This window comes from Erinaceus europaeus, chromosome 12 (genome assembly GCF_950295315.1).
Source record: "Erinaceus europaeus chromosome 12, mEriEur2.1, whole genome shotgun sequence".
Lineage (NCBI taxonomy): Eukaryota > Metazoa > Chordata > Mammalia > Eulipotyphla > Erinaceidae > Erinaceus > Erinaceus europaeus.
Window position 1 is genome coordinate 76335655 of NC_080173.1, and position 280140 is coordinate 76615794.

Here is a 280140-nt window from a genome sequence, read left to right on the forward strand (position 1 = left end):
AACAACAACAACAACGGCAATAATAACAATGACAACGGGCAACAAAATGGGAAAAAAATAGCCTCCAGCAGCAGTGGATTCGTAGTGCAGGCACTGAGGCCCAGCAATAACCCTGGAGGCAAAAAACAAAAAACAAACAAAAAAAAAAAACCATACTAAAAGTTCTCAGCACCTCAAGAGTGATAGCAATGATTCTGAGGACTCAATAATGACAACACAATGATTAACAATGAAATCCATTTTTTAAAAATCATTTTGGAGAAAGTAGTGATAAAAATCATACACATGAGCAATCCATGATGCCAAGTTTCAGAGAAGTAAAAATTTCTCGGTTTTAGGAGTGACATCTCAGTTTTTACTTAATTATATGGATAAAACATATCTTCTCTCTTTTACCAGCCAGTTCCACACTCAGAAAAACTGACCCAAGTCTAGGAAAACAGTTGGGCTGAAGCTTCCAAACAGCCATTGTTTTCTGTCATGCATCTTCAATGCAGTGGTGACGTATCCACTGTCCAGGGAACCTGTGGCAGGGATCCCAGGCAAGTCAGCAGCAGCAGTCTATGAACACTGTGGTGACGGCAGCTCACAGTCTCCAGACTCACAGCTCTGCGTGGTGGGCTTCTGCCTTCAACAACTCACTGGGCTTCATGAAGATGCCTTCCATGGCTTTCCAGTAGTTGTTCTGGCTTGGCTGGGTCATGCCATGCACCTCTTTTTGTCCACTGATGGGTCGACCATATTGTTCTCCTGTGACGGACAGCAGAACCTCTGTGGAAGAATGCTTGAACCGCACCTCACCATCCCTGATCCAGTAGAGCCCGTTACAGAGCACGGTCCAGTCATCCAGATAATCTCCTTCACCTTCCTCACCAAAAGCACTCACTTCCTGGAAGATGCAGAAGGATGCAACATTAGTGTGACTGAAATATATAAACTTAGGACAGGAAAGGTGGCAATGGGGGGAAATAAAATGACTTAAAAGTAAAACAGAAAAGGCTTAATGCTGTTAAAATTAGTTACCATAATATAATGTTAGGATGAACTATTTTGCAAATAATCCTACATTTGTTTTGTATCTTCTAATTTTTTATTTTTTTAACCAGAGCACTGATCAGCTCTGGTTTATAGTAGTGCAGGGGGATTGAACCTGGGATTTCAGGTCTGTTTGCGTATTATACTACCGACCCCAACCCTTTCGTATTTTCTGCTGTAGTGTTAAAATACTCTATAACTTTTAAATGTTTGATTTCAGTGCAAGATAGTGACTAACAATGAAATTCACTTTAGACTTTTTTTTTTTTTTTTTTGCCTCCAGGGTTATTGCTGGAGCTCGGTGCCTGCACCCACTGCTCCTGGAGGTTATTTTTTTCCCTTTTGTTGCCCTAGTTGTTTTATCGTTGTTTTGGTTATTATTATTGTCGTTATTGATGTCACTGTTATTGGATTGGATAGGACAGAGAGAAATGGAGAGAGGAGGGGAAGACAGAGAGGGAGAGAGAAAGATAGACACCTGCAGACCTGCTTCACCACTTGTGAAGCGACCCCTCTTGTAAGTGGGAAGCCGGGGGCTCAAACTGGAATCCTGACACCAGTCCTTGCGCTTAGCACCATGTGCACTTAACCCGCTGTGCTACCACCCAGGCCCCTACTTTAGATTTAACCTCATGGTTCATGTACTCTTATTACTGAGCCACTTCCCTGACCATGTAAGCAGGTGCACCACCACCTGGCCCCACACTTGTTTTCTTTATCAGGATTTATCAAGATAACTTAAACGCTACTATATCCTATCTCTAGATTTCACCTTGATAAATTTTTTTTAATTTCTTTATTGGGGAATTAATGTTTTACATTCAACAGTAAATACAATAGTTTGTACATGCATAACATTCCCCAGTTTCCCATATAACAATACAACCCCCACTAGGTCCTCTGTCATCCTTCTTGGATCTGTATTCTCCCCACCCGATAAAAAAAAAATTTATAAGACAAAATCATTTCTCCAGGTCTGCACAAAAGAACAGAAACACCTAGGAAGAAAAGCTAACGCCAAGATATCAAATAATTCAACAGGGCAGCAACAGCCACCAAAGACCACCTGACCTGATTTCCAGAAAGAGGTGAAGTAAAGTGGTGACTATGGAGATTTCGACCAGTATTGACATGTGTCAACCTGATAGGTTGGCCACATTTGATGGGGGTTCCTCTCTCACACATTGTGGAGGTCTTCCCACGTATTCTCCAGTAACTGTTGCTGTCATCCACAGATGTTACACCTGTCACCGACTGCTGCCCACTACCTGCAGTAAAATAAGAAGGAAAGAGGGTGAACTCAATCTGACCCCTTTGTTTTTCTATGGTTAACCATAGGCCCTGGGTTGTAAAATGGGTTTGGAGAAGTAGAGAGATCTGGTAGGAATCAGCCTGAAACCTGTTAGCGAGAAATAAACGTAACTCCCTGCCCTCCATGTTGCCTCAGTCTCGTTCTTTGGTTACTTTTGAGCTGTAACACTAGAAAGACATAACACTGAGGGCTGTATTAGGAAATTTTTTCATATCAGCATTATCAGTCACTCAAGCTAGAAACCTACTAAACACCTCAGATGCTACTCACAAGTCTTTAGCTGAAACTTTTTTTTTCTTATATTTGTTTCTCAAAAAAAAAAAGTTAAGGTTGGGGGGGACAGATATCAAAAGAAAGGTGTTTAATAGTAAGTGTAGGGAGTCAGGCAGTAGCGCAGCAGGTTAAGCACACGTGGTGCAAAGCACAAGGACTGGTGTAAGGATCCCGGTTCAAGCCCCTGGCTCCCCACCTGCAGGGAGTCACTTCACAGGCAGTGAAGCAGGTCTGCAGGTGTCTATCTTTCTCTCCCCGTCTCTGTCTTCCCCTCCTCTCTCCATTTCTCTCTATCCTATCCAACAATGACGACATCAACAACAGTAACTACAACAATAAAAACAAGGTCAACAAAAGGTAATAAGTAAATAAATATCAAAAAACAATAGTAAGTGTAAAATACAAAAGAGCTGGGAGTCGGGCGGTAGCACAGCGGGTTAAGCGCAGGTGGTGCAAATCGCAAGGACCAACATAAGGGTCGCGATTCCAGCCCCTGGATCCCCACCTGCAGGGGAGTCACTTCACAGGCGGTGAAGCAGGTCTACAGGTGTCTATCTTTCTCTCCCCCTCTCTGTCTTCTCCTCCTCTCTCCATTTCTCTCTGTTCTATCCAACAATGACATCAATAATAACAATAAAAACTACAACAAAAAAACAAGGGCAACAAAAGGGGATAAATAAGTAAATATTTTAAAAAGTCTGAAAGAGCTATAACAGAGTTGTAGTCAATAAGTGAATTCTTAGGTTGCCAGGGAAGATACCACATAATAGTGCGTGGCAGAGCACAGGAGAGGTCCCTCCCAGTTTCCAGCCCCTACACCTTCATAAGCCAGAGCTGAGAGCTGCTCTGGTCAATAACTAACAAACATCTCTCTGCTTTCTTTGGGTTGTAGAAAGAATTCAGTGTTAGAGCAGAGAAAATACATGCCACAGGTCTTAAGAGTCCCCAGATTCAATCCCCAGTAATATCAGATGCCAGAGCTGGCCTCTTTGACACTCAGTTAAGTCATTTTTTAAAAAAATATTTATTTATTCTCTTTTGTTGCCCTTGTTTTATTATTGTAGTTATTGTTGTTATTGATGTCGTCGTTGTTGGATACGACAGAAATGGAAATAGGAAGGGAAGACAAAGAGGGGGAGAGAAAAATACCTGCAGACATGCTTCATCACTTGTGAAGCAACTCCCCTGCAGGTGGGGAGCCAGGGACTCGAACCCGGATCCTCACGCCAGTCCGTGCTTTGCACCACCTGCGCTTAACCCGCTGAGCTACCTCCAGACTCCCAGTAAGTCATTTTTTTAAGTGAACTCATAGTCACAAGGTGTGTGCAGCAGTGCCTTTGGTTTCTTTCTCAAAAAGAAAAAATTTTTTTTCGAAGTTTTATTTAAGATTTTTTTTTTTTCTTCCTGATAATGGGGGAAAGACAACTAGTGCATCACTCTAGCAGATAATGGGATCTCTAGGGTTAAATTCAGAACCACAGGGAGTCCTGAGGTAGCACAGCGGGTTAAGCGGAGGTGGCAGGAATCGCATGGACCCAGTTCGAGCCCCAGGCTCCCCACCTGGAGGAGAGTCGCTTCACAGGCGGTGAAGCAGGTCTGCAGGTATCTTATCTTTCTCTCCTCCTCTCTCCATTTCTCTCTGTCCTATCCGACGACGACGACATCTACAACAATAACTACAACAATGAAAACAAAGGCAACAAAAGGGAAAATAAATATAAAAAAATAAAAATAATAGAATCTTTAAAAAAAAATTCAGAGGGGCAGGGGTAGATAGCATAATGGTTATGCAAACAGACTCTCAAGCCTGAGGCTCCGTCAAGTCCCAGGTTCAATCTCCCACACCACCATAAGCCAGAGCTGAGCAGTGCTCTGGTAAAAAATAAAATAAAATAAAATAAAATATCTATTTAAAAATAATTCAGAACCACAAGCTTGAGTCCAAGACCCTATTCACTGTGTCATCTACCAGGCCTCAATTCCTTTTTTAAGTAAAGTGAGCTCTTGTAGTTGAAGACTTCTAAGCTACAGCACTTACTGTAATTTTCTTTCTTTTTTTCTTTCTCTTTTTGCCAGAGCACTGCTCAGCTCTGGTTTATGGTGGTGTCGGGGATTGAACCTGGGAGCCACAGGCATGAGTGTCAGTGTGCATAACCATTATGCTATCTCCCCCACCCCTTACTGCAATTTTCTACACGTCTCTCTCTCGCAGATGAGCGCCAGCATGTTGCTGAAAGTAAGCTTTGTACTTGAATCCACTTGGATCCAACCCCATCTGTCATTCACTGGCTGCGACTTACTTCTTATTTATTTATTTGTTTGTTTATTTATTTATTTAATTTTTGAGAGAGATGCAAAGAGAGAGAGCGAGAGAAACACCAGAGCACTGCCTAGCTCTGGCTTATTATGGTGGTGCGGGGGACTGAACCTGGGACTTCGGAGTCTCAGGCATGAGAGTCTCTTTGAATAACCATAACCATTATGCTACCTACCCCCGCTCCCCGATTTACTTCTGTGTTTCCTCCTCTGCAAAATGAGGGTAACAATAGTAGATACTATTGTTAACAATAGTATCAAACAGGAATGTTAAAAACCCTAAGACGACTGGCGCGGAGTTGAGCACAGAGAACTTGTTACTACGACTAAGACGCCTTAGGACTGCTGCAGACCTCGACAGACTCGCGACTCCCCACATCTCCCCGACCACCCCTCAGACTTTCTCTGTTCCGCCCCTCGAGGAGCCTGGCCGGCCTTGCCAGCCCACCCCAAGTCCAGTGGCCGTACCTGACCCATAGCGCACGTCGTGTGAATGGAGCCGCACGTTGTGGCGCGTGTTGAGCAGCTTCACTACTGAGCCGCAAGTAACGATACCCAGATCGGACGCTCCCACAGCACTCCACAAACTTCCGAACAACAGCAGCGACACCACCGCCATTCTGGTCGGATCGCCGAGACCCCAGTTACTCTTTAAAGAAAACTCGGCTCCTCCCCGGAACCGGAAGGCACCGGTCGAACCACAGAGAAGAGGAAATGAAGAAGCTCTAGCCTAAGCTTTATGGTTCCTTTGGCTAGAGAGGCCTGAGTGGCGCGGCAGCCTGGTTGCTTCCGATCCCCTCGTTCCGTACCCGTATCTCGGGTACAAATCCTTTCGGAATCGTTTTGCCGGTTTTCGCACTTCTCCCACCCAGGCACGCGGAAGCCCTTAGGTATAAGTGAGCGAAGAATGACCCACCCTCTTCCAGTGACAGGGAGCCGGAAGTGACGTAGCACGTTGACGCAGCGGCAGCGGCAGCGGCGCTGGCCGTGGAGGGGCCGTGTAGTGGGTTCGTACTATCCTTTCCCAGTCTCGGTTCGACGACTCCATTTTCTTTGGTGGGTGCTTAGCGCACCGGAGAAGCGGCGGGCTTCAGGCAGGTAAAATTCGTACCAGGAGAAGTGTTCCTGGAATTGGTCAGGTCGGGAGTCAGGCTCCTAGGGCCTGGTCCCACAAGGGACGAGGCACTGGGGAGCCGTACACGGGAAGAAGGTGGCCCCCGGCCTTCCCTGCTCTGCGGGAGGAGGAGGAGGAGGAGGAGGAAAACGGGGTATCTGCTCAGGGACTCAAGGCTTTTCCCCACCCTGTGCCACTCTGCATCCGTGAACTGGGCAGTATGTTATATCAACAGGCTTCCTGCGGTCCCTTCCTATTCACGCAGCTTCTGAAAACTGGGCCACGCGAAAGGCTTGGGAATAGAAGGGATCTGGGACTTCTGAGTCAGGATCAGGTGATCCAGTTGTTTGTTCAGGGGCAGTGAAACCTATGGAGCTTACAGCAGTTCGGCCATCATGCTAGGTTCCAAATTCCAGCCTTTTCAATATTATTGAATAATAAAATGAGAACTTTTTGTATGTGACTACATCCGTCAAATGACTGCCACGGACATAAGAGCAGGTTGTTGAGTCAAACTTCATTTTCGTAGGCTCTCTGCCCTTTTTTCCCCAGCCACTCCCGTGGACCAGCTGGAGCAGTTTATTTCTCTGGCTTATTGCAAGAACTGATACTTTAAGAAATGTGTGTACTCCCAAAACCACATCTAGAAAAATTACTGCAATATTAGAAGTAGCAAAGGAGTACTAAGTTACACCAATACTATTAATAAACATGGAGAGTGTTAATAATATTAAATTTGATTGATTTCTTCGGGGGAAATGTCCTTTGTTCTACCATTCATTTTAAAGTTACCACCTTTTAAAAGATTTATTCATTTGTTAATACGAGAGCTAGAAGAAAGGAGAAAGAAATAAAGAGAGAACCAGAACATCACCCTCCACTTGCTTTGTGGGTAATGGAACTCAGGAAGTCATGCTGGGTAGTCCAGGACTGTAGCCACCATTCCACCTCCTGGCCACAAGTTAACCATTTTTTAAAAGATTAAATGTATTGATTAGAAAAATATGTGGTCCGGGAGGTGATGTAGTAGATAAGGCATTGGACTATTGGACTCTCAAGCATGAGGGCCTGAGTTCAATCCCCGCAGCACATGTGCCAGAATGATGTCTGGTTCTTTCTCTCCCGCCTATCTTTCTCATGAGTAAATAACATTCTTTATTTAAAAAAAAAATTTTTTTTATTATCTTTATTTATTTGTTGGATAGAGACGGCCAGAAATTGAGGGGAAGGAGGAAGTAGAGAGAGAGACACTTGCAGTACTGCTTCACCACTCGTGAAGCTTTCCCCCTACAAGTGAAAGCCATGGGCTTGAACCCCAGTTCTTGGCATTGTAACACGTGCTCAACCAGGGGCACCACCACCCGGCCCCAATAAATAAATTCTTTTTTTTTTTTTTTGCCTCTAGGGTTATTGCTGGAGCTCGGTGCCTGCACTGCTCCTGGAGGCCATTTTTTCCCCCTTGTGTTGCCCTTGTTGTAGCCTTGTGGTTATTGTTGTTGATGTTGTTCGTTGTTGAATAGGACAGAGAGAAATTGAGTGTGGAGAGGAAAATAGAGGGGGGAGAGAAAGACAGACACCTACAGACCTGCTTCACCACCTGTGAAGCCACTCCCCTGCAGGTAGGGACCTGGGGGCTTGAACTGGGAACCTTCCGCTGGTCCTTGCGCTTTGTGCCACGTGTGCTTAACCCGCTGCGCTACTGCCTGACCCCCAGTAAATAAATTCTTAAAAAAAGAAAAGAAAAATATGATTGTTCTTCCATCAGCTGTGAGTTGAATGCACTTTTCCAAGACTTACATTCATTCTGCCAATACTTTTTTTTTTTTTAACCAGCGCACAAGTCAGTTATGGCTTATGGTAGTGCAGGGGATTGAACCTGGGACTGTGGAGCCTCAGGCAGGAGAGTCTCTTTGCATAACCATTATTCTGTCTACTCCTGCCCCCAGTACATTTTTTTTTTAATTTTTTATTTAAGAAAGGATTAATGAACAAAACCATAAGGTAGGAGGGGTACAACTCCACACAATTCCCACCACCCAATCTCCATAACCCACCCCCTCCCATGATAGCTTTCCCATTCTCTATCCCTCTGGGAGCATGGACCCAGGGTCATTGAGGGTTGCAGAAGGTAGAAGGTCTGGCTTCTGTAATTGCTTCCCCGCTGAACACGGGCGTTGACTGGTCGGTCCATACTCCCAGTCTGCCTCTCTCTTTCCCTAGTAAGGTGTGTCTCTGGGGAAGCAGAGCTCCAGGACACATTGGTGGGGTCTTCAATCCAGGGAAGCCTGGCCAGCATCCTGGTGGCATCTGGAACCTGGTGATTGAAAAGAGAGTTAACATACGAAGCCAAACAATTTGTTGAGCAATCATGGATCCCAAGCTTGGAATAGTGGAGAGGAAGTGTTAGGGAGGTACTCACTGCAAACTCTAGTGTACTTCTGCTTTCAGGTATATATTTTGCAGTAGTTTATGGATACATGTGCACATAAGCTCTCTCTCACAGAAACTGGTGTATATCTAGGTTATGGGACTTTGTTAGAAAGTGAACCACCTGAGATGAAATTAGAGTGTACTATTAAAGGAAAGGTCTCACCCGAGTAATGAAGCTGAAGGGTTGTCATTCCACACGTGAAGTCTCTGGACACAGTCTGAGGTGAAGCATGTTGAGGTGGCAATCGTTGCACTCCCAGTACATTTTTATACAGTTGACTTTTGTCTCCAGAAGGTAAGCTTAGCATAGCATTGCTACTTCCTAAGAGGTTTTAGTCTCTTAAAAAAAAAAAAAAAAACTTTTTTATTATCTTAATTGATTGGATTGGGACAGACAAAAATCAAGAGGGAATAGAGACAAAGAGAAAGAGAGACACCTGCAGCACTGTTTCACCACTTACAAAGCTTTTCCCTTGCAGGTGGGGTCCAGGGGCTCAAATCTGGGTCCTTGTGCATTATAACATGTGTGCTCAACCAGGTGCGCCACCACCTGCTCCCCAGAGGTCTTCATCTCATCAAGAGATTAATCACTTCAGGATGTGGTAGTAGAGCCTAGAGAGGCTAAGTCACATTTCAGTTTTCTCTCAATGAAAGGAAATCTATAGAGTAAGGTGGAAAACTTTTGTTTGTTTGTTTTTTACCAGAGCACTGCTCAGCTCTGGCAATTTATGGTGGTGCAGGGAATTGAACCTGGGACTTTGGAGCCTCAGGCATGAGAATCTCTTTGTATAAGCATTATGCTATCTACCCCTTCCCGAATACTTAGGATTCTTCAAGGAAAATAAGTTAGCTCTTGCTCCTACATTCTTAGTTCCAGTAAATGTCACCACAATCAGAATTCTGTGTATAACCTTTGGATGCTTCCTTTCCGCTGTGCCCCAGTTAAATCATTCATCAAATTCTATCTCTTCGTAAAAATCGGTCTTTACAGTCCAGGAAGTAGCACAGTGGATATTCAGCCATGAGGCCCTGAGTTTGAACCCCAGCATCACATGTGTCAGAGTGATGTTCTGGTTCCGTTTCTGTGTGATAAGTAAACTTTCAGAGTTTCGTCCTGGGTTTTCTGCTTGCTTCCTCTAGGTAATCCAGCTCATGGCTTTAGATTTACTAATTACTTTCTAGGATGGAGAAAAAATGAGACAAGAGACCAAAACACTTTTGATTTATGTATGATGCTAGGGGTGGAACCCAAGACCTCATGCATGCAAAGTATACACTTTATGCACTGACCACCTCCCCAGCCACTACTCCATGACTTTAAATACCATCTTTTTAATATAATCCACTCACTTGGATTGTGACTTTATCTTCCTCTATGGGAAGTGGGTTAGAGGGAGATCTTGGTAGAAGCAGAGAGAAAAGGATACTATTGTGGTAGCCCAAGCAAAAGGTGATGGTGGCTTAGAACAGTGTGGGAACAGTGGAAATGGAGACTATGAAGCAGATGTGAAGTACATTTTGGAAATTGAAGTTAATACAACTTATTGAGCAGGGAATAAGAGAGAGGACATTTAGATGATTTCCAGTGGCCGGGTTTTGATGGGTGAGAGTATTATTTTTATGTTAGGTTTAGGATATCTTTTTAAAACAATTTTTATTAATATTTATTTTCTCTTGTTGCCCTTGTTGTCCCATTGTTGTAGTTATCACTGTTGTTCTTGATGTTATAGTTGTTGGGTAGTACAGAGAGAAATGGAGAGAGGAAGGGAAAACAGAGAAGGAGAGAGAAAGATAGACCTGCTTCACCATTTGTAAAACAACTCCCCTGCAGGTGGGGAGCCAGGGGCTTGAACCGGAATCCTTGTGCCGATCCTTGCGCCACGTGCGCTTAACCCGCTGTGCCACCGCCCGACACCCAGGTTTAGGATACCTTAACCAATGCACTACCGCCTGACTCCCAAGGTTTAGGATATCTAAGATAGGCAGTGCTCATTGACTGTCTATAGCCCTGCCTGAGTGGGTTTCGCCTTTCTCTCATGTTTTGCTTCCTTCACTATTCTCTTTTGACCTTGGGACAGTATGTCTGTCATATGCTAAATTCACACTCATCTTTCCCTCTGCGAACTTCTCCCCTAGATTCTGCATGCCACATCCTACCCATTCTTGACATCTCAGCCTAGATCTTAAAGTTGAGGATGTTTATTTCTTTCCTAGCACTTACAACAAACTTTGGGTTGGGTTGGGTTGTTTTTCACCTGTACCAGGCATGCTAGGGGCAGGAACTTTGCACATTTCTTGCACATAGGAGGCATCCATTAAGTAAACTACTGTAGAATAAGTAAATACACTCATCACTACCTGTGTCAGAGAGTAATTTCTTTTGTGCTATATAGAATGAACCTGTGACTTTGTCTGTGTTCAGTATCACTGAGTGACCTCTCCAGCCCAATCCTTTATTTACTTATTTTGAGAAAAAAAAAACAAAAACAGAAGAGCAGCTCCACAGCATCACTTTGTCATCCATAGAGCTACCCTGGTGGTGTCCCAAGTGCTTCCATGCGATGCCTGAGCTTGAACCCAGGGCTTCACATACAAGGCCATCATTTCCCAACCCCTCTTAGCTAAATTTCTCCTAACTCTTGAAGACTTTATTCATAAAGTCACTGCTTCAAAGCCAAGTTACCATCCCCTCTTAGAAGCTTCCATTGGCACTTTTCTCACCTTTAAATATTGCCTGCACTTCTAGCTCAGGAGTAACCCCAGGGGTCATCAAGCTAAGGTTCCTAGACCAAATTAAACCATTCCTGCCATGTATAAACTGTCTGCATCTGCTTCTGTACTGCAGTAGCATATCTGGCCCTCTGCACGTGACCATCCCCTGTGCTAAAGCAGGGAATGCTCTGTGACGTGTGGTACAAGATTCAGTAACATACTCCCTAGCTCTGTTGTATTCTGGATTTTGTCTGTGAGTCCTCACTAATGTCATCTCTATTGGAAACTGAATTTATAAGAAAATATGAAGTATATTTAAATAAATATATATATGGAACTAATAAGGAAATTTTTTTGCAGAACTTGCTGTAACGGGTATAATTTCATATCTTCCCAAAACAGACGTCAGTTTACTATCTATCTGTTTTTTTGTTTGTTTGTTTTGATTTTCGTTCTTTTTTTTTTCTTCTTTTTGTCACCCTTGTTTTATTCTTGTTGTGGTTATTGGTGTAATTGTTGGATAAGACAAAGAGAAATGGAGAGAGGAGGGGAAGACGGGGAGAGACAGGGATCCTTACACTAGTCCTTGCGCATCGCACCATGTGCGCTTAACCCGCTGTGCTACTGCCTGACCTCCTTTGTTTTTAAGGTTTATCTATTTTGTTCTCACTGGCGTTTCACTCCCCACACAGAAGTTGACCCTTAAAAATACTCAGTAAACATTAATTGAAACTGCCAGTGAGGAAACTAATAGACATCTCTTTTTTCTCTGGCCTCCTTTTAATGACCTCCTACATACTGTGTTTAAAGGCGGGGACTGCTGAGCGCCTCCCCTGTGGCAGTGCAATTCCAGCTCCATTTCTCTTCTAGACTGTCATGGTAACCACCAGCCTCTCCCTTTGAGCCACACATCTTTTTTTTTTTTTAAAATAGTTTCTCTTTTAATTTTTTCTTTTTTTAATATTTATTTATTTATTCCCTTTTGTTGCTCTTATTGTTGTAGTTATTATTGTTGTTGATAGTGATGTCATCGTTGTTGGATAGGACAGAGAGAAATGGAGAGAGGAGAAGACAGAGGTGGAGAGAAAGATAGACACCTGCAGACCTGCTTCACCACCTGTGAAGCCACTCCCCTGCATGTGGGGAGCCGGGGGCTCGAACTGGGATCCTTACTCTGGTCCTGAATGTGGGGAGATTTTTGAGAGCGTATGTAGTAAGTAGAGATCTGGACTACACCAGACTCATCTCAGAATTGATATTTGATGATAGGAGCTGCCACGTAGTGTGTTTGTTCTGGAGTGGTTGCTGCTTGCCAGCCTCAGCCTGCATTGCTGCTGCAGCACCCTGTACACATCTTCCTCCCACAAGTCACAACAAGTCGGGATTGCTCCTGGCACAGCTTTTTTAAGTGATAGTGTTAGCAGTCTTGAACTCTATTCCCCAACAGTAGCACAGTGTGTACTTCATTGCTAACCTAAGAGATGAGAGGAAAGTTGTATGCGGCAGAGAATACAATCTGCCCCAGAAACAGAAAAAAGCTGTTGTTCCCATCAGGTAGGCTCTCTGTGTCTCGGTTAAGTAGGCTGTCAGGCATCTAGTGTGTAGAAGCTGGCATCTAATGTGAAGATATTGGGGCCTTAAAAGACTGAAGTGGTGGGTCAGGTGGTAGCGCAGCTATAGAAACTGACATCTAATGTGAAGATACTGGGGCCTTAAAAGACTGAAGTGTGGGGGGTCGGGCGGTAGTGCAGCAGGTTAAGCGCACGTGGTGCAAAGCACAAGGACTGGCATAAGGATCCCAGTTTGAGCCCCCAGCTCCCCACCTGCGGGGGGGGGGGCTTCACAGGTGGTGAAGCAGGTCTGCAGGTATCTCTGTCTTTCTCTCCCCCTCTCTTGTCTTCCCCTCCTCTCTCAATTTCTCTCTGTCCTATCTAACAACAATGACATTAATAACAATAATTATAACCAAAACAACGATAAAACAACAAGGGCAACAAAAGAGAAAAAAGGGGGGGGTGGACCTCCAGGAGCAGCGGATTCGTGGTGCAGGCATCTATCCCCAGCAATAACCCTGGAGACAAAAAAAAAGGACTGAATTGGTGGGTCTGATAGTCTAATCAAGGCAAGCTGTGTGGGTGTGTGTGGGGGTTGTACCCAAATATATTTTTTCTTTTTTTAATTTTTATTTATAAAATGGAAACATTGACAAGAATATAGGATAAGAGGGGCACAACTTCACATAAATCCCACCACTAGAACTCCTGAACATCGATTGATTTGCTTTTTTTTTTTTAATCTTTATTTGCTGGATAGAGACAGTCAGAAATTGAGAGGGAAGGAAGTGATAGAGAGAGACAGAGAGACACCTGCAGCACTGCTTCACCACTTGTGAAGCTTTCCCCCTGTAGGTGGGGGTCAGGGGCTTGAACCTGGGTCCTTACGCACTGTAACATGTGCGTTCAACCAGGTGCGCCACCACCTGGCCCCTGATTGCTTTTTTTTGTTTGTTTGTTTATCCTTTAGTTCATGGTCTTTATTAACTCATACACAATTATTTGTCTTTTGAATGTCTATTGAAACAGTAGCTCAGACATTTGCAGAAAATGACTGACCATCAGAATTCCAGCACACTTATCTGAAGGGCACTCCTGACAGGCTACTGATTTTACCATTCTTGGCAAATTTCCTGATATTTTCCTCATAGTATTTCCAGTGTGCTGATTTAACCTTCTTGTTCATTCTCATACCTCATTCTCCTGGGGAATGGTATGAAGACCTTTCTTTTCTTCACATCATGAAGTCTCAAAACAAGATGAAATATGAACTTTTTTTTAATGTTGTAGTTAGACAAAGTACACCCATCATCTGCCAGTGATGATCAGTGTTTGCTGATCAGGAGGAATTCCTTCTTTACCCTAGATCTTGACAGTTACATTTCCTTTCCTTTCCTTTTATTTATTTATGCTTGTCACCAGGGTTATCACGGGATAGGTCCTCCTCTGCCATCTTCCAGGACCTGGAAAACTCCTCCCCCAGTCCTCTACTTTGGTGCAATTAGTTACTAGGATATTTAAGTGGCTAAGTTGTTAAACAGATCCTTAGCAGCTTCTGTTTTATTCAGGGCACCTAGAAAGATACAACCTAGCTGGTGCAAAGTACTTGGTAATGCTTCTCATGTTGCCACTTGTGTTTTCTAGTTTGTTGTTTCTTTCTTCCTTCCTACCAGAGCACTTCAGCAGGGGATTGAACCTGGGACTTTGAAGCCTCTGGCATGAGAGCCTGTTTGCATAACCATTATGCTATCTACCCTTCGCCCAGTTTTATAGTTTCTATTAACCTTATGTCTTGTTATACTCTTCAACAGGTTTAATCCCCAGCACCACCATCAGCCAGACTGCTTGTGAGATGGCATGAAGGACCTACCTCTATAATGCCACATGTCTCATTTTTCATCCCCCTCTCTCTTCTTTCCCTAGTGGTATCTGGGCAGACCGAGAAACTGCACTGATGTCTGACTTTGTGGAAAGTGAGGCTGAGGAGTCAGAGGAAGAATACAATGATGAAGGCGAAGTGGTGCCCCGAGTCACCAAGAAGTTTGTTGAAGAGGAGGATGATGGTGAGGAGGCCCCAGCCTCAAGCTTCTCCCCACTATTGCTAAGCTTTGGATAGTTGGATTCTTGCTGATGAGAGGCTCAGGCTGAGCACAGGAGTTATCATACATGAGGTACCAGCTTGAGAATTTTCAGTCATTCATAGAAAAATATTTTCTGAGCATCTGTTTGCTATATGCCAGGCACTGTGAACAGAGTTAGGGATGCAAATTAAAGGCAACTGTCAAGGTATTTATACTAGTGGAAGGGGACAGATAGTGACCCAACCAAAAAAATACATGTATATTTCTCCCTTTTTGAGACATCGTTATTTATGCACCCTGTTTACTATTTCTGTGGCCTAACTCAATCCTTAGGATCTCTAGCAGCATAGTAGAGCAATGAAATGACTTTAAAGATGGGAAGGAGGCCCAAAAGATACTCAGCCAATAGCCTGCAACTTTGGCAGATACAAAGCCCAGGTTCAAGCCCTGGTACCACATGGGGGTGCCATGGCACTGACAGAGCTACAGTCTGTGTTGTCTCTTCCCCTGCTTCTGTATCTCTGTCTCTGTCTGAATAGAAAAGTCAGCCCAGAAGCAGTGAAGTTATGTTTGCTTGAGGCCCTGGCTCTACAAAATACTGGCTTGTTGCAAAAGTCATGACACATCTTTTATATAGAAATGCGTTGTGGCTTTTCCAACAACCCAGTGAATAAATGCAGGGGAATCGAGTTTTCCTCTGAAGAATTGTGAATGAAGAAACATAATTGCTGGGAGTCGGGCGGTAGCAGCGGGTTAAGTGCAAGTGGCACAAGGACCAGAGTGAAGATCCTGGTTCGAGCCCCCAGCTCCCCACCTGTAGAGGAGTCGCTTCACAGGCAGTGAAGCAGGTCTGCAGGTGTCTGTCTTTCTCTCCCCCTCTCTGTCTTCCCCTCCTCTCTCCATTTCTCTGTCCTATCCAACAATGACGAAATCAATAACAACAACAGTAAAACAGCAAGGGCAACAAAAGGGAATAAATAAATAAATTTTTAAAAAAGAAACATCATTGCTGAGTTTATAAATTGAGAGGAAAATAAAGGTGACTGAAAAGCCTTTAGTAATGATTTTGATGCTCTAAGGTAATCAGGGAGGTCACCTTGTATAAAGGCAGATAGATGGTGTATGTAGAAAAGAGATCATTCTTTACAGATGCTGCTGCTCTAAGTTACTGGTTATAGTTTTGAAACCCTAGATTAAGCAGAATAGTCAACACTGGTACAGCATCCAGGGCATTAGGTTCAGAGACCATGGAGAACTGCATTAAGAGCCCTAACCCAGGTCCAACTCTATTTCCCAAACTCTGTACCTCAAACTTGTATGTTTTCCAGATGAAGAGGAAGAAGAGGAAAATCTAGATGATCAGGATGAGCAAGGCAACTTAAAAGGATTTATCAATGATGATGATGATGAAGAAGAAGGAGAGGAGGATGAGGGAAGTGACTCTGGTGATTCAGAAGATGATGTTGGCCACAAGAAGAGAAAACGCAGTGAGTAGTCCCTCCTCGGGTCAGGTGAGGCTGGGGTGGAATTTGCAGTAGAGGAGGGTAGCCACGGTTAACACTTTGTTTTCTCCAGCATCTTTCGATGACCGCCTGGAGGATGATGATTTTGACCTCATTGAGGAGAATTTGGGTGTTAAAGTCAAAAGAGGAGTAAGTGTTATTCCATCTCTGTTTCTGGGGTTGTAGGAAAAAGGCCTAGAAAATCAGTGACTCCTTGGTGGGAGGAGGCACAGCCAGACTATTTGCAACCATAAAAGAAGAGAAAGTGGCTAAGTATTGTGCTCTAGAACCTAGATTTGCTCCCCACATTTAAAAAAATTTTTTTTTATATTTATTTTATTTATTCCCTTTGTTGCCCTTGTTGTTTTATTGTTGTAGTTATTATTGTTGTTGTCGTTGTTGGATAGGACAGAGAGAAATGGAGAGAGGAGGGGAAGACAGAGAGGGGGAGAGAAAGATAGACACCTGCAGACCTGCTTCACCGCCTGTGAAGCAACTCCCCTGCAGGTGGGGAGCCGGGGCTCGAACCGGGATCCTTATGCCGGTCCTTGTGCTTTGCGCCACCTGCGCTTAACCCGCTGTGCTACAGCCCGACTCCCTGCTCCCCAAATTTAAGTGCCTACTAGAGAAAGTTGTCAAGTTTCAAGGGTGGACCCTGGAATTGAAAAGGTGTCCCTTCCTTTTTTTTTTTCCCCTCATCTCCCTTAGTCTGTTGGAAAGGTAAGGGGAGTACTGGAAATGAGGCAGGAGTCCTTTTGCCAGTTTCCTCAATCCCTGACCGAGCAGGTTTTCCCACCCCTAGCAAAAGTTCCGGCGTGTCAAAAAAATGTCCGATGATGAGGATGATGATGAGGAGGAATATGGCAAGGAAGAACATGAAAAAGAGGCTATTGCAGAAGAAATCTTCCAAGATGGCGAAGGGGAAGAAGGACAGGAGGCTGTAGAGGCCCCCATGGCTCCTCCAGAAGAAGAGGAGGAAGATGATGAAGAGTCAGGTATGTGACATCAGATAGGGGAGCCGATGCTTGAGTGAGTGTTAGGACCTCTTGACCCCCTAGGAATAGGGTGGGAAGCCATTTTTCAGCTACTGGCACCCAGCATTAGACACAAAGTAGCTCCTTTCCAGAAACTTTCTTTTTTTTTTTTTTAAATATTTATTTTATTTATTTATTTCCTTTTGTTGCCCTTGTTGTTTTATTGTTGTAGTTATTATTGTTGTTGTCGTTGTTGGATAGGACAGAGAGAAATGGAGAGAGAGGGGAAGACAGAGAGGGTGAGAGAAAGACAGACACCTGCAGACCTGCTTCACCGCCTGTGAAGCGACTCCCCTGCAGGTGGGGAGCCGGGGTTCGAACCGGGATCCTTATGCCGGTCCTTGTGCTTTGCGCCACCTGTGCTTAACCCGCTGCGCTGCAGCCCGACTCCCGAAACTTTCTTTTTTAAAAGAATATTTTATGTACTTATTATTGGATAGAGACAGAGAAATTGAGGGATGGGGGAAATAGAGAGGGACAGAGACAGAAACACCTGTAGCCCTTCTTTACCATTCGTGAAGCTTTCCCCCTACAAGTGGGGACCAGGGGCTTGAACCTGTGTCCTTGTGCACTGTAATATGTGTGCTTAACCAGGTGCACCACTGCCTGGCCCCAAAACTTTCCTGCTCTTTTTCTCACTGGCTGTTCATGAGTGGAAAATAAAACCTTTCAGTCGTGGCTTATCCCTTGCCTCTGAGCACTAACTACCACCCTTCCTTACCCAGACATTGATGATTTCATTGTGGATGATGACGGGCAACCTCTGAAAAAACCTAAGTGGCGGAAAAAGCTTCCTGGATATACAGATGCGTGAGTAGGGTCTGAAATTAGGTGGTGAGAAAAGCTTGAGTGTGTGTGGCGGGGGGAGGAAGGAAGCATGGTGGTTATGCAAAAAGACCTTCGTGCCTAAGGCTCTCAAGTCCCAGATTCAATCCCCCACACCACCATAAACCAGAGCTGGACAGTGCTTTGGTTTCAGAAATAAAACTTGAGTAAACCCAACCATGAATAAGGTCAGATACCTCTGAAAAGCATAAGACTTAGTCATTTTGCTTTCCTGTCTCAAATAATCCTTACTAGGCAGCAGTGTTAGAGTATTCTTAAAAGGTTTGAGAACTGTTTCTCCTTTCTAGGGCCAATGTGCGATTAGGATAGAATCACACGTGGGCAAGACTCCAGCCTCCCACTTATACCTGCACCTCCATGGTTATTTACTGATATGTTGGTTTTCTAAAAGTAATTTTGTTGGAAGAAGGCTTCGGCTCTAAGGGGATACTATAATGTTGAAGATGGATCAGTTGAGCAGGATAGAAACCTGTCTTCCCTTTGCTATTTGATCCCTGTCACTGGAATAAAACAAAGGTGGCCGTATTGTCCTTTGTTAAGTAATACTTTCCTGGGGCTGGGTGCTGGCACACCTGGTTGAACGCATGTTATAATGCGCAAGGACCCGTGTTTGAACTCCTAGTCCCTACTTGCAGGAGGAAAGCTTTGCAAATGGTGAAGCAGTATTGCCAGTCTCTGTTTCTCTCCCTCTGTATCTCCTACTTCCCTCTCAATTTCTGGCTGTCTCTATCCAATAAGTAAAGATAATACAAATAAATAAAAACCTTTCCCCAGAAGTATTCCCAAACTAAGCCTTTATTCCACCATGAGCATGCTTTGGTGTATGATGAAGGATGTAGGGATTGAAACGAGGGTCTTAGAAATGTGAAGCATGTAGTCTGCTACTGGATTCTCTATATGTTTCTTTTATTTAACTTGCTCTTAACCTTTGTTTCCTTGGAGCGAGTGAAGGATCTCTGCAAAGGCTGCATTTCCTTCCCTCTTTTCTCCAGAACCTAAACCGACCACAACTTGTTCTCAACTACAGGGCCTTGCAGGAAGCCCAGGAAATTTTTGGTGTGGACTTTGACTATGATGAGTTTGAGAAATACAATGAGTATGACGAAGAACTGGAGGAAGAGTATGAATATGAAGATGATGAAGCTGAGGGTGAAATCCGAGTACGTCCCAAGAAGACCACCAAGAAACGTGTTAGCCGCAGGAGCATCTTTGAGATGTATGAGCCCAGTGAGCTGGAAAGCAGCCACCTCACAGATCAGGACAATGAAATCCGAGCCACTGACCTGCCGGAGAGGTTCCAGGTATCAAACTACCAGTTTCTTTCTGCTGACCTGTGCTGGGCCTTATTGCTATAATGGTCATAGCAGAGACAGATCTAGGAAGTTGGTTTGAAACCTTGTGCCTAGGATGATAAGGAGTCCAGCTATGTGACAAGAAAAGATAGCCTCTAGCCCTGCTTGTAATCCTGAAATGACACTCTTACTGGGTACCTTGCCTGAGAAGCACACATTTTTGTCCTGAAGTAGTGTTTTCCCTACTTACAAGGTGAGGTTGGTCTCATTCAGTTGTCATATCCCCTGCAGCTTCGCTCCATCCCAGTCAAGGGAGCTGAAGATGATGAACTGGAAGAAGAAGCTGATTGGATTTATAGGAATGCCTTTGCCACACCAACCATTTCTCTGCAGGTACCCAGAAATGATCTTTATGGTTTTATGTGAACTAGGAGCCACTTTATCAGGACAAGAAGCTCATGCCCCAGTTTTAGCACAAAAGTGTCCATGTGTATGTTTTCCAGATTTTAAGTGGCAAGGTTATCCTAACATGAAGCAGTTTTGTGTGTGTGTGTGTGTGATATGATGAGTAAAAGGCAAGTAATAGTGATAGTGCTGTTTCCTTTTTTCTCCTCCTCCTCCTCCTTCTCCTTCTTCCTGTAGGAAAGCTGTGATTACTTAGACCGTGGACAGCCAACCAGCAGCTTCAGTCGAAAAGGACCCAGCACGATTCAGAAGATCAAAGAAGCCTTGGGCTTCATGCGAAACCAGCATTTTGAGGTAACACTTCAATTCTAGCTGTTAAACATTCAGTTCGGGGGAGTCAGGCAATAGCGTGGTAGATTAAGCGCAGGTGGCGCAAAGCGCAAGGACCAGCTTAAGGATCCTTGTTCGAGCCCCCAGCTCCCTACCTGCAGGGGAGTCACTTCACAGGCAGTGAAGCAGATCTGCAGGTGTCTGTCTTCCTTTCCCCCTCTCTGTCTTCCCTTCCTCTCCTTTTCTCTCTGTCCTATCCAACAACAATGACATCAATAACTACAACAATAAAACAACAAAGGCAACAAAAGGGAATAAATAAATATTAAAAAAAAAATAAAGAAATTCAGTTTTGAGGACTGGGGTGGTGCACAGTGGTTTGTGCACCAGACTTTCATGCCTGAGGCTCCAGAGAGAGAAGGTTCAATTCCTAGTACATATACTTAAAAGAAAGAAAAGAAAAAGAAATCCAGTTATGATACAAGAGAAAGGGAAAGGTAGCTACCTAAGTTAGGCAAGGAGTTCCTTTCTCTTGTCTTTAGCTCTCTTCCCTTGACTGAAGAAGTGTGAAGACCAAAGGAATTAGTGATCAAGAGAATGATACTAGCCTGTCTGCAGCGTTATCTTTTTCTTCTTTCCCTATGGGGGAGAGCATGCGTCTTGAGTGGATGTGAAGGAGGACAGGCTCCCTACAGTTGACTTTCCTAGAGGTGTTTATTCCTCCGTCAGAGCAGAACCTTGCCAGTATTTCTTCTGGTTGACTGCACTCTTTGCCACCCTAGGTGCCTTTTATTGCGTTCTACCGCAAGGAGTATGTGGAGCCTGAGTTACACATCAATGATCTATGGAGGGTGTGGCAGTGGGATGAAAAGGTAATTTGGATCTCCCCCAAGTATTGGACTGGAACTCAAAGCCCTCCTATATGTATCAGGCAGCAGCCTGTTGCACCCAGGCCAGACATGCTTCCCCAAGGCCTCTTGGTTAAAAAAAAAAAAAAAAAAAAACAGAGCATCTTTCAATCTCTATAGCTAATACTAACCCAACTCTATTGTAGTGGACACAGCTGAGGATCCGCAAAGAGAACCTAACACGACTGTTTGAGAAGATGCAGGCTTACCAGTACGAGCAGATCTCTGCTGACCCTGATAAACCTCTTGCTGATGGCATCCGGGCTCTGGACACCACTGACATGGAGAGGTAGCATATTAGGGTTAATTCTATTGCAAGGAATCTTCAGATCAGAAATAACTGTCCCCTGTCCCAAGAGCGAGCAGTATTATTTTCAAAATTCTCAGCACAGGGCCTGTTTCTTAAAAACTCAGTTTGGCATCACATCAGAAGTGACAAGACACTTGATTTGCCAAAAAGTTAAGTGTCAAAAAATTTGAGTATTCATATTTGCTGATTTGTACGTTGATTCTCTGTAGGTAAAGCTACGTGAGAAAACCAGTTAAAATTAGAAATTAACCTAGTGAGTCTGGAATTAGGTTGTGGTGTGGGAGGGAGCAAATGATTGCAGCAGCAGCATGTAGAGCTAGGAAGGAGGGACAAAGACTGTCAAGGACTTTGAACTTTACTAGAAACATGCTGTCACTTCTGCCTCTCCCTCTCCATTTATTCAGTTGCCGGCCACTATTTCCTGCTTATTATATTCCTTCTTTGAGATGTATTGGTTGGGGCGGGGGTAGATAGCATAATGGTTATGCAAAGAGACTCTCATGCCTGAGGCACTGAAGTCCCAGGTTCAAGCCCCCACACCACCATAAGCCAAAGCTGAGCAGTGCTCTGGTAAAATAAAATAGAAATGTTTTTTTAAAAAAGAGAGATCTTGGTTGTACTCTTAATTATGGTCATCCTAGTTGGAGTCTTGCTTCATGGAAATTGACCCTCTTGTAGCAGAACTGGAATACACCTTCCTTGGTGACAAAATAAGTCTTGTGTTCCTTCCTTCCAGACTCAAGGATGTTCAGTCAATGGATGAGCTAAAAGATGTCTACAACCATTTCTTGCTTTATTATGGCCGTGATATCCCCAAAATGCAGAATGCTGCCAAGGCCAGCCGCAAGAAGCTGAAGCGCGCCAGGGAGGAGGGTGAGGAGGAAGGTCGGTACTGGAAAAGAACACAAAAAGATTTGCGCGCGCACGTCTCCACAGATGACCCTACCTGTGCCTGATACCGGGAGTGATTGGGAACTAGAGCACTAACTCACCTTCTCCTCCCAGGTGAAGGTGAGGAGGCAGGAGATGAGCAGAGAGGACCAGAGCTCAAGCAGGCTTCCCGCCGAGATATGTACACCATCTGCCAGAGTGCTGGCCTAGGTAAAGACTGGCGACATCTGAGCATTCCAGTGTTGAGCAAAGGCAGATTGCTGACAGTAACATGGCCAGGGAAAAGCTCTAACGGGCAAATAAGTGTTGCTCCCGATGCTTCCCCACAATAATAGGCCAGCTTTTCTCTAAATTCCTGAAGGAACAGGAAATTCATGTGATCAGAGGGAAAAATATATCCCATCTTTGTGACATTCTTTTATTAAACTACAGTTTCCATCTTAGTTTTGAACCCAAAAGTCACATAGAAATTTTCTATTTTTTTCTGACTCATAACAACTATTTAATTTTTTTATTATCTTTATTTATTAGATAGACACAGCCAGATATGGAGAGGAAAGGGGAGATAGATAAGTAGAGAGAGACCTGCAGCACTGCTTCACCACTTGAGAAGCTTTCCTCCTGCTGGTGGGGACTGGGAGCTAGAACCCAGGTCCTTGCACATTGTAACATGCGCTCAACCAGGTGCGCCACCGCCCGGCCCCAGTCAGTCTCTTTCTTATTCTTTCTATGAGGTTCTGTTCCTCATCCTTCATGCCTCTGAAGTCAATTCCCTGGATTCAATACCCGGAATTATGCTTTAGATGCTGAGAGCAGAGAGATTTGTCAGTCCAACTTTTGTCAATACCTTTCATTCCTGTATGTCTTAGATGGCCTGGCCAAAAAATTTGGACTTACTCCTGAACAATTTGGGGAAAATCTCCGGGACAGCTACCAGAGGCATGAGACAGAGCAGTTCCCTGCAGAGCCTTTGGAGCTGGCCAAGGATTATGTTTGCAGGTAGGCTTGCAGCAGCTGGCTAACAAAGAGGGGTTTCGAAGCATAGATGCCCTTGTCCTGCAACTCTTCGTTTTCCTCACAGCCAGTTTCCTACACCAGAAGCTGTGTTGGAAGGTGCCCGCTACATGGTAGCCCTGCAGATTGCCCGTGAACCCCTTGTCCGGCAGGTGCTGAGGCAGACGTTCCAGGAGAGAGCCAAACTAAATATAACCCCTACCAAGAAAGGTAGAAAGGTGAGCAGGGTGAAGGGCTTTAATCCATGCTCTCAACTACACCGAGTTTCTTTCACTCACAAGTTTTCCTTTGAGCTGCCTTCCTGAAAAAAGAGAGGCTGATGTTTCCCTCTTGCTGTATACAGGATGTGGATGAGGCCCACTTTGCTTACTCCTTCAAGTATTTAAAGAACAAGCCTGTCAAGGAACTAAGAGATGACCAGTTTCTCAAAATATGTCTGGCTGAAGATGAAGGACTGCTCACCATTGATATCAGTATAGATATGAAGGGAGTGGAAGGGTAAGCAAACCACTGTGATGGGGGACTTTGGAGGAGGCCTTTGTGAGCAGCCTGTTGAAGAAATGGTTCTCAGGAATATGAATCACAATTTTCTTTGAGCAAGCCTTTGTCCCTAGCTCCCTCTCAGTATTCATGAAAAATATGTCTCCCCCAAAGCCCCAAGTTCAATCCCTGGCATCACCAAAAGCCAGAGATGAATAATGCTTTTGAAATAAGTGGTCCAGGAGGTGGCACAATGGATAAAGCATTGTATTCTCAACCAAGAGGTCCTGAGTTAGTTCAGTCCCTGGCAGCACACATACCAGAGTGATATCTGGTTCTTTCTATCTCTCCTCCTATCTTTCTCATTAATAAATAAATAAAATATCTCTAAAAATAAAATAATAATAATAATAAAATAAGGGAGTTGGGCATGTGGTACAAAGTGCAAGGACCAGCGTAAGGAATCCAGTCACTTCACAAGTGGTGAAGCAGGTCTGTCTTCCCCTCCTCTCTCCATTTCTCTCTGTCCTAACAATGACATCAATAACAACAACAATGAAAAACAACAAGGGCAACAAAGAGGGAAAATAAGTAAATAAATATAAAAAGATAAAAGTATGGTCATCTGTACAAAAAAATAATAAAGGGAGTTGGGCGGTAGCACAGTGGGTTGAGTGCACGTGGCACAAAGTACAAGGACCAGCGTGAGGATCCTGGTTCGACCCCCTGGCTCCCCACCTGCAGGGAAATTGCTTCACAGGATGTGAAGCAGGTCTGCAGATGTCTTTCTCTCCCCCTCTTTTGTCTTCCCTTCCTCTCTATTTCTGTCCTATCCAACAACGACGACATCAGTTACAACAATAAGACAACAGGGACAACAAAAAGGAAATAAATATTAAAAATAATAATAAAAGTCTCTACCCTTGAACATCATAGTATTGTTGTGTTTCCTCAGCTATGGTAATGACCAGACATATTTTGAAGAGATCAAACAATTTTACTACCGAGATGAGTTCAGCCACCAGGTACAAGAGTGGAATCGGCAGCGTACCATGGCTATTGAGCGAGCACTGCAGCAGTTCCTGTATGTTCAGATGGCCAAAGAGCTCAAGAACAAACTGCTGGCTGAAGCCAAAGAATATGTTATAAAGGTGAGAACAGAAACTCATGGTCATTATTTACTTATTTGCCGTCAGGTTTATCACTGAACTTTGTTGCCTGCACAACAATGACTGTGTAGTCAATCCCCACAACCTTTTTTTTTTTCTTTTCCTGATAGAGAAATTGGTCTTCGTCCTTGGTAGTATTTACACTCTATCAGGTGCACTGCTGCCTGGCCCCACAGTTGGTGGAGAAACACTAGTAACAGGCAGAGCAGGATCAGAAGAGGGGTGCAGACGCAAAGCGCAAGGACCGACATAAAGATCCCGGTTCGAGCCCCCGGCTCCCCACCTGCAGGGGAGTCGCTTCACAAGCAGTAAAGCAGGTCTACAGGTGTCTTTCTCTCCCCTTCTCTGTCGTCCCCTCCCCTCTCCATTTCTCTCTGTCCTATCCAACAACAACAACATCAATAACAACAATAAAAAACAAGGGCAACAAAAAGGAATAAATAAAATTTAAAAAATAAATTAAACGAGGTATGCAAATATAACCACAGGTCACTCCGAGATCTCCCTTCTTCCACCCTACCAAACACTCTGCATATATCAGTGTCCTCTGTATACACTATTTCCAAAAATAGGGTGGCCTTTATGATGTAAGCCTGCTACACACGGAATATGTACAAATGTAAATACATTCGTGGGGGGAGCCTCACCCAGTAGAGTGCCCACTTGACCATGTGTGTGGAAACGGGTGTAAGCCTCTAGCCACCACATGAGAATACATGCAAATGGTAGAAGAGTGCCATGATGTCTATTCTCTGTCTCTCACCTTCTGTCTAGGGGGGTGGGGGGGGTGAGGCTGACAGGAGTCAGTTGGAAGCAATGGAATTATGCAGACACAAAGCCCCAGCGAAATGCCCTAGCATCAGGAGCCAGGTGAAGGTGCACCTGGCTAAGTATACACATTAACAGTGCACATGGACCCCGGTTCAAGCCCCTGGTTCTCAGCTGCAGGGGAAAAGCTGTACTCATGAGTGGTAAAGTAGTGCTGTAGGTTATCTCTCTTGTCTCCCTCCCCTCCCTCTCAGTTTCTCTGTCTTTATTTTAAAAAAATAAATAATAAAAATCTTTTAAAAAGAAATAAATCCCTGGTCCAGGAGGTGGTACAATAGATAAAGCCTTGGATTCTCAAACATGAGGTCCTGATTTCAATCCCTGGCAACACATGTACCAGAGTGATTATCTGGTTCTATCTCTCTCTCCCCACCTATCCCTCTCACTAATAAATAAATTATTTTAAAAATAAATAAACTCCTGGCAGGAAAAAATAAAATAAAATAACTACAGTGCAGTTGACAAGACCAACAGTATCAGTATGTGGTATGTTTCTTCCCCAGGCCTGTAGCCGAAAACTCTACTACTGGCTAAGGGTGGCACCCTACCGACCAGATCAACAGGTAGAGGAAGATGATGACTTCATGGATGAGAACCAAGGGAAGGGCATTCGAGTCCTAGGCATTGCTTTCTCCTCTGCCAGGTAACTGCCTCATTTTGCCTCTGCCTGGCACCACTCAGGAATGGAGCTCAATGCCTTCTACATAGAGCATGCACTCTGCCATTGAACTACATGCCAGCCCCATGATGGTACTGTTCTTTTTTGTCTGATTGGCAGAGACCACCCTGTGTTCTGTGCCCTGGTCAATGGTGAAGGAGAAGTGACAGACTTCCTACGCCTGCCCCACTTTACTAAACGGCGAACTGCCTGGAGAGAAGAAGAACGGGAAAAGAAGGCAAGTGGCCAGGACAGGGGTTGTCAAATAGACATCGCTGGTTCGTCCCATAACGCAAGGTGTATAAGTTTATGGTCTAAGGAACTTGCCATGAAAGACCCAAGTTTTCCTTGACCTAGTTACTGAGTCCACAAGTCCTGGCATAGGTGCCACTTCCTTGGGCAGTAGATGGCACTCAAGTACTGGTGCGAAACTGACTTCTGACTTGCAGCCAGTTCCTAGGCCAGTGTGCTTCTGGGAACTGCCATTACTGCCTCTATTCTTACCAGCATTTGGGTCAGCCTGTTCCAGGAGCTGAAAGCTACAGAGGCAGTTAGCCAACTTTCCCCTTGTTGTAGCCTTTCACTATCTTTTTCTAAGGAAACGGGAGTTTGAATTCATCTCATGCACATGCTTCCTATCCTTTTTTTTTTTTTAAGATTTATTTATTATTTTTCTGAGGGAGGGAGAACCAGAACATCCTTCTGGCACATACGCTAGGGACGGAATGCAGGACCTCATGCTTCTAAGTCCTGTGCTTTAGCCACAGGGCTTCTCATCATTTAAATATAATCCTTTGATTTATTGAGAGAGCCATGATATAAAAAGTCATTCTTTTTTAAAATTATTTATTCCCTTTTATCACCCTTGTTGTTTTATTGTAGTTATTATTGTTGTTATTGATGTCGTTGTTGCTGGATAGGATAGAGAGAAATGGAGAGAGGAGGGGAAGACAGAGATGGGGAGAGAAAGATAAGACACCTGTAGACCCACTTCACCACCTGTGAAGCGACTCCCCTGCAGGTGGGAAGCCGGAGTTTCGAACCAGGATCCATGCTGGTCCTTGCATTTTGCACCATGTGCACTTAACCCGCTGCGCTACTGCCTAACTCCCGCAAAAAGTCATTCTTAATAAGCAACTATTTGTAAAATAATAAGCATTTTTTTTTAAGATTTATATAGTGGACTTCTTAGATTGCATAATGGTTATGCAAAAAGACTTTTATGCCTGAGGCACTAAAAGTCCAAAGTTTAGTTCCCAGCACCACTATAAGCCAGAACTGACCAGTACTTTAGTTAAAAAAAAAAAATTAAGCAAATGCTTAATCTTTATTGTATAATAAGCAAATGCTTATTATCTTTATTTATTTGTTGGATAGACAGCCAGAAATTGAGAAGGAAGGGGTGATAGAGAAGGAAAGAGACAGAGTGACGACTGCAGTGCTATTTTACCATTCTCAAAGCTTTCCCCCTGCAGGTGGGGACGGGGGCTCGAACTCTGGTCCTTGCACGTTGTAACATGCACTCAACCAGGTGTGCCACCATCCAGGCCCGAGGGGAGGATAAAGAGAACCAGAGCATCATTCTGGCACATAACAGTGCTGGAGATTGATCTAAGGACCTCTTGTTTGAGAGTCCAGTGCGTTGTCCACTCCCAGGCCACAGGAAAAGACTTTTTTTTTTTTGCCTCCAGGGTTATCACTGGGGCTCAGTGCCTGCACTATGAGTCTACCACTCCTGGAGGCCATTTTTGCCATTTTTATTGCCCTTGTTATTGTTATTGTTGTTGGATAGGAAAGAGAGAAATCGAGAAGGGGTAGAGAAGGATAAGATACCTGCAGACTTGCTTCACCACCTGTGAAACAACCCCCCCCCAAAGGTGGGGATTGGGGGGCTTGAACTGAGATCCTTACGCTGGTCCTTAAGCATGCAAGTCTATGCCCTGCCAGCTGAACTATTTCCCCTTCCACAAGGAAAATGACTATTGAAGTGGAAATCAGAATTCTTCCAACTGCCAGGCAATGTTTAATGTTAAAAAAACAAAAAGACCCAAGTATGTTTTATTAGCTACAATCAAGTGTTAGAAGTATGATAATATTAAAACTATTAACGGATACGTAATATTAAAAACAGAGGTCTTGGTCCCCTTGTTTATTGTTCCACATTGTGTGTTACACATCATGTCTAACTTGGAACTTTTTTAAAATAAGGTTTGTATATTTATTTATAAGTAATAAAAATTAGAAGATTATCCTAGCATATATATTTCCAGGAACGTGGGACCCCACATCTGCAGGTGCTTTGCTCCGCTGCTGTACCACCACCTAGTTTGCACTGGAACTTCCTTTTTTTTTTAATATTTATTTATTCCCTTTTATTGCCCTTGTTTTATTGTTGTAGTTATTATTGATGTCATTATTGTTGGATAGGACAGAGAGGGGAAGAGAAGGATAGACACTTGCAGACCTGCTTCATCGCCTGTGAAGTGACTCCCCTGCAGGTGCGGAGCCAGGGCTTGAACCGAGGTCCTTAAGCCAGTCCTTGTACTTTGTGCCACCTGTGCTTAACCCGCTGCGCTACCACCCAACTCCCCAGGAGCTTCCTTTTAAAGAGGGACAAAGACTTTCTTTAGGTTCCCTTTCCTCTGGGCATGTAGTTATTATACAGGAGGCCATCTTTATGTAACCTGGCTGGATTTGGCAAATAACAGAGAGGTAAAATAAATTGTTCTTGTTATTTTTTCTCAGAGCCCAGCCTCATACGTGCTATTTTACTGCCCCTGGCTGCTTTTTTTTTTTAAGGATTAATTTTCTATTATCTTTATTTAGTTATTGGATAGAGACAGCCAGAAATGGATAGGGAAGTGGGTGATGGAGAGGGAGAGAGACACCTGCAGCCTTGCTTCACCACTCCTTCAGGTGGGGGGCAGAGGCTCGAACTTAGGCCTTTGTGCACTGTAGTATGTATGTTCAACCTGGACCCCCAGGCTGCTTTTTCATTCAAATTGAGAAGCACCACAGCACCTCTGTTGCCATACCACCTCTCATGTGCTACCAAGGCTCACACTTGGGCTATGGGCATGGCAAGGCACATGCTGTAACAACTAAGCTATCTCTCTAGACCCTGGGTTCTTCTGCTTAGAGAAATACTAGACTACTTAAAAGTTGATAGCAGTCCTAGAAGTAGATATGAGAGTGTCTAGGAAGGAGGACAATGACAGCACTGTGGATGGAGGTTCAGTGATTTTATCACTAGTGTGTATCATGTGACACATGGATACACAAGTATTACTTGAAATAGAGATCTTCTGAAGACCCTTTTTGGGTGGGAGGGAGAGGATTATGCAAAAGATTTTCACGCATTAGCCTCTGGCGTCCCTGGTTCAATCTCTGCACCACCATAAACCAGAGGTGAGCCATGCTCTGGGTGAAGGCGGATGGGGAGGAAGAAGATGATTTAAATGTTACCTTTCTCTGGTTTTGTTCTGTCTCTAGTTGCTTAAGGATAAAGAACTGACATTTCTCTCCCTACAGAGCTTTTCAATTCCAATTTTCTTTCAACCCAGGCTCAAGACATTGAAACTCTAAAGAAATTTCTTCTGAACAAAAAGCCTCATGTGGTGACAGTCGCAGGAGAAAACAGGTAGCAGAACTAGGGGATTGGGCCTGGCCTGGTAGAAAGCCATTCATCCTTGGTCTAGGATAGATAGCATAATGGTTATGCAATGAGACTCATTCCTGAGGCTCTCCAGTCCCAGGTTCAATCCCCTGTAGCACCACCATAAACCAGAGCTGAGTAGTGCTCTAGTTAAAAAAAAAAAAAAAAAAACATCCCTTACTGTTGAATCTGGCATTTGCTGTAACATAGTGGGCATATGCCTATATAAAGCTTTGATAATATTCCTACCCACACATCCTGCCCCCTCCTCCCATCCTAGCCGTAGGATTATATATCTCTGAAAAACTATCAGAAATAAGCCTGACTGACACCCCCGTCTTCCTCCAGGGATGCCCAGATGTTGATTGAGGATGTAAAGCGCATTGTGCATGAGCTGGATCAGGGCCAACAGCTGTCCTCTATTGGAGTGGAGCTGATTGACAATGAATTAGCCATTCTTTATATGAACAGCAAGAAGTCAGAGGTAATACAGCATTCTTCCCCCCCCCTCCACCCTCTTTAGTGTCTTCCCAGACAAGAATTGACGATCGCAGAGAAGTTTACTAGGAAAAAAAAAAAATTATCAGGCACATAACTGCACTTGTTTACTTACCCATGTTCGTTTTACCAATCCTGATTAGATTGGGAGTCCCAGAGATTTTTATTGGTACCCAGGAAGAAGGGTTCAAAAGGAATCAAGAAAGTGACAATCCAAAAGGATTTGGGTTTCCCCTTGATATTAGAGCAGAGGGGACCTTATGACCCTGCTGTCTTTCATTTGACTTTAGGCAGAGTTCCGGGATTACCCTCCAGTGCTGAGACAGGCTGTATCCCTGGCCCGACGCATCCAAGACCCGCTGATTGAGTTTGCCCAAGTGTGCAGCTCTGATGAAGACATCCTGTGTCTTAAGTTTCACCCCTTACAGGTGAGTAGGGTTTAACAATTAGGACCAGGGTAGGCAGAATGGCAGAGTAACCTTACCCCTGTCTGCTGTGTTAACAGGAGCACGTAGTGAAAGAAGAACTGCTCAATGCCTTGTACTGTGAATTTATCAACCGAGTCAATGAGGTTGGGGTTGATGTCAACCGTGCCATTGCCCACCCTTATAGTCAAGCCTTAATCCAGTATGTCTGTGGTCTGGGACCTCGAAAAGGGACCCATCTTCTGAAGGTAGGTTTGGGTGGAACTAGAAAATCAGCTTCCATTTTACTGAGCCTTTATACTATGCCAGAATAATGAAGATAGTGTTATAGTTGTTTTTTGCTTGTTTCCCAGTAGAAAGAAAAAGGAGTTCAGTTGCAGGAGTGGGTGTAATACAGGGAGCCTTAAGACTAGTGGTAACATTTTAATGTGGGTGACAGGTACTTACGTATATTATTTTAGCACTAACTTTTTTTTTTTTTTTTTTGGATAGAGACAGAAAAATTGAGAAGGAAGCAACAGAGGGAGATAGAGAGAGTGCTACAATGCCAGGGTTCAAATTCAGGGCCTTATGTTTAAGAGTCCAGTGCTTTAGCCACAGTGCCACCTCCTGAACAGCTATCATTAACTTTTAAATCTTAGGACCTCACTTGACAGGGCTCTTGCTTTGCCATGCAAACTATCCATGTTGAAGGCCCTGCTGTGCTACAGAGAAGTATTATGCACTAGGGGAAGTTTTGGTGCTTTGGCATCTCTCTCCCACCCTCTCTCCCTCTTTCTATCTGAAAATATTGACCCAAAACTGTGAAGATCTAACAATGACTAACAAAAAACCTTACATTAAGCCTTACATTAGCTATATATTGTGTTCAATAAGTATGATATAGTTTGTTAAAGAGGCTTTTCTGGTATCAGACAGTATTGTATGATGGTCAATTATCTGTTGGAGTCTGGAGACAGTATTTACACCATGGAAGGGAAGGGTTCCCAGAAACCTGAATGAATATGGAAGGTTGGGCCTGCCTGCTGCTTTGGCTCACTCCAGACCTCTCCCCTAGATCCTGAAGCAGAACAACACCAGGCTCGAGAGTCGTACCCAACTGGTCACCATGTGCCACATGGGTCCCAAAGTCTTCATGAACTGTGCTGGCTTCCTCAAGATCGACACAGCCTCCTTGGGGGACAGGTGATGCCCTCTGCTTGGGTGGGCCAAGAGGATTTTCTATAGGCTTCATTTTGGGTATTAAGACTGTCAAAAAGACACAAGATATTTAAATTAGAAAATGATTTAAAACTAAAGTGAGGAACCTTTATTCAGTCAAGAGCCTCTGACCTATGGAAAAGATCGGTTCAATTATGTGAAGCTTTTTTTTTTTTTTCGTGTGAAACATATAAAGAACCTACTTAGTTTAAACATTTAGGACAGAAAACACAAGACAGCTCAGGAAACACAAACTTGTTCTGTTACTGTGTTTTGTTTTGTTTTTGTGACTAGGTAAAGGTCTTAAATAGTGGGGACAGTAGAAAAGGAGCTTTGGGGGTATGAGGAGGTAGGAAGTGGGAGAGAGATTTGGTATGTTTAAGATGATGTTATTGAGAGAAACTTCTATTCACTTGGACTTTGGACTTCACTATTGACCTCTTCCTCTCCAGAAGTTACCAACTCAGTCTTTGGAGGATCTTTTCCACGGGCACATAGCTCCTCATTCAGTAATGGAAATCAGTGGGGAAATAGGCTTCAAGTTCTAAACTTCATTTTCCACCCAGCTTTGCTGTAACACTCCACGAATAACATAGGTCCATGTGAGTGCACGGGCAAGACTAGCCTGGGAAGGCTTTATGGGGGAAAAATAGCTGTCAGAAAATTCTCAAAGGTCTTTTCCCCCTACTTGTTTTAATTTTCTCATAAGACTCATATAAGCTTATGATATAAAATTCAACATATAGAAATATTATGCAGAAAGTAGAAGTCCCCCATAATCCCACCCCCCAGAGATAACTGCCATAACAATTTGCTGTATACTACAGTTTTTCTAAATTTTATTTTTGCTATGCATTTACTAACTACCCATATACTATTAAAAATGGGGTCATACAGTTCATGATGTTTTGCAGTGCATTTTTCACGTTGTCAATATATGTAGCCATCTTTCCATGTCAGCACACATAGCTCTACCTCATTCTTTTTAAATGACTGTTTAGTATTCCATTGTATGGAGGTACCCTAATTTATTTAACCAGTTCCCCATTGGTGGACATTTGGGTTATTACTTGAAACTTCTGGATCCAATCTTGTCTGTTTTCTTTCCTTCAGCACTGACTCATACATTGAAGTCCTTGATGGTTCCCGAGTCCATCCTGAGACCTATGAATGGGCCAGGAAGATGGCCGTGGATGCTCTAGAATATGATGAATCAGCTGAGGATGCCAACCCTGCAGGAGCCCTTGAAGAAATTTTAGAAAACCCAGAGAGACTCAAGGACCTGGACCTTGATGCCTTTGCAGAAGAATTAGAGAGGCAGGTGGGTCACTGTGTAGAAAACCTACCACAAAAACCATTGTAAGTTACCTGTATGGGAGAAGATCCAGGCAGATCCGCAGAGAAACTCCCAGTAGTATTAGTATAGGAGATTTGATCCTGTTACCTCCCTCTTCCTGATGTATTGGGGATTCTCAAAAAAAGAAAAAGAAAAATCAGTCTGCCTTTTAAGAAGCCAAGGGAGGGCCAGAGAAATGGCTTAGCAAGTAGGGCCTCTGCTTTGCCGTGTGCACAGCCCAGTGTAAAGCCCTGGCACACCACAGCGGAGTGCTACTGTAGCGCTATGGGAAGCTCTGGTGCTGTTGTGTCTCTGTCTCAGTTTGAATGTAAAGGTCAGTCCAGAGCAGTGAAGTTGTACTATGCAAGGCCCTGACAATATCTAAGCTGCCAAGGAAGCAAGAGCAGCTAAGGAAAGCTCAGGGACTGCTGCTGTCATCAGAGGTGGTGGGAGGGATCACTGAGTTTCTTTGCAGTCCCTCTTACCTGCCTTCCCAGCAGGGCAGCTTTGTTGCTCTCTGTATTACACCGGTCATTTCATGAAGCCTAATTATGATAGAAAACATTGAAAGGCTTCTTTAGTAGACGTTTAAGGAAAAGAAGGGACGCTCTCATGGAGCTGGCCTCCTTTTGTTGATTTGGGAAGCAGCTGAAGGACTCTTCCTGATGGGCTTCTTCCCCAGGGCTATGGTGACAAGCACATTACCTTGTATGACATCCGAGCAGAGTTGAGTTGCCGGTATAAGGACCTCCGCACAGCTTATCGCTCTCCCAACACAGAAGAAGTCTTCAACATGTTAACCAAAGAAACTCCGGAGACCTTCTACATTGGTAAATTCTGGGTCTGTTTTTCTTTTCTCTTTCTCACATTTAAACCAAGCAACAATCCCCCTTCCCCCCAAAATAGGCACGTTTGTGCTTTAAATAATTTTTAAAAATTTATTATTGGATAGAAACAGAAATTGAGAGAGCTGGGGCAGATGAGAGAGGGAGAGAGACAGAGAAATACCTGTAGCCTTGCTTCACCACTCGTGAAGCTTTCCCCCTGCGGGTTGCGACCAGGGGCTTGAACCTGGGTCCTTGTGTACTATAATGTGTGCACTTAATCAGATGTGCCACTGCCTGGTCTCTGCTTTAGATAGGAGCTTTTTAAATTATAAAAGTCAAATCTGAGTACAAAGTCAAATCACACACTTTTTTAAAAAAATTATTTATTTTCCTTTTTGTTGCCTTGTTTTTTTATTGTTGTTGTTATTGATGTCGTTGTTGTTGGATAGGACAGAGAGAAATGGAGAGAGGAGGGGAAGACAGAGGGCGAGAGAAAGATAGACACCTGCAGACCTGCCTCACCATCTGTGAAGTGACTCCCCTGCAGGTGGGGAGCCGGGGGCTCGAACCCGGATCGTTATGCTGGTCCTTGTGCTTCACGCCACGTGCGCTTAACCTGCTGCACTACCGCCCAACTCCCCAAATCACACTTTTAAAAAAATATTTATTTTAATCTTCCAAAAATATTTATTAATGAGTGAGAGGAGGAGGAGGGAAAGAACAAGAGCATCCTTCTGGCAAATATAATACCAGGGATCAGACTTGGGGCCTTACGCATTCTAGTCCAGTGCTTTATCCACTGGTCCACCTTACTTGGATCTTTTAAAGTCTGTTTCATGAGAGAGACTAGAATGCATCTCCAGAACGTTCAGTACTGGAAATTGAACCTAATAACCTGTGCTTAAAAGTTTTGTGCTAGGGAGTCAGGGACAGTGGCACAGCAGATTAAGCGCATGTGGCGCAAAGCGCAAGGACCGGCGTAAGGATCCCGGCTCAAGCCCCCGGCTCCCCACATGCAGGGGAGTGGCTTCACAGGTGGTAAAGCAGGTCTGCAGGTGTCTATCCAACAACAATGACATCAATAACAAAAATAATAATAACCACAATGTTAAAACAAGGGCAACAAAAGGGAAAATAAATAAATATTTTAAAAAGAGAGAGAAAAAAAAAAAAAATCTTGTGCTTTACTGCTCAGTTACCTCCAGATCATGGTTTTGTTTTTGTTTTTATTTATTAATAAGAAAGGTAGAAGGAGTAAGTCGGGCGATAGCGCAGCGGGTTAAGCGGACGTGGCGCAAAGCACAGGGACCGGCTTAAGGATCCCGGTTCGAGCCCCCAGCTCTCCACCTGCAGGGGAGTCGCTTCACAGGCGGTAAAGCAGTCTGCAGGTGTCTATCTTTTTCTCCCCCTCTCTGCCTTCCCCTCCTCTCTCCATTTCTCTCTGTCCTATCCATCAACGACGACATCAGTCACAACAATAATAACTACAACAGTAAAACAACAAGGGCAACAAAAGGGAATGAATAAATAAATATTAAAGAAAAAAAATTTTTTTTAAAGGTAGAAGGAGAGTGAGAAATAACCGGACATCACTCTAGTGCATGTGCGCTGGGGATTGAACTCAGTACCTCATGCTTGAGAGTCCAATGCCTTATCCACTGTGCTGCCTCCTGGACCATGCCAGATCACTTTTTTTTTTTTTAATTTCTTTATTGGGGAATTAATGTTTTACATTCAACAGTAAATACAATAGTTTGTACATGCATAACATTTCTCAGCTTTCCATATAACAATAAAACCCCCACTAGGTCCTCTGTCATCCTTCTTGGATCTGTTTTCTCCCCACCCACCTACCCCAGAGTCTTTTACTTTGGTGCAATATGCCAATTCCAGTTCAGGTTCTGTGTGTGTGTGTGTGTGGTTTATTTTTATTGAATATTTTTTCCCTTTTGTTGCCCTTATTGTTTTTTTATTGTTGTTATTGATGTCATTGTTGTTGGATAGGACAAAGAGAAATGGAGAGAGGAGCAGAAGACAGAGGGAGAGAGAAAGATAGACACCTATAGATCCCAGTTTGAGCTCCCGGCTCCCCACCTTCAGGGGGTTCCCTTCACAGGTGGTGAAGCAGGTCTGCAGGTGTCTTTCTCTCCCCCTCTCTGTCTTCCCCTCCTGTCTCCATTTCTCTCTGTCCTACCCAACAACGACGACATCAAGAACAACAACAATAACTACAACAACAATAAAAAAGGGCAATAAAAGGGAAAGTAAATATTTTTTTTAAAAAATTTAAATACTGTTGTTTTGTGTTTTTTTTTAAAAAAAGAAAACCTGCAGACCTGTTTCACCTCCTGTGAAGGGACTCCCCTGGAGGTGGGGAGCCAGGGGCTCAAACTGGGATCCTTACGCTGGTCCTTGAGCTTCGCGCCACACGTGCTTAACCTGCTGCACTATGCACTTATGATCCCTAGTACCACATTTGACAAAGCCGTTCTCTGATCTCTCCTCCCTCTCTGGCTGTCCCTTTTATAAAAATTAAAAAATAAGCATCCCTGCCTTGGAATGTACATGAGTCACTTTGTAGACCTCTTTTTCTTTTCTTTTTTTCTCTTTTATTTATTTTTTTTTGTTTTAACTATTAAGCTCTCACTTGTGGTGGGGAGGATTGAACATGAGGCTTTGGGGCCTCAAGCACACGATGTAGACCTCATTTTCCTTTGTCACTAAATCAAAGGAAAACCTCATTTTTTATGTATGTGAAAAATAAAATCAGTAAAGACAGATGTTCTGTTGCTGTAAATGTACTGGGAGGGAGTCACCTCTCCAGTTCTTTTAGTCTGTCTGTTCCAAATTAGCTCCTTTCTTTCTCTGTTCTCTTCTCGTTCCTTCAGGAAAACTCATCATTTGCAACGTCACTGGAATTGCCCACAGACGTCCACAGGGTGAAAGTTATGACCAGGCAATCCGCAATGATGAGACAGGGCTATGGCAGTGCCCTTTCTGTCAGCAGGACAATTTCCCTGAACTAAGTGAGGTATGTGCTGCAGTGCTGGGTGGCCAGTGAGAGCCAGAAGACAGCTGGTAGGGCATGTGCCCTGCCTTTCCACGCATGTAACCTAGCTTAAGTCCTAGTGGCACACAGGAGTGGCATAGGGGAAGCTCTGGTTCTGTCGTGTCTGGAAGTCTCTAAAATAAAAGAATGGATAGGTCATCCCAGGAGCACTGAAATCCCTTATGCACAAGGCCCTAACATCACCTAGCAGTGAGATTCCTTGACTGAATGGTTTCATTGCCCTGCAGAACAGTTGGGAGTAAATGTGTTTTGGATCATACTGTTACCAAACTGCTACACCAAGAAGACTAAAATGCATATAGTTTTAACATGAAGCTCCTTAGTGCTTTTTTTATTCTGCCTCATCCCTTGACCCTTAGTTCCCATCCTCTGTAAATCTACATCAGCCAGATGAAGAGATCTGGAAACATGCATTTCTCACCCGTGGAGCACATCTAGTGCCCCAGTGCATACTAGTCGGACAGTGTCTATAAACTCCCTTCAATTTTTTTTTTTTTTTTAATGAACACAAGCCTCAGCTCAGTACTCTTTTTGTTGTTGTTGTTGTTGTTCATTTGTATTTTACTGATTATTTATTGGATAGAGACAGTCAAGACATAAAATTAGATTATCCAATTATGAGTTAAGTAACATTGGGAATGTTTATACTCTTATCTTGGTGGATGATTCATTCATTGTATTTTCAGACTGTGGTGTAAATGGTGAAACAAATTACAGCATCCCTGGTAGCTGTTTTAAGATTTGTTTATTTGTTTGTTTGTTTTAATCTTTAGGGTCTTAATAATGAAAATTCTCTCTTATGCTTCTTTAGGTATGGAACCACTTTGACAGCGGTTCATGCCCAGGTCAGGCCATCGGTGTCAAAACACGGCTAGACAATGGTGTCACCGGCTTCATCCCTACCAAATTCCTCAGTGACAAAGTGGTAAAGCGACCAGAGGAACGTGTGAAGGTAGCTGAACTGAGGCATAGACGGCAGCATCAGCTGTCCACTCAGACTATAATTTTGCATTAACCCACCAGAATTTAGGCTTTATTCCTAGTGGGGGTTGGTAGGGCAAGAGTTTTCAGAAGGATTTATAACTAGTGAAAGAAAGCAGGGTGAGAAGCATCTAAATGAATACCAGCTTTTGTTCACTGCTTTTGTGAGATTTCATCAAGTTGCCAGCCCCCTTGGAGAGTGCTCTCTCTTCCTGTGTGGGAAGCTGTGGTTTAGTCCAGCAGGCAGGAAGCAGATCCAACATTACATGCTGTGAAAGACAGAAAGGCTAAGCTTTCTTTCTTTTCTAGTATTTTCCTGTTGTAGAAGAAATTTTATTATGTACCCACTAGATGCTAACTTTTGCCACTTTCATGAGTTGGCTCTAATCTTACAACCTGACCAGAAATTTAAAAAATTTAAAGGAAACTTTCATGCCTTTTTGAGAATCATCCAGTTAATGACAAAGCTGGTACCAGAGTCTCTGGTTCTGAGTGTTGTGTACTCAAGAAGACAAGGGAAAAGTATTTCTTTCTTTTTTTTTTTTTTTTTTTTAAGTTTTTTTCCCCCTTTTGTTGCCCTTGTTTTTCATTGTTGTTGTAGTTATTGTTGTTGTTATTGATGCCCTCGTCGTTGGATAGGACAAAGAGAAATGGAAAGACGAGGGGAAGACAGAGAGGAGGAGAGAAAGATAGACACCTGCATACCTGCTTCACCGCCTGTGAAGCGACTTCTCTGCAGTTGGAGAGCCGGGGGCTCAAACTGGGATCCTTACGCCAGTCCTTGTGCTTTGCGCCACGTGCGCTTAACCCGCTGCATTATCGCCTGACTCCCGGGAAAAGTATTTCTAATAAAGAAAACTAGGAGATTTTCAAAAGGAAAGGCATACAGAAATACTTTGCTGTTTAGACAGAAGGAATCAAGTCAGGATAGAGCTGTTATTATTTTTAACATTTATTTATTTCCTTTTCCCCTTTTTATTGTTATTGTTGTAGTTATTACTAATGTCATTGTTGTTGGATAGGACAGAGAGAAATGGAGAGAGGAGGGAGAGAAAGATAGATACCTATAGGCACGCTTCACCACTTGTGAAGCGACTCCCCTGCAGGTGGGGATCTGGGGGCTCAAACCGGGATCCTTACACCAGTGCTTTCGCTTTGGGCCACCTGCACTTAACCCACTGCACCACTGCCTGACTCCCAGAGCTGTTTACACAGCTAGATTTTTATTGAACACTGGAAGCAGAAATTAGTTTTATGAAAGAAGAGTCATGCAAGGGGAGGGCCTATCCCAGGTGGCCCCAGTTGGTTTTCCTTTTTCCTATGTAGAGTGGGAGCCATTGTGCAGGCATAGCCTGTCACCCATAGGTAAGGCTCAACCCTAAGTTCTTCACATGCTGCTCAGTAGCTGACTGACTTTGGGCAAGTGATTCCACCTCTTCACCTGGACGACTTTCGTTTTCTCATGTTTAAAAATAGGGTGTTGGGGGAGTCGGGTGGTAGCACAGCAGGTTAAGCGCATGTGGTGGCGCAAATCGCAAGGACCGGCGAACGATCCCGGTTCGAGCCCCCTGCTCCCCACCTGCAGAGGAGTCGCTTCACAGGTGGTGAAGCAGGTCTGTAGGTGTCTCTTTCTCTCCCCTTCTCTGCCTTCCCCTCCTCTCTCCATTTCTCAGTCCTATCCAACAACGACGACATCAGTAACTACAACAAAACAACAAGGGCAACAAAAGGGAATAAATAAATAAATAATTTTTTTTTTAATAGGGTTGTTGGGCTAGATCATCTTTGTGCCTTTTGGCTCAAATGTTCTGTGGATCTAGGTGGGGATGACTGTTCACTGCCGAATCATGAAGATTGACATTGAGAAGTTTAGTGCAGATCTAACCTGCCGCACCTCAGACCTCATGGACAGGAACAATGAGTGGAAACTGCCCAAGGATACCTACTATGATTTTGATGCTGAAGCAGCAGACCACAAACAGGAGGAGGACATGAAACGGAAGCAGCAGCGGACTAGTGAGTGTCCCTACCTCTGTGCACTCTGAGACATGGCAGGGACAGGAATGTACATGCATATAATCACATAACCACGTGTGCTCCCTCTCCCACGTGTGCTTGTCTTTGGGGAGAGTCCTTGGCAAGGCTGGAATCTAAGTTCTGGCTCTTAAAATGTCATTCTGTCTGCACTCTAGGAGCCCAGGTTAATTCTTCCTTCACATCAACAAATCCAGGCCTACGGGGAGTGAAAGAATATCAGATTTTATAAAGTTAAAAATCAAGCCGTGGGCGGAGGGTAGATAGCATAATGGTTATGCAAACAGACTCTCATGGCTGAGGCTCCAAAGTCCCAGGTTCACTGTTCTATCCAACATAACATCATCATCAATAACGATAATAACTACAATAAAACACCAAGGGCAACAGAAAAGAATAAACAAATAAATAAAATTAAATTAAAAACTTTAAAAAAAAAATCAAGCCATGATTTGTGTCATTTTTGTCTATTCTAAGCCATGTCAACTGACCTGTATTTCTTTCTTGCCTCTTCAGCATATATCAAGCGGGTGATTGCACACCCATCTTTCCACAATATTAATTTCAAGCAAGCAGAAAAGATGATGGAGACCATGGACCAGGGTGATGTGATCATCCGACCAAGTAGCAAGGGGGAAAATCACCTGACAGTGACCTGGAAGGTCAGTGACGGCATCTACCAGCACGTGGATGTACGAGAAGAGGGCAAGGAGAATGCCTTCAGCCTGGGAGCCACGCTGTGGATCAATAGTGAGGTGAGATTCAGGCCACTTCCCATACCCCTCCTGCTTCCAGAATAAGCCACTTCTAGCTGCTTTCCTCTTGCATTAGGAACTTGAATGCATTATGTTTATTATAGCTCCACAAGCAACAGAAGGTTGTTTGAGAAATGCATTGAGATCCACGTTTTTTTGGTATTTTTAATTATTTTTTATATATTTATTCCCTTTTGTTGCCCTCCATGTTTTTATTTTAAGGATTTCTTTATTTCCCTTTTGTTGCCCTTGTTTAACATTGTTGTGGTTATTGATGTCGTTGTTGTTGGATAAGACAGAGAAATGGAGAGAGGAAGGGAAGACAGAGAAAGATAGACACCTATAGACCTGCTTCACCGCTTGTGAAGTGACTCCCCTGCAAGTGGGGAGCCGGGGGCTCGAACCGGGATACTTAGGCCAGTCCTTGCACTTTGTGCCACATGTGCTTAACCTGCTGCGCCACCACCCAACTCCCTGTTTTTTGTTTGTTTGTTTGTTTGTTTTTGACCATAGCATCACTCAACTGGATTTGGTGATGACAGGAGGCATTAACCTCAGACCTTTTGCATACAGGTTCCACGCATAGCTGTTTCACTGTCTCCCTGACCTTGTTTTTGTAATGTATTTGTTTGTTTGTTTGTTTAAACTCGAACACTACTCACCTCTGGCTTATAGTGGTGCCAGGGGTAAAACCTTAGACCTTTGGTGTCTCAGGAATGAAAGTCTGTTAGGCTACCAATGGTGCTATCTTCCTGGCTACCATCTCCAAGTTTTAAAATGAGAGTCAATAGGGCATGGATGGTGACGTACCTGGTTAAGTGCACATGTTACAGTGTGCAAGAACCTGGGTTCAAGTGCCCCATCCCCACCTGCAGGGAAAAAGCTTTGCAAGTGGTAAAGCAGGTCTGCAGATGTCTGTCACTCTCCCTCTCTTTCTCCCCCTTCTCTCTCAGTTTCTGGCTGTCTCTATCCAATCAATTTAAAAAATAGAGGAAAATAGAGGAAAAGGAAAAACACGCATGCACACACATTTCTCTGTCCTATTTTCAGCAGGGACAAATCTTAGGAAAGGGGAGTTGGGCGGTAGCGCAGCAGGTTAAGCGCACGTAGTGCAAAGCACAGGGACCGACGTAAGGATCCTGGTTCGAGCCCCCGGCTCCCCACCTGCAAGGGGGTTGCTTCACAAGCAGTGAAGGTCTGCAGGTGTATTATTTTTCTCTCCCTGTCTGTCTCCCCCTCCTCTCCATTTCTCTCTTTGTATCTAACAACAACGACCTCAATAACAACAGCAGGGAGTCGGGTGGTAATGCAGCAGGTTAAGTGCAGGTGGCGCAAAGCGCAAGGACCAGCATAAGGATCCCAGTTTGAGCCCCCAGCTCCCAACCTGCAGGGGAATCTCTTCACAAGCGGTGAAGCAGGTCTGCAGGTTTCTTTCTTTCCCCATCTCTTTCCCCTCCTCTCTCCATTTCTCTCTGTCCTATCCAGCAACGATGACATCAAAAACTGCAACAATAAAACAAGGGCAACAAAAATGGAATAAATAAATAAAAATAACAGCAATAATAACTACAACAATAAAAAAAAGCAACAAGGGCAACAAAAGGGAAAAATTAGCCTCCAGGAGCAGTGGACTTGTGGTGCAGTCACTGAGCTCCAGCAAATAACCCTGGAGGCAAAAAAAAAAAAAAAGAATTTTTTGCCTTCTTTATTTTTTTTCCCTATTTTATTGCCCTTGTTGTTGTAGCCTTGTTGTGGTTATTGTTGTTGTTGTCATTCGTTATTGGATAGGACAGGGAGAAATGGAGAGAGGAGGAGAAGACAGAGAGTGGGAGAAAAATAGACACCTGCAGACCTGCTTCACCGCTTGTGAAGCGACTCCCCTGCAGGTGGGGAGCCGGGGGCTCGAACTGGGATCCTTACGCCGGTCCTTGCGATTTGCACCACATCCACTTAACCCACTGCGATACCACCTGACTTCCAAATTTTGTGCCTCTATGACAATAAATTGGGGGCCAGGGGTTAGCTCACCAGGTAGTGTATGTGCAAGGCTCTGGCACCACATGGAGCATCATGAGCAGCACTGCGGGGGGGCAGTATATAGATGGGTCGTATCTCTCTCTAAAATAAGTGAATAAGAGAAAAAGGAAGGTGGGGGTAGATAGCATCATGGTTATGCAAAGAGACTCATGACTGAGACTCCAAAGCCCCAGGTTCAGTCCCCCACAGCACCATAAGCCGGAGCTGAGTGGTGCTTTAGGGGGTGACCAGCCTAGGAGGTAACAATGGCTAGAGCATTGGACTTAAATAGCATGAAGTCCTAAGTTCAGGCAACAAAGCTGACTTGAGAGTAGTGGTATTCCACATGTGCAAGGCCCCAGCACCACAATGATAAAATAATTATAAGGTCACAACACAGATGAGTAAACTGAGGAGATTTTTGCAATGAATGGGTTGTAGCTGCATATGGGCCACAAAACTGGTTTTTAGGTAGAGTTAAAGTCGAATCCAGGAATCTCTGCTCTAGTTGTGATGACCTGGGGCCTTTACCTTCCTCCCATAGGAATTTGAAGACTTGGATGAAATTGTTGCTCGATATGTACAGCCTATGGCATCCTTTGCTCGGGACCTTCTGAACCACAAGTATTATCAAGACTGCAGTGGTGGGGACCGTAAGGTGAGCCCAGGCCCCTGTGAGGATGACACCTCCCAGCCACATAAGGATGTAGTTTCCCTTCAGTGTAGGGGATGTTCAGTTGGTGAAGGAGGTATGCCTCATGTATGCACCAGACATTGTATACCAAGCATGCTACTATCCCAACCTCTCCCCCTCATTCTACCCCCAGAAATTAGAGGAGCTGCTCATCAAAACTAAGAAGGAGAAGCCCACCTTCATCCCCTATTTCATCTGTGCCTGCAAGGAACTGCCCGGCAAGTTCCTACTGGGATACCAGCCCCGGGGTAAACCCAGGTGAGCACTGGTGCTGAGAAGGTGCTGCCACTGGGCTCCATAGAGAAACTCGCATGGGAGGTAGAGGAGCCCAAAACAGTGCACACTCTGGTCTGCTTGTCTGCCTTTCTCCTCTTACTTGCTTAGAACGGAGGTGGAGGCTGGAGGTGGGGAAAGAGGGTGATGATTCGGAGTTAGAAAGCAAAGAAGGAGGCCGGGTGGTGGCGCACCTGGTTGAGCGCATGTTACAATGCGCGAGGACCTGGGTTCGAGCCCCCGTCCCCACCAGCTGGGGGGAAAGCTTTGTAAGTAAGTGAAGCAGGGCTGCAGGTGTCTCTCTGTCTCTCTTCCTCTCTGGCTCCCACTCCCCTCTAGATTTCTGGCTGTCTCTATCCAATAAATAAAATAAAGATAATTTTAAAAAAGAAAGCAAAGGCAGTCCTATGGAAAAGGAGTTCCATGTACCTCGTCTCCCTCCAAGAAGTGGCAAAAGCCACCAGTCTCCATCTGAGTGACAAAGATGGGGCCATGGCACTGGTCTCTCCACTTTCTGCATCATCTTCGCCAAGACTTTCAGCACATAGTGGCTCACTGTTGCTGTAATGTAGTGACTCTCCTGCCTCACAGAAGGAGTGGGTCTGGAGAACATTGTCTCTTCCTGCTGTTAATCTATTCTGCTGCCTTCTGTGTATATGACCAACAGACTATCCTGCCTTTACTGGTCCTTCTAATCTCACTCTGAGCATTAGAGTCTGATCTCTATGGGCTTCTTTGAGTTAGTTACCAACTGATAGGCTTCTTTACACCCCCATCTTCACTCTGGCCCTTCAGTGAAGGCATGCATTTCTGTTTTATCCTGATACTGCCTTCACATAACAGTTTAGACTGGATTAGTAGACTCAGTGACCAGATGGCAAGAAGTTCCAAGCACTGCTCTAGAACCAAATTGGGCACATCTAGATACAGGTTTTGTTTTGTTTGTTTTTGATAGGACAGAGAAACTAAGAGGGGATAGGGAGTTGGAGATGGGGTGGGTAGCGTACTGGATCAAGCTCACATAGTACAAAGCGCAAGAACCTGTGCAGGAATCCTGGTTTGAACCCCCAGCTTCCCACCTGCAGGGGAGAAGCTTTCCAAGTGGTGGAGAAGGTCTACAAGTGTCTTTCTCTTCCCCTATCTCCTTCCCCTCTCAGTTTCTGTCCCATCCAATAAAATGAAATAAAAAAAGGCTACCAGACATGGTGGATTCTTAGTGCAGGCATCAAACCCCAGCAGTAACCCTGGAGGCAGAGAGAGAGAGAAGAAGGGAAGAAGGGAGGCCGGCTAGTGGCGCGCACGGTACAGTGCAGGGTTCCTGGTTTGAAGCCCCTGGTCCCCACATGCAGGGGGAAAGCTTCATGAGTGGTGAAGCAGAGCTTCAGGTGTCTCTCAGTTTTTCTGTCTGCCCAATAATAAAAATCTTTAAAAAGAAGAATCAGAGAAGAAAGGGATTCCTGTAACCCTGCTTCACTGCTCATGAAGCTTCCTCCCTGCAGGTGGGGACTGGGGGGCTTGAATACAGGTCCTTATGCATGGTGGCATGTGTTTTCTACAGGGTGTGCCACCCTCTGGCCCCAGAATACTATGATCATTTCTGAGAAGCCTTTGCTGACTCATCAGTATGCTTCCAGAGGATTGCAGCCAGAACTGTAGGAGGTTAAAAACTGTCCCATGAGCAAATGGGGAAGACCTTTAACCGGGAACAGACGACATGATAGCTTAGTGTGGAGTAAGCGCAGAGTCCTTACATTGCAAAGTTAACACTTGAGTAGAAGATTTACAAAGTACGTTTAATATAAATGAAAACGTTGCCACACTAAGCATCTTTGTTGGCTGTCCATAGCTGTCTTTTACTGAGTGCAACCTTAATTTAGATGTGCTTTACATAAACTTTCATTTATTCCTTACAGCTGCAATATAGGTTTAAATATTGTTATCCTCTTAAGTGAAGCCAGATTTGGTACCAAGGCAGTATGGGTAGTGGATGGCAAAAGCTAAACTCAAGTAGAACTGGATTTGGCCCTATACTCCACCTCCTGGCCCCCACCCCACTCCACCCCACCTGATTCTCTCCCCTCCAGAGCATTGTTTAGCTCTGGCTTACGTAAGTGCTGAGAATTGAACTTGAGATTTTAGACATTCAGTTATGAAAGTCTTTTATGCTACCAACAGTGCTCTCTCCCTGGCCTCAGAACCCTTCTTTTTATCCCGTTTGCTCTGCAAAGTGCTGAATAGAGCAGACTACTTTGATTCCAGTTCCTAGGGTATTGCTCTTTGCTACCCTGGAGGCCCCATTAACCCTAACACCTTAGTTTGCTGTGTGCTCCAGTGTGCTGCCATCATTCCACTGCTCAGGATGGTGGCCTAAAACCCAGCGGTCTTCCTCTGGCGGCCTGTAGGTGGCACGCCAGGGACTGCATACTTCTGGCCTTGTTGCACTCATCCTCAGCCAGAATGCAGCCTTCTACGGGCTCAGGTACTGGCTCTTTCATCTCTCCTTGCCCCCAGCACCCAGTATGGCTACTTCACATGGTGGAGATCTGATCTGGCCACTGTCATGGCTAGCTCCAAGTAGTATCTAATGATCTCTTCCTTCCAAAATTCCAGGATAGAATATGTAACAGTGACTCCAGAAGGATTCCGGTACCGGGGCCAGATATTCCCAACTGTGAATGGACTTTTCAGGTGGTTTAAGGATCATTACCAGGATCCTGTGCCAGGTAATTGCTACACTCCTTGGCCTCGGGTATAGTTAGAGGAACACTGAGTGCCTGATTCAAGGTAGCCATGGCCTTTTGTGGGGAGGGGTGGTTGGGGGGGAGGTTTGGGGGGGTGTAGACCATCACTGCAACTACCTCACTCAGTCAAACCTCCTAGCTTTAGGGGTTCTCACTGTCTATTCTGTGTTAATTCCCTTCTTGAGTTTCTACTTCTGTGCCTTTTATGTTCCCTTAAGTTGTGAGGCCTGAAATAGCTTTGTTGAGGGATATAACTAACACTGACCATTCCTTGTAGGTATCACCCCCAGCAGTAGTAGCAGGACCCGGACACCTGCTTCCATCAATGCAACCCCAGCCAACATCAACCTTGCAGGTGAGGATCTCTTACCTGAGACGGTTAGTGGATGGCTAGAACTTAAAGGATTTTCTAACATACTTACCTCTGTACAAACCTTTGTGTGCTTACAGACCTGACACGAGCTGTAAATGCCCTGCCCCAGAACATGACCTCACAGATGTTCAGTGCCATTGCTGCTGTGACAGGCCAAGGACAGAACCCTAATGCCACCCCAGCCCAGTGGGCCTCCAGCCAGTATGGCTATGGCGGCAGTGGAGGGGGCAGCAGCGCTTACCACGTATGTGACTGGGGGAGGAGGTTTCCTATAGAGGGTGTGAAGGAGTAAAAAAGAATGTTCACCTCTACAAGTGCCCATAGCAGGGGACTTTATATGCATAGATCTTGTCACCAGCAGATGTTTCTTTCCCATACAAAGAGGAAGGGAATAGTGGTCCGGGAGGTGGCGCATTAGATAAAGCATTGGGTTCTCAAGCATGAGGTCCCAAGTTCAATCCTTGGTAACACATGTACCAGAGTGATGTCTGGTTCTGGTTCTTTCTCCCTCTCTTCCTTTCTCATTAACAAATAAAATCTTAAAGAATAAAAGGCGGGGTGGGGGGCGGGGAGAAAGGCTTGACCCATCCACAGGGTCCTTTGGGATCTGTGAAACCCTCGATCCATTGGTCAGGAATGGTGGGCCTCACTGTTATTCCAGGTCCCCAGCCCCCTGGTCTGCTGCTGTTGCTGCTCAGGAGACTCTATGCTGAGCCCAGATTTTCAGTTTGCCAGAAACTCACAGCACAGCTCAATAAACCCAGAATTTATCCCCATTTAATTACCTTCCTCCAGGTGTTCCCAACACCCGCCCAGCAGCCAGTGGCCACACCACTGATGACCCCCAGCTATTCCTACACAACTCCAAGCCAGCCCATCACCACACCACAGTACCATCAACTACAGGCAAGCACCACCCCACAGTCTGCTCAGGCCCAGCCTCAGCCCTCCTCCAGCACCCGACAACGGCAACAGCAGCCAAAGTAAGTGTGTGGATGGCAGCACAGAGCAGGCTGTTAGTAAAGGGAAGGGTTATCATGAGGTCAAGGGGCTTAGTAAAGGCAGCTGCTCTGGGTTTCTGAGCCACAGTCCAGGGAACATCCTCAGGAGGACTGCTTTCTGAAAAAGGACAAAGGCCACTGTAAACCTTGTCACAACCTCCTCTGCCTCACCTCAGCAAGAGGGGCTGTTACTCGCCAGGGTGAGATTTTCACTTCTACAAGAGTGGACAGACACCAGTCATTTACAGGAAAGCCTCCTTCCACTAAGTCCCGGCAAAATCCCAGTCTCAAAGTTGCCCTTATTCTCCTTCCCAGGTCCAACAGTCATGCAGCCATCGACTGGGGGAAAATGGCAGAACAGTGGCTACAGGAGAAGGAGGCAGAGCGGCGGAAACAGAAGCAGCGGCTGACACCTCGACCCTCTCCCAGCCCCATGATCGAAAGCACCCCTATGTCCATTGCTGGCGATGCCACCCCACTCCTAGATGAGATGGATCGGTAGGGGCCCTGCTCCTAGGACTCTGGTTACCTCTGAGGCTGGGAGAGGCCTGATCACCCACTGCCTCACTCCCTGCCCCTCCTTTTCTGTCCATAAAGTGGCGTGAATTGACGTTCTCTTTGGTGGTCAGCCTGGATGGCCTTGTGAACTTGAGCTCAGTGTATACTAGGCAACTACTCTCCCACTCCAGGCCCTCACTGACCACCTGTCCTGGGACCAGGCTTGGAGGGGAGCCTAGCAGGAAGATGACAATGAGAGTGGGACAGTTTTGTATTCTACTCCCTACAAGCCATTTTGAGCTTCTGCCTTCACCTGATTCTGGGCACCAAGCTCAGCACTTGAGTCTCCCCCAACTCCTGGTGGGAAGAGGGATGCTATTTATTCAGTGTAGGACAGGAGGGAGAAGGGGGAACACATTTCTGACCCTGATGCCAACAGCGTGGGTGACTATCAACGCAGGGCTGCAGAGGACATGGGGAGCAGTACTAACCTGCCCAGCCCCACCAGGCCACCCTCACCCTCCTGCCGCCACTGCTTCCTGCCTGTCATTTGAATAAACAGTGTTTCTACAGAGCACTTGGTGAAGTCTCTCTGACACAAAGCAGTTTGAGCTCTGAAGGTTCCTGACTCCCTGTCCAGACCATCACAGAAGCAGTGACAGGTGGCTTTTGATCAGATTGTCTGGGGTCACTTACGTGTCCCACTTCTTGCCCTGTGACCTTGGACCAGCTCCTGCTGTCTGAGCCAGCTTTTTATTTTTTTGAGAGAGAACCAGAGCATCACTACAGCACATTAATTTCCAGGGATTGAACACGGGACATTGTGTTGGAGGGCCCAGTACTTCATCTACTGTACCACCTCCCAGACTGCTCTAAGCCAGCCTTCTTATCTATGAAATGGAGTCAGTAATACCTGACCTTTTAGTGTGTTATGAGAAGGAATGGAGAAATGTTGTAAAATGCTCAGTCAACACAGTGCCCGGGACTTCATAAGACCTCAGTGAATGTTAGCTGCTGCTGTTACACTTGCATACAGCTCCCTCCTGGCATGTTTTCACTGTGTATACTAGGCTTTTGGTACTTTGGGGAGAGTCGACTTTCCCACATTCCCAGTACCCCTTTGAATTCCCAGTCTGTCCTGGCTCTTCACAAGGGCTTCATCTCTCCATTTTGCAAGTCTATAATGGGAAAGTGAAGCTGTCTCCTACTCTTTGTTTAGGGCTCAGCAGAGAAGTCAGAAAACTGCTGCCCAAACTTGGCTCTTTACTTGCTTTTCTTTCAAGATCATTGGCTGGCCCAAGAAGTGGCATAGCAGTAGAGGTCTGGACTTGCAAGCAAGATTTCTGGGCTGTTTGTGGGTAAGAGCTAGGGGGAAGGAACTGGCCTTCTTCCAAGAACTTGGTTCCATTCCCTTCAGTACAAAGTTCTAGAAGGGCCCAGCAGGAGTAAGTCCATACCAGTTGGGAAGATACTGTTCCCTTTGGTGCCAACATTTTTCCGAGGGAACTTAGAGGGAGGGGCCAGGCACAGGGTTAAAAGGTTCCATTTATTAGGGGTATCACTGCAGACAGTACTGCCTGTCCAAGAGTGAATTTGTATAGAGAAGTCTCCCAGTAAAGGGGAAGCCACCCAAATGGACTTGTCTGTCTCAGGGCTAGAATGTTAGAGAAGCAGGCTGTGCCTCCCTCCGCCCTCCCACCTACCTTTCCATGGACTTGTCTGGAGATATGGATTGCCCTTCAGAAACCCCTGCAGCCCACTATCCTTTTGGCTCCGGCTATACCGACCCCATCTCCCTCCCTAAGAAGGAACCAGATTGTAGGGAGAGAACAGCAGCAGGGGTTAAGCTACAGGCTTGATGGAATTTATTCTTCACCTCATAGCCTTGGCCTCAACTGAGATTGGGGTTTGATCCTGGGGGAGATTTCCTTTTGTTGGCCTTCTTGATTGGTGAGGTCTTTGCCACAGGCTTCTTAGCCTGAGTTGTGTTCTTCTCTTTCTTCCTGGATGATGAATGATCCACAATGTCCTCACTAGAGCCTTCTTCCCTCCTTTGGTCATTGTAACTGTCCTCACTCTCCAGCTCTTCCCGACTGTCAGGGCTGGACTCGGACATCCTAGCCAGCTCTCTTGGGCTTAGTGATCTGTTCAGGTCTGGAGGTGAAGATTCCGACTTAACTGGACTTTTCTTCTTACTCAACTTGTTCTTCTTGATTTTTTTCTTCAGTTTTGCCTTCTCATCTGACTCCTCCTCCTTTTCCTTTTCTTTTTCCTTTTTCTTCTTGACCTTCTTGACTTCTTTGCTGCCCTGGGACTTCCCTGTGGGGCTCTCAGAACGCCAGATGGTAATGGGAGCTGCTGAATCAGGGACACATGTGCCTGGGCCCCTAACTGTGCCAGTGTCAGTGGGTATGGTAGCTGCCTTCTGGGTAGAGATGAGAAGCTTGCTGTCTTCCTCCTCCTCATCATCCTCCTCCTCTTCGTCGTCTTCATTTAGGCCGTCTGCCCCACACTCATAGTGGATGGGATGGTGGATCACTGCTACAGAGACAGGTCTATAACTTTTGCACCTGGAAGGCAGGGACAGAAGAAGAGATGTTGACAGAGAGTGGGGGCCGAATCCCCACGCGGGCTTGCCCTTGCCAGCCCGACTTACCAGCCATACCAGAACCGCTCCACACACTCTTCCTCTGGGATGATCTCAAAGCACGGGGACTGGATGATGTTGAGACAAGTTGAGCCCACGTCTCGGGAACAGGTTGGGCCCACATCTCGGGAAGTGCTGCTATTTGACTTCTCTGAACAGTCCTTCAGCCTGTCACAGAGGGGACTCAGCCTGGTTCCCACACTTCCAGGACTTCCCCAGGGACCCAGAGCAAGCCTGAGGAACAGCAGGCTTCCACTCGGTTCAGCCTAGACTAGCAAGGCTTCTCCCCACTGCTCTTGAAGCAGAGCCAGGCTTCCCAAGCTGAGACCAGCCTGGCAGAGCCAGATCTAAGCTGAACAGGGGAAGCAAAGATTGAAGGAGGGGAACCACAGTAAGGTCTTAGAGCTAGCTCTACACTTGGGTTTCTTGAACCGTAGGTCCCCTCGAGGAGAAGGTCCTTACCTAGAATCACAGTCACAGTTGGCGATAGCATGGAGGTGCAGGTTGCAATGGCAATAGTCAGTAGAGAAGGGGTGGAGTGTGTGCCCACTGCACTGCTTATGCTTCCAGCAGCATCTCTCAGTGTCCTTGAGCTCACCTAAAGGGCAGGAATCTGGGTCACACTGGTGGAAGCAGACCTTCGGGTCTGCCCTCACAGCTCAGTCTGGCTTCACTAAATTCAGTTGATGCCATCAGCCCCAGCTGTCACCGCTTCAGCAGTAGTTCTGGGTCTCGGCACTTTGGCCACCGGATGCATCTGCCTCCTCATACACACAGGACTCCGAAGAAAATGTCTGACAGGTCAGTCCTCACCAAGTTCTCAATGTCTTGTGACAGCTGCCTCTTCCCAGCCCTGCCTTCTCAGGGGCCTTTACAGACTCTTGCCTGTCCTTATCCAGCTGCTCAGAATCGCAGCTCACCCACTCCACAAGGTGCCTGAGGAGGGGAAGGTCCTCTTGCCTTAGCAGACTGTGGAGCCACCTGGGAGACAGGAGTGCCACTGTCCAGTCTCCAGTGATGACAGCCAGTAGCCACAGCTCCCTCAGTTCCTTTGCTTGCCTGCCTGCACTTCTGTGGGCCCAGGCCCACATGTGACTCCTACAGCTCCACTGTAGCCCCAAGACTTCTCCTATTTATTTATTTTGTATGAATGAGAGAACCAGAAGGACAGGCGGTAGCACAGCAGGTGAAGCACATAGAATACAAAGAAAGCACCTGCGCAAGGATCCGAACTCGAGCCTCCAGCTCCCCCCCACCTGCAGGGGGGTCGCTTCTCCCTCTCTATCTTCCCCTCCTCTCTCCATTTCTCTGTCCTTTTTTTTTTTTTTTTTAAGGGGGGGGCGCTGGGCTGTAGCACAGCAGGTTAAGCACACATGGTGCAAAGCGCAAGGACCAGAGCAAGAATTCCGGTTCGGGTCTGCAGGTGGCTCTCTCCCCTTGTCTTCCCCTCCTCTCTCCATTTCTCTCTGTCCTATCTAACAACAACGATAGCAATAACAACAACGATAAACAAAAGGGCAAGAAAAGGAAAAAAATGACCTCCAGAAGCAGTGGCTTTGCAGTGCCAGCACCATACTCCAATGATAGCCCTGGAGGCAAAAAAAAAAGAAAAAAGCCCAGAGTATTATTCTGGAATGCCATATATGGAGGGTTGAACTCAGGACCTTAAGCTTGAGAGTCCAACACTTTGGCCACTACACCAGCTTCTGGGCCCTGCCTTTCCCTTTTCTCTTCCAAGCCCCCTTTTTCTCCCCTGACACCTTTGTCATTTCCCTCCATTTTCTCACATTCTCATTTCTTTCCCAGTAGCTCTGTTGCCTGTTCCCCATCTGTACTATCCCCAATCTCAGAGCCACAAACGTTAACTATCCACCTGCAGCCTGAGCCCCTCCACTCTTACAGGCTGCTCAGATACCAAGTCCCTTCTTGTGGTACAGGACAGCTATGGAGGTTGAGAATTTGGGGTCAGAGGGGAGCCACAGAGAAAGGCTCCTATTTTTACTCAGTCGTGACTCCTAGACTCAAACTGGAGTGTCCCAGCCTCCACCTCCATTGCTTCACCACTGACCCTGCCAAGAACTCCAGCCTACAAATGCTGTCCCTCTCGGCCACTTTCAACAGTAAGTCCATAGGTGGGGAGATACCGGAGAGATCATGCAAATGACTAAGTCCTTTGCTTCTGGGAGGCTCAGCACCTTGTATTGATGAGGACCAGGTTTAGATCCATAGCACTACAGGAAAAAGTAAGTGATGGCACACCGGCTGAGCGCATACATTACCAAGAGCAAGGATCCAGGTTCAAGCTCCTGCAGGTGGGAGCTTCAAGAGTGCAGTTCTCCTGTGTTTTTTTTGTTGTTGTTGTTGTTTGTTTGTTTGCTTACCAGAGAACTGCTCGGCTCTGGCTTATGGTGGTGCAGGGATTGACCCTGGGACTTTGGAGCCTCAGGCATGAGAGTCTCTTTGCATAGTCATTGTCCTGTCCACCCCTGCCCCCTTCTCAATTTTTTTGTCCTAGCTAATAAAAATAGAAATCTAAAAGTGGTCCGGAAGGTGGCACAGTGGATAAAGTGTTGGACTCTCAAGCATGAGGTCCTAAATTCAATCCCCAGCAGCACATGTGCCAGAGTGGTATCTGGTTCTTTCTCTTTCATCACTCATCATTCTTCATGAATAAATAAAATCTAATTTAAAAAAAAAAAAAAAACCTGGGCCCTTTAGTGCCTCAAGCAGAAGTCTTTAAAAAGACAGTAGCGCAGCAAGTTAAGCGCAGGTGGCACAAAGCACAAGGACCTGCGTAAAGATCCCAGTTCGAGCCCCCAGTTCCCCACCTGTGGGGGGAAGGGGGGTGTCTCGCTTCACAGGCGGTGAAGCAGGTGTCTTTTTCTCCCCGTCTTCCTGTCCTCTCACAATTTCTCTCTGTCCTATCCAACAACGATAGCAATAACAAGGGCAACAAAAAGGAAAAAATGGCCTCTATAAGCAGTGGATTTGCAGTGCAGGCACCGAGTCCCAGCATTAACCCTGGAGGCCAAAAATAAAAGGTAGAATGTGAGAGAAGTTCTAGTACATGCTATGCCAGAGATCAAACTCAAGACCTCATGCCTCTGAGAGTCTTAAGAGTCTTCACACTTTACCCACAGCACCACCTCCCAGGCTGCACCTCCCTGTTTCTTTCTCATCAACAACCCCAGTTCCAGCACTTAAGCTTCATGAGCTTAGAAGTAAAGCAGCGTGGGAGGCGGGCGGTAACGCAGCGGGTTAAATGCAGCTGGCGCAAAGCACAAGGACCGATGTATGGATCCCAGTTCCAGTCCCCGGCTCCCCACCTGCAGGGGAGTCGCTTCACAGGCGGTGAAGCAGGTCTGCAGGTGTCTATCTTTCTCTCCCCCTCTCTGTCTTCCCCTCCTCTCTCCATTTCTCTCTGTCCTATCCAACAATGATGACATCAATAATAACAATCATAACTACAACAATAAAACAAGGGCAACAAAAGAAAAAAATATTTAAAAAATCTGAATTTACAAAAAAAAAAAATGGCAAATGGTCAGGGAGGTGGAGCACTGGATTCAGTGTTGGACTCTCAAGCATGAGCTCCCAAAATCTATCCACAGCATCACAGTGGTGCTCTGGTTCTCTCTCTTATTTATTTTTTAATATTTATTTATTCCCTTTTGTTGCCCTTGTTCTGTTGTTGTAGTTACTCCTGTTGTGGTTGTTGGACTGGCTTCACCGCCTGTGAAGCAACCCCCCTGCAGGTGGGGAGCCGGGGGCTCGAACCAGGATCCTTACGCCGGACCTTGTGCTTTGCACCACATGCGCTTAACCCACTGCGCTACTGCATGACTCCCTATTTTGTATTATTTTTATTGGAGACAGCCAGAAATCGAGAGGGAGACAAAAACACAGCTGTAGCCTTGCTTCACCACTCATGAAGCTTTCCTCCTACGTGTGGGGACCAGGGGCTTGGGTCCTTTGCACCGTTATATGTGTGCTTAAGCAGGTGTGCCGCCTCCCAGCCCCTTTCCTTCTCTTATTAATAAGTAAATGTTGGGCTGGGAAACAGCATAATGGTTATGCAAAAGACTTTCATGCCTGAGGCTCTAAAGTCCCAGGTTTAATCCCCAGCACCACCATAAACCAGAGCTGAGCAGTGCTCTGGTAGCTCTCTCTGTGTGTCTTTTATTAAAATCAAGTAAGTGAGAATTTTAAAAAATATATTAAGGGGCTGGGATATTGCACACCTGGTTGAGCACACATGTTGAAATGTTCAAGGACCCAGGTTCAAGCCCCCGGGCCCCACCTGCAGGGGGAAAGCTTCACAAGTGGTGAAGCAGGTCTGTCTCTCTCCCTCCTTCTCTCCCCTTCCTCTCAATTTCTGGCTGTCTCTATCCAATAAATAAATAAATATAATAAAAAATAAATAAAATTAAACGTTTAAAAAATTAGTGGAGAGCGGTGAACCCAGTAGAGCACACATCGCCATGCAAAAGCCCCCAGGGTAGAGTGCTGAGTACCCTACATTTGAATTCAAATTACGGCTTTTGTCACTTACTGGCTGGGTGGGTGACCTACAGCAGGTTACTTCTCAGAGTCTTCATTTACTTATCCTGGAAATGGGGATGGCAGCAATACCCATTTTGCAAGGTTTTTAGGAAGACTCATTCACATAGGCCAAAAATATTGATGCATCATAAAGTACTATACAAACGAAAGAGGTGAGGGGGCTGGGCGGTGACACACCCAGTTAAGCAAAACAGTGCTGCGTGCCAGGACCTATGTTTGAGGCCCCACACCCCACTTGCAGCATGACATCTCACAAGCAGTGAAGCAGGTCTCTGATCTTTACTCTCCCTCTCTATCCCCCTCCCCCTCAATTTCTCAGTCCTATCGGAAAAAAAAAAAAAGGAAAAATGGTCACCTGGAGCAGTGGATTCATAGTGCCAGCACCAAGCCCCAGCGATAACCCAGCAAAAACAGACAAGTGATTGCTCTTCAAAGAAGGGCTTTCTGTATGCATGATTAAGGGGTGGTTGAAGGGTAGGGGTGGGTAATCTCTTAGGACCAAACAATTCCCTCCTGCTTACTACCAGATAGCCACTTTCCCAGATGAAGAGTGGGGAGGCCCCCTGGGGTTCTCAATTCCCCTGGACCCACCTTCAGAGGAGAAGGTAGATGTATCGGTGCTAGATGCCACACCAGCCAGCAGATGTCCTCTCTCCCAGCTGGGTAACCTGCTTATATCTGGGAGAGTACAGAATGGCAGCAGCAGCTCCCTCCCCATGCCATTCATTTAGCAAATACTCCTAAGATGCTTGGAGATATGGAGTTTAAAGGAAAGGGGAAAAAAAAAAAAGGGCACACATGCACACACGCACACACATACGACTCTGCTCTCGAGGGGCTGGGGTAGGAGGCAAGGAGAGGAGAGCAGGTTGCGCCATGGAACAGGTTGTGGCAGTAGGGGGATGCAGACACTGCCATGGAGGGAAATGGCGGGTAGGAAGGCCTGAGTGAGCACACAAGGGCACTACTAAGACAGGCAGCGTGAGGATTTGGAAAGGCTTATTGGAAGAAGCCTAACAAAAACCCATCTGGAGACATGACGAGGAGTGAGCCAGAGTTTAGGAATGGAGGGTCAGTTCTAGGAGCTCCAAGTGGGTCAACAGTTCCATCGGCAACCACAGGGTAGAGTCTGTCATTTTCCTTTCTCTTCCCATAATTAGCTTTACGCTTTGGGGCATACGCACAGAGTCCTGCTTTTGAGGAGCTGATTGCTTGGGGACTTCAGCTGAACTCTCAGTGGCACTTGGTCATCTTTCCACAGATCCCTAGGTTCCCTCAGCACAGTAAATACTCAAAATATAACGAAAGAAAATTTGCAGCTAACCTGGAAACTCCTACCCGGCTACTGTTCCTCTCAGCAGCTCACTTCACCAGCGTTATCTGTGGCTGCTCCCACCCTCATCAACTCACCTCCAGCAAGGAAAAGTATCCCTCCTTCCTTCTGCCCAAAGCACCTGGACTCCAGATCCCAGACAGAATTTTCACTTCTTAATGTTGTCTCTTTGCTAAAACTATCTCTAAACCAAAAATTTCATGAACCTACCTCTCCTTCTACCACTGCATATTCCACTACCTTCCTTTTTTAATCCAAGTTTTTTCAGACTTTTTTTTTTTTTTTTTAATGAGAACACTCATTTTAACAGACATATATGGCAGCTTCAATAGACAAAAATGAGGATGGTCAGGCCCTACTTTCACCAAGCTCCAAATCTTTTACCTCTTTCTTCTCCAGCCACAACAACATGGCAGCATGTTGCTCTATCAGAAGACCCCAGGAAAAAAAAAAGCCACCATTTCCCAACAGCCAATCCCAGTAAGCTTTTCATCTCATCTTACCGCACTCCCTGCTGACCAATCAATCTCTCTCTTTTATATATTTTTATTTTAATTTTTTAACCAGAGCACTGTTCAGCTCTGGCTTATGGTGGTGCGGGGGATTGAACCTGGGACTTTGGAGCCTCAGGCATGAGAGTCTGTTTGCATAACCATTATGCTATCAACCCTCCACCCAATCTCTTTTTTTAATGGTTCCAGGGTCTTTGTGCATGTGTGATACGCTGTTGAGAGGACTCTTTGGACCAACTTTCCCCACTATATTCTATTTTAGAAAGAGAGGGGAGGAAGCCTGACAGTGGTGCACCCAGTTAAGCGCACATATCACCACGCACAAGGACCTGGGTTTAAGCCCCGCTCCCTACCTGCAGGGAGGAACACTTCAAGAGCAGTGAAGCAGGTCTGCAGGTATTTATCTTTCTCTCCCCCCTCCCTTTTTTTTAATCATCTTTATTTATTGGATAGAGACAAGCAGAAATTATGAGGAAGGGGGAGACAGAGAGAGAAATAGAAAGACACCTGCAGCCCTGCTTTACCACTTGTGAAGCTTTCCCCCTGCAGGTGGGGACCAGGGACTTGAACCTGGGTATTTGTGTACTGTATTGTGTGTACTTAACCAGGGGTGCCACTGCTGACTTTTTTTTTTTTTTTTTCACCAGAGCTACTCAGCTCTGGCCTATGGTGGTGCTGGGGATTGAACCTGGGTCTTTAGAGCCTCAGGCATGAGAGTCTGTTCACATAACCATTATGTAACCTCCCTTGTCCTCCCTGTAACTTTTTTTTTTAATTTTTTAAAATTTATTGGATAAAGACAGCCAGAAATCAAGAGAGAAAGGAGTGATAGAGAGGGAGACAGACAGATGTCTCCAGCACTGCTTCACCACTCACAAAGCTTTCGCCCTGCAGGTGGGGACCAGGGGCTCAAACCCAGGCCCTTGCACACTGTAATACATGCGCTCAACCAGGTGCGCCACCACCCGGCCCTCTTGTAATTCTTTAGTTCCTTTCTGACCTCCTTGTTATCGCCTTTTTTTTTTTTTCCTCCAGGGTTATTGCTGTGCTTGGTGCCTGCACCATGAATCCACCGCTCCTGGAGGCCATATTTTCCCCCTTTTGTTGCCCTTGTTGTAGCCTCGCTGTGGTCATTATTATTGCCATTGTTGATGCTGTTTGTTGTTGGATAGGACAGAGAGAAATAGAGAGAGGAGGGGAAGACAGAGGGGGAGAGAAAAACAGACACCTGCAGACCTGCTTCACCACCTGTGAAGCGACTCCCCTGCAGGTGGGGAGCCAGGGACTCGAACCGGGACCCTTACGCTGGTCCTTGCGCTTTGCGCCACATGCGCTTAACCCACTGCGCCACCGCCCGGCCCCCTGTTATCTCCTCTTTAGAAACTTTTTTTTTCCTGCCACCAGAGCTATCGCTGGGGCTCAGTGCCAGCACTATAAATCTACTCACTGTTCCTGGTGGTCATTTTTTTTTTCCTTTTTATTTCATTGGGTAGAACAGAGAGAAATTGAGAGAGATGGGGAAGATAGGGAGAGAGAAAGACACCTTCAGACCTATTTCACTTCTCATGAAACGTACCCTCTGCAGGTGGGGAGCGGGGGGGTGGGGGGGGCTTGAACCTGGGTGGGTGGTTCAAGCATGGTAATGTGTGCTTAGACCAGCTTGAGGCCACACTCCCCACCTGTGGGGAGATGCTTCAGGAGTGGCAAAGCAAGTGCTGCAAGTGTCTGTCTCTTTCCCTCTCTATCTTCCCCATCTCTCTGAATTTCCCTATTCTATCCAATAAATTAAAAGGAAGGAAGAAAGGAAGGAAAGAAGAGAGGGAGGAAGGGAGGGAGGAAGGAAGGAAGGAAGGAAAGAAGAGGGAGGGAGGGAGGGAGGGAGAAACAGAATGGCTACTGGGAGCAGTAGGCTCTGAGACCCAGTTATAACCCTGCTATGGGTGGGGAACGTCTGTGTGTGTGTGTGTGTGTGTGTGTGTGTGTGTGTGTGTGTGTGTGTGTAACTGGGTGTGCCACTACCCAGTCACCCCTGTTGTGTAACCTATAAATAGGTGGTTACTGGGTTCTGCTTTGGCATCTTTCTCAGAAGACTCCCCAGGGGCAGGGGTAGAGCACCTAGTAGAATGAATACTTGACCACGTACAAGGACTAAGTTTGAGCCCCCAGCACATGGCAACACTCTGAACGGCACAGAGGGAAGCACCAGGAATAGCGCAGGGTGCTGTGTGCCTCTCCTCCTCCTCTTTTATTCTTTCTGTCTCTAATTGGCAAGAAAAAGTAAGTTGGGCCAGGTGGTGGTGCACCGGGTTAAGCACACACACTATAGTGCACAAGGACCCAGGTTCAGACCCCTGTTCCCCACCTGCAGAGAGAAAGTTTCATGAGTGGTGAAATAGGGCTGTAGGTGTCTCTCTCCCTTTCAATCTCCCTCTCCCCTCTCAATTTTTGTGTCTTTATCCAATAGTAAATAAAATTAAAAAGAAAAAACAAATTCACCAGGAGCAGGGGAATAATGCAGATACAAGACTAAGTAGGTAATAAAAGAAAATTAATTGTTATGCAAAAGAGACTTTCATATCTGAGACTCTGAAGTCATAGGTTCAAACTCCTGCACCTCCATAAGCCAGAGTTTTTTGGTTTTTTTTTTAATACAGATTTTTATTTTTTTTTCTTTATTTATTTGAAATTGAGAGGGAAGGGGGTGATAGACAGGGAGAGAGAGACAGAGAGACACCTGCAGCGCTGCTTCACCACTTGTGAAGCTTTCCCCCTGCAGGTGGGGACCAGGGGCACGAACCTGGGTCCTTGCGCACTGTAACATGTGCGCTCAACCAGGTGCGCCACCACCTGGCCCCCCATAAGCCAGAGTTGAACAGTGCTCTGGCCCAAGGAAAAAAAAAAAAAGAAAGAAAGAAAAAAATAATAATAATAACAACCCTAAAGACTTGGGTAGGGAGCCAGGCGGTGGTGCACTGGGTTAAGCACACATAGTACAAAGTGCAAGAATTCTGGTTTGAGCCCTCAGCTCCCCGTTTGCAGGTCGGCAGGTGTCTCTCTCTACCTCTCTGTCTTCTCCCCTCTCTATTTCTCTCTGTCCTATACAACAACAAAAGACTTGGGTAATGCCATCCATTTCCATGATTTCAACATCCACCAAAAATATGACATCAATCTGGGTCATCGGTACAGACTGCTTACTTGCACACAGCTAGTATCTCCTTGGAAATTCCTAAAACATGTCAGAGCAGTATATCCCACATAAACCTACCATGTTCTCCTGACCCTCAATGAGCCACCTCCTCTTCTATCTTCTACTTCAGAAAGCAACAGACATTTCACTTAGAAACCTTGAAATCAGTGGCCCAGGAGGTGGCACAGTGTAAGAAAGTGCTAGACTCACAAGTGTGGTCCCTGGCATCCCATGTGCCATAGTAATGCTCTCATTCTCTCTCTCTCCCATTAATAAATATTTTTACTAGCATTAGAGAAAACTAAAGCATCACTCTGGCACATGGAGTGTGAGATCGAACTGAGAACCTCATGCTCCCAAGTCCAGTGCACTAAACATTATACCAACTTTTAGATGAATGAATAAATTATTTTTTACCACCAGTCCTGGGGTTTGGTGCATGTACTATGAATTCACCACTCCCAGCAGCCATTTATCCTGGCTTTTTTTTTTCTTTCTATTTTTATTTGACAGGACAGAGAGAAGTTGAGAGGGGAGATAGAGTAGGGGGAGAGGCAGCACAATTCACTGCTTGTGAAGCTTTCCCCCTGTAGCTGGAGGCTGAGGGCTTGAACCTGGGTCCTCTCTCCCTGCCTCTCAATTTCTCTGTCCTATCACGTAAAATGGAAAGAAAAGGAAAAAATGGCCACCAGAAATGGTGGATTCATAGTACCAACATCGAGCCCCAGAGATAATCCTGGTGGCAATGAATAATAATAAAATAGGGGGGAGTCAGGCCGTAGTGCAGCAGGTTAAGTGCATGTGGTGCAAAGCGCAAGGATGGGCATAAGGATCCTGGTTTGAGCCCCCAGATCCCCACCTGCAGGGGAGTCGCTTCACAGGTGGTGAAGCAGGTCTGCAGGTATCTATCTTTCTCTCTTCCTCTCTGTCTTCCCCTCCTCCCTCCATTTCTCTCTCTCTCTCTCTCTGTCTTCCTCTCCTCTCTCCAACAACGACATCAATAACAACAATAATGACTACAACCATAAAAAGGGCAACAAAAGGGAATAAATAAATATTAAAAAAAGAAAAATAATAAAATAGGGCAGGAGTAGATAGCATAATGGTTATACAAACAGACTCTCCTGGCTGAGGCTCCAAAGTCCCAGGTTTAGTCTCCCACACCACCATAAGCCAGAACTGAGCAATGCTCAGGTAGAGATAAAGTAATAATAATAAAAGCTTTTGAGGCTGGGGAGATATATTAGTGTCAGAACATAAGAATTGTATGCTTGAAACCCCAGAGGCCCTAGGTTTGATCCCTGACAATACTATATGCTTGAGTTGAGCAGTGCTCTGGTCTTTCTCATTTCTCTTTCATAAAAAATAAATAAATGCGGCAAGGACCCGCATAAAGATCCTGGTTCAAGCCCTGGCTCCCCACCTGCAGGGGTGTCGCTTCACAAACAGTGAAACAGGTCTTGTAGGTGTCTATCTTTCTCTCCCTCTCTCTGTCTTCCCCCTCCCCTCTCCATTTCTCTCTGTCCTATCCAACAACAACTACAACAATAAAACAACAAGGGCAACAAAAGGGAATAAATTAAAAAAATAAATATAAAAAATATATATATATATAAAATAATAATAATAATAATAAATGTGAGAGTTGGGTGATAGTGTAGCGGGTTAAGTGCACATGGTGCAAAGCGCAAGGACTGGCATTAAGGATTCCGGTCTGAGCCCTTGGCTCCCCACCTGGAGGGGAGTCGCTTCATAGGCAGTGAAGCAGGTCTGCGGGTGTCTATCTTTCTCTCCCCATCTCCCCCTCCTCTCTCCATTTTTCTCTGTCCTATCCAACAAGGACATAAATTAACAACAATCAAAAAAGGGCAACAAAAGGGAAAATAAATATAAAATAAATAAATGCTTTTGACTAAAGGGAGCTCCATGGAAGATAAAGCAGTGTGTTGGTGTCTGTAAGTATACAGCATTTTATTTTATTTTATTTTTACTTATTTTAACCAGAGTACTGGCCAGCTCTGGCTTATGGTGGTGCAGAAAACTGAGCCTGGGACTCTGGAGCCTCAGGCAAGACAGTCTCTTTGCATAACCACTACGCTATATCTACTTCTGCCTAATATATAGCATTTTTAAATTTGTCTGGAGAGTATACACTTTGACAGTACAAACCAGAGTGAGGTCCTCAGTTAATTCTTCAGGTGCCATACTAGAAAGCAGCTAAGTAATGATCTGGGAGATGGTGAGGTGGCTGGAGCATTGGGTTCTTGGGCATGACGTCCCATGTTCCATTCTCATCCTCTCATCTACTAAAGTGATGCTCTGGTTCCCTACCTGTCCCTGCCTGCCCCCACCACTAATGAATAAATAAACCTTAAAAAAAAAAAAAAAGTAAAATAAGTAGGGTGAGGAGTTAGTATAATGGCATGGTCCAGGAGGTGGTGCAGTGGTTAAAGCATTGGACTCTCAAGCATGAGGTACTGAGTTCAAGCCCTGACAGCAGTCATGTACCAGAGGGGTGTCATGTTCCTTCTCTCTCTCCTCCTATCGTTCTCATTAATAAATAGAATCTTATTATTTTTCTATTATCTTTATTTAATTACCGGATAGACAGCCAGATATTGAAAGGAAGATAAAGAGGAAGAGAGACAGAGGGCACTGCTTCTCAACTCAAAAGGCTTTTCCCCTGCAGGCGGGGACCTGGCTTGAACCCGGGTCCTTGTGCATTGCACATTCGGGATCAACCAGGTGCACCACCACCACCACCAGGTCCGTAAATAAAATCTTTAAAAAAAAGAGGTAGCGGGAGTTGGGCTGTAGCGCAGCAGGTTAAGCGCAGGTGGCGCAAAGCACAAGGACCGGCATAAGGATCTGGTTCGAACCCCGGCTCCCCACCTGCAGGGGAGTCGCTTCACAGGCGGTGAAGCAGGTCTGCAGGTGTCTATCTTTCTCTCCTCCTCTCTGTCTTCCCCTCCCTCTCTCCATTTCTCTCTGTCCTATCCAACAACGACAACAACAATAATAACTACAACAATAAAACAACAAGGGCAACAAAAGGGAATAAATAAATTTAAAAAAAAAAGAGGTAGCATAATGGCTACTTTCATGCCTGAGGTTCCAAGACAAGGTTCAATCTGAGGTACAACCATAAGCCAGAGCTCAGCAGTGCTCTTTTTTTTTTTCTTTTTAAAAAATATTTACTTTTTAATGATAGAGATACAGAAAAAAACAAACAGGGAGAAAGACCAGAGCACTGCTCAGCTCTAGCTTACAGTGGTGCTGGGGATTGAACCTGGGACCTCAGAGCTTCAGACATGAAAGCCTTCTGCATAACTATTATGCTGTTTCTTCAGCCCAGCAGTACTCCAAAAAAAGTAAAATATGACTGAGGGGGACTGGGAGATAGCTTGTCCAGTAGAGTACATACTTTGCCATATATAAAGACCTGGGTTCCAGCCCCCAGCCATTGCATGAGAAAGGAGAAATTTCCTAAATGGTGGAGTGGTTATCTCTCCTCTGTCTCCCTCTCTCTTGATCTGAAAAAATTATACAGTCCACCAGGAGTAGTAGAGTTACACAGGTGAGATGTCCCAGTAAAGTCCTGTGGGGTCGGCAAAACTGCTCACCTGCATAGTGTGTGCCTGCTTTGCCATACCTGTGACTCGGATTTGAGCCCTGCCATCACTCACATTAGAGGATGTTTTGGTTTTGGTGCTGTTCTGTTTGTATGTGTACTTTTTTTTTTTTTAACACAGTCCATTCTATGCGGATACAGACTCAGGATAAGTAATCTGTCCAAGACACAAGTTTGTAGATGGTAAGATAGGATTCAAATCCAGCCTTGCTGTCTGCAAAACAGGGGTTCTTTCAGCCATTTCCACTTGTGGTTCCTATCCAAAACCTGTCCTGCCAAGGCTCTCTGCCCACCATCCGCTTTCCAATTCCAGCACAGCTGACTCTTCATCCCGTAGTTCATTCAGTCCTGATTCCATGGTCTCCCTTAGTCTGCACCAGAGGGGCTTAAACCAGGGTAAGAATTCAAACTCTGACTTGCGTGTCTCCAGATCTTTGCTCTCCATCATCACCATGAAAGAGGTCCATATACAAGATGCACTGACTATCTCCTTCCCATGCTCCCAGGAAAAAAGGCCTGACAAATATCTGAGGAAGGCAACTGCTGTCTAGTTTCAAAGAGAAAAGCGAGCTCCTACTGAAACAACGATCCAGAGCACCTGTCGGAAGTGACAGAGGCTGAACTGGGGGGGGGGTTGTCGCGAAGAGACTTAATAATGAATAAAGAGGATGAAAGTTTGAAAGGGAGCCCTGCAGCCTCCGAGTAGGGAATTAATCAGACGCAGAAGACTAAATTAAAACTCACAGATGACGCTCATTTGTACAGAATCCTCCCTGTCCTGCGGGCTGAGGAACAAACCCCACCCTTGAGGCACAGGGTGTAGGGTTCCAGGTTGGGAACTTAAACTGAGTGAAGGGAGGGAGGGGAGGAGGGAGGGGAGAAGGGAGGAGAGAGGAAGGGAGGGTGCCACCCGCGGAGGGGAAGAGGGAGTAAGGCTGTGGGGGAGGAGTTCAGTGTGTCTCCCGGGAAATGCCTCCCAGCCCCGCCCCTATCAGGAGGTGATTGTGATGTCACACGTGGAAGGACGCCGGGGAACCCTCGCCCGCCCCAGCCCTGCAGACTGTGGGCTCTGGACCTCGGCCCCACACTCCTGGTGGAGCGGCAGCTCAAGTTGACCCCCAAGTCCCCAATCATTGGTCCGCGGCTCGGCGTAAGCCCGCCCCCAGCCCGGGGCCCCGCCTCCTCCGCCAGGGGCTCCCATTGCTCGCACACCGCCCCGGGGTCTCCCAGCCGCACCCCTGAGCTCTCGGCCGGCCCTGGCTGCAGCGCCTCCTCACCGCTGCAGCTCTCTTCCCAGAGTCTGGCATCGTTCTCAGGCTTCTTTTTAACTTCCTCGGTCCACCTTTTAATCGTCAGTGTCGTCCTAACCCACATAACTCCCGGCCGGGTTCTTTTTTTGTCTCTGCAGGACTCTCCCTTAACTCCGCCTCATGCTCACCCAGCCCCTCCTTCACCTCCCGCCCCCCGTCCTCGGCGGCGCTGTCCTCTCAGCCCGGGTCTAAGCTTCAGCCGCGCTCTTCATCCGGGGCCGCTCAGCTCCCTCCCCAAGGCTGCCAGTCGTCCCACCTGCGGCCTGTGTGCTTCCTCGTTATCTCTGGCTTTCAGCCCTAGCTCGGTGGCTCAGTCCCATCCCTAGTTTGTCGCAGACCCCCCAGCTCTCACTCCTGCCCCCCTGCTCTGGCCCCGCCCCCAGCCTCGTTCTTAGCCCCGCCCCAGCCATTCTCTCAACCTCACACTTCGGGGTCTCCCCGGCCTTCGGAACCCGGCCGCACACCTTGCCCCGCCCCCAGGCCCCCGCCGAGTCCCGGGCCCGGCTCTTCCTCTGAGTAGGGGGCTGGGCAGGAGCGGCTTCTCCCTCACCCCTGGCACAGGATCCCAGACGCCCTGTGGCCACCTGGCCTGGCAGGTCCCGAGGTCCCAATGCCTCTTCCCAGGGTTTTTTCATAGCCCTCATAGACCTTGCCCACAGACTATACTGCCCAATTAAAAACAAACATAACAACAACAAAAGCACGTTGATTCCAGGTCCCAGGTTCAATCCCAGCACCACCATAAACCAGAGCTCTACAATGTTCTGGTGAAAGTAAAAAAAAAAAAAAAAAAATTAACATTGAGCCAGGCTTGGTGTCCCCTCCCTAAAACTCTTAAGGTGTTTGAACTCTTCCAAGGTACTAGTGCTTTACCTTAATTCAGGCAACTTTACTTTGCTCATTGAGGGAAACAAAGTCAGCATAAATCCCACACCACCACCACACACTCCTCACACCCGGAAGTATACCACACACGATGCCCATGCATGTAACACACACACACACACACACACACGGACTCATGCAACCTGTACTCATGCACACACCCCTCACAGATACACCAGAACACAGAACTATATCCCTTCTCCCCACATTCTGTGCAGTGCTGTGGTTCAGGCAGAGGACACACACAGAGACTGACAAGATCTGCACGGTATGGTGAGCAGTCCTGTAACAGAGATGGAAAAGAACAATTCCAGGAAAGTGTAAAAAAGGATTATGGTTACTACACACATTTCACCCTTCAATTCTCTTGGCATCAAGCCCCTTTTGAAGACTGTATGGCGAGTCCTTAAATAAAAATGGAATTACATTATGACCCAGCAATATCACTGTTAGGCATATATCCAAAGGACGCTCAAACAGTTCAAAGGGACATATGGACCTCCATGTTCATAGCTACCTCTCCCACTCTCTCCCTTTCACATACTTTATTGGGGGAGGGGTTACTGGTTTACAGTACAGTTATTGACACATAGGTACAACCTCTCATCTCCCCATGGTTAAGTGTCTAGATGTCTAAAAGACACTTGCTCCCTCTATCTCTATCTGTAAAAGTTGGCCTTGGAGTGGTAAAGCCCTCATAATGACTCTAAAAACAACTATAACCAGGACCCAAGGGAATAATTCACCAAGTAGGATGTCTGCCTTGCCATCCTATACAGGTTGAAGCCTTGCCACATCACGTGAGATGGTGGCACTGGGGGGAGCGCCAGTACTGTGGTAGCATGCTCCCTTCCACTACCAGAGAGGTGGCTCAGTAGATAAGGTGTTAGATTCTCAAGCAAGACTAGTTCAATCCCCAGCATAGCATAAAGTTATACCCTGGTTTTCTCTATCTTGTCTTTGCTTTCAAAGCAAGAGCTCCCCATTTTGAGAGTTCCTCCAAAACTTGAGACTTGCTTTACAAGTAAAAGACAGTAAAAGCTGAGAAACAAGCTGACCTCTCCCACAGGAACACCCGAGTCATCTGGGCAGCCACAAATGACTCGTTTGAACTTACAAGAATGATGTTGCAAAATAAGTGTTTACGCGACAGTTTGAATTTTTGAAATACCCACTCAACTTTACCAGCTCATTTTGCTTCTTTTAAAAAAATATTTATTTATTCCCTGTTGTTGCCCTTGTTGTTTTATTGTTGTAGTTATTGTTGTCATTGTTGGACAGGACAGAGAGAAATGGAGAGAGGAGGGGAAGACAGAGAGGGGGAGAGAAAGATAGACACCTGCAGACCTGCCTCAGCGCTTGCCCCCTTGCAGGTGGGAAGCCGGGGACTCTAACTGGGATCCTTACATAGGTCCCATCCTTGCGCTTTGCACCACCTGCACTTAACCTGCTGTGCTACAACCCGACTCCCTCATTTTGCTTCTGTGTGAGTTAAAGATTGATGCCATTTTGCTTCTGTATAAGATAAAGATTGATGCCATAGGTAGAGATTGGAATGCACTGTTTAGATAAAGATGTAATGTGTAACTTGTGCCCTTTTGCTTTGTTAAAGATATTGCTCAAGATGTAATGTATGTGTGTGGAGTTGGGCGGTAGTGCAGCGGGTTAAGCGCACGTGGCGCAAAGTACAAGGACTGGAGTAAGGCTCCCCACCTGCAGCGGAGTCGCTTCACCGGTTGTGAAGCAGGTCTGCAGGTGTCTATCTTTCTCTCCCCCTCTGTTTTCCCCTCCTCTCTCCATTTCTCTCTGTCCTATCCCACAACGACGACAACAATAATAATAACTACAACAACAAAAACAAGGGCAACAAAAGGGAAAATAAATAAAATTTTTAAAAATGATGTATTGTGTAACTTTTTTCCTTAGATAAAGTGTACATCCTGCTTGTGTAACCTCCATCCCTTGAGAGTATAAAACAGTGAGTCTCAAGTTGCTCAGAGTTCCTAGCCCAGGGAGCCGTCCCAGGTAGTGAACTCTCAGCGCTGAGATCCCCCCTGTATGTGTGTCTTGTGAATAAATCTTTGAACATCGTTACTCTGACTGTGTCTGTCTTGGTTTGCGGTGGGACTTGGTTAGTGGCTTCGTAACAACTCTCTCTTTTTAAAAAAAAAATATTTATTTACCTATTCCCTTTTGTTGCCCTTGTTTTATTGTTGTAGTTATTATTGTCGTCGTTGGATAGGACAGAGAGAAATGGAGAGAGGAGGGCAAGAGAAAGATAGACACCTGCAGACCTGCTTCACCGCCTGTGAAGCGACTCCCCTGCAGGTGGGGAGCCGGGGGCTCGAACCAGGATCCTTATGCTGGTCTTTGTGCTTTGTGCCACCTGTGCTTCACCCACTGCGCTACCGTCCTACTCCCTCGAACAACTTTCATAAATAAAATCTTAAAGGGGTCGGGCAGTAGCGTAGCGGGTTAAGCGCACATGGCATGAAGCTCAAGGACCAGCTTAAGGACCTTGGTTCAAGCTCCCAGCTCCCCATCTGCGGGGGGTGGGGGGATTATCGCTTCACAGGCGGTGAAGCAGGTCTGCAGGTGTCTTTCTCTCTCCCTCTCTGTCTTTCCCTCCTCTCTCCATTTCTCTCTATCCTATCCAACAACAACAGCAATGACAACAACAAGGGCAATAAAATGGGAAAAATAGTTATTGATGTCGTCATTGTTAGATAGGACAGAAAGAAATGGAGAGAGGAGGGGAAGAGGGCGGGGGGAAAGACACCTGCAGACCTGCTTCACCACCTGTGAAGCAACACCCCTGCAGGTGGGGAGCTGGCATTTGAACCGGGATTCTTACTTCGGTCCTTGTGCTTTGCATCACAGTGTGCGATTAACCCGCTGCCTACGGCCCGACTCCCCCCCGCCCCCTTTCTCTTTTTTTTTTATATTTATTTTATTTATTTATTCCCTATTGTTGCCCTTGTTGTTTTATTGTTGTAGTTATTATTGTTGTTGTTGGATAGGATAGAGAGAAATGGAGAGAGGAGGAGAAGACAGAGAGGAGGAGAGAAAGATAGACACCTGCAGACCTACTTCACTGCCTGTGAAGCGACTCCCCTACAGGTGGGGAGCCGGGGTTCGAACCGGTATCCTTATGCCGGTCCTTGTGCTTTGCGCCACCTACGCTTAACAGGCTGCGCTACAGCCCGACTCCCCCCTTCTCTTTTTAACTAGACACTGCTCAGCTCTGGTTTATGGTAGTGTGGGGAACTGAACCTGGGATTTTGAAGCCTCTGGCACAAGAGTCTCTTGCATAACCATTATGCTATCTACCCCCACCCTCTTTCTCAATCTCTATCGCCCCCTTCCCCCTCGATTTCTGGCTGTCTCTATCCAATAAATAAATAAAGATAATAAAAAAATAAAGAAAATATTTATAGAAAGATTTATTTTGAAGGGCAGGGGTAGATAGCATACTAGTTATCTAAAGAGACTCTCATGCCTGAGGCTCCAAAGTTCCAGGTTCAATCCCCTACCCACCATAAGCCAGAGCTGATAGTGCCCTGATTAAAAAAAAAAAAAATCAATTCCAGCAGGAAGCTTCAGCTCTAAAAGACAACCATACAGCTGTTCATGCCATGCCCCTCATCTCCAACAAAAGACTACAGCCCCCATATTGCTACTAAAAGACTTTAATGTGTAAGGCACAGTGTAGGCTGGGATCATTAAGCATCCATACCCAAAAGGCCAGCAGGCTGAGCCAACGTCATATGGTCCACCTCCCTACTGCCCCCCCTGCAAAGCCCTTAGAGGAGAGTATCCAGTCTTTGGCATGGCAGGAAGTGACTAACTTGGTCCCACTATCCTTCTAGGGGGACTGCCACTCAGGGGCAGCTCTTTGGTTTAGAAAAAGTTAGTGCAAATGTCCAGAGGCTAAGCTCTGAGACAGTCACTGTGGCAGTCTCCCAGGGCTGGGCAGTCTCCAGAGTCCCCTCACCTCTCACGGGCAACATGTGGATTTCTTCTTGCTGGCAGTTTGATAAAGGTTGTTGTCATCGCTGTTGATGCCTGAAGAAAGGCAGGAAATATGTAAGCAAGGATTTGAACTTCCCTTGAATCTCTGCTCTCTGCCACCCCCTCATTCAGGCAGGCACTCACGGACAACATCTCCAATGCGCCGGACCCCTGATTTTTCCAACTCAGCCAGCACATTGGCCTCAAAGGTCAGTGCTGCCACACGAAAGAAGAATTCCCGGACATTTTCACCTGACACAGAAAGTATATAGCTGATCAGAAGGGCATCACCGGGCACAACTAGAGACAATGAAAGGCCAATAGGCAGCGACGTCCCATCGGCTTGTCTGGGACTTACCAGTGAGAGAGGAGACTGCCCAGTACTCAGCCTTCATCTCTTGGGCCACTCTGAGTGCATCTTTCTCCATTAGCACATACTGAGCAGGAGTCTGAAGAGAAGGCAGAGTCACAATGGGCCAAGGGTTCCCCTCATCCAGCTAGGAAATCCCCCCACTGGCACACTCACACTCAGGTCCTTCTTGGAACCCACAAGGAAGAGAAGCACACTGGAAGGGTCATTCTCCTTCAGAGCATCAGCAAGCCACTGCCTGCCACAGACAGTGGACATCAAGGGACCGTAAACCGCACAGGCAACTCTTCCCAACATTCCTGTGCCTGCTTACACCCCAGGTCCTAGCTGCAGTCCTCTTCCCTGTCATCCCTCAACCAAACCTCTTTTTTTTTAGCTACCAGTTATTGCTGGGGCTCAGTGACTGCACTATGAATCCATGACTCCTGGGGGCCACTCCCCCCATCTTTCAACCCCTTCTATTTTACTGGGTAGGACAGAGAGAAATTGAGAGGGAAGGGAAGACAGAGAGGGAGAGAGAAAGATAGACACTTGCAGACCTACGTCCACTCTCATAAAGTGTCCCCTCAGCAGGTGAGGAGTGGGGGGCTCAAACTTGGGTCCTTCTGCATGGTAATGTGTGTACTTTACCAGGTGTGCCACTGCCCAATCCCCTGAACCAACCCTCTTTTCTGAACCCTTTCTTCCCAGAGCCCCCATTAGTATTTCGGTCTCCGCACATACTTGGTATGTTCTAGGGAGGCCACATCGTTCAGGTTGAAGACAATAATGATGGCTGAAAGAAAGGCAGAAACAGCCCCATGTTGATGCCCCCAGCTCATTTCCACAGTCCCTCAAAGTTCAGGATCACAGGTCTAATGTGCCCACCAACCCATTTCACCCAAGCCCTAACCTTGAGCTCCTCGATAGTAGGTTGACGCAATGCATTTGAACCTCTCCTGTCCAGCAGTATCCCAGCTAGGTGGAGAGAGAGATGATACTTAAGTAGATCTGAGTGTTGGGAGAGTGTGAGGAGAAGGTGCAGGGATGTGGGTGAGGTGGGGCACAGATGCTGAAAGAAGGCAAGGAGGAGGAAGCACTCACAGTTGTAGACTGAAGGGAACACCCAAAACTTCAAATCTTTCCATTTCAAAGTCCACTCCAATAGTGGCCTTGTAATTCTTATCAAAAGTGTCTTTGCAGAACCTGAAGGGGTACCAAATGCTCTGGCTGAGCCCAGATGCCTGGCTTAGTCTGGCCCCATGCTCCCCAGTCCAACCCAGCTCAGTTCCAGCACCTTCTTACCTATTAATGAGACAAGTCTTCCCCACAGACAGGTCCCCCACCACAATGACCTTGGAGATCTTAAACCTGCTGGACACAAAAGTAAGCAAAAGAAGTGAGCATAGTGGTCCGGGAGATGGCACAGTGATAAAGCTTTGGACTCTCAAGCATGAGGTCCCAAGTTCGATCCCTGGCAGCACATGTGCCAGAGTGATGTCTGGTTCTTTCTTTCTGCTCCTGTCTTTCTCATACATAAATAAAATCTTAAAAAAAAAAAGAAGAAGAAGAAGAAGAAGAAGTGAGCATAGGGCAGGGGTGGATACCATAATGGTTATACAAAGAGACTCTCATGCTTGAGATTCCAGAAGTCCCAGATTCAGTAACCATCACAATAGATCAGTGCTCTGGTATAAAAAGAAAAAAAGGGGGGGAGGGGAGGGGATGGCGCACCTAGCTGAGCACACACATTACAGTGTTCCAGTCCCAGGTGGGGGCCAGGCAGTGGTGCATCTGGTTAAATGCACACATTAGTGAGTAAGGACCTGGGTTCAAGCCCCTGGCCCCCACCTGCAGGGAGAAAGCTTTGCAAGTGGTGAAGCAGGGCTGCAGGTGTCTCTGTCTCTCTCCCTCGCTATCACCCGCCCCCAAGATTTCTGGCTCTCTCTATCCAATAAATAAATAAAGATAATAAAAAAGGAAAAAGAAAATAAATAAAACTCTTTTTTAATTTTAATTTTTTTTTGAGAGAGAGATACAGAGACACACACACACAGAGAAACACCAGAGCACTGCTCAGCTCTGGCTTATGGTGGTGCGGGGGACTGAACCTGGGACTTAGGAGCCTCAGGCATGAGAGTCTGTTTGCATAACCATTATGCTGTCTCCCCCACCCTACTCTTTCTCCTTTTAAGAATTTCCTGGGGGTCGGGCGGTGGCGCAGCGGGTTAAGCGCATGTGGCGCAAAGCGCAGGGACCGGCGTAAGGATCCCGGTTCGAGCCCCCGGCTCCCCACCTGCAGGTGAGTTGCTTCACAGGCGGTGAAGCAGGTCTGCAGGTGTCTATCTTTCTCTCCCCTTCTCTGTCTTCCCCTCCTCTCTCCATTTCTCTCTGTCCTATCCAACAACGAATTGTGTCAACAAAGGCAATAATAATAACCACAACGAAGCTACAACAAGGGCAACAAAAGAGGGAAAAAAATGGCGGTGGATTCATGGTGCAGGCACCGAGCCCAGCAATAACCCTGGAGGAGGAAAAAAAAAAAAAAGAATTTCCTTTCTTTTTATTTTTCCTCCAGGGTTATCGCAGGGGCTAGGTGCCTGCACTACAAGTCCACTCCTCCTGGAGGCCATCTTTCCCATTTCAGTTGCCCTTGTTGTGGTTCTTTCTTTCTTTCTTTCTTTCTTTCTTTCTTTCTTTCTTTCTTTCTTTCTTTCTTTTTTTGCCTCCAGGGTGAACACTGGGGTTTGGTGCCTGCACTAGAATCCTCTGCTGCTGAAGGCTATTTTTTCCTTTTTGTTGCCCTTGTTTATTGTTGTTGTTATTGCTATCATTGTTGTTGGATAGGACAAAGAGAAATCAAGAGAGGAGGGGAAGACAGAGAGGGGGAAAGATAGATACCTGCAGACCTGCTTCACTGCTTGTGAAGCAACCCCTTGCAGGTGGGGAGCCAGGGTCTCGAACCGGAATCCTTGAGCTGATCCTTGTGCTGCATGCCATGTGTGCTAAACCCAACTCCCTCTTTCTTTCTTTTATATAACACCCCCCCTTTTAATATTTTTACCAGAGCACTGCTCAGCTCTGGTTTATGGTGATACAGGGGATTGAACCTGGGACTGTGGAACCTCAGGCATGAGAGACTCCTTACATAACCACTATGCTTTCTACCCCCACTCCAATTTATTTCTCTATCCTATCTTTTTTTTTTTTTTCTCTCTCTCTCACCAGACCACTGCATACTGGTTCATGGTGGTGGTGGTGTGGGGACTGAACTTGGACATTGGATTATTTCTTTCTTTTATTTCTTCTTCTTTAAAAAATAATTTTAGGGAGTCGGGCGGTAGCGCAGAGGGTTAAGCGCACGTGGCGCAAAGTGCAAGGACCGGCGTAAGGATCCTGGTTCAAGCCCCCGGCTCCCCACCTGCAGGGGAATCGCTTCACAAGTGGTGAAGCAGGTCTGCAAGTGTCTATCTTTCTCTCCCCATCTCTGTCTTCCCCTACTCTCTCCATTTCTCTCTGTCCTATCCAACAACGAACGACATCAACAACAACAATAACCACAACAAGGCTACAACAAGGGCAACAAAAGGGAATAAATAAATAAATAAATAAATAAATATTTTTTAAAAAGAAATGTAAAAAATAAAATAATAATTTTAGTAGGGGCTTAATAGTTTACAGTACAGTTGTTGACATATGGTGCAGTCTTTCATCACTTAATGATAGAGCAAAACAATTTGGAGACACAAAGCACTTGCACTCCAAACTTAGGTCCATTATTTTCATGAGAGAGAGACAGAGATAAAAAGAGAGACCAGTGGTCCAGGAGGTGGTGTAGTGGATGAAGCATTGGACTCTCAACCATGAGGTCCTGAGTTCAGTCCCTGGCAGCACATGTACCAGAGTGATGTCTGGTTCTTTCTCTCTCTCGTGAATAAAAAAATTTTAAATATATATATATTTTTTAAAAAATAGGCCAGTGCCTCAGGCGGTAGGACAGTAACTAAAGTGCATGAAGACCTGAGTTTGATCCCAGCATCACATGTGCCAGAAGATGCTTTGGTTCTTTCTCTCTCTTATCATTATAAATAAGCAATTATTAAAAGGGGGGGGACGGAGGTGGTGCATCGGGTTGTGCACACCTGTTGTCATGTGCAAGGACCTAGGTTCAAGCCTTCATCCTCACTTGCAGGAGGGAAGCTTCGTGAGCAGTGTCTCTCACCTTTGTCTCCCTCTTTCCTCTCAATTTCTCTCTGCTTCTATCCAAAATAAATAAATAAATAAGGGCCAGGAGAGACAGCATAAGAATTTCCTGCACTTTTACAAGCAAGAGCTGAGCAGTGATCTGGCAGAAAACAAAAGTGGGGGAGGGATCAGGAGTCAGTTGATGGCACACCAGTTAAATACACACAGTACTATCAGCAAGGACCCGAACGAGGACCTGGGTTCAAGCCCCTGACTCTCCACCTGCAGGGGAGAAGTTTCACAAGCTTTGAAGCAGGTCTGCAGTGCCTATCTTTCTCTCTCCCTCTCCTCTCTAAATTTCTTTGTTCTATCCAATAAAATGGAAAAAATGGCCGTGAGGAGCAGTGGAATCCTAGTGCATATACGGAGCCCCAGCAATAACCCTGGACGGGAAAACAAACACACAAAAGTTCAAGGTTACCATAGACACTGGGCTTCCCAAGCAGTTCATTTGGACAGATGTGCTAGGGAGAAATAGTTTGTGCTTCAGTATCAGACATGATTTGAATTCCAGCTCTCCCACTCACTGTGTGAATTTGGTTAACTCACTTTGCCTCTCTGAGCCCCATTTGCAAGATACGTTAATTGGGGATTTACCATAGACTTTACTGGGTTCTTGTGCCCTCACCTCACACATACATTCCAACATTTCTGAAATCAGGAAACATCTTAGACTGATGGTATTTTCATTTAATGAAAGATTACAGGGCTGGGGAGATAGCACAATGATTATGAACTACCATAAGCCAAAGCTGAGCAGTGCTCTGCTAAAACAAACAAAGAAAAGTACTAAATACACTGCCCGGAAAACAGTAAATGTTCAATTGATGGTGGTAACTATTACATATATTGCTACTCCCCCCCCCCCCAGTACTGTTCAACTCTGGTTTATGGTGGTGCAGGAGACTGAACCTAGTACTTGAGAGCCTAGACAAAGAGTGTCTTTTTTGCATAATCATTATGCTATCTACCCCCACCCATATTGCTACTTTTGCATTTCTATAGACAATCTGGAATTTAAAAGTATGAAAATATGTGGAAAGCTGATGAATACTCCTTCCTATAGGACACATCCGCCTTAGGAATCCTATTGCCTTTTTTTTTTCCTCCTCCAGGGTTATTGCTGGGCTCGGTGCCTGCACCATGAATCCACCGCTCCTGGAGGCCATTTTTCCCCCCTTTTGTTGCCCTTGTTGTAGCTTCGTTGTGGTTATTATTATTGCCCTTGTTGACGCAATTCGTTGTTGGATAGGACAGAGAGAAATGGAGAGAGGAGGGGAAGACAGAGAAGGGGAGAGAAAGATAGACATCTGCAGACCTGCTTCACCACCTGTGAAGCGACTCCCCTGCAGGTGGGGAGCCGGGTTCGAACCGGGATCCTTACGCCGGTCCCTGCGCTTTGCGCCACATGTGCTTAACCCACTGCGCCACCGCCTGACCCCTTTTTTTTTTTTTACCAGAGCACTGCTCAGCTCTGGCTTATGACAGTGTGGGGGATTGAACCTGGGACTTGAGAGCCTCAGGCATGAAAGTCTCTGCATAACCATTATGCTATACCGCCACCCGGCCACTTTTCTTTTTTTAATATATTTACTTATTTCCCCCCTTATTTTTTAAATTCTTGTTGTTATTGATGACATCGTTGTTAGATAGGGCAGAGAGAAATGGAGAGAGATGGGGAAGACAGAGAGGGGGAAAAAAGGATAGACACCTGCAGATCCCAGTCCCCCACCTGTGAAGTGACTCCCTTGCAGTTGGGGAACCAGGGGCTCAAACCGGGATCCTTACACTGGTCCTTATGCTTCACGCCATGTGTGCCTAACCCACTGCACTACAGCCCGACTTCCCCTTGTTGCCACTTTTCTTTAGTGATTAAGATCGTTTTGCGTGTGTTTTTTTTTAATTTTCCCTTTTGTTGCCCTTGTTTTTCATTGTTGTTGTAGTTATTGTTGTCTTTATTGATGCCATTGTTGTTAGATAGGACAGAGAGAAATGAAGAGAGGAGAAGAAGACAGAGAAGGGAAAAGATAGACACCTGCAGACCTGCTTCACCGCCTGTGAAGCGACTCCCCTGCAGGTGGGGAGTCAGGGGCTCGAACCTGGATCCTTACGCTGGTCCTTGTGCTTTGCGCCACGTGCGCTTAACCCGTTGTGCTACCGCCCAACTCCCTAGAGTCCAAAGTTTTATCCACTGTGCCACCTCCCGGACCACCTCTTTCTCTTTTATTTTATAGTTATTAGATAGAAACAGTGAAATAGAGAGGGGAGAAAGAGAGAGATGGTGGGCTGGATGGTGGCTCACCAGGTTGAGTGCTTATGTTACAATGTGAAAGACCTGGGTTCAAACCCCTGGTCCCCCACCTGCAGGGAGAAAGCTTCACAACTGGAGTGGGAGAGAGACCCCTACAGTTCTGCTTTACCATCTGTGGAGTTTCCTCTCTGAAGAATCAAGGCTTGATCTTGGGTCCTTGCACACAGGGACATGTGCACTCAACCAGGTGTGCCACCACCTGGACCCAATTGCCACCTTTCTTTCTTTCTTTTTTTTTAAACTCACGTTGTTTTTCTTTTTTAAATATTTATTTATTGTCCTTGTTGTTTTATTGTTGTAGTTATTGATGTCATTGTTGTTGGATAGGACAGAGAGAAATGGAGAGAGGAGGGGTAGATAGAGAGGGGGAGAGAAAGACACTTGCAGACCTGCTTTAACCCCTGTGAAGCGACTCCCCTGCAAGTGGGGAGCCAGGGGCTCGAACAGGGATCCTTCTGCTGGTCCTTTCGCTTTGCGCCACTTGCACTTAACCCACTGCTACCACCCGACTCCCTTTCTTTTTTTTTTTTTAAAGGCTCAAGGGAGCCATCTTTTCTTTTCTTTTTTTAAATTAATTTATTTTCCCTTTTGTTGCCCTTGTCGTTTTTAAAAATTATTGTTGTTGTAATTGACGTCGTCATTGTTAGATAGGACAGAGGGAAATGGAGAGAGGAGGGAAAGACAGAGAGGGGGAGAGAAAGATAAACACCTGCAGACCTGCTTCACCGCCTGTGAAGGGACTCCCCTGCAGGTGGGGAGCCGGGGACTCGAACTGAGATCATTATGCCGATCCTTGAGCTTTGCGCCAAGTGTGCTTAACCCACTACGCTACCGCCCAACTCCCAATTGCCACGTTTCTAACCCACTCCATCTCAGGACTTTCTACAGCTTTGCTGGAGAAAACAATGGGGCATTAAAAATGGGGGGCTAACCATATAGCTGGTAAAAGCTGAAACGGAACCCCAAGAGTTGGGTTGTTGTGTATCTTGATAGTTGCGTTTCCTGGGACTTTAAAAAACTTTTTTTTAGGGGGCCAGGCGTTATTGCAGTGCTTAAGCGCATATGGAAGAAGCGCAACGATAGGCGTAAGGATCCAGTTCGAACCTCCAGCTCCCACCTGCAGAGGGGTCACTTCGCAAGTGGTGAAGCAGGTCTGCAGGTGTCTTTCTCTCCTCCTCTTCCTCTCTGTTTTCCCCATCTCTCTCAATTTCTCTCTGCCCTACCCAACAACAATGACAGCAAAAACAATAAACAACAAGGGCAACAATAGGGAAAAAAAACTTTTTAGAAATTATCTTTATTTATAAATATTTATTCCCTTTTGTTGTCCTTGTTTTTATTGTTGTAGTTATTACTGATGTCGTTGTTGTATAGGACAGAGAGAAATGGAGAGAGGAGGAGAAGACAGAGGGGGAGAGAAAGATAGACATCTGCAGACCTGCTTCACCGCCTGGGAAGCAAGTTCCCTGCAGGTGGGGAGCTGGGGGCTCAAACCAGGATCCTTATGCTGGTCCTTGCGCTTTGCGCCACCTGCGCTTAACTTGCTGTGCTACCGCAGACTCCCTATCTTTATTTATTTATTGGATAGAGTCAGCCAGAAATAAAGAGGGAAGGGGGTGATAGAAAGGGAGAGAGACGGGGCCGGGTGGTGGCGCACCTAATTGAGAGCACGTATTACAATATGCAAGGACCTGAGTTCAAGCTCCAGGTCCCCATCTGCAGGGGGAAAGCTTCATGAGCGGTGAAGCAGGGCTGCAGGTGCCTGTCTCTCTCCCTCTCTATTACCCCCTTCCCTCTTGATTTCTGGCTATCTCCATCCAATAAATAAAGATAATAAAAAATTTAAAAAGAAAGGGAGAGAGATAGAGACACCTGCAGCATGGCTTCACCCTCACAAAGCTTTTCCTTCCACTGCAGTTGGGGATAGGGGCTTGCATATTGTAACATGTGAGCCCAACCAGGAGCACCACCACCAAGCCTCGACTATTTGTGTGTGTGTGTGTGTTTTATTTATTTTTTAAGATTTTATTTATTTACTGAAGACAAAGATAGGAGAGAGAGAACCACCTATCCCTCTGGTATATGTGCTACAGGAGATTGAACTTGGAACCTAATGCTTGAAAGTTCAATGTTTTTTTTTAGTTTTTTTAAAATTAATTAATTTATTTTTCCCTTTTGTTGACTTTATTTTTTATTGTTGTTGTAGTTATTATTGTCGTTGTCATTGATGTCATTGTTGGATAGGACAGCGAGAAATAGAGAGAAATGGGGAAGACAGAGGGGGAGAGAAAGATAGACACCTGCAGACCTGCTTCACCACCTGTGAAGCGACTGCCCTGCTGGTCAGGAGCCGGGGGCTCGAACTGGCATCCTTATGCCGGTTCTTGAGCTTCACGCTAGGTGCGCTTAACCCGCTGCGCCACCTCCCGACTTCGAAAGTTCAATGTTTTATCCACTGTGCCACATCCAGGACCACTGGTTCTTTTTTTTTAATTGCCACTAGGGGTATCACTGGGATTCGGTGTCAGCACTAGGAATACATCGTTCCAGGTGGTCATCTCCCTTTTCTTTTTTCCTTTTTTTTTTTTTTAAAAAAAAGAACTTTTTTTCCCCAGCATACCACTTCCTAGACAATGAGAAATATATATATATATATATATATATATATATTTACTCTGATTTTTTTTATTGGGGAATTAATGTTTTACATTCAACAGTAAGTACAATAGTTTGTACATGCATAACATTCCCCAGTTTCCCATATAACAATACAACCCCCACTAGGTCCTCTGAAAAAAAAGAATTTATTTATACATGAGGACTATAGGAGAGAGAGAAAGAACCAGATGCCATTCTGGTACATGTGCTGCTGGGGATTCAACTCGGGACCTCATGGTAGAGAATCCAGTATATTATCCATTTTGTCACCTCCCAGACCACTGTATTTTATATTTATATGGCAAGGAGAGAGAGGGAGACATAGAAAGATCACCTGTGGGCGGAGGATAGATAGCATAATGGTTATGCAAACAGACTCTCATGCCTGAGGCTTTGAAGTCCCAGGTTCAATCCCCGAACCTCCATAAGCCAGAGCTGAATAGTGCTCTGGTAAAAATAAATTAATTTTTTTTAAAAAAAGATCACTTGCAAACCTGCTCACTGCTCATTAAGTGTCCCCCTTCAGGTGGGAAGAGGGTCCCTCCACATCCTAAGGTGTGTGCTCAACCGGGTGCACCACCGCCCAGCAAGCACCCTGCTTTACTTTTTTTTATTTTAAATTTTTAAATATTTATTTTCCCTTTTTGTTGCTCTTGTTTTTTATTGTTGTAGTTATTGTTACTGATGTCATCATTGTTGGATAGGACAGAGAGAAATGGAGAGAGGAGGGGAAGACAGAGAGGGGGAGAGATAGACACCTGCAGATCTGCTTCACAGCCTTGCGCTTTGCGCCAGGTGCGCCTAACCCGCTGAGCTACCACCCTGTTTTATTTTAATGAGAGAAAGATGCATAGAGAAAGATAGGCTGGGGGAGGACACTAGAGCACTGATCAACTTTGGTTTATGGTGGTGTGGGGGATTGAACCCAGAACCTCAGAAAGTCTTTCTGCATAACCATGATGCCCCTTCCTCTTGCCCTGGAGCTTTGTGTGAGTGTCTCTAACTCACCCCACGGTGCCTGTCCGGTGCTCCTGGCAGGCGCCGGTGACCCGGGGGTGGAAGTCTTTGTGGACGTGCAAGGCGGCCTCCTTCCTCAGGCACTGAGAGAGATGGAGAGAAGGGGGACTCACCCACTCCTGGCCCAAGTCCCTCCGCCAAGAACTTGCGCGGGGCAGGGGTGGGGAGGGGACCACCCAGAAGCTGCGGGCCGGCTGGGAGGCAGGGCTGGGCCCAATGGGCGGGCGCAGCGGATCACACCCAGCTCCTGGCCGCCCGCCCGCCCGCCCCCGCCGCAGCCGGGAGTCCGACGTGGCCCAGGCGCCTACCTGGGGCAGCTCCGCCAGGACGCGGTCCCTCCGCACCGGCGCCAGAAGGTTCATCTCGCCTGCGACCTCGGGGGGCGACCAGGGGAGGCTCGGGGGCCTGACCCGCCCCGGCGACCCGTGGAGACCCGACGATCACTCGCGACCGAGCTGTACCGACTATCACTCGGGGCCACGGGCAACCTGCGGGAGCCCTCGGCCTCGGGGCCGCTACGACCACCGCGGGCCACGGGGGAGAGACGATCACCCCGGGCCGGGGTGCACCCACTACCACCCGGGCCCGGGGCGCCCCAAAGATGACCCGGGAGCGGGGAGACCCCTGGGCCGCCGGGTGGGGGCGAGGAGTCCCGTCCCGCGGCGGTGGGGGCCGGGCCCGGGCAGACCCTACAATAACTCGGGGCCGGAGAGTGCCGACAATGACTCGGGGCCGCGGGGATCCGACGACAGCGCGGGGTGGGGGCGGCGACCCGATCATAACAGAGCGGGCCGGGTGGCAGAGTGCGCGGAGCCGTGCAGCAGAGCCCGGGGGGCTGGAGGAGGGGGTGTGGTGGGGGCTGCGGCAGCTGTCCGGGGCTCGGCGTCCCTCCTCTCCGCCTAGGCCACCGCCGTAACACGATCCCCGGAAATTCCAGGAGAAGGGCCGCCCCCCGCCCCTCTCCCGGCAGCTCCCGGTCTCCCAGCCCGCCCTGGCCTCCCCCTCTCCTCCCCTCAGCGCTGCCCCAGCTCAACCCCCATCCCCCCCAGCCCCTCCCGGGCCCCAGAGTCGCCCCCACCCAGACTGAAACTTGCCAGGGGTCGGTATCCACCAGGTCTCGGCGCCCCGGAACCTTTGCGCCTCCACCGGCCCCCTTCCCCAGCCGAAGGGGGATGGAGAATCGGTGACTGCTGCGCAGCATCTGGCTACGCCAAGAAGCCGCAGGGAGGGGAGAAGGGGAGAGAAGGGGCCCAGAGAGAGGCGGCGCTTCCCTCCGCATCTCCAGGCCCAGATCATGACTCATACGAGTCTGCCCCTGCTCGCCCGTCTGACCTGGGTGAGGGGTGGGGGTCCACCGAAGAAAGATCCGAACTCTGGTGTCTTCTCTCTCCAAGGATGTGGGGTGGGGTGGGGTGGGGTGGGGGTGCGTGTGTGAAAACCAAGTCTCTTCCCTCAGTGGAGAATGGTTCAGTGGGCTGGGAACTCCATCCTTTGAGGAGGGCTCACCTCCAATATAGAATCTCTTCCCTCAGACCCCATTGGAATCTTTCATGCCAAAGTCAACTTTGTCCGTTTCGTAGTTTTGCAGAAGAGGTGATAATACAAGAAATCTCACCGTGGTTCGGGAGGTGGCGTAGTGGATAAAGCATTGGACTCTCAAGCATGAGGTCCTGAGTTCAATCCCCGGCAGCACATGTACCAGAGTGATATCTGGTTCTTTCTCTCATGAATAAATTAAAAAAAAAAGAAATCTCGCCGTCAAAGGGAAAAATCAGGCTCCAACAGGGGAGTGGAAAGGCAGGGCGGGATCTTGGTAGGACAGGCTCTTAGCTGCCTCAGAGAAGCAAACTAGGGCTAAACTAGATACTAAACCTTGGTCAGTGTCAGGTACTGAATTTGAGAATGCACAGGCGACTGGAGTCGGGAAGGTATAGGCGTATGAATAAACTTGCAAGAACTAACAAATGGAAGCACTCTGCACTGAAGTTTGTAATACTGGTCTGTTTCCTTGAGACCTGTCAGGAAAACTGCATGAAACTTAGTTGTCACAGATAAAGAGGGGCAGATGTGGCCGCCTCTTACCTCCGCTGACACTTGGCTTCTCCTCTGCCTCACTTTTGTTTTTTCTTTCCTTCTTGTCGCCTCATCCCCTCGCAGAAAGTCAATTTCTACAGACTATCTACGGGAATTGAACAGAGAGCAAATTCTGATCCAACGTTATGGAACTTTGTTTCACTCTCCCTGAGTCCATCAACAGTGTTACTGTCAGTAATCTTTCCTGACACTGAAGTCGCTGGAGATGGAAATTGTTCAGGTCTAGACCGGAGTTGCAGACAGCTACACTATTCATCCGCCCGAGCAAGTAAACACGTGTCTCTAAAAAAACTACAATCCCCAATAAGCTCTAGTGTTTTTCTCGAGGGGCGGGATGACGCATGCTTAGTCCCTCTCGCGAGGAGGGTAAATCTAACTACCATTCCCAGAAAGCATCACGCTGAAAATTACCCAATCATCACTCAGTATAAAACATCGCGAGATTTGGGTGCGCCTTGGGTCTATAAGCCCGTGGGCCCGGCTACCAGAAAGTCTTTCTACGAAGATGGCGCCGAAAGCAAAGAAGGAAGGTGTGTGCTGGGGCCATGGGGGCCACAGCTGGCTGGTCTGGGGTTTCTACACTGTGAGTGAACCGGGAGGACTGTATGGGGATTTTTCTGGAGCTGTTCCTGGCCTTTCGGTTACGCTGAGGTCGGTGTGGGGCCAGCCGCGTGGTCTGGGTAGGCCGTCCTGCCAGCATTGCTTGCCGGAGCTAACTAGATAATCAGCTCTCGGGGAGCTTAACCGACCCATTCCCAAGAGCTGTAAGCAGTCAGTGCTTTACTTACTTTCTCCTTTCTTTGTATTAGGCGGATATATATAGCCTCATTACGTGCAAATGATAGAAAAATTTTAATCTGAGACTGGTGATGTCTTCAAAGGAACCACTGATGCACGTGTGGGCTGGAGCGCCCACTGCCGGTCTTGAGGCCGGAAGTGATCAGCGCTGGTATATACGGTAACGTTCTTTTCTTCTCCTATCAGCCCCTGCCCCTCCCAAAGCTGAAGCCAAAGCCAAAGCTTTGAAGGCCAAGAAAGCAGTGCTGAAAGGCGTCCACAGCCATAAGAAAAAGAAGATCCGCACGTCACCTACCTTCCGTCGGCCCAAGACACTGCGGCTCCGAAGACAGCCCAAGTATCCTCGCAAGAGCGCCCCCAGGAGAAACAAGTAAGTACTGTAATTTGTGGGGGTTAATTTTGTTTTCATAAGTGATGGAATATAAGGTTAAACTTTTTGGGAACATATATTTGTGTCCTTGTGCCACTAAGTATGTAAATAGTGGGCAGTCTACGGGAGTGAGCATAGCTGCATTTGACAGACCTTGCAGCAACAGTCAGTGTAAGCTTCACCCCGCCCCTGAACTTTACTCTCAAGGAACAGCTGGAAGTGGGCAAAATACATCAACATCCCAAACACGATTGGGGATTAGTGGGAGGTTGGTGGGTTTCAAGCCTTTTAAGTAAAATGGCTAACTTTTGTCTATCTTACTTTTACTTCCTCGATGTTTTACTTATCTCATGTAGGGGTGAGGGGTGGTAGAGCTCAGAACTATTGTGGCACATGCAATGCTGAAAACTTAATCTGCGGCCTCAAACATGTTCTTTCACTAATTCAACGGTGCAAATGATGATTCTGTATAGCGACCAAAGTCTGAGAAAGGCTGATTTCTATCTCATTGTCTGATGCACCTGAGCTCTCATACTACACAAACAACCCTGCTTGACCCAGACCAGGTGACCGTTGTGTCTTCTTTACTGCAGGCTTGACCACTATGCCATCATCAAGTTCCCCCTGACCACGGAGTCAGCCATGAAGAAGATAGAAGACAATAACACACTTGTTTTCATTGTGGATGTCAAGGCCAATAAGCACCAGATAAAACAGGCTGTAAAGAAACTCTATGACATTGATGTGGCCAAGGTCAACACCCTGATCAGGTGAGTGAGGCCTCAAGTCAGGAAATCTGAACGAAATGGATTTTTTGTTGCAGGTTAACAAAATAGCTCACTTGGATAGTGAGCTACTTAGCCATGTGAAAACCCAGGCTTGAGTCTGATTCCCACCACATTTAAGAAATCTCAGTGCTGTGGTCTCTCAGTCTGAGATGGGGAAGCTTCCCTGTTGCTGTTTTTGAGGTTAGAAGTGGGACTTTATTACACATCTTAGGAAATGCACACAGCCTTCCCCAAAGACCCTTGCATCAACTTTGAAAAAACTACCTTTCGATAGAGTAGCCCATAAAAATAACACTGTCAGATTACCTAGATGAGTCTTGACTAGGTGTGGTTTAGTGACTTCCTTAGCTGCACATTCCACATTATGGGGGGGGGGGTTACTTGACAAAAGATATACACAACGGAACCATGATGCCTGTCCCAGAAACTGGGGCAGTAAGGGCACGTGGGCAGCAGACACTTAGATCTCCCTTCTTCCGCCATAGACCTGATGGAGAGAAGAAGGCATATGTTCGATTGGCTCCTGACTACGATGCCTTGGATGTTGCCAACAAAGTAAGCCTTCTTTGCTACAAACTTTCTTTACCCCTAACTCCCTCCTCACCCTGGGTTATTGACCAAAGCCTGGCTTTAATTAATTAGTTTTAAATGGGCAGGTCCCTTGTTTTGCTTTTTTATTTTTAACCTTGATATTTTAGTTGAATCTTAAAATTTCAGCTTCTAGTAATGAAATTCTCATTTTGTTTTTCAGATTGGGATCATCTAGACTGAGTCCAGCTGCCTAATTCTAAATATAACTTTTCACTGTATATATTTATGTTTCTTGTCTTCATGTGAATTTTCTGGTTGGGATAGAGGGAGGTCATTCATACACATTGTCCTAGCTAGGACACTAAACACTATCACCTCTGCATGGTTTTCTGGGGGTGGGAACTCGCGTGTGTTGGATATGACCCAGTTGTGGGATTAAAACAAAAAAGCCCCTTATGAAACCAGTACCCATTGTTTTCATGTTGCATCTATTTTGGGGCAGTGTGGGTTGGTTGCTTACAACTACTTGATCTTTACACCCATCTACCATGCCCAACCGGTCTGTCTGCATCCCTTGCCCAAGAGAAAGGACAAGGACTTCAGAGGAGTGCTTTCATTAGTGTTTTTCAATAGTGGATACTGAGCTTCAAAGGCAGACATGCCAGTCCCAGGGGACACACCACACCCTAAGTTAAGGCTGGTCTCATCTCAGGTTAAGGCCTTTCTTGGCTGTTTGCTGTCCTTGTCACCAGTCCATTGCCAGGCTCTTACTCTCATTCAGTTAAAAACTTGTCTTTGTGTTGCCTGCTGGGAGCCCGATCAGGGCAAAAGTCTGAACGGAGGAGGCGAGAAAAGTAGATGAGGATCATAACATCCAGCATTAACAGGATACTAAGCAGAAAACTTCCAAGAGTCCTCTCGCCAGCGTAACGTAGGAAGAAATGGGTGAGGTAGGCCTGTGGAGCCAGGCGGAAGAGAAAGTACATCACTAGGTTGACATACTTGTTGACCTGGTAGAGGAGATGATCCTGGGCATTATTAATCTTCATCATCATTCTTATGGTGAGGAAGATGTTGCTGACTTCCACTAGTAGTGTTAAGACACCTCCTCCAACAAAACGGGTCAAAAAGATGCCAGAAAAAAAGGCACCCATGGCCTTGAGGGAGGAAAAAAAAAAAAAGGTTAGGAACACAAGCAATACAAGGACTGGTGGGGAAATATCAATGATACTAGATTGTGGGCCAGGAAACACAATTTGACTTTTCCATTGTGAGGCAAACTTGAGCCCATAGGTTAGTGGGCTTAATAAACCAAGGCTAATATTGTTAACCTTCAGCTCCCTTGCATCAAAATTTAAGGACTGGTTTTAAGAAAAGATGGTTCCCCTCTATCATTCAGAAAGGGTTTAGTCTGGTTGCTAGAACCGGCTCAGTACCACAACACCTACTCACCATGATGTGATGGACCAGGTATTCCCAAGAAGCACGAGCCTGATGACTAACCACGATGTCCACTGTATCGTGAATGAAATACCCTAGTAGAAGGGTGGGATGGGGTGAGGAGTGATAAAAGACCAAAGGTTGTCCTCTGTCCCACAGCCTACTTGCACTTGGACTTACCTGCTGAGAGACAGACGAGCAAATAGCCGGAAAGGGACCATGCAGTCTCAATCTCCACCAGCAACTCCGGGGTCTGCCATACACTGAAAGGGGTGGAAGGAGTCAGGCTTCCACCTTGGCTTCCCCAAACGCCCTCAATTCCCAAGATGTTTGCTTGTCCCAAGGAAGCCTCACTGGGGAGCGAGGAGGGTTTTGGCAGAAACCCAGGTGCCTCCCGTTTCCCAGAAGATATCCCCCTCTCCTGAGGCCGCTGTAGCTTCTGGTTGGATAGTATTCCAACAGACAATCAGGTGAGCAGGCTTGGCCTCAGCTGGCCCGAGAATAACAGAAACATAAGCGGACCCCTTAGCCACCTTACTCCCCCAATCTTCCAACTCACCACAGCAGTGCCCAGATCCCTGACACAATGGAATGCGCGAAGGAGACGAGCAGGTTGTGCCAGCGCCAGGTGCGCAGGGGGTCGGCGCGCACGTGCGCAGGCAGGGGCAGGCGGCTGAGCGCGCGGCGGAGCGCCCGGAAGGTCAGCGTGGCGCCCAGCAGCAGCGGCAGAGCGGGGTGCAACAACAGTGGGGGCATGCTGGCCCTCCCGGCTGTCTGTCTGCCCGCCCTTTAGGCAGCGTCTGCGGGTTGGTAGTTCTGGGAAGCAGGCTGCCCCTCGGACGCCTCTCCCGCCGGCCGCCGGCCTCCTACAGTTTTCGCAGAGCCCTCTAGGCCCCTTGGCTCCTCCTGTCCCCTCCCCGCCGGCCTCTGCCTCCGCCCCCCGCAGCTGCGGCGCCCCGGCCCCGCCCCGGCTTCCAGCCCCCGCCTCTCCGACGCCTCTGCAACGCCCAGGGCGCGCACGCCGGTTCCCGGGGGCCCCCAGGCCCCGCCTGGCACCCGCCGACTTCGGGCGAAGAGGGGCTTGTTCCGGGCCACCGCCGAGCCAGCCCTTGCAGGCGCCGCCTGAACGCCGGCGGAGTCCCGCCGTGCTCGCTTGGCCTCATTACCCTGTGGCCCCCTCCTTCCTTCCCCCGGGCCACCAGCTCCCCGGGGGGCGGGCACTGCCAGGACTCCCCGCCCTCCACTCCTTTCTGCCCAGGAGTGGGCGGGACCGCCACACACCCTCGTCCTCTGCGCGCCAGGCCCCGGAGGTAGGAGGACGGTTTGCCCACTGCGAGGGCCCTGACCTCAGGCCACGCGCGGCCGTGTTTACTGCTGTCAGCACCGCGCCCCGCAAGGGGCCTGGAAACCAACCACTGACTGAGTCGAGCCATCGTCACTCCCCCTACCCGCTTTCGGGCTCCTGAGACCCCGTGACTGTCACAGTCCTCCGGCAAACAGTATCAGCTCACTCATGGCTCCACCGAGACCTGGGCGGAGAAGTCGTGCATTTGCACAGGCTGCTGGCGTGACCCTGGAGCAATTACAGCTCCTGGCCACTAGGTGTCACCCTGTCATCACCGCGGAATCCCCTCCCGTTTCGAAAGAGATGTTTGGGGGAAAGTTAGCCAGACACCCTGCCAGAGGGAGGGGGAGTAGGGAGGGGCTGGGAGTGAATAAGGGGGTCCTGAAGGAAATCGGGAGCGGGAAAACACCCCGCCAGAGAAAAAGGCACTAGGGGACGAGGGTAGATAGCATTATGGTTATGCAAAAAGACTGTCATGCCTGAGGCTCCAAAGTCTCAGGTTCAATCCCCCGCACCACCATAAGCCAGAGCTGAGTAGTGCTCTGGTTAAAGAAAGAAAAGAAAAAGGCAGTAGAATGCCGAGGCGCCATAGACCCATGGATCAAGCGGTCTGGGTGTTTGCACTGCCTCCCAGTGATGGCTCCAAGGTTACACATTAACCCCTGTGGGGCTCCTGGGTCAACCAAGGCCGAATCGGTTTCTAGGTGAGAGCACGAGTGTCCCAGGTGACCAGGTTTCCCCCCTACACACCCCACCCTCACACTGACAATCAACCAGCCTGAGCCAGCGACCCAGGGACACTTCTGGGGTTTGGCTGTGGTCATTACATGAGAACGCAATTGGACATTTTATTTTATTTTATTTATTGGGGGGGTAATAGTTTACAGTCATCGATTGAACACTTCTGCCTTATTGGAACTGCAAGGTCGTAGCTCTGATCAACTCTGGCTTATGGGGGTGGGGGAGGGGAGGACTTTGGAGCCTCAGGCATGAGAGTTTCTTTGCATAAACATGCTACCAACCCCCCCAATACCTCTTTTCTTTACATTGCTTATTCACTCGGAAATAGGAACACTAGGGGTGGGGAGATAGTAGTTATGCAAAAAATAGACTTTTTAAAAATATATTTATTCCATTTTTGTTGCCCTTGTTTTATTGTTGTAGTTATTATTGTTATTGATGCCATCGTTGTTGGATAGGACACAGAGAAATGGAGAGAGGAGGGGAAGACAGAGAGGGGGAGAGAAAGACACCTGCAAACCTGCTTCACCACCTGTGAATTGAACCTCCCGCAGGTGGGGAACTGGGGGCTCGAACCAAGATCCTTACACCTGTCTTTACGCTTTGTGCCAACTGCACTTAACCCACTGCGCTTGCAAACAGACTTTAAAAACTTATTTTAGTGGTCCAAGAGGTGGCGCAGTGGTTAAGGAACTAGACTCTCAAGCATGAGGCCCTGAGTTCAATCCCCGGCAGCGCATGTACCAGAGTAATGTCTGGCTCTTTCTCTCTCTCCTCCTTTCTTTCTCATTAATAAAATAAATAAAATCTTAAAAAAAAAAAAAAAACACTCATTTTATAGGAGCCCGGCTGTGGTGCACCTGGCTATGGGCACCTTACCATGCACAAGGACTCTGCTCCTCACCTGCAGTGGTGGTGGGAGCTTCATTATCGGTGAAGCAGGTCTGCAAGTGCCTGTCTCCCCTCTATCCCTCCTCCCTCTCAATTTCTCTCTGTCCTATCAAATTAAATAACATTAAAATTTTTTTTAATATTTATTTATGTATTTATTCCCTTTTGTTGCCCTTGTTTTTATTGTTATAGTTATTATTGATGTCATTGTTGGATAGGACAGAGAGAAATGGAGAGAGGAGGGAAGACAGAGAGGGGGAGAGAAAGACAGACACCTGCAGACCTGCTTCACCACCTGTGAAGCGACTCCTCTGCAGGTGGGGAGCGGGGGGCTCAAACCGGGATCCTTACGCCGGTCCTTGCGTTTGGTGCCACGTGCACTTAATCCTCCCCATTTAAAGATTTTTTAATTTGATAGGACAGAGAAATTGAGAAGGAGAGGGGAGATAGAGAGACCGACCTGCAGTGCTGCTTCACTACTTATGAAGTTTCCTCCCTGTATGAGGGAGGACTTGAACTTGGATCCTATGTGTGCTCAACCAGGTGCTGCCATTGTCCAAACTCATAAAAAGACTTTTTTTCTTTTTAAAAAATTTTATTTATTTGCCTCTAGGGTTATTGCTGGGGCTCGGTGCCTGCACTACAAATCCACTGCTCCTGGAGGCTATTTTTTCCCTTTTGTTGCCCTTGTTGATATAAAGACTTTCATGCCTGAGGCATCAAAGGTCCTGAGTTAAATCCACCACATAAACCAGAGTTGAGCAGTGCCCTGGTCTAAACAAAACACAAAAACACCCTTAGCTAATCAACATCTAATCGACATTCTTTGGCTCTGTGAATGATTCTTTCTCCCCCTCTCTCTTTTTCTCCACTGACCTGCAGGGAAGACCTTTTCTAGCCTTGTGGCACTCTTGGTTGAGTGCATATGCTACCATGCACAAGGACCCAGGTTGAAGCCCCTGGTGCCCACCTGCAAGGGGGAAGCTTCCCAAGCAGTGAAGCAAGGCTACAAGGGTTTCTCTTTCTCTCAATTTCTCACCTTTAAAAATAAATAAATGGCAGGGGGTGGTGGGCAGTAACACATCGGGTTAAGTGCACATGGCACAAAGCACAAGGTTCCTGGCTCCCAACTGCAGGGGGGGGGGGGGAGTCCGCTTCACTGGTGGTGAAGCAGGTCTGCAGGTGTCTTTCTCTCCCCCCTCTGTCTTCCCATCTTCCCATCCTCTCTCTATTTCTCTGTCCTATTCAACAATGACAGCAATAACAATAATAATAACAACAATGATAAACAAGGGCAACAAAAGGGAAAAACTAGCCTCCAAGAGCAGTGGATTCGTAGTGTCATCACTGAGCCCCAGTGATAACCTTGGAGGCAAAATAAAATTAGTAAATAAATAATAAAATATAAAAAAAAGAAACAGATTTTTTTCAGATAGAGATGGAAAGATACCACAGAGACCTTAAGCTTTCTCCAGGCCCTGGGGGCTGAGCTCTAACCTGGTGGTGCATACAACAATGAATGGCAGGTGCCCTACTCAGGTGAGTTATCTTGCTGCCCTGAGTTTTTGTGAAGCTTGTACAGAGCTGGAGGATTCAGGGAAACATCTGGAAGTAAATTTACTTTTGGTCACAGGTGGTACAGTGGCTAGAGAGCTGGACTTCAAAGCAAGATATAGTTTGATTCCTGGCATCACATTAACTTTACCTGAGTGATGTTCTTATGTGTGGACTCTCCCTCACTCTCTCCCTCTCTCATGTTAATAAAGAGGGAAGATAGTATAATGGTTATGCAAGCAAACTCTCATGCCTAAGACTCCGAGGTCCCAGGTTCAATCATTAGTACCACCATAAGGAGGAGCTGAGCTCTACTTAGGAAAAAAAAAAAAAAAAGATATTTAAAAAAACATTGTGGGAGTCCGGCGGTAGTGCAGCGGGTTAAGAGCACAGAGCACGTGGCTCAAAGCACAAGGACCAACTTAAGGCTCCCTACCTGCAAGGGAGTCACTTCACAGGTGGTGAAGCAGGTCTGCATGTGTCTTTCTCTCCTCCTCTCTGTCTTCCCCTCCTCTCTCCATTTCTCTCTGTCCTATCTAACAATGACATCAATAACAACAATAATAACTACGACACCAATAAAAAAAAAACAAGAGCAACAAAAGGGAAAATAAGTAAAAAAAAAAAAAGTTAAAAATTAAATAAATTAAAAAAACAACAGTGTGTTTAATTCATTTCTGGTCAAGACCAGACAATCCCATTTCAGTCATTGAATTACTCATAGAGAGAAGCCCCAAACCCCTATCAGTAAGTGGCTCTTTTCCTCTCCCTTAGGTTTATAGACAGTGGTCTGTCTTCTTCTCATCTTCTCCAGGGATATCACTCTGCAGCCGCGGGAACGGGTGGGGTGAGGAGGGTAGTGGAGGGTTCAGATGAGCGCGGTGCTCGGTAGTCGCGACAGCCTGAAGCTGTGTCACGTCCTCCTCGGAAAAATCGGCTCGCACAGTTCAGGGTTTTCCCTGTCCCTCCCTAAGCAAACACGAAACCAACGCTGCTCCCTTCCCCCCAGAGAGCGCCAGTGTATTAGGGGTGCGGAGGGCGCCCCTCCCGCCTTGGGGCAGCTGGGGCAGGGCGGCAGCGAGTGTGGGGCTGGGCCCGTGCTGGGGTGGCCACTGCAGGAATGGCGAGGCGCCCCATGCCTGGGAACCTTGGAAAAGCCAGTCTGGGCTGCTGGGACTGCAACAAGTCACAGGGAATCTCGGGGAGGCACCGACACCCCACTGCACTGGCTCCGCCCCGCACACAGTTTAGAAATTGGAGGGCGGAGCCCCGGTGAGGGCGGGTCCGCGCACGCGCCACGTCTGGGCGTGGGGGGTTCCGGAAATGGGGCTCTGAGAAACGACATGGAGAAGTACGAGCGGATCCGAGTGGTGGGCAGAGGTGCCTTCGGGTGAGCCAGGGCTCTGAGGGTGGTGGGGAGCTGCTCCGAGAGAGGGAAAACGCGCTGCAACTGGGACCTCGGCTTTACTGCCTGCCTAGCCCCGCCCCGCGGCGTGAGCGCTCCCTCTGGGAAGCCCCGCCCAGGCTCCCGGCGGCCGTGCCGGCCACGCCCCCGGCCACGCCCCCTCAGCCTCGGCACCCGGATGGAATTCTTGGGTCCCTGACTCATTCATTCAACAAACTTTTTAAAAAAAAAACCACTAAGGTTATTCTTGGCACTCAGAACCTGTACGATAGCACCGCTCCTGAAGTTCCCTTGGTGCAGGTGCTTCTATGCAGGTGCTCCCATGTGATAGGGTGGGCTTGCTCGAATCCGGCCCCTCGTACGTTAAAATGTGTGTTTACCAAGTAATTTATCTCCTAGCCCCTTCAATAAACATCGAGCACCAGCTGTACATATCAGGTTCCACGGAGGGTAAATATTTCAGATCAAAATAGAAGTGATTTTTTTTCTCTCAGTGTACAGACTAGGAAAATTATACAACTAATAAGAAATTACTAAAGCAGATTGAACGGGCTGGTAAAATAGCTTGGATGGTGAACTGCTTTGCCATTGCCTAACTTATATTCAAGCCCAGCTCCCTCTGCATTGAAGAAAGATTTGGTGCTGTGGTCTCTTTCATGCTCTCTGCCTCTGTTTTCTGTATCTAAAAACGAAATAAAACTACCAGTATGACCAGTATTGAGCAAGATGCAAAAAAGTGAGACAGCTCCAAGAATTAATACTAGGGTTGGCCAAGGAAAATTCCTCTGAGAGGTAGAGGTTAAAGTCAGGACTTGAGGTAACCAAAAGTCTCAAGGTGAAGCTAGCTAGAGGAAACAGAATATGCAAAACTCCCTGTGTGGTGAAGAATGCAGAGGATTCAGGGGATCTGTGGAAAAGTCTGTAGTTGGAATGAGGTGGACAAGAATGTGATTGTGCAGGTGTCTGTCTTTCTCTCCCCCTCTGTCGTCCCCTCCTCTCTCCATTTCTCTCTGTCCTATCCAACGACGACAACATCAGTAACAACAATAATAACTACAACTATAAAACAAGGGCAACAAAAGGGAATAAATAAATAAATACTTGCTTAAAAAAATGTGATTGTGGGCAGAAGGTAGATAGCATAATGGTTATGCAAACACACTCTCATGCCTGAGGCTCCAAGGTCCCAGGTTCAATCCCCCGCACCACCTTAAACCAGAGCTGAACAGTGCTCTGGTTAAAAAAAAAAAAAGTGATTGTTAGGGGGCCAGGTGTTGGCACACTTGGTAGAGTACACATGCTACAGTGTGCAAGGACGTGGGTTTAAGCCCCCACCCTCACCCCTGCCTCCACCTATAGGATAGGATATGAAGCCTCACAGCAGGTGTCTCCCTCCTTCTTAACTTCTGTCTCCAACTAACACACACACACACACACACACACACACACACACACACACACACACACACACACACACACACACACACGATTGTTAAAGAGGTCATGGCATGGACCAGATTATAGCATTCTAGCTTTCTAGGCTGGGGAGTTGAGTTGGAATTTATTTGCAGTTTAAGGAGGGGTATGGTCTTGATATTATTTGCATTTCAAAAACATTTCTTTGGCTGCTATGTGGAGTTTAGACCTCAGATAATAAGATTGGCAGGGACATTTTGGAGGCTAGTACAGTATGTTAGACAGTAAATATGTTGCAATAGTGCAATATGACGCTCCACTGATCGTGAAGCTGGTCCCGTGTGGTGGCCAGGGGTTCAAATCCAGTTTATTGAGCATGGTGAAATGTATCTTTTACTGAGTGAACCCTCTCCTGACTCCCCACCCTCTCATTCTGTGTCCCAGGATTGTACACCTATGCCTACGCAAAGCTGACCAGAAACTGGTGATTATTAAGCAGATCCCAGTGGAGCAGATGACCAAGGAAGAGCGGCAGGCAGCCCAAAATGAGTGTCAGGTTCTCAAGCTGCTCAACCATCCCAATGTCATTGAGTACTACGAGAACTTCCTGGAGGACAAGGCCCTCATGATTGCCATGGAATATGCACCGGGTGTGTCAAGCTCCTTGCACTGGCCTACATCTAAGGGTCTCTCACCACCGGGACAGAAAGATAGGCATAGATCAGCCAGCTTCCTCCTTAGGAATAGGCTTGGCTGAGAGCTCTTCTCCTCCTCCTTCTCCTCCTTCTCCTATCTCTCCGTCTTCTCCTTTTCCTCCAAGCAATTGCTTTTCTTTTTTCTTTTTACCTGATCACTGTTCAGCTCTGGCTGATTGTGGTTTGAACCTGGGACTTTGGAGCCTCAGGCATGAGAGTCTCTACAATAATCATTATGCTATCTACCCCCTGCCCACAGCAATTGCTTTTCTATTTATTTATTATTTATTCAATTAATTATTTATTTTTGAGACAAATAGAATGGAAAAGGTGGGGGGAGACATCTATAGTATTATTTCACTGCTCATGAAGCTTCTCCCTACAAGTGGGGGTTGGGGACTTGAACCCAGATCCTTGCACATAGTAACATGTGCGCTGCCACTTGGCCCAAGGTATACAATTCTGTCTTATTATTATTTTCTTAATTTTTATTTTATTTTATTTTTTTACCAGAGCACTGTTCAGCTCTGGCTTATGATGGTGCAGGGGATTGAACCTGGGACTTTGGAGCCTCAGGCATGAGATTCTATTTGCATAACCATTATGCTACCTACCCTCCACCCAAATAATCCTCACATCTTCTTTTTTTTTTTTTTCAATTTTTTTTTTCTTTTACCAGAGCACTGCTCAACTCTGGTTTATGGTGATGCAGGGGATTGAACCTGGGACTTTGGAGCCTCAGGCATGAGATTCTATTTGCATAACCATTATGCTACCTACCCCCTCCAAGATACACAATTCTGATCCAGTTGGGTGATACTGACAGGCTCTTGCCTTGTTTGGGTGTTCAGACGCCTGGATCCTAGACCTTGACTAGTCTGTTGTGACTGTAGGTGGCACTCTGGCTGAGTTCATCCAGAAGCGGTGTAACTCCCTGCTGGAAGAGGAGACCATCCTGCACTTTTTCGTTCAGATCCTCCTCGCGCTACATCACGTGCACACCCACCTCATCCTGCACCGAGACCTCAAGACCCAGAATATCCTTCTTGACAAACACCGCATGGTTGTCAAGATTGGTGACTTCGGCATCTCCAAGATCCTTAGCAGCAAGAGCAAGGCCTACACGGTGCCTGGGCATAGAAGGGACCTCACGGGTGCTAGGCATTTGAGGACTAAGGCTCATTCTGCTTAGAAAAAAAAAAAAAGTATTTTAGGAGTTGGCCCAGGAAGTGGTGTAGTGGATAAACCCTTGGGCTCTCAAGAGCGAAGTTGCAGGTCCTTGGCATCACATGTACCAGAGTGGTGCTCTGGTTCTCCTCTTTCCTCCTCTCTTTTCTTTCTTTTACCAACAGAATTATTGCTGGGACATGGTGCCTGCACTATCACTCCATCACTCCAAACAGCCATTATTCTTTTCATTTCATTGTTCTTTTTTTTTTTTCAGTATTTATTCCCTTTTGTTGCCCTTGTTGTCTTATTGTTGTAGCTATTATTGTTGTTGGATAGGACAGAGAGAAATGGAGAGAGGAGGGGAAGACAGAGAGGGGAAGAGAAAGATAGACACCTGCAGACCTGCTTCACTGCTTGTGGAGCGACTCCGCTGCAGCTGGGGAGCCCCGGGGGTTCAAACGGGGATCCTTACGCTGGTCCTTGTGCTTTTTTTTAATCTTTATTTATTTTTAGTATTTATTTTATTATTTATTCCCTTTTGTTGCCCTTGTTTTATTGTTGTTGTTCTTGATGTTGTCGTTGTTGGATAGGACAGAGAGGAGGAGAGAAAGATAGACACCTGCAGACCTGCTTCACCACCTGTGAAGCGACTCCGCTGCAGGTGGGGAGCCGGGGCTGGAAACGGGGTCCTTACTCTTGTGCTTTGTGCCACATGTGCTTAACCTGTTGCTCTACCACCCGACTTATCAAGATGTCCTATTTTTAACTTCAGTGTTCTTGCCTCTGTATCACATCCCAGGCCACATTATGCTGCATTCTTGTGTCCTTTCCCCAGCTAGTCTTGGCCCCTTAGATATCCGATAGGTGGTCCTACAAAATAAAGAATTCTGATCTACTTTGGGAGGTAGCTGTCTCCAAGTGGGAATGAATCCTTGGTCTCATCTTCCCTAGGACCCCACCCCAGACTATATCATCTGCTTCCATCCTGCAGGTGGTGGGCACTCCTTGCTACATCTCCCCTGAGCTCTGTGAGGGCAAGCCCTACAACCAGAAGAGTGATATCTGGGCCCTGGGCTGCGTCCTTTATGAGCTGGCCAGCCTCAAGAGGGCCTTTGAGGCTGCAGTGAGTATAAGCACCCCCAAAGGGACAACCAAGGACAGCCAGGAAGTCTCCCCCTCCCTCTCCCCAAAGTCCTGGTCCCCAGCTATCTGTGTTTTTCCTCTTAGGGCTGAGTCATGTCTCCCTCATCAGACTGGTGGACTACTACCCCAGGGCAGGACTGTGGTTTCTTTCTGATTATAGGTTTCTGGGGCTACCTGAGGTCAGGGTGCTCCCATCAGATTAGGGATCTCCCTAAGGACAAGGCTTATGTTTTCCCCGTAACCTGGAATTTCTGAGGACATACCTGCAGCTCCCCTGTCAGTCTAAGGGATTCCTGAAAGCAGGGCTCAGTTCTTCTGTCTTCCTGGGAATCCCTTCATTGGATGGATGGTTCCTGAGTGCAGGGTTGTGAGCACCCCTTCAGACCACACCAGCTAGGGCTGGAGCCTGGGGATGCTGCCTCTGGACCCCTAGGCTGAAGTTCTGGCCAACAGCCCCCTCCCCCTTCATGTCTTCTCAGAACCTGCCAGCACTGGTGCTGAAGATTATGAGTGGCACCTTTGCACCCATCTCTGACCGCTACAGCCCTGAGCTGCGCCAGCTTGTCCTGAGTCTGCTCAGTCTGGAGCCCTCACAGCGGCCGCCACTTAGTCACATCATGGCACAGCCCCTGTGCATCCGTGCCCTCCTCAACCTCCACACTGACCTGGGCAGCGTCCGCATGAAGAGGTCTGTGCAGGGGATACCGGCGGGGGCCTACACAGCAGGGGGAGCACCCAGCAGGAGCACTGAGGCATGCAGGGGTATGCAGGGTGAGTCGCCAGTCTTAAGGCCTCAGTCTGTCCTGCAGGGCAGAGAAGACCCTAGTCACTGGGCCACCCATGATCCTGGGCAGCTCCGCGAGCAGGACCACCAGTGCTCGATGCAGGGGTAAGTTCAGGCAGACCACCAGCCCCTGCCTACATCACTTCATCCTGCCTGATAAGTGCAAAACTTGATGTACCTGGTGGTGCACCTGGTTAAGCACAGGTTACAATGCTCAAAGACCCAGGTTCAAGCGCCCGGTCCTGGTCCTCACCTGCAGGTGGGAAGCTTCACAAGTGGTGAAGCAGTGATGCAGGTGCGTGTCCCTTGTTTCCCATTTTCCCTCTCAATTTCTGTCTCTATGCCATAAATAAGTCAAGTATTTAAAAAATAAACACTTGATGCACTGCTCCCACAGGTATCCCCCGGGGACCTGTAAGGCCGACCATTCCTCCACCACTGTCTTCAGTATATGCGTGGGGTGGGGGGCTGAACGCCCCTCTGCGACTACCAATGCTCAACACTGAGGTGATCCAGGTGGCCGCAGGGCGCACGCAGAAGGCTGGAGTCACGCGCTCCGGACGCCTCATCTTGTGGGAGGTGAACAGGCTGGACTGGGGTCCCAGGAGGAGGGGTGGCGGGGTGCTCAGGCTCCGCCCATGCTCTTGCCCTGCCCTGTCCCCCCGCAGGCCCCACCCCTAGGTGCGGGAGGGGGCGCTCTCCCCGGGGCTGTGGAGCAGCCGCAGCCCCAGTTCTTCTCCCGTTTCCTGGAAGGCCAGTCAGGTGTGACCATCAAGCACGTAGCCTGCGGCGACCTCTTCACGGCCTGCTTGACAGGTGAGTCCTGTCCGGGAACTGCCCTGTGGGCCCCTGCTCCAGAAAGCCCCCCAGAGCAACTTCCTCATTGCTGGTCATTTGCAAACTGCTATCTTAATGAATACTTGGGATGACTCCTTAGGGGCTCTACTTACACAACCTCCTTTCCCCTGAACAACAGGCCTGGAGAGACATTTAGTTACCTGAGCCCCAGCTGACAGAGCTGGCAACTGAGGCCAAGGGAGAAAGATTTCTGTCTCCCCTGTTCCGTTCTTACAGGCCTAACCCCCCAACTTTCCTATTTGTAGTATTCAGGGGGCAATAGCATAATTGTTATGCAAAGAGACCCATGCCTGAAGCTCTCAAGTCCCAGGTTCTATCCCCTGTAGCACCACCATAAGCCAGAGCATCACTGTAACATATACATTGCTGGGGACTGAATTTAGGACTTTCTATGAGGACCCAATACCTTTTCCTTTTCTATTTTTATTTACTATTTATTTATTTATTTATTTTAAAGATTTTATTTATTTATGAGAAAGATAGGAGGAGAGAGAAAGAACCAGACATCACTCTGGCACTTGTGCTGCCGGGGATCGAACTCGGGACCTCATGCTTGAGAGTCTAAAGCTTTATCAGTGCACCACCTCCCAGACCACTCCTTTTCTATTTTTAAACCAGAGCACTGCTCAGCTCTGGTGTATGGTGGTGCTAGTGATTGAAGCTGGGAAGGGTCTAACACTTCATCCATTGCATCACTTCTCGGACTGCCCCCAACTTGTTTTTGCTCCTTTAAAGCAGGGTTGGACTGACCTCTCTGAAGGAACAGCCTAATCCCTCTTTTCCCTCTCACCACCCCCCAGACCGAGGCATCATCATGACCTTTGGCAGTGGCAGCAATGGATGCTTAGGTCACGGAGGCCTCAATGACATCAGCCAGGTGATTTAGTCTACTTCAGGAAGGGGAAGTGGGGGCTGGCAAGGAACCCACATCTGAGAACTGATGCTTAGGTTGGAAGGAGGGGGATCTCCAGTAACCACAAGGCCCTCAAGCTCCCAAGCTGCACCTGTTCTGGGGCACTCCAGAGGAAGTACAGAAGGACCAGTCTTCCCCAGTGGTTGCAGTGTGGTGGTGGTGGTGGTGGGGGGAGTTAAAGAGAGAGATGCCTCTTGAGAATTTGCAGTCTCCAAACTCATCTCTACAAGGATGCTGAGGCCAAAATGCTAGTTCCAGGACTCTTGCCTACTGTCTCCCCTTATTTCTTCTCCAGCCCACGATTGTGGAGGCACTACTGGGCTATGAGATGGTGCAGGTGTCCTGTGGGGCCTCCCATGTGCTAGCCTTATCCACAGAGAGGGAACTGTTTGCCTGGGGCCGTGGAGATGGTGGTAAGATCATCCCTTATTCTAGTCTCTAGGCTTAATCTCAGAGCACCTTCAGCCAGGATTTGCTCTTCATTTTTTTATTATTATTATCTTTATTTATTTATTGGATAGAGACAGCCAGAAATCAAAAGGGAAGGGGGTGATAGAGAGGAAGAAAGACAGGGTTGGGGCAGATAGCATAATGGTTATGCAAAGAGACTTTCATGCCTGAGGCTCCAAAGTCTCAGGTTCAACACCCTCCCACTCCCTGCACAACCATAAGTCAGAGCTGAGCAGTGCTATGGTAAAAAAAAAAAAAAAAAATAGAGGTTAAAGAGAGAGAAAGAGACACCTGCAACACTGCTTCACCACTTGCAGAGCTATCTCTCTGCAGGTGGGGGCTGGGGGCTCAAACCCAGGCCCTTGTGCATTGTAACAAGTGTGCTCTACCAGGTGTGCCACCCGGCCCCAGGATTGGCTCCTCTTTATACCCACCTTTCACCCCAGGACCTGTGCCCCTCCTCCCTCATTTCTCTTTGATTCTTTTCATATGGAAAGTTACTCAACAGACCTTTGTCGCACACCCATTGTGTGCCCATCCCACGCTGGGGGCTGAGACAAGATGGAGATGTTGCTTTTTTCAGGTGCGTGTGTCATACTAAGGGAGAAAGCACTCAGTCAACAGTATCCTTCGTGGTCCTCTCTGGGTCAGGCCTCAGGTGGAGACTGAAACTAGAGATGATGCAGCAGATGGGATTCCTGTCTTCCTGGGACATTCAGTTTAGTGAGGGGAGGGTGGCACTCTCTGAGCATGGCAGAGGACACAGCATCAGGGCTCCACCCAAGGCCAGTTGTGGGAACTCAGGGAATGGCAAGGAATTCTACCTGGAGAAGACAAGGTGACATCTCAACAGTGTCCTAAAGGATTAGGAATTTTTTTTTTTAATTCTATTTTTTATACATATTTGAAGGGGCATGGTAGTGGTACACTTGGTTGAACACACAGATTACAGTGTGAAAGTACCTGGGTTCAAGCCCCAGTCCCTACTTGCAGGGGGAAGTTTCACAAGTGGTGAAGCAGCATTGTACTGCAGGTGTCTCTTTCTGTCTCCCTCTTCCCTCTCAACTTCTGTCTCTATCCAAAATAAATAAAATATTTAAAAATATTTGAGTGTGGGGGCTGGGTGGTGGCGCACCTGGTTGAGTGCACATGTTATAGTGCGCAAGGACCTGGGTTCGAGCCCCTGGTCCCCACCTGCAGGGGGAAAGCTTCACAAGTGGTGAAGTGTCTCTCTGTCTCCCCCTTCCTCTCAATTTCTGGCTGTCTCTATCAAATAAATAAATATTTAAAAAAATTAAAAAAAAATATTTGAGTGTGGTCTGGGAGGTGGCACAGTGGATAAAATGTTGAACTCTCAAGCATGAGGTCCTAGTTAGATCCCTGGCAGCACATATACCAGAAAGATGTCTGGTTCTTTCTCTCTTTCCTATCTTTCTCATAAATAAATAAAAATATTTGATTGACTTATTGGACAGAGACAGAAACAGAGATACTTGCATTACTGCTTCACTGCTCATGAAGCTTCCCCCCTGCAGGTGGGGACCAGGGATTTGGAGCCAGGTCCTCACACGTGATAACGTGTGTTCAACTAGGTATGTCACCACCCAGTTCCAGGAGGAGGATTTTGACCCCCAGAGTGGCCAAGGACAGGCATTTCAGACTCGAGAGACTAGCCTTCATTCATTCATGCTGTTCTGTGTGTGCTCTTCATCCTGGCATCAGTAGCCCTGAGGGGCAGAGGAGCCCCATTCCAGGCTTTTCCTTTGTAGGACGGCTGGGACTAGGCACGAGGGAATCCCACAGCTGCCCTCAGCAAGTGCCCATGCCCCCCGGACAGGAAGCCCAGAGGGTTGTATGTGGCATTGACTCCTCCATGGTCCTCACTGTGCCTGGCCGAGCCCTTGCCTGTGGGAGCAACAGGTAAACAACCCATTGGGGGCCTGGAGGTGCAGCAGACTTCAGTAAGGGTGGGATCTGTCCTCTTGGACACCAACTCTTACCCAGAAAAACACGTAGGGCAATCAAACTGTCAACTGAACTTGGCTTCTGATTCTGCCCTCAGGTTCAATAAGTTGGGCCTGGACAACCTTTCCCTGGGAGAGGAGTCTGCCCCCCACCAACAAGTGGAGGAGGCCCTGAGCTTCACACCTCTGGGTTCTGCACCCCTAGACCTGGAACCACTCCTGAGTGTGGACCTGGGCACTGCTCACTCAGCTGCTGTGACTGGTAGGTAGTTTAGCTGAAGGCCTAGTTCAACAGGCCAGAGGAGGGCTCTCCTGTGTTCCTGGGATCTCAACTGAGACACCTCTTTCCTGCCTTTCTTTCTTTCTTTCTTTCTTTCTTTCTTTCTTTCTTTCTTTCTCCCCACAGCCTCTGGTGACTGTTACACTTTCGGCAGCAACCAGCATGGGCAGTTGGGAACCAGTGCTCGCAGGGTCAGCAGGGCACCCTGTCAAGTACAAGGCCTCCAGGGCATCAAGATATCCATGGTAGCCTGTGGGGATGCCTTCACTGTAGCCATTGGGGCAGGTAACTCTTGGGCATTATGGGGGCAGATTAGGGTCCATGGGCAGTGAGGGCATCTTGCTCATACTACTGAATTCAAGGACCTCATATTGGGGCCAGAGTGGCAGTCTGGGATTAGAGGTACTTACTGAAGCTGGGTCTTTGTGTGTGTGTGTTGAGCTTTATTGGAAGCAGGGGCAGTGGGCAACCCAATAGAGACAGCATCTTTGGGGGGGACCCTGTGCCCCCTAACTGAAGCTGAGTCTTAAAGGAAAAAAAAGGATTTTTTTTTTAATTATTCAGAGAAGTAGAAGGAGGGGGCCGGGCGGTGGTGCACTTGGCTAAGCACACAGTAGGCAAGGATCTGGGTTCAAGCTCCTGCTCCCCACCTGTAGGGGGGCCACTTCACAAGTGATGAAGCAAGTCTGCAGGTGTCTATCTTTCCCTTTTTTATATTTATTTATTTTTAAAGATTTATTAATGAGAAAGATAGGAGAGAGAAAGAACCAGACATCAATCTGGTACATGTGTTGCCTGGGACTGAACTCAGGACCTGCTGCTTGAGAGTCCAATGCTTTATCTACTACTCCACCTACCGGACTACTCTCTCTCTTTTTTATATTTATTTATTATTGGATAGAGATAGAAATTGAGAGAAGAGGAGGTAATAAAGAGAGAGACACCTGTAGACTTGTTTCACCACTTGTGAAGCTTTCCTCTTGAAGGTGGGAACCAGGGGCTTGAACTTGGCTCCCTGCACACTATAATGTGTGCACTTAACCAGGTACGCCACCACCTGGCCCCACTCTCTCTATTTCTCCTCCCCTCTCAATTTTTTTGTCTTGTCAAAAATAGAAAGAAAAAGAAAAAAAAAAAAGGCTGTCAGGAGCCATAGATTTATAGTGCTGGCACTGAGGCCCAGCAGTAAAACTGGAGTCAATTAAACGAGAGAGAGAGAGAGAGAGAGAGAGAGAGGAACCATGTCCAGTAGAGAAGCAATTGCAGAAGCCAGAACTCCCATCTCTGCACCCCACAACTAATTTTGGTCCATACTCCCAGAGGGATAAATAATAGGGAAGTTTCTTCTTTTTTTATTTTTATTTTCCCTTTTGTTGCCCTTGTTTTTTATTGTTGTTGTAGTTGTTGTTGATGATGTCCTCATTGTTGGATAGGACAGAGAGAAATGGAGAGGAGGGGAAGTCATAGAGGGGGAGAGAAAGATAGACACCTGCAGATCTGCTTCACTGCTTGTGAAGCGACTCCCCTGCAGGTGGGGAGCCGGGGACTCGACCCGCAATCCTTACACCGGTCCTTGCATTTTGCGCCATGTGCACTTAACCTGATGCACTACTGCCTGACTCCCAATAGGGAAGTTTCTAATGGAGGGGATGGGATATGGAACTCTGGTGGTGGTAACTGTGTGGAATTGTACCCCTATTATCTTACAGTCTTGTTAATCATTATTAAATCACTAATAAAAAATAGCGCCAGAACATCACTCTGGTACATGCATTGCTAGGGATCAAATGTTTGAGAGTCCAAAGCTTTATCCTCTGCACTACCTCCTGGGTTGCTGAAGCTGTTTTACTCACATTTCTCACCTTGGGTTTCTCTCTGACACAGAGGGTGAGGTGTACTCATGGGGCAAAGGGGCCCGAGGTCGACTAGGAAGGAGAGATGAGGACACTGGACTCCCTCGGCCAGTGCAGCTGGATGAGATACACCCCTACATGGTGACCTCTGTGTCCTGTTGCCATGGAAACACTCTCTTGGCCATTAGACGTGAGTTATAACTTTTTTTTTCAATTTCTTTTTAAAAAATATTTTCATTTTAATGAGAATGAGTAGACACAGAGGGAAAGATACTGAGAAGGAAAGAGACCAGAACACTGCTCAGTTCTGGTTTATGGTAGTGCTGGGGATTGAACCTGGGACTTCAGAGCCTCAGGCTTGAAAGGCTTTTGCATAACCATTAGGTTGTCTTCTCAGCCCTTAAAAGGTTTCGTATCTTACCCACATAAAGGTTAATCCAGCTGGCCCCTGCCCACACTCCCAGTCTCAGTGGTTACTGCCCAGAGCATCTTTAGCCCCCAGATGCAGGAAAGCAGAAGTAGTAGGGTAAAACTGAGCTTCCTGCTTGGGCTGGGCCCAGTGGATGCTTCATGGGGCTCACTGAAGGGCTGCTCCACTGCTCCCCAGGGTCCAAATACATCCTTTCTCTGCCTAAGCTGGAGTCCACTTTAATCTAAGCATCTGTTTCTGGCTTGCGAGTCTATTATATAATAATGAGTCCAGGACCCAGTATGGGGGTGGGAGGAGAAGTAGAGGACTCTTGCTCCTGGCAGCGATGCCCACTGGGAAGCTGCAAGGGTTTCTCTTTTGTACCCCTCAGCCATCACAGATGAGCCAGCTCCCCCCTGAGCCACGGAGATACACCTCTGGAGCCCTGTGATACTGCTTCTCCTCTGAATGTCCCTGAAAAGTGCAGGTGCCTTAGGCTTGAACTGTCCCCACTAACCCTCTGGGTAGTATCACCAGAGAGATCTAAGAACCAGTGAAGCCTCTGCTCTGCCATGGATTTGTAAACCTCAACCCAACCTGTTCTCCCAGCACCCCTCCCCACCCCCCATTCCTCTTGTCACTGTTCCCAGAGTCCAGCCTGGCTAGAGCTGGAAGTCAGCTTTTACCTTTGGAATTTGAATGGGTACCAGTGGGGCGCGGGCAGTAGTGCAGTGGGTTAAGTGCACATGGCCCGAAGCGCAAGGACCGAAGGAAGGATCCTGGTTCAAAGTGCCGGTTCGAACCCCGGGCTCCCCACCTGCATGGGAGTCGCTTCACAAGCGGTGAAGCAGGTCTGTCCCCTCACTGTCTTCCCCTCCTCTCTCCATTTCTCTGTCCTATCCAACAACAATGACAGCAATGACAACAACAACAATGATAACAAGGGCAACAAAAGGGGAAAAAATAGCCTCCAGGAGCAGTGGCCACCAAGCCTCAGCAATAACCCTGGAGGCAAAAAAAAAAAAAAGGGTTCCAGAGCCTTGGCATATGAGGCTAGAGGTGGCTTCAGTTTCAGCCAGACCCTGACCCTTCAGCCCAGTCAGAAAACAAGTCCCTGGTGCCCACTGTGAGAGTGGCTCAGTGCTTAGGAGCAGGGCAAGCTGAAGCCTGCCTGGACTGGCCACACTGGCTGCCTAGTCTGTCTGCATTGCCCAGGGCAGGGAGATCTGAAGGAGCTGTCATCCGCCCCCCTCCTATATCCTGAGGCTGGGATTTGCACAACTTCTGACTCTGTGGCCTCCTTTCCCCTGAGGAAGTCCATTAGCTAGTCTGCTTTGCCTCTACTGCAGAGGGGGTCCCAGCTTGCCCCTCACCCCAAGCCGCCATTCTCTCAAAGTAGGTAGAAGAGTGTGGCTGGCTGGACCAGACCAGTTTCCCAGATGACTGGAGAAGTCGTGCCAATAAAAACATCAGCTGCCTGCCTACAAGTGTGGTCTCTTCAGGGGTGGGGGTGGCACCCTAGCGTTGGGCTGGGCTGAGCCCCATCTCGGTTGCAAGGCGGTGGAGGGAGGAATGTGGGCGCACCCTGAGGCTGGGGCCGAGGTTCCCTTGGCCCAGCGCCCAGCCCGGCCTCCAGGCCCCAGCCGGGCCCCTAGGATCTGGTTGCCAGGCTTCGGCTGCTTAGCACCTGGAAGCTGGAGCCCCGGGCCCCCGGGCGACACGTGCCCCCGAGACGCGAGCTGTTGACTCAGGAGGTGCAAACCTTTGTGGCGCAGCCGGGCCCGGCCCCCGGGGCCCTCGGCCTGGACCAGCGTCAGGGCGCCCGCAGTTCCGAGGAGAAGTGGAGTCTTGACGTCGCCTCTTTTGGGAGAGGCGGAGCCCCCGCTCGGCAGAGGGGCCGAGACTGGCCGCGGGTCTGCGGCTCCGGGGCCGGGTGGGCAGCGTGCGCGCGGCGGGCACTAGGACCGCGCGGAAGCGGCCCCGCCCCCTCTTCCGGCGGGCGGGCTCGCGGGCCGGGCTGGGGCGGCCAGTCGGCGCCGCCGGGAGCCGGGAGCGCGGCCGGAGCGAGGCGCGGGCTGTGGGGCCGCCGCGTGCCCGGCCCCGCTCGCCCGTGCCCGCCGCGCGTCTGTCCGCCCGCCATGCCCGGCTTCGACTACAAGTTCCTGGAGAAGCCCAAGCGGCGGCTGCTGTGCCCGCTGTGCGGGAAGCCCATGCGCGAGCCGGTGCAGGTCTCCACCTGCGGCCACCGCTTCTGCGACACCTGCCTGCAGGAGTTCCTCAGGTATGGCCCGGGGAGCGCGGGGTTCGGTGGGGGGCTGGGGGGGGTCGCCGCATGGAGAGGCGCCCCCTGCCGGGTGCACGGCGGGCCTTTGTCTGCCCCGCGGCCTGTGACCTCAGGGGTGCCCACCGCGACGTCACGAGGTGGGGTGACGTCAGGCCCCGGGAGGACCCCAGTCCCACCCGTACGGTCCAGGGAGATTGCGGGCCCTTTCCGCGGCGCGGAGGTGGGCAAGACGCCCTTCCTGACCCGTGGCCGGCCCTGCCCCTCACCTGAACCAGGCGGCTGCACGCGTGGACTTTGAGCCCTCTGCCCCGCCGAGCAGCTGAAGCCGCCGGAGCTTTCGCCGTCCCGCCCTCATCCCATTCCCTGAGCTTTGTGAGAAGGGCGGCTATTGTTCTCCCATTTCACAGATGATGGAGCCAGAGGTTCAAAGAAAGACTGCGACTTGCGCGTGGCCACACAGTTGCTTAAAGGCTTAAGTCCTGGCTGCTTGTAGTCACACAATGGAAGGCTGCAACTCCGCAGACCCTCCCCCCAACACATGCACCCAGCAGGGGCCTTTGGGGTATCTCAGCTCCTCTCCAGGGGTCGTGAGTACTTTGGGTTGTCAGGAAACCATCTTTAGGGAAGGGTCCCACCCTGGTGGTGCTGGTGCCCCGCCCGCCCTCTCAGGTCAGCCCTAGAGTGTAGGGTATTCACTGCATCCTGAGCGCCCCATCCCCTTGGTGTCTTGAATTTGCTGCCTATGCTGGGAAGTGCTCGGGCCCTGAGTGGGGAATCGAGAGGAGGAACCCCTTAGTCCCGAGGAAGCCGTGGGTCCTTGATCAGCTGGAAAGACTGGGTCCACCGCTGCTGTCTGTCGGGAGGTTAGCTGCAGAGAGGAGAGAGGCAGGGGGAGCCCCGCAGGGCCTCCTGCCTTCAGTGCCGCTTCCCTCCTGCCATCCTCCCCAGGCCGGCTGGCGGAAATCTCGGAAATCTCAGCGGGCCCTTTGTTTTCTGTGCCCCTGCAGCCCTCACATATGCTGCTGTGCTAACTGCCTCCTGCCCCTCCTCCTTTCCCGTCTCCCGCCGCCCTCCAGTGTACACACATACTCTCCTACACACACACAGCCCCATTGTCTTCTCAGAGCCCTTCCCCAGCCCTCTGGTTTCCAGATGAGGCCAGCTGATGAGCCCACCCCAGCCCCCCTTCAGCTGACCCACTCCGACTGCCTGGAGGAAGCAGGAGGGGGGCTGTCAGGCCCAGTTCCCTGACCCTCCTTCACTGCTCCTGACCCTCCCCCTCCCGGAAATCCCCTCTTCACCCCCCCCCCATCCTGTCTTCTCCCCTGGGCCTGGGCCTCCACTGCATAGCCTGGAGCTTTCACTGCTCCTGCTTGCTTTCCTCACCCCTCCCCTAGTGCCTGAGCTTGCTGCAGGAGGACCTTGGAGAGAAAAAGTGGTTGGGCGGGTCTCTGGACACCCTTGCTCCCGCCCCCCAAGCAAGGTTGTCCGTAGCTCTGGTAGAACCTTTGTCCTGGCTGGGCCCCAAGTTGTCCAAGCTAATCTGCTGAAGCCTGGGGACTTGCCTTAGTCCTCTCATGTCTCCAGAAGCGCAAAGTCAGCAGATTCCTGAAGCAGCAAAGCAGACCCCCTCCCCCATAGCCCGCCCCTCAGTCCTCACTCTTGACAGGCTATTACTCAGGTTGGTCCAGGAAACCTGCTTGCCCTGCGGGCACAGCCACACCTCTTCAGTGCCTGGGCACGTATTGTTCTTGACCTTGGAGTCATGACCAGGAGTAGTAGTGGGAGTCAAGGGGAGAGTGGAGATGCTGGCAATCCTTTGGATGCCTGAGGCATGACCTGTCCAGGCCCTGGAAGGTGCCAGTATGCACAGGGCTGCCATACTCCTTAGCTTCTGCCTTGATCCCTGCCTGCCTCCCACCTGCCTGACTCAGACCTGCCAGGAATGCCATGCCCAAGGGCCTTTAGTCCTGTTTGGTGAGCCTTTGGCCAGGCAGATGTAAGTGGTCCAGGCTAGGGTCAGCAAGGCTATGTTTGGGGGAGGGAGGCCTTGGGTCCTGAAAACCTGGTAGGGGTTGGGACAGGAGACAGGGCAACAGGCACGGTCACAGGTGTCAGATGTCTGCCTGTAGTGGTTGGAATCTTGGCTCTGCTTGCCTGGACACTTTTCTTTTTGAAGATGTGTTGACGAGGGGACAGAGAGGAGCAGCACATTGCTCAGCTCTGGCACAAGGTAGTGCTAGGAATTGAACTTGTGATCTCTGGGGCCTCTGGCATCCAAGTTGGAACTCTTAACAGGTTGAGTTACCTGTCCAGCCCCGGACAGTTTTTCTTGGCCCAGCCTTTCTTCTGTGTGCTGTAGAGGACAGTGGAACCTACCTGAACTTCAGGGTCGGATAGGACAGACATGTGCAGGCGCTGAGGCCTGCCGGGGAGTGCAAACACTGCCTTTCTTCCTCTTTAGGAGACACACCCTCACAGGAGGAGAGCAGGAATGGGGAAGGTGGCTCCAAACTGACCTTTGCCCTGGGTTTCAGACTGGGTACCCTCATGCGGGCTGGGCAGCCCTAGTACTTAACCTGGGCCCATCCTCACTCAACTGCCCCATCAGCTTCCTGACCAGCCAGTGAAAACTAGTGGGGGTGGGGTGGGGGGTACTGGGCAGTTTCCTTTCTGTCCAGCTGCCATCCTGGGGGAGGGGTGCCAGCTGCCACCTGTTGATCAAATGCTGTCTGAAGCAGCTGTCTCTGCTTTCACATTATCCAGAGTGCAGCCAAGCCCCCCTCCCCTCACTCCCGAAGACAAGAACTAGGATGTCTGGGGTCCTGGGGAAGTGGATATCTTCAGGCCTCTGCTTACCCTCAGCTGGGACTGGTTGGGAACCGGTCTGGTGAGGGAGGGAAGCTGCCCTGGTGAAGCGGGTGGGACTGTAGAGTGGAGCCTTGACCCTGTCCCCTCCCCTTCACAGTGAAGGAGTCTTCAAATGCCCCGAGGACCAACTTCCTCTGGACTATGCCAAGGTGAGTCCACGATGCCAGGCAGAGGCCCTGGTATAGGCTATTGCCTTTGGTGTAGGCTGGAACTGTTGGCGACCAGTGGGCTGCGGGCCAGTGTTCCTCCAGTGCTGTGGAATCATGTGCCCCCACAATGGTGGCTTGTTCCATTTCTTCAGGCCAGTTTTTGCAAATGAGGCCTGTGTTTGCCCTGGAGGGCAGGCACAGTGCTCTCCTGTGGGGGTACACAGAGCTGCTCTATGCCCACAAAGACACCCTCTCCTCTGGGTTCCAAGTCAGATCTGTAGCTTAGTGCCAGGACTCCTTTACCAGGAGGAAGGAAGCAGAGGGGTGTGGGGGCTGCCTGGGACTCAGCAGGCTGGTGACTGCCGATGCTTGGTGTATGGAGAACCCTGGAACTCTGTTGGAGCAGATACTACCTCCCCTTTATCCCTGGCCACCGAGTGGACTAACTCAAGAGGGGTTGTTAACTGGCTCTGAGGTAGAACTAACATGTCTGGTGGCAGACGGGGAAGGACTGGGGATGGCAGCAGACCCTGACTGAGACCAGCTCCCTCATTCCCATCCCCAGATCTACCCAGACCCGGAGCTGGAGGTTCAGGTGTTGGGCTTGCTCATCCGCTGCATTCACAGTGAAGAGGGCTGTCGCTGGAGCGGGCCACTCCGTCACCTACAGGTAAGACTCTGACAGAGACTGGGGAACCTCTGCTTATTGTTGGGCACTAACCATATCTTTTTCCACCAGAGCCACCTCAATACCTGCAGCTTCAATGTCGTGCCCTGCCCCAATCGCTGCCCCACCAAGCTGAGCCGCAGGGATCTGCCTGCGCACTTGCAGCACGACTGTCCCAAGCGGCGCCTCAAGTGTGAGTTCTGTGGCTGTGACTTCAGCGGGGAGGCCTTTGAGGTGAGTGGGAGCAGGTTAAAAGTAGGGGCATCTGGTGGGGCATCTGGTGGCCCAGGGGTCCCTTAACTTGGCCCTTTGGCATTTCACAGAGCCACGAGGGTGTGTGCCCCCAAGAGAGTGTGTACTGTGAGAACAAGTGTGGTGCCCGCATGATGCGCCGGCTGCTGGCCCAGCACGCCGCTTCTGAGTGCCCCAAGCGCACACAACCATGCACCTACTGCTCTAAGGAGTTTGTCTTTGACACCATCCAGGTGAGGTCCTTCTTCTGCCGTAGGGCTGTGGGGCAGGTGGCAGGGAGTCAGACTACTCACTGATTGCTCTGTCTCTGTGACCGTAGAGTCACCAGTACCAGTGCCCGAGGCTGCCCGTGCCCTGCCCCAACCAGTGCAGTGCAGGCACCGTGGCTCGGGAGGACCTGCCAGCCCATCTGAAGGACAGCTGCAGCACTGCCCTGGTGCTGTGTCCATTCAAAGACTCTGGCTGCAAGCACAGGGTGAGCCTCCTCTTTCCTGTCAGCTTTTGAAGCCAGAGGTGTAGACTAGGCCCTTGGTGATCCCTGCTGTGCTGCTCTGAATCCCCCCCCCCCTTCCCTCTGCTGGCTAGCTTCAGCTTTTTCCTAGTGTCCCCTATCTTCCTCATTCAGAGCTGGGTACGTGCCAGCCTGTATCTACTCCTACCCTCTCTCCTGGGCATGCCTTTACTGCTAACTCTCCTCCCTTCCCCTGGGGCTTTGTTAACAGTGCCCTAAACTGGCAATGGCACGTCACGTGGAAGAGAGTGTGAAGCCACATCTGGCCATGATGTGTGCCCTGGTGAGCCGGCAACGGCAGGAGCTGCAGGAGCTGCGGAGAGAGTTAGAGGAGCTGTCTGTGGGCAGTGATGGCGTGCTCATTTGGAAGATTGGCAGCTATGGACGTCGGCTACAGGAAGCCAAAGCCAAGCCCAACCTTGAGTGCTTCAGCCCAGCCTTCTACACACACAAGTACGGCTATAAGCTGCAGGTGTCTGCCTTTCTCAACGGTAATGGCAGCGGTGAGGGCACACATCTCTCCCTCTACATTCGGGTGCTGCCAGGTGCCTTTGACAATCTTCTTGAGTGGCCCTTTGCTCGCCGTGTCACCTTCTCCCTGCTGGATCAGAGTGACCCGGGTTTGGCTAAACCGCAGCATGTCACTGAGACCTTCCACCCTGACCCAAACTGGAAGAATTTCCAAAAACCAGGCACTTGGCGGGGCTCCCTGGATGAAAGCTCCCTTGGCTTTGGTTACCCCAAGTTCATCTCCCACCAGGATATCCGCAAGCGAAACTATGTGCGGGATGATGCAGTCTTCATCCGTGCCTCTGTTGAACTGCCCCGGAAAATCCTCAGCTGAGTTCAGATGGGGCTCTAGGAAAAGGGGGTGGGTGGGACATGATCTCAGTCACGCACTGGCTGAGCATAGAGAGGGGGCCGGACCTCCTTTCAGTGCTCGTGCTGTCTAGGTTCTCTGCTCCATTCCTCCTTGCTTCCCTGAAACCCTCAGGTGCCTCCTATTGGTGCTTCAGCCCTGGCCCTGCTGGGGAACAGATCTTGGGGTCATCAAGGGCTTGGAAACAAGTGATCCCAGGGTCTGTCTCTCCTGGGCAGGGCAGATATGCCTTGGTGCCGGCCACACTGCCCGGAACTGAGGTGTCTGCTGGTGCTATGTTCCAAGAGCCATAGGGGGTGGGGATAATTGGGAAAATGAGGGGTAAAGAATCTGTTTTGAGATCTGATTTCTCTTCCCCTTCCTCCAACTGTGTCCCCTCTGGTTATTTATTTCCTTAGTGCCAGGAGGGTACAGCAGGGAAGCCCTGATTTTTTAATAAATTCTGAATTGTATTTATTAACTTGGTTGCAGCCTGACTTGTCTGGGTTCGTGAGGGCCCTAGAAAGCTGGGTTTAGGGGAGTTGGGTGGTGGCGCAGTGGGTTAAGCGCATGTGGTGGGAAGCACAAGGACCAGCCTAAGGATCCCTTGTTCAAGCCCCCGGCTCCCCACCTGCAGGGGAGTCACTTCACAAGCGGTGAAGCAGGTCTGCAGGTGTCTGTCTTTCCCCATCTTCCCCTCCTCTCTCCATTTCTCTCTGTCCTATCCAACAACAACATCAACAAAAGCAATAATAACTACAACAATAAAAAACAAGGACAATAAAAGGGGAAATATATATATAAAGCTGGGTGCAACTGAAGGCAAAGTACCAGTGAGTGAATGGCTCTGGCCACTCTGGCCCCAGGAAGCATTTGGATATGCCTTGCTGGATCCTCTGGTAGGGGAACTAGAAGCTTTTGAGTTGCTTGCTATTGTCCTCTGCTGGTTAGGTGGAGCAAGTGCAGGGTCAGGACCTTTTAGTTTTCATCTTTTTATCGCCACTAGTGTCTGCTGGGGCTCGGTGCCTGCATTACAAGTGCACTGTTCCCAGGGGTCATTTTCTGTTTTGATAGAGACAGAAACTGAGAGGGGATGGGGGAGATAGACACCTGCAGTACTGTTTAACTGCTTTTGAAGCTTCTCCCCTGCAAGTGGGGACTGAGGGCTTAAACCTGGGTCCCTGTGCATGGATGTGTCCACTGTGACTTTTTTTTTTTCCAATTTTTTATTTTTTAACTACAGCACTGTTCAGCTATGGCTAATAATGGTGGTGCAGGGGGATTGAACCTGGGACTTTGGAGCCTCAGGCATGAGGAGTCTGCATAACCATCATGCTATCTACCCTCAGCCCTGATATTTTCTAAGGCTGGAGCTCTGCTCACTGTTTCACAACACAAGCACCTCTGCTGAGGCTCACTGTACACACCACTGTGTGCACTAAGCACATATGTAGGATGCATGACAAGCTGTTTCACCTGGTAAAAAAGGTCCTATCTTAGTGAAGACTTAATGAGCTAGATAACGTATGCTTCTGCCACAAAATTAATGTGATTCCAAAGCCCAGCCCACACCCAGGACTACACACAGCAAAGGAAGCTTTAAAGGATTTGCTCATCCACAATTTTTTTTAATATAGGCCTTGAGTGCCTATTTGACCAATGAAATGAGACAGAGCAATTGACCCTTAGGTGACTTTTTTCAGCTTATTGGGGACATACTAGGACTGTTAAATTCCAGCAAACCCTACAAATAATGCTGTTTTATTTTACACTCATTGGTGAAAATGTAATTCTGGATGTTGTGTGTTAGAGACAGCCAGAAATCAAGAGGAAGGGGAGTGATACAGAGGGAGAGACAGACACCTGCAGCCCTGCTTTACAACTCGTAAAGCTTTCCCCTGCAGGTGGGAACTAGGGGCTCAAACCCAGGTCCCTGTGCATTGTAAAACGTGCACTCAACCAGGTGTACCACCACCTGGCCCCTATTTTTTAATTTTTATTTAAAATTTGTAGAGACAAACTGGGATGGGAGACAGGAAGACACCTAGAGCCTTACTACACCACTTGTGAAGCTTTCCCTCTGTAGGTAGGGTGCCAGGGACTTGAACCCAGGTCCTTGTACACTGTAACGTATGCACTTAATCAAGTGCACTACCAGCTGGTCCTCTGTACAGATTAGTTAGCATAAATTGCCTTTTCTGGCCCACTGTATGAGAACTATCAAAGTAAGGGGATGGTTCTAGTTCTTGCCTTGTTCACTCTCCCACAGAGACTGATAGCTTTAATTAGGAAATGATCAGACTTGAAGCTGCTAGTTCAGGAACAAACCAAGAGTTTTTTTTTTTTTTTTTCTGTGTTTTACCAGAGCACTGTTCAGCTCTGGATTATCCTAGGAATTTGGAGCCTTAGGTAGGAGAGTCTGTTTGCATAACCATTATGCCACCTACCCTCCGCCCACCAAGAGTCTTAAAGGGTCACCTTGACTGATGCTGAGGCAGCAGGAACCTGACTGCTTTGCTGATAAAATGAAGCTAAGCCTCTTCACCAGGTAAACCATAGTCCCTAGCAGATGGGATGCCATTTTACCAGAGCACTGTCCAGTTCCGGGTTTCAGTGGTGCTGAGGACTGAACCTAGGACCTTTGGTAACTATCTGGTGTGAAAGTCTGCATAACCCAACCCTAGAATCCATTTTTTTTTTTTTTTCTTACCAGAGCACTGCTCAGCTCTGGCTTATGGTGGTGCAAGGGATTGAACCTGGGACTTTGGAGCCTCAAGCATGAGTCTCTTTGCATAACCATGATGCTATTTAACCCCCACTGACAAGCATTTTCTTCTAACTCTTCCTACATACCTACAGACATTGTGTGTGGGTCCACTGTAGCACCCCTCTGCTGGCAGAACTGCTTCACTGCACAACTTGGCAGGGTCCAGTCACTCAAGTAGTGCTTAGTAGGTGTTTGTGATGTCAGTGGAGTCCTGTATGAACTCCATCCATACTCAAGCCTCATCCTCACTCCAGTGCCCTTGCAGTCAGATTGCTGGGAGGGACTCAGGCCAAAAGTGAGCCGTTACTGCTCAAGCACTGACCACAGGAGTCCTTCACTGTGGAGCAGCTGGGCTCCGCTAGGCTGGCTACTGGCTTCTTTTAGATGGCAGGTTTAAGTGAATGAAGCAAAAGCACATTTACAAAAGGGCACCTCTTAGAAAAGGGTGTGCATAGGATAAAGTGCTTTTACCTCCAGCTGAGTACCTGCATTTCACTCCCTGTGGCATTTTTCCTTCCTGCTTAACCATCTTAGCCCAAATCCATGCATAACAGAAGGGGTGAATTTATAAGAGTTCTGGACTTTTCCTTCTGCAGACCCCCTCAAAAGGGGGAAAGCTTTCGAATATTCAATACATTATATTACCAAGAGAGGACCAGTGTTACAGTACCTATTATCTTGAACCCTACCAGACCTCAAAATTCTAAATTAGGGGGCCAGGAGGTAGCATATGTGGTTAACTGCACAGTGTTCAGTATAAGGATCGTGATTTAAGCCCCCAGCTCCCCACATTCAGGGAGGAGGGTTGCTTCACAAGCGGTGAAGCAGGTCTGCAGGTGTCTTTTTTCCTCCCCCGACCTCCCCATCTCAATTTGTCTGTCATATCCAACAACAGCAGCAGCAACAGCAATGGTAAAAAAGATGGAAGACCAGAAACAGTGGATTCTTAATGAAGGCAGTGAGCCCCAGTAATAACCCTGGAGGCAAAAAAAAAAAAAATCCAAATTAAAGGTGGCAGAATCAGGGGGCCGGGTGGTGGCACACCTGGTTGAGCATGCATATTACAGTGCAACAAGGGCCCAGGTTCCAGCCCCCAGTGGCCCCCTGCAGGGGCAAGCTTCATGAGTGAAGCAATGCTGTAGGCATCTCCCCCTATCACTCCCTTCCTTCTTGATTTCTGGCTGTGTCTATCCAATAAAATTAAATTAAAATCCCCCCCCTTTTGCCTCTAGGATTATCACTGGGGCTCAGTGCCAACATTACCAATCCATTGCTCCTGGCAGCGACTCTTTCCAGTTTATTGGATAGGACAGAAACTGGAAAAGGAGGAAAGATAAGACACCTGCAGACCTGATTCACAGCTTGTGAAGTTACCCTCCCCCTAGCACCCGCAGGTGGGGACCTGAACCAGGATCCTTGTGCTTTGTACTATGTGAGCTTAACCCAGTGTGCTACCACCCAGCTCCCTTTCTCCCTTCTGTTACCAGTGCACTTATCAGCTCTGGTTTATGGTGGTATAGGAGTTTACAGTTTTCTGTTTCACCACCAGGGTACTGTTAGGGCTTAGTGCTGGCTCTAGGAATTCACCGCTCCCAGTGGGCACTTTTCCTTTTTTTCTATTTTGACAGGTCAGAGGAATTGGGGGAGGGGGAGATACGGAGAAAGCCACCTGCAGACCCGCTTCACTGCTCATGAAGCATGTGTGTTGTCCCCCTAAATCCCGCAGGTGGGGGCGTGTCTGGAAACCGGATCTGTGTTAACGTGTGCTACCACCCGGCCTCCAGGTCTCCCCTTTCAGAGTCCAGAGTGCTAACCATATTACACCATGGAACCCACCTTAGGCCCCTTTTTATTTTTAATATTTTCACTTTCGTTGTCTAACATTGTTGTGGTTATTGATGTCGTCGTTGTTGGATAGGAGAGAGGAGGGGAAGACAGAGGGGGAGAGAAAAACAGACACCTGCAGACCTGCTTCACCGCTTGTGAAGTGACTCCCCTGCAGGTGAGGAGCCGGGGGCTCGAGCCGGGATCCTGATGCCGGTCCTTGAGCTTTGCGCCACGTGCGCTTAACCGACCGACTCCCAGGTTCCCCCCTTTTAATGACTGTTCCTTGGAGTGAAAATGGCAGTGCACTTTGGGCCTCTAGTGAGCAGTAACAAACTATATTTTACCCATGAAATGCCAAGCCCCTAGAGAGCCCTATCTTGGCTGAGGATCAGTCAGTTGGGAGTGCCTTATGGGCTGACTGAACTCCAAGTCATACAATCACAACAGCTGGCCTGGACTGAAAGGCTTCAGAGTGGCACAAATACTGTCCTCCAAAAAGGAATTCCTTCCCTTCTAGTAAATGAGACATTAGAAACATTTAAAAAATTGCCTTAGACATTCACAGCATTAAACGAATATGACAAGATAAAAGGTGTTCTTTCTTTTTACTGGTTTATAATAATCTTAAAAACCCCATCACGCCCATAAACCACCACAGGTGAGGTGAGGGAGCTGGAGAGTGAATGCTACAGTATGTGGACAGCACAGGGAGTGCAGGTGTTCCCTAGGGGCAGAGTGGGATGGAGGCAGGGAGTATGGATAGGAGGCCCTGGCTTGGACCCTTATTGCTGGCTGGGGCTTGGCTGGCAGAGGGGGAGAGGGACTGAGGGTGAACTAGGTAACATCTCACGCCAAAGGTGAAGGGTGGGGATGGGGGGGGGTGTCACAGTACATTTTCCATGCAGACTAGGGGTAGGAGTGAGAATTTGAGAGACTTGGACCCCCACACAGGAAGAGAAGGGTTTGAGGTTGTTTTAAAGCCCCCAAGTTGGTGTCTGATCCAATTTTCTAAAATGGTAGCTCACCTTCTGGGGAGAGGCATTGGAAAACATTTCAGCAAAATATCTGGTTTGCAGATCAAGCAAGGGACAAGAGGAGACAGTGATGCTCTTTAAACTCAGACATAAGAAATAGGAGGGGGCCCCGGGTGAGATGGTGGCCAACACCTTGGGGAAAGGCATTGCACCAGAAGCTGCAGTGCTCCTGAAGGCTCCAGGACAGGGAGGTGCCAGTGTTCACAGACGGCAACAAACAGTCAGGAACAATAAATTAGGGCTTCATGTTGCTATCATTTGGCATAACACAATCAGGCTTTTTTCTTTTTTTCCTTTTCCTCTTTAAATATAAGGCAACTTGCCAACATAATTTAAAAACTGGTCTCAGTCACATTGCTTCAGATCACTAGATAATTTCTGGCTAAAGAACAGTGGATAGCACAGTAAACAAAACTCAAAAGTTTAAACAAGAACATCAGCTCACATTCCCAGAGACAAGAGGGAAAATAAGAGCTTTCTTGGGAGAAAAAAAAAAAAAAAAAAAAAGGCCCAACTATGCATCTTTAACAGAAGATCGGTGCAAAAATTACAACAAAACACAATCTAAGTTGGAAGTACACAAAAATTTTAAATTTCTAATCAACTAATTGTCACGAGGGAATGAGACATATTGAGCATGGAATACATAAAAAAAAATGGGTTAAGGGTTGGAGAGGCTGTTTCCAATATATAAGCCCATCTCCATCTGTTAGAACCATGCTCATTTGGTAAAGGAAGAATTCAAGGAGCTTAAGGCTTTGTGTTTTTTTTTTTTCCTTTCTTCATTAAACCAAGGGGCTGTGGAAGGTGACTAGGTTAATGTACCTGTGGGGCCACTCACACTCAATGCTACTCAAATCCACACTACATTCATACAGAAACATTTAAAACTTACAGTGTAGAGCAATATTCTTAGCCAGTGTAGAGAGAACCAAATGCATTTTAACTTTTTTTTTTTTTTGGTGTTTTTAATTCCAAGCTCCAATGTGATCATCCCATACCTACCTAATTCCTTAAGATATATATTTTTTTCTTTTTTTTTTTTTTTTCTTTTCATTTTTCTTCATGAGCTGGGAGGGTAGTGAGAGCAAGTGAGTTGGGAAAGAGGCAACAGTAAGAAAGGGATCGGAGGGGGAGGGGGTCGGGCAGTAAGCTCACGTGGCGCAAAGCACAAGGATCAGCTTAAGGATCCTGGTTTGAGCCCCCGGCTCCCCACCTGCAGGGGAGTCGCTTCACAGGTGGTGAAGCAGGTCTGCAGGTGTCTGTCTTTCTCTCACCCTCCTCTCTCCATTTCTCTCTGTCCTATCCAACAACGAATGACATCAATAACAATAATAACTACAACAAGGCTACAACAACAAGGGCAACAAAAGGGGGGGAAATGGCCTCCAGGAGCAGTGGATTCATGGTGCAGGCACTGAGCCCAGCAATAACCCTGGAGGCAAAAAGAAAGGAAGAAAGAAAGAAGAAGAAAACAAAGGGATCAGGCCTAAAATGGTCACTGCCATTTCTCTAGGGCTGGAAAGGGGACTTAGGAAGCAAGATAAAGACAGACCTTTTCCTCACCTCAAGTCTGTAGTTAAGTACCTGCAGGATGCTCTTGAGGAGTGTAGCAAGGGCTAAGTACAGTGGCTCTGGGAACAAAGCAGAGGTGAAATAAAGCCTTGAGGAATGAAGAGGAAATGAAGATATATTTGATTTGAGATCTTTGGGTAGATAAGGAATTCACTTCCAGAGCACTTGGGAAGCCTGGCCTTTTAATCCCAAAGAGAGACAGACAAAGGCTTAGAGGGTTGGGCACCTACAGCTATATTACTTAGGGTCTTCCCTTAGCCCACACCTCAGTCTTAAGGGTAGGTACAGGAAAGGACAGGAGACGGCTGGTGGGAAATGGTCATGGTGGAGAGACAGACAGACAAACACGCAGCAAAGAGAAAAGAATGGAGTTGGGGTTAGGTCCTAGTATTAATCCAAACATTGCTGGGGATGGCAAAGGGAAATATCCCCCTCTGACCTCAATTAGAATCCCCAAAACCTTTCTTAAGACATCTAAGGATGATCACACTGGAGCACTGAAACTTTGAAAATACCCAATTACTCAAAAGTAAGACTAAACCTAGAAGTGTAATGTATGACGTGTAGCTTATGAGGGTGGCTCCAGGGCTACCTATCTATACCCAGGGTGCTGAATATGAAGACTTCGACTATCTGTGGGATCAGGGGCTCTGTTACCAGGGGCTCGGTGGGCCTTGCTTAGCATAGCCAGGCTCTGTTCTCGAAAGCAGGCCTGCTGGAAATCCCCACTCAGGTAATCGACTGTTTGCATCAGGCTGTTCTGGCTCGCCACTGGACCACCCCCGGTCCCTGCTGCTCGGTAGTGGGCCCCAGCAGCTGCCGCACAGTCGAGGGGTGCACCTGTGGGCTGCCCACCATGGAACGACATGGTGAGGTCCTGAGACCCCGAGCTGTCGCTATTGGGAGTGGGCAGAATGCTGTTCCACAAGGGCTGGAAGTAGTGACCATTGGGGTACGCCAGTGGGGCTGCCAAACCGTTGACTGGTGGGGACGGGGTTGGTTTCTCCAGGGGTGGTTTCAGATGGAAGGACTGTGCCAGGCAGAGTTCCTGCGGGTAGGCAGGAGCCTTGCCCACAAAGCCAGGCCCTGCCAACTCGCGTCCTGCTGCCAGCTTGCCTGTCAGGCCAGGGGCTGGTGTCCCACCAGCTTCACTGCACATCTGCTGCAGGTGGGCCAGCTGGTGCTGGTTCCAGGTGACTGGCTTGAGGTCGCTAGGGTAGCCAGTGGGGGCTCGAGAAATGCCTGTGGGCAGGTTGACAGGGCCTGTAGCAGGCAATGCGGCTGTGGCCGCATGGGTGTGCTCCATGGGATTGACCACACAAGAAGGCATTGGTGTAGGGACGTTGTGGGTCGACACCCGGGTGCTTGCATTGATGAGCAGACTGCGACTAATAGGGCTGGGGTTGGCGATCTGGCCCTCACACACTGAGGTAGTGCTGATGCCTGCCCTCGTCTGGCAAAATTGGTTGATCTGGTGCACGATGCTGCTCAAGTCCGGGGGCTGGCTGTGCTGCAGGGTGGCCGCCATTGAAAGGGGAATAGTTGAGGTAGACACGGTCACATTCGGGGGGACATCTGAGTCTGGCATCTTCCGACCTCCATGCAGCAAGGGATTGGAGGGGTGCTGGAGACCCTGGTGAGACAGGGCCTGAGGGTGGACCAAGCCCTGGGTTTGGGTCATCGGCTGAGGGTGGCCCAGGCCCTGAGGCTGCTGGAGGCTCTGAGGATGGGACAGTGCCTGGGGTGGCGGGATACCCTGAGGGTGCTGCAGCGTCTGGGGAGGAGCATGGGTCAGGGTCTGTGCATGCTGCAGAGCCTGCTGTCGGGCCAGAGCCTGGGCCTGGGGGTGGGTTAAAGTGCTGGGTGCCACAGTAGCATAGGGCGCCACTGGGGGGTTCATGATGGCCTCAGGGAGCAACCGGGTTCGGGTGCCGTCAAAGTCCTTGAGTATGCTTTTGGCTGGCACTTTGACAATGGCAAGCAGGCCTGCCTTGGTGGCAGCCTGAGTCGGGTAGGGGCTGTAGCGCTGGGCTGATGTGTCGAGGCCGTTCACAGTACGACGAACGTGTTTCCGCTGGGGAACCTTCACACTGTTGGGGAAGATTTTTATAGTCAGTGGGTTGTTTGCGACCTTCTTAGCATACGCGTCCAATTCGGCTGGGGTAGGATAGTGAGCAGTTCTCATTTTCTGTGTAGTGTCCCCTAGAGAAAGAGAGAGAGAAGGGGAAGGAAAGCAAAGAAGGAGAGGAAGCTCATCAGTGCCAAGCCAACCAACCCTTCTAAAAGATGCCCACTTTAAGAAATTCAGGTGGGGGTAGATAGCATAATGATGATGCAAAGAGACTCTCCTGGCCTGAGGCTCCAAAGTCCCCAGGTTCAATTTCAATCCCCAGCGCCATCATAAGCCAGAGCTGAGCAGTGCTGTGCTTAAAAAAAAAAAAAAAGAGAGAGAAATTCAGCTGGGGGTGTGGGGTAACTGAGATGTCCAGCCCGGGCTGGGGAGGCCTAGTCTGAGTTTTAGAGCCCGCTTCAGTCCCCACAGTAAAAGCACCGCTAACATTTTGTATGCACTTGTGCTAGGTGACAGGTTATCTCACTGAATCCTCACTGCTACTTTAGGGGGCAAGTACTCTCGATTCCTAAGTGAGGTCACTAAAGATCAGAAAAGCAGAGCAATTTTGAAGTTCTGTATCTTTGAAAGCTAGAACTTAACTACTCCCCACAGGGGTAAATCAAGAGTTCTTCCCCCACTTTGAACTCACTCCAAGTTCCTACCAGCCATGCTGGTGTGGAGGTCAAAGGGTCGGAGCAGAGCTGATTGTCTGGGCCCTCTGTGGCCACTCTGTCCTTTCCGGTCACACTCTAGGTGAAGAGGACATTCAGACTGACTCCCTTCTCTAGTCTGCAGTGATGTCAGTGAGGCATTAGCTTTCTCTGCTGCCCTGGTAGCTGGCATGCTATGTCTATTGGGTGGGCTCCTGGCTTGGTAGACAGGATGCTTCTCTTTCAGGAGCAGAGCAATAGGCTGCCAACATCCCTCCCCTATTCCCATGCCACAGTTCACTTTTGTTTACAGCTTACTCTAAGCCTGACTGGGTGAAGATCAAAAGGCTTTATTTACTTCCTTGTAGGGGGTGACAATAATGACAGGGCAGCAGGAAAGGAAGTGAAAGAAAAGATTCAGAGAATCCTTAAGTCCTAAGAGCCAAAAATAGTCTGTATTTGGCCCTAGTCAGCTGTCAACTTTCAGAAATAAAGAGGAAAAACCTGCCTTCCTTTGGAGACTGCGGAAACATCCACTCAACGCTCCTCATTAATGTTAACAGTCTCTTTGTTCCTAGCTCCAGTTGCCTCCCATCAGGGGGCTCCAGCGGATGTCGTACTTCCAGTTAAAAAGGAAAGGATGTCAGACTCTGGCAATGGCTCTCTGCTCTGTTCTCTTTCTCGGAGGGAAGATCTCCCCTGAGTATACATAGAAGGTGTTTAATAAAGGCTTGCCGAATAGGTAAACACACTGGTAGCCCAAAGTAAAAGGAAAGGGACTTGACAGGAAGCCCAGGAGCAGCTGGCTGACAGTAGCCAGGACCAACCAAGGACTAACCTGAGCCAATGGCAGGCTTGTGGCCTCAGCTGGCTTGGCCTGTAGAACCCACCAAAAACCAGCCACGCCACTGGCATCAACTGGAACAGAAGTGGGCTACTAAGTGTGCTGGAGAGAGAGAGAAAAAGCACTGCGGCTTTTGTCTGGTGACATTGCTAGTTAGCTGGCAGCAACTGCTTAGAAACTGCTGTTCTTGGAAGCAGGAAAACTCAAGTCCAAGTGGGGCAGATATTCAACATGGCAGAACTTACAAAAAAAAAAAAAACCAAAAAACAAAAACTGTGCTTTCACATATGGAGAGTGTTTCTTTTTTCCTTTTTTCTTATTTAGGATATAGACAAACACAAAGAGAAAGAGTCAAAGAGACCACAGCGCTGAAGTCTCCTTTAATATGGTGGGGACCAGGCTCAATCCTGGGTTGCACACATGGCAATGCTATACACTACCCAAAGTGAGTTATCTGACTAATCCTTCAATTTTATCTTATTTTGGACACACCATCTTGATCTTAGTAGGCACTCCAATTCATGGGGCTGAAGACACAGCACAATGACTACACAGAGGACTTGCACATGACAAGTCCCAGGTTCAATCCCCAGTATCACCAGTAGTTAAGAGTGGAACTATGCTTTGATTAAAAACAAAATCCAACAAAATCCCAGAATCTGCTTATACAGAATTGACTCATAACTAAATGTTTCTAAGATGCTTGATTTGGATATGGTCTTAGAAGGATAAATAAGGGGCCAGGTGGTGGTGCACCTGATTGAGCTCACGTTACAATGCACAAGGACCTGAGCTTAATCCTCCGACCTACACCTGCAGGGGAAGCTTTACAAGTGGTAAAGCATTGCTGCAGCTGTCTTTCTCCCCTTTTACCTACCCTTCTCAATTTCTGTCTTTATCCAATAGCTAAAATAATAACAATAAAGGGGTCTGGCAGTAGCGCAGTGGGTTAAACGCATGTGGCGCAAAGCGCAAGGACCGGTGTAAGGATCCCAGTACGAGCCCCCGGCTCTTCACCTGTAGGGGGTCTTCACAGGTAGTAAAGCAGGTCTGCAGGTGTGTATCTCTCCCCCCCCTCTGCCTTCAACCTCCTCTCTCCATTTCTCTCTGTCCTATCCAACAACGAATGACATCAACAACAACAATAATAACCACAACAAGGCTACAACAACAAGGGCAACAAAAAAGGGGGAAAAATGGCCTCCAGAAGCAGTGGATTCATGGTGCAGGCACTGAGCCCAGCAATAACCCTGGGGGCAATATATATAAAACAATAATAGATGAGGAGAAATGGCAGCACCTGGCTAAGTGTACAGGTTATGATGCACTAGGACCCAGGTTTGAGCTCCTAGTACTCAACTTCAAGTCCCATGCTCAGTCCCCTACATCACCATAAACTAGAGCTAAGCAGTGCTCTAGTAAAATAAATAAATGAATGAATAAACAAACAAGTAAAATAAATAAATGTGATGGTGATAACTGAGAGAGGGCAGGCAAGGAAGGCAGTACAGCTTAAGAGAGAGAGGGAGAGAGGGACAGACACTTGCAGCCCTGTTTCACCACTGTGAAGCTTCTCCCCTCCAGGTGGAGAATTAGGGAGGGGTTTGAACCTAGGTTCCTATGCATTATAATATGCGCTCAACTACCTAGGCCCCTACAATGGTGTTACTGAGAGAGAGAGATACGGGCTGGCAAAATAGCTCATTTGGATGGAATGCTGCTTTGCCATGTGTATAACCCAGGTTTGGGTCTGGTTCCCACAACACTGAAGAAATTTTAGTGCTATGATCTCTCTCACTCTTTCTGAGAGACATATGGTGAGACCAGGAGCGAGCCCAGAGGTAGAGCAAGCTTCTCGTGTGTGAGACCCTGGGTTTGATATTCAGCACCACATGGAAGCAGGATGGATAGCACATTCAAAGAACCTCTGTGAATGATGGAGCAGTGCTTCCATGTCTCTCCCACTCTATATGTGAAGAACAAACACTGTGCAAGGGAGGCTGCTCAGCAGTGAACATCGCTTGTTCATTCCTTGCACATGGAAACAGGAATCTTTGTAGAAAAAAAGTTAAGAGGGATCCAGATTCAAGTAACAGTTTTATTACCTGAGCACCCAGAGGCTAAAGCTAAGGGAAAAAAGTTTCAAGGGCTGAGTGATGGCACACCATGCATAAGGACGCAAGTTCAAATCCCTAGTCCCCACATGCTGGGTGGGGGAAGCTGTATGAACAGTGAAGCAGTACTGCAGGCGTCTCTCTCTCTCTCTATATATATATATATACTACCCTATCAATTTCTCTTTGTTTCATCAAAATGAACACAAACAAATGAAAAATTTCTTAAAAACTATAAATATCTATGCCCACAGCAACCCAAGACTCTTGTGAGGATGAGGGACAGGGAAATGCTAATAAGCAGAGTCTCAAAACTGGTTTTAAAGTCTTTGCAGCTGGTAGAACTGGACTCCTCAGTTGCTGGTTCCCAAGGGAGACAGCTTATGTTCCAGCTCACCTTTATTGTGAATAGTTAGCAGTAACAACAGTAAGCTACACAACAGATTTATTTCTTTCTGTCTGATCTTATGCATTTTGGTAGAACAGAGAAGCAAGCAAGTTTAAAAACATCACTGGGCTTTCTCCTTGGGCATAGTTACCAATAACAACAAGAGTCAGAAGAACTCAAATACACTGTTCACTGTAATAGATAGTTGAATCTGGAATGAGGTGAGAAGGACATTCTTAAGTGCTAACTATAGTCTTGGGGCAGTGGTTGGCAGAGGTTACTGGGGGACTGCTCTGGGGAGAAGGGCATGAAGATCCAAAGCCAGACCCACAAAAAGGCTGCCAATTTGCCATACCACCCAAATGGCTCTGCCCTTGATATCCCATCTCTATTTTTTAAAAAAATTATTTTACCTTTATTGAGTGGCTAGAGACAGTCAGAAATTCAAAGAGAAGGGGAAGATAGAGAGGGAGGCAGAGAGACACCTGCAACACTTGTGAAGCTTTCCCCCTGCAGGTGGAGACTGGGGGCTGGAACCTGGGTCCTTGTGCATTGTAACATGTGCACTCATCCATGTGTACCAACACCTGGCTCCAATACCCCATCTCTGTTGAGACTGTTAAGTGTTCACTAAAACTAGAGACTCAGCTTCTCTTTGTCATCTTACTGTGCCTCCAGTATATTATCTCTCCAGTTGGATACCTGAAGTCGAGAATTAGAATTCAGTTAGTATGCAGACTAAGGTGGTCAGGAAGCACAAACAACTTCATCATGCAATTATCATTAATTAAGAGAGGCTGGGGAGAAAGCTGGCATAGCAGAGCTTGCCCACTGTGTCAGGCAAATACAGAAGGAAGGCTGTTACCTTCAGCTTTGCAAGCTGGATTCAGTGGACATATTCCAAAAATTGCCAGGCTCTAAAACCTTACTCTCATCCAATGGAAACCAAGAGGCTAGAAAAGTTTTAATTTTTGAAGATGATACAACAGATATGGGGATGGTAAACTATAGTCTTCAGATAAAATCCAGCTGCTATCTCCAGAAGTTTTATAGGCACAGAGTCACATTTGTTTACATATTCTGTACACTTCCCTTTGCCCTATAATTAAGCAGAACTGACTAGATACACTGTGGTCCACAACATTCTAAAACGCCTGTATTGTGGCCAGTTACATAAACAGTTTGCCAACTGGGCTGGGGAAGATAGCATCATAGTTACGAAAAAGACTTTTGTGCCTGAGGTACTGAGGTCCCAGGTTCAATCCCCAGCACGACCAAAAGCCAGAACTGAGCAGTGCTCTGGTCTCTCTGTATCTATCTCTCTCATTAAAATATAGCAAATAGGGCGGTATAGGTAGCATAATGGTTATGCAAAGAGACCCTTATGACTGAGGCTCCGAAGTCCCAAGTTCAATCCCCTGCACCACCATAAGCCAGAGCCAAGCAGTGTTCTGGTAAAAACAAAGAAACAGACAAACATTCTGGTCTTGGCTGGACCCTCCCTCCGTGTGTATTTTTCTCATTAAAATAAAAATTTTAAATGATTTTATTTATTTATTCATGAAGAATGACAGGCAGAAAAAGAACCAGACATCACTCTGGTATGTGTACTGTCAGGGACTGAATTTGGGACCTTGCTCCAGAAAGTCCAATGCTTTATCCACTGCACCATTTCCCAGACCACAATAAAATATATTTCTTAAAAAGTCTGTTGAGGAAGGGTAGATAGCATAATGGTTATGCAAAGAGACTCTCATGCCTGAGGCCCCAAAGTCCCAGCTTCAATCCCCTGTACCTCCATAAACCAGAACTAAGGGAGTAGGGCTGCAGTGCAGCGGGTTAAGCGCAGGTGGCGCAAAGCACAAGGACCAGCATAAGGATCCCGGTTCGAACCCCGGCTCCCCACCTGCAGGGGAGTCGCTTCACAAGCGGTGAAGCAGGTCTGCAGGTGTCTATCTTTCTCTCCTCCTCTCTGTCTTCCCCTCCTCTCTCCATTTCTCTCTGTCCTATCCATCAACGACAACAACAATAATAACTACAACAATAAAACAACAAGGGCAACAAAAAGGGAATAAATAAATAAATATTAAAAAAAAAGCCAGAGCTAAACAGTGCTCTGGTTAAAAAAAAAAAGCCTGTCAACCAGTCACAAAGGATTTGAGCAAGACATTGAAGTGCCTTTTCTATTAAAGAGTAGCCTAGAAGTCTGAATAGTTTCCCCTTTCTTTCTGTGAAAGGAAGAATCACTCCAAACCTACAGGTGTTTTAAACACCCGGTGCTATGTGATGAGCCAGAACATCACGTTGTACAGGGATAGGTAAGAATCTGGGAGAAAATGAAGCAGAAAGTCCTAATTCCAGTTAATACAGGCATCCATCACGCAATTCTCAAAAGTCCAATCTCGTGGGATATATGCTAATAGGAACACACCCAATGGCTGAGCAAGTTAGCTCTCCATTCCTTTTGGATATGAAAGCTTCTTTACTTGCTGTAACTGGGGTCACTGGTTTAGGAGGCAGAAAGCAAATGAAAGGAACAGTCTGTTTCCATGGCAGAAAGTGCTGAGTTCAAAATAACAGAACAAGACAGTTTGTCTCAGAGATATAGTTAAGTAATCTGAACTGTGATTCCCATTTAATTCTTCTGGCTGTTAAAACTGAAATAAAAATTTCCACATAGTATAGTCAGAGAGGTGGCACAGTGGATGGAGTGCTGGACGCCCAAGTAAGAGGCCCTGAGTTTGATCCCCTGTATCATGTGTGCTAGAGTGATGGGCTGATTCTCTTTCTCTCATGAATAACAGATACTCGGGGACAGGCGTGGCACACCTGGGTTCAAGCCTCTGGCCCCAACCTGCAGTGGGAAAACTTTACAAGTAGTGAAGCAGGGCTGTAGGTCTCTCTCTGTCTCTTTCCCTCTCTATCTCCCCATACCCTTTCAATTTCTCTGTCTCTATCCAATAATTAATAAAATCAAGATTTAAAAAAGAAGAAAAAAGAAACTCCATAGCTTTTTCTTTTAATTATCCTTTTGGGACTGGGGAGACAGCATAATGGTTATGCAAAAGCCTTTCAAGCCTGAGGCTCTGAGGTCCCAGGTTCAATCCCCAGCCCCACCATAAGCCAGAGCTGAGCAGTGCTCCGGTCTCTTTCTCTCCGTATCTTTCCCTCTGTGTCTACTCTTTCTCATTAACATAAACTAAATAAAATTTTTTAAAAAATTTAATTTCCCTTTTGTTGCCCCTTTTTTACTTTATTGTTTTTGTAGTTATTGATGTTGATGTAGTTGTTGGATAGGACAGAGAGAAGTGGAGAGAGGAGGGGAAGACAGAGAGGGGGAGAGAAAGACAGACACCTGCAGACCTGCTTCACCGCCTGTGAAGCGACTCCCCTGCAGGTGGGGAGCTGGGGGCTCGAACCAGGATCCTTAATGCCGGTCTTTATGCTTTGCGCCACCTGCGCTTAACCCGCTGCACTACCGCCTGAAGGATCCTCGTTCAAGCCCCAGGCTCCACACCTGCAGGGGAGTCGCTTCACAGGAGGTGAAGCAGGTCTGCAGGTGTCTTTCTCTCCCCGTCTTCTCTTCTCTCCATTTCTCTCTGTCCTATCCAACAACGACGACATCAATAACAACAACAATAACATCAATAACAACAACAATAACATCAATAACAACAATAACTGTAACTTCGTGAGTGGTGAAGCATGGATGTGTCTTTCTCTATCTTTCCCTCTCTGTCTCCCCTTTCCTCTTGATATCTGTCTCTATCCAATGAATAAATAAAACTTAGTAATAACAATTAAAAAAAAAAACCTAGGATCTCTTGGAGCCCAGCGGTGAAGCAGCTGGCTGAAGACTGACATTAAAGTGTGCAAGAGTGGTCCGGGAGGTGGCACAGTGAATAAAGCATTGGATTCTCAGCCATGAGGTCCTGAGTTAAATCCCCAGCAGAACATGTACCAGAGTGATGTCTGGTTCTTTCTCTTTCTGCCATCTTTCTTATAAATAAGTTCTTAAAATAAATAAATAAATAAAGTTTGCAAGAAAGGGCCGGGCAGTAGCGCAGCGGGTTAAGCGCACGTGGTGCGAAGCTCAAAGACCTGTATAAGGATCCTGGTTCCAGCCCCCAGCTCCCCACCTGCAGGGGACTCACTTCACAGGCGGTGAAGCAGGTCTGCAGGTGTCTATCTTTCTATCAACTCTCTGTCTTCCACTCCTCTTGATTTCTCTGTCCTATCCAACAACGACAACAGAAATAGCAAGAACTCAGGTTTAATCCCTGGTCCCCTCCTGCAGGTGGAAAGCTTCTTATGTAGTGAAGCAGGGCTACAGGTATCTCTCCTAATTTCCCCCCTTCCTTCTTGACTGCTCTGTCTTTATCCAAGATAAATAATAAAATAAGAAGGCAGGGCTGTGGCGCACCTGGTTAAGTGCATGTATATTTTTAAAGGTATTCATGTATTTATTTATTCATTCATTCCCTCTTGTTGCCCTTATTATTGTAGTTGTTGTCGTTGGACAGGACAGAGAGAAATGGAGAGAGGAGGGGAAGACAGAGAAAGATAGACACCTGCAGACCTGCTTCACCACCTGTGAAGTGACTCCCCTGCAGGTGGGGAGTTGAGGGCTCCAACTGGGATCCTTTGACCGGTCCTTGTGCTTTGGCCACCTGTGCTTAACCCACTGTGTTACCGCCCGACTCCTGGTTAAGTGCACATATTACCATGCACAAGGACTCAGGTTCAAGCCCCTGGTCCCCACCTGCATGGGCAGATTTTTATAAAAATTATTTTTATATGTATTTACTTATTCTCCCCCCTTTTTTTGTTGCCCTTCTTGTTTTTCATTGTTTTGTAATTATTGATGTTGTTGTTGTTGGGTAGGACAGACAGAAATGGAGAGAGGAGGGGAAGACAGAGAGAGAATGACAGACACCTGCAGAACTGCTTCACCACCCGTGAAGCGACCCCCCTGCAGGTGGGGAGCTGGGGGCTCGAACCTGGATCCTTATGCTGGTCACTGCACTTTGTGCCACGTGTGCTTAACCTGCTGCGCTACCGCCCGACTACTTAGAAAGTTTTATAAGTGGAGAAGCAGGGCTGCAGGTGTCTGTTCTCTATCCCCTTTTCCTCTCAATTTCTTTCTTTTTTAATGTTTCTTTTCAAAAAATATTTATTTTCCCTTTTGTTGCGCTTATAGTTTTGTAGTTATTAGTTATTGATGTGGTCATTATTGGATAGGACAGAGAGAAATGGAGAGAGGAGGGGAAGACAGAGGGGGAGAGAAAGAAAGAAACCTGTAGACCTGCTTCACCGCCTGTGAAGCGACTCCCCTGCAGGTTGGGAACCAGGGGCTGGAACTGGGATCCTATGCTGGTCGTTACACTTTGCACCAAGTGCACTTAACCCACTGTGCTACTGCCCGACTCCCCTCTCTCAATTTTTCTGTCCTATCAAATGAAAAAAAAAAAAAATTAATTGGAGTCGGGCGGTAGTGCAGTGGGTTAAGCGCATGTGGCACCAAGTGCAAGGACCGGCATAAGGATCCCGGTTCGAGTCCCCAGCTCCCTACCTGCAGGGGAGTCGCTTCACAGGAGGTGAAGCAGGTCTGTAGGTGTCTAACTTTCTCTCCCCGTCTTCCCCTCCTCTCTCCATTTCTCTCTGTCCTATCTAACAACGACGACATCAATAACAACAATTATAACTACAACAATAAAAAACAGGGCAGGGGTAGATAGCATAGTGGTTATGCAAAGAGACTCTCATGCCTGAGGCTCCAAAATCTCAGGTTCAATCCCCTGCACCACCATAAGCCAGAGCTGAGCAGTGCTCTGGTAAAAAAAAAAAAAAAAAAAAAAATACATGAATAAATAAAATTAAAGAGTTACCATAAAAAAAAAATAAATAAAAAACAAGTGCAACAAAAGGGAAAATAAATAAATAAAAAGAAACAGTCTGCTTGCTTCTAAAAAAAAACATTTTATTTATTTATTTTAATAGGAGATAGAGGGGAGAGAGCAGAGCACTGCTCAGCTCTGGTTATAGTGGTGCTAGGAATTGAGTCCTTGGGAGTCTCAGGCATGAAGGTCTCTTTATAAAACTATTATGTTTTCTCCCCAAACCACTGCTCATAGGTTTTATAGCTTCTTTCCTGCTGTCTGTACTTGAAGATTATCAGAGGTACTAAAGTTTTCATTTAACGTATGCCAGATGTACCTAGGATACTGTAATTGTACAGTTAAAATAAAGGGTCACATCATTTGTCTATGGGACCTAGATTACTTACATTTCTGAAGTCCAGTGTTCATCTGCGTGTGAGAAAGAAGCTGAAAGGACAGGTCACCTGGCCCTGGTAGACAGGCTAGCATGGCAGACCAGCATCAACACAACATGGGGCAGCCGCTCACACTGTGATGGGAAAAAAAGAAAAGAAAAGAAAGAAAAAACAAAGTCATGGAAAAGAAATAACTGATTCAAGGAAGATACCAGGAACATTGGATACAAGTAGTAGAGATCTGCATTAAGACAGGTAGTTTGTATTGTTATATGGAAAACTGAGAAATGATGTCATGCATATACAAACTAGTGTATTTACTGTCGAATGTAAAACATTAATTCCCCAATAAAGAAATTAAAAAAAAAAAAAAGATAGGTAGTAACTTAAATAGCAGCATGCTGGTTAAAAACATATCAACATCTATAACCTGTAGCAGCAATTTACTAAAATTTTAATAATTTCCCAATTATTATGACTAGAATGATTATTTCAAGAGGGGCTGGGTAGTATTGCAGCGGGATAAGCTCCTATGGCACGATGTGCAAGGACTGACGTAAGGATCCTAGTTCGAGCCCCTGGGTCCCCACCTGTGGGGGGGGGGTCGATTCACAAGTGGTGAAGCAGGTCTGCAGTTGTCTTTCTTTTTCCCCTCTGTCTTCCTTGCCTCCCTTTCTCTCTGTCCTATCCAACAACAGACCTGCTTCACCACCTGTGAAGCGACTCCCCTACAGTTGGGGAGCCAGGGTCTCAAACCGGGATCATACTTATGCAGGTCCTTGAGCTTCTTGCCATGTGCGCTTAACCCGTTATGCTACCGCCCGACTCCCAAATCTGAACCCCCCCCCCCTTTTATTACCAAAGCCTTATTCAGCTCTGGTTTATGGTGGTACCAGAGGTGAAACTTGGGACCTAGGAGCCTCAGGTATGACAGCCTTTTTGCTATCTCCCCAGTAAACAAATATACTATTAAAAGGGAAGAAAAAAAAAAAAAGAGCAAGGCAAAAGAGACACAATTAGCCAATGTTAAAGCATATATTCCATTTGCAAATTTCTTTTTTTAAAAGATTTTATTTATTTACTTATTAATGAGAAACATAGGAGGAGAGACAAAGAGCCAGGCATCACTCTGGTACATGTCCTGCCGGGCATTGAACTCAGGACCTCATGCTTGAGAGTCCAATGCTTTATCCACGGTGGTGCCACCTCCCAGACTACCACTTGCAAATTTCTATCTTCCTATCACAGCATTTGACCTTTTAGACACCCCAGCCCTAAACTGCAATGGTCAAGTCAAAAAGGTTTAACTGGCTGCCAGCAACACACTTTGGGCAAGCAACCCTGACATGTCACAGTGACACTTTTTGTTTGTTTGTTTTGTTTTTATCCATGATATGCCTATCAACAAGATATATATAGATTAAGCAATCGCACACTGATGTGACCTGTTGAGAAGGAAGTCCTGTCAACCATATAAGCTTTTTTGTTTACAGAAACTTTATTCCCCCCTTTTGTTGCCCTTGTTGTTTATCGTTGCTGTTATTATTGTTGTTATTGCATAGGCCACAGAGAAATCGAGCGAGATGGGGAAGACAGAGAGGGGAGAGAAAGATAGACACCTGCAGACCTGCTTCACCGCCTGTGAAGCGACTCCCCTGCAGGTGGGGAGCTGGGGGCTCGAACCGGGATCCTTACACCGGTCCCTGCGCTTTGCGCCACATGCGCTTAACCCACTGCGCCACCACCCGACCCCCAACAAAAAGTCTTTTTAGTGGTCCAGGAGATGGCAGAGTGGATAAAATTACTGGATTCTCAAGCAAGAGGTCAGAGTTCAATCTCCAGCAGCACATGTACCAGAGTGATGATTGATTGTTTCTCTCTCTCCTCCTATCTTTCTCATTAATCAATCAATAAATAAAATATTTTTTAAAAAGTCTTTTATATCTGAGGCTCCAAAGTCAATGCCCGCCAACACTGTTAAGCCAGAGCTGAATAATGCTCTGGTATGCAAGCCAACAAACCAAACCATGAATGTCCCTCCTCACACTGCAAAACCTCAAAATCAAGGTGACATATTAAAGATTTAATTCACAGCAAAAGAGGAATGGAGAGAAAGCTCAGATGTTAAACAAAGACCATAAACCTCTTTATGTCTTAGAGGACCTCTTTGGTCTATGAAAGTACCTGGTCATGATGAGTATCAGACACATTTGGCTAGCAAGGCCAGGTAGCTGAAAAGACACTTTGAAAAGAAGACTGCTCAAAATGTGTCTAAGATAGTAACTGCAGAAAGAACTGAAGATTAAATACCTCAATGAGAATAGAGCTGGCCAAGGGTTCTGGCACAGATTCAGTCTTTTTAAGTCTCTGATGGGTGGTATAACAGAATGGAAGGTGTGCCAACTGCAATGCCTCAAAAAAGTCTTCTGTTGGGGTCAAATGACTGAAGTACTGCTTACAAACCCTTTCCTTGTGAATACTGATCTCTATTTAATAACCTCTTCTCTACAGTGTTAATACAGCTGAGGGCAAGCACCAAGGAAAGGATGGGAATCAACAAATGCTGTAGCCTAATATGAAATGGGCTGTATGAGCAACGTTAGTGATGTTTTCTTAATTAGGTCTCCCAACCTTTCTTGGAGATAGGTATTAATTTCACTTGTCATCCCATCATTTCTAGCCTGAATTAGTACAACAGCTTTCTAATGGTCTCTCTGTTCTACCCCTGCCCCCCTTTTACCCAATCTATTCTCCACACAGCAACCACAGTATCTCAAGTTTTTTTTTTTAATTGGAAGTCATATTAGCTCAAAAATCTCCAAGGACTTCCCATCTCACTTAGAATAAATTGCAAAATCCTAACTTGGCCCTCCAGGCCTCCCATGATTCTCTTCTTGTCACAGTTATCTCTTTGCTGCTCTTCAATGATCCAAGCCACATTCCTACCTCAGGGTCTTACACTGCTCATCTATAATGTCATCTGTATTGCTCATCTGTATTGTGATGATGGGGTACAAAGAACACACTCACTTAAGCTGTCTTTCAGATATACACTCTCCCTATAGACTGGGTACAGGATCAATTTATGAATAATCAAAATTTCTGATTTAATATAGCTACTGAATCTTGATGTCTGAAACCAAAAAAGATATGAGTAAGGGTGTGGATATGATTCTAAGAGTTGGCCATAACAGACTGCCCCTCAAGCCAGAACTCTGTATTTCTTTTTTTTTTGCCTCCAGGGTTATTGCTGGGGTTCAGTGCCTGCACCATGAATCCACTGCTCCTGGAGGCCGTTTTTTCTCCTTTTGTTGCCCTTGTTGTTGTAGCCTTGTTGTGGTTCTTATTGTTGTTGATGTCGTTCGTTGTTGGATAGGACAGAGAGAAATGGAGAGAGAAGGGGAAGACAGAGAGGGGGAGAGAAAGATAGACGCCTGCAGACCCGCTTCACCGCCTGTGAAGCGATTCCCCTGCAGGTGGGGAGCCGGGGGCTCGAACTGGGGTCCTTATGCCAGTCCTTGCGCTTTGTGCCACGTGCGTCTAACCCGCTGCGCTACCGCCTGACTCCCAGAACTCTGTATTTCAATAGGAAGAACAAGAGAATTAAACCACCTAAACTGTGGCATTAGTGAATTTAGTGAAAAAGGAATGAGAATGAGAGCAAGTTCATAGATTCCAGAAAATCAGCTTCAGTTAGAACAGGAAGGAATGAATAAGAAAGTTATGAGAGTTGAGGGGGTTGGGTGGTGGCACACGGGGTTAAGCGTACATAGTACGAAGCTCAAGGATCCTGGTTCAAGCCCCCCAGCCCCCCACCTGCAGGGGGGTCGTTTTCCCCTCCCCTCTCAATTTCTCTCTATCCTATACAATAAAACAGATGTTGCTCTATCTGAAATTATATAAAAAGAGTAGAAAAAAAACAGGCCTGGGAACAGTGAAATTGTGTGTGTGACACTGTGGCATCAAACAGAGAAAATAATGGTGAAGGGAGTCGGGCGGTGGCGCAACGGGTTAAGCGCACGTGGAGCAAAGCGCAAGGACCTATGGATCCCTTTTGGAGCCCCTGGCTCCCCACCTGCAGGGGCGTCGCTTCACAGGTGGTGAAGCAGGTCTGCAGGTGTCTGTCTTCCCCATCTCTATCCATTTCTCTCTGTCCTATCTGAGCACCAATAACAACAACAAAATAACCACCACTACAACAACAACAAAAAACAACAGGGGCAACAAAAGGGAATGAATGCATTTTGATGGCTGTGTTATACTAACATAAAGTCTGGTTGAAGATAAACATGAAAATATTGGGGGTCAGGTGGCAGTGCAGTGGGTTAAGAGCACATGGCATGAAGCGGAAGGAATGGAGTAAGGATCCCTGTTTGAGCTCCAGCTCCCCACCTGGTTTCACAAGTGGTGAAGCAGGTCTATCTTTCTCTCCTACTCTGTACTATCCAACAACAACATCAATGGCAATAATAACGGCAACAAGGGTAACAAAATGGGGGGGGGGGAAGCCTCCAGGAGCAGCGAATTCATAGTGCAGGCACTGAGTCCCAGTAATAACCTTGGAGGCAAACAACAACAACAACAAAACACACTAAAGTATTCAACTATGATGAAGCATCACCAGATCAGCAACTGTCAAGTGATTCAAGAAAAATATTCTCTGTACTGTACATGCAAACTTTTCCTTAAACTTGAGACAGCTTCCAACAATATAGAATATAGCAATAAGGATCAGATAAAAGTAAAAGATGAATACCAGAAGGTCTTACTTATAGGTGGATACAAGGAGGGAAGGGCAAAACACAGGGTGAAACTTGGATTAGATGTGGTCTGCTGTACCAAGGCCAGGGACATGGAGGCAAGGGAGTGGTGCTGAGGGAAGGGCGGAGAGGGTACTGGGGACCCAGTGCACAATGGTGGAGGAGGACTTAAACTGGTGATGGGATTAGTGTGCAGATATTTATCATGAAAGGATGATAAACTACCTGTGTGACAAATACCTTGAAGTCATTATTTCCTGGTAAAACATTAAAAACAAGGTAGTAGTGTTGAAAACCAGGAATGGGCCTAGCCTGGTGGGTAGCACAATAGAAAAGGTGTTAAGGGGGAGTTGGGCTGTAGCGCAGCGGGTTAAGCGCAGGTGGCGCAAAGCACAAAGACCGGCATAAGGATCCCGGTTCGAACCCCGGCTTCCCACCTGCAGGGGAGTCGCTTCACAGGCGGTGAAGCAGGTCTGCAGGTGTCTATCTTTCTCTCCTCCTCTCTCCATTTCTCTCTGTCCTATCCAACAACGACGACAACAACAATAATAACTACAACAATAAAACAACAAGGGCAAGAAAAGGGAATAAATAAATAAAATAAAATATTTTTAAAAAGGTGTTAAGGTTGTCAAGCAGGTGGTTCTGAGTTTGATCCTCAAAAGTGACATGTGCCGAAGTGATGTTCTGATTCTCTATCCCTTGTCTAATTTTTTTTCTAATAAAGAAAACTAAAAGTGGGGGCAAAGGGTAGATAGCATAATGGTTATGCAAACAAACTCTCATGCCTGAGGCTCCAAAATCCCAGGTTCAAGCCCCCACACCACCATAAGCCAGAGTTGAACAGTGCTCTGGTAAAAAAAAAAAAAAAAAAAGGAAAAAAGAAAAGTTATGTGGTCCGGGAGGTGGCGCAGTGGATAAAGCATGGGACCCTCAAGCGTGAGGTCCTGAGTTCAATCTCCAGCAGCACATGTACCAGAGAGATGTCTGGATCTTTCTCTCTCCTCCTATCTTTCTCATTAATAAATAAATAAAATTTAAAAAAGAAAAAGGAAAAGAAAAAAAGAGGGCCTGGGTGGGGGCACAGCATAATGGTTATGCAAAGAGACTTTCCCACCTGAGGCTCTCAAGTCCCAGGTTCAATTCCCCACATCTCCACAGCCAGAGCTGAGCAGTGCTCTCATAAAAATAAAAGAAAGAAACCTAAGTGTGTACATGTATACTGGTAATCATTCTTGTTTTATCTTAATATAGCTGACATCTCTAAATTAGTGAATGCTGACACGGGGGTTCTTGTCTTCTGGGACAGGTTTCCTGTACTTTCTGCTTCATCACTTTCCAATATTCTTCTTTTTTTTAACCAGAGCAATATTCAGCTTAGGTTTATGAAGGTGCTGAGGACTGAACCTAGGGCTTCAGAAAGTTTTTTCTTTTCTTTTTTTGTATAACCATTATGCTATCACCCCCCCATTCTACAATTTATTTTTTTTTATTTTATTTATTTATTGTTATTATTTTATTTGTTTACCAGAACATAGCTTAGCTCTGACTTATAGCGGTGGCAGTGGGTTGAACCTGGGACTTTGGAGCCTTGGCGATAAGTTTCTTTGCATAATCATTATGCTATCTACCCCTACCCTCCAATTTCTTTTAAACACTTAACTGAGTAACATTTTCCCCAGTCCCTATACTTCAAATTCTCTTCTAAACTCTGTTCTGACAATGCTAAAGGAAAAGTGGAGAAGTTAACTTCTCAAGTTCCTTCCATCCTTCTGCCTCCAGGGTTATTGCTGGGGTTCTGTGCTGGCACTTTAAATCCACTGCTCCCAACGGCCTTTTTTTTTTTTTTCCGCTTTATTAGATAGGACAGACAGAAACTGAGGGGGGAGGGAGAGACAGAGAGGGAGAGAGAAAGACAGACATCTGCAGACTTGCTTTTGCCTCTTGTGAAGCGAACTCCCTGCAGGTAGGGAGTCAGGGCTAGAACCTGGATCCTCGCACAGGTCCTTACACTTTATACTATGTGCGCTTAACCGGGTATGCCACAGTCCAGCCCCCTGTAAAGTTTTCTTTTCTTTCAGTCTATTTTTTATTGCCACCAGGGTTATCACTAGGAATCAGTGCTGGCACTATAAACCCAACGTTCCTAGTGTACCCTCCACTTTATTTTACAATACAGAGAAAAACTGGGGGGGTAGGTAGCATAATGGTTATGCAGAGACTCTCGTGCCTGAGGCTGCAAAGTCCCAGGTTCACACCCCTACACCACCATAAGACAGAGCTGAGCAGTGCTACAGTATTAAAAAAAAGAAGAATATATTTGGGGTGGGATTTGTTGTTAAAGTTTCGGAGGACCAGGCTAGCGTCGTGGCGGTAGACAGAGACAGAGACTCGGGGACACATGGCTGGGCTGAGAAGCTGCAGTTTAATCTTTATTCATGAACGGGCAAATCACCACACCATGTGTTTCCCTATCCTTTTCCCTCTGCTGGGGCTGTTGGGAGTCTGGGCGTCCTTAGCATAGGGGGCGGGGAGAAAGAGGGGCGCGAAACTAGCAAGGGCCAAACCAATTCTCCTGGCAGGGGGAGAGCGAGACCAAACCAATGTGAAGCATACAACAATTCCCCCTTTTCTTTTGGGGGGTCAATAGCATAATGGTTCTGCAAACAGACTCAAACAGAGGTTCTGCAAACAGAGGTTCTGCAAACAGAGCCTCATGCCTGAGGCTCCGAAGTCCCAGTATAAGCCGGAGCTGATAAATGCTTTGGTAATAAATAAATAAAATAAAGAACAGAGAAAACCTGAGAGGGGAGGGGGAGACAGAGAGGAAGAAAGAGACACCTGTAGCTGGAGACCAGGGTCTCAAACCCGGTCCTTCCGCATGATGACGTGCCCTTAACTAGGTACACCACCACCCAGTTCCCCTTCTGTTACAGTACACAAGGACACAGGTTCAATCAAGCTCCTGGTCCTCACCTGCAGGGGTGAAGCTTGATGAGCACTGGCTGCAGGCATCTCCCCCCCCTTCAATTTCTGTCTGTATCCAAAATAAATAAATATTCAATAAGTAGAAACATCTGTCCTGAAGGAGACACTATTTTGTTTTGTTTAAAGATTGATGTTATGAGCAGGAGAAACCAGAGTACCATTCCAGTCTGTCTGGTGCTGTAGACCCTGGGTTCTCAGGGAAACAAGTCTTACACTTACTGAGGCACCTCCCATTCACCCCAGGTTTTCTGTTTTAATAAGGTCTCCTTCCCTCTCTTCCTTTTTGGAGCTGGAGCCTTGCACCTGTGGAATTTCTGAATTTCAATTGCTTTTTCATCCAGAGAGACAGAAGCATCACAGCACTGGATTATCTTCCGGTGCCATGGCTCAAACCTAGACAGCACACATGCCAAAGCAACCCTACCTGGTGAGCTATGGATCAAGTCTCATTAATAAGATTTTTCAAAAGGCCATTTTTCTCCCTGCAACTCTAATGCTCTCAGAGAAAGTTTTGTTATATTCTGGGAGTGTAACAAAGTTCTGGCACACTGTTCTCCCCCTATTGTTGTGGTTATTGATGTCGTTGTTGTTGGAGAGGACAGAGAGAAATGGAGAGAGGAGGGGAAGACAGAGAGGGGGAGAGAAAGACAGACACCTGCAGAACTGCTTCACTGCCTGTGAAGCAACTCCCCTGCAGGTGGGGAGTCAGGGGCTCGAACTGGAATCCTTAAGCTGGTCCTTGTGCTTTGTGCCACGTGCGCTTAACCCGCTGCGCCACCACCTGACTCCCATGTCTTGGTTATTCTATAGCAAAGAGGTTTTCAGTAACAAATAAGGAAGGGTTCAGAAGTAGTACAAAGATGGAATTTATTTATTTATTTCCTTTTGTTGCCCTTTTTGTTTTATTGTCGTAGTTATTATTGATGTTGTCGTTGCTGGATAGGACAGAGAGAAATGGAGAGAGGAGGGGAGAAGACAGAGATGGGGAGAGAAAGACAGACACCCCTTGTGAAGTGACGCCCTTGCAGGTGGGGAGCCACGGGCTCAGAACTGGGATCCTTAACGCTGGTCCTTGCGCTTTGCGCCACCTGCATTACGGCCCAACTCCCATTTTTTTTTCTTTTCTTTTTTCTTTTTAGATTTTTAAAATAAATTTATTTCCTTTTTGTTGCCCTTGCTTTTATTGTTGTTGTAGGTATTATTGTTGTTGATGTCGCCATTGTTGGACAGGGAAGTTTTGGACGAGCGTGTGTTATGGCTCTTCTCTAGGCATTCATTAACTTTTTTTTTTTTTTTTTTTTTTTTTTTTTTTAACCAGAGCACTGCTCAGCTCTGGCTTGTGGTGGTGTGGAGGGATTGAACCTGGGACTTTGGAGCCTCAGGCAGGAGTCTCTTTGCATAACCATTACACTATCTATCCCCTCTTTTACTTTCTCGATCTTTACCTAAGAAATAACATGCTATTATTGAAATAATTTTGGGGTGGAGGTAGATGGCATAGCAGAAAGACTTTCATACCCAAGGCTCCAAAATTCAAGGTTTAATCCCCTGCACCACCATAAACCAGAACTGAGCAGTGCTCCGGCAAAAAAAATAAATTAAAAATAAGAAAATAAATTAAAATCTCTTTGAAAAGATGTTATTTATTTATTTATTAATGAGAAAGGAGGGGAGAGAGAGAACCAGACATCACTCTGGTACATGTGCTGCTGGGAACTGAACTCAGGATCTCGTGCTTGAGAGTTCACTGCTTTATCCACTGCGCCACCTCCCGGACCACACAAAATAATTCTTTAAAAATGAACTTCTAGGGAGTTGGGCAGTAGTGCAGCAGTTTAAGCGCATGTGGCGCAAAGCGCAAGGACTGGTCTAAGGATCCCAGTTTGAGCCCCCGGCTCCCCAGCTGCAGGGGAGTCGCTTCACAGGTGGTGAAGCAGGTCTGCAGGTGTCTGTCTTTCTTTCCTCCTGTTTTCCTCTCTTCTCTCCATTTCTCTCTGTCCTATCTAACAATGACAACAATAAAAACAACAATGGCAACAAAAGGGAAAATAAATAAAATTAAAAAGAAAAGAAAAGAACTTCTAGGGGGCCAGGCAGTAGCGCAGCAGGTAAATCGCACATGGTGTGAAGCGCAAGGACTGGTACAAGGATCCTGTTTCGAGCCCCTGGTTCCCCACCTGCAGGGGTGTCGCTTCCGTCTGCAGATGTCTATCTCCATCTCTCTGTCTTCCCCTCCTCTCGATTACTCTCTGTCCTATCCAACAACAGCAGCAATGACAACAATAACAGATACAAGGGCAACAAAATGGGAAAGAAATGGCTTCCAGAACAGTGGATTCCTGCTGAGCCCCAGCAATAACCCTGGAGGGGGAAAAAAATGAACTTCTGGGCAACCTATTCTCAACAACAATTAACAAAAAGTCTACTGCCAGAGTTATAACTGGGGCTAAGGTGCTTGCCTGCAAGACAAATTCACTGCTCCTGGGCCCCCCCCTTTTTTTCTTTCTTTAGAGAAATTGAGAGTGGAAGAGAATGAGAGACACCTGCAGCACTACTTCACATTTGTGAGTGAGGCTTTCCTATTGTGAGTGGGCACTGGGAGCTTGAAGCTTGGTCTTTGAAAATGGGGGCATGTGTACTCAAGCAGGTGATTCAGCAAAGGAGTTTCATTAGCTCTTGAGAAGAGAATCAAGCAACAGGAGAGACAATAAGGTATAATAAGCAAAAACTTCTAAAACAAATGAAGTTACCTGTAGATCGATCAACAGTAATACCCCTGGTGTAAGGCACCAAAGTAAAAGCCTCTGGGGTGGGTTGGGGGGAGAGTACAAGTCCAAAAAGAGTGACAGAGGACCTAGTGGGGATTGTACTGTTATGTGGAAAACTGAGAAATGTTATGCATGTACAAACTATTATACTTACTGTTGACTGTAAAACAGTAATCCCCCAATAAACAAATTTAAAAAAATCAATCAATCAATCAATCAATAAGTAAGCCAACAACATAGCTCACCTGGATAGTGCACCAGTCTTGCCACACACAAGCCCCCCAGGTTTGAGCCTAGGTGGTGATGCAGTGGCTAAAGCCTGAGGTCCCAGGTTTGATTTCCTAACATCACATGCACCAGTGATGTTCCAGTTTTCTCTCTCCCCCTCCCCCCCATCCTCTTCCAAATAAATAAGAGTAATGGGGGGAGCAGGTGATGGTGCACTTGGTGAGTGCACATGTTACATACAGTGTGCCAGGACCCTGGTTCAAGCCCCCAGTCCCCACCTGCAGGAGGAAAGCTTTGCAAGTGGTAATGCAGGCCCCAGGTCTCTGTCTGTCTCTATCTTAACCCGAGCACTACTCAACTCTGGTTTATGGTGATGCAGGGGACTGAACCTAGGACTTCGGAGCCTCAGGCATGAGAGTCTCTTTGCATAACTGTTATGCTATCTACTCCCAACCTCTCTCTCCCTCTCTATCACACCTTCCCTCTTGATTTTTTTCTGTCTCTATCCAATAAATAAATAAAACAAAGTTAAAAAAAAAAAAAAGAAGAAGAAGGAGAAGGAGAAGGAGAAGAAAGTGGGTTCTGGAGAGTGAGCTCCAGGCACCAGACCTCACCCCCAGGGGTGTGTGTGAGAAGCAGAGAGGGGCTGAGAGTCTGAGAGCTGAGTTCTAGGAAAGGATGAAGGTGAGAGAGCTCAGCAGTAACAAACAAAAATAAATAAATAAATATGCGAGGAGGAGGGAGAAGATAGTTCACCTGATAAGGCATTTGCCTTCGCATGCATACGTGACTTGATGCCACATGGAGTGTAATGACAATGAGGCAAAGCTCTGGTGCTATGGTGTCTCTCCCTCTCTCTGTCTGAAATAAAAAGTTGACCCAGGAATGGTGAAAGCACACATGTATGAGGTACTGGCATTGAAAAAAGGGGAAGCACAAGCAGGAGACCAATTTCTATAATCTTACAATGAGCGCATATTGCAGTGAACGACATTTAGCTCTATCTCCATCTATTCACTTATGATAAGCAGCGGTGAATGCAAGGGTATGATCTCAGACTATATAAAGCCATTAAGACTGCTCCTAATAGATTCTGTTAAAATATGATCCTACATAGCTCTTCAAAAAGCAGGACAATATGTATTAATTGTGAAATGGATTTTTACAATGTTTTGACCTTCTGTCTGAAAGTGGTCTGGAAAAAAGGGAAAAAATGCAGTGAAGGGAAGGAGTAAAATATGTCATTCTGGCTATTAAAATCCATCAAGTCCATAGTTTAGCCTTAGGATAACTGCAGCTGGAAAACTGACTTGCAAGCAATTATCACCACTATCTGTAATAAAAGTTAATTGGACATAATTGAACTACGGCCTTAATCAGAGGTAGACTGCAACTGGTGAAAAGCCCACTCCTCCCTGAATCCATAAATGGAAGTGCTCATGATAATTTGTGGACAAACAAGAAATGGTTTTTATGGCTTCCCAAACGCAAATCATTTTTGAGCACTTTCAGCTAAAACCCAGCATGTTGGGCCAGAAGAAAAACCTTTAACCAATGTCTCCCTCTGAATGAATCTGAACAATAAACAAGCATAGTAAGGATGAGGGTTGCTGAGAATTGTTAGACTTCCCTTTGACACCCAAAGTAAGACATTATGTATGACCTGATTTACCTAGTACTAGTGTCACTAGTATTTAATAGTGAGAAGACCTTATGCAAGGGTGGGAGGTACTTAATAATTTATTATCAATAATTATACCAATATATACCATGTTATGGCATACACATGTGTACTATATACTATAATGATACTAATAATGTATCATAATAAAAGTCTGGGTAAGATTATTCTTAGGTAAATGGTATTGTTGATATGCTTTAATAGAAAAGATTAAGTCGGGCTGGGGAGACAGCATAATGGTTCTGCAAAAGACGTGTGTGTGTGTGTGTGTGTGTGTGTGTATAGACTTTTGTGCTTGAGGTTCTGAGGTCCCAAGTTCAACACCCAGCACACCAAAAACCAGAAATGAGCAGTGCTCTAGCCTTTCTGCTTCTATTTCGTTAGCAGAGGAGTTGCTTCACAAGTAGTGAAGCAAGTCTACTGGTGTCTTTCTCTCCCCATCTCTGTCTTCCCCTCCTCTCTCGATTTCTCTCTGTCCTATCCAACAACAATGACATCAATAACAATAATAACTACAATAAAAAAACAAGGGCAGCAAAAGAGAATAAATATTTTAAAAAGAATCTATTAGGGCTCATTTACCTTCAATTCTAGATAAAACCGTGCACTTTCCCTTGAAATTTAGTAGTAGTCTCTGCTTTGCAAGTATGTCTATGGTTCAAGGGAGTAAATAAGACACCTATTTGTGGTATTGTGGATTCTTAAGAAGTTACTGTTTTACAGAACAGGAAAATTGTAGTTTTCTCATCACTAGCGATCATCAAAGGGAATAGGAGACTGGTACTTCGTTAGGTAAAAGAAAAGAAAGTACAAAGTGTGCTACTTCTGCTCATTTTTTAAATTATTTTATTTATTGGGAGTCTGACGGTAGCGCAGCGGGTTAAAGCCCAAGGACTGGCGTAAGGATCCTGGTTCAAGACCCCAGCTCCCCACCTGCAGGGGAGTCGCATCACAGTTGGTGAAGCAGGTCTGCAGGTGTCTTTCTCTCCCCTCTGCCCCTCCTCTCTCCTTTCTCTCTGTCCTATCCAACAACAACGACATCAATAACTACAACAATAAAAACAAGAACAACAAAAGGGAGTAAATAAAAATTTAAGGAGAAAAAGAGATATATTTAAATAAGTAAAAATAGAGAGTAAAGAAATTTTATCGGGTAGGAGTAGACAGCATAATGGTTATGCAGAGACTCTCAAACCTGAGGCTCCGAAGTGCCAGGTTTAATCCCCTGCACCACAATAAAGCAGAGCTGAGTAGCTCTAGTAAAGTGAATAAACATGCCATGAATTTTCCAACAAGCCAACAGTTTCCTTGTATAGCATATGTCCTACCAAATATCCGGTCCAAGTTCCAGTACCACAGCATGAGGTACAAGGATACCGGTTCAAGCCCCAAGCTCTCCATCTGCAGGGGGTGAGGTCACTATTAAGTGGTTAAGCAGGTCTACAGGTGTCTCTCTCCTTCCATATCTCTCTCAATTTCTCTCTATCCTATACAGAAAACGGAAAACTTGGCTCCCAGGAGCAGTGGATTCATAGTGCAGGCACTGAGCCCCAGTGATAACCCTGGAGGCAAAAAAAAAAAAAAAAAAAAGCAAGTAGTTAAAGCTGGAGATGATTCTGATGTGTCACACTATGCGACTACATATGATTTATCTGTTAGTTCCTGGCCAAAAGATTTATCTGCAATAAAGTCTAAGCTCTTTTTATTTTTAGTATTTTACTCATTTTCTTTTTGGAAATCATTTAAACTACAACTAAAGAAAGTTTTTTTTATACCCGAAAGATTAAAAAGATGTGTTTATTTCATGGGGTGGGAGGCAGTCAGAGCATTGCCGTCATATGTGATGCTGGGGAACAAACCTGGTTTCACACACATTAAGTCCTGCTGCCAAGTTACTTCTCTGTCCACTCTCATTTCAAATCTATTTCTTGTTGTTGTTGCTGTTGTTGTAGTTATTATTGATGTCGCCATTGTTGGATAGGACAGAGAGAAATGGAGAGAGGAGGGGAAGACAGAGGGGGAGAGAAAGACAAGATGCCTGCAGACCTGCTTCACCGTCTGTGAAGCGACTCCCCTGCAAATGGGGAGCCGGGGGCTCGAACCAGGATCCTTATGCCGGTCCTTGCACTTTGAGCCACGTGTGCTTAACCCACTGCTCTACCCGTCCAACTCCTTCAAATCTTTTTTTTTTTTTTTGCCTCCAGGGTTATTGCCAGGGCTCAGTGCCTGCACCACAAATCCACTGCTCCTGGAGGCCATTTTTTCCCTTTTGTTACCCTGTTTTTTTTTTTTTGTTGTTGTTTTTTTACCATTGTTGTGGTTATTATTGATGCCACTGTTGGATAGGACTGAGAGAAATGGAGAGAGATGGGGAAGACAAAGATAGGAGAGGAGAGCCGGGGGCTCGAACCTGGATCCTTACTCTGGTCCTTGCGCTTTGTGCCACCTGCAGTTAACCCACTGTGCTACCGCCTCTCCCCCTCTGTCTTCCTTTCCTCTCTCAATTTCTCTCTGTCCTATCCAACAACAACAGCTATAAGAACAATAACAACTACAAGGGCAACAAAATGGGAAAAATATCCTCCAGGAGGAGTATATTCGTAGTGCTGTCACCGAACCCCAGCAATCGCCCTGGAGGAAAAAATTAGAGGACCTAGGTTCCAGTTCCAGTCCCTACCTGCAAGGGGGAAAAATTCACAAGCATAAAAGTGCTGCAGGTATTTCTCCTTTCTTCCCTCCCCCAAGAAGGAGGGAGGGTAGAGAAAAGAACAACAACAAAACAACAACAATAATAAACCAACAACAAAGCAAATAACAATAAAAACATGTGTTTAAAGTTTATATCTAAAAGGCAAATCTGTTTTGAATGCTCCCAACAACCCCCTAAGTGCAGCATCAACTAGTCAGGGTAATTAATTCAGTGGGCTCTTTCCCTTTCACTGCCGGATTGAACAGCTCTGAGGATAATCTCCTTCACTCTCCCAGGGCTCAGTTGGAAGATTCATTATTTATGCCCTCAATTGTTTACTCTGTCCTATTTTTCCATCCATCCAGACCCAAGGGCAGTGTTATCACTGGCCTGTTTCCAAAATGAATGTGTTAGTTTACTGCCTTTTACTGGTTACAAAATCAAAAATAAGCAAACAGGGCTATTTTAATACTGGAGAACCTTATCCACTTGATCCAGGAAAGAACACAATGCTGACCCAGGTTACCAAAAGCTAAATTACTCCAGATGAAATGAGAACCATGCAACAGTGCAGACTTTAGGTCACTGAGTAGCAGTAACATGCACATCCAACAGGGATTCTCACAGGATAGTATCATTATGAAAGCAGCCCTGCTAGGCCCCAAGAGCAGACCTGTAAACGACTGAGGATTAAGCTGATTGAGATGCATTTTGCTTAGCAACCATTCATTAGGAAGAGTTCAGTAACTCACCAGAAATCAATTCCACTCCTTATAAGAGCTGTAAACAGATAACAGACTCCACAAAGTTCTCTATCCTCTGGATTCAGACTCAGCAAACAACTTCCTCAAAACAGCTTCTAAGAGTAAACCCCCGAGGGAGTAAGGGGGTTTACTTGCTTTTATACTTGCTTAAACATAAAATGTAGTCTCAGATACCTGACTGACAAACTGAATAGCTAAAAATTACCACAAGTCACATCTCCATATGAATACATTCATTGTCTCTAAATAAAAAAAACCTCTTACGTAGAGAACTGCAGTGTCCCAGGTTCGTTCGTTCCTTCCTTCCTTCGTTCCTTCTTTCCTTCCTTCCTTCCTTCCTTCCTTCCTTCCTTCCTTCCTTCCTTCCTTCTCTCTTTTCCTTCTAATATTCTCACCTTGAGCAATCTCTTCCCAATTCCAAATCTTAAATCACTTATGCCGAGGGGGTGGGAGAGAGAGAAAACAACAAGACTCGTACTGATTATTATTAGAACTAAACAATGCCAAGAGCCCAATCTTTTAGTTCACCTTCTCAAGGGGATGGCTTTATACTTGTAATGCAAATGGGGATTGAATTTAACTGTATCTCCCTTTAGAGAGAACACAGGGCCTTCTAACACATTTTAAAGCTGTGACTCACAGAAACAAACAGGATGAAAACAGATTGCCTAAGAAAATTAAATCAGTCACTTCAACTTCAGCAGCACCATGTCCCCTCAACCTAACAAATTATGGGAAACTTCATCTAAGTATGTCCTTGAACAGGACCAAATCTGAAGATTTTCATTGCCATTAAATGACATTTGGAGATCAGTGTACACTTAGGATTAGTTCTAAACATAGCCTTTCATCTCCTGGGGAAAATTCTTTTGGGAAATCACTGCACCATGCAAAATATTGATTACACAAATCTGTCCAGAAAAAAATTATGAAAAGTGAGTAAAATGTAAAATAACTTATAGAGCAGTATTTATTCTCCACCCATAGGCAGATAAAAAAGAAAAGCTAGAACATTAAATAGAAGAGCAATGTGTTTGGGGGAAGGACAGGAAAGTAGTAAGTACTTTAATATGCTTTCCCAATGTTTGTCTATTCCTCAACTAGCTATGTTTCAGATATCAAAGTGTATGCACATGTTTTTATATACCAGTTAATAATCAAAACTTCTATTTAGTTGGAGTCGGGTGGTAGCGCAGGGGGTTAACTGCACGTGGCGCAAAAGGATTCCGGTTCGAGGCCCCGGCTCCCCACCTGCAGGGGAGTTGCTTCACAAGCAGTGAAAAGAAGGTTTGCAGGCGTCTTTCTCTCTCTCTCTGCCTTCCCTTCCTCTCTCCATTTCTCTCTGTCCTAACAGTGAGGACAACAATAATAACTACAACAATAAAAACAAGGGCAACAAAAGGGAAAATAAAAATAAAAAAAACCTTCTATTTAGTGATTTTCCTAATAGTTCATTCTAACAAGTTAGGTAAGACAATATTATAGAAACGATCTTTGTTTTTGAATTTAAACATGATTAATGGAGCCTTAAGGGACAAATGGATCAGAAAAAAACTTTACTGTAAATCAACGTTTTGGCACAATTCTATACTGTTACTTGAGAATTCGAGAGAGAAAGAAGAAAAGGTAAGTTTCCTGATCGCTAGTAAATCTGCACAACCGAGATGACTATCTCATCATCTCTATTCTTTACAATACGTGCTTTCACCCTCAAGCTGCTTCTTATGATTAAAAATCCTATAATTCCTGCTAGGGAGACAGCATAATGATTATGCAAAAGACTTCCATGCATGAGGCTCTCGGGTCCCAGGTTCAGTCCTCAGCACCCCCATAAGCCAGGGCTGAGCAGTGCTCTGGTCAGTCTCTCTCCACCATTATTAATAAATAAAAAGTACATTTAAAAAAAGACTTTACATCTAAAACTTTTTTTAAAATAGGGAGTTGGGCGGTAGTGCAGCGGGTTAAGCACACGTGGCTCGAAGTACAAGGGCCGGTGTAAGGATCTGTGAGGATCCCGGTTCGAGCCCCCAGTTCCCCACCTGCAGGGAAGTCGCTTCACATGCTGTGAAGCAGGTCTGTGGGTGTCTATCTTTCTCTCCCCCTCTCTCTATTTCACTCTGTCCTATCTAACAATGAGGACATCACTAAGAACAACAATAATAATTACAACAACAATAAAAAAACAAGGGTAACAAAAGGGAAAATAAATAATATATATATACAACTTCAAAAATAGCATAATGAGGGAATTTGGCAGTAGCACAGCAGGCACATGGTGCAAAGCCAAAGGACCCAAAAGGCCTACAGTAAAGATCTTGGTTGGAGCCCCCGGTTTCCCACCTGCAGGGGAGTCCCTTCACAAGTGGTGAAACAGGTCTGCAGATGTCTGTCTTTCTCTCCCCCTCTCTCCATTTCTCTCTGTCCTACCCAACAACAAGGACATCATTAAGAACAATAATAACTACAACAATAAAACAATAAGGGCAACAAAAGGGAATAAATAATTAAAAAAAAAATAGCTTAATGGTCATGCAAAGAGACTCCTTTTTCTGCCTCAGGCTCCAAAGTCCCAGGTTCAATCCCCCGCACAACCATAAACCAGAGCTGAGCAGTGCTCTGATAAAATAAATAAGTAAATAAATAAAATAACAAAACTCCAAATTCCCAGGTTTAATCCCTGGCACCATCATAAATCAGAGCTGAGCAGTAATCTTGGTAAAAAAACAAAACAAGGAACAATAACAACAAAAAGCAATCAGTTGGGTCCAGGAGATAGCTCATCTGGCAGAATGTACTCTGCCATGTGCTAGACCCTAGGTTCAAGCCCATCAGACACCACAAGGGAGCACTTATATGGGAAGCGATTAAGTAGGGCGACTGGTGTCTCGTTTCTCTTCTCTTCTCTGTCATCCTCTACCTGAAGAAGGAAAAGAAACGGGGGCCTGCCAGAAATGGAGGGATTATTCCAATGCAGAGGCCCAGTGATAATACTGGCTGTAAAATAAACAAATAACCCAATAACTCAATGCAAGGAAAAAAATCTGCTAATCCAGCCAAAACTATGAGACAGTAATAGATAGCATACCCATTGTCCTGAACATTAGAATGCATTATGTCAATTAGCATTAAAGTGCTGCAGGAAATTTGATAGTTATTCCTTCAGATATTCTCTTTGCTAATCAAGATCTAGATACATTTGGTTAAAACACCTTTGACAGAAAATTCTGTTAAGCAAGTTTACCATTAACACTGCTACTCAACACAGAAAGGCACACCCTTGGTTTCTAACAAATTTTGGGTTTTCTATCTTCAACTGATTATCTTTCCTCTCAAAAATCTATAAAGTGATTCAGATCTTGGCTGGAATGAGCTGTGTCTTTCAGAAAGAAAGGATCCATAAGGTACAGAAGCAAAGAGCCTCAAAAGACAAAATATATTTAATTTTTTTCCTTTTTAAAAAAATTATTATCTTTATTTATTGGATAGAAGCAGCCAGAAATTGAGAGGAATGGGGGGGTAGAGAGAAAGAGAGACACCTGCAGCCCTGCTTCACCACTCCCAAAGCTATCCCTGCAGATAGGGGATGGGGGGGTTTGAACCCAGGTCCTTACACATTGTAACATGCACTCAACCAGGTGTGCCATCATCCAACCCCAAAATGTATTTTAATTTGTAATGCTACAGACTTCAGTATACATTAACTTTGGTGATGTGAATCTGTAAAAATATAGAAATTTGAAACAATTTAAAAAATGGATACAAACTACCCAAATTCACCATTTATTATTATTATTATTTTTAGTGCCAGAGACTATAGTCCTTTGAGTACTTGGGATATAAGAAATATACCTTGGGGGTTGTATTGTTATATGGGAAACTGGGGAATGTTATGCATGTACAAACTATTGTATTTACTGTTGAATGTAAAACATTAATTCCCCAATAAAGAAATTAAAAAAAACAACAATTAAGGGGGCCAGGTGGTGGTGCAGCGGGTTAAGTGCACATCATGAAAAGCTCAAGGACCGGCATAAGGATCCCAGCTCGAGTCCCCCATTCCCCACCTGCAGGTGTCTCTCTACCCTGTCTTCCCCTCCTCTCTCCATTTCTCTCTGTCCTATCCAACAACGACATCAATAACAACAATAATAACTACAACAACAATAAAAAAACACAAGGGCAACAAAAGGAAAAATAAATAATAAAAAAGTAAAAATAAATAAAACAAATAATTTTAAAATCCAAATATATATATATATATGCCTGTGGTCTGGGAGTTGGCGCAGTGGTAAAGCTTTGGACTCTCATGCATGAGGTCCCGAGTTCGATCTCCGGCAGCACATGTGCCAGAGTGATGTCTGATTCTTTCTCTCTCTTCCTATCTTTCTCATAAATAAAACCTTAAAAAAAAAAAAGAAAGAAAGAAAGAAAGAAAGAAAAAGAAATGTACTGATGGAGAAACTGTGAAGACTCAAGTTTCAGTAGCAGCAAGGTAAGTTTGCTTGCTCTTGCTAGGTTTCTGCAACAGAACTAAGTACTATATACAAAGGCAGCGACAATGTACTGGGAAAAAGATCTTACCGGTCATTCACTATCAGCATTTCCTTTAATCATCATTTGATAGGGGCTGCTCCTTCTCTCCACTAGCACCTCCTTCCTTTTCAGATTGCTTTTGACTGATTAAGGCAGTCTCAAGTAAGAAAATGGGGGAGAGCCTTCCAGACACGGACACAGTCCGGTTTAAAAAAAACACTCCTAGCCTGCTCACATACACCCCTTATTTGTTTATTTATTTATTACGGTTTACTGCATCAGATGCCACACAAGACACGGCTCCTTTTTTCTTCTTTTTACAACAAGATCTACCGACACTGACATATCAGTAAGAAAGGTGAGTCCTCAATCTCCTTACCCTGCTGCAGGGATGAGCTGATGAGCTGGAGAATTAGAAAAATCAAAATAAACTGAAGGGATGTATAAGTCCTACTTCCCATTCCATTTCCCCTTTTTCTTCACAAGGTTAAGTCGGCTGAAGTCGGGGTCGCATTAGAAAATGCACGCACACACCTTGAAGCCCTAGAAGGGAGGTGAGGTTCGCTCCGGCTCCGCCCCTCCCGCCAGAGGCAGCTCAGTCCTCCTGGCCCAGGCCCCGGAGCAGGACGAGAAGGGTCTTCTCCAGTCCGGGGGGAGGGGGAGGCGGCTGCTCCGGGTGCCAGGCTCTGGGAGCGCAGCACTCTTCGGTGCGCCGACACCCCCTCCCCCAGACAGCCGCTGCTAGCTCCCTTCGCAGCCGGAAGCCAGCCCCGCCCCCTCCATTCCATCCCAGCCCTCCGCGCACCCCCTCCCGTCTGCACAGCCAATGGTGAGCCAGGGAGCCAGCAGACCGACTCACCAAACAGCCAACTGGGGAGGCCCACTGGGAGGTCAGCCGCCGGTGCGGCCCCGGTGCGGCTCCTCTTTGTTAGAGCTGCCCCCAAGCTCTCCTGCCCCCACCCCGAAGCCAAGAGCCAAGCATCCCCAGACTGGGCCAGGTAGAACGCAGTGCCCTTTATTCCACCTCCATTCAGGAACGATGCCCCAGAGTGGCTCAGACTTCCAGTCTCGACCACAGGAGACATGCAACAGTAAAAAGATGCTCCCCAGGTCTCTACCTGTCTTCTTTTCTCACAGTAATTAACTACACTTTCTCCAAACAGCGCATAGGATTTTAAGTTTGCAATTAGATCATCTGTATATATCAATCCAGTCTGTCTAAACTCCTGCTTCCCGTGACGCAGATATCAAAGGGTGGTGGTTGGTGGTTGGTGGTAGTGATAATGGTGGTGATTATTGAAAAAGTATGTTTCTAGAAGTTAATGTGGGGAAGAAGGGAGAAAAAAAAATCACCTGTAAAGAAATACACAAGTTGGCTCCAACCCTGCTCAGCTAAGCCAAGCCATTACCATTGCAGATTTCAGTACAATTAGGAAACAAACATCTAAGTCCTGTTCAGCCTAATTTTAGGAAAGAGCTCTCAGAAACTACCTGATCACAAGCGTAAGTGGCAGGTTGCACTAACACTTCAATTACTGATGCCAACCCTATTGCTGGGATGAACAATTCTGAAAAATATAGGATATTTTCTTAGGCACAGCGAATTCCGGAGACCGTGCTTATTAGATCCTGCATCTGAGTGTAGGTGTCAATCAAAATAAATGGAGGAGGGGTACTTAAGTGTAAAGTGTTTTGTGTTCATAAATTAACTTACTTGGTGGGGCTGGGTGCTGGGGCACCTGGTTGAGTGCACATGTTAGAGTGCACAAGGACCAAGGTTCGAACCCCCCCCCACCCCAACCTGCAGGGGGTAAGCTTCACAAGTGATGAAGCAGTGCTGCAGGTGTCTCTCTGCCTCTTTCCCTATCACCCCTTCCCCCCTGATTTCTGGCTGTCTCTATCCAATAAATAGATAAAGATAATAAAACATTTAAAAAATAAAATAATTCACTTGGATAGTGCTCAGCTTGGCCGTGTTCCCAGGTCCTGCTGCACTGAGTATGTGGTTTCTTTCCCTTCCTTTCTGTGCCTCTCTGTCTCTATTTGAAAAAGTTAGCCCAGAATAGTAAAGCTCCAGAGACGATGATGATATGATAAAAATAAATTATTTTGTTGATGTCTTCTATTTTTTACTTAAAGCCCTGTTCAGATCTTGTTTATGATGGTACTGGGGGTTGAGCCTGGGACAACAATAACAACAATGGCAACAAAATGGGGAAAATAGCCTCCAAAAGCATTGGATTAGACCCTGGAGGAAAAAAAAATTAAAAAAGAATATTCTCAAGCACACAAAAGCAGTTATAACTGTTCGGTGGGGGGAGGCAGTAGTAGCGGGTAAAGTACACATGGTGCAAAGTGCAAGGACCCCGGGTTTGAGCCCCTGGCTCCCCACCTGTGGGGGGAGGGCTCGCTTCACAAGCAGTGGAGCAGATCTGCAGATGTCTATCTTGTTCTCCCCCTCTCTGTCTTCCCATCCTCTCGAGATCTCTGTCTTATCCAACAACAACAACAATAATAGCAACAACAATAAACATCAAGGACAACAAAAAGGGAAAAGTGGCCTCCAGGAGCAGTGGATTCATAGTGCAGGCATGAGCCCCAGCAATAATGCTGGAGGTTAAAAAACAAAAACAAACAAACAAAACCTCTCTTCCATATCATTTAGCAATTCTCTGGCTACTTCCATATTAAAGTAACTAAGCAACACTTCAAGAAACTACTGTGCACTCCTGTTATAGAAAGGAAAATTCTGTGTCAATATTTTCTATCACACAACAGCCTTCTGGATACAGGTATTTATTTTTTCTCTTTAAGGATTAAGTGAAAGCTAAAAAAGTCCTTCTAAGATCACTCATGCACCTATTAGTTTTCCAGAGACATCAAAAACTAATGACATCTCAACCATTATTATCACAAATGTTCTTTTTCCATTAAACTTTATTTCATTTGATAGGACAAAGAAAAACTGAGAAGGGGGAAGAGAGTTAGGGAGAAAGGGACAGAGAGAGACCTGCAGTTCTGCTTCACCACTTGTGAAGCTTCCCCTTACAGGTGGGAACCAGGGACATGAACCCAGTTTCTTATGCATGGTGATATGTGCACTTAATCGAGTGCCCACCACCCAGCCCCACAGGATAATTCAGACCAAAATTCTTTTGGGTTGTAGAAAAGCAATCACATTTTCTATACAAAAATGCACCATAGCTCTTTTGACAGCGCAATAATTCAGAACCAGTGGTCCCCACCAACTGGGGGGAGGGGGAATTCACAAGTGGTGAAGTGGGGCTGCCAGGTGTCTATCTCCCCTTCTATTCTCAATTTCCATCTCTATCCAGTAATAAATTAAAAAAAAAATTAGGGGGGCCGGGTGGTAGCACAGCAGGTTGAACGCACATGGCACAAAGCGTAAGGACCAGCAGAAGGATCCCGGTCTGAGTCCCTGACTCCCAGTCTGAGCCCCTGGCTCCCCACCTGCAGGGGGTCGATTCACAAGCTGTGAAGTAGGTCTGCAGGTGTCTATCTTTCTCTCTCCCTCTCTGTCTTCCCCTCCTCTCTCCATTTCTCTCTGTCCTATCCAACAATAACAGCAATAACAGCAACAATGAAAAACAAGGGCAAGAAAACGGGAAAAAATGGACCCCAAGAGCAGTGGATTCGTAGTGCAGGCACCAAGCCTCAGCAATAACCATGGAGGCAAAAAATTTTTTTCTTTTTTAAAAAAATTGATCTGTTTCACATGAAATAGAAGTTCATAAAAAAGCTGGAGAAACACTCTGGTACGTGCAGTACCAGGTCTGAACCAGGAACCACAGGGAAGCAAGTCTGGTACTCTACTAACATCACTAATTCTCCAGCTGCTTGAACACTGTTAAAAGGACATTTCCTCCCCCCACACAACTATGGACATCTAATCTTTGACAAAGGAGCCCAGACTATTAAATGGGGAAAGCAGAGTCTCTTCAACAAATGGTGTTGGAAACAATGGGTTGAAACATGCAGAAGAATGAAACTGAACCACTGTATTTCACCAAATACAAAAGTAAATTCCAAGTGGATCAAGGACTTGGATGTTAGACCAGAAACTATCAGATACTTAGAGAAAAATATTGGCAGAACTCTTTTCCGCATACATTTTAAAGACATCTTCAATGAAACTAATCCAATTACAAAGAAGACTAAGGCAAGTATAAACCTATGGGACTACATCAAATTAAAAAGCTTCTTCACAGCAAAAGAAACCACTACCCAAACCAACAGACCCCTCACAGAATGGGAGAAGATCTTTACATGCCATACATCAGATAAGAGTTTAATAACCAACATATATAAAGAGCTTGCCAAACTCAACAACAAGACAACAAATAACCCCATCCAAAAATGGGGGGAGGACATGGACAGAATATTCACCACAGAAGAGATCCAGAAGGCCAAGAAACACATGAAAAAATGCTCCAAGTCTCTGATTGTCAGAGAAATGCAAATAAAGACAACAATGAGATACCACTTCACTCCTGTGAGAATGTTATACATCAGAAAAGGTAACAGCAGCAAATGCTGGAGAGAGTGTGGGGTAAAAGGAACCCTCCTGCACTGCTGGTGGGAATGTCAATTGGTCCAACCTCTGTGGAGAACAGTCTGGAGAACTCTCAGAAGGCTAGAAATGGACCTACCCTATGATCCTGCAATTCCTTTCCTGGGGATATATCCTAAGGAACCCAACACACCCATCCAAAAAGATCTGTGTACACATATGTTCTTGGCAGCACAATTTGTAATAGCCAAAACTTGGAAGCAACCCAGGTGTCCAACAACAGATGAGTGGCTGAGCAAGTTGTGGTCTATATACACAATGGAATACTACTCAGCTCTAAAAAATGGTGACTTCACTGTTTTCAGCCGATCTTGGATGGACCTTGAAAAATTCATGTTAAGTGAAATAATTCAGAAACAGAAGGATGAATATGGGATGATCTCACACTCAGGCAGAAGTTGAAAAACAAGATCAGAAGAAGGAAAAAAAAAAAGTAGAACCTGAAATGGAATTGGTGTATTGCACTTACAAGAGTAAGTTTTACAAGTGGTGAAGAATTTCTATAGTGTCTTTCTTTTTAAAAAAAATTATTTTTTTAATATATATTTTAAATATTTAAAAAATATTCCCAGTTCAAGCCCCTGGCTCCCTACCTGCAGGGGAGTCGCTTCACAGGTAGTGAAACAGGTTTGCAGGTGTCTATCTTTCTCTCCCCTCTGTCTTCCCATCTCTCTCCATTTCTCTCTGTCCTATCCAAAATACATACACACACACACACACACACACACACACACACACATATTATTTTGAGGAGTAGGGAGGGGCGAGGGAGGGGAGAGGAGGGAGGGAGAGGGGTGGAGGGGAAGGGGAGGGCAGGGGAGGGGAGAGGGAATGATATGCTGCCAGGGACAGACCTCATGTTCCACATTCCAATGCTTTATCCACCTTACCACCTCCCAGATCACCTGGCAGTCTTTCCTTCCACCTCTCTCACCCTCTACCTGGAAAAATAAATAAATAAATGTCTGCTAGGACCAGTGAAATTGTGTAGGTGCAAAGTCCTGGAGAAGAGGAGGGAAAAAGGACATTTTCCCCATAACAGCCTACTACCTTAAATTTTATAGCATTCAAACAGCCATGAGAACAGAACACTAGCCTTAAAGAGAACAGTGGGGGGGGGGGGGGGGGCAGTATGAGTTTCAAGGAGGGAGAGGAGAAGGTAGAAGAGGTGGGGGCTAGGTGGTAGCGCAGCAGATTTAGTACACACGGCACAGAAATGCAAGGTCTGGCATAAGGATCCTGGTTCGAGCCCCTGTCTCTCCACCTGCAGGGAGGGGTCTGCTTCAAAAGCAGTGAAGCAGGTCTGCAGGTGTCTATCCTCTCCCCATCTCTATCTTCCCATCCTCTCTCCATTTCTCTGAACTATCCAACAATAGCAAAAAAATGGGGAAAACTGCTTCAAGGAGCAGTGGATTCCTAGTGCAGGCACCCAGCGCCAGTGATAACCCTGGAGGCAAAAAAAAAAAAAAGAGAGAGAGAGAGAGAGAGAGAAGAGGAAGCAGTGTCAAACTTTCAATGAAGCTTGATATTCTGCAACATTTTAAAAGTAGCTGCACTTTCTCACTCAGACACTAGAGGGAAGTGTAAAATTCATTCACATACACTTGGGAACTTCATTCACATCACATTTACTGCACTCTAATATAGTAGGTAATCTATTAGCCCTGAGAGAGAAAAAGATGAGTAAGCTACAGTATCTGTCTTTAAAATGCATAGTCCATTGATGGGAGACACTCAGTTTATTAAAGATAAAAAAATATACACAAAGTCTTTGTAAGACTGTAGGTTTAGAATAGGACAGGAGAATCATTTCTGGCAGAAAGAGAAAATCTCTATCTATATAAAAATTCACATTAGACAAACCAGCTTAACCAAACTGGGAATAATATTTATTTATTAATGGAGTTGGGCAGTGGTGCAACTGGTTGAGAACACACATAGTGATTTAGGGCCCAGGCTCAAGTCCATAGTCTCCATCTGCAGGGGGAAAGCTTCAGGAGTATTGAAACAGTGCTGCAGTGCCTCTGTCTTTCTCTCTCCTCTCAACTTCCGTCTCTATTCAAACTAATAAAAAATTAATTAATAAATCTATGGAAAACTGGGAAATGTTATGCATGTACAAACTTGTATTTACTGTTGAATGTAAAACATTAATTCCCCAATAAAGAAATTAAAAAATAATAATAATAATAAATCTTTAAAAAGTGGGAAGTGGAGCAGTATGTAGCACAGCAGGTTAAGTGCATGTGGTACAAAATTCAAGGACCAGTGTAAAGATCCTGGTTCGAGCCCCCGGCTCCCCACCTGCAGGGGAGTCATTTCACAAGCGGTGAAGCAGGTCTGCAGGTGTCTATCTTTCTCTCCCCTGTCTCCCCCTCCTCTCTCCATTTCTCTCTGTCCTATCCTACATCTATGACGTCAAGAACAACAATAATAACTACAACAATAAAACAATAAGGATAATAGGGAATAAATAAATGTTAAAAAAAGAAAGTATCTTTAAGCTTATCTATCCAGCTGGCTAGGTTTTAAATCAACAAAATGTCATTTTTTATTGATGTAATTATTGTCTTTATTGATGTCGTCATTGTTGGATAGGACAGAGAGAAATGGAGAGAGGAGGGGAAGGCAGAGTGGGGGAGAGAAAGATAGACACCTGCAGACCTGCTTCACCACCTGTGAAGAGACTCCCCTGCAGGTGGGGAGCCAGGGGCTCAAACTGGGATCCTTTCACTGGCCCTTGGGCTTTGTGCCACCTGTGCTTAACCCACTGCGCTACCACCCGACTCCTGAAATGTCATTTTTTAAAGATTTTATTTATTTATTAATAGAAAGACAGGAGGAGAGAGAAAGAACCAGACATTACTCTGGCACATGTGCTGCCGGGGATCGATTCAGGACCTCATGCCCAAGAGTCCAAAGCCTCATCAATGCGCCACCTCCCGGACCACAAAATATCATTTTTAAAAAAACATTTATTTATTCCCTTTTTTGTTGCCCTTGTTTTATTGTTATAGTTATTGCTGTTGTTATTACTGATGTCATTGTTGTTGGATAGGACAGAGAGATATCGAGAGAGGAGGGGAAGACAGATAGGGGAAGAGAAAGAGAGACACCTGCAGACCTGCTTCACCGCCTGTGAAGCGACTCCCCTGCAGGTGGGGAGCTAGGGGCTTGAACCCAGATCCTTATGCTGGTCCCTGTGCTATGCATCATGCTTAACCTGCTGTGCTACCACCTGACTCCTGCAGAAATGTCATTTTTGAATTTGAATGTCTGACAAGAGAAACAACTGGAGTTAAGAATACCAGTGTGTTCTGATGGTAGGAATTGTGTGGAGTTGTATCCCTCTTATCCTATCATTTTTGTTAGTGTGTCCTTTTTATAAATAAAAAATTTTAAAAAAAGATTAATAGTTTGGGAGTCCAGGAGGTAGTATAGTGGATAAAACATTGGACTCCAGGGAGTCAGGCAGTAGCGCAGAGGGTTAAGCGCAGGTGGCACAAAGTGCAAGGACCAGCATAAAGATCCTGGTTTGAGTCCCCAGCTCCCCCCCTGCAGGGGAGTTGCTTCACAAGAGGTGAAGCAGGTCTATCTTTCCCTCCCCCCTCTCCATTTCTCTCTGTCCTATCCAACAATGACATCAATAACAACAATAACTACAACAACAAAAAACAAAACAATACAAAAAAACACTGGACTCCCAGGCATGAGGTCCCGAGTTCAATCTCCAGCAAAACATGTATCAGTGTGATGTCTGGTGTTCTCTTTCACTCTTATTTTTCTCATTAATAAAATTAAAAAGAAAAAAAGATGTTCAGGGGTAGATAGCATAATGGTTATGCCTGAGGTTCCAAAGTCCCAGGTTCAATTCCCCCACACCACCATATGCCAGAGCTGTGCAGTGCTCTGGTATTTCTCTGTGTCTTTCTCTCTACATCTCTCTCAAAAATAAAATAAAATACTTAAAAAAAAGATTACTAGTGGTGGTTGGGCGGTAGCGCAGCAAGTTAAGCGCACGTGGCACAAAGTGCAAGGACTGGCGTAAGGATCCCGGCTCGAGCCCCTGGCTCCCCACCTGCAGGGGAGTCGCTTCACAGGCGGTGAAGAAGGCCTGCAGGTGTCTGTCTTTCTCTCCCCCTCTCTTGTCTTCCCCTTCTCACTCCATTTCTCTCTGTCCTATCCAACAACGAGACATCAATGACAACAATAATAACCACAACAAGGCAACAACAATAAGGGCAACAAAAAAACAAAAGGGGAAAAAACGGCTTCCAGGAGCAGTGGATTCATGGTGCAGGCACTGAGCCCCAGCAATAACCCTGGAGGCAAAAAAAAAAAAAGATTACTAGTATGATAGTTTAAAAATAACAGCTTAATTTAAAATCAGGATAAATTATACTATACCCCACTGAAAAGACTGTTGTCAAGGGGAAACTAGTAAAAAGTTTCATAGGGACCAGGAGACAGTAAAGCCTGTAATGTAACAGATTCATGCCTGAGGCTCCATGGCTCTTTTTTTTTTGCCTCCGGGGTTACTGCTGGGCTGGGTACCTGTACTATGAACCCACTGTTCTTGGCAGTCATCTTTTGTTAAATATTTATTTTTTATTTATTCCCTTTTGTTGCCCTTGTTTTATTGTTATGGTTATTACTGTTGTTGCTATTGATGTCATTGTTGGATAGGACAGAGAGAAATGTAGAGAGGGGGAGAGAAAGATAGGCACCTGCAGACCTGCTTCACCACTACTGAAGCGACTCCCCTGCAGGTGGGGAGCCCGGGGCTTGAACTGGGATCCTCACACCAGTCCTTGCGCTTTGCGCCACGTGAGCTTAACTCGCTGTGCTACCTACTGCCCGACTCCTGGAGGTCATCTTTTTTTCACTGTTGTTACTGCTATTGTTATTTCTGCTATTGTTGTTTTGGATAGGGCAGATAAAAATTGAGGAAGGGTAAGACAGAGAGGGGGAGAGAAAGGTAGACACCTGCAGACCTGCTTTACCACTTGCAAACCGATCTCCTTGCAGGTGGGGAGCCAGGGGCTCAAACCAGAATCCTTTGGGGGGATCCTTATACAAGCCCTTGTGCTTCACACATGTGTGCTTAACCTGGTGTGCTAACGCCCGGCCCCCATGATTCCAAATTTAATCCCAGGTGACATATAACCTAAAGTTGAGCAGAGCTTTGGTCTCTCTCCCCTCCCCTCAACTTTCATTAAAATGAATAAACCTTTATTTTTATAACATCATCATCACCAGCATCAGAGCATTGCTCAGTTCTGGCTTACAGTAGTGCTGGGGATTAAACCTGGGGCCCTTGGTACTTCAGGCATGAAAGTCTTTTTGTATAACTATTAGGCTGTCCTCCCAGATCAAGCCTTTTTCCCACCAAGTGTCTAAATGTTATACAAATTGAATTTCCCAAGTTATGAAATATAACACAATAACAATTAGCTTTCACTAATGCCTTTGAAAAGCCTCTATAAAGAGGCATCATGTTGGGCAGGGGAGACAGCATAATGGTTATACAAACAGACTCTCATGCCTGAGGTGTCAGGTTCAATCCCATGCACTAGGCACCAACCACCATATATGCCAGAGCTGAGCAGTGCTCTAAGGGGGAAAAAAAAGGTATCATGGTTAGTAAATCACTTAAATAACTGAAACATACAAAGGGAAGACTAAGACTTTAGCCAATAGAATCAAAGCTCAAAATACCATCTACTGTCTCAGTGACGTTGGTCATCAGAAAAAAGGAAATGTAAGACCTGTAGAGGCTTTACCATTTGAAACAATGCTATCCTACAATAATTGGGTAAAATTAACAAAAAATTCACCATGATGGTAACAGAAATACTACGTTTTAATTTTATTTTTACAATGACTGTTGTATTGGGTGGTAAAATAGGTCACTTAGTGTGCTGAGCATCCCCCACCAAACTCCGAAGAATTGGAAAAAGCTTCAGTGTTATGTCTTCTTTCCCTGTTTGCCTCTCCCTTTTTAATTTTTTATTATTATCTTTATGTATTTATTGGATAGAGGCAGTCAGAGATTGAGAGATGGGGGGAGACACCTGCAGTAATGCTTCACAACTTGCAAAGCTTTCCCCCTGCAGGTGGGGACTGGGGCTCAAACTCAAGTCCCTGCACATTGTAACATGTGCGCTCCACCAGGTGTGCTACCACCCAGTCACTCCTGCTCTAATATTTTATGAGACAGAGACCAGAGCACTGCTCAACTCTGATTTATGGTGGTGCTAGGGATTGAACCTGGGAGCTTAGAGCCTCAGGCATTAGAGTCCTTTCCATAACCATTATGCTGTCTCCCCAGCTGCCTCTTTTATTTTTTTAATTATCTTTATTTATTGAATAGAGAGCAAGAACCGAGAGGGAAGGAAATGACAAAGAGAGAGAGAGAAAGAGGCGCCGGCAGCATTGCTTTCTACCACTTGCAAAGCATTCCCCCTGCAGGTGGAGACCAGGGGCTCAAACTCGAGCTCTTCTGCATTGTAACATGTGCGCTCAACCCACTCTGTATGCCTCTCTAATTCCTAGAAAGTCAGCCTGGAGCAGTAAAGTCCTGATGATGAGAGATCAACCCACTCTGTATGCCTCTCTAATTCCTAGAAAGTCAGCCTGGAGCAGTAAAGTCCTGATGATGAGAGAGAGACGCAAGGAAGGGAGAGAGGACTATTCCATCTTTTGCTATGATCTGGGACTTCTGAATTGTGGTGGAGGTGGGGAGTTGAAGAAACTGGGCAAGTTGGAGCCTGTGAGGTGGCACATTGGATAAAGCATCAAACTTTTAGTCTCTGGCATCTTACATGATAGAGTGGTTCTTGCTCTCTCTCATTAGTAAACAAATCTTTAAAAATGGGGGAATCCCGGGCAGTAGCAAGGCAGATTAAGCTAGCATGGCACAAAGTGCAAGGACCAGCGAAAGGATCCTGGCTCAAGCCCCTAGCTCCCCAGCTGCAGAGGGGTCACTTCACAGACAGTGAAGCAGGTCTGCAGCTATCTATCTTTCTCTCCCCCTCTATGTCTACCCCACCTTTCTCCATTTCTCTGTCTTACCCAACAATAACATCAATAACAATGATATAATAACTACAACAACGATAAAACAACAAGGGCAGCAAGAGGAAAAAAATAGCCTCCAGGAGCAGTAGATTCGAGGTGCAGGCACAGAGCCCCAGCAATAACCCTGGAGGCAAAAAAAAAATGGAGGGGGACAAGTCGTTAATTTCTGGTTCTGATGGAGTAGCACATGGTGGAAAAAGTAAAAGCCAACACCCTGGTAAAGCTGTACACACATACACAAAATGAGACGGCAAACTTGTGAATCAAGTATGACTTGGCATCTTTAAACACAAGAGCCAATTCTCTTCTACTGCCAAAGCCAATGGCTTCTCCTGTAAATAAAATGGCACAGTTCCTGTAAAAGCCTTGGCCGATGTTTCCCTACAATCGTATAATCTGTCAAAAGACACAAAACAAAAAGAAGGCTTTGCCAGACAGAAGAAGTATATTATAAGCAACACAAAGCCAACACTTTACTTTATACAGAAGGAGTTTTTCTTTGTATCTTCAGAAGGAGAAAGACGAAGTTTTGCCACTGCTCAAATAACGAAGGCAAAACACTGAAATTACCATCTTGGATAAGCAGTTGATACAAGAGCCTGCTTCCTCACACTCCCCCCCCCACACCCCAATCAGGGTTCCACTGGGGCTTTCTACCTGCACTATTCCATTGTTCCTAGAAAACTTTTTTTTTCCAGACAGGAATGGAGAGAGACCAAGAGGAGAGACACAGCAGCACTGCTTCACCCGTGTGTGGTGCCCCCTTGTGGTGGGCAGGAGAGTAACCTCAGCATGTTACAGTGTGTGCTCTACTGGATGAGCCATGTCCTGTGCCATTTCTTACTCATATTACTCAAGAATATCTACAACACTTATGAGACTTGATGGGTACAGAAAAAAGAGAAAAAAGAACTCTTTCAGATCATTAAGAAATAGACAAATTAGGCAACCCAGTTTCCCAAAGGGGAAACTTCATGAATGATGGGAGCAATGCTATGGTATCTTTTCTCTCTCTCTCTCTCTCTCTCTCTCTCTCCTCCAGTGTTATCACTAGGGCTAGGTGCTAGAAGCAGGAATCAACTGTTCCTGAAGGCCATTTTTCCATTTTATTTGACAGGTCAGAAAGAAATTGAGAGGAGGGGGAGAGATAATAGCCACCTGCAGGCCTGCTTCACTGCTTGTGAAGAGATACTCAAGCAGGCGGGGAGTCGGGGGATCAAACTGGGATCTTTGCACGCATCCTTGTGCTTTGTGCTATGTGCACTTAACCTGGTGTGCTACTGTCCGGCCCTCCAAAATGTCTTTTTGATAAGCAACAAATATGAGACCCTGAGTTCTATCCCCTGCGTCACATATGCCAGAGTGGTGCTCTTATTCTCTCTCTTTATTCTCTCTATCAAATAAATAAAGATAATTTTTAATTTTTTAATTCCTTATTTTAATATTTATTTATTCCCTTTTGTTGCCCTTGTTTTATTGTTGTAGTTATTATTGTTGTTGTCACTGATGTCGTCATTGTTGGATAGGACAGAGAGAAATGGAGAGAGGAGGGGAAGACAGAGAGGGGGAGAGAAAGATAGACACCTGCAGACCTGCTTCACCGCCTGTGAAGCGACTCCCCTGCACGTGGGGAGCCGGGGGCTCGAACCGGGACCCTACGCCAGTCCTTGCGCTCTGCACCACCTGCACTTAACCCACTTCACTACCGCCTGACTCCCAAAGATAATTTTTAAAAAGAAAAAATAAATTAAATAGGGGGAGCTGGGCGGTGGCGCAGCAGGTTAAATGCGCATGGCAGAAAGCGCACGGAACAGCATCAGGATCCCAGTTCAAGCCCCTAACTCCCCACCTGGGGGGGGGGGGGCTTCACAGGCGGTGAAGCAGGTCTGCAGGTGTCTATCTTTCTCTCCTCCTGTCTTCCCCTCCTCTCTCAATTTCCCTCTGTCCTATCCAACAAGGACAACAATAATAATAAAACAACAAGGGCAGCAAAAGGAAAAAAATAAAAATAAAATAGGCCAACCTGGAGGTGGTACTATGGGTAGAGTTGGATTTCAAAGCATGAGACTCTGAGTTTGAACCCCAGTATTATGTGTAATGCTCTGGTCCTCTCTTCTCTCCCTCTCTCATGTTAATGCATGAATAAATCTCTAAAGCAAAAAATAATACTTTTAAAAGAAAACAAATTTGCTGTTGAAGCAGGCGAGATACCTCCCTTTCCTGCTACCAAATAAAAAGTAAAGTGAATAGTACCTGGGTATGCAAAAGCAAGTGAATTATTTCCAGAAGAAGAATCCTAAGTCTTATACATACCCTTTTTTAAAAAATTGTATTTTATTATATTTGTTTAATTACTGAAAACATAAGGCCAGAAGGTAGACAGGGAGAGAAACAGAGGGTGGGGGTAGGCAGGGGTAGATAGCATACTGGTTATGCAAACAGACTCTCATGCCTGAGGCTCCAAAAGTTCAATCCCCACCACCACCACCAACATAATCCAACAAAATTCTGAATATGTCAGCAGACTGCTGTCTAGCCATTTCACTTTTCCCTTATCAGTTTTAGACATCAGAAGACTCACATCCCAATTTTCCTCTATTGTTAATGCCACTATAGAAGCTGAGAGAAATTAGTTCAACAGATTCAATTTCAAGCATTTTCAACATTATAGGTAATGATGCCACCAATTCTATATTTAGAATCAGGTGTGTGAGCAGTGCTCTGGTAAGATGGAAGGAAGGAAGGAAGGGGTCTGGGAGGTAGCGCAGGGAATAAAGCACTAGATTCTCAACCATGAGGTCCTGAGTTCCATCCGAGGCAGCACATGTACCAGAGTGATGTCTGCTTCTTTCCTCCTATCTTTCTCATGAATAAATCAATTCTTTAAAAAAAAAAAAAAAAAGAGAGAGAGAAAGGAAAGAAAAAAGAAATAGAGGGTGGGCTTAGATAGCATAATGCAAAGAGACGCTCATGCCTGAGGCTCCAAAGTCCCAGGTTCAATCCCCTGCACCACCATAAGCTAGAGCTGAGCAGTGCTCTGGTGAAAGAAAGGAAGGAAGGAAGGAAGGAAGGAAAAGAGAAAAGAAAGAAACAGAGAGACACCAGCAACATTGTTTCACCATGCTCACAAAGCTTTTCCCCTGCAGGTGGGGAGTGGGGGCTAAACCCTATTCCTTGCACATCTTATTTTACTTATTTATTTATTTTAAGACATTAAGAGTAAGCTTTTATATAAGATTTTATTTATTAATGAGAAAGATAGAAGGAGGAAAGAAAGAGCCAGACATCACTCTGGTACACATGCTGCTGGGGCTTGAACTCAGGACCTCATGCTTGAGAGTTCAGTGGGCCACCTCCCGGACCATGGTCCTTACATATTTTATACTTACCCTTGATACATAGAGGTAGTGGGTTATGGAAGAACTCAAAGTTCCAGGAAAAAAGACTCAATTTCACCCTGTATAAAAATAAGAATTGGGAGTCGGGCGGTAGCGCAGTGGGTTAAGCGCAAGTGGCGCAAAGTGCAAGGACCGGCGTAAAGATCCTGGTTGGAGCCCCCGGCTCCCCACCTGCAGGGGAGTCGCTTCACAGGTGGGGAAGCAGGTCTGCAGGTGTCTTTCTCTCCCCCTCTCTGCATTTCTCTCTGTCCTATCCAACAACGACGACATAAACAACAATAACTACAACAAAAACAAGGGCAACAAAAAGGAAAATAAATAATAATTTTTTAAATAAATAAGAAGAATTTCTGTGGTCCGGGAGGTGACGTAGTAGATAGAGCACTGAATTCTGAACCATGAGGTCCTGAGTTCGTTCCCTGGCAGCACATGTACCAGAGTGATGTCTGGTTCTTTCTCTCCTCCTCTCTCATGAATAAACAAACAAACAAACAAATTCTTTAAAAAAAAAAAAAACTAAGAATTTTGGGAGTCGGGCAGTACCGCAGCGAGTTAAGTGCACGTGGTACAAAGCACAAGGACTGCATAAGGATCTCGGTTCGAGCCTCCCACTCCCCACCAGTAGGGGAGTCATTTCACAGGTGGTGAAGCAGGTCTGCAGGTGTCTGTCTTTCTCTCCCCCCTCTCCATTTCTCTGTCCTATCCAACAATGATGACATCAAGAACAACAACAATAAGAAACAAGGGCAACAAAAGGGAATAAATAAATATAAAAAAATGTAAAAAAAAACCTAAGAATTTCATGTAGCTTTATTCTAAATTGGCAATGCATAGATATATACTGGGAAAAATAAAAACAATACACAAAATCCCAACTAAGCTGTCAGCTGGGTAAAATTCTGAATATGTCAGCAGACTGCTGTCTAGCCATTTCACTTTTCCCTTATCAGTTTTAGACATCAGAAGACTCACATCCCAATTTTCCTCTATTGTTAATGCCACTATAGAAGCTGAGAGAAATTAGTTCAACAGATTCAATTTCAAGCATTTTCAACATTATAGGTAATGATGCCACCAATTCTATATTTAGAATCAGGTGTGGAACAAGGAGTGCTAGTTTTGCCTGAAATGGAACTATGCCCCCTTTTAAAATAACTGCAGCCATCACCTGAACCTGTATTAAAGAATATATACGGCGTTGACTACAATAAACTGCTTTCTTATTAGTTTATCTTTATTGATGACTGGTTTTATTGATTGGCTACGACACTTTAAATATAGACAATAGGGTAGCTCAGGGGTGAAGTGGTGCACACATCATTGGACCTGAAGTCTTGCGTTCAATTCCCAGCATCTTATATCCCATCCAGAATGACACTCTGGTTCAGTTTCTCTTGTTAAGAGACAATTAAATATATATAAATAGGTAAATATATTTAAATAGGTAAATACAGACAATAGGGCCTAGGAGATAGGACAGAGCTTATGCAAAAGACTTTCACGCCTGAGACTTAAAAGATTGCATGTTCAGATCCTGGCACCATCATAAATGAAAATTTGGCACTGCTCTAGTGTATACACACATACAATACACACATACAACACACACACACACACACACACGATAAATAGCCCCCACCAGGTCTTTTAAATTTTATTATTTATTGGAAGTTGGGCAGTGGCACTTACAATCAAGCAGGGAAAGAAAAACTCACTTCATGTTTTCACAATTGATACATTCCAGAAATTAAGTAGCAATATCTTTTCCCAAAGTGAGCTTTTAAAAAAATATATTTTATTGGGAGTCGGGCGGTAGCGCAGTGGGTTAAGCGCAGGTGGCGCAAAGCGCAAGAACCAGAATAAGGACCCCGATTCGAACCCCCCCCCCCCCGCACCCGCTCCCCAGCTGCAGGGGAGTCGTTTCACAATCGGTGAAGCAGGTCTGAAGGTGTCTATCTTTCTCTCCCCCTCCTTTCTCCATTTCTCTCTGTCCTATCCAACAACAACATCTATAACAACAACAATAACTACAACAATGAAATAAGGGCAACAAAAACAGAATAAATAAAATAAAATATATATATATATATATTATTGGGGGTCAGGTGGTAGCACAGTGGATTAAGCGCACATGGCGCAAAGCAGAGGGACCAGTGTAAGGATCCTGTTTCGAGCCCCCGGCTCCCCACCTGCAGGGGAGTCGCTTCACAAGTGGTGAAGCAGGTCTGCAGGTGTCTATCTTTCTCTCCCCCTTTCTGTCTTCACCTCCTCTATTTCTTTCTGTCCTATCCAACAACAACATCAATAACAACAATAACCACAACAACAAATCAACAAGGGCAACAAAAAGGGAAATAAATATTATTTATCAATGAGAAAGACAGGGAGAGGGGGAAGGAGGGAGGGGAAGGGGAGAGAGAGAGAGAGAGAGAGAAAGTAGAGGAGAGAAAGGACCAGACATCACTCTGATACATGTGCTGCCGGGGACTGAACTCAGGACCTCATTGAGAATCCAATGCTTTATCTACTGCACAATATCCCAGACCACGGGCTATTTTTTTCTGCATATAATATTTATAAAAACATATCACCTGGGAGTCAGGAGGTAGCGCAGCAGGTTAAGCGCAGGTGGCGCTAAGCACAAGGACTGGTGTGAGGATCCCGGTTCAAGCCCCCGGCTCCCCACCTGCAGGGGGGTCACTTTACAGGCGGTGAAGCAGGTCTGCAGGTATCTGTCTTTCCTTCCCCCTCTCTGTCTTCCCCTCCTCTCTCCATTTCTCTCTGTCCTATCTAACAACAATAAAACAACAAGGGCAACAAAAGGGAATAAATATTTTAAAAAATATATCACCTTTCTCAGAAGGAACTTAAGGCCTCTAACAGACAGCATGTTGCTAATTTTCACAACATCCCAATAAAGAACTATTATTTAGCATTTATATCACACTTTAACTTGCAAAAGTGTTTTACAATTATTTTCATTAGTAGTCATGCCTCACAACCACCCACTGAGCTAAACTGGTCCTGTTATCCTCATTTGACAGCTGAGAAAATTGATGTATCATAAAGCCAAGGTCAAATCAGCCTAGTTTTCCAAGACCAGGGACCTAACCACTAAAAATAGTATCACTCTGTAATTGGGGGGGTGGCTCAGTAGGTAGAGCACTGAATTTTTAAACATATTTATTTATTCCCTTTTGTTGTAGTTATTATTGTTACTGTTGTTGTTGGAGGCCTTTGTGCAGGTCCGTGCGCTTCATACTGTGTGCTCTTAACCAGGTACACTAGCGCCTGGCCCCCTTGTTTTGTTTTGTTCAGGGCACTGTTTAGCTCTGACTTGACGGTGTGGGAAATTGAACCTGAGATATGAGAGGCTTAAGCATTAGAGTCTGTTCTTTTTTGTTTGTTTGTTTGTTTTGTTATTTGATAGAGACAGAGAGAAATTGAGAGAGAAGGGGGAGATAGAGAGACAGAGAGACACTTGCAGACCTGCTTCACCACCTGTGAAGTGACTCCCATGCAGGGGAGCCTGGGGCTTGAACCGGGATCCTAACCGGTCCTTGCGCTTTGCGCCACGTGCGCTTAACCCACTGTGTTACTGCCCAACTCCCAGAGTCTGTTCTTATAACCATTATGCTATTTTCCCCACCTATTTGTTTATTTGTTTTTATTACCTTTATTTATGGAATAGAGACACCCAGAAATTGAGGACAGGGGTGATAAAGAGGGAGACAGAGAAACACCTGCAGCCCTGCTTCACAACTTGCAAAGCTTTCCCCCTGCAGGTGGGGACTCGGTCTTGAGCCTGAATCCTTGCACACTATAATATGCCCACTCAACCAGGTATGCCACCACCTGGCCCCACTTTTTTTAATTTTATTTATCTGTTTGATAGGGACAAAGATAAATCATGAGGGGAGAGGAGATAGACACCTACAACACTGCTTCAACATTGTAAAGCTTCTATCCACCAGGTGGAGACCAGGGACTTGAACCTGTGTCCTTGTACATTGTAATGTAATGTGTTCGCTTAATTAAGATTTGTCAACACCCAGTCCTATTAGATTTGTGACCACCCAGTCCCTCATTTTTTTTTACTTAATGATAAATCTGTCTCTCCACTCATAATGTTTTTTAATATTCCTTTTTCATTTTTATTACTTTTATTTATTGGATACAGACAGCCAGAAATTGAGAGGGAAGGGGTATAGAGAGGCAGAGAGACACCTGCAGCACTGCTTCACCACTTGCAAAGCTTCCACCCTGTAGATAGGGACCAGGACTTGAACCTGGGCCCTTGCGCACTGTAACATGTGCACTCAACCAGGTTCTCCACCACCCAGCCCCCACTCAAACTTTTTTAGTAAACAAACTCAAGACCTAAATATTCAGAGTTTTATTAGATTTTTACCCCAAGCACCTGAAATGCAGCACACCAAAATAAAGCTAATTCTCCTTCAAATCTAACACTCTCTCACCTTTGTATTCCCTACCTCAGTTAATGATGTCACCAGTCATTAAGTTGCCCAAACAGGCAGTAGCACTTTTTTTGGTGTTACAGAGAACACACATATACATGATTTCACTGCTACAAACTTGACTTTTTCAGAGATCATAGCATCTGAGTCTCCCAGCAGGCCGTGGCATTGCCAGGTAGAACCAGAGCTTGAACCTTAATTGTATGCACAGTAATACATTCTTGTAGGTGAGTTATCTGCCTGGTTCCAAATAACACCTTTTAAATCAAACTACCGTAGTCAACAAAGTTCATTTTTTAGAGTCTTAAGAGCTTTTCGGGAGTCAGGCAGTAGTGCAGCGGGTTAAGCGCATGTGCAAAGTGCAAGGACCTGACTGAAGACCCTGGTTTGAGCCCCAGGCTCACCACCTGCAAGGGAGTTGTTTCACAAGCAGTGAAACGGGTCTACAGGTGTCTGTCTTTCTCTCCCCCTGTCTTCTCTTCCTCTCTCCATTTCTCTCTGTCCTATCCAACAACAACGACATCAATAATAACTACAACAATAAAACAAGGGGGCAGGGAGTAGACAGCATAGTGGTTATGCAAACAGACTCTCATGACTGAGGCTCCAAAGTCCCAGGTTTAATCCCCCGCACCAGCTGAACTCTGGTTTAAAAAAACTTTTTTTAATAATAAAAAATAAACAACACGGGCAACAAAAGGGAATAAATAAATATTTTTTTAAAAGGGACTAGGTAGATAGCATAGTAGTCATGTATAACAAATTTTCAGGGAGTTGGGTGGTAGCGCAGTAGGTTAAGCGCATGTAGTGCAAAGCGCAAGGAACAGCTGAAGGATCCCGGTTCAAGCCCCCCGGCTCCCCACCTGCAGTGGAGTCACTTTACAAGCAGTGAAGCAGGTCTGCAGGTGTCTCTCCTTCTCTCCCCCTCTGTCTTCCCCTCCTCTCTCCATTTCTCTCTGTTCTATCTAACAACAATAACTACAACAATAAAAAAGGGCAACAAATGGGAAAAACAAATATTAAAAAATTAATCATCATCATAATAATAATAAAAACCCCACAAATTTTCAGGGGCTAGGCAGTAGCACAGCGGTTAAGCGCACGTGGTGCAAAGCCAAGGACAGGCGTAAGAATGCTGGCTTGAGCCCCCAGCTCCCCACCTGAAGAGGGGTCGCTTCACAGGCAGTGAAGCAGGTGAAGCAGGTCTACAAGTGTCTGTCTTTCTCTCCCCTCTCTGTCTTTCCCTCCTCTATTGATTTCTCTCTGTCCCATCCAACAACAACGACAGCAACAACAAGGGCAACAAAAGGGCTTACCCCAGTGCCATTTATGGTGCTCTTATTTGTTACTGGGGCTCCAACATAGAGCTTCCCACATGATAAGGGACATGCTTTATCAAATAAACTATCTTCTGGCCCCCGAGCTAACAGTTCTGATGAACCCGGGCCTTTGTGCATTGTAACATGTGCTCTCACAGGTGCACCACCACCCAGCCCATCCTGGTAACTTCTTTACCCTAGTTGTTTAAATGCATCTTTATTTTTTTTTAAGTATTCTATTTATTTATATTTTTGAGAGAGATGCACAGAGAGACACAGTGAGAAACACCAGAGCACTGCTCAGCTCTGGCTTATGGTGGTGCGGGGGATTGAACCTGAGACTTTGGAGCCTCAGGCATGAGAGTTTCTTTGCATAAGCATTATGCTATCTATCCCCTCCCCTTTTTAAAATTTTTTTATTTGCTTTTTTTCCCCCTTTTGTTGCCCTTGTTTTTTATTGTTGTTGTAGTTATTATTGTTGTTGTTATTGATGTAGTCATTGAATAGGACAGAGAGAAATGGAGAGAGGAGGGGAAGACAGAGAGGAGGAGAGAAAGATAGACACCTGCAGACCTGCTTCACCGCTTGTGAAGCGACCCCCCTGCAGGTGGGGAGCCGGGGGCTGGAACAGGAATCCTTACACCAGTCCTTGCGCTCTGTGCCACGTGCGCTTAACCCACTGCGCTATCACCCAACCCCCTTAAATGCATCTTTAATAAAGAATATTTAGCATTTCTCTTGCTAAATTACATATATTTTTTACTTTTAGTTACAAAGTTCTAAAGGACAGAAGCAAGAGCTTGATGGAAGCCACAGAGACAACTGCTCGGGTAGGGAGCCTGCACTGCCATCTGCGGCACAGAGGAGGTGTTATGACAGTGGAGGAAGTCTCAGTGCTATGATGTTTCCCCGTCTCACACATGCCTGAGGGGTCTAATTCCAATAAAAAACAATAATAATAAGGGGGCACATTTGAAGGATTAGGAAGAGGTACAATTTACCATGGGTAAGGATCTGAGTTTGAGCCCCAACACCTTAGGGGAGCACACAAATGGTGCCAGAGGAGTCCCGTGAATAGTGGCGTGGTGCTATGGGGTCTCTCCTCTGTGTCTCTCCCCCTTGCCTCTCTTAATGTCTTTAATTAAAATATATACATACACATATTGAATGCAAGTTTAAAAGAGAAAATCTTGTCCTGCAATTTTATTAAGCAGTGGTATCACCAAAAACAAAGCCAGCCACTCTTCACTCCCCAACACTGCACGGGGGTGAGAGTGGGGTAAGAATTTGGAGAGGCAATAAAAAGACAGAAATAGATATGAAACACTTCTCTGCTGAGAAAGTATTCGCCTCACACTAAGCACAGGGACTTCACGCTTACTCCTTCTCTGGTCAGCTGTAGAGCTTCAGCTCTTCCCCTGACCTCTTTGCTACTCACTACTTATTTATTTATTTCTGGTTACCAGGATTTTCAGTGAGACTCAGTATCTTCGTGGTGAATCTACCACTCCCAGTGCCCATTTTTTCCCCCTTTCTTTATTTTGATAGGACAGAAATTGAGAGGAAAGGGGGGTGGATGGGGGGCAGACAGGGGCCAGGTGGTAGAGCACTTGGTTGAATGTATGTTACAGTGCTCAAGGACCTGTGTTCAAGCCCCCAGTCCCAACCTGCAGGAAGGAAAGTTTCACAAGTGGTGAAGCAGTCAGGTGCCTGTCTCTCTCCCTCTCTATATCCTCTTCCTCTGGATTTCTGGCTGTCTCTATCAAATAAAGACAACTGGGGGGGGGGGATTAAATAGCATAATGGTTATGCAAAAAGCCTCTCATGCCTGAGGTTCCAAAGTCCCAGGTCCAATCCACCACATCACCATAAACCAGAGCTTTTGTTTTGGTTAAAAAAAAAAATTACAATAAAACAGAAACAGACATCTGTAGTACTGCTCTAGCTCTCCAATTGTGCAGCTACCCCCAGCCACACACTCACACACACACAGATGAGGCTGGAACCTAGGTCCTTGCACATGGTAGTATATGTTCTACTGGTTGCGCCATGGCCCAGCCTCTTCACATTCACTCCCCAGTTTAATATATCAGAATCACTTTAAGAACAAAACAAATAAAACTAATTTTAGGGGTTTTAATCCATGAATTAGGCCCATGTCTCTTCTGAAAAAGTTCCAAATTTCCTGTCCTGCTTGCTGCATTAAACACAGTTTTTCTGCCAAAAATCTCAGCTCATTTCCTCCTGTTAGTCTTGCTATGATGGCGCACATCAATAATGCCCTCTTCCTATCGCTTTCAGATTTTACTAGTCTGTTTAAAATGTCCATCTGTAAGTGCCTATCATGCAGACTCAATGAGGTCTTTTGTTTTTAATTTTTGTATTTATTTACTTTCCCTTTTATTGCCCTTAGCGCTTTTTATTGTTGTTGTAGTTATTACTGTTTTGTTGTTAGATAGGACAGAGAAAAATGGAGAGAGGAAGGGAAGACAGAGGGGGAGAGAAAGATAGATACCGGCAGACCTGCTTCACCGCCTGTGAAGCGACTCCCCTGCAGGTGGGGAGTCAGGGGCTCAAACTGGGATCCTCACGCGGGTCCTTGTGCTTTGCGCCACGTGCGCTTAACCCACTGGGCTAACACCCCAATGCATGAGGTCTTCACTGACAATACCTGCATCCAGTTTTACACCAGCTCTTCTTTTTTATTTTTATTATCTTTATTTATTTATTGGATAGAGATAGTCAGAAATGGAGAGGGGAGAGAGATAGAGACACCTGCAGTACTGCTTCACCACTCTGAAGCTTTCCCCCTGCAGGTGGGGATGGGGGGGCTCGAACCAGGGTCCTTGGGCACTGTAACATGTGCGCTCAACCAGGTCCCTACACCAGCTCTTCTAAAGGAATCTCCCTTTAGTAGAACACGGTTTTTTTAATTTATTTTTTTAATGTTATTTTTTATTTATTTTCCCTTTTGTTGCTCTTGTTGTCTTTTTGTTGTTGTAGTAGTTATTACTGTTGTTGTTACTGATGTCATCATTGTTGGATAGGACAGAGAGAAATGGAGAGAGGCCGGGAAGACAGAGGGGGAGAGAAAGATAGACACCTGCAGACCTGCTTCACCACCTGTGAAACGACTCCCCTGCAGGTGGGGTGCCAGGGCTCCAACCTGGATCCTTCTGCCGGTCCTTGCTCTTTGTGCCACTTGCGCTTAACCCGCTGCGCTACCAACCAACTCCCCTTAATTTATTTTTATTTATTTATTTAACCAGAGCACTGTTCAATTCTGGCTTATGGTGGTGCGGGGGATTGAACCTGGGACTTTGGAGCCTCAGGCATGAGAGTCTGTTTGCATAACCATTATGCTATTTATCCTCCACCCTAAATTTTTTATACTTATTTATTTTCCCTTTTGTTGCCCTTGTTTTTTATTGTTGTAGTAGTTATTACTGTTGTTACTGATGTCGTCGTCATTGTTATATAGGACAGAGAGAAATGGAGAGAGGAGGAGAAGACAGAGAAGGGGAGGGGGAATACAACGAGGGGGAGAGAAAGACACCTACAGACCTGCTTCACTAGTGCCCGATTCCAATAATAAAACAAGGGCAACAAAAGGGAATAAATAAATAAATATGAAAAAAATTGTCAAACTTATTAATTATCAGAAAAATGTAAATGAAGACACTGTGTTACCACTTTATCTCAATGAGAATGTCATATCTGGGGGCCGGGCAGTAGCGCACTGGGATAAGAGCACATAGTGCAAAGCACAAGGACCTGAGGAAGGATCTGGGTTCCACCCAGCTCCCCACCTGCAGGAGGGAAACTTCACAAGCAGTGAAGCAGGTCTGCAGGTGTCTGTCCTTCTCTTTCTTTTTTTATTTTTCTTATTTCTTTATTCCCTTTTGTTGCCCTTGTAGTTATTGTTGATGTCGTCGTTGTTGGATATGACAGAGAAATGGAGAGAGGAGGGGAAGACAGAGAGGGGAAGAGAAAGATAGACACCTGCAGACCTGCTTCACCACTTGTGAAGTGACTCCCCTGCAGGTGGGAAGCCGGGGGCTCGAACCGGGATCCTTAAGCAGATCCTTGCGCCCGCTGCGCTACCACCCGACTCACTGTCCTTCTCTTTCTATCTCCCTCGCCCCTCCCTTTTCAATTTCTCTGTTCTATCTAATAAAATGGGGAAAATCATAGTGCTGGCACTGAGCCGCATTTATAACCCTGGAGGCGGGGTTGGGGTGGGGTGGGGTGGGGTGGGGTGGGGTGGGGAAGGAAAATGGCTGCCAGGAGTGGTGGATTTGTAGTCTGGCACCCCAGTAATAACCCTGACAGCAATTAAATTTAAAAAACATTTCTCATAAGCAGACTGGGAAGTAGCACATAGGATGAAACATCAAAGTTAGAATGAGCACCCAAGTTCAATCCCTAGCAGTGCCACAGTGATTAATGTTTTGTATCTCTCTCATTAATAAATCTTTTTTTTAATTAATTATTTATTTATTATTGGATAGAGACATAGAAATCGAGATGGGAGGGGAGATAGGGAGAGAGACAGACACCTGCAGACCTGCTTCACCACTCGTGAAGCTTTTCCCCCTGCAGGTGGGGACCAGGGGCTTGAACCCGGGGCCTTGCGCTCTGTAATGTGTGCGCTCAACCAGGTGTGTCACTGCCTGGCCCCCTTTTATTTTTTTTTAAATGATCAAAGATTCTCCTTTACCACATCTTGGATGGAACTTGAAGGAACCATGTCAAGTAAGATAAGCCAGAAGGGGAACACCAAATGATTTGAGTCTGGGTGTGTACCAGTAGATAAATCACTGGACCCAAATATGGGGTCTCAAGTTTGATTTTTGGCATTGCATGTGCCACAGTGATTTGTTCTGGTTCTCTTTCTTTTTCTCATAAATAATAAATCAAAATAAGATTTAAAAAAAAAGGATACTGATAATCTCACTTAGAGGTGGAACTTAAGAAACAAGGACAGAGGGCCAACAAAAGAGCTCACTTGAATAAAATGCTTTTCCATGCATGATACAGGTGACTAGGCGGGGCTTCTGCAACAAAGTCAAGGACTGGGGGTGGGAGGAGGATAGAATAAGCACTGGGAACTCAGTGCGAGATGATGAAGGAGGATTTAATTTGGCAGTGGGAGTGGTGTACAGACATCTATCACGGGGAGGAAAGAAGCTACCTGCGGGCTGGGGAGACCACATAAAGATTATGTAAAAGACTTTCACGCTGGGGGCAGGCGGCTGCACACTTGGTTAAGCACACATATAACCAGGCATCAGGACCCAGATTGTTGTCCCCTGCTCTCCACCTGCAAGAGTTCACTTCAAAAATGATAAAGCAGGTCTGTAGGTGTGTTTCTCCCTCTCAATTTCTCTCTGTCCTGTCAAATAAAAATAGAAATAAAGGGGCCGGGCGGTAGCACAATGGGTTAAGTGCACAAGGAACAGTATAAGCACAAGGACCAGTATAAGGATCCAGGTTCAAGCCCCCAGTTCGAGCCCAGGTTCCGTGTGTGTGTGTGTGTGTGTGTGTGTGTGTGTGTGTGTGTTTGCTTCACAAGTGGTGAAGCAGGTCTGCAGGTGTCTGTCTTTCCCTCTCCCCTCTCTGCCTTCCCCTCCTCTATTTCTCTCTGTCCTATCAACAACAACAGTAACAATAACAATAACAACAAGGGCAACAAAAACGGGGAAATTAGTGCAGGCACTGAGCCCTAGCAATAACCCTGAAGGGAAAAGAAAAAAAAATGGCCGCCAGGAACCCTGGATTTGTCTATGCAGGCACTGTGCCCCAGTGATAACCCTAGAGGCAAGAAAGACTTCATGCCTGAGACTCTGAGGTCCCTAGTTCAACCACCAAGTACACCACCAAATGTCAGAGATGAACAGTGCTCTGGTCTTTCTCTGTGTGAGAGAGGAGGGGAAGACAGAGAGAGGGAGAGAAAGACAGACACCTGCAGACCTGCTTCACTGCTTGTGAAGCGACCCCCCCCTGCAGGTGGGGAACCTGAGGCTCGAACCAGGATCCTTGTGCAGGTCCTTGCCCTTCGCACTATGTGTGCTTAACCTGGTGCGCTACTGCCCGGCCCCCAACAACCTGTGTTTATTTATCAGTAATACCAACTATTCTAAATACTTGGTTTGCATTAACACATTCAACCCTCACAACCACCTCATGAAGTAAGTAGTTACTATCTATCCTTATAAATGAGGAAGCTGGGAGTCGGGCTGTAGCGCAGCGGGTTAAGCGCAGGTGGCGCAAAGCACAAGGACCGGCATAAGGATCCCGGTTCGAACTCCGGCTCCCCACCTGCAGGGGAGTCGCTTCACAGGCGGTGAAGCAGGTCTGCAGGTGTCTATCTTTCTCTCCTCCTCTCTGTCTTCCCCTCCTCTCTCCATTTCTCTCTGTCCTATCCAACAACGACAACAACAATAATAACTACAACAATAAAACAACAAGGGCAACAAAAGGGAATAAATAAAATAAATATTAAAAAAAAAATTTAAAAAAAAAATAAATAAATAAATAAATGAGGAAGCTAAGGCACAGACACAAAAGTAAGCCTGTTCAGATATAGTTTCAGAAATAGAAACAGCTCAACTGGTGGAGCAACAGACTTGCATACCCAAGGTTCCTAGCTCAGTCCCCAGTGCAGCAGGTACTAGAACGGTGCTCTGGCTTCTCTCAGTCTCAACTGCAATTCTCACATGTCATGAATCTTTTTTTCTTTTAAGTTGCAGAATATTTGAACCCATGTTTATTGACAATGATTCATACTGCGAATCATTGTCAATAAATCGTAGTGCTGCGGCTGCACTACGGCTGCGCTACCGCCGACTCCCTTTTTTCCTCTTTGTTGCCATTGTTGTTGTAGCCTTGTTGTGGTTATTATTGTTATTGATGTCGCTCGTTGTTGGATAGGACAGAGAGAAATGGAGAGAGATGGGGAAGACAGAGAGGGTGAGAGAAAGATAGACACCTGCAGACCTGCTTCACCAACTGTGAAGCGGCTCCCCAGCCGGGGCTCCAACTGGGATCCTTCAGCAGGTCCTTGCACTTTGGGCCACATGCGCTTATCCAGACCCCCCATTATTTTGTTTTTAAATAGACTATCTTAAAAAGTTTTCCCTGTGGGGCCAGTGAAATAGCTCACTTAAACAGAACCCCTGGGTTCCTCAACAGCGGCAGGGGGGTCGCTTCAAAATCAGTGACAGTCTCTCCCCCTCTGTCTTCCCCTCCTCTCAACTTCTCTCTGTCCTATCCAATAACAAACAAAAAACGAAAAAAGTGGCTGCCAGACCAGAACAGTGGATTTGTAATGATAAGCCTGGAGGCAACAACAACAAAAAAAGAGTGTGTTATTTTGCCATGTGCCTCGCTCCACTGCACTGAAGGAAGCTTCAGTAATGCAGTCTCTCTAGCCCTCTCTCTCTTTCTCTCAGCCTCTATGTCTCTGTGTTTAAAAGGGGGAAAAAGTTTTCCCATAGATGTAAGATGCTTTTTTGAGAAAATGATTATTTTGTCAGGATAAAGCTAAGCTAGTAAACCTTTTTCATTTTATTTTAGCTCTTGCTTATGTCAAGGACTCTCCAGAAGTTCTGACATCCCCCCATTTAGACAGAATGTTCACACAAGCAGGCAACCAAGGTTCTGACCATCCCTTCTATCTTCCCCAAGAAAAACTCCTTTGGTAGGTCATTTACTTCACAAAAAGAGACCATAAATAGGAAAGAAAACAGAAGCAGAGAAAGGCAGGAAATTCTAATCATAGATAAACAAAATTCTATCACGTTAACGTAACACAAGTAGTATATTGAACATGTTTGAACTGATGGAAATTTCCAGAGAGGAAAAAAGATTCATTACCAAAATTAAAAGAATTGTTCCATTACTGAAAAAAAAAGATAAATAAACTAGCTCTAACATCTTATACCTCCATTTTGTTTTCCATGTGGCAGAGAGAATAAATTTGTATTCTGTACATGATCTATAGCGATAATAAATTCTTTTTTATTTTTTTTTAAAGGTTTAATTTTTTTAATCTTTATTTATTTGATAGAGACAGTCAGAAATTGAGAGGGAAGGGGGTGACAGGAAGAGAGACAAAGGGAGACACCTGTAGCCCTGCTTCTCCATTCGCAAAGCTTTCCCCTTGCAGGTGGCGACCGGGGGCTCAAACCCGGTTTCTTGAGCACTGTAACATGTATGCTTAATCAAGCACGCCACCAACCGGCCCCATAAATTCTTTTTTAAAATATTTATGTGGTCTGGGAGGTGGCGCAGTGGCTAAGGCACTAGACTCTCAAGCATGAGGTCCTGGGTTCAATCCCCTGCAGCACATGTACCAGAGTGATGTCTGCTTCTTTCTCTCTTCTATCTTTCTCATTAATAAATAAAATCTTCAACAAGGGCAACAGAAAGGGAAAATAAATAAAAATAAATAAATAAATAAAATCTTTTTTAAAAGTTTTAAAAAATCATATATATATTTACTTATGAGCAAGAATCACAGCATCACTCTGGCACATGCAATGTCAGGGATCCAGCTCAGGACCTCATGCTTGAGGAGTCAATACTTTATCTACTGTGTCACCTCCTGGGTTGTACTCTCAGAAAAAGAAAAAAGAAGAGAAGTGAAGAGATTTATGTCATCAGAAAGAAGCTAAGAAGTCAGAACAGGAGCTGGGTGGTAGGTAGTGCACCGGGTTAAGCGCACATAGTCTGAAGCAAAAGGATCTGTTCAAGAATCTTGGTTCAATTCCCGGTTTCCCACCTGCAGGGGGGTCGTTTCACAAGCTGTAAAGCTGAAGCTGGTCTGCAGGTGTCTATCTTTCTCCCTCTATCTTCCCCTTCTCTCTCAACTTCTCTATGTCCTATCCAATAAAAAAATAAAATAAAAAACAAGTGAGGGAGACAGCATAATGGTTATGCAGAGACTCCCATGCCTGAGACCATGAAGTCCCAGGTTCAGTCCCTTGCACCACCATAAGCCAGAGCTGAGCAGAGGTCTGGTTAAGAAAAAAAAAAAAAGAGTGGTCCGGGAGGCGGCGCAATGAATAAAGCACTGGGCAGCACATGTACCAGAGTGATGTCTAGTTCTTTCTCTCCTCCTAATCTCTCATGAGTAAACAAGCAAAAAAATAAATAAATAAATTATTTTAAAAAAGAGAGAGAGAATGGAAAAAATGTCCTCCAGGAGCAGTGGATTCGTAGTTCAGGCACTGAGCCCCAGTAGTAATCCTGAAGGCAAAAAAAAAAAAAAAAAGTCAGAGCATCATAGCTCTGGTACAGGAGGTGGTGGCAGGGGAACAAATCCAGGACCCCTAGCACTCTAGCTGCTGAGCCACCTCTTTGAACACCAAATGCTTTCTTAAAAAAAGAAAGACGGAGTCAGGCGGTAGTGCAGCAGGTTAAACACATGTGGCACAAAGAGCAAGGATCAGTTTAAGGATCCTGGTTCGAGCCCCCAGCTCCCCACCTGCAGGGGGATCGCTTCACAAGTGGTGAAGCAGGTCTGTAGGTGTTTATCTTTCTCTCCACCGCTCTGTCTTCCCCTCCCTCTCTCCATTTCTCTCTGTCCTATTTAACAACAATAACTACAACAATAAAAAAGGGCAACAAAAGGGAAAATAAATATAAAAAATAATTTTAAAAAAAAGAAGAAAAAAGCATCTTCTCAGGCCAGGCAGTAAAGCACTAATGTTAACATGAGCAAAGACCTGGTTTCAACCCCCATCCCCATCTGCAGGAGGAAAGCTTCACAAGTGGTGAAGTTGTATGCAAGGTGTCTCTTCCTACCTCTGTCATCCCCTCCCCTCTCTATTTCTCTCCTAATCAAATTAAAAGGGGGGGGTGCTGAAAAAGAACAATCCATACCAAAGTGCTCGCTCTTCTCCCCCCCAATAAAATAGATGGTAGCTGGGGAATGGCTCAACTGATGGAGCTTTGACTTTGCTTGCCTAATGTTCCCAATTCCCTGGACAACATGTACCAAAATGGTGCTTTGGCTTCTCTTTCTCTCCATCTCTCTCTTCTCTCTCTCCCCTCCTCTGTGTGTGTGTGTGTGTGTGTTTTGAAACTGTCTCTCATATGTAATAAATAAAATAAATAGATCTACAAAAATAGGCAGGAGACACAGCATAATGGTTATGCAAAACAATTTCAGGCTGGAGGTGCCAAGATCCCAGGTTCAGTCCCAACATCTCTATAAGCCAGAGCTGAGTAGTATCCTGGTGTGTGTGTACATGTGTCTATCTGGTTTTTGTTTGTTTTGCCTCCAGGGTTATTACTGCGGGCTTGGTGCCTGCACTATGAACCCACTGTTCATGTGGCAATTTTTTTTTATTATTTTTTTGGATAGGACAGAGAGAAATTGAGAGGGTAGGGGAAGACAGAGAGGGAGAGAGAATGATAGACATCTGCAGACCTGCTTCACCACTTGTGAAGTGACCCCCCCCACACAGGTGGGGAGCCGGGGCTCCAACCAAGATCCTTGAGTTTCACACTATGTGTGCTTGACTGGGTGCACCACCACCGGGCCCCCAATGTGTGTCTCTTTCTCATTAAATAAATAAATAAGAGGAAGAAGAGGAGAATCAGTGTTACAGTCAATTTATTAGAAAAGCCAAGGGAGTAGAGCAAAACCTTTAAAGTGATACTTCACTGTGTATTTCTAAGCAAGAGAGGTAAAACACGTTTTACAAGATAGAGAAGTTAAAGACAAGTAGGGTTCATTTCTCCCATTCCTTAGAATAAATAATTCATTCTCCTTATCTGTAAATCTTCAGAGGATCTAGTATAGCCACTCCCCTACCTGTTTGCTCAGATGAAAGACAAATCACTGATTTAAAAGGGGGGGGGGGGGGCTTTGTCATTTCAAGCCCTCAATCCTCAGAGCCAGCAAAGCTGAAGCATCTGTCTCTATCCTTTCAAAAGGAGTTTCACCTCTCTTTCAAGAGCTGTGGCTAGAAAACCATTCTCTCTCTCTCTCTCTCCCAAAAGCACAATTTACTGTCTTCTGCTTTGTCTACCCTAAGTAACAACTAGAACAACAACAAAGACTCAGGAGTGCTCCTTCAGTCTCTCAGAAAAGAACCTCTTGGGCTTTTGCACATCTGCTTCTGTATTTCTCTGAGAAACTCTCCACCCTAGAAGTCCCATTGGCAAGGTAATAGAAAGTGGAGCTGAAAAGCTGCTTGCTATATGCTTATCTGACCTCCAATAGAGACAGGGCCCTGGGGCAAGCAGAGACTATTAGGCAAAGGGAAAGCTTTGCAATTTAAAAGTAATAATTGCACTTGCACATCATTCACCAGCTAGTCTCAAACTAGCTTTCAGTCCATAATAAAGCACATTAGCGCTATATAGCGTTCAGCAAGCATTTTACAGATCGGCCCTCCACTCTCTATTTCCTTCCTCTTGGATAAGGAGGCATTTGTTTAAAAAAAAAAAAAAAAAGTCTGAGTGTAGTATTTTCCATATACATATATATATATACACATATATATATGAAGGCTAATTTCTCACATCCTAAAACTAATTGATATTTTTGCACATGACCTGCTGGGCCTGTGTAGAAAGTACGGTAGTCATGTTTCCCAAACAATATGCTTCGCCATGACAAAGGTACCAGGCATTCTATTAACAGCAGCAAGATCTTCAAAAAAAAAAAAAAAAAAATCCAATGCTGTTTGGGAAATATATTCACCTCCGCAGAGAACTTAGCATGTTCATAAACAATATCAATGCCACACACGATGCCGGCAACAGCCCGTGGAAGTACTACATCATCGTCCAGAGGTGCGGAAAGGTTAAGTGGGTGGGACGTGCCCAAGGTTATCCACCGGCTTTATCAATGAAGGACTTCGGCAGGAATCTCTCTGGCTCTGAGCCTCGAGATGGTCTCCCCGGATCCTCCTGCTTCCAGGAGACATTTCCGGACTTCCATCCTCCCAAGCCGGGGCAGCCCAGGACTCCGGGCGGCCGGCCCTGCCCTGCCGGCTTCAGAGGCGGCTCCTCGGGCTCCAGCAGGGCTTTTCATCCTCCGCCACCCTCCCCCCGCGACCATTCTCTGGAAGAAGCGGAAAGGGAGAGGCGACCGAAAGCTCCTGGGGGAAGGGATCCCGACAAACGGCGGGGTGCGGGACACTGCCCCTGCCGAGGGCTCCTGCGCCCTGCAGCGCGCACCCTCCTCCTCGCCGCCGCGGGCCCCGCGCCCCGGCCGCCCGGGCCCCCGATTCTCCCTTCGTCACTTCAAACTGTCCCTGCCCCCACGCCCCTTCGCCTGCGACTGGCAGAGCCCAAACCCCGTCTCCAAGTCAGGGCATTCTCACACCGGATCGGCCCTCTTCCCTTCCGCCGACCACCTCGCATCCACTAGCACTCACTGTCGGTGACTGGGCCCGGCCCTCATGGCTGCTCCGTAGCCGCCCGCCGCCGCCACCGCTGCTCCACGCCCCGGCCCCTCAATCGCCTCTGCCGCCGTCGGGACTCGCCGGGAGCCACTCCTGCGCCTGCGCAGCTCGGAGTGCCGGGGCCCTCGCTGGCCGTGCGCGCCTGCGCAGTCCGCGCCGGGGGCGTCTTCCTTAGTGCCTGATACCCTGGACCCGTGGGTCTCAGGTGGACATGGCCGATGGCATCGAGGACTTATTAAGAGTAGAGCCTCAGGCGATTGCCCCAGTTCTATAGACTGTTCTTGGCAGGTTACTAGACTCTTTAACTGTGATTCCCATAAGGAGCCATAGACTTAATGTGCATTTTCAGAAATCTGAAGCTCACTTGAATGTAAAGACCTTAGTTAAGATGCTCTGACTGCCGACTGGTAATAAGTCAGAGTTTCTTAAAATAAGATGATCATGGAGGACTGGAGATAGATCACAGAGCCTTGTTATGTGGGTGGCCCTGGACTCAAACCTTGACACCATATGGGAACGCCATGGATGGGGGGCAATATTATAGATGGTGGAGGTAAATAATATTCTCTCCATGTGTTTTTTTCCTTCTCTCAAAGAAATAAAGAAAAAGGGAAAATTTTTGTGTCATAAAATTTGTTTATAAACAAGGCTTTAGACAGGCTGACGAGATAGTGACAGTGAAAACACTTAGGCTTAAGGCATTTACAAAGCAAAAACTTGTCAGCCTCTAGCCATTCTGCATATCAAAAGATAAGGCCTCTACACTTAGCCATTGAATGAAGGCAATTGAATAGAAATCTGCCTCTGGCGCCAGAGTGGCTACTGATACATTCCTTCACCCAGTTTCCCACAGACACAATTTTCACTGAAATATATATAACCAAGGTATTCTTGCCTAGCAGGCAGGCAGTTTTCTCTCTCCTGGCTGACAGGCCTCCGTCTGTCTCACCAAGATGAAGACGGCTCCTTTTTACTGTTCTTTACTAACCACTCTACCTTTCTCTTGGTGACTATTTCTTAACTTATTTATAACAATAAACTTTGTTTAAAAAATATTTTTCTTTTATTATTGGTTGAAGGCAGAAAGAATTTGAGAGGAGAGGAGGAGATAGACAGAAAGACACCTACAGTCTTTCTTCCCCCACATGTGAAGCTTTCCCCTGCAGGTGGTGACCAGGGACTTGAGCCTAATGTGAGCACTTAACTAGGTGCGACACTGCCTGGCCCCCCAACAAACTTTATAAATTGTTTGCAGCTGCTTAATTCTCTTTGATTCCCTGTGCATCACCAGCAGTAAGAAGGCAAAATATGTCTTCAGAAATTGCACTGGGGATACCACTCTGCAGTATCCATAGAGTGGTGCTCTGAGCTCATCCCCAGGACCACGTTTTTGTTTTTGTTTTTTTCCTTGCCAGGGCTTCACTAGAGATTAGCTGTCTGCACAATCCTACCATTCCCTGGCAAACTATATATACATATATATTCCTTTTTTGTTGCCCTTGTTGTTTATTGTTGTTGTAGTTATCGTTGTTGTTATTGATGCTGTCGTTGTTAGATGGGACAGAGAGAAATGGAGAGAGGAGGGGAAGACAGAGAGGGGGAGAGAAAGACACCTGCAAACCTGCTTCACCGCTTGTGAAGCGACTCCCCTGCAGGTGGGGAGCCGATCTGGGGGCTAGAACGGGGTCCTTATGCTGGTCCTTGCGCTTTGCTTCACATTCTCTTAACCCGCTTTGCTACCGCCCCACCCCACTTCCAACTTTTTTTTTTCCCCTTCTACCTAGAGGGTGAAAGGCAAAAGGGGAAAAAGATGGAGAGGAGGAACACATCAGCACTGTTTTTTTTTTCTTTTTGTAGTTATTATTGTTGTTATTTGATGTCATCGTTGTTGGATAGGACAGAGAGAAATGGAGAGATGAGGAAGACAGAGGGGGAGAGAAAGATAGACGCCTGCAGACCTGCTTCACCACCTGTGAAGAGACTCCCCTGCAGGTGGGGAGCCAGGGGCTCGAACCAGGATCCTTATGCCGATCAGCACTGTTTTATCACTTGTGAAGCTCTCCTGTTGCATGCTCCTCCTGTGTTGTGGGCAGAGCTCAAACTAGGGTCCTCTACTGGATGCGCTCTACTGGATGAAATAACACACGCACGCATTTTTATTTAAATAGATGAGAAAGGTAGAAACAACACAACACTAGAACTTCCCTCAGTACCATGTTGCCTCCATGTAGTGCCAAGGTTTGAAAACTGGTGCATATATGGCAGAGCATACACCTTATTTGCTGAGCTATCTTACAGACCCTGCTTGTTGTTGTTTGGTTTTTATTTATAAAAAGGAAACACTGACAAAAACCATAGAATAAAGGGGTACAACTCCACATAATTCCCAACACCAGAACTCCATATCCCATCCCCTCTCCTGATAGCTTTCCTATTTTTTATCCCTCTGGGAGTATGGTCATTATGGGGTGCAGAAGGTGGAAGATCTGGCTTTTTTTTTTTTTTAAGATTTTATTTATTTATTAATGAGGAAGATAGGAGGAGAGAGAAAGAACCAGACATCACTCTGACATATGTGCTGCCTGGGATAGAACTCAGGACCTCATATTTGAGAGTCCAAAGCTTTATCACTGCGCCACCTCCTGGACCACAAGATTTGGCTTCTTAGTTGCTTCCCCACTGAACATAGGCGTTGACAGGTCGATCCATACTCACAGCCTGTCTCTCTCTTTCCCTAATGAGGGAGGGCTCTGGGGAAGCAGGTCTCCAGGACACATTGGTGGGGTTGTCTGCCCAGGGAAGTCCAGTTGGCATCACGGTAGCATCTGGAACCTGGTGGCTGAAAGAAGAGTTAACATATAAAGCCAAACAAATTGTTGAATAATCATGAACCTAAAGGCTAGAATATTGCAAATGAAGATTTGGGGTCTCCATTTTGTAGATATTAGGTCTATTTTAGTTATATCCCAAAGAGCCCATGACTATATTAGTTTTCTTTTCTTTTTTTTTTTTTTTCCTGAGCCTGACATCTGATATGCAAGTGGATCCAAGTTATTGTCTGGGGAGATGATGTCATGGCTGGAATTTCCCAATTATGGGAAAAGTGTATAAATATGGCTGACTGTAAGCCCCATCGATTTGATCAATTTGGGGTCTATATTGTTTTTTATGTATTATTATTATTATTATTTACAAGAGAGAGAGAAAGAAAGAATCAGAACATCACTGACATGTGTTGTTACATATGGAACTCAGGACCTCATGCTTGAGGATTAAACACTTTATCCACTGTACTATCTCTTAGATCACAGATTTGTTTTTGTTTAATATTTATTTATTTTTATATATTTTTTAAGATTTTATTTATTTATTAATGAGAAAGGAGGAGAGAGAGAAAGAACCAGACATCTGCCAGGAATTGAACTCAGGACCTCATGCTTGAAAGTCCAACACATTATCCACTGCACTACTTCCTAGACCACTGTTTAATATGTACTGATAAGAGAAAGTGAAGGAGCCAGGCAATGGTAAACCCAGTTGAGCAAAAAAGGCCAGAATTCCAGCCCCCAGTCCCCACTTGCAGGAAGAAAGCTTCATATGTGGTGAAGCAATGCTACAGATGTATCTTCCTCTCCCCGCTTCTCTTTCTCCTTTCTTCAAGTTCCTGTCTTTACTCAATAAACAAAAAATAATAAGAGGAGGGAGTAGGGCGGTAGCACAGCATGTAAAGCACACATGGAGCAAAGCGCAGGACCACAGCTTTTTTTTTTTTTTAATTATTATTATTATGTGGTCTGGGAGGTGGCACAGTGATAAAGCTTTGGACTCTCAAGCATGAGGTCCAGAGTTTGATTCCTGGCAACACATGTGCCAGAATGATGTCTGCTTCTTTCTCTCTCCTCCTATCTTTCTCATAAATAAATAAAATCTCCAAAAAAATTATTATTTCCCTCCAGGATTATTGCTAGGGCTCGGTGCCTGCACCACAAATCTACTCTTCCTGGAGTTTTTACTTTTGTAAAAAAATATCCCCCTTATTGTTTATCATTGTTGTGGTTATTGATGTTGTTGTTGGATAGGACAGAGAGAAATGGAGAGAGGGAGGGGGAGACATAGAGGGGGAGAAAAAGATACCTGCAGACCTGCTTCACTGCTTGTGAAGTGACACCCTCCCCCCGTAGGTGGAGAGCCAGTGTCTGGAACCAGGATCCTTGAGCCAGTCCTTGCACTTTGCACCATGTGCGCTTAACCCGCTGCGCTACTGCCTGACCCCTCCCCCCCACCAGAAGCTTTTTATTGAATTCAGGCACAGCTGTGACAGTCTCTTTCTGAGGAAGTGCTACTGGAGTTGAGACCTCACAATCACATAGCTAATAAGAGGCAAGCTGAGATAGGAACCAAGGCAGTCTGTTTCATTTGAATTGCTCCTCCTGGGGAGCAAACCTAGGACATAGGAGCATAGGAAGTAGGAGTAGCAGGTAAAACTCCTGAAGCTTGAGATGTGAGGTAATGAAGGGGAGGAGCAGTGTAGCTGAGTCCTGGGGAGTAGAAGTAAAAAGTGCTCATTGTGCACAAAGTCTTCGGATACATCTAGATGTAGATCTTGTCAGTGTTTCCATTTTATTTTATTTTTTCCTTTATTGGGGGACTAATGTTTTACATTTGACAGTAAATACAATAGTTTGTACATGCATAATACTTCTCAGTTTTCCACATAACAATACAACCCATTTTATTTTTTAAAAGGTGTTTTCATTTCATAAATAAATAAGAAAAAAATCTAGATGTAATAGAAAATGGCTGGGAGTTTTAAGTACCATCTCCTAGTTCAAACCCCCTCCCCCCCCATCTCTGAAATCTTTCTGCTCCTCTCCACCAAATTTTGCTGAGAAATAGAAAGTAACACCTAGTTGAAAAGAGAATTGGGGTAAGTGAAGTGTTTGTTTTAATCATTTAGGATTAGGCATTCTTTTGAAATAAATGCTGAGGGGAGGAATATAGGACAAAGAGAAATTGTCTACACAGAAAAGAAAGGATAATTCATGAAGCAGGATTCCTAAAGGGGTATAAAACAATTAGCCTTATGATAAGAACATTTATTATGAGTTTGCATTGTTTTAAGTCCAAAATTAAAAGTATTAGGGAGATATGCTATTATCAGTTTCTTCAGTTTGCAGATGTGGAAACTAACATTTGGAGAATTTAAATAACATGCCCACAATCACACAGCTAAGAACCAAGGCAGTCTGTTTCATTTGGTTAGCTTATCCTAACCTCACAAAAAAAAAAAAAAAAAAAAAAAACCTCCCCCAATATCCTTTTTTTTAAAGATTTTATTTATGGGGGCTGGGTGGTGGCACACCTGGTTGAGCGCACATGTTACAATGCGCAAGGACCCAGGTTGGAGCCCCCAGTCCCCACCTGCAGGGGGCAAGCTTCACAAGCGGGAAAGTAGTGCTGCAGGTATTTCTCTGCCTCTCACCCTCCCTATCCCTCCCTTCCCTCTCAATTTCTGACTATCTCTATCCAATAAATAAATAAAAAATAAGAAAAAAAGACTATTTATTAGTGAGAAAGATAGGAAGAGAGAGAAAAAGAACGAGACATCACTCTGGCATATGTGCTGGCAGGGATTGAATTTGGGACCTTATGTTTGAGAATCTAATGCTTTATCCACTGTGCCACATCCTAGACCACCCAAAATATCTTTTTTTTATATATTTATTTATTTTCCCTTTTGTTGCCCTTATTTTTTATTGTTGTTGTAGTTATTATTGTTGTTATCACTGACGTCTTCATTGTTAGATAGGACAGAAAGAAATGGAGAGAGGAGGAGAAGACAGAGAGGGGGAGAGAAAGACAGACAGACACCTGCAGACCTGCTTCATGGCCTGTGAAGGGACTCCCCTGCAGGTGGGGAGCAAGGGGCTCAAACCAGCATCCTTACACTGGTCCTTTTGCTTTGCACCATGTGCGCTTAACCCACTGCACTACTGCCCGACTCCCTTTTAAAGATTTTTTTATTTATTTATGAGAAAGATAGGAGGAGAGAGAAAGAACTAGACATCACTCTGGCACATGTGCTGCCTGGGATTGAACTCAGAACCTCATGCTTGAGAGTCCAAAGCTTTATCACTACACCATCTCCCGGACCACTCACAATATCTTTTGAGGGGTACTTTCTGGGAAAGAAGAGAGTTAACAATGCACTTTAACTAATTTCCCTGTAGTTTTTGTGCCATCCTGGTGTTTTCCCATGGTGTTATCTGTTGCCAACACTGTAGTAATGAGTATGTATTTATGTAGTTAAAATCTTCAACCACTGTTTAACATGAAATTTAATCTTCTTAATTTTATTGTTACCAGAAAACTGCTTAGCTCTGACTTATGCCAGGGATTGAATCTGGGACTTACAATCTCAGGCATGAAAGTCATTTTTGTATAACCACTATGCTATCTCTCAGATCCATGTGTGTGTGTGTGTGTGTGTGTGTGTGTGTGTGTGTGTGTGTGTGTGTGTATGAGAGAGAGAGAGAGGCCAACCAGAGCACCATTCAGCCACTTTTGATGTTCTATTTGTTTCTTTTATTTTTTGCTTCCAGGGTTATCACTGGGGCTCTATACTTACACTATGAATCCACTGCTCCTGGTAACCATTTTTTTCATGTTGTTGTTATTGCTGTTGTTGTTGTTGTTAGATAGGACAGAGAGAAATCAGGAGAGAGTAGGGGAAGACAGAGAGGGGGAGAGAAAAATGGACCCCTGTGCTTCATACCATATGCACCTAACCCAGTATGCTACTGCCCGGCCCCAATTCTATTTGTTTCTATCTGTCTTCATGTTATTTGGTGCTGGGGATCAAATACAGGGTTTCATACATGCAAGGAATGCACTCTGTGGATGACCCAACTTCCAGAACCTGGACATTAGCCATTTAGCTTTATTTATTTTTTCTTTTTAAATATTTTTTATTTATTTATTAATGAGAAAGATAGGAGGAAAGACATAAAGAACCAGACATCACTCTGGTACATGTGCTGCTGGGGCTTGAACTTGAGACTTCATACTTGAGAGTCCAATGCTTTATCCATTGCGCCAACTCCCAGACCACTTTATGTTTTTCCAATCAGGGGCTCAGTGCCTACAGAATCCACCACTCCCTACAGCTATTACCCTCCATTTTTGGTAGAAGATGAGAGACTGCAGTTGTGGGGAGAGAGACAATGAAAGTCTCCTGCAGCATCACTCTACCTTCTGAAGCTTCCTCCCTGCAGGCACTCCCATCTGGTTCCCTGGGGGCAGAAACCAAGTCTTTGTACATAGTAACCTGTGCACTCTACCCAGGGAACTACCTGCTTCCCCTTGGAAGTTAACCTTAACAGCAGTTGAAGTGGCATTTCATTTAATAGTCCATGAAAGAAGGTTGCTATTTTTCTGACTGTTGGTTGTCCTGTATTTAGTGGCATCTTGTTTTTTGGGCATATGGAGGCCCAAAGTACATCTAGAATATCATGTTCCACAAAGGCTTTTCATTTCACAAACAGTTCAGGCAGCATGAAAGTTGGAACCTGGTGTCATCTGCAAGTCCTCAGCGCATTTGGCTGCCCAGGCTCTGTCAACCCAGTGTTTCTCAGAGCTTCTCTGGATGCTCAGCTTCCATTCACACAACAGCAGTCTGTAGAGTTGTTTCTCACTATCCTCTGACAATTCTCCCCTCGCAGACCGATATCATCCATTCCCTTCTTTCTATCAGGTCATTGCCATAAGCAAACAAAATATTTTCATCTTGGGTCAGAGAGCTCACTTTGAAGGATGTGTGCCTTAACATTATGCAAGGTCCAGGTTTAAATCCTGGCACCATATGGGAGGTGCTATTACATTCTGGGGAAGCTCCAGCGCTATTTTTCTCTCCCTGTCTCTATCTGAATGAAAGAAAAGCCCAGAACAGTGAAATTGTGTATGAAAAGAGCTCTAACATGGGGGGGGGGGGGAAGAAAGAATGAAAGAGATAAGAAAAAAAAAGAAAGAGGAAGGAAGGAACTCCTAAAAAAGAAAGAATGAGAGAGAGATAAAGAAAGAAAGAAAGAAAGAAAGAAAGAAAGAAAGGAAGGAAGGAAGGAAGGAAGGAAGGAAGGAAGGAAGGAAGGAAGGAAGATATGCTCCGGGAGGTGGAGCAGTGATAAAGCTTTGGACTCTCAAGCATGAGGTTGATCCCTGACAGCACATGTGCCAGAGTGATGTCTGGTTCTTTCTCTCTCCTCTTATCTTTCTCATAAATAAAATAAAATAGAAAGAAAAGAAAGAATAGAAAAGGTGGCCTCAGGTGGGGGAGACAGCATAACGGTTATGCACACAGACTCTCATGCCTGAGGCTCCAACATCCCAAGTTCAGTCCCTGCACCACCATAAACCAGAGCTGAGCAGTGCTCTGGTGTTTCTCTCACTGTGTGTCTCTCTCTGCATCTTTCTTAAAAATAAAATAAATAGGGAGTAGTGCAATGGGTTAAGGCGCAAAGTGCAAGGATCCTGACTCGAGCCCTGGCTCCCCACCTGCAGGGGGGTGGCTTCACAAGCAGTGAAGGTTTGCAGGTGTCTTTCTCTCCCCCTTTCTGTCTTCCCCTCCTCTCTCCATTTCTCTCCATCCTATCCAACAACGACATCAATAAAAACAACAATAATAACTACAACAATAAAACAAGGGCAACAAAGGGAATAAATAAATAAAAAGTTTAAAAAATTAAAAAAAAAAAGCTTTGTGACTAGTCATCATTAAAAAAAAAAAAGAGTTGCCTGGGAGGTGGCTCAGTGGATAAAGCACTGGACTCTCAAGCATGAGGTCCTCAGTTCAGTCCCCACAGCACATGTACCAGAGTGATGTCTGGTTCTTTCTCTCCTCCTATGTTTCTCACTAATAAATAAAATCTTTAAAAGAAAGGAAGAAAGAAAGAAAGAAAGAAAGGAAAAAAAAAAAAAGAAAAGATGGCCTCTGGGAGCAATAGATTTATACTATCTGCACCGAGCCCCAGTGATAACCCTGGTGGCAGGGGTAGGTAGCATAATGGTTATGCAAATAGACTCTCATGCCTGAGGCTCCAGAGTCCCAGGTTCAATCCCCTGCAGCATCATAAACCAGAGCTGATCAGTGCTCTGGTATAAAATAAAATAAAATAAAATAAAATAAAATAAAATAAAATAAAATAAAATAAAATAAAATATTTAAAAGTTAAAAAATAAAATAAAATAAAACAAATTGGGGCTGGGGGATAGCATAATGGTTCTGTAAAAAAAAATTTTGGGGGGGGGTCAGGGGTTAAGTGCAGGTGGCACTAAGAGCTGCAAGAGGATCCAGGTTCCAGCCCTGGGTCCCTACTGCAGGGGAGTCGCTTCATAGGAGGTGAAGCAGGTCTGCAGGTGTCTATCTTTCTCTCCCCCTCTGTGTCTTCCTCTCCTCTCTCCATTTCTTTCTGTCCTATCCAACAACGACGACATCAATAACAACAACAATAAAAACAAGGGCAACGAAAAGGAAATAAATAAATACGTTTTTCGAAAATAAATAAATAAAATAAAACTTTTTTGTGTGTGTGTGCGGGGGTAGATAGCGTAATGATTATGCAAAGAGACTCTCATTCTTGAGGCTCTGAAATTCCAGGTTCAATCCTCCCAGCACCACCATAAGCCAGAGCTGAGTGGTGCTCTGGTTTAAAAAAAAAAACAAAAAACTTTTGGGGGTCGGAAGGTAGTGCACTGGGTTAAGCGCACATGGTGTAAAGCATAAGGACAGGCAAGGATCCCTGTTCACGCCCCTGGCTTCCCACCTGCTGGGGTTTTGCTTCACAAGTGGAGAAGCAGGTCTGCAGGTGTCATTCTCTCCCTCTCTTTGTCACCCCCCCTCCCGCCACAATTCTCTCTGTCCTATCCAGCAACAACAATAAAACAGCAAGAACAACAAAAGGGAATAAATAGATAAATATTTTAAAAATCAAAAACAGAAAACAAAGAACGGGAGTTGGGCAGTAGTGCAGTGGATTAAACGCAGGTGGAGCAAAACACAAGGACCTGGTGCTTAACCATCCCGGTTAGAGACCCCAGTTCCCCAGCTGCAGGGGCATCTCTTCACAAGTGGTGAAGCAGGTCTGCAGGTGTCTATCTTTCTCTCCACCTCTCTGTCTCCCTTCTTCTCTCCATTTTTATTTTATTTATTTATTTATTTATTTTTAAAGATTTTATTTATTTATGAGAAAGATAGGAGGAGAAAGAAAGAGCCAAACATCACTCTGGCACATGTGCTGCCGGGGATCGAACTCAGGACCTCATGCTTGAGAGTCCAAAGCTTTACCACTGTGCCACCTCCTGGACCACTCCATTTTTCTCTGTCCTATCCAACAACAATAATAACTAGAACAATAAAACAACGAGGACAACAAAAGGAAATAAATAAATATTATAAAATTTTTTAAAAGGAGTCGGGAGGTAACACAGTGGGTTAAGCAAAGGTGGCGCAAAGCACAAGAGCAGCTTAAGGTTCTGGGTTCGAGCCCCGGGCTCCCCACCTGCAGAGGAGTCGCTTCACAGGCAGTGAAGCAGGTCTGCAGGTGTCTTTCTCTCCCCCTCTGTCTTCCCCTCCTCTCTCCATTTCTCTCTGTCCTATCCAACAATGACGACATCAATAATAACTACAACAATAAAACAACAAGGACAACAAAAGGGAATAAATAAATAAATATTTAAAAAAACATTTGTTTCACAAGACAGTCACTCAGAAGTACTTAGGTATATGCAGTGCTGGAGATGAAAGTTAGGACCTCATGTATACAAATCCTAATTCAGCTGTAGAAACCTCTCTCAACAACCCCATTTCTCTCTCCCTTGTCTGTTAACACTTCTCCTTTGCTCTTTTCTCTGAGGAAAGCTGTGTACATATTCTGGTCACCATCAATTCCTCTCTTATTATTATTATTTTTTTATCAGAGCACTGGTCATCTCCAGCTTATGGTGGTGTGGGGGATTGAACCTGGAACTTTGGACCTTCAGGCATGAGACTCTTTTTGCATAACCATTATGCTATCTACCCTCCGCCTCTTTCCTCCTCCTCCTCCTTCTTCTTCTTCATCATCTTCTTCTTTTTTAATGGAGAGAGGAGGGGAAGACATAGAGGAAGAGAAAAAGACACCTGTAGACCTGCTTCATTGCCTGTGAAGGGACTCCCCTGCAGGTGGGGAGCCAGGGCCTTGAACAGGGATCCTTATGCTGGTCCTTGTGCTTCAGCTTAACCTGCTGTGCTACCACCCAGCTCCCTCCTCTCTTATTTTCTATTAGACCCATTCCATTTAGACTTTCACCTAGAACATTTTATTGAAACTGTTCTTGTTAGGTCTCTAATATCTCACAAACACACACACACATACACAGAGACAGACACAGACACACACACTCCTAGGATCAAAGTGATAGAAATTTTTATCACAATTTGTTTGGCTTCGTATGTTAACTCTCTTCAATCACCAGGTTCCAGATGCCACCAGGATGCTGGCCAGTCTTCCCTGCATTGAAGACCCCACCAATGTGTCCTGGAGCTCAGCTTCCCCAGAGACCCACCCTACTAGGGAAAGAGAGAGGCAGACTGGGAGTATGGACCAACCAGTCAACGCCCATGTTCAGCGAGGAAGCAATTACAGAAGCCAGACCTTCTACCTTCTGCAACCCTCAATGACCCTGGGTCCATGCTCCCAGAGAGATAGAGAATGGGAAAGTTATCAGGGGAGGGGGTGGGATATGGAGATTGGGTGGTGGGAATTGTGTGGAGTTGTACCACTCCTACCCTATGGTTTTGTTAATTAATCCTTTCTTAAATAAAAAAAAAAAATTTTTATCCATTTTGTTAAGTGATATATCCTGAGCACCTGGACAGAGCTTGTACACAATATATGTTTAATGAATCCCCATTCCTTCTAGTTCACTGTAGCATTAATCACTCTATTTCAAGTGTTCATTTGGAAGCCTGGAAGGTGGATTAGTGGATAAAGCCTTGGACTCTTTTATTATTATTATTATTTATTTATTTACTTATTCCTTTTTGTTGTCGTTGTTGTTGGATATGACTCCCTTTTTTCCCCTTTGTTGCCATTGTTGTTGTAGCCTTGTTGTGGTTATTATTGTTATTGATGTCACTCATTGTTGGATAGGACAGAGAGAAATGGAGAGAGGAGGGGAAGACAGAGAGGGAGAGAGAAAGATAGACACCTGCAGACCTGCTTCACCACCTATGAAGTGACTCCCCTGTAAGTGGGGAGCTGGGGACTGGAACCCAGATCCTTCCACAGGTCCTTGTGCTTTGTGCCACGTGCGCTTAACCAGCTGTGCTACCACCTGACTCCCAAAGCCTTGGACTCTTAAAGCATGAATTTCTGAGTTTGATCTTTAGTATCACATGTGCCAGAATGATGCTCTGGGTCTCTTTCCTCTCTCTCTCCTGTAAATAAATAAATAAGTATACTTTTATTTATTTATTTATTTTCCTTTCTTGTTGCCCTTGTTGTTTTTATCATTGTTGTGGTTATTATTATTGTTGTTATTGATGTTGTTGTTGCCAGATAGGACAGAGAGAAATGGAGAAAGGAGGGGAAGACAGAGAGGGGGAGAGAATGATAGACACCATGGAAGTTGGGTGGTAGTGCATCTGGTTAAGCGCAGGTGGCACAAAGCACAAGGACTGGCATAAGGATGCTGGTATGAGCCCCAGGCTCCCCACCTGCAGGGGAGTTGCTTCACCACTTTCTCCCTCTCACTCTTTTTAATATTTTGTTCATTTATTAGTGAGAAATAGGAGAGAGAGAAAGAACAAGGTGTCATTGGTACATGTGCTGCCAGGGACTAAACTCAGGATTTCACGTTTGAGAGTCTAATGCTCTATCCACTGCATCATCTCCAGGACCACATCTGCAAGTGTCTCTCTCTCTCTCTCTCTCTCTCTCTCTCCCCTTTCCCTCTCAATTTCTCTGTTCTTTTTTTTTTTTAATATCTATTCCTTTTGTTGCCCTTGTTTTATTGTTGTTACTGATGTTGTAGGATAGGACAGAGAGAAATGGAGAGAGGAGAAGAAGACAGAGAGAGGGAGAGAAAGGCCGCTTGTAAAGCGACTCCCCTGCAGGTGGGGAGCCGGGGCTTGAACCGGGATCCTTATATCAGTCCTTGTGCTTTGCGCCACCTGCGCTTAACCCGCTGCTACTGCCTGACTCCCTCAATTTCTCTGTTCTATCAAATTAAAAATAATAAATAAATATCTTAAAAATGAACATTTATTATTATTTATATTGCCACCAGGGTTATGCTGGAGCGCAGTGCCATCACTATTTATGTATTTATTTTTTAAAAGCTTTTATTTATTGTGGTCTGGTGGATAAAGCATTAGACTCTCCAGCATGAGGTCCTGAGTTCTTTCTCTCCTCCTATCTTTCTCATGAATAAATAAATAAATTAAAATATATTTTATTTATTTATTCATGAGAAATGATAGGAGACAAAGAAAGAACCAGACATCACTCTAGTACATGTGCTGCCGGGCACCTCATGCTGGAGAGTCCAAAGCCTTATCCACTGCATCATCTCCTGGACCACACCAGCAATTTTATTGACCACTCCTGTTTGACATTTTTTCCTTCTCGATTTTACTGAATAGAACAGAGATTAAATGAAGAGGAGGCAGACAGGGAGGGGGAAAGATAGACACTGAGGACCTGCTTCACTGCTTGTGAAGCATCCCCCTGAAGGTGAGGAGCAGGAGCTCAAACCCGGGTCTTTGAACATGGTAATATGTGTGCCTTCCCATGTGTGCCAGCATTTGCTTCCCCACGGGAAAAAAAAAAGTTTTAAAAGTAAAAAACAAACAAACAAACAACAAAAAAAACAACAATAAGTCTGTGGTCCGGGAGGTGGCGCAGTGATAAGGCTTTGGACTCTCAAGCATGATGTCCTGAGTCTGATCGCTGCAGCACATGTGCCAGAGTGATATCTGGTTCTTTCTCTCTCCTCCTATCTTTCTCATTAATAAATAAAATCTTTAAAAAAACTTTTAAAAAAGCCTTAAAAATGTCAAAGTAGAGTGGAGGTATAGCATAATGGTTATGCAAAGAGACTTTCATGCCTGAGACTCTCAAGTCCCAGGTTCAATCCCCTACACCACCATAAGCCAGAGCTGAGCACTGCTCTGGTAAAAAAAAAAAAAAAAAAAATTAAAAAAAAATGTCAAAGTGAATTAAGTGAGGGGGATACAAAGGTGTGCTAATGAAGTCTGGGATGTGATAACCAGGGACCTGGGAAATCTAGATCTTCTAGACCCTCAAAAAAAAAAAAAAAAGAGCTACTAACAAGAAGGAAACGCAGGCCTGCTGCTGTTCTTCTAGAACATAGACCCATGGACCACTCCTTATAAAGCAGAAGTACAGGTCATTGCTGACCATGTGGTAAAAAATCCTGCAAACCTGATGCTGGAAAAGACTACAATAGATCCTTTTGGAGCCATGCGACCCAGTATCATTCAGGAGCACCCAGGTTCCAGCCCCCACCCTCTACATGGGAACACCTGCATGGTAAGCTTCAGGAAAGGCGGGGCAGTGCTGTGGTGTCTTTCCTCTGCCTTTTACCCTTTATCTTAAAAAAGAAAGAAAAAAAAAAAACCTGTCAGGGTTGGGAAAATAGCATAATGCTTATGCAGAGACTCTTATGCCTGAGACCCCAAAGAAGTTCTAGGTTCAATCCCCCTCCCCACCACCAGCACCATAAGGCAGAGCTGAGAAGTGCTCTGGCAATTAAGCAAATAGCCTTACAGAAACCACCAACAGGGCCAGAGTCAGCCCCAATGCACAGGAAAACTTCTAAGCGCCAGTTAGTTTCATTAGCTGGATGAAATGACGTAGTCTTGAGGCCCCACACTTATGGACATCTAATCTTTGACAAAGGGCCCAGACTATTACATGGGGAAAGCAGAGTCTCTTCAACAAATGGTGTTGGAAACAATGTGTTGAAACATGCAGAAGAATGAAACTGAATCACTGTATTTCACCAAATACAAAAGTAAATTCCAAGTGGATCAAGGACTTGGATGTTAGACCACAAACTATCAGATACTTAGAGGAAAATATTGGCAGAACTTTTTTTCCGCATAAATTTTTATTTTATTTTTTTTATTTTTTTTTTCTCCTTGGCAATCCCCCCACCGCATAAATTTTAAAGACATTTTCAATGAAACTAATCCAATTACAAAGAAGACTAAGGCAAGTATAAACCTATGGGACTACATCAAATTAAAAAGCTTCTTCACAGCAAAAGAAACCACTACCCAAATCAAGAGACCCCTCACAGAATGGGAGAAGATCTTTACATGCCATACATCAGATAAGAGTTTAATAACCTACATATATAAAGAGCTTGCCAGACTCAACAAGACAACAAATAACCCCATCCAAAAATGGGGGGAGGACATGGACAGAATATTCACCACAGAAGAGATCCAGAAGGCCAAGAAACACATGAAAAAATGCTCCAAGTCTCTGATTGTCAGAGAAATGCAAATAAAGACAACAATGAGATACCATTTCACTCCTGTGAGAATGTCATACATCAGAAAAGGTAACAGCAGCAAATGCTGGAGAGGGTGTGGGGTCAAAGGAACCCTCCTGCACTGCTGGTGGGAATGTCAATTGGTCCAACCTCTGTGGAGAGCAGTCTGGAGAACTCTCAGAAGGCTAGAAATGGACCTACCCTATGACCCTGCAATTCCCCTCCTGGGGATATATCCTAAGGAACCCAACACATCCATCCAAAAAAATCTGTGTACACATATGTTCTTGGCAGCACAATTTGTGATAGCGAAAACCTGGAAGCAACCCAGGTGTCCGACAACAGATGAGTGGCTGAGCAAGTTGTGGTCTATATACACAATGGAATACTACTCAGCTGTAAAAAATGGTGACTTCACTGTTTTCAGCCGATCTTGTATGGACCTTGAAAAAATCATGTTGAGTGAAATAAGTCAGAAACAGAAGGATGAATATGGGATGATCTCACTCTCAGGCCGAAGTTGAAAAACAAGATTAGAAAAGAAAACACAAGTCAAACCTGAAATGGAATTGGAGTATTACACCAAAGTAAAAGACTCTGGGGTGGGTGGGTGGATGGGAAGAATACAGGTCCATGAAAGATGATGAATGACATAGTGGGGGTTGTATTGTTAAATGGGAATCTGGGGAATGTTATGCATGTACAAACTGTTGTATTTACTGTTGAATGTAAAACATTAATTCCCCAATAAAGAAATAAATTATTAATAAAAAGAAAAAAGAAATTACTTAGTCTCCTGGGATATGTAGTTTTTTTTTCTAAGTGATTTAATAGTGGTTAACAAGGGGGGGGGCGAATAGCATAATGGTTATGCAAAAAAGACTCTCACACCGGAGGCTCTGTAAGTCCCAGGTTCAATCCTTTTAAACACAAGCCAGAGCTGAACAGTGCTCTGGTAAAAATAATAAAATAAATAAATAAAATAAAATAAAATAAAATGGGGGGGTCTGCGGTAGCGCAGCGGGTTAAGCGCACATGGCACAAAGCACAAGGTTCAGAGTAAGGATCCCAGTTCCAGCCCCTGGCGCTCCACCTGCAGGGGGGTAGGTAGCTTCACAGGTGGTGAAGCAGGTCTGCAGGTGTCTATCTTTCTCTCCCCGCTCTGTCTTCCCCTCCTTTCTCCATTTCTTTCTGTCCTATCCAACAACGACGACATCAATAATAACAACAAATAATAACTACAACAATAAAAAAACAAGGGTAACAAAAGGGGGAAAAAATAGCCTCCAGGAGCAGTGGATTCGTAGTGTAGGCACCCAGCCCCAGCAATAACCCTGGTGGCAAAAATAAATAAATAAAATAAAAACTTAAGATAACAGGGGTTCAATTTCATACACTTCCCACTACCAGAGTTCCGTATCCCATCCCCTCCACTGGAAGGTACCCTATTCTTTATTCCTCTGGGATTATGGACCTAACTTTTTTTTTTTTAATTTCTTTATTGGGGAATTAATGTTTTGCATTCAACAGTAAATACAATAGTTTGTGCATGTATAACATTCCCCAGTTTCCCTTCTTTTTTTTTTGTTTGTTTTATGTTGTTTCTTTAATTCTGTTTTTCTTTTCTTTTTTTTTAAATTTATTTCTTTATTGGGGAATTAATGTTTTACATTCAACAGTAAATACAATAGTTTGTACATGCATAACTTTCCCCAGTTTCCCATTTAACAATACAACCCCCACTATGTCATTTATCATTCTTCATGGACCTGTATTCTCCCCACCCACCCACTCCCACCCCAGATTTTTTTTTTTTAAAGAATTTATTTATTTATTTATTTTTTCATGAGAAAGATAGGAGGAGAGAAAGAACCAGACATCACTCTGGTACATGTGCTGCTCGAGATCAAACTCGCGACCTCATGGTTGAGAATCCAATGCTTTATCCACTGTGCCACTCCCCGACCACGGACCAAAAAAAAAAAAATTTTTTTTTAAATATATTTATTCACTTTTGTTGCTCTGGTTGTTTTATTGTTGTAGTTATTATTTTTGTTGTTATTGATGTTGTTGTTGAATGGAACAGAGAGAAATGGCAGGTTAGTCCATACCTCCAGCCTATTTCAATCTTTCTTTAGGGGAGTTGAGGTTCCAGCACACATCGGTGAGGTCATCTGCCTAGGGAAATCAAAATGGCATCATGGTAGCATCTGCAACTTGGTGGTGATATATAATCTTTTAAGAGGCAGTGTTAGAAGGTGTTTTTCTGGGAGTCAGGAGGTAGCACAGCGGGTTTAGTGCATGTGGCACAAAGAGCAAGGACCGGCCTAAGAATCCTGGTTCGAGCCACAAGCTTCACAAGCGGTGAAGCAGGTTTGCAGGTGTCTATCTTTCTCTTCCCCTCTCAGTCTTCCCTTCTTTCTCCATTTCTCTCTGTCCTATCCAACTACAACGACATCAATAACAACAACAATAATAACTACAACAATAAAACAACAAGGGCAACAAAAGGGAAAATAAATAAATATAAAAAAAAGTGTTGTTTTTTTTTTGACACCTGCAGAGCTGTTTCACAGCTTGTGAAGCCACTCCCTTACAGGTGGGGAGCTAGGGCTCGAACCGGCATCCTTACAAGGGTCCTTGTGCTTCGAACCACGTCTGCTTAACCTGCGGCGCAACTACCCTGACTCCCTAGAAGGGTTTTTAAAAATATACATATTTTTGGGAGTCAGGCAGTAGCACAGCGGGTTAAGCGCACGTGGCACAAAGCTCAAGGACAGGCTAAGGATCCTGGTTTGAGACCCAGGCTCCCCACCTGCAGTGGAGTCCCTTCACAGGCGGTGAAGCAGGTCTGCAGGTGAATATCCCCCCCCCACCCCGTCTTCCCCTCCTCTCTCCATTTCACTCTGTCCTACCCAACAACAACAATGACATCAATAATAACTATGACAATAAAACAACAAAAAGGGAATAAATAAATAAATATTAAAAAATTAAAAAAAATTTTTTTATGGGAGTCGGGCGGTAACACAGCGGGTTAAGCACAGGTGGCCCAAAGCACAAGAGCAGCGTAAGGTTCTGGGTTCGAGCCCCCAGCTCCCCACCTGCAGGGGGCTCGCTTCACAATGGTGAAGCAGGTCTGCAGTTATCTTTCTCTTCCCCTCTCTGTCTTCCCCTCCTCTCTCCATTTCTCTCAGTCTTATCCAACAACGACAACAACAATAATAACTACAATAATAAAAGAACAAGGGCAACAAAAGGGAATAAATAAATACTTAAGAAAAAAAATTTTTATGGGGGCCGGGCAGTAGCACAGCAGGTTAAGCACACATGGCGCAAAGCACAAGGACCTACATAAGAATCCTGGTTTGAGCCCCTGGCACCCCACCTGCAGGGGAGTCACTTCACAAGTGGTGAAGCAGGTATGAACGCGCCTATCTTTTCTCTCCCCCTTTGTCTTCCCCTCCTCCCTTGATTTCTCTCTGTTCTACCCAATAACAATAATAACAACAAAGATAAACAACAAGGACAACAAAAGGGAAAATATAAAAAAATTTCTTTATTTATTACTGGATAGAGGCAGAAAAAAATTGAAAAGGAGGAGGAAGATAGAAAGGGAGAGAGACTTCCCATACCTATGGACATCTAATCTTTGACAAAGGAGCCCAGACTATTAAATGGGGAAAGCAGAGTCTCTTCAACAAATGGTGTTGGAAACAATGGGTTGAAACATGCAGAAGAATGAAACCGAATCACTGTATTTCACCAAATACAAAAGTAAATTCCAAGTGGATCAAGGACTTGGATGTTAGACCACAAACTATCAGATACTTAGAGGAAAATATTGGCAGAACTCTTTTCCGCATACATTTTAAAGACATTTTCAATGAAACTAATCCAATTACAAAGAAGACTAAGGCAAGTATAAACCTATGGGACTACATCAAATTAAAAAGCTTCTTCACAGCAAAAGAAACCACTACCCAAACCAAGAGACCCCTCACAGAATGGGAGAAGATCTTTACATGCCATACAGCAGAAAAGAGTTTAATAACCAACATATATAAAGAGCTTGCCAGACTCAACAACAAATAACCCCATCCAAAAATGGGGGGAGGACATGGACAGAATATTCACCACAGAAGAGATCCAGAAGGCCAAGAAACACATGAAAAAATGCTCCAAGTCTCTGATTGTCAGAGAAATGCAAATAAAGACAACAATGAGATACCATTTCACTCCTGTGAGAATGTCATACATCAGAAAAGGTAACAGCAGCAAATGCTGGAGAGGGTGTGGGGTCAAAGGAACCCTCCTGCACTGCTGGTGGGAATGTCAATTGGTCCAACCTCTGTGGAGAGCAGTCTGGAGAACTCTCAGAAGGCTAGAAATGGACCTACCCTATGACCCTGCAATTCCCCTCCTGGGGATATATCCTAAGGAACCCAACACATCCATCCAAAAAGATCTGTGTACACATATGTTCTTGGCAGCACAATTTGTGATAGCCAAAACCTGGAAGCAACCCAGGTGTCCGACAACAGATGAGTGGCTGAGCAAGTTGTGGTCTATATACACAATGGAATACTACTCAGGTCTAAAAAATGGTGACTTCACTGTTTTCAGCTGATCTTGGATGGACCTTGAAAATTCATGTTGAGTGAAATAAGTCAGAAACGGAAGAAGGATGAATATGGGATGATCTCACTCTCAGGCCGAAGTTGAAAAACAAGATCAGAAGAAAAAAAAAAAAACACACACACACACATAAGTAGAACCTGAAATGGAATTGACGTATTGCACCAAAGTAAAAGACTGGGGTGGTGGTGGGTGGATGGGGAGAATACAGGTCCAAGAAAGATGACAGAGGACCTGGTGGGGTTTGTATTGTTATATGGGAAACTGGGGAATGTTATGCATGTACAAACTATTGTATTTACTGTTGGATGTAAAACATAAATTCCCCAATAAAGAAATTAAAAAAAAATAAAGGGAGAGAGAGCTCAAGGATCCCGGTTCCAGCCCCTGGCTCCCCACCTACAGGAGGCTCCCTTCACAGGTGGTGAAGCAGGTCTGCAGGTGTCTTTCTCTCTTCCTCTCTGTTTTCCCCTTCTCTCTCCATTTCTCTCTGTCCTATCTAACAACGACAACATCAATAACAACAACAATAATAACTACAACAACAATAAAAAAAAAGCTCAACAAAAAGGAAAATAAATAAATAAAACATTTATAAAAACAAAAAGGATGGGGAATGTTATGCATGTACAAACTATTATATTTACTGTTGAATGTAAAACATTAATTCCCCAATAAAGAAATAATAAAAAAAAAAAAAGGAGAGAGAGAGAGAGAGTTGGGTGGTAGCTCAGCAGGTTAAGTGCACGTGGCGCTAAGCGCAGGGACCCAGGTTTAAGCCCCGGCTCCCCACCTTCTGCGGAGTCTCTTCACAGGCGGTGAAGCAGGTCCGCAGGTGTCTATCTTTCTCTCCCCGTCTCTGTCTTCCCCTCCTCTTTCCATTTCTTTCTTTGCTATCTAACAACGACAACATCAATAGCAACTACAATGATAACTACAACAACAATAAAAAACAAGGGCAACAAAAGGGAAAAGAAAGAAAGAGAGAGAGAGAAAGAAATAGAGAAAGAAAAGGAGAGAGACAGAGAAACCTGCAGCTGAGTTTCACCACTCCTGAAGCTTTCTTCCTGTAGATGGGTTCCAGGGACTTAAACCTGGGTTCTTGCACATTGTAATGTGTACACTCAGCCAGGCGTATTACCATCTGGCTCTCTAGAGGGTTTTAATTAATTAGTTCATTAATTTTAACCAGAGCACTGATGGGCTCTGGTTTATGATGGTGTAGGGGATTGAATCTGGGACTCTGGAGCCTCAGGCTTGACAATCTGTTTGCATAACCATTATGCTATCTATCCCTGGCCTAGAAGGTTTTTTTTTTTTTGGTAACTTAAAAAAAATTTTTTTTTACTATATTTTATTTATTGGATAGATACAGCCAGAAATCAAGAGGGAAGGGAGGGGTAGAGAGAGTGAGAGACACAGAGACACCTGCATCACTGTTTCACCACTTGTGAAGCTTTCCCCTGCAGATGGGGACTGAAGGCTTGAACCTAGGTCCTTGCGCATTGTAACATGTGCGCTCAACCAGGTGCGCCACCACCCGGCCCCAGAAGGGTTTTTTTAACAACACTTTAGCAGGAGCTGAAACTGTGATGTGCTTGAGAGGCCAAAATAATCGCCATGCTCAGAGCAAACTCTAAATCTACACTTTACATTTCCTCCTCTCCTTACCCTCGACCAGTATCAATACAACCTCTGGCCCCCATCCCCACGCTCTGCTGGAGCCAATTAGCTCTCTCCTATTAACACGCCTTTCTGCCTCTTGGTCCAATCGTAGGAGCGGTCCTGGACAGACCCCAGAATGCCTTGCGACTAAGATGGCTGCCCCCAGCCGATGTAGTGCTGTGCTTTTCCGCACAGTGTTAAGGTTCTGGCGCCTGGGCCAGGACGCTGGTAGGGAGAGGGTGGCCCTGCGCCCCTTGCTCTTGGGCTCTCAGTGGAGGTGTTTGTCCTGTGTTGTGGGAACCGCTCTTTCTGGCCCCCGCCTGGCGCCGGCCTCTCGCCGTTATGGCCAGGGCTCTGCCCTCGATCGCTTCCTCGGACTCTCTCGGCCTGACAGCTCCTTGCCCTCTCGAGTCCCCGCTGTGCCTTTGAACAGAGGTAAAGGGCCCCAGTTCATTTAGTCTGGACCGTTACGGTTTTCGTAATGTTGAGGGTATCGTTTGTCCTATTATTTTCAGATAAAGAGAGACCACAGCCCCGAAGCTTCTTTCAGTGCATTGGCGGTCAGTTTCGAGGCCGGGTCGTGCACATTTATATATTAATTTATCCATTTTCCCAGAGCTATAGCTTACCCTTGTCTTATTGTGGAGTCGGCAAACGCTAGAAGAAGAATTGTGGAGTTGGGGATTGAAACTGGGACCACAGAACCTCAAACACAAAAAGTTTTTTGCATAACAACTACGCCATCTCCCTCAGCCCTGGTTTTATTTTTGTAAAAGAAAAGAACCTCGTTCCACTGCACGATGCAAGAAATGAAGCATCTCACAGGAAACAGTTACTAGGTTCTGAATTTGGGGCAAGATGGAGCTGATCTTGTGGAGAAATGAAAGAAGAATGACGGAGCACAAAGCAGAAAGAACACTTGAGTTAAAGCCTGGAAATAGCACTCTCTGTCCTTCAAATAGCATAGAGTCTGGTAGGGAAGCTGAACAAAACTGGCAATTACAGTGCAATGTCTGAAGGAGCTAATATGGAAAGACAGACAATTTGCAGAGCCTACATAACATCTTCAGTAGGGTGAGGTAGTGCTGGAGGGATTTCTGTTTTTACTTGATACAGTTGTTCTCTATTCTGCCCTTCCGGTTACTCATAAGAAGAGTCTGCAGAGTATCACTCTGGTACATGCAATGCTGGGATTGAACTCAGGATCTCATGCCTGCTGGTTCAGTGCTTTATCCTCTGTCTCATAGGTCACAGCCACGTACACTTGTTTTTTTTTTTTAATTTTTAAAACATTTATTTTCCCTTTTGTTGCCCTTGCTATTTTTTTATTGTTGTAGTTATTGTTGTTGTTATTGATGTCATCTTTGTTAGGACAGAGAAATGGAGGAGGGGTAGACAGTGGGGAGAGAAAGATAGACACCTGCAGACCTGCTTCACTGCCTGTGAAGTGACTCCCCTGCAGGTAGGGAACCGGGATCCTTTTGCCAGTCCTTGTGTTTTGGGCCATGTGTGCTTAACCCACTGTGCTACCGCCCTACTCCCCACATACAGTTTATATGCCAGACTGATGCCCTGGTTCTTCCCCCTACTCCCCCACTAATGAATAAAGCTTTAAAAAACTTTATCAAGTTAGATAACTTTTAAATTTTTAATATTTCATTTATTATTAGATGGAGACAGAAATTGAGGGGGAAATGGAAAGGGAGATGGGGTGGGGGATAGATATTATAATAGTTATGGAAAGAGACTCTCATGCCTGAGTCTCCAAAGTCCCAGGTTCAATCCCCTATCCCACCATAAACCAGAGCTGGGCAGTACTCTGGTTTAAATAATAATAAATAAAATTTAAAAAATAGAGGGGGAGACAGATACCTGCAGCACTGCTTCACCAGTCATGAAACTTTCCCCTGGCAGGTGGGATAAATAACTTGAAAGAATAATGGACAAGTTAAGTTTCAAAGCCAGGACTTCAAACTTGCATATTAGTCATACTTTATTGAGTGGGACTGAATGGTCTAATAGAAAATCTAGATGACAGTGTCTTACACTTCCTTCCTGTTCCCTCACAGATGATCAGGATCTCCTCTTGGTCCACTCCCCTGACATGCCTGAGAATCCTCGAGTCCTTCGAGTGGTTCTCCTAGGTGCCCCGAATGCAGGGAAGTCAACACTCTCCAATCAGCTGCTGGGCCGAAAAGTATGCTGTATCCTTACACACACACAACCCATCCCTAACCTTTTCCATCTGTTTTATTACTGTACCTTTATGTTTTGACCTAAAGGGATCTGGGTGCTTACTAGGAGTTTTTTTTTGTGGCAGGTGTTCCCGGTTTCCAAGAAGGTACACACAACTCGCTGCCAAGCTCTTGGAGTCTTTACAGAGAATGAGGCCCAAGTGGTGAGTAGTAAGTACCTGCATAGGAAGTTTAGGAAACATGATAGAGGGTGAAACTGTAACTAAGTCTCTCTGACTGTTAAACCTGAGAAAAATGACTCACTTCCCTGAGGAAAGGGGTTCTCCTTTGTCAAGTATAATTATCTAACTCTGGTATCTAGTCAAAGAGGTATTTGTTCATTTATGGGAAGAAAAAAGGGAGAGAGAAAACTAGAGCATCACTCTGGCACATGCAGTGCCGGGGCTCGAACTTGGAATCTCATGCTTAAAAGTTCAACGCTTGGGCTGGGCGGTAGTGCAGTGGGTTAAGCGCACATGGCACAAAGCTCAAGGACTGCCTTAAGGATCCTGGTTCGAGCCCCCAGCTCCTCACCTGCAGGGTGGTTGCTTCACAAGCAGTGAAGCAGGTTTGCAGGTGTCTTTCTCTTCCCCTCTCTGTCTTCCCCAGCTCTCTCAATTTCTCTCTGTCCTATCCAACAACAACAATAATAACAACAACAATGATAAACAACAAGGGCAACAAAAGGGAAAAAAATAGCCTCCAGGAGCAGTGGCTTCAGCCTGCAATCACCCTGGAGACAAAAAAGAAAAAAAGTTCTACACTGTATCTACTGCTCCACCTCCCAGGCCAGTAATCCAAAACATCCTATTTCTTCCCTTTCTATTTTTTTCCTTCATTTCATTCATTCTTTTATTTTATTTTTCTTTCCCAAAGCACTGCTCAGCTCAGCTCTGGTTTATTAAATTTTTTTTTAATATTTATTTTATTTATTTATTCCCTTTTGTTGCCCTTGTTGTTTTATTGTTGTAGTTATTATTGTTGTTGTCGTTGTTGGATAGGACAGAGAGAAATGGAGAGAGGAGGGGAAGACAGAGAGGAGGAGAGAAAGAGACACCTGCAGACCTGCTTCACTGCCTGTGAAGCGACTCCCCTGCAGGTGGGGAGCCGGGGTTGGAACCGGGATCCTTATGCTGGTCCTTGTGCTTTGCGCCACCTGCGCTTAACCCGCTGCGCTACAGCCCGACTCCCCAGCTCTGGTTTATAATGGTACAAGATTGAACCTGGGGCCTCAGCGCCTCAGGCATGAAAGTCTTTTTTGCATAACCAGTATGTTATCTCCCCAAAGCTAAATGAGTCTTTTGCATAAGCTGGCTACTCTGCTCCTTTCTTTTTTTTTTTAATTATCTTTTTTATTTATTTTCCCTTTTGTTGCCCTTGTTTTATTGTTATTGATGTCGTTGTTGTTAGGACAGAGAGAAATGGAGAGAGTAGGGGAAGACAGAAAAGGAGAGAGAAAGACAGGCACCTGCAGACCTGCTTCACCACCTGTGAAGTGACTCCCCTGCAGGTGAAGAGCTGGGGCTCGAACCTGGATCCTTATGCCGGTCCTTGCGCTTGGTGCCACATGCACTTAACCTGCTGCGCTACCGCCGGACTCCCCCACTCTGCTCCTTTATTTATTTTTTAAAATATTTTATTTATTTATGAGAAAGATAGAAGGAGAGAGAAAGAACCAGACATCACTCTGGCACATGTGCTGCTGGGGATTGAACTCGGGACCTCATGCTTGAGAGTCCAAAGCTTTACCACTGAGCCACCTTCCGGACCACCACTCTGCTCCTTTCTAACTTACCATATCTTTGGTCTTTTTTTTCCCCTTTTTAACAAATATTTATTTATTTTTGGGTAGAGACAGAGAGAAATTGTGAGAGGAGGGTGAGATAGAGAGGGAAAGAGACAGACACCTCCATCCCTGCTTCACCACTTGTGCAGCTTTACCCCTGCAGGTGGGGGCCAGGGGCTTGAACCTGGGTCCTTGTGCACTGTAAAGTGTGCACTTAGCCAGGTGTGCTCCCCCCACATATTTGGTCTTCATTTTCCTCCTGGATCCCATCTAGAATTAAAACAAAGCTGGAGGGTAAAATTTAGTCAACTTAGTCAAAAAAGTGGTGGGAAGCACAAGTAATGGCATGCAGGCTGCTGATATTAAGGGTAGTCTTTTACTCACCACCTGTGATCTTTCTTTTAGGGGTCTAGGCATTTATATCTCTCCCTCTCTTTTTATTTTTTTAAATCTTTATGTATTAGATAGACACAACGAGAAATTGAGAGGGAAGGGGGTGATAGAGGAGAGAGAGACACCTAGTCACTGTGCCACCTTCCATGCTGCTCTGGCATGCTCTTGAGCTCTCTTTTAAAATATTTATTATTGGGCAGGGTTAGATAGCATAATGGTTATGCAAACAGACTGTCATGTCTAAGGCTTTGAAGTCCCAGGTTTAGTCCCCTGCACCACCATAGACCAGAGCTGATCAGTGCTCTGGTTTAAAAAAAAAAAAAAAATTTATATATATATATATATATATATATATATATATATATATATATATATATATATATATATTTATAAAAATGAAGGTGAATGGAAAAAGAGGTTGTCAGAGCAGGATTCCACTCTAGCATAAGGTTGTACTGGAATCTGAACTGTGTAAGTTGGTGCTTTAACAAGCTGAGATACCTCCTCAACTTGAGGCAAATTTTTCCTGATTTTAGATTCTACTGGACACACCTGGCCTTATCAGCCCCACTAAACAGAAAAGGTAATAGTGGGGGAAACAGGTGGTATAGGGGGAAAGATGTGGGGGGTGGTCTCACAGGGAGTGTCATAACACCCTTCCTGACCTATGTATGCCTATCCCTCAGACACCATCTGGAATCCTCTTTGTTGGAAGACCCATGGAAGAGCATGGAATCAGCTGATCTGGGTTAGGCTCAGGATGGAATCTAAGCCCAATTTATATGATCATAGCCTCTCATTCCTGGTATTTTAGGGGTGGGTGTTGGCCAGAGCCCATAATAACAGGTATTGTCGCAGGTGTGTATATGTGAGAATGATTCTTTTTTTTTTTTAATATTTTAAAAAATAAATTTTTTTACTGTTTTTATTTTTTTTATTGTTGTTGTTATTGTTGTTGATGTCATCATTGTTGGATAGGACAGAGAGAAATGTAGAGAGGAGGGGAAGACAGAGAGGAGGAGAGAAAGATAGACACCTGCAGATCTGCTTCACCGCTTGTGAAGCGACTCCCCTGCAGGTGGGGAGCCGGGGGCTCAAACTGGGATCCTTAAAGCTGGTCCTTGCACTTTGCGCCATCTGCACTTAACCTGCTACAGCCTGACTCGTATGATTCTATTGTTAACCTCTCCACTCTGCCAACTTCCAGTTGTGGTTCTTGTGGATGTCTCAGATAAATGGACTCGGAACCAGCTCAGCCCCCAGCTGCTTCAGTGTTTGACCAAGTTCTCCCAAGTGCCCAGCATTCTTGTCATGAATAAGGTGAGCCCCACCCACTGGTCTACTCCAAGGACCCTCCCTCTCACTGATCATTCACTCTCAGTGCACCCCCCATATCTAGGTAGATTGCTTGAAGCAGAAATCAGTTCTCCTGGACCTTTCAGTAGTCCTCACAGAAGGTATAGTCAACGGCAAGAAATTTGAGATGGGACAGGCCCTTCGTTCATACCAAGACACCTATTACCTCAGCCGGGTATCTAAAAGCCCAGACCCAGAGTCTGTGGGAAAGCCTCAGAGGACTGGTTGGCCCCACTTCCAGGAGATCTTCATGTTGTCATCACTAAGCCAGGAGGATGTGCACATACTGAAGGTTAGCCTTGACCTTTCTCTTGGTTTCCACTAGGTGAAGACAAACCTTAGAGTTTCTCCTAGAAGTGAGAATGAGTAGGAAAGTTCTGGTGGGTCCTGAGATAACCATCTACTCATTTTGTTGCCATAGCAATACCTCCTGTCAAAGGCCCAGCCAGGGCCCTGGGAGTTCCACAGTGAGGTGCTCACCAGCCAGATGCCTGAGGAGATCTGTGCAAACATCATTCGGGAGAAGCTTCTAGAGCATCTACCCCAGGAGGTGCCCTACAGTGTGCAGCAGGTAATGAGGGGACCTGGGGACTCTCCACCAGACACACCTAGAGCGGCACAGCTGGGTTCCAGAAAGGTACAAGTACAGGCCTATCTGACTAATCATGTCTCCTTGTACAGCAGACGGTGGTGTGGGAGAAAGGGCCAAGCGGGGAGCTATTAATTCTCCAGAAGCTTCTGGTATCCAAAGAATCTCATATGGTAAGCAGGGTTCCACTTGAAGGAGGGGCCCAGGCTTTGTTCCTGCTGCTTGGGGGTCCTGAGAGAAGCCTCATGTCCCTTTCTCTTACCCACTGTCAGAAACTCCTGATTGGTTTGAAGGGGCATATGATTGCCCAGATAGCAGAAGAAGTAGGCCGTGACCTCATGAACATATTTCTCTGCGATGTTCAGCTCCGTCTCTCTGTGAAGCTTCTCAAGTGACTACCCTCTACTGCCTTCCCGAGGCTTCCCAGGCCAACCTGCTGGCAGCAGCCCCTGACCTGCGGCCTGCAGGGACGGTGATGGCTTGGACTGACTACTATCAGTAGCCCTGACCTTGCCCAGTTTGCATAGCCATGTCTTCTGATGGAGAAAGGAACCTGCCTTAATCCAGTTCCCAGGGAGTCTTCTATTTCCCCCTTCCATCTATTTATTTTTATTTTACTTTATTATAAAAGTTTTTTTTTTTTTCTTTTTCTCTTTACCAAAGCACTACTCAGCTCTGGTTTGTGGTGGTGTGGGGGATTGAACCTGGGACTTTGGAGCCTCAGGCATGAGTCTGTTTGCATAACCATTACGCTATCTACCCTCACCTTCAGAACATTCTTCAACTCTGGCTTCTGGTGGCATGGGGGATTGAACCTGGGACTTGGAGCCTCAGCCGTGAGAGTCTTTTTTGCATAACCACTATCAACCTCCCCCACCCTTCCCCTTCCATCTCAGTTTCTCTCTATCCAATAAATTAATAAAATATCTCAAAATATTAGAAAAGTTGGCACTTTGGTGGGAGCAATGCCAGCTGGCATTGGGGCCCAGAGTTTCTCCCTGAGTTGCCAGTTAACAGAAATTGTTTCCTTTTTCCCTCAGTTTCTCCACCTTGAAGCTGTGTAAGGACCATGTGTCATAAGTGACAATGCTTCCCATTTGCTCCCCAATCCTTATCCCGCCTGCCCCATCTCTTTGCACCGTCTCAGATGTTAATAAAGTTAAAACACAAACATCCTGGGTCTCATATTTATTTATTTTAATCTCTTTTTTAAAAAAAAAAACTTGTATCTTTAATTTTATTATTGACTAGAAACAGAAATTGAGAAGGGAGGGGGAAATAGAAAAGGAAAGAAACAGACACCTGCAGCCCTGCTTCAGTACTTGTGAAGCTTTTGCCCTGCAGGTGATGGCCAGAGGCTTGAATCTAGGACCTTGAGCACTAATGTGAGTGCTTAACTAGGTACTATCACCGGCCCCTTTATTTATTTTAAGAATGTATTTATTCATTTATGAGAATGATAGGCAGAGAGCGAGAGAACTTACCCTGGCACATGTGCTGCTGGGGATTAAACTCAGGGCCTCATGGTTGAGAATCCAATGCTTTATCTGCTGCGCCACCTCCCGGACCACAGCCCTTTATTTACTTTTTTAAACAGAAAAGAACACTTACCCACATTCCCTCCCCTCCACCCTATCTTCTTCCTCCCAGTAGTCAGCTTCTGGGTCCTGAGCACTCTTCTTGGCACGTTTTCTGGAGACAGCAAGAGAACCGTTACCATTACTAAACTCAGTAATGGTAACGGTTTCCTCGCCATTCCCAAGTGCCTTGGAGGTTGGTGCACTACAGTAGGTCGAGTAGTGAGCCCTATGGCTCTGCAACAGGCCCCCGGAGTTGGAGGTGAGGGAACCCGGGCTAGTACATCATCTATACTGTAGTGTCTCATCACAAACTTACAGTATATGATGATATCCCAACCAAGGCCCTGCAGGGACCTAGGTATGGAGAGTATTGTAGGAAGCAAACCCAGGGGCCAAGGGCAGAGGGCGGGAGGGCAGATAGGGACCAGGCACAGAGACCTCCCCACTCCCTGCTCCACAGCTCCAGGGTAGCATCTTGATTCTGTGGGGAGCCCAAGTGAATTAGGGGAAAGGGACTAGTCTGAAGCATCCTGCAAAACTGGTGTCTCTTGAATTCTCTTTAGACACCAAGTGCCAGAGTTTAAAGGAACCAAAGGTGGGTAGAAGTCCCCCAGTTACAGACTGACAAGACTGATAGATTAGAGGAAGGCTACTTACTTGGAGCTGGGAGAACCACCTTCAAGGTCTCTGGGTATAGGAGGCCCTGTGCCTGCCTCTGCCCTCAAGCTGCTTGCCTTTTAATCTGCTTGCCCCTCCCCTGGGTGGGGCACCTTTTCCAGTTCTAGACTGCCCTGCCTCTTAACCCTTTGATTGCGGACTCCTTGGAATAAGAGTCACTAGTTCTTCCTGATAGGTACTTTTTCATGTACTCTTTTTAAATTTTTTCTTTTCTTTATTTACTGGATAGAGACTGCCAGAAATCAAGAAGGGAGGGGGTGATAGAGACGATGAGAGATACCTGCAGACCTGCTTCACCACTCACAAAGCTCTCCCCTTGCAGGTGGGGACTGGGGGCTTGAACCCCGCCCCTTGCTCATTGTAACATGTGCACTCAACAAGGTGTGCTACCACCCAGCCCCTCATATACTCTTTTTTTCTTAAAGATTTTATTTATTAATACAAGGCAGGGAGGGAGAGGGTACCAAAGCATCGCTCTGGCTATGGGATACTGGAGATCAAACTTGGGGTCTCATGTTCAGTACCATTGTGCCACCTCCGAGGCCCTCTCTCTCGTATACTCTTTTGTGGATCTTGTTAAACCTAAGACCTACTCTTCACTCCCATCCACATGAAGCTGGTCATCTGCTCAACTAGAAATTAAGGAGAACCTTACTCCATCCTTTCAGGCTTAATTGCTGGCCACATCCTTGGTGCAGTGTTTTATTATTTATTTTTTTTATCTTTTTAAAAAGTATTATTTATTCCCTTTTGTTGCCTTTGTTGTTTTATTGCTGTAGTTATGATTGATGTCGTTGTTGCTGGATATGACAGAGAGAAATTGAGAGAGGAGGGGAAGACAGGGGGAAAGATAGACACCTGCAGACCTGCTTCACCGCTTGTGAAGCGACTCCCCCACAGGTGGGGAACCGGGGGCTCAAACCAGGATCCTTATGCCTGTCCTTGTCCTTTGCGCCACCTGCACTTAACCTGCTGCACTACCGCCAGACTCCCATTTTTATCTTTTTAACCAGAGCACTGATCAGCTCAGCTCTGGCTTATGATGGTACAGGAGAATTGAACCTGGGACTTCAGAGCCTCAGGCATGAGTCTCTTAGCATGGAGGATTTTTTTTTTTTTTTTTTTTTTTTTACCAGAGCACTGCTCAGCTCTGGCTTATGGTGGTGCAAGGGATTGAACCTGGGACTTTGGAGCCTCAGGCATGAAAGCCTCTTTGCATAACCATTATGTTATCTACCCCTGCCCGCATGGAAATGTTTTATTTATTTATTTATTATTTATAAAAAGGACACACTGAAAAAACCATACGATAAGGTGAGGTTTTTTTATTTTTATTAAGATTTATTCAGGGAATCGAACAGTAGTGCAGCCGGTTAAGCAAACATGGCGCAAAGCACAAGGACCAGCATGAGAATCCCAGTTCAAGCCCCTGGCTCCCCACCTGCAGGGGAGTCGCTTCACAGGTAGTGAACCAAGTCTGCAAGTGTCTGTCTTTCTCTCTCTCTCTCTCTCTCTGTCTTCCCCTTCTATCTCCATTAATCTCTGCCCTATCCAACAACAATGATATCAATAACAATAAGGGCAACAAAAGGGAATAAATATTAAAAAAAAAAAATTATTCAGGGCAGGGAAGATAAAAAGACTTTCATACCTGAGACATCAAAGATCCCACATTTAATACCCGACACCACCATAAACCAGAGCTTCATAGTGCTCTGGTATTAAAAATAAAACAAAAAAAAAAAAGACTTACTCATTTATGAGAGAGTGGGAAGGAGAGAAAGACCAGAATACACTATCTAGTACTGGCCATCAAACACACACATGCAAGACATGCTGTACTAAACTACTTCCCCACACCTTTTTTTTAAAAATTAATTTATTTATTCTTGAGAAAGGAAGAGAGAAAGAACCAGCTATCACTCTGGTACATGTGCTGCCAGGGATCGAACTCAGGACTTCATGCTCGACAGTTTAGTGCCTTAGCCACTGCGCCACCTCCTGGACCACACCCCACGCCTATTTTGTTTTTGTTGGTGGGCATTATTAGTTGAATCTCCATAAGGCAAGAAGTATCCTATTAGCTGGATCTCTGCGAATTCTTGGGGCAAACTCTGGTCTAATTTTTAAGTCCCAAATCCCTGTCTATGTTTATGCCAAACCATAAAAGGGCAAACATCATGGTCTGGGAGGTGGTGCAGCAGATAAAGCATTGGATTGTCAACCATGAGGCCCTGAGTTTAATCCCCAGCAGCACATGTACCAGAGTGATGTCTGGTTCTTTCTCTCCTATCTTATTCATGAATAAATAAATAAATAAATTCTTTTTCTTTTTTTATCAGAGCACTGCTCTTGGCTCTGGCTTATGGGGTGCAGGGGTTTGAACCTGGGACTTTGGAGCCTCAGTCATGAGAGTCTCTTGCATAACCATTATGCTATCTACAGCTGCCCAATAAATATATTCTCAAAAAAAGGCAAACAGCTCCCTCACACACCTCTGTCTTGGTCTGTCTGTTACCTTATGGTGGGTGGGAATTGGGGAACTTCAGATAGGAGATTTTAAGGGCAACTGAATCCTAAATTCTTGTCAGAATCAGCATAAGAATGCATAGAAAAGGGTGGGGGTACAGCATAATGGTTATGCAAAGAGACTTTCATGCCTGAGGCTCTCAAGTCCCAGGTTCAATCCCCACCACACTGCCATAAACCAGAGCTGAGCTGTGCTCTGGTAAAAAAAAAAAAAAAAAGAATGCATAGAAAAAAAATTTTAAAAGGTTGAGTAGAGGCAGCTGTGGAGGTAACTCAGGACTTGGATGTGTGAGGCCTTGGGTTTAATCCCCAGCATTGCAAGTACAGAGGTAGAACTCTTGTCTCTCTCTCATAAAATAATTTTTAAAAAATATTTACTTATTCCCTTTTGTTGCCCTTGTTGTTTTATTGTTGTAGTTATTATTGACATAGTCAACGACTGCCACCTCTCCAGATTCAAAGGAGGTCTAGAAACTTTACATCAGGCTCAACCTGACGCTGTTGACTGGCTACGGAAGAAGGGCAAATGCTAGAAGAAGAAGGGAGCAGAGGGCTCTAACTGAGATCCTTACGCTGGTTTTTATGCTTTGTGCCCTGTGTGCTTAACTCGCTGCGCTACCACCCAACTCCCATAAAATAAATCTTAAAAAAAAAAAATAGGGGGCCAGGGGAATCGGGTGATCAAACTCAGGACCTCATGTTTTTAAGTCCCACACTGTAGCCACTGCAGCATCTCCAGAGGCCACAACCATAGCAATTTTAAAAAATATTTTTAGGGAGTCGGGCGGTAGCACAGTGGATTAAGCGCACATGGCGCGAAACACAAGGACCGTAGGGATCCCGGTTTGAGCCCCAGCTCCCCACCTGCAGGGGAGTCGCTTCAAGATGGTGAAACAGATCTACAGGTGTCTTTCTCTCTCTCCCCCCGTCTTCCCCTCCTCTGTCCATTTCTTTCTATCCAACAACGATATCAATAATAGTAGCTACAACAATAAAACAACAAGGGTAACAATGGAATAAATAAATATAAAAAAATATAAAAATATGTTAAATATATTTTGGATAGAGACAGACATTGAGAAGGAAAGGAGAGATAAAGAGAGAATAAGACACCTGCAGAACTGTTTAATTATTCATGAAAGTTCTCCCCTTAGATGGGAACCAGGGGCTTAAGTTGTAACATTTTTTTTTAAATTTTTATTTGTGACTGGATAGAGACAGAGAAATTGAGATGGGGAGAGAGACAGACACCTGCCGCCCTGCTCTACCACATGTGAAGCTTCCCCTTGCAGGTGTGGACCAGGGGCTTGAGCCTGCACCCTTGCGCATGGTAATGGGTGTGCTTAACTAGGTGCGCCACTACCTGGCCACCAACATTTTTTTTTAATTATAGTATATAACAACAATCAAATTATGGATCCATGAAAGAGTGCAATTTTTTTTTATGGAAGAAGCTTAGGCAGTCCCTGGATCTGGTGGTGGAAGTAGTGGATATGATAAAATAAAGTTCTAAAGTTAGCAGAAAAAAATCTATAGTCCATAGCAGTGGAGAAAGAAAGGAATTGTCAGGAATGCTACAGGCTACTTTGAAACAGGTGTCCCAAGCCCACTAGAGGAACTGTAAAATTTATCACGGAAGTAGTTACCTACAGTCAGAAAAGTCACTGCAGCATAATCACTAAGCATTTCTTATTCAAGACTGTCACAATTTGCAACAATGCAGGCATTGATTAAAGCAATGTGGTGACAATTAGAGCACGTAAATCCCTGAGTTTTTTTTTAATATTTAATTTTTTTATTGTTGTAGTTGTTGTTGGATAGGACAGAGAGAAATGGAGAGAGGGGGAGAGAAAGATAGACACCTGCAGACCTGCTTCACCTCTTGTGAAGCCACTCCCCTGCAGGTGGGGAGCCAGGAGCTCGACCCGGGATCCTTATGCTGGTCCTTGGGCTTTGCGCCACTTGCACTTAACCCACTGTGCTACCACCCAACTTCCCCCTGAGATATTTTATTGTAACTTCATCTTTTTATTTTCATTATATCAGGTATATTGCCCTATACATTTTGGTCATGGTACCAGGGATAAAAAAACTAAGGAAATATATATATGTGTGTATGTGTGTGTGTATGTATGTATGTATGTATGTATGTATCTCAGCTAGTGATCCCCTGACTATGGCCCCTGCCTGGGGTGGAGGGCATACTGATGAGGGTGTGGGCTAGAGAAGAGTCTGAACCTGGGTGGGGTAGTCTGGGGACCCTGATACACAGACAAGGGGCTATCAGGGTGGCAGCCTCTCTGCTTATCAGGAGCCTGCAGGGAGCAAGGTAGGGCCTGAGGACTCTTCTAGCTGGGGCTGTCTCCTGCTTTCTTCTTTCTCCTTTGAGTCCTGTAGGGAGTTAGGATAGGAGTTCTACCTTACTGCAAATGACCTGGAGAGTTTGGCCCTTGCCAGGCTAGCATGAGTACTGGAGCACAAATCTGGGTCCTTAGTAATAGCCTTAAATTCTAACAATTTTTGCTTCAGATTAGAAGCTCCTTGGTTCTCAGGCTGGTCTGGGGCCTGATCTTTCAAATATCTTAACTCCTACCCTGCCACTGCAGCAGCTTTGTCTTTGATTATTTATTTATTCATTTATTTTATCAGAGCACTGCCCAGCTCTGGTTTGTGGGATTTTGGAGCCTCAGGCATTAAAGTCTTTTTGCATAACTATTATGCTATCTCCCCTGCCCAGTGCTTTATTGTATTAAAAAAAAAAAAAAAGGGAGTCTGGCAGTAGCGCAGTGGGTTAAGCAAAGGTGGCACAAAGCGCAAGGATCAGTGTCAGGATCCTGGTTCCAACCCCCAGCTCCCCACCTGCAGGGGAGTCACTTCACAGGCGGTGAAGCAGGTCTGCAGGTGTCTGTCTTTCTCTCCCCCTCTCTGTCTTTCTCCTCCTCCATTTCTCTCTATCCTAGCCAACAATGATGACATTTCTCTCTCTCTCACTCCCTCCTCTTTCATTCTTTTCCTTTCATAATAAATACATCTTTTACAAATGCTATATGAAATAGAAAGAAAATTCCACATGAAAGAGAATAACCAGAGCACTGTTCAGGGGTTGTCAAGGATTGAGTCAGGAGTCTCAGGCATGCAAGTCCTGTTGACCTATCCCTATATAGTTTCTCTTTATTGTATAAATTTAATTTCTGAACTATTATTCTATATATTTTTTCTTTTTTACCAGAGTAAAAAAAAATTTATTAATTAAATTTTTATTTATTATTTCCTTTAAAATATCTCATTGAGGGATTAAAGGTTTACAATAAATTGAGTTGATGGTACATGAGTAAAATTTCTCAGTCTTTTTTCTGCAAAACAGTCACCCCCAGCCTAGGTCTTTCTCCACCATCGTGCACCAGGACCTGAAAACCACCCCCTAGGTCCTTTACATTGGTGCAATACACCAAAACATTTTTTTGATTTTTTAACCAGAGTTCTGCTTATCAATGGTTTATGGTAATGTTGGAGGTTGAGCCTGAAACATTGGAGTCATAAGTGTGAGTCCTATGCATAAAACATATGCTATCTCTACGGTCCAAAAGTGTTTATTTTATTTACATGAGAGGGAAAGAGAACAGAGCAATGCTCAACTCTCCTTTTTTTTTAAAAAAAAGATTATTTATTTCCTTTTTGTTGCCCTTTTTTTTTATTATTGTAGTTATTATTGTTGTTATTGATGTATTCGTTGTTGGATAGGACAGAGAAAAACAGAGAGAGGAGGAGAAGATAAAGACACCTGCAGACCTGCTTCACTGCCTGTGAAGAGACTCCCCTATAGGTGGGGAGCCAGGGACTCAAGCTGGGGACTTGAGCTTGGGGGCTTGAACCGGGATCCTCACGCAGGTCGTTGCACTTCGTGCCATGTGTGCTTAACCTGCTGCACTATCGCCCAACTCCCTCTCTTTAACTTGCTACCAACTGGGCACCAGCTCAACTCTCCTTTATGGTAGTGCCAGGGATTGACTAGAACCTCTGAAAGTGCGACCACTTTCTTTTCTTTTTATTTATTCTTTATCTTTATTTATTTATTGGATAGCGAGTCAAAACTGAGAAAGAAGGGGGAGAGAGTCCAGTGCTCTACCAGCTGAGCCATCTCCCCAGCCACCCCTTATATTCTTTTAACTTTCTTTCATCTCACCTTCACAATTCCACTGTTCCTGACTGATGTTTTTCTTTCTTTTTCTTTTTTAAGATTTTTATTTATTTATTTATTCATGAGAAATGACAGGAGAGAAAGAACCAGACATCACTCTGGTACATGTGCTGCCAGCGAATGAACTCAGGACCTCATGCTTGAGAGCCCTATGCCTTATCCACTGCACCACCTCCTGGACCACTGATTGATGTTTTTCTTTGTCTTCCTTCTAATTTCAGACCAAAAGAGACAGAGAGAGAAGAGACACACAGTGATGTTTTACCATTCATAAAGAATTTGGTGGGGTTCAGGCTTTAGCGCAGCAAGTTAAGTGCACATGGCACGAAACTCGAGGACCAACATAAGGATCCCGGTTCGAGCCCCCAGCTCTCCACCTGCAGGGGAGTCACTTCACAAGCAGTAAAGCAGGTCTGCAGGTGTCCATCTTTCTTTCCCCATCTGTTTTCCCCTCCTTTCTCCATTTCTCTCTGACCTGTCCATCAGTAAGAACAACAATAATAACCACAACAATGATAAAAACAAGAGCAACAAAAAGGAAAATAAATAAAATAAATAAATAAATAGAATTTGGTGAGAGCAGAGGTGGATAGCAGGGTTATGCAAGGAGACTCTCATGCCTGAGGCTCCAAAGTCCCAGGATCTAACCACCCCATTCCTCCCCCCACCCCCTGCCAGAGCTGAGTAGTGCTTTGGTTAAAAAAAAGGGGGGGGGTTGGGCGGTAGCGCAGCAGGTTAAGCACACATGGCCCAAAGTGCAAGGACCAGCATAAGGATCCTGGTTGAGCCCCCGGCTCCCCACCTGTGGGGGAGTCGCTTCACAAGTGATGAAGCAGGTCTGCAGGTGTCTATCTTTCCCCCTCTGTGTCACCCCTCCTCTCTCCATTTCTCTCTGTTCTATCAAACAACATCAATAACAATAACAATAATAACCACAACAAAGATAAAACAACAAGGGCAACAAAAGGGAAAAAATAGCCTCCAGGAGCAGTAGATTCCTGGTGCAGGCACTGAGCCCCATCGATAACCCTGGAGGCAAACAAACAAACAAACAAACAAAAAACAGGAAACTGGTGCTGTGCTTCCATGTGTTTCTGGATGCTCAAACCCAGGTGCTAGCATACAGTAGAGTGTGCAGTCTACTGGGTGAGCTCTCTCCTGGTCCCTTCCCATGTTTTTTTTTTAAATATTTTATTTTATTTATTTATTCCCTTTTGTTGCCCTTGTTTTATTGTTGTAGTTATTATTGTTGTTGTCGTTGTTGTTGGATAGGACAGAGAGAAATGGAGAGAGGAGGGGGATACAGAGAGGGGGAGAGAAAGATAGACACCTGCAGACCTGCTTCACCGCCTCTGAAGCGACTCCCCTGCAGGTGGGGAGCCGGGGTTCGAACCAGGATCCTTATGCCGGTCCTTGTGCTTTGCGCCACCTGCGCTTAACCCGCTGCGCTACAGCCCGACTCCCTTTGTTTTTGTTTTTAAGTTAACTACTGTTTTATTATTATTATTTATTGAATAGAGGCAGAGAAAATTTATTTTATTGTATTATTTGTTTCACCCCTCCTGTAAGCAAAGGTCTGAAACACCATCCCCACCCCAATAGATAATCACTATAGTTCTTCTATAGTCTTGAAATAGGTTGACTTTTTTTTTTTTTCACATTTGTATATTGTCTAGTGGTCCAGGAGGTGGCACAGTAGATAAAGTACTGGACTCTCAAACATGAGGTCCTGAGTTCAGTCCCCAGCAACACATTACTAGAGTAGTGTCTGATTCTTTCTCTCCTCCTGTCTTTCTCATTAACAAATAAATAAAATCTTTCTGGGGGTTGGGCAGTAGTGCAGCGGGTTAAGCGCACATGGCTCAAAGCGCAAGGACTGGCATAAGGATACTGGTTCAAGCCCCTGGCTCCCTACCTGCAGAGGGATCGCTTCATAGGTAGTGAAGCAGGTCTGCAGGTGTCTGTCTTTCTTTCCCCCTCTCTGTCTTCCCCTCCTCTCTCCATTTCTCTCTGTTCTGTCCAATAACAAAGACATCAATAACAACAACAATAATAACAACAACAATAAAACAACAAGGGCAACAAAAGGGAAAAAAAGTAAAATAAAAAAAAAAAGCCTCGCCTCCAGGGGCAGTGGATTCATGGTGCAGTCACCAAGCCCCAGCAATAACCCTGGAGGCAAAAAAAAACCAAAAAATGTTTCTAAAATTAAAAAATATATATTGTCTATATTCCACAAATGAATGAAATTCTGTAGTTGTTTTTCACCTTCTTTCTTGCTTCACTGAGCATAATCTCCAATTCTATCCACTTTATCCCAAAGGACACATACTTGACCGTTTTCTAAATTTAATTTTTATTTTTTTTACCTCCAGGGTTATCACTGGGGCTCAGTGCCTGTACTACAATTCCACTACTCCGGGAGTAGTAGTAGTAATGATGACATCAATAACAACAACAATAACTACAACAATAAAAAAAAAAAGGGCAATGAATCCACTGCTCTTACTCCAGGAGGCTATTTTTTTCCCTTTTGTTGCCTTCGTTATTTATCGTCATTGTTATTATTGTTGTTGTTATTGATATCTTTGTTGTTGGATAGGACAGAGAGAAATGGAGAGAGGAGGGGAAGACAGAGGGGGGCAGAGAAAGATAGACACCTGCAGACCTGCTTCACTGCCTGTGAAGCGACCCTCCTGCAGGTGTGGAGCCAGGGGCTCAAACCAGGATCCTTATGCTGGTCCTTACACTTTGTGCCATGTGTGCTTAACTGGCTGCACTATCACCTGTTCTCTCTTGACCCCTTTTTTAACGTCTCTGACCAGCTCCATCCCAGCAACAACCCTGTGTTGTATGAAGTCTTGCAGCTTGTGAGCCAGCTCCTTGCATGGAGTTCACATGCCCTGAAATGACAGGCTGTCCTTAACTTGAACCAGAGTCTTAACTTGCATAGTTCAGGCCTAAAACCTTAGAGATCTTGCTTTCCTCCAGATCAACTTCTAGAATGACTCAAAGCTAAAAAGGAAATGTATCACTTCAGATCTGTCAGAACCTAAACTCAACCACTAACTACAACCTACAGAGTAGGCCTGGATCCTTCCTCTGCTCTTAGAATGTTGTCTTCCAGGGAGTCGGGCAGTAGTGTAGCGTGTTAAGTGCATGTGGCGCAAAGCACAAGGACCAGCGTAAGGATCCTGGTTCAAGCCCCCAGCTCCCCACCTGCAAGGGTGTCACTTCACAAGTGGTGAAGCAGGTTTGCAGGTGTCTATCTTTCTCTCCCCGTCTCTGTCTTCCCCTCCTCTCTCCATTTCTTTCTGTCCTATCCAACAACAACGACATCAATAATAACTACAACAATAAAACAACAAGGGCGACGAAAGGAAATAAAGAAAGAAAGAAAGAATGTTGTCTTCCTTACCAGTAAATGTGTTTAGAATGGCTTCTCCAATGCATTGCTCAGCTCTGCTTTAAGGCTATGCTGGGGATTGAACCTGGGGTCTTGGTGCCTCAGGCATGAAAGTCATTTGCATGACCATTATGCTATCTCCCCAGCACCCCCCCCCCAATGATAAAGATGAAATGAAATAGAGATGATTTAAAAAAAAATATTTTATTTATTATATTTAGTTATGAGAGATGATAGGAGAGAAAGAAAGAACCAGACATCACTTTGGTACATGTGCTGCCTGAGATTGAATTCAGGACCTCATGCTTGCAAGTAACTCAACAAATATCAGATTTGTTTTCTGTATTTTGTTATCTTTATTTATTTACTGGACAGAGACAGCCAAAATTGAGAGGAAGGAAGAGATAGCGAGGAAGAGAGACAGACACCTACAGCACTGCTTCACCGCTCGAGAAGCTTTCCCCCTGCAGGTGGGGCTGGGGGCTTGAACCCGGGTCCTTACACACTGCAACCTGTGCGCTCAACCAGGTGCAGCACCGCCCCCTCCTCAGATTCGTTTTCTCCCTTTGCAATGAATATGAACTCCCCTAATCATCTTCACCGATGGACACGTGTGCTCATCACATTCTTGCTCGTAACCTGCGCAGCCGCATACTGAGTTAGAGACAGAGGCTGAGCGAAATAGCTCACTTGGAGAGTGTGTTGCCTTGCCGTGTGTGCATCCCAGCTTTGAGCCCGGCCACCGATGCATTGAAGAAGGTTTGGTGCTGTGGTCTCTCTCTCTCTCTCTCTCTCTCTCTCTCTTTCTAATTTCTTTCTTTTCTTTTTACCAGAGCACTGGTCAGCTCTGGCTTTTTGGTGGTACGGGGGATTGAACCTGGTTCATCAGAGCCTCAGGCATGAGAGTTTCTTTGCATAACCATTATGCTATCTACCTCCACCCTCTTTCTTCCTTTCTTCTCCTCCTCCTCTTCCTCTTCTTTTCCTCCCCCTCCTTTTTTGCCTCCAGAGTTACTGCTGGGACTGGGTGCCTGCACTATGAATCCACTGCTCCTGTGGCCATTCTTTCTATTTTCTGGATAGTACAGAGAGAAATTGAGAGGGTACGGGAAGATAGGGAGAAAGAAAGACAGGCACCTGCAGACCTGTTTCACCACTTGTGAAATAACCTCCTGTAGGGGAGCGGAGCCAGGGGCTCAAACTAGGATCCTTGGACAAGTCCTTACACTTTATACTATGTGCACTTACTTAGTGTACCACTGCCTGGCCCCCTCTTTCACTTTCTCCCTGCCTCTCTATCTTTTAAAAGAGGAAAGGAAGGAAAGGTGAGCAAGTGGTGGCACACTCAGTTGAGTGCATATTTTACCATGTACAAGGACCCAGGTTTGAGCCTCCACTGCCCACCTGCAGGGTAAAAGCTTCACAAGTGGTAGAGGTATCTTCCTCTCTCCTTCTCCCTATCTCCCCCCATCCCCAAATTTCTCTCTGTCCTAGTAAATAAAAACAAACAAATAAAAAAGGATAATGGTTGCCAGGAGCCGTGGATTTGTAGTGCTGGCACCAAGCCCCAGTGATAACCTTGGTGGCAATAAAAAAAAATGTAAAAAAAAAAATTTGTGAAGTTGGAGACATAGCTCAACTGATTGAGTTCAGGGCTGGTATGCCTGAGGAGCCTAGGTCCATCCCCAGTACTGCATATGTCAGAATGGTGTTCTGGCTTCTCTTTCTCTCATGTGAAGTTCTCTGTTTCGTGTGAAATAAATAAAACAAACCTTTTAAAAAGATGAAAAAGAAACAGCAGCTTAGAGTTGGGACAGTGGATAAAGTGTTGGACCCTTAAACACAAGGTCCTAAGTTTGACAACACATATGCCAGAGAGATGCTCTATTTTTCTCTCCCTCTTTCTCATTAATAATACATATTTTTTGAAAAGAGAAAAAAAAAAGCCACCTTGAAATCAACACCTTCTGAAGGTAGCCATCAGTTCCCAGTTCCTGTTCTCTGGGTCAGTGGGGACCCCATGTCCATACTTAGGTCATGACCTCTCCAGTGTCCAGGAAAGGGAAGGCAGCTGTAAGGGGTGGGGTGTGTGTGTGAGAAAAGCATTCCTCCCTTCTCAAATCCTTCCCGCCATCAGACAGGGCCTTACCCTTCCCTCCCCCCTTCCCAGCCAGGACAACCTGTCAGCTTCACAGCTGCTATGGAGGAGATAGGCAGCCTGGACTATCAGGCCAAAAAAGGCTCCTCCTGGCAGTTCCCTGCCCCCACCCAAAGCTTTTTTTTTTCTTTCTCCTCCTTTTTAGAGGAATATACAGTTTCTTTACAGCTCACCAAAACATTGACACATTGAGCAAAACTCTGCTTTGCTTGGTTTTCCTCCCTTTGTCTAAAAGTTCAGGTTTTTGTTTTATTTTATTTTTTAAATTATCTTTAGCTATTTATTAGATAGAAAGCTTTTTGTTTGTTTGTTTGTTTTGTTTTTTTGTTTTGTTTTAACCAGAGCACTACTCAGCTCTGACTTATGGTGGTGCAGGGGATTGAACCTGGGACTTTGGAGCCTCAGGCATGAGAGTCTGTTTGCATAACCATTATGCTATCTACCCTTGCCCAGCAAGAAAGCTTTTAACTCATTCTGTGCTAAGCCTTTAGCTACAAGGCCTGGAGTACAGGAAAAGGGGGTGAGCCCTGTGTTTCTTTTCCTGTACTCAGTTTCTATCTTTCATACTTATTTTTCTATTTTTTTATTAGTGATTTATAAAATTACAAAATAATGGGTACAATTCCACACCGTTCCAACCACCAGAGTTCTGTGACCCCATTTCCTCCAGTGGAAACTGCAGTGGTTCTCCCAAAGTCATAGATAATGGGTTGACTATTATTTCTATAACTATCTATTTACCCATATAAATTTTATTTCTTCTATATTCTGTCTTCTCTTCCTTTTCTTCTTTTCTTACAGAGAGAAATTGAGGGAGATGGGGAAGGCAGAGAGGGGGAGAGAAAGACACCTGCAGACCTGCTTCACTGCTGGTGAAGTGACCCCTCTACAGATGGGGAGCCGGGGGCTCGAACCAGGATCCTTACACTGGTTCTTGTGCTTTGCGCCATTGTGCTAACCTGCTGCGTTGTCGCCCGGACTCACCTTCTCTTCCTTTCTAAGTCACACCACCTACACCTACTACTACTTCCAAATGCCCTTCCTTTTTGACTCCTCTCTCTGGGTCCTGATGGAACTGGGTAGGTTTCAGAGCCCTCCAGTCATCTTCCCCTAACATTTCTCCCACTCTGGGAGTATGGACCAAAATTATTTTGGGGGTGTAAAAGATAGGAGTTCTAACTTCTAAAACTATTTCTCCTCTGGACATGGATATCGGCAGGTTGACCCACACCCTCGGCCTTTTTCTATTTGTTCCTGTAGGGACACTACTCAGAGAGGTGAGGCTCCTGGACACACTGGTGAGGTCATCTCCCAAAGGAAGTCAGGATGGATTATAGTAGCATCTGGAATTTGGTGACTAAAATGCAGTAAGGTAAAAATAGGTTAAAATGTTTAATAAAAGGACAACAAAAGGGAATAAATAAACAAATATTTTTTAAATGTTTAATAAATAGGAACCAGAAAATAGGAATAGAACAAATAAGAATAGGGATTTTAGGGGGGTCTGGCAGTGGCACACCAGGTTAAGCTCAAGCACCCACACAAGGATCCCAGTTCAAAACTCCAGCTCCCCACCTTCAAGGGGGGGTTACTTCACAAGCAGTGAAGCTGGTCTGCAGGTGTGCATCTTTCTCCCTCTCTGTCTTCCCCTTAATTTCTCTCTGTCCTGTCCAATTAAAAAAAAAAAAAAAAAAAAGAGGCGGGAGGTGGGTGGTAGCACAGCCGGTTAAGCACAGGTGGCGCAAAGCATAAGGGCCGGCATAAGGATCCGGGTTTGAGCCCCCGGATCCCCACCTGCAGGGGAGTCGCTTCACAGGCGGTGAAGCAGGTCTGCAGGTGTCTGTCTTTCTCTCCCTGTCTTCCCCTTCTCTCTCCATTTTCTCTCTGTCCTATCCAACAACGATGACATCAATCATAACTACAACAATAAAACAACAAGGGAACAAAATGGAATAAAAAAATAAATATTTTTTAAAAAGGAGGCGGGGTAGTTGGGCTGTAGCGCAACGAGTTAAGCGCACGTGGCTGGTGCAAAGCACAAGGAAAGGCATGAGGATCCCGGTTTGAGCATCCGGCTCTCCACCTGTAAGGGAGTCGCTTCACAGGCGGTGAAGCAGTTCTGCAGGTGTCTTTCTTTCTCTCCTCCTGTCTTCCCCTCCTCTCTCCATTTCTCTCTGTCCTATGCAACAACGACATCAATAACAACAACAACAAAGGCAACAAAAGGGAAAGAAATGATCTCCAGGAACAGTGGATTCATAATGCAGGCACCTAGCCCCAGCGGTAACCCTGGAGGCAAAAAAAAAAAAAAAGGGGGAGAAGTGGGATGGGGAAGTGGGCAGTGATGCACCGGGTTAAGCACACTACTAGTAAAGTATGAAGGGCAAAGACCTGAGCAAGAATCCCAGTTCGAGCCCCCGGCTCTCCACCTGCAGGAGAGGGTCACTTCACAAATGGTGAAGCAGGTCTGCGGTTGTCTATCTTTCCCTTCCATTATTTCCTCCTCCTCTCTCGATTTCTCTCTGTCCTATCTAACAACAATAGCAGCAGTAACAACAATAACAATAATAACAAGGGCAACAAAAATGGGGGGGAAAATGGTCTCTAGGAGCAGTGGATTTCTAGTGCAGGCACCAAGCCCCGCAGGAGCAGAAAAGAAAAGGAAAAATTAAAGAAGGGAGTTGGGCAGTAGCGCAATGGGTTAAACGCACTTGGCGTAAAGCGCAAAGACCAGCATAAGGATCCTGGTTCAAACCTCCGGTTCCCCACCTGCAAAGCAATTGCTTCACAGGCGGTGAAGCAGGTCTGCAGGTGTCTCTTCCTCTCTATCTCCCTCTTCTCTCTCAATTTCTCTGTCTCTATCCAATAACAAATAAATTTAAAAATTTTTTTAATTAAAGAAAAAGGGGCCGGGTTGTGGTACACCTGTTTGAGTGCATCTGTTACAATGCACAAGGACCCAGGTTCGAGTCCCTGGTACCCACCTGCAGGGGGAAAACTTTGCAAGTAGTGAAACAGGTCTGCAGGTGTCTCTCTGTCTCTCTCCCTCTCTATCACCCACTTCCCTCTTGATTTCTGGGTGGCTCTATCAAATAAATAAAGATAATAAATTTTTTTTTAAAAAAATAAAGAAAATAAAAAGAACAGCAGGTTAAGTGCACGTGGTGCAAAACGCAAGGATCCCAGTTCGAGCCCCCAGTTCCCCACCTGCAGAGGGTTCGCTTCATAGGCGGTAAAGCAGGTCTACAGGTGTCTTTCTCTCCCCCCTCTGTCTTCCCCTCCTCTCTCCACTTCTCTCTGTCTTATCCAACAACAATGACATCAATCACAACAACAATAATAACTACAACAATAAGACAACAAGGGCAACAAAGGGAAAATAAATAAATAAATATTAAAAGGAAAAAAAAGAGAAGACCTCCATGAGCAGTGGATTCTCAGTGCTGGCACTGAGCCCTCGCAATAACACTGGAGGCAATAAGTAAATAATAATAAAGAAGCAAGGAAGTTTCTTTTAGGTATGTTTCTAGGGGCTCATGATTTAGTGATTTTTGCCTGAGAAACATGAGGTGGGCTAAAAATATTGTCTGGGACTATGCAGTCAGAGCTGTAAATAGAACTAGAAAGCTGGTGGCAAGAAGCGCAAGGACCGGCTTAAGGATCCCAGTTCGAGCCTCTGGCTCCCCACCTGCAGGGGAGTCTCTTCACAAGTGGTGAAGCAGATCTGCAGATGTCTTTCTCTCCCCCTCTCTGTCTTCCTCTCCTCTCTCCATCCTATCCAACAACAATGATACCAATAACAACAATAATAAGTACAACAATAAAACAAGGGCAACAAAAGGGAATAAGTAAATAAATATAAAAATATTTTTTAAAAGAACTAAAAAGCTGAGGAGTCGCAGTAGCGCAGCAGGTTAAGCACACATAGTGCAAAGCACAAGGACTGGCATAAGGATCCTGGTTCGAGCCCCCGGCTCCCCACCTCCAGGGAAGTTGCTTCACAGGTGGTGAAGCAGATTTGCAGGTGTCTATCTTTCTCTCCCCTTCTCTGTCTTCCCCTCCTCTCTCCATTTCTCTCTGTCCTATCCAACAAGGACAACTATAACAACAAAACAACAAGGGCAACAAAAGGGAAAAAAAAAAAAAAAAGAACTAGAAAGCTGGATTAGGGCTGAGAGTGGCTCCCAAACTTGAAGAAGAAAATATACAAATACTATTAACTGTTTATCATACTGGCCTAGGGCCCGTGTATATTCATATTCAACACAAGAGCTTGTATTACCTTTGAGTCCCTGTCAGTCTGAACTCACACTCCATTTTCACAGCCAATAAAATACTAGGCTGCACTCATTTCAGGACCAGTCTTCCTCAAGTGGCAGAGTAGGCTGACCCAGTCTCCCGTCAGAAAGTGGGGCTGTCCATATCATTGCTGCTCTACAGTGAGGGCATGGTACTGGAGATTCCCTTGAAAGGGCTTATTGATGATGTTCCTGATGGGAGTAACCAGTGATGGTGGAGAGAGGGGTCTGTTAGAGGTCTAGGCTCATCGTATTTATAAGGGGATCCTAGGATTTGCTGAGTTGAGTCCCAAGTGATGGAATGGCCTGGTAGTGATCAAAGAAGCCACCATTAAGTGAACCAACCAGTCTGTTGCCCTTTTCCAGCTTTTTTTTTTTTTTTTTTTTTTTTTTTTTTTACCAGAACACTGTTTAGCTCTGGCTTATGGTGGTGCCGGGGATTGAACCTGGGACTTTGGAGCCTCAGGCAGAGAAAAGAGTCTCTTGCATAACCATTATGCTATCTACCCTTGCCCAGAGAGTCTCTTTGAATAATACTATCTCCTCTAACCCTTTTCCAGTTTTTGTAGTCCTTTCTTTATCTGAAAGAGTTTGTGTTTTCTCCCAGTTGCTGAAGTACTGAGTAACATTTGTTGTAATTTTTTCCCCAATAAAGAAAAAAAAAAAAAAAAGAAAGAAAGAAAAATTACTAATAAACTAAAAAAAAATTTTTGTTGTTGTAATTTCTAATTTAAGGATATACCAAGTAAGAGTGATGGATGTGAGGGCGATCTGGCTGCGACATCTGTCACCCCATTGACTGGCTAATCTGGCTGCCTAGGCGGGTGTCCCCTTCCTCCCTCACCACCCCATGTGCACCCCTCCCAAAGCTGCATGTTCAGTCGAAGAGGATGGCCTTCCCCGAATAGAAACGGACCCGTCTTGAATGGAGGGTATATGAGTAGCTGCGCTCCCCTGCTAGAAACTCCAAACAAGCTCCCAAGTGAGAGTGACACCAGAGCACTCTTCAGCTCTGCCTTACGGTGATGCTGGGGATTGAACTTGGGACCTAGAGCTTCACCCTATACCTAGTTTCTTCCTTTCTTTCTCTCTCTCTTTCTTTCTTTTTTATTTTTTAAATATTCATTTATTTTCCCTTTTGTTGCCCTTGTTTTTCATTGTTGTTGTAGTTATTATTGTTGTTGCTATTGATGTCATCATTGTTAAATAGGACAGAGAGAAATGGAGAGAGGAGGGGAAGACAGAGAGGGGGAGAGAAAGACAGACACCTGCAGACCTGCTTCACCGCCTGTGAAGCGACTCCCCTGCAGGTAGGGAGCTGGGGGCTCTGTACCTAGTTTCTAAAGCTGCAGTCATGAACATGAGGAGGTGGGGAATGGCACCTGCGCTCCAGGAACCCACTCTGCACACTGGGTCTTCCCCTGTCCCACTCGGGGTCCATGGTAGTCCAGGTCAGTCAGCACCTAGATAGGGGCCTGAGTGCTGGTGCAGCGGCTAAGGCATTGGTCCCTCAAGCTTGAGGTCCTGAGCTGGATCCCAGCATCACAAGCACCAGACTGATGCTCTGTGTCTTTCTCTCCCTCTCTAAAATAAACTCATCTTTTTTTTGCCTCCAGGGTAATTGCTGGGGCTGAGTGCCTGCACTATGAATCCACTGCTCCTGGAGGCTATTTTTTCCCTTTTGTTGCCCTTGTTTATCTTTGTTACTATTATTGTCTTTGTTCTTGGACAGGACAGAGAGAAATTGAGAGAGGAGGGGAAGAGAAAGACACTTGCAGACCTGCTTCACCACTTACAAGGCGACCCACCTGCAGGTGGGGAGCTGGGAGCTCCAACCAGTATCCTTGTGCCAGTCCTTGTGTTTCGAGCCATGTGCTCTTAACCCGATGTGCTACCGCCCGGCACCCAAAATAACCTTTTTTAAAAAAGGATTTTTAAAAAAACATTTATTTATTTATTCATTCCCTTTTGTTGCCCTGTTGTAGTTATTATTGTTGTTGTGATTAATGTCATTGTTGTTGGATAGGACAGAAAGAAATGGGGAGAGGAGGGGAAGACAGAGAAGGGGAGAGAAAGACACCTGCAGACCTGCTTCACTGCTTGTGAAGTGACTCCCCTGCAGGTGGGGAGCCAGGGGCTGTACACCTACACCGGTCCTTGGCGCTACTTCCCGACTCCCAATAACTTTTTTTTTAATATTTATTTATTCATTTTCTCTTTTTGTTGCCATTGTTGTTGTTATTGATGTCTTCGTTGTTGGATAGGACAGAGAGAAATGGAGAGAGGAGGGGGATACAGAGAATGGGAGAGAAAGATAGACACCTGCAAACCTGCTTCACAGCCTGTGAAGCAATTTCCCTGCAGGTGGGGAGCCGGGGGCTTGAACTGGGATCCTTATGCCGGCCCCTGTGCTTTGCGCCACCTGTGCTTAACCACTGTGCTACCGCCCAACTCCCCCCAATAACCTTTTTTTTAAAGTGCCTAGACAAATATAGCTTGCTCCAGGTTCTGACTTTCTGCGGTCACTGGCTTTAGGGCAGGTACTGATATCCTTCCTTCCTCCAATCCACCCCCAAACCATTGCCCCGTTTTTTTCTTCTCTAGTATTCCTCAAGGCCCTCTGCTTGTTTTCTTGCAAACTGCCTTTTCCCAAGCCCCTCTGGTCATCAGTGTCACTGAAGTCTGTCTGGACTATGTCCTAGTTGGGTCCCACTGCAGCCATTTGGTCTTTTTTCCTGAAAGTTGTGTAGAGAAAATAAGTGGTGTGCTGCTGGGTGGTCGCACAGTGGGTTAAGCGCACATGGTGCATAGTGCAAAGACTAGCATTAAGAATCCCAGTTCAAGCCCCCAGCTCCCCACCTGCAGGGGGGCCGCTTCGCAAGCAGTGAAGCAAGTCTGTAGTTGTCTTTCACTCTGGTATATGGCGCCAGGGGATAGAACTCAGCACCTCAGGCTTGAGAGTCCAGTGCTTTATTCACTGCACCACCTCCCAGATCAAATTCTCCCCCATCTCTCTAATAAATAAATAAACATTAAGAAGAAAGAAAGAGTGGTCCGGAAGGTGGCACAGTGGATAAAGCACTGGACTCTCAAGCACGAGGTTCTGAGTTCAATCCCCGGCAGCACATGTACCAGAGTGGTGTCTGGCTCTTTCTCTCTCCTCCTATTAATAAATAAATAAAATCTTAAAAAGAAAGAAAGAAAGGGGAGTTGGGCAGTAGCGCAGCAGGTTAAGTCACATGGTGCAAAGCCACAAGGACAGATGTAAGGATCCAGGTTGGAGTCCCCGGCTCCCCACCTGCAGGGGAGTTGCTTCACAGGTGGTGAAGCAGGTCTGCAGATGTCTATCTTTCTCTCCTCTCTCTGTCACCCCTCCTCTCTCGCTTTCTGTTTGTCCTGTCCAACAATGATGACATCATCAACAACAATAATAACTACATCAATAAAAGAACAAGGGCAGCAAAAGGGAATAAAAAAATAAATATTAAAATAAAAAAATTGATTATCTTCATTTATTTATTGGATAGAGACAGCCAGAAACTCAGTGGGAAGGGGGAAATAGTGAGGGAGAGAGACAGAGAGACACCTGCAGCACATCTTCACCACTTGCAAAGCTTTCCCCCTGCAGGTGGGGACTGGGGCTCGAACCTGGGTCCTTGTGCATTGTAACATGTGTGCTCAACCAGGTGTGCCACCACCTGGCCCCCCAAGTAAGCTATTTTATGGACTCTCTTTATTACCCCCCTCCCCCAAAAAATCCTCTATTTTGCCTCCAGGGTTGTTGCTCGGGCTCAGTGCCTGCACTAACAATCTGCTGCTCCTGGAGGCCATTTTCCCCATTTTTTTGTTTCCCCTTGTTGTTATTATTGTTATTGATGTCATTGTTGTTGGAGAGGACAGAGAGAAATGGAAAGAGGAGGGGAAGACAGAGGGGGGAGAGAAAGATAGACACCTGCAGACCTGCTTCACCATCTTGAAGCGACTCCCCTGCAGGTGGGGAGCCGGGGGCTTGAAGTGGGATCCTTGCATTGGTCCTTGAGCTTTGTGCCATGTGCACTTTACCCACTGCACTACCTCGGGTCCCCCCATCCCCTTCATTTTTTAAAGTGTGTTAGAAGATAGCTCACCCAGTAGAGTGCAGCCTTTACTCTACATGAGTACCCTGGTTCAAGCCCATGACTACCCATGAGAGCATCTACACAAGGTAAACTTCAGGAGCAGTGGAGTGGTGAGATGGCCATTCATTTTCTCTATGTTTCTCATCCTTCACCTAAAATAAATAAAGAAAGAAATAGTTAAATAAAGAAATAGTTAAAGTCTACTGGAGGTTTGCAGGCGGTAGTGAACTTGGTTACGCACACATATCATCATGCTCAAGGATCCAGGTTTGAGATCCCGAGCCCCACCTGCAGGAAGGAGGCTGAATGAGTGGTGAAGCAGGTCTGCAGGTGTCTATTTTTCTTTCTCCTTCTCTTCTCTATCTCCCCATCACTTTCAATTTCTCTGTCTTGTCAAATAAAAATAAAGTAGAGGTGTTGTTAAAATTCGGCGGCTCTTGCCGGGCGGGTAGCAGGGAAGCTGTATTTCTTTATTCAGGAACAACGATTCATAAACTAAACCAAACTAATCACCAAACAGAACTCTGCTGTCTCTTTGTGGCGGCGCAAGCACTGTCTCTTACTCTCGAACTCAGGAACTCTGCAACTCTTCAACTCTGAAACTCTGGCGGGGTTCCTAACTGGACTGATCTAATTCTCTCGTTGGGGGAGAACTAGAACCCAATGTAAAGCATACAACATAGAGGGAGTCCAGCGGTAGCGCAGCGGGTTAAGGGCACGTGGCACAAAGTGCAAGGACCAACTCAAGGATTCTCATTCGAGCCCCCAGCTCTCCACCTGCAGGGGAGTCGCTTCACAAGTGGTGAAGCAGGTCTGCAGGTGTCTGTCTTTCTCTCCCCCTCTGTCTCTCCCTCCTCTCTCCACTTCTCTCTGTCCTATCCAACAACAAACGACATCAACAACAACAGTAATAACCACAACAAGGCCACAACAACAAGGGCAACAAAAGGGAGAAAAAAATGGCCTCCAGGAGCAGTGGATTCATGGTGCAGGCACTGAGCCCCAGCGATAACCCTGGTGGCAATATAAATAAATAAATAAATAAATAAATAAATAAATAGTCTTCAGGGAGCTGTGGAATTGTGCAAGTATGAGTCTCAGCAAAGCCATAGAGAATGGATATACATACATTCAAATATTTTCTTTTTTCTTTCTTTTTGCCTCCAGGGTTATTGCTGGGGCTAGGTGCCTGCACCACTAATCCACTGCTCCTGGAGGCTATTTTTTCCCTTTTGTTGCCCTTGTTGTTTTATCGTTGTTCTGGTTGTTATTATTGTTGTTATTGGTGTCATTGTTGTTGAATAGGACAGAAAGAAATCGAGAGAGGAGGGGAAGAAAGAGGAGGGGAGAGATAGATAGACACCTGCAGACTTGCTTCACCGCTTGTGAAGTGACCCCCCTGCAGGTAGGGAGCTGGGCACTGGAACTAGGATCCTTGCCCGGTCCTTGCACGTCTCGCCAAGTGCGCTTAATCTGCTGCTACAGCCTGACCCCCTATTTATTTATTTTTATTAATGAGACAGATAGGAGGAGAGAGAGAGAGAAACAACCAGGCATCACTCTGTTACATGTGTTGCTGGGGATTGAACTCAGGACTTCCTGCTTGAGTGTCTACCTCCTGGTCTGCTGGATATACATATTTCACAAGGGAGATTCACTAAAGTGAGAAAGAGAGAGAGAGTGAGAGAGAGGCAGGCAGATAGACAGAGGAGACACAGAGAGAGAGGAAAGGAAAGCACCATAGTATTGCTCCACTGCCTGTGGAGGTTCCCTGACTGTTGTGATCCTATTATTTTATTTTATTTTATTTTATTTTTGCCTCCAGGATTATTGCTGGGGCTCAATGCCTGCACCTTAAATCCACTGCTCCTGGGGAGGGAAGAAATAGAGAGGGCAGAGGGTAGATAGCATAATGGTTATGCAAACAGACTCTCCTGCCTGAGGCTCCAAAGTCCCAGGTTCAATCCCCTACACCACCATAAGCCAAGCTGAACAGTGCTCTGGTTTAAAAAAAAAAAAAGAAGAAGAAGAATTAAAAAAAAGAGAGAGAGAGAGGAGAGGGAGGCAGGCAGTAGTGCAGCAGGTTAAGTACACGTGGCAGAAAGAGCAAGGACCTGCCTAATCTTCTTTTTTTTTTTTATTTAAGAAAGGATTAATTAACAAAACCATAGGGTAGGAGGGGTACAACTCCACACAATTCCCACCGCCCAATCTCCATATCCCACCCCCTCCCCCGATAGCTTTCCCATTCTCTATCCCTCTGGGAGCGTGGACCCAGGGTCATTGTGGGTTGCAGAAGGTAGAAGGTCTGGCTTCTGTAATTGCTTCCCCGCTGAACATGGGCGTTGACTGGTCGGTCCACACTCCCAGTCTGCCTCTCTCTTTCCCTAGTAGGGTGGGTCTCTGGGGAAGCTGAGCTCCAGGACATATTGGTGGGGTCTTCAATCCAGGGAAGTCTGGCCCCTGCCTAATCTTCTAGCGTTTGCCCTTCTTCTGTAGCCAGTCAACAGCGTCAGGTTGAGCCTGATGTCAAGTTTCGAGACCTCCTTTGAATCTGGAGAGGTGGCAGTCGTTGACTATGTGGGTCATAGTCTGTCTGGAGCCGCAGGGGCAGTTCGGGTCGTCTCTGGCTCCCCAGCGATGGAACATAGTTGCGCACGGGCCATGGCCTGTTCGATAGCGATTGAGGAGGGCCCAATCATAATGTGCTAGGTCAAAGCCGGGTTGGTTGGAGCCCCCAGCTCCCCACCTGCAGGGGAGTCGCTTCACAGGCGGTGAAGCAGGTCTGCAGGTGTCTGTCTTTCTCTCCTCCTCTCTGTCTTCCCCTCCTCTCTCTATTTCTCTCTGTCCTAGCCAACAACGATGACATCAATAACAACAATAATAACTACAACAATAAAACAAGGCCAACAAAAGGGAATAAATAAATATTAAAAAAAAAAGAGAGAGGAGAGACACATCACAGCACAGCTGCATCATTCATTATCAATATTTGGACTCTGTGGTCCAAAGTTCAAGGCCCAGCACCACCATAAGCCAGACCTGAGGAGTGCTCTGTAAATGTAAAAAAATTGATTAAATAAATAAATAGAAATAAATAAATCCGGGGCCAGGCGGTGGTGCACCGTGTTAAGTGCACATAGCACAAAGCACAAGGACCCATGAAAGGATCCTGGTTCGAGCCCCTGGCCCCCACACCTGCAGGGGAGTGGGGGGATCACTTCACAAGTGCTGAAGCTGGTCTGCAGGTATTTTTCTCTCCCCTTGTCTGTCCCCCCTTTCCTCTCTCGATTTCTCTCTCTGCCCTATCCAACAACAATGACATCAATAACAATAACGATAAACAACAAAGGAAACAAAAGGGAAAAAATAGCCTCCAGGAGCAGTGGGTTCATAGTGCAGGTATCGAGCCCCAGTAATAACCTTGGGGGCAAAAAAAAAAAAAAATTAAAAAGAAGAAGAAAAAAGACTTAAAGATAGAGTACTCCAGCAAAAGAAACACAAGCTTTTGGGGTTGGTATCATAATGGTTATGCAAAGACTCTCCTGCCTGAGGCTCCAAAGTCTCTAGGTTCAACCCCCATACCTCCATAAACCAGAACTAAGCAGTGCTCTGGTAAAAAAACAGAAAACACACTCTACATTTTTCATTTATGATAGAGAATTGGGAATCACTTTTACTAGATTCTTTTTTATTATTATTATTTTCCTTTTTGTTGCTCTTGTCTTTTTATTGTTGTTGTAGTTATTGTTGTCATTATTGATGTCGTCATTGTTAGATAGGACAGAGAAAAATGGAGAGAGGAGGGGAAGACAGGAAGGGGAGGAGATAGACACCTGCAGATCTGCTTCACCACCTGAATGGACTTCCCTGCAGGTGGGGAGCCAGGGGCTCCAACCAGGATCCTTACACGGATCCTTGCGCCTTGTGCCACGTGCGCTTAACCCGCCGCACTACTGCCCGACTCCCCAATTTTACTAGATTCTATTGACATAAATAACCACGCAATAAGTCACTGAGTTTCAAGAGAAGTGGACAGAAGCTCTTCCTCTAATTGGAAAAAGCGTGGAAGTCGTCCTGTAAGACAAGCATGTGGAGCAGAAGATACTGCTGTCTTTATCTCTGCAAAATGCAGTCTGCCACACCTACTTTGATGTATCTATTGGCCAGTCTGTGCTGTACATGAACCTCTCATTTTCTGTGATAGGCTTGCTGCATTATCTGGCTTTTCCCTATTGCCTTATAAATTACATAATGTATGTTGTTTTTTTTCAGATTAGACATAGCAAATAACTTTTTTTTTTACAAGTCTTTCTTTCCCTCCCTCCCTCCCTTCCTTCCTTTTTTTTTTTAAGTATTTTTTTAAATATTTATTTTATTTATTTATTCCCTTTTGTTGCCCTTGTTGTTTTATTGTTGTAGTTATTATTGTTGTTGTCGTCGTTGTTGGATAGGACAGAGAGAAATGGAGAGAGGAGGGGAAGACAGAGAGGAGGAGAGAAAGATAGACACCTGCAGACCTGCTTCACCGCCTGTGAAGCGACTCCCCTGCAGGTGGGGAGCCGGGGTTTGAACCGGGATCCTTATGCCGGTCCTTGTGCTTTGGGCCACCTGCGCTTAACCTGCTGCGCTACAGCCCGACTCCCCCTTCCTTCCTTCCTTCCTTCCTTCCTTCCTTCCTTCCTTCCTTTCTTTCTTTCTTTCTTTCTTTCTCTCTTTCTTTGCCTCCAGGGTTACCGCTGGGGCTTGGTTCCTGCACTACGAATCCACTGCTCCTGGAGGCCATTTTTTCCCAATTTTTTTGGTTACCCCTATTGGTGTCATTATTGTTATTGTTATTGTTGTTGTTGGACAAGACAGAGAGAAATCAAGAGGTGGGGTAGACAGAGAGGGGGAGAGAAAGATGGACACTTGCAGACCTTGCTTCATCGCTCGTGAAGCAACTACCCTGCAGGTGGGGGGCCGGGGGTTGGAACCTTGATCTTTGTGCTGGTCCTTGCATTTCACACATAGTGCTCTTAACCTGGTGAGCTACTCCCAGCCCCGCCATTTTTCTTAGCAGAACACTACTTAGCAGAACACTACTCAATTCTCACTGATGGTGGTATTAGGGGTTGGACTTGGGACTTCCAAGCCTCAAGCCTTTAAGTCTGTTGCATAAATCACCATTTTATCTCCCTAGTTTTCTTTTTTGCAATATTTTTTTGTAATATTTTTCTTCAATTTTTTAAATGAGGTGTCTGTTCTACCAGGTGTGCCACCTACAAGCTTTCCTTTTTAAAATTTTTTTATTCATTTGATAGAGACAGCTAGAAATTGAGAGGAAGGGGAGACAGAGAGAGAAGGAGACAGCAACTGTAGCACTGCTTCACAACTTGTGAAGCTTTCCCCCTGTAGGTGGGGACTGGGGGCTCGAACCCAGGTCCTTGCACACTATAACATGTGCACTCAACTAGGTGTGCCACCACCTGCCCCCCCAAGCTTGCCTTCTCATTCTTTTAATAGTGAATTTTAATAGTGCATTTGTGTGCACATAATTTATAGGAGTGTACTAATTGAAATTTTGAGATAGCTATAGATTCAGAGACAGTTGTAATAAATAATATGAGGAGTCGGGCGGTAGCGCAGCGGGTTAAGCGCACGTGGCACAAAGCACAAGGACCAGCATAAGGCTCATAAGGTTCGAGCCCCTGGTTCACCAACTGCAGGGGGTTGCTTCACAGGCAGTGAAGCAGGTCTGCAGGTGTCTGTCTTTCTCTCCCCCTCTCTGTCTTCCTCTCCTCTCTCCATTTCTTTCTGTCCTATCCAACAACAACATCAATAACAACAATAAAACAAAAGGGAATAAATAAATATTTTTTAAAATAATAATAAATAATATGGAGGGTGGTCCAGGAGGTGGTACAGTGGATAAACACTGGACTGTCAAACATGAGGTCCTGAGTTCAATTCCTGGCAACACATGTAACAGAGTGATGTCTGGTTCTTTCTTTCTCTACATATATTCTTCATGAATAAAAAAAATAAAATCTACAGTAAATAAATAATATGGAGGGCCAAGGAAATAGCTGAATATGTTAGAGCACAGTATTAGTATGCCTGAAGTCCTGAGGTCTCAAGTTCAGTCTCTTGCATTACCCAAAACTGAACAGTGCTTTCCTTTCTTTCTTCCTTTCTTTCTTTCTCTCTCTCTCTTTCTCTCTCTCTCTCTCTCTCTCTCTCTCTCTTTCTTTCTGTGCCAGCACTATGAATCTACTGCTCCTGATGGCCATTTTTTTCCATTTTATTGGATAGGACAGAAAGAAATTGAGAGGGGGAGGGGGAAGTAGGGAGAGAGAAAGATAGACACTTATAGACCTGCTTTACCATTCATGAAGCATCCCACCTGTAGGTGGAGAGCTGTGGCTCGAACCTGGATCCTTGCAGGGGTCCTAGTGCTTTGTACTATGTGTGCCACCTCCAGGGCCCCAAGGGGTGATGTTTTCAAAACTGCTATATAGGCAGCCAGTCAGTGGCACACCTGGCTAAGAGCACACATTACCATGCGCAAGAAGGATCCAGGTATGAGTCCTGCTCCCCACCTGCAGAGGGGACGTTTTATGAGAGATGAAGCAGGTGTCTCTGTGTCTTTCTCCCTCTCTATTTCTCCCTCCCCTCTCAATTTCTTTCTGACCTATCCAATAAAATAGAAAGAAAAAAAAATAGAAAAGGAAAAAATGGCTGCTGGGGTCTGTTGATTTATAAGCAGATTTGTAGTGCTGGCACCAAGCCCCAGCAATAACCCTGGTGGCAATAAAACAAAACAAAGACAAAAGAAACACTCTATAGTAGTAAAGCCACTGCCATTATTGCAATATGTTGACACTGATGTAACCCACTGATTTTACTCAGACTTATTTATCAATGTATTATTGCTTTTTTTAAAAAAATTTTTATTTATTTTCTCTTTTGTTGCCCTTGTCTTTTTATTGTTGTAGTAGTTATTATTGATGTTGTTATTGATGTTGTCATTGTTGGATAGGACAGAGAGAAATGGAGAGAGGAGGGGAAGACAGAGAGGGGGAGAGAAAGACAGACACCTGCAGACCTGCTTCACCGCCCGTGAAGTGACTCCCCTGCAGGTGAGGAGCCGGGGGCTCGAATCGGGATCCTTATATATATAAAAGAATGTTTATTTCATTAGTAATTTAACAGTGTTTTACAAAACTATAGGATTTCAATAATTTCATTTCACACCCCTACATGGTATGTTTAAGTCACCACCAAGGTCATACACCTCATTCTTAGATAGCCATAGTAATTCTCAGTCTTAGAGATAATTTGGTTACCACTACGAATCGGGATCCTTAAGCCGATCCTTGTGCTTAACACGCTGCGCTACTGCCTGACTCCCTTATTATTGCTTTTTTTTTTTTTAAAAAAAAAATATATTTATTCTTTTTTTGTTGCCCTTGTTGTTTTATTGTTGTAGTTATTATTATTGATGTTGTTGTTGTTGGCTAAGACAGAGAGAAATAGAGAGAGGAAGGGAAGACAGAGAAGGAGAGAAAGACACTTGCAGACTTGCTTCACCGCTTGTGAAGCGACTCCCCTGCAAGTGGGGAGCCGGGGGCTCCTCGAATCAGGATCCTTATGCCGGTCCCTGCACTTTGCGCCACATGCACTTAACCCGATGCGCTACCACCCGACTCCCTTATTGTTGCTTTTTAAAGATAGAAACAGATTGGTGTATTGCACCAAAGTAAAAGACTGTGAGGTGGGGGCGGGGATGGTTCAGGTTCTGGAACATGGTGGCAGAGGACCTAGTGGGGGTTGTATTGTTATGTGAAAAAGTGGGTAATGTTATGAATGTACAAACTATTGTATTTACTGTTGACTATAAAATATTAATCCCCCAATAAAGAAATTAAAAAAAAAAGAAACAGAGAAGCAGAAAGTCAGAAAAGTGTGAGTGAGGAGGCAGGGGTAAATAGCATAATGGTTATACAAAGAGACTTTCCTGCCTGAGACTCCAAAGTCCCAGGTTCAATCCCCTGCACCACCATAAACCAGCAGTTCTCTGGTTAAAAAAGAAAGAAAGGAAGAAAGAAAGAAGAGAGAGAGAGAGAGAGAGAAGAAGCCATAGCACCAAAGCTTCCTTCATTGTAGTGGGGGCTAGGCTTGAACCTGGGTCTCATATATAGCAGTGCAGCACACTATCTAAGTGAGTTATTTCACCACCCCCATTTATTTAATTATTATTATTTTTAAATATTTATTTATGTATTCCCTTTTGTTGCCCTTGTTGTTTTATTGTTGTAGTTATTATTGATGTCGTTGTTATTGGATAGGACACAGAGAAATAGAGAGAGGAGAAGAAGACAGAGAGAGGGAGAGAAAGATAGACACCTGCAGACCTGCTCAACCACTTGTGAAGAGACTCCCATGCAGGTGGGGAGCTGGGGGCTTGAACTGGGATCTTTACGTCGGTCCTTGCACTTTGTGCCACGTGCGCTTAACTCGCTGAGCTACCTCCCGACTCTTTATTTATTTATTTTCCTTTTTGTTGCCCTTGTTGATTTTATTGTTGTTATAGTTATTATTACTGTTATTTATGTCGTCGTTGTTAGACAGCACAGAGAGGAACACCTGCAGACCTGCTTTACCACCTGTGAAGTGACTCCCCTGCAGGTGGGGAGCCAAAGGCTGGAACCAGGATCCTTAAGCCCATCCTTGCACTTTGTGACACATGCGCTTAACCCACTGTGCTACCGCCAGACTCCCTATTTATTTATTTTTTAACCAGAACACTGTTCAACTCTGGCTTAAGGTGGTGCAGGGGTTGACTTTGGAGCCTCAGATATGAAAGTCTTTTTGCACAACCATTATGCTATCTCCCCAGCCCACAACACACTTTATTCATATCACCTATTTTCTTCTGTTTATCTGCATTAAGTTCTGTACAGTCTTCTCACCTGTGTATTTTCTTTTCCTTTAAAAAATAATTGTTTATTTATGAGGGAGAGAGAGAAGAGAGAAGCAAGGCATAGCTATGGCATGTGCACTGCAAGAAGGGACTGAACTCAGGATCTCATGTTTAAGGATTTGACACTAACTACTGCACAACCTCCTGGGGCTAACTTGTGTATTTTTTTATTTTATTTTATTTTATTTTTTTTCCTCCAGGGTTATTGCTGGGCTCGGTGCCTGCACCATGAATCCACCGCTCCTGGAGGCCATTTTTCCCCCTTTTTGTTGCCCTAGTTGTTGCAGCCTCATAGTGGTTATTATTGCCATTGTTGACGTTGCTTTGTTGTTGGATAGGACAGAGAGAAATGGAGAGAGGAGGGGAAGACAGAGAGAGAGGGGAGAGAAAGATAGACACCTGCAGACCTGCTTCACCGCTTGTGAAGCGACTCCCCTGCAGGTGGGGAGCCGGGGGCTCGAACCGGGATCCTTATGCCGGTCCCTGTGCTTTGCGCCACGTGCGCTTAACCCACTGCGCCACCGCCCAACTCCCAACTTGTGTATTTTTATGTATCCACCATTACATACACTTACTGAACAATTACAATACGAGGATTTTTTAATTTTTAATTTTTTTTTTTTTTACCAGAGCATTGCTCAGCTCTGGTTTATGGTGGTGCAGGGGATTGAGCCTAGGACCTTGGAGCCTCAGGCATCAGAGTCTATTTGCATAAACATTATGCTATCTACCCCTGCCTGAGGATTTTTTTTTTTTTTCCTCCCGGGTTATAGTTGAGGCTAGGTGCCTGCACTACGAATCCACTGCTCCTCCTGGTGGTCATTTTTTCCCATCTTTTACTGGCGAGGACAGAGAAACTGAGAGGGAAGTGGAAGATAGAGAGGGAGACACAGACACCAGCAAACCTGCTTCACTGCATGTGAAGCGCCTCCCCTACAATGTGGGAGCCAGGGGTTTGAACCAGGATCCTTGTGCGGGTCCTTGTGCTTTGTACTTGTGCACTTAACATGATTTGCCACCACATGGCCCCGGATTTATTTATTTTATTTAATTAATTTATTTATATTTTTACCTTTACAGAACACTCCTCAGTTCTGGCTTATGGTGGTGCTGGGCCTTGAACTTTGGACCACAGAGTCCAAAAATATTGATAATGAATGATGGAGCTGTACTGTGGTGTCTCTCCTCTCTATTTCTTCCCTCTCTTTTTTTGTTTTCATTTCATTTAATTTTTTTAAGATTTAAAAAAAATTTATTTATGGAAGTCAGGCTGTAGTGTAGCGGATTAAGCGCAGGTGGCACAAAGCACAAGGACGAGCATAAGGATTCAGGTTCAAGCCCTGGCTCCCCACCTGCAGGGGAGTTGATTCACAGGCAGTGAAGCAGGTCTGCAGGTGTCTATCTTTCTCTCCCCCTCTGTCTTCCCCTCCTCTCTCCATTTCTCTGTCTTATGCAACAACAACAACAACAACAATAATAATAGCTACAACAATAAAACAATAAGGGCAACAAAAGGGAATAAATAAATTAACTAAATAAAAAAAAGAAAACTGTAAAACAATATTTATTTATTCCCTGTTGTTGCCCTTGCTGTTTTATTGTTGTAGTCATTATTATTGTTGTTATTGATGTCATTGTTGTTGGATAGGACAGAGAGAAATGGAGAGAGGAGGGGAAGACACAGAGGGGGAGAGAAAGATAGACACCTGCAGACCTGCTTCACTGCCTGTGACTGGAGATAGAAAGAGAGAGAGAGAGAGAGAGAGACACCTGCAGACCTACTTTACCACTTGTGAAGTTTTCCTCCCACAAGTGGGGACTGGGGGCTTGAACCCAGGTGCTTGTGCACTCTAATGTGTTCACTTTACCAGGTGCACCACCAGCTGTCTTGTACCCAGTTAAGCACACATAGTACTAAGAAGGTCCTGAATAAGCATCTGGGTTCAAGCCCTCAGCTGCAGGGGGGGAAGCTTCACAGGTGGTGAACCAGGTCTGCAGTTATTTTTCTTTCCCTCTCTAACTCCCCTCCTAATTTCTCTCTGTCCTATCCAATAAAGTGGAAAAAATAGTGGCCGAGGGTAGATAGCATAATGGTTATGCAAAGAGACTCTCATGCCTGAGGCTCCAGAGTCACAGGTTCAATCCACTGCACCACCATAAGCCAGATCTGAACAGTGTGCTGGTTAAAAAAAAAAAAAAAAGCAAAAAAGAAAAGGGGTGGGGGTAAGGCGGTATAGCACAGCGGGTTAAGTGCACATGGCGCAAAGCGCAATGGTTGTAAGGATCCCGGTTAAAGCCTCCGGCTCCCCACCTGCCAGGGAGTCGCTTCACTAGCGGTGAAGCAGGTCTGCAGGTGTCTATCTTTCTCTCCCCCTCTCTGTCTTCCTCTCCTCTCTCCATTTCTTTCTGTCCTATCCAACAACAATGACATCAACAATAACAATAATAACCACAACAAGGCTATAACAACAAGGACAACCAAAGGGGGAAAAAATGGCTTCCAGGAGCAGTGGATTCATGATGTAGGCACCAAGCCCCAGCAATAACCCTGTAGGCAAAAAAAAAAAAAGTGTGGTCTGGGAGGTGGTGCAAAATGCTTTGGACTCTCAAGCATGAGGTCCTGCGTTCGATCCCCGGCAGCACATGTGCCAGAGTGATGTCTGGTTCTTTCTCCTCCTATCTTTCTCATAAATAAATAAAATCTTTTTTTTTTTTTTTTTTTTTAAAGGCCACCAGGAACAGTGGATTTGAGTACGGGCACCAGTGATAACCCTGGAGGCAATAAATAAATGTATTTTATTGATTTTATTTATTTTTTAAAATATTTTATGTTAATGAGAAAGAGTAGACACAGAGGGTAAGATACTCAGAGAGAAAGAGACAGGAGCACTGCTCAGTTCTGGCTTATGGTGGTGCTGGGGATTGAATCTGGGACCTCAGAGACACAGGCTTGAAAGGCTTTTGCAGAACCATTATATTGTCTCCCCAGCCCTGATTTTATTTTTTAATTTTTTAAATAACTTTTTTTTAAAGATTGTATTTATTTTATTAATGAGAATGATAGGAGGAGAGAAAGAGCCAGACATCACTCTGGTACATGTGCTGCTGGGGATTGAACTCAAGACCTCATGCTTGAGAGTCTAGTTCCTTAGCCACTGTGCCACCTCCAGGACCACTTATTTTTAATTTTTTAAAGATTTTTATTTATTAATTAATGAGAAAGATAGGAGGAGAGAGAAAGAACCAGTCATCACTCTGGCACATGTGCTGCCGGGGATCGAACTCAAGACCTCTTACTTGAAAGTCCAAAGCTTTATCACTGCGCCACCTCCCAGACCACCTGACTTTATTTTATTTTTTTAATTTTTAAAATATTTATTCATTCCCTTTTGTTGCCCTTTTTTATTGTTGTAGTTATTACTGTTGTTGTTACTGATGTTGTTGTTGTTGGATAGTTCAGAGAGAAATGGAGAGAGGAGGGGAAGACAGAGAGGAGGAGAGAAAGACACCTGCAAGCCTGCTTCATCGCTTGTGAAGCGACTTCCTGACAGGTGGGGAGCCAGGGGCTTCAACTGGGATTGTTATGCTGCTTCTTGCGCTTTGTGCCACGTGCGCTTAACCCGCTGCGCTACCGCCTGACTCCCAATTTTTTTTTTAATGAGCAAGAGAGATACAGAGAAAAAGACCCGAGCACTGCTCAGCTGTGGCTGATGGGGTGGTGGGGATTGAACCTGGGAGCTCAGAGCCTCAGGCATGAGTCTATTGCATAAGCATTATGCTGTCTCCTCCATCCTGGCTGGAATTTCCTCAGCCATAGGAAAAATTCCTGGGTGTTTACAGATAGAGAGGGGAGTGGGTGGGGGTGGGGACAGAGGAGACACCAGAGACTGCAACTTACCCTGTGCAGTTACTCCACCCTGTGTTGTCAGGCTTCAAGCCTGTGCCATGTGCAGGGCAAGGCAAGTTTATTGTACAAACAGCACAGGAGGACACCAGCCCCAGGGAGAACAGCAGCCCAGGGGCCCCACCAGTCCCACTGTCCTCATACTGGCATAAAGGGGCTTCTATTGTGCAGCCTTGGGGGCCTGGGGGCCTTTGGCAGCTGGAGCTGGTGCTGCGGCTTTAGCCTGGGCCTTGGCCTGAGCCTTGTCTTTTCGCCTGAGACCTCTGGTCATGTAGGTGTGGATAAGTTTCCCAAGCCTGGGGTGGGTGATGTAGGCCAGTCGCTTTAGCTTGCGGCTGCTGCCCTTTGGGATGTTGGTCTTGGCCTGTTTGGGCTTTGCCAGGCCCTTGATGGTCTTGTACTGTGTGCTTATGGCCTAGGCATTATTGGCCTGCATTTTCTTCAGGTTGTGTTTCTTGGCAAGTTGCATGTTCCTCAGGAACTTGGGGTCTACCCCTTTCAGAGATTCATATCTTTGCAATTGAGGTTTCTTGATGCCATTTCTGTGCCATTTCAACCAGGACTGGTTGTGCATGGTGTGGTTTTTGGACTTGGCCATATCTGAACCTAAGGCTACAGCCTGCTCTAAGTGCTGGAACAGGAAGAGCCATTTAAAAAAATATTTATTTATTTATTCCCTTTTGTTGCCCTTGTTGTTTCACTGTTGTAGTTATTATTGTTGTAGTTATTGATGTCGTTATTGATGTCATTGTTGTTGGATAGGAGAGAAATGGAGAGAGAGGGGAAGATAAGAGGGGAGAGATAGACATCTGCAGACCTGCTTCACTGCTTGTGAAGCGACTCCCCTGCAGGTGGGGAGTCGGGGGCTTGAACTGGGATCCTTAACGCCGGTCCTTGTGTTTTATGCCACCTCCGCTTAACCCACTGCGCTACCGCCCGACTCCCAGAGCCATTTCTTTTTTTTTTTTTCTTAATGTTATTTCTTTTTTTATTTTTTAAAATTTTTATTTATTTTCCCTTTTTGTTGCCCTTGTTTCCTTATTGTTGTTGTAGTTATTATTGTTGTAATTGATGTTGTCATTATTAGATAGGACAGAAATGGAGAGAGGAGGGGAAGATAGAGAGGTGGAGAGAAAGATAGACACCTGCAGACCTGCTTCACCCTGCAGATGGAGAGCCGGGGGCTTGAACTAGAATCCTTAGGCCGGTCCTTGCACTTTGTGCCATGTGCGCTTAACCCTCTGCTTCAGGTGTCTGTTTCTCTCTCTTTTAAAATATTTTATTTTTATTAGTAATTAAATAATGATTTACAAGATTGTAAGGGGTATAATTATAATAGGAATGTAATTCCATACAAATCCTACCACCAGAGTTCTGTGTCCAATCCCCTCCATTGGAAACTTCCCTATTGTTTATCCCTCTGGGAGTATGGACCAAATTTTTTGGGGGTGCAGAAGGTAGGCATTCTGACTTTTGTAATCACTTTTCCACTGGACATGGGCGTTGGCAGGTCGATCCATACCCCCAGCCTGTTTATGTTTTTTCCCCAGTGGGGTAGAGCTCTGGGGATGTGAGACTTAGGGACACACTGGTGAGGTCATCTGCCAAGGGAAGTCAGGATGGAATCATAGTAGCATCTGGAATTTGGTGGCTGAAAAGCACTAAGATGCAAAACAGGACAAAATATTAATAACATTAAATGTCTCTCTCCCCATATATATGTCTTTTTTTTTTTTCTGTTTTTATTTGACAGGACAGAGAGAAATTGAGAGGGGAGTAGAGATAGAGAGGGGGAAAGAAGGACAGACACTTGCAGACCTGCTTCACTGCTCATGAAGTTTCCCCCTGCAGGTGGGAGCGGGGCTCAAACCCGGATCCTTGCACATGGTGATAAGTGAGTGTGCTTAACCCGGTGCACAACCCCGAGGCTCCCATCTCAATTTCTGTCTCTATTCAAAATAAAAATTATTAAAAAAAAAAAAGAGGGAGTCAGGCAGTAGCACAGCGGGTTAAGCGGGAGGTGGCACAAAGCACAAGGACTGGTGTAAGGATCCTGGTTTAAGCCCCCGACTCCCCACCTGCCGGGGAGTCGCCTCACAAATGGTGAAGCAGGTCTGCAGGTGTCTATCTTTCTCTCTCCCTTTCTGTCTTCCCCTCCTCTCTCCATTTCTCTCTGTCCTATCCAACAACAACAACATCAATAACAACAATAATAACTTACAACAATAAAACAACAAGGGCAACAAAAGGGAATAAATAAATATTAAGAAAAAAATGAAAAAAATGGAGACACACATACAGCTCAGTGCCTACACTATGAATCCATTATTCCTGGTGGCCATTTTTTGTTGTTGTTGCTGATGCTGTTGTTGATATTAGGAATTATGCTTCTAAGTTGGGAATACTACCCTATGTGCTACCTCCTCAGCTATATAAAATATGCTTTTTTTTTTTTTTCACCAGAGCACTGTTCTGTTTTGGTTTATGGTGGTACAGGGGGTTGAACCTGGGATTTTGGAGCCTCAGTCATGAGAGTCTCTATGCATAACCATTATGCTATTTATCCCCACCCCAAAAGTATGCTCTTTTAAGGTTCTACATGATTTAGAAACAATTTTCTCCCTAATAATCATCTGTGGCCACTCTTGCTGCCATTTATTCACTCACACACATACCAGCCTTCTTCCTGTTTTTTTTTTTCCTACAGAGAGAAATTGAGAAGAGAGGGGGAGATAGGGAGAGAGACAGAGAGACACCTGCAGCCCTGCTTCACCACTCAGGAAGCTTTCCCCATGTAGGTGGGGACCAGGGGCTTGAACCTAGATCCTTGAGTACTATAATGTGTGCACTTAACAACCAGATGCACCACCGCCTGGCCCCCTTGCTGTTTTTTTCTTTCTAAAAATTTTATTTATTTATACATGAAGAATGATAGGCAGAGAGAGAGAGAGAGAAAGAACCAGGTATCACTCTGGTACATGTACTGCCGGGTATTGAACTCTGGACCTCACACTTGAGAGTCCAATACTTTATCCATTGTGCCACCTCCCAGACCATACCTTGTTGTTTTGTTTTTTTTTAAATTTATTTATTTTCCCTTTTGTTACCCCTGTTGTTTTTTATTGTTGTTGTAGTTGTTGTTGTTATTGATGTCATCGTTGTTGGATAGGACAGAGAGAAATGGAGAGAGGAGGGGAAGACAGAGAGGGGGAGAGAAAGAGACACCTGCAGACCTGCTTCACCGCCTGTGAAGCTACTTCCCTGCAGGTGGGGAGCTGGGGGCTCGAACCAGGATCCTTACGCCAGTCCTTGTGCTTTGCAACACGTGCGCTTAACCCACTGAGCTACCGCTGGACTCCCACCTTGCTGTTTTTTTTTTTAATATTTATTTAATTTATTTATTCCCTTTTGTTGCCCTTGTTGTTTTATTGTTGTAGTTATTATTGTTGTTGTCGTTGTTGGTTAGGACAGAGAGAAATGGAGAGAGGAGGGGAAGACAGAGAGGAGGAGAGAAAGATAGACACCTGCAGACCTGCTTCACCGCCTGTGAAGCGACTCCCCTGCAGGTGGGGAGCCGGGGTTCGAACTGGGATCCTTATGCCGGTCCTTGTGCTTTGCGCCACCTGCGCTTAACCCGCTGCACTACAGCCCGACTCCCTTTTTTGTTTTTTTTTTTTAAAGAATTTATTTATTTATTCCTCCGAGAGATAGGAGGAGAGAAAGAACCAGACATCACTCTGGTATATGTGCTGCCAGGGATCGAACTCGGGACCTCATGGTTAAGAATCCAATGCTTTATCCACTGCGCCACCTCCAGGACCACACCTTGCTGTTTTTTTTTTTTTAAATAATTTTTATTATATTTATTTATTGGATAGACACAGTCAGAAATTGAGACGGTAGGGGAGATAGATAGAGAGAGAAAGAGAGATACCTGCAGTACTGCTTCAGCACTTGTAAAGCTTTCCCCCTGTAGGTGGAGACCGGGGCTCAAACCTGGGTCCTTGAGCACTGTAACATAGGTGCTCAATCAGGTGCGCCACCACCCAGTCCCCACCTTGCTGGTTTTAAACCATACCATATACACTCCTATCTCAAGATCTCTTGACAACTTTCTCCTCAGGTCTGTGAGGCTTATTCTTTTACTTTCTTTACAACACACTCCTGAATATCCTATTCCAGGATGCCATTTCCTTTTTCTCTATATCATTATCTAACATATGTATTTAATTTTTATTTTGTTTCTTCGACTTCAATTTAAGCTAGGGGTTTGTTTGGTTCACCAGTACTCACAGCACCTAGAACAATGCCTGGCACACAGCAAGCATAAACTGTAAAGCAAAACGGAAACCGAAACCCAGAAAGATTAATTTGCTTGCCCAGGATTACACACATAATAAACAACAGAGCTGGAATCTAAATGCAAGAAGCCTAGCTCTTGAGAAATGGTTTCCTTTACTGACTATGGCTTAGGGCAGGGGTATAGGGATCCCATGGCCCACGTATGTATGTATGTATGTATGTTTACTATTTTAATTTTTAAATATTTATTTATTCCCTTTTGTTGCCTTTTTTTTTTTTTTTTTTTTTTTTTCTCCTCCAGGGTTATTGCTGGGCTCGGTGCCTGCACCATGAATCCACCGCTCCTGGAGGCCATTTTTCCCCCTTTTTTTTTGTGGCCCTAGTTGTTGCAGCCTCGTTGCGGTTATTATTGCCATTGTTGACGTTGCTTTGTTGTTGGATAGGACAGAGAGAAATGGAGAGAGGAGGGGAAGACACAGAGGGGGAGACAAAGATAGACACCTGCAGACCTGCTTCACCGCCAGTAAAGCGACTCCCCTGCAGGGTGGGAGCCGTGGGCTCGAACTGGGATTCTTTCACCGGTCCTTGAGCTTTGCGCCACCTCCGCTTAACCTGCTGTGCGACCGCCGGACTCCATACTATTTAAATTTTTTAAAATTATCTTTATTTGGTAGAGACAGCCAGAAATCAAGGGGGGTGATAGAGAGGGAGAGAGACAGAGATACGTGCAGTCCTGCTTCACTTGTAAAGCTTTCCCCCTGCAGGTGGGGACTGGGGGCTCAAACCCAGGTTCTTGTGCATTATAACACATGTGCTCAACCAGGTGCGCCACCACCCGACCCCTTATTGTATTTTCCTTTCACCTACTCAGCTCTGGCTTATGGTAGTGCAGGGGATTGAACCTGAGATCTTGGAGCCTTAGGCATAAGAATCTTTTTTGCATAACCATTATGCCAACTCTCCTACCCAGCCCTATATTTCTGCCTATAGTCAGGCCAGGTTTCTCAGGGTCTCAGAACCCTGGTCAGTGGCATTGTACTACTATGACAGCAAGGCGCTGATGCCCCCCAGTGGTAAGGGTGGGGAAGAATAGGCAAAGTGTAACCTGGAGGCAGAAGGGGTGTCTCAGTGGGGGACCTGGTTGGTTCTTGGTTCCCACTCTTTCCCCTCACAGAAGACACAATGAAGCGCATGGGCATAACAGATCTTTATTTCACTAGAAGGGTCAGGCAGTGGGGCAGTGCAACATCCAAACCCCAGACCAGACATGCAGCATCCACATGCAGGAACAGCTACAGAGGCTGGGGCAAGGCCAGGGCTGGGGGCTGAGACCACAGCTCATCTGCAGTACGGCTGCCAAGCTGCCTGGGTCGGTCTCAGGCTCTTTTGCCTCCACCTGAGTTGGGAGGCAGAGGACTGAGGATTGGCCTGCTTCCCCATGGCTGGAACCCTATTGCTCTGGCCAGGAAGACAGACAGTACAGGGGACTGGCCAGCCTATAGCACTATATCCCATATAGGGTTGGCACAACCTTGCTCACTGGAAAGGCCTGATACTCAGGTCCTCCAGCCTTAACAGGATGAGGGTCTACACACTTTCTTGTTCCCAGCAGGGAATAGACTACTAGACCCTGATTCCAGAAAGGCCTGGTAGAGTTGGGATCAAACCCTACTCCACTTAGAAGGGATATGACGATGAAGGGGGCTCCCCGAGCACACACAGGGGCTTCCTAAGGCAGTAGTAAACTGAGTAGTAAACTTGCTGTGGACAGGAAGCCTTGACTCTGTGCCCCTGGGATAGGGGAGAGAGGTAAGGTATGAGCACAGGCCTGGGGCAGGACAGGGGTGAGGTGAAGGACAATGGCCCCGGGCCTGCAGGCCACGGCCACCGAGACCTGGAGGGGCTGGAGGAGGTGTGACTGGGTGCTTCCTCAGGTAGGCTTCAGAGCTGGGGTGACCAGATCAGGAGAGGGGAGGGTGGTTGTCTTACCCAAACTCCCAGCACCCATGCTGAGCTCTGGCCAGGGCCACAGGGAGGATAGACAGATGCACAGAGAACTTCAAGGCACCAGGGTTCCGAGGAGCAGCAGAGCCACCCCTCACAGACAGATAGACAGACAGACAATGATACTAATACACATTTTCACCTTAAAATACATGATGAGTGAATGGGGTAGGGGGAGTGAGAGAAAAGGACAAAGAAACACTGGAAAGGAGAGCAGAGACAAACCAGACAAATGTGGCAGTGAAAGTGAGCATGTGAGGGAGAGGAGAGAGACAGAGAGAGAAGAGCAGCCAGCCAGAGGTGGCCTGAACACGCAGCACTCCTGGTCCCTACCAAATAAGGCACCAGAGTCAGTAACGTTCCTGTTGTCCCTGTGGCATTGAAACAGGTGCTGGAGGGAGGGGCAGGCGGCTGCTGAAGGGTGTGGGTCTTCTGGAGTCTCACACCTGTGCACCAGTGGCCTTCTTGACCAGGGGTATCTGCAAAGACAGGATATGCCATAAGGCCTGGGCACCTGGGGCCTGTGGCTGGTCCACCCGGGTCCAGTGAGGTACAGGGAACGAACCTTGGACAGGTCCACGCCTGTGAGGGCATGCACGGAGGCGGGCAGTTCGGCTAGCAGTCGGTTCACTTCGGATGTCACCTTGCTGTTGTCCCCGCTGAGGACCACAATCTCATCGACTTTGGATAGTGGGGCAGAGATTTTGGCAGCAATCTAGGCAGATGGGGTGGGAGGAAAGTTTGCCTAGCGTCTCTTTTTCTTTCCATCTCTATCTTCCACACCCTTCTTCTCCACTTGCTTTGTTCACAGCTGTTCCTCCCTTCTCCATGTCACCCAAACCCAGAGCAGACCAGAGAGGTTCAGTGGAAGAATCAGGAATGAGCCTGTGACTATTGTAGGCTACTATCTATCTCTTTCTGGGGACTGTCCTAGTCAATGCTTCCAGCCTGTCTCGAAAAGTTAGGGCACTTGCCCAGGTGTTCCCGGTCTGGGGTGGGAGCCTCACCTGGGGCAAGGCCTCCAGCACCAAGGCCATCTTGGCTGCATCCCCATACTTCTGGTAGGCCTCGGCCTTGAGCTTCATCCGCTCAGCCTCCGCCTTGCCCCTGGCCTCGATGACCGCTGCCTCTGCCTCTCCAATTCTGCGGATCTTCTCAGCTTCTGCTTGTGCCAGGAGGACTTGCTTCACCCTGACGGAGTCCAGGTAGGAGAAGGTCAGTGGGAAGTGCCAAGGACCCCTCAGGTCTTGCTCAAGGAAGAGAAGGGAGCAGCCAACCTTCAAGCCCTTTGTTCTATAGGTGTCAAGGGTGGCAGAGACTTGAAAAGTGTTCCCTGGAGGGGCCGGGTGGTGGTGCACCTGGTTGAGCGCACATGTTACAATGTGCAAGGACCCAGGTTCGATCCCCTGGTCCCCACCTACAGGAGGGAAAGCTTCACAAGTGTTGAAGCAGGGCTGCTGGTGACTCTCTCTCCCTATCACCTCATTCCCTCTCAATTTCTACCTGTCTCTATCCAATAAATAAATAAAGATGGGGGGGGTCGGGCGGTGGCGCAGTGGGTTAAGCACATGTGGCGCAAAGCGCAGGAACGGGCGTATGGATCCCGGTTCGAGCCCCTGGCTCCCCACCTGCAGGGGAGTCGCTTCACAGGCGGTGAAGCAGGTCTGCAAGTGTCTATCTTTCTCTCCCCTTCTCTGTCTTCCCCTCCTCTCTCCATTTCTCTCTGTCCTATCCAACAACGAATTGCGTCAACAAGGGCAATAATAATAACCACAACGAAGCTACAACAAAGGCAACAAAAGGGGGAAAAAATGGCCTCCAGGAGCGGTGGATTCATGGTGCAGGCACCGAGCCCAGCAATAACCCTGGAGGAGGAAAAAAAAAAAAAAAAGATAGGGGGCTGGGTGGTGGTGCAACTGGTTGAGTGCATATGTTACAGTGCACAAAGACCTGGGTTCGAGCCCCCGGCCCCCACCTGCAGGGGGAAAGCTTCACAAGTGGTGAAGCAGGGCTGCAGGTGTCTCTCTGTCTCTCTCCCTATCACCCCCTTCCTTCTCGATTTCTGGCTGTCTCTATCCAAATAAATAAATAAAGATAATTAAAAAAAAAGAAAGAAAAGTGTTCCCTGGGCTCTCACTCTGGTCAGGGAGAAACCATGGCCCCCACAGGCAAATGAGAGAAGGCATTAACCAGGAAGTCCCCTGTGCCAAGCAGTATAGCAGGCCCTGGAACCTATTCTACCTAACTTAGTCTTCTAACAACAACCTCAGGGGGGTGGGGTTGGGGAGGGAGCAAGGAGATAGGTCAGCCTGTTATGAGTAGAGAAACTTGGGAGTCAGGCGGTAGTGCAGCGGGTTAAGTGCATGTGGCACAAGGTGCAAGGACTGGGGTAAGGATCTTGGTTCTAGACCCCAGCTTTCCACCTGCAGGGGAGTCGCTTCATGGGCGGTGAAGCAGGTCTGCAGGTGTCTATCTTTCTCTCCTCCTCTCTGTCTTCCCCTCCTCTCTCCATTTCTCTCTGTCCTATCCAACAACGATGACAATAATAACTACAACAATAAAACAACAAGGGCAACAAAAGGGAATAAGTAAATAAATATTTTAAAAACTTACAAAAAAAAAAAAAGAGCAGAGAAACGTGCATGCTTGGGACCAGGAGGTGGTGCACATGGTTGAGTGTGTACATTACAACAAGTACATTCACCTGAGCGTACTACCACCCAACTACAAGTGCACACATTGCTATGCACAAGGACAGGGTTTAAGTCCTTGATCCCCACCTGCAGGGGGAAACTTCACAAGTGGGAAGGCAGTGCTGGAGGTATATTTCTCTTTCCATTGCTCTCTCCTCTACCCTTCTCAATTTCTCTCTGTCTTATCAAATATAAGAAAGGAAAAAACGGGGCCAGGTGGTGGCGCACCTGGTTAAGCGCACACATTATATAGTGCACAAGGACCCAGGTTCAAGCCCCTGGTCCCCACCTGCAGGGGGAAAGCTTCACGAGTGGTGAAATAGAGCTGTACCCGTCTCTCTGTCTCTCTCTCCTGTCAATTTCTTTCTGTGTCTATCCAATAATAAATAAATTAATTAATTAAAAAAAGAAAGGAAAAAAACATAAGGAAAAAAATGGTTGCTGGAAGTGGTGGATTCAGTGCAGGCACCATGTCTCAGCAATAACCTTGGAAGCAATAACAATAAAAGAAAGAAAAGAGAAGAGGGATACTAGGCGGTAGCACACCAGGTTAAACACACATTGCACAAAGTGCAAGGACCCGCACAAGGATTTCTGTTTGAGTCCCCGGCTCCCCATATGCAGGGGGGTCGCTTCATAAGTGGTGAAGCAGGTTTGCAGAGTCTATCTTTCTCTCCCTTTCTGTCTCTGTCTTCCCCATTTCTCTCAATTTCTCTGTCCTATCCTATATATATATATATAAAAAAAGACAATGGCCTCCAGCAGTGGATTTGCAGTGCCAGCACCAAGCCCCAGTGATAACCCTGGAGGCAAAGAAAAGAAAAAAAAAAAAAAAAAGAGGAGGAAAAGAAAAAGCCCAGGTGGTGGTGCACTTGGTTGAGTGCACAGGTTACAATGTGCAAGGATCCGGGTTCAAGCCCCTGATCCCCACCTGCAGTGGGAAAGCTTTGCGAGTGGTGAAATAGTGCTGCAAGTGTCTCCTTTTCTTGCCCCCTTTTATATTTTATTTATTTATTCATGAAGAAGATAGGCAGAGAGAGAAAAAGAACCAGACAACACTCTAGTACATGTACTGCTGGTGACTGAACTTGGTACCTCAGGCTTGAGAGTTCTTTGCTTTATCTACTGCGCCACCTCCTGGACCACCCTTTCTCCCTATCACCCCCTCTTTTTTTTTTTTTTTTTTAAAGATTTTATTTATTCATGAGAAGATAGGAGGAGAGAGAAAGAACCAGACATCACTCTGGCACATGTGCTGCCGGGGATCAAACTCAGGACCTCATGCTTGAGAGTCCAAAGCCTTATCACTGTGCCACCTCCCGAACCACACCCCCTTTTCTCTCAATTTCTGGATGTCTCTATCCAATGAATAAATAAAGACTAATACAAAAAATTAAAAATTGGAGACTGGGCGGTGGGGCAGCGCACATAGTACACAGTGTAAGGACCCTAGTTTGAGCCTCCAACTCCCCACCTGCAGTGGGAATGCTTCATGAGTAGTGAAGCAGGACTGTAGGTATCTTTCTCTCCCTATCCCCTTCTTTTCTCTCAATTACTGTCTCTATCTAATAACAAATAAATGAAAATTAAAAAGAAAAAGGAAGTCAGAGCTGAGCAGTGCTCTGGTCTCATAATTTACAACAAACAAAACTCAACCCTTTTCCCAGTGAGTAGGCTGGCCTGGAGTAAAGCGTGCTTCCAAGCGGCAGTGAGGGAGTTGTAGGGACTGCATGGACAGACTGGGGGACAGTCTGACTCATGTCCCTGTCCCAGCTCTGGGTGGCACTCACTTCTCCCCCTCGGCGATCTGCTGTATGCGGTGGGCCTCGGCCTCAGCGGGGCGGCGCACTGTGGCGATGAGCTCCTTGTCTGTGCGCAGGATCTCCTGAGCCTCCACTGCAATCTGCTTCTTACGCTGCACAACTTCAATCTCAATTTCTTCCTGCCGGATCTTCTGCTGCTCACGGGCCCCTTGCAGCTCATAGGCCAGCTGGGCCTCAGCTGTCTATCGCAAGAGGGTGGGCAGCACGTCAGCAGCTGGCCGCCCAGCCCAGGCCCTGTACCCCTGACCTGGAAAGCCTCGGCTTCTCACCTTGATATTGACTTCCTCGCTGAAGGCTGACTTTTGCAACTCAAAGGCTCGCTTGGAATCAGCGATCTTAGTGTCTGCCATGAACTTCACATCCAGCATCTCTTTCTTGCACTCAGCTTCCTGGGAGCAGGAGGGGCAGGTGCTGAGGGGCCCCTAAGCAACCAGACTCCTACCATCCCTGAGCTTCCTGTCCTTGGGGAAGGGAAGGCAATCCCACATACCCGGATGCCTGCATCCCGCTCGGCCTCAGCCACACCGATGTCAGCATCTCTCTGCACCACGGCCGTCTGCGTCTTGCCCAGAGAGCTCAGATAGTCCACCTTGTCATACACATCCTGGAGAGGGACAGAGAGGTCACCCCTGGGCACTGCACAGAGCAGTCCATCCCACAAAGCCCCATCCTCGTGGATAGCAGGGCTGCCACCTTCTCACCACACCTCACCTTGATGGTGAAGCTGAGGATCTCAATGCCCATTCGGCCAACATCAGGGGCTGCCACCTCCCTCACCAGCTTGGCGAACTGGTCCCGGTCCTGATAAATCTGCTCCACAGTCAGGGTCCCTGGGGGTCGAGGGGTCAAAGTCTGGGTTTCCATTAGAAGGGAGGAAACGGGGAGTCGGGCGGTACAGCAGCTGGTTAAGTGCAGGTGGCACAAGGTGCAAGGACTGGTGTAAGGATCCCGGTTCGAGCCCCCGGCTCCCTACCTGCAGGGGAGTCGCTTCACAGGCGGTGAAGCAGGTCTGCAGGTGTCTGTCTTTCTCTCTTGTCTTTGTCTTCCTCTCCTCTCTCCATTTCTCTCTGTCTAATCCAACAACAACATCAACAACAACTACAACAACAATAAAACAACAATGGCAACAAAAAGGAAATAAATAAATATTAAAAAAAAAAAAGAAGGGAGGAAAGGTGCAAGTAGAGATGTAAGTGCACAGCGGGGCCACACAGTCTGAACTCCACCTGCTGCGCATGTCCACGGGTCTCAACAGGGCTCCCCAAACGTGCAACTGCACTGTTCCTGAACTGACATACATATATGTATTTTTTTAGCAGAGCACTGTTCAACTCTGGCTTATGGTGGTGTGGGGGATTGTACCTAGGACTTTGGAGCCTCAGGCATGAGAGTCTGTTTACATAACCACTATGCTATCTACCTTCCACCCGACATTAATTTTTTATTCAATTTTTCTGTTTTAATTATGACAGAGACACAGAGAAATACAGAGAAATAGGGAGGGAGAGAGAGAGGTCCCTGCAACTTGCTTCCCTGCAGGTGGGACTGGGGGCTAGAATCCAGGTCCTCATGCATGGCAGTCTGCGCGTTTTACTGGTTGTGCCACCACCCAGCCCCTCATTCTTTTTATTTTAGAGAGAGAGAGAGAGGGAGAGAGAGGGAGAGAGAAGGGGAGAGAGAGGGGGAGAGAGAGGGAGAGAGAGGGGGAGAGAGAGGGAGAGAGAGGGGGAGAGAGAGGGGGAGAGAGAGGGGGAGAGAGGGGGAGAGAGAGAGAGAAGGAGAGCGAGAGGGAGGGAGGGAGAGGGAGAGAGAGGGAGAGAGAGAGAGGGGGAGAGGGAGAGAGAGGGGGAGAGAGAGAAAGAGAGAGAGAGGGGGAGAGAGAGAAAGGGAGAGAGAGGGGGAGAGAGAGGGAGAGGAAGAGGGAGAGAGAGAGAGAGGGAGAGAGAGGGAGGGAGAGAGGGAGGGAGAGAGAGAGAGAGGTCACAGTGTCAGACCTTCCTCCAGTGCCATGGCCTGTGCCATGAGGTTTGGGGGCTTGAGCCTAACTTGTGTGCACAGCATTGCATACGCTCTATCAGGTGAGCTATCTTCTGGCCTAATCCTGGGGTTTTCTTTTTTGCCACCAAGGCTCCAAACTTGAACAATTCCACTACTCCCAATGGACTATTGTCTTTTTCCTCTTAGTCTCGGGAAGAAAGAGAGAGAAGAGAGACATCACAGTAGGAACCACTGCTTGTATGGCTTTTTCTGGGTCTGATGCTTCCATGTGGTGCCGGGGGCTTGAACCTGGGTCTCTACATATGGTCAGGTGTGCACTCTACCACCAGGTGAGCCATCTCCTGGTCCTTTCAGTCTCTTTCTTTTAAAAAAAAATTTATTTATTCCCTTTTGTTGCCCTTGTTATTTTATTGTTGTAGTTATTATTATTGTTATTGATGTCATTGTTATTGGATAGGAAAGAGAGAAATGGAGAGAGGAGGGGAAGACAGAGAGGAGGAGAGAAAAATAGACACCTGCAGACCTGCTTCACCACCTGTGAATCGACTCCCCTGCAGGTGGGGAGCCGGGGGTTCGAACTGGGATCCTAACGCCGGTCCTTGAGCTTTGTGTCACCAGCGCTTAACCCGCTGTGCTACTGCCCAACTCCTGCCTTTTAGTCTCTTTCTGCAGAGCTAGGGCCTTGAGAAGATGTGATTTCACTCCTCGGATGAGTTCTTCATTAAGACAGAGAGAAATAGAGAGAGAGAGAGAGAGAGACACCACAGCACAGGAGCCTCCCTGACTGTCACAGCACTCTCATGTGGTACTGACCTTTGAAACACACTTGTGTGCAAAGGTTCTACCATGTGCACTATATCTTTGACTCCATAAGGTTTCTTTCTTTAAAAAAATTTTTTAAATTAACTTTATTTATTGGACAGCCAGGAATTGAGAGGGGAAGGGGAATTAGAGAGGGAGAGAGACAGAGAGACACTTGCAGCCCTGCTTCACCATTTGTGAAGCTTTCCCCCTGCAGGTGGGGACCAGAGGCTCGAACCCAGGTTTGAGCCACCTGGCCCATAAGGTTTCTTTCTTTCTTCCTTTTTTTTATAAAATATTTATTTATTCCCTTTTGTTGCCCTTGTTTTATTGTTGTAGTTATTTTTGTTGTTGTCGTCGTTGGATAGGACAGAGAGAAATGGAGAGAGGAGGGGAAGACAGAGAGGGGGAGAGAAAGATAGACACCTGCAGACCTGCCTCACCGCCTGTGAAGTGACTCCCCTGCAGGTGGGGAGCTGAGGGCTCGAACCAGGATCCTTACGCCAGTTCTTGCGCTTTGTGCCACCTACACTTAACCCGCTGCGCTACAGCCCGACTCCCCTTTTTTTAAAATTTGTTTTATATTATTTATTTAGTTAGAAATCGAAAGGGGAGGGTAAGATACAAAGGGAGAGAGGCAGAGAGACACTTGCAGCCCTGCTTCACCACTCATGCTTTCACCATGTAGGTGGGAACCAGGGGCTCGAACCTGGGTCCTTTCGCACTGTAACATGTACGCTCAACCAGGTGCGCCACCACCTGGCCCCTCACACCCTTCTTTTTAACAGCATTTAACACTGAGCCCTCCTTCTGCAGAGTCCAGGATGGGTGAGAAGTCCTAAATAGCATGGGGTTCCTGATCAGACTGTTATGTTCCCACCTCCCACAGCAGTGTCTTCTCCAATCAAGCCACCTGCTGTTCTTTCTCTCTCTCTCTCTCTTTTTTTTTTTTACCAGAGCACTGCTCAGCTCTGGTTTATGATGGTGGGGGGGTGGTGTTTGAACCTGGGACTTTGGAGCCTCAGGCATGAGAGTCTCTTTGCATAACCATTATGCTATCTACCCCCACCCTCTTTTTTTTTTTTCTAAAATATTTATTTATTCCCTTTTGTTGCCCTTATTGTTTTACTGTTGTAATTATTATTGTTGTTATTGATGTTGTTGTTGTTGGATAGGACAGAGAGAAATGGAGAGAGAAGGGGAAGACAGAGAGGGGAGAGAAAGATAGACACCTGCAGACCTGTTTCACTGCCTGTGAAGGGACTCCCCTGCAGGTGGGGAGCTGAGGGCTCGAACCAGGATCCTTACACCAGTCCTTGCGCTTTGCGCCACCTGCGCTTAACCTGCTGCGCTACATCCCGACTCCCCCTGCCCTCTTTCTTTTCCCCTCCCTTCCTTCCTTCCTCCCTTCCTTCTTTCCTTTCTTCCTTCCTTCCTCCCTTCCTTCCTTCCTCCCTTCCTTCCTCCCTTCCTCCCTTCCTTCCTTCCCTCCTTCCTCCCTCTCTCCCTTCCTTCTTTCCTTTCTGCCAGAGCACTGTTCAGCTCTGGCTTATGGTGGTGCTTGGGGGTGTGTGTGTGTGTGTTGAACCTGGGATTTCTCTTTGCATAACCATTACGCTATCTAACCCCCAACGGCCACCTGCTGTTCTGAAAAGAAATACTGGAAGGAAAATGTTGCAGCTTTGCAGCTTGAAACCTGGGTAGGATCAACAGGTCCCGTGCCCAGACCCGCATCCCACCCACCCCAGCCTGGGCCCTGAGAGGTGCCTCACCAAGGATGGAGCGTAGGTGCCCCTCCAGCGTCTGGAGGACGACGTTTTTGATGTCCTGCACATTCTTGCCTAGGAACTGCTCACAGGCTACAGCCAAGAGCTCCTTCTCTGTCATGATCTTCACCTGTTGGTGGTCACAGAGGTGTCTTAGCCAGGCAGGGGAGAGGCAGAGGAAGGCCCCTGCCCAGATGTGTGCAGGGTGGTACTGTTCCCCACCCTCCTTTCTGGGGTCTGGAGGCTGAGGGGCTGGGGATGGGGTAGGTTGCATCTCAGGCTTCTAGTGGGGAGAGCGCACAGGAATTCTCACGCTGGGAATTTCACCTCACTGATGACAATCCTAGGCCCTGACACCGCCTCTCTTCTTGGCATTTGGGATTCCTGTCTGCACATCGCTCCTCACCTCCCCAGTCTTGGTCTCTTATGAACTCACTCGTCCCTTGCAGGCTTCTCACAGGAAGGAGACCTGCAGGCTGAGGGGCAGACAGGCAGATGGACTTGGAAAGGTAGTGCAGACAGGTCAGCAGGCAGGTTCAGGGGAACGCCACCAGTAGTGGGCAGCATTCTTCTGCTTTTCCTCCTGAGGTACTAAGCCAATAGCGCCCTACTTTTCCCAGTTCCATTGCGTCTACCATGAGCTGCTAGGGCTTGAACCTGGGTTGCTCGTATGGCAAGACACATGCTCTGGATGAGGTATCTTCTGGCCCATGTTGGCTCAACCTTACTCCCCTGTGCTCTTCCTGCAACTGCCCAGGAAGACCCTTGCCCTAGTGCTGAGTTGGGCTTGTGGGGACAGAGTTGGGAATGTCCTGCAGAGCTCAGTGCCCTTATGCCTCTAGGCTTGGCCTCTGGTCCCTGCCCCTTCAACCCCTACTCAGGGAACAGGAAGGAGTGGATTCCCGAGCTTGGCCTGACACCTGCAAAGAACAGGATGGGGTTAGTGAGTCCTCAGTACTGCTTCTCTCCCTGGTGGGGCCACTGAGGAAAGAACGGGTGTCTGTTAGTCATACTGAGCGGCCAAGGGGCTGAGTGAACACGGTCCAGTGGTGACAATGACCCTCTCCTGGAGGAAGGGGGCAGAGGCAGGGGAGCTGTAGAGAGACTGCCCCTGGTTGCCGGCCTCTCCTCCTCCCCCCAACCCCAGCACGGGGACGAGGCAGCTCAACGGACATGCGTGGGGCTGCCGAGTTACTATACCTGGGCGACACCCGTCACAGTTAAAGCTACCCCCTCGGCCGTCTCTACGTCCTCGCAGCGGGGCTGCAACGTCATAATCTCTAGGGAAATCCTGCCAAGAAATGCAAAACAGGGGCGTGGGTCTGTGGGGGCCCAGGGCCTGGGGTGTGGGGAGAGAATCTGACACTTCACTGCTCCGGCTGTGATGGGCCTGGGGTTCTGTTGCAGAGGAGGGAGGGGACGGCTGTTCAAGGAGTTTTGCTGGGGGTATGTAAGAAAGAGCTGGGTGGCACGACAGGACAGGTTCAGCTGTCTCTGGGGAGAAGTGTAAGTGTGCCACCCACAACAGCCTCTGCTCAAATCAGTCTGGCCTGAAGAGCAGGAAAAGGCAATCTGGTTATGGACAGTCAGGCTTGGTGGGTTGGAGAAAGGTACTGCTGTGTGTGTGTGTGTGTGTGTGTGTGTGAGACAAAACAGCAGCAGGTAAGCGCTGAGACTCTGGGCCATGTCAGCTCGGCTGCCGTGGATGGTATCTGAATATCTCTCTCCCAGTTCCCCAATCTGCTCAGCATACTAGAATGTCTCCAGAAGCTTCATAGAGAGTGTTGCTTGGTAGTCGTGCAGACCAGGAGTGTGCCCACTGCAGATGAAGGAGGAGGAGGCAATATGCATAGGCTCCTTGCCAGGGAAATCCTGCCTGGTCATCCCACCTGGCAATAGGCTACAACTTAAAGCCTATTGTCTGGGCTTGGCCCAGTGGCTGGTGTTGAGAATAGGTGGGGATGACACTAGCGCCGCCTCGCCTCATCCTTCAGAGAGCTGTGCTGCTCACAACCTGAGCTTAAAAGGGACCTGGGCTAGGGGGTCGGGCGGTGGTGCAGTGGGTTAAGCACACGTGGCGCAAAGCGCAAGGACCAGCATAAGGATCCCGGTTTGAGGCCCCGGCTCCCCACCTGCAGGGAAGTCGCTTCACAGGCGGTGAAGCAGGTCTGCAGGTGTCTTTCTCTCCCCCTCTCTGTCTTTCCCTCCTCTCTCCATTTCTCTCTGTCCCATCCAACAACAAACAACATCAACAATGGTAATAATAATGACCACAACGAGGCTACAACAACAGGGGCAACAAAAGGAGGAAAAATGGCCTCCAGGAGCGGTGGATTCATGGTGCAGGCACCGAGCCCAGCAATAAACCTGGGGGAAGAAAAAAAAATAATAAAATAAAATTTAAAAAAGGGACCTGGGCGTGGCTGGGTGGTGGTGCCCAAGTATCTGGGTTTAAGCCCCTAGTCCCCAACTGCAGGGCGGAAGCTTCAGGTATGATGACGTAGTGCTGCAGGTATCTCTCTCTCTTTTCCTATTATCTTCATTTATTTATTGGATAGAGACTGCCAGAAACTGAGAGGGGAGGGGGAGATAGATACGGAGAGAGACAGAGAGACACCTGCAACCCTGCTTCATCACTTGTTAATCTTTCTTTCCCCCCACAGGTGGGGACCATGGGGCTCAAAACCAGGTCCTTGTGCATTGTAACATGTGCATTCAATCAGGTGCATCACCACTCGGCACCCCCCTTACTCTCTATCCCCCTTCCCTCCCAAATTCTCTCTGTCTCTATCCAATAAATAAATAAATAAATATTTTTTTAAAAGGGACCTGGAAACTGTAAGTTTACTTAAGTAGAGTAGTGGGGTTTGCAGGGGGAGGGCTGGGCTGCTTCATGAGGGAGGCTGGGGCCCTAGCCATTCTGCACAACTGCTCTAAGCTTCCTTCCAGGTCTTTGCACAGAAGCTTGCTCTCCTGTGGATACAGGGGCAGAGGATATGGGGATGATTCCCCTCCCTGACTGGTGATGGTGGGATGTGTGAAGAAGGGTATGGTGGCACAAGGCCTTTGCCCAAGAAGGGCAAATGCATCAGAGGGAAGGTGATGGGTGTGATGGCATTTGGTTCTGGAGACCCAGTGGCATTCACGCTCTGAGGGGCAGAGGCTCTAACATTCATTGCTGCATCTATACTGCCTGGAAGTGAGAAGCTGCTCAAAAGAGAGTAGGCACATGACTCAAGGAAGACGGCGACTAAACACTCCGGGTCAAGAATGGACTTCATCAGCTCTGGATGTACAGCAATGAAGAGTGAGATACCAGGTCACTTGCTTTTTAAAGTCACGTTACATTTATATTTATAATAAAGACTGGCTTTCTTTTTTTTTTTTAGCTTCTTTTTTAAAATTTATTTTATTTTATTTTTTTAAATTTATTTCTTTATTGGGGAGTTAATGTTTTACATTCAACAGTAAATACAATAGTTTGTACATGCATAACATTCCCCAGTTTCCCATTTAGCAATACAACCCCCACTATGTCATTTATCATCCTTCATGGACCTGTATTCTCCCCACCCAGCCACCCCAGAGTCTTTTACTTTGGTGCAATACGCCAATTCCATTTCAGGTTCTACTTGTGTTTTCTTTTCTGATCTTGTTTTTCAACTTCTGCCTGAGAAGACTGGCTTTCTTTCTCATTTCCCCCCCAAATCCCAAGAGCACTCTATCATTTTATTTGCCTTTCTGACACTTCTTTAAAAAATTTTTTTTTAACCTTTATTGATTTTGAATAGAGACAGAGAAAAATTGTGAGGGGAGAGGGAATAGTGCGGAAGAGAGACAAGAGAGAAACCTGCAGACCTGCTTCACCACTCGTGAAGCTTTCCCCCTGCAGGGGGGGAGCAGGGACTTGAACCTGGATCCTTGTGCACTGTAATGTGTGCATTTAACCAGGTGCACCACCACCTGGACATTTTTTTAAAATTAATTATTTATTTATTTTCCCTTTTGTTGCCCTTGTTGTTTTTCATTGTTGTTGCAGTTATTATTGTTGTTGTTACTGATGTCGTCATTGCTAGACAGGACAGAGAGAAATGGAGCTCTGAGGAGGGGAACACAGAGATGGTGAGAGAAAGGTAGACACTTGCAGACCTGCTTCACCGCCTGTGAAGTGACTCCCCTGCAGGTGAGCAGTTGGGGGCTCGAACCGGGATCCTTAGGCCAGTCCTTGCACTTCGTACCATGTGCGCTTAACCCACTGCGCTACCGCCTGACTCCCTTGACAATTCTTTAAGACACAGAGAGGGCATGATTTTCTCCCTCTCATGCATGGAGAAAACAAAAGCCTAATGACAAGAGATGATATACTCAAATGCTTCTCAGCAAAATCAGGGTCAGGGAACAGCCAAGATTCTCCAGAGGACCTATCTTCTGGCCTTGCAGGGATGAGATCTGGGTCCTAACATAGTGAAACCAGTCTGGAGAAAGGACCAGCAAGGGGCCTATGGTGCCTGGGTTACTAGGACCTCAGCAGGAGTAGTTAAGACTGAACCTGCCCCACTGTAGGAAGTAGCTCAGCTCTGTCACCTAAGGGCTTATATCTTCTGCCTCAACTTCCTCCCAATTTAGGTGTGACATCCAAGGACACCCCCTGGCCAACATGGGGACTAAGCTCCCAGAGTCCCTTGCTCTTTCCCCACTAGCAGCCCGAGTAGGGAGGGCAAGGGAACTAGGGATCTATAGGGATGTACCCCACACCCAGAATAGCAGAGGGGGAACAGAAGGGAGGGAGAAATGCTCTTGGAGGGGAATCCATCTGGCTTTTGCCTGCCAGGCCCACAGGGCAGGAAGAGAGAAGGTTAGACACTAAGGAGGAAGCAGGTGGGTTATTACCTGTGCAACCCCTGTTACGAATAGCGGGACCCCCTCCGACGTCTCAATATTCTCACAGCGACACAGGATGGTCATAACCTCCAGAGACAGTCTGAGGAGCAGCCAGGGAGAAGGGAGCGGTAGGGACAGGAAGGGGAGGAGGGGACACAGCAAACACACACAGTGGTTACCAGACAAGCACTGATGCCTGATACCTGGGGTGTAGGGGCACTCTCAGTACATCAGCCCTCCCACTGCCAGCTCAGCCTAGGGCTGTCGGAGGACAGACACACCCTTGTATCGATGAGCTATGAGACTGGGGGACCAGGGAGTGGGGAGCCTGCTTGTGCCCAGGGTCCTTGACCAGTGAAGGCCTGTGCTCACCACTTTATCCTCTCAGCTGGTTCCTGGCACAATCTGAGTGACTTGGCTTCAGCTCTACTCTTCAAACACAGGAAACCCCTGCATTCGTAGAAGCTGGGAGGGGGGTTATCCCCTCTCTGGGGATGAATGAGTCACAGCAAATACTGAATCCTGCTTGGGGCATCAACCTTCCAGATTTGTGCTACATATCACTACGAAGGTCACTGAGAGGCAGAAAACATGCCCCAACACTTCTGAGTTTCTGATTTGGGAGTGTCTGTCTGTGTATCGTGGAATGTCAGGGGGCACCAGGTGGTGGTGGGGGGAGGCATGGAGGAAGTGTGCCCCTGTACAGGCAGAAAACAGAGAAATGGCACCCACCCAGCTGGGCCTTCCTAGGCAGCGTGTGCATATGTATAGGGGCTCTAGGTGGAGGCCAGGCTGTGAGCAGTGTAGAAGGTCCCTTAAGCCAGAGGCTGAAGCTGAAGGAGGTGGAAGCAGATGTGCCTGGGGGTCGGGGAAGGGAGCAGTAGCTAATGTAAAGCTCCCACTTCAGTTATCACACTGCCAGCCTGGGGTCCCCGTCTATAAACGTGCTGTGGTCACCTTTACTGAGTCCCGAACACTAGCACCCTGAGAGGACTCCCAAACTGGCTGAGACATGAACCCACCAAGCTCTCTTCTGGGCAAGGAGGTGAGAGGGAGGGAGCAGGAGAGGGAGGGAAGGAAGGAGGGAGGGAAGACAGGAGGCTGCAGCTCAGATGCCAGAGGTGGAGGAAGTGCTCAGGTAAGGCAGCAAAGTCCCGCAGGAGGGACTTCGTCAAGTCTGGAGAAGAGTGACTGACACAGGGGAGTGATATGTAGAATGGCTGTGGAAAGTACCTCCTTCAAGAGGGAGGCTGGGAGGCACCTGGGTTAGAGACCTTTACTCTGACTTCAGGGGTTCCCACCAGCCTAGGGAAACAAAAGTCTTGGCTGTGGACAGGTTCCCCAAGCTGCCTAGGGACCCAGGAAGGTGCTGCTCTCAGAACAGGACCCACTGAGTCTGGTTGTGAGACCATTTCCTAGGAAGAGGTATAAGGTCCTTCATTCCTTACTTCCAAACCTAGCCCTCCTCTCCTGGGTTCTGGTTCCCTGGAGCCAGAAGAGAGAGAGAGAGAGAGAGAGAGAGAGAGAGAGAGTGTGTGTGTGTGTGTGTGTGTGTGTGTGTGTGTGTATGTGTGTATGTGTGTGGGGGAGTCCAAGAATGTGAAGAAAGGGCTACAGGGGATGGCTATGCAGTACAATTCTCTGGGCAAGTCTCAAACTGTCTCCAGGCCCACTGTACTCTGAGGTGTCTACACTAGATAATCTGTTATCCCAGGACTTTGTGGTGTGTGGGGTGGGGTGGCAATGTCTCTGACAGGCTTCTGGAAAGGCTATGGACAAGCCAACTGGCCCACTCCAAAGTGTCCTCCAGGTCCCCTCAGCTTAAGCTGGACAAAGTGAGGGAGAGGTATGTGAGCAGAGTGGGAAAACCAGTGAAGGTGAGAAGCTGTGACATGCTACCATGCTTGACCTCAGTGGACAGTCTTAGACTCCCTCGGAGCCTTGGGTACCGGTAGCTCAATGCAGCCATGGGGCTTCTTTCTGCTGGTTGGTGGAGGTATTCCCCTTAGGGATGACTAATTTGCTCCTACTCGCTCGCTCTGTTGTTTGGAAAGATCTGAGCCCCTTACCCCAATCTTCCATAATGAGGAAACAGTGTCTGGCATGCTTCACTACCTCTTGGGCAGGTGGTGAAGGTAGCAGGAGAGACCTTGTTAGGAATTCTGGGGGAGTCAGCAGGTACAGTTGATTATGGGCCTCTGGGAAGTTAAATCTCCCTCTAAGTCCTCTCTCTTCCATCTTCCTCACCTTCTTCTTCCTCCTCCTCCTTCTCCTTTCTGTCCCTCTCTCTTTAGAGCACTGCTCAGCTCTGGCTTATGGTGCTACAAGGAACAGAACCTGGGACTTTGGTGCCTCAGGCATAAGAGTCTCTTTGTGGGGCTTCGTGGTGGCACACCTGGTTAAGCACACACACAGGTTCAAGCCCCTGCTCCCTACCTGTAGGGAAAATGCTTCACGAGTGGTGAAACAGTGCTGCAGGTATCTTTCTAGCTCCATTTCCCTTTTCCTTCACAACTTCTCTCTGCCTCTATCAAAAAAAAAAAAAAAAAAGATCTCTGTGTAACTATACAATGTAATCTTTCAGTCTTATAACCTACTATTAATTACAAATAAAAAATAAAAAAGTCTCTGCATAATCATTATGCAATCTCCCCTGCCTCCCTCTAAGTCTTTCTAGATTGCTTTAGGAGCTCCAAACTTGTCTGGTCTGGCCCCAGCACTTGTTCCTTAGATCCCCACCTTGTCACAAGCCTGCTGCCGCCACAGAACTACTAGAGACAGTATACCCACTCTTTGACACGTGAGCCCTGCCTGTACAGTTCAAGAGTCTGCACAAGTGAGGCTGTGAGGGATCTTTCAGCCTTTCCGTCCTCCCTAGATCTACTTCAAATAGAGGGAGGAAGAGAGCTGCATGGGCTTGCATCCTGAGTTGGGATTCTGCCTGGGAATGAACCAGAACAATCTGGGACAGAATGATGCTCGCTTCCAATAGAAAAAGGGTAGCAGGTGCCTCTGGGCAGACTTCCTGCATTCTGCGCTACCCACTTTACCTGCTTCCCAGGAGCACCCCTCCCCTTAGTCCTCCCAGTGGAATATGGCAAATGGGAGATACTCTAACTGATCTGTGAGCTTAAGTGGGGGAACTGAGGGGCCCTTTTTTCCCTTGCCCAGCAGGATGCTAGGGTCCCAAGCCCTCAGGCTCTTACCTCTGAGTGTCGGAGATACACCACCAGGCCCAGGCCCAGCCACCAAACACATACTGTTTATAGTCAGAACCGCAACAGCCCCCTAGAGAGCAAAGCAAAATAAAGCAACAATAGTTAGTTAATTCCTGAGTTAGACTAACCTCCCATCTCTCCAACAGCAACTGTAGCCGTTTACCTGCTCAGACACTGGACAACTCCCACTGCTGGGAGTCCAGGCACTGAAGATACACAGACAGTGGACATATGCCCCCATGGGGCATGGACTAACTTAGTGGGGAGGCAATTTGCATACAAAGGAGGATCTCTAATGAGTGGTTCAGAATAAAAGAGTTTCCAGAGAACAGGTTAAGTGTGCAGGAATGGGCGGGAAAAGCTTCTACCTTGCAGACAGTCATTCAAGAGAGAGTACTTTTCTGGGCCAGGGCTATAGAAGTGGTGATATAATTCCTACACGGAGGGAGGTGAGACTAGAAGGGACCTTTTGCTGAGCTGAGTGGAATGCCATGTGGTTTGCTGGTGCATTTCAGCAGGCTGATTCTCTATTCTCAGAGCTTCTGAAGCGACTTTTTCTTTTTGTAGGAACAGATTAGGAAAACAAGAACTTAAAACAAAGAAAGTGCCAGCACTGAGTAGTACTTTGGTAAAAATTTAAAAAAAAAAAGAGAAAAATGGCTCCAGGAAACAACATATTAACTAACCAGAATTAAAAAAATATTTTATTTATTTATTAATGAGAAAGATAGGAGGAGAGAGAAAGAGCCAGATGCAGGCAATAAGGCAATAATCCTGGTGACAATAAAAAATAAAGGAAGTCAGGTGGTAGCACGTGGCGCGAAGCGCAAGGACAGCAGAAGGATCAGGTTCGAGCCCCTGGCTCCCCACCTGCACAGGAGTCGCTTCACAGGTAGTGAAGCAGGTCTGGAGGTGTCTGTCTTTCTCTCCCCCTCTGTCTTCTCCATTTCTCTCTGTCCTAACAACGACGATATCAATAACAAAAACAATAATAACTACAACAACAATAAAAAACAACAAGGGCAACAAAAGGGAAAATAAATAAATATATATAAAAAAAGGGAGTCGGGCAGTAGCACAGCAGGTTAAGCGCAGGTGGTACTAAGCGCAAGGACCGGCATAAGGATCCCAGTTTGAGTCCCCGGCTCCCCACCTGCAGGGGAGTCACTTCACAAGCAGTGAAGCAGGTCTGCAGGTGTCTGTCTTTCTCTCCCCCTCTCTGTCTTCCCTTCCTCTCTCCATTTCTCTCTGTCCTATCGAACAACAACAACATCAACAATAACTACAACAATAAAACAACAAGTGCAACAAAAGGAAATGAAGAAAAAGAAAGAAAGACCACTTTGCACAGGGAGGAAGAAGATACTGGTGTTAGAGAGATTGGGCAGAGGCCTCTTGCAGTAACCCAAGCTGGATCCAGGTGGCTAAAATTTAAGGATAATTTCTAGAGATTTTTTTTTTTTAGTTTCTCCACTTTACTTATTTATCCATTTTTTAATGTTTTAGAAAATATTCACTTTCTCATGCGCATGCAAGCAGGGTTCGATGTTTCATGAGCGGTGAAGCAGGTCTATCGCTGGGGCTTGGTGTTGGCACTACAAATCCACTGCTCCCAGTGGCCATTTTTCCACTTTATTGGATAGGACAGAGAGAAATTAGAGAGAAGCAGGGGCCTTTGTGTACAGTAATGTATGTGCTTTACTAGGTGCACCACTGCCTGGTCCTGATAACTTTTAATTAATTTCAATGTAAATGATTACACGTGGCTGTCATACTGTACTCATATGTTCACAGAGTCTGCACTGAGTTTGGTGGGTGGTGAGGTCAACCGCTGAAACAGACAACAGAGGAAAGAGCCAGGAGAATCTTGTTTGGGAAAGTGGAAGTAAAGATAAAAATATGCCATCAGTGTGCAGGGTCAAGCGTGTTAGAGCCCCAGTACTGGGCAACCAACTGAGTGTCTGGGCCTAGCAGCCTTATGGTACACAAGTCAGGGTTCAAGGAGTAAAGTGCAACCCAACTGTGAGCAGGGGCAGGAAGAGAGAGTCACAGGTTTCTTATTTCTCCTATGCTGGAGATACCTATCCACAAGGCTGCAACTCACAGGGAGTCACTCAACAGTGAGATAAGGGAAGACTCTGCAGACTGGCAGTCAGCCTGGAACCCGAACCATCTGAGGATTCAGTGAATCTGGAAGAGGGTCAAAAATCACAGCTTGTTTCACTTCTGGCCTGCAGGGGGCTGGGGCAAAGCTGACTCCAGCCAGGGCCAGAGCATTTCTCTCGCTTTCTCTTTTGTATCCAATGTTATTGCTGGAGCTCAGTGTTGCACAACTTCACTTCTCCCTTATTTTAACAATGGAGGGAGAAAGAGAGAGAGGAAAGACACTGCAGCACTGCTCTACCATTTGTGAAGGCCCCTGTGTCGTGTCCCCCCACCCCACTACTGTAGGCACTCACATGTAGTGGCCAGGGGCTCAAACTCAAGTCCTAGCACATGGTAATTTGTGTCTAGGAATCCTCCAGCAACCCCCCCCCCCCCCGCCCCCAGCACTGCTCAGCTCTGGTTTACGGTGATGTAGGGAATTAAATCTGGTACTTTGGAGCCTCAGGTATGAGAGTCATTTTGTACAACTGTTATCTACCCCCACCTCTTCCAGTACACTTTCGAGCTGAGGGAGGAGGTGGTATAGTGGAGGGCTTACTTATTATTGTTTAAATATTATCTATTTACTTATTATTGGATAGAGACAGAAATTGAAAGGGGAGGGGAAAACAGAGAGGGAAAAAGGTAGAGACACTTGCAGCCCTGTTTCACCACTCATGAAGCTTTCCCCCCTGCAGGTGGGGACCAGGGGCTTGAACATGGGTTCTTGCACACTGTAATGTGTGTGCTTAACCAGGTGTGCCACCACCTGGCCCCTTATTTATTTATATATTTATTATTTTTTTGCCCACAAGGTTATCACTGGGGCTCCGTGCCTCCACCGCTCCTGGAGGCCATGTTCCCCATTTTTGTTGCCCTTGTTGATGCTGTTATTCTTATTGTTGCTATTGCTTTTGTTGCTGTTGGACAGGACAGAAAAATCGAGAGGAGGGGAAGACAGTGAGGGGGAGAAAGATAAACACCTAGGGGGTAGCGCAACGGGTTAAGCACATGTGGTGCAAAGCGCACAGGCTGGCAGAAGGATCCCAATTCAAGGCCCCGGCTCCCCACCTGCAGGGAAGTCGCTTCACAGGCGGTGAAGCAGGTCTGCAGGTGTCTATCTTTCTCTCCCCACTCTCAATTTCTGTCTATCCAGCAATGACAACAATAATAGTAATAACACCACCGATAAATAACAAGGGCAACAAAAGGGAAAAAATGGCCTCCAGGAGCAGTGGATTCATAGTGTAGGCACTGAGCCCCAGCAATAACCCTGGAGGCAAAAAAGAAAAAAGACACCTGCAAACCTGCTTCATCACCCGTGAAGTGAACCCCTGCAGGTGGGGAGCTGGGGGCTTGAACCAGCATCCTTATGTGTTTTGTGCCATGTGCGCTTAACCGGCTGTGCCACCACCCCACCCTCTATTTATTTTTAACCAGAGAAGTGCTCAGCTCTGGCTGATGGTGATCCTGGGGACTAAACCTGGAAATTTTGATGCTTCAGTATAACCATTATGCATAACCATTTTTTCATAGCCATTATGGTATCTCCCCAGCCCTACCCTTACTTTTTAACTTACTCTTTGACCTTGGGAGCAGGCTGCCACAGCAGAGCTGGGCTTCAGCCAAGCAACATGGCTAAGTTCCCAGAGGTAGCAACAACAGGAAGCTGAGACTGCCAGGTTGGCCCAGCCCCTAGTAACCTCCTCTTGGGAAACCACCTTCCCCCCAACTTCCTGTTCACAGTGAGTTGAGCACTGCTCCTGACATTAGGTACCTCTTCCTTGATTTCCCTAACTCTTACTGCCTTTCAACATGGAAGTTTCTCCTAAGCCAGCGAACATTCTTTTTCTCTGTCATCAACTGGGCTGAAAAAAAAAAATCACATGACAGGGTAGGGGAAGACATTATAATGGTTATGGGCCTGGGCTTAATGCTCCAGCTTCCATTTCTAGCACCACCAGAGCCAGGGCTAAGCACCACACATTAGTTATAGGAACCGAGGGTCAGGAGATAACATCCACCCAGTAGGAGGCATGCCTTGCTCTGTACAACATGCCAGGTTTGAGCCCTGATACCACATGGCAGCACCAGGACAATGTAGAAATCTCCAAGGATATTGAAGACCCCACCAATATGTCCTGGAGCTCAGCTTCCCCAGAGACCCACCCTACTAGGGAAAGAGAGAGGCAGACTGGGAGTATGGACCGACCAGTCAACGCCCATGTTCAGCGGGGAAGCAATTACAGAAGCCAGACCTTCTACCTTCTGCAACCCACAATAACCCTGGGTCCATGCTCCCAGAGGGATAGAGAATGGGAAAGCTATCGAGGGAGGGGGTGGGATATGGAAATTGGGCGGTGGGAATTGTGTGGAGTTGTACCCCTCCTACCCTATGGTTTTGTTAATTAATCCTTTCTTAAAAAAAAAAAAAAAAAAAAAAAAGAAATCTCCAAGGATGGTGAACCAGTGCTAAGGTGTCTCTCCCTTTCTCCCTCTTTCTCTGTGAACAAAAGGAATAGGAAAAAACAAAGAAACAAACAACAACAACAAAAAAACAACAGCCCAGGAATGGCAGAATTACATATGCACAAAGTCCCAATACTGAAAGAAAGAAAAAAAAATCAGGGCTGGGTAGTGATGCATGTGGTAGAGCAGTATACATATCACTGTGAGCAAAGGATCTGGGTTCAAGTCCCTGGTTCTCATCTGCAGGGGAAGCGACACTAACAGTGAAGTAAGTACTGCAGTGTCTCATTTCCCTTTCCCCTCTCAATCTTCTCTGTCCTATCAAATAAAAAGAAAAAGAAAGAAAAAAAAAAGCCACCAGGAGCAGTGGATTTGTCATGCAGGTACCAAGCCCCTAGAAGGAATAAAAAAAAAAAAAAAAAAGAAGGGCATGGATAGATAGCATAATAGAGTCTCATGCCTGAGGCTCCCAAGTCCCAGGCTCAATCCCCTGCCCCACCATAAGCCAGAGCTGAGTAGTGCTTTGGTTAAAAAAAAAGAAAAGGGGAGTCGGGCTGTAGTGCAGCGGGCTAAGCGCAGGTGGCGCAAAGCACAAGGACCGGCATAAGGATCTCGGTTCGAACCCCGGCTCCCCACCTGCAGGGGAATCGCTTCACAGGTGGTGAAGCAGGTCTGCAGGTGTCTGTCTTTCTCTCCTCCTCTCTGTCTTCCCCTCCCTCTCTCCATTTCTCTCTGTCCTATCCAACAACAACAACAATAATAACTACAACAATAAAACAACAAGGGCAATAAAAGGGAATAAATAAATAAAATAAATATAAAAAAAATTTAAAAAAAAAAAAAAAGAAAAGAAACAAAGATGGAAGGATCACTACCAGGGACTGGGTGGTAGTGCAGCATGTGGCACAAGGTGCAAGGATCGGCACAAGGCAAGGATCCTGGTTCCAGCCCCCTGCTCCCCACCTGTGGGGGGGGTCGCTTCACGAGGGGTGAAGCAAGTCTGCAGATGTCTATCTTTGCTTCCCTTCTCTATTTCCCCATCCCCTCTCAATTTCTCTCTGTCTTATCCAACAACAGCAGCAATAACAACAACAACAACAACAATGATAAACAACAAGAGTAACAAAAGTGAAAAAACAGCTTCCAGGAGCAGTGGATTCATAGTGCAGGCACTGAGCCCCATCGATAACCCTGGAGGCAAAAAAAAAAAAAAGAGGAAGGATGACTGCCAGGAGCAGTGGATTCCTTGTGTACTTTCTCTTCTATTCTAACACACAGACTTTTTTTTTTAATTTTTAATTTATTTATTTATTTAATTTATTTATTTTTACACACAGACTTTTAAATTGTATCCATAAAACCCAAGTTCAGAACTTCAGACTTATTACAGAAATGAGAGGTATATGGCATTTGGATTCGCATTTAAATTCCTGGACGTACAAAGTGAGAAAAGGGTTTTATTGCAGAATAAAGGAGGAAAACCACACAATAAGCACATGAAGGGACCAGGCGGTGGTGCACCTGGTTGAGTGTACACATTTTAATGCACAAGGATCAGGGTTCAAGTCCCTGCTCCCCCCCTGTAGGAAGGAAACTTCCCTAGCAGTGAAAAGTGTTGCAGATGTTTCTTTTCTTTCTTTCTTTTTTTCAGATTTTATTTATTATTTATTTATTATCTTTAT

At 46.0% G+C, this 280140-nt stretch overlaps 11 protein-coding genes, 1 long non-coding RNA gene, 2 other non-coding genes and 1 pseudogene across 36 annotated transcripts in view; 8 read left to right on the top strand and 7 right to left on the bottom strand.

The window, feature by feature from the left end:
- Positions 1–223: 223 nt before the first annotated feature.
- On the bottom strand, positions 224–5733 carry SDF2 (stromal cell derived factor 2). The gene is made up of 3 exons (XM_007530706.3): positions 5405–5733; positions 2107–2303; positions 224–889 (listed from the first exon to the last, which is right to left on the bottom strand). The coding sequence occupies exons 1-3, from the start codon at positions 5553–5555 to the stop codon at positions 602–604; spliced, it is 636 nt and encodes a 211-aa protein (XP_007530768.1). The 5' UTR covers positions 5556–5733; the 3' UTR covers positions 224–601.
- A 128-nt stretch (positions 5734–5861) lies between these two features.
- Positions 5862–49444, top strand: SUPT6H (SPT6 homolog, histone chaperone and transcription elongation factor). 2 transcript variants are annotated; one of them, XM_060204026.1, is made up of 37 exons: positions 5862–6034; positions 14669–14808; positions 16155–16313; positions 16402–16478; positions 17131–17323; positions 18088–18172; positions 19236–19509; positions 19792–19893; positions 20143–20259; positions 21018–21107; positions 21290–21432; positions 22190–22338; positions 22459–22554; positions 23214–23343; positions 23426–23576; positions 23702–23856; positions 24794–24989; positions 26339–26478; positions 26614–26731; positions 30057–30133; positions 30497–30632; positions 30937–31074; positions 31152–31319; positions 32129–32256; positions 33385–33592; positions 34290–34437; positions 37323–37465; positions 38316–38456; positions 40306–40501; positions 41036–41274; positions 43835–43948; positions 44118–44242; positions 46868–46980; positions 47276–47353; positions 47449–47615; positions 48167–48354; positions 48688–49444. In XM_060204026.1, exons 2-37 carry the CDS (start codon positions 14700–14702, stop codon positions 48872–48874), a joined length of 5178 nt encoding a protein of 1725 aa, XP_060060009.1. In that variant the 5' UTR covers positions 5862–6034; positions 14669–14699; the 3' UTR covers positions 48875–49444. The 2 variants fall into 2 exon arrangements, with proteins under 2 accessions (XP_060060009.1, XP_060060010.1); XM_060204027.1 differs by having other exon boundaries at positions 5919–5943.
- Positions 49445–50712: 1268 nt separating this feature from the next.
- Positions 50713–66287, bottom strand: PROCA1 (protein interacting with cyclin A1). 6 transcript variants are annotated; one of them, XM_007530705.3, is made up of 5 exons: positions 66024–66287; positions 56672–56758; positions 51980–52115; positions 51527–51685; positions 50713–51440 (listed from the first exon to the last, which is right to left on the bottom strand). In XM_007530705.3, the coding sequence occupies exons 1-5, from the start codon at positions 66118–66120 to the stop codon at positions 50762–50764; spliced, it is 1158 nt and encodes a 385-aa protein (XP_007530767.1). In that variant the 5' UTR covers positions 66121–66287; the 3' UTR covers positions 50713–50761. The 6 variants fall into 6 exon arrangements, with proteins under 6 accessions (XP_007530767.1, XP_060060013.1, XP_060060012.1 ...); XM_060204030.1 differs by lacking the exon at positions 66024–66287 and adding an exon at positions 65491–65701; XM_060204029.1 differs by lacking the exon at positions 66024–66287 and adding an exon at positions 65491–65593 and having other exon boundaries at positions 56672–56820.
- A 4327-nt stretch (positions 66288–70614) lies between these two features.
- On the bottom strand, positions 70615–82850 carry RAB34 (RAB34, member RAS oncogene family). 6 transcript variants are annotated; one of them, XM_007530699.3, is made up of 11 exons: positions 82665–82850; positions 81841–81906; positions 81524–81615; positions 72607–72672; positions 72406–72507; positions 72215–72279; positions 72046–72097; positions 71479–71560; positions 71311–71401; positions 71097–71204; positions 70615–71006 (listed from the first exon to the last, which is right to left on the bottom strand). In XM_007530699.3, the coding sequence occupies exons 1-11, from the start codon at positions 82833–82835 to the stop codon at positions 70939–70941; spliced, it is 963 nt and encodes a 320-aa protein (XP_007530761.1). In that variant the 5' UTR covers positions 82836–82850; the 3' UTR covers positions 70615–70938. The 6 variants fall into 6 exon arrangements, with proteins under 6 accessions (XP_007530761.1, XP_007530765.1, XP_060060016.1 ...); XM_007530703.3 differs by lacking the exon at positions 82665–82850 and having other exon boundaries at positions 81841–82048; XM_060204033.1 differs by lacking the exon at positions 82665–82850 and having other exon boundaries at positions 71479–71587; positions 72406–72531; positions 81841–82026.
- On the top strand, positions 82812–86399 carry RPL23A (ribosomal protein L23a). 2 transcript variants are annotated; one of them, XM_060204031.1, is made up of 6 exons: positions 82812–82868; positions 83690–84209; positions 84611–84794; positions 85388–85564; positions 86068–86137; positions 86334–86399. In XM_060204031.1, the coding sequence occupies exons 1-6, from the start codon at positions 82827–82829 to the stop codon at positions 86346–86348; spliced, it is 1008 nt and encodes a 335-aa protein (XP_060060014.1). In that variant the 5' UTR covers positions 82812–82826; the 3' UTR covers positions 86349–86399. The 2 variants fall into 2 exon arrangements, with proteins under 2 accessions (XP_060060014.1, XP_016047012.1); XM_016191526.2 differs by lacking the exon at positions 82812–82868 and having other exon boundaries at positions 84009–84156.
- Positions 84459–84522, top strand: LOC132542287 (small nucleolar RNA SNORD42). The gene has a single exon (XR_009553383.1). It is a non-coding gene; the product is annotated as a small nucleolar RNA SNORD42 (small nucleolar RNA).
- LOC132542299 (small nucleolar RNA Z17) lies at positions 85244–85316 on the top strand. Its single transcript, XR_009553390.1, has one exon. It is a non-coding gene; the product is annotated as a small nucleolar RNA Z17 (small nucleolar RNA).
- TLCD1 (TLC domain containing 1) lies at positions 85896–88520 on the bottom strand. Of its 2 annotated transcripts, XM_060204036.1 has the most exons (5): positions 88113–88520; positions 87734–87816; positions 87566–87648; positions 87103–87270; positions 85896–86055 (listed from the first exon to the last, which is right to left on the bottom strand). In XM_060204036.1, the coding sequence occupies exons 1-5, from the start codon at positions 88307–88309 to the stop codon at positions 85960–85962; spliced, it is 627 nt and encodes a 208-aa protein (XP_060060019.1). In that variant the 5' UTR covers positions 88310–88520; the 3' UTR covers positions 85896–85959. The 2 variants fall into 2 exon arrangements, with proteins under 2 accessions (XP_060060019.1, XP_007530760.1); XM_007530698.3 differs by lacking the exon at positions 85896–86055 and having other exon boundaries at positions 86722–87270; positions 88113–88509.
- Positions 88521–93369: 4849 nt separating this feature from the next.
- NEK8 (NIMA related kinase 8) lies at positions 93370–106905 on the top strand. Of its 3 annotated transcripts, none has more exons than XM_007530697.3 (15): positions 93370–93474; positions 95350–95555; positions 96494–96726; positions 97762–97893; positions 98393–98601; positions 98723–98802; positions 99095–99276; positions 99366–99513; positions 100356–100432; positions 100764–100881; positions 102688–102838; positions 102981–103144; positions 103289–103447; positions 105047–105205; positions 105816–106905. In XM_007530697.3, exons 1-15 carry the CDS (start codon positions 93428–93430, stop codon positions 105842–105844), a joined length of 2094 nt encoding a protein of 697 aa, XP_007530759.1. In that variant the 5' UTR covers positions 93370–93427; the 3' UTR covers positions 105845–106905. The 3 variants fall into 3 exon arrangements, with proteins under 3 accessions (XP_007530759.1, XP_060060020.1, XP_060060021.1); XM_060204037.1 differs by having other exon boundaries at positions 99456–99513; XM_060204038.1 differs by lacking the exons at positions 100356–100432; positions 100764–100881.
- A 132-nt stretch (positions 106906–107037) lies between these two features.
- On the top strand, positions 107038–113498 carry TRAF4 (TNF receptor associated factor 4). Its single transcript, XM_007530696.3, has 7 exons — positions 107038–107705; positions 110677–110728; positions 111294–111398; positions 111468–111629; positions 111719–111880; positions 111967–112122; positions 112370–113498. Exons 1-7 carry the CDS (start codon positions 107563–107565, stop codon positions 113000–113002), a joined length of 1413 nt encoding a protein of 470 aa, XP_007530758.1. The 5' UTR covers positions 107038–107562; the 3' UTR covers positions 113003–113498.
- A 2519-nt stretch (positions 113499–116017) lies between these two features.
- On the top strand, positions 116018–143323 carry LOC132542017 (uncharacterized). Its single transcript, XR_009553146.1, has 2 exons — positions 116018–117178; positions 142863–143323. It is a non-coding gene; the product is annotated as an uncharacterized LOC132542017 (long non-coding RNA).
- Positions 118190–186419, bottom strand: FAM222B (family with sequence similarity 222 member B). Of its 3 annotated transcripts, none has more exons than XM_007530694.3 (3): positions 186279–186419; positions 132616–132737; positions 118190–122422 (listed from the first exon to the last, which is right to left on the bottom strand). In XM_007530694.3, exons 2-3 carry the CDS (start codon positions 132695–132697, stop codon positions 120813–120815), a joined length of 1692 nt encoding a protein of 563 aa, XP_007530756.1. In that variant the 5' UTR covers positions 132698–132737; positions 186279–186419; the 3' UTR covers positions 118190–120812. The 3 variants fall into 3 exon arrangements, with proteins under 3 accessions (XP_007530756.1, XP_007530757.1, XP_060060040.1); XM_007530695.3 differs by having other exon boundaries at positions 118190–122310; positions 186279–186296; XM_060204057.1 differs by lacking the exon at positions 186279–186419 and adding an exon at positions 153549–153766.
- Positions 186420–208301: 21882 nt separating this feature from the next.
- On the top strand, positions 208302–215697 carry ERAL1 (Era like 12S mitochondrial rRNA chaperone 1). Of its 2 annotated transcripts, none has more exons than XM_007520457.3 (10): positions 208302–208601; positions 210236–210363; positions 210487–210564; positions 213116–213162; positions 213266–213327; positions 213787–213899; positions 213979–214227; positions 214357–214506; positions 214617–214697; positions 214797–215697. In XM_007520457.3, the coding sequence occupies exons 1-10, from the start codon at positions 208319–208321 to the stop codon at positions 214917–214919; spliced, it is 1314 nt and encodes a 437-aa protein (XP_007520519.2). In that variant the 5' UTR covers positions 208302–208318; the 3' UTR covers positions 214920–215697. The 2 variants fall into 2 exon arrangements, with proteins under 2 accessions (XP_007520519.2, XP_016042469.2); XM_016186983.2 differs by having other exon boundaries at positions 214620–214697.
- A 34743-nt stretch (positions 215698–250440) lies between these two features.
- On the bottom strand, positions 250441–250956 carry LOC103111187 (large ribosomal subunit protein eL29-like; annotated as a pseudogene).
- A 4898-nt stretch (positions 250957–255854) lies between these two features.
- Positions 255855–280140, bottom strand: part of FLOT2 (flotillin 2) — a 29687-nt gene continuing 5401 nt past the window's right edge. For 2 of the 5 annotated variants that reach the window (XM_060204060.1, XM_060204058.1), the window contains exons 3-12: positions 273833–273914; positions 266946–267036; positions 265752–265875; positions 261892–262010; positions 261671–261784; positions 261450–261569; positions 261148–261362; positions 257672–257855; positions 257230–257379; positions 255855–257143 (exon numbers count right to left, since the gene is read on the bottom strand). In XM_060204060.1, the coding sequence (XP_060060043.1) occupies positions 257105–257143; positions 257230–257379; positions 257672–257855; positions 261148–261362; positions 261450–261569; positions 261671–261784; positions 261892–262010; positions 265752–265875; positions 266946–267036; positions 273833–273914 (1238 nt within the window). In that variant the 3' untranslated portion in view covers positions 255855–257104. Of the gene's footprint in view, positions 257144–257229; positions 257380–257671; positions 257856–261147; positions 261363–261449; positions 261570–261670; positions 261785–261891; positions 262011–265751; positions 265876–266945; positions 267037–270635; positions 270727–273832; positions 273915–280140 lie in introns of those variants that run through there. The other 3 variants (XM_060204059.1, XM_060204061.1, XM_060204062.1) reach the window with 3 other exon arrangements.

Bases quoted from the DNA above. Each gene is read 5' to 3' on its own strand.
- SDF2 (XM_007530706.3), bottom strand. From the start codon at position 5,555: ATGGCGGTGGTGTCGCTGCTGTTGTTCGGAAGTTTGTGGAGTGCTGTG. The intron at 2,304-5,404 runs GTACGGCCACTG...ATTTTACTGCAG, and splicing joins CGACGTGCGCTATGGGTCAG to GTAGTGGGCAGCAGTCGGTG. The intron at 890-2,106 runs GTCAGGTGGTCT...TGCATCTTCCAG, and splicing joins CACCTCTTTCTGGAAATCAG to GAAGTGAGTGCTTTTGGTGA.
- SUPT6H (XM_060204026.1), top strand. From the start codon at position 14,700: ATGTCTGACTTTGTGGAAAGTGAGGCTGAGGAGTCAGAGGAAGAATAC. The intron at 24,990-26,338 runs GTGAGAACAGAA...TTTCTTCCCCAG, and splicing joins CCAAAGAATATGTTATAAAG to GCCTGTAGCCGAAAACTCTA. The intron at 26,479-26,613 runs GTAACTGCCTCA...TCTGATTGGCAG, and splicing joins ATTGCTTTCTCCTCTGCCAG to AGACCACCCTGTGTTCTGTG.
- PROCA1 (XM_007530705.3), bottom strand. From the start codon at position 66,120: ATGTGGGTTAGGACGACACTGACGATTAAAAGGTGGACCGAGGAAGTT. The intron at 51,686-51,979 runs GTAAGGACCTTC...CCTCTGTGACAG, and splicing joins AACTGTGACTGTGATTCTAG to GCTGAAGGACTGTTCAGAGA. The intron at 51,441-51,526 runs GTAAGTCGGGCT...CCTGCCTTCCAG, and splicing joins GAGCGGTTCTGGTATGGCTG to GTGCAAAAGTTATAGACCTG.
- RPL23A (XM_060204031.1), top strand. From the start codon at position 82,827: ATGACTCATACGAGTCTGCCCCTGCTCGCCCGTCTGACCTGG. The intron at 84,210-84,610 runs GTGAGTGAACCG...TTCTCCTATCAG, and splicing joins TGGTCTGGGGTTTCTACACT to CCCCTGCCCCTCCCAAAGCT. The intron at 84,795-85,387 runs GTAAGTACTGTA...TCTTTACTGCAG, and splicing joins AGCGCCCCCAGGAGAAACAA to GCTTGACCACTATGCCATCA.
- RAB34 (XM_007530699.3), bottom strand. From the start codon at position 82,835: ATGAGTCATGATCTGGGCCTGGAGATGCGGAGGGAAGCGCCGCCTCTC. The intron at 72,280-72,405 runs GTGAGTGCTTCC...CTCTCCACCTAG, and splicing joins GTTCCCTTCAGTCTACAACT to CTGGGATACTGCTGGACAGG. The intron at 71,205-71,310 runs GTAAGTCCCAGA...TTTCTGTGTCAG, and splicing joins GGCAGTCTCCTCTCTCACTG to GTGAAAATGTCCGGGAATTC.
- TLCD1 (XM_007530698.3), bottom strand. From the start codon at position 88,309: ATGCCCCCACTGTTGTTGCACCCCGCTCTGCCGCTGCTGCTGGGCGCC. The intron at 87,817-88,112 runs GTGAGTTGGAAG...CACCCCTTTCAG, and splicing joins GGGATCTGGGCACTGCTGTG to TGTATGGCAGACCCCGGAGT. The intron at 87,271-87,565 runs GTGAGTAGGTGT...TCCTCCCTCAAG, and splicing joins ACCTGGTCCATCACATCATG to GCCATGGGTGCCTTTTTTTC.
- NEK8 (XM_007530697.3), top strand. From the start codon at position 93,428: ATGGAGAAGTACGAGCGGATCCGAGTGGTGGGCAGAGGTGCCTTCGG. The intron at 96,727-97,761 runs GTGCCTGGGCAT...TCCATCCTGCAG, and splicing joins GCAAGAGCAAGGCCTACACG to GTGGTGGGCACTCCTTGCTA. The intron at 100,433-100,763 runs GTGATTTAGTCT...TTTCTTCTCCAG, and splicing joins GCCTCAATGACATCAGCCAG to CCCACGATTGTGGAGGCACT.
- TRAF4 (XM_007530696.3), top strand. From the start codon at position 107,563: ATGCCCGGCTTCGACTACAAGTTCCTGGAGAAGCCCAAGCGGCGGCTG. The intron at 111,399-111,467 runs GTAAGACTCTGA...TTTTTCCACCAG, and splicing joins GGCCACTCCGTCACCTACAG to AGCCACCTCAATACCTGCAG. The intron at 111,881-111,966 runs GTGAGGTCCTTC...CTGTGACCGTAG, and splicing joins TTGTCTTTGACACCATCCAG to AGTCACCAGTACCAGTGCCC.
- FAM222B (XM_007530694.3), bottom strand. From the start codon at position 132,697: ATGCTAGCCTGTCTACCAGGGCCAGGTGACCTGTCCTTTCAGCTTCTT. The intron at 122,423-132,615 runs GTAAGTAATCTA...CTCTTTCTCTAG, and splicing joins GAACACTGGACTTCAGAAAT to GGGACACTACACAGAAAATG.
- ERAL1 (XM_007520457.3), top strand. From the start codon at position 208,319: ATGGCTGCCCCCAGCCGATGTAGTGCTGTGCTTTTCCGCACAGTGTTA. The intron at 208,602-210,235 runs GTAAAGGGCCCC...GTTCCCTCACAG, and splicing joins CGCTGTGCCTTTGAACAGAG to ATGATCAGGATCTCCTCTTG. The intron at 210,364-210,486 runs GTATGCTGTATC...TTTTTGTGGCAG, and splicing joins ATCAGCTGCTGGGCCGAAAA to GTGTTCCCGGTTTCCAAGAA.